Below are 288,358 nucleotides of genomic sequence, written 5' to 3' on the forward strand. Positions count from 1 at the left end.
TGATGATTGAGAAATATTACTATTATCAACGGGTGGCACGGTGGTGTATTGGTTAGCGCTGTCGCCTCACAGCAAGAAGGTCCGGGTTCGAGCCCCGTGGCCGGCAAGGGCCTTTCTGTGCGGAGTTTGCATGTTCTCCCCGTGTCCGCGTGGGTTTCCTCCGGGTGCTCCGGTTTCCCCCACAGTCCAAAGACATGCAGGTTAGGTTAACTGGTGACTCTAAATTGAGCGTAGGTGTGAATGTGAGTGTGAATGGTTGTCTGTGTCTATGTGTCAGCCCTGTGATGACCTGGCGACTTGTCCAGGGTGTACCTCGCCTTTCACCCGTAGTCAGCTGAGATAGGCTCCAGCTTGCCTGCGACCCTGTAGAACAGGATAAAGCGGCTACAGATAATGAGATGAGATTATTATCAGCATATAGGTATAAAAGAAGTGCTGCCGGGTGAGGCTTGTTTTGCCTGGCAACACTTGTTGTAGAGGGAAATTCTTGTGTTTCTCCAAATGATTAGTGAAATTAAAGGCTTCTCATACGTTTTTTTTTTGTTGACATTTTGAACAAAAACTGACAGCATCATAAGCAAAAGAAAAAAAAGAACACATCAAATGAAGGTCACATCTTTGAGAAAAAAAAAAGTGGCAGTGAGGAAATGCTAAACTTACTAAGAGAGCCATTCACAACTTCACAGGCACATTTCCAAGTGTAATCATGTGTCCATGAGAAATGACTGTATGTACTAATGTGAGTGCCATTTACAAAAAGCCCTTTGCTTCCTACACTAATTACACACAGTTGAGACATTTTTCTTGAGTTAAAACAGCATGAAAAAGAACCCATTTCTGTTCATTTTGCTTGCTACAGTTCAGAGCGAGACATTTATTAAATACAGACACGCATTCAACATTTGGTGATTAAATCATCACTTTTGGAGTTTTTGCCAAACTGATGTTGGTTTTTAAGGCATTTTGCAGGAATGAATCAACACCAATAGAACGCAATTTCCAACGGTTCTTATCATCTTCAGTTTTACGACTCCTGAGTCGCCCTGATCATCAGGAGACTGCAGGGTTTGATTCATGACAATGCCACAGTGAGAGAGCAAAATAGGCCATGCTCTTTGGGTCGGAGGGACAGTATGACTGTACCCTCTCCTATGTTACTCAGAGTGACCAGTCATGTGTGCCTATGAACTCATATAAGAGGTCAGGTAGCGCTTTCCTCTCAGTGTCTTACACTGCCCTGTGATGAAAGAGCAGCTGTTCAAAAAGACGTAGCGGCCGCTTCACATGCCTCTGAGGAAGCAGGTGTTAGCTTTCATCCGCCCTGGTTGGAAGCTATCATGTGACAGGATAGATACAGTACTGTGCAAAAGTCTTAGGCCCCCTATTTTTTCTTTTCATCCAAACTTTGTTACAGATTTCTATTTTACAACTTGTACATTATCGAGTCAGTACAAAAACATTTTAGAGTCCAAACGTTCATTTTCCAGCACAAAATTAAATGTGACAGAAAAAAAAGTTTGTATCTGAGCAGCATATTACATAAGAGACGGCTTTTCAGATTAAAAAAGAAACCATAATGAAGGCTGCTCGGTTTTGGTGCAAAATTAAGAAGCGAGTGTGACAGTCAAAGTGTCCAGAAGAACTGCGGCTGGTTCTGTAAGATGCTCAGAAAAACCTACAGCTCATTTCCTTATAAAACTGCACTCACTGTACATTTTTTTAATGTTAAAACATTTCTTTTCATTATTTTAAGCTATTTTTGGTCTACAGCATTTCTTTACATGTGCCTAAGACTTTTGCACGGTACTGTATATATATTTAACAGTTATTCCACGAAATCAAGTCATACATGAGTTGGCTATAAGCCATGTATGACAAAATTAACTGGAATATCTGTTTTATTCTATCCACATTCACTGGATTTTGAGAAACACAGCATTTTGATTTGTATTTTTTGCAAATTCGATAAATAAAAACTTTATACAAAACGTCCGACAAAATCATTTCCGCTTCGAATGTAAACAAACCGGCGAAATGACAGTAGCAATTTGTGAAAAATGCTATAATAATAATAATTTTTGAAAAATAAAGATACGTTCTTACCATCAAATACTTTTATTCCATATTTTGTTGCTTTTTTTTTTGCATTTTTTTTGGGTTTTGTTATTTCATCCTCGGTTGGTTCAGCAACACGCTCCACCATTTTGTTTTTCTCTAATCACGGTATATGAGCTGATAGCCTAGTAGTAGAGTAGCCAATCAGAGCGTGCGGTTGCTCATATCCAGTGAATGTGGATAGAATATGTTAGTTGATGGGTGAAAATGAAAAGAGTCGGGAGGAAATGGTGTAAAAAAAAAAAATTAATGCAACTGTCCAAGAATTTATGCAACTTAGTATACTCTGTACTTGTATACTCAGTGGGGTATTTATATTCCACAAACCCAGCACTATAATCATGACAAAATATCCAAGTGAAGGCAAATTGGATTCGGTTTGCATTCCCATCTTTCATTTTGTGTTCTTCAGCTGCAAATCCTCAGTCAAGTGTCTGACTGGTGTTGAAGACTGATTGCAATCAACTCCATTCAATTCATCCTCTTCCTCAGGAGAAGACAAGCAGCAAAGACTGAACAGAAAAAAGGCAACAATTCAAGCAGAAAGTCAAACAGTGAAAGGGAGATTCAGTAGCCAGAAAGAAACAGTCCACTTCAAAAGCTCCAGTTCATAAGAATAAGGCAGAAGAGAGCAGATGGTACAGTAGATGCTACTGTTGCTGTTATGGAGCATGGCCCATGGATGAGTCTTCTCCATCTCGATAGTCTCGAGGATTCTGAGGGTCTCGCTGCTGAGCAGGTAATCTATAAGACAAAGAGGCACAAAGAGAAACATTTTAGACTTTTGACTACTTCATTTGGTTTTTGCCTTTAAAAACATCCATCCATCCATTATCTGTAGCCGCTTTATCCTGTTCTACAGGGTCGCAGGCAAGCTGGAGCCTATCCCAGCTGACTACGGGCGAAAGGCGGGGTACACCCTGGACAAGTCGCCAGGTCATCACAGGGCTGACACATAGACACAGACAACCATTCACACTCACATTCACACCTACGCTCAATTTAGAGTCACCAGTTAACCTAACCTGCATGTCTTTGGACTGTGGGGGAAACCGGAGCACCCGGAGGAAACCCACGCGGACACGGGGAGAACATGCAAACTCCGCACAGAAAGGCCCTCACCGGCTGCTGGGCTCGAACCCGGACCTTCTTGCTGTGAGGCGACAGTGCTAACCACTACACCACCGTGCCCTTTAAAAACATATTTCCATCAAATGATCTGAAATCTTATATAAAGCCAACAGTCTTACATAACACATTCTTATTAACATAATCTCATACTGCAGGAGTCCATTCATTTAAAAAACTCTTATTATAAGAGCAGTTGATACAAATAGTTGAGTGCAAAAGTTTGTGTTCCCTATTGTTTTTGAATGGTGGGAGGAGTTACAAAAACCAATGGCTTTATCTTTTTGTTCATTTTTTTAAAAATAGTTTTTAGTAGAGCAAAATTTCCGAGCCTTACAAAGGATGTTTCAATTTTTTTGAAACATCCTTTCTTCCCATTTCCCGAATCCACCCTCTTCACTCTCTCTAATCCTCCGCCTCCTCTTTGCAGTGATGAAGTGATGTGATGAAAATGCCTGGCTGATTCTCAAAGCCTCTAATCAGAGAAGATAGGCAATCTTTAAATTTCTCTCATCCAATGTCCAAAAGAGTCCATTCTTTGGGAAATCATCTGGAACCCAGTGCTTTGCTTTAATTGCAGAGCTCTAGAGCAATACACAGTATCCCTCCTCTGGACAAGGCTCAGAGTCAGATCCAGGCATCTATCTCCTCCCTTCTGACTCTCTCACCATCCCTTCAACCAGACACTAATTATATCCTCCCATGACCAAACTGAAAAACACCCCAGGCTCTGTCTCTTCACACTGTTCTATTTTTCATCTGTACTCTTCCTCCCAGCATTAATGTTCTCTCTAGCCCACATTCAGTGCTCCTCTTGTCCTATTCAGCTTCAGCTTTGCTGCATTTGCATTTTATGCAGATACACTTGTGGCAGTTTGTACCCGTCCGTCACATTCTACTATCGGTATCGAAGAAAGTGTGCCGTTATGTCGTCAAGACCTCATGATTTCAGCAGCATTTCTTCTCTTAGTATGGTATGATTAGTTTTTGGACTAGTACTCTTATTACAACCCCATTTCCAGAAAAGTTGGGATATTTTCCAAAATGCAATAAAAACAAAAATCTGTGATTTTGTTAATTCCCATCAGCCTTTATTTAACTGACAAAAGTATAAAGAAAAGATTTTCAATAGTTTTACTGACCAAATTCATTGTGTATTTTGTAAATATAAATGAAGCTATAATTTGGTGTCTGCAACACACTCAAAAAAATTTGGGACAGAGGCAAAATAAGACTGAAAAGTTCATAGGATATTCAAGTAACACCATTTTGGAAGATTCTACAATAAGCAGGTTAACTGGTAACATGATCGGGTATAAAAGGAGCATGCACCAAAGGCTCAGTCTTTGCAAGCAAGGATGGTCATGGCTCACTCCTTTGTGCCAAAATTCATGAGAGAATTGTTAGTCAATTCAAAAGGAACATTTCTCAATGCAAGTTTGCAGAGAATTTACAGTAGGTCTTTCAATATATACAGTACATACTATTGTGAAAAGATTCAGGGAATTCGGAGACCTTTCAGTGTGTAAAAGGCAAGGTTGGAAACCACTGTTGAATGTGCGTAACCTTCGAGCCTTCAGGCGGCACAGCCTGAGAAACTGTCATGCTAATGTGACAAATATAGCCACATGGGCTCTGGAGTACTTCGGAAAACCGATGTCACTTTACACAGTCTGCCCCTGCATCCAGAAATGCAACCTGAAACTGTATTACGCGAAGAGGAAGCCATTCATGAATTCTATGTCGAAACGCTGCTGATTTCTCTGGGCCAGAACTCATCTCAGATGGACCGCAAGACAGTGGAAACATGTGCTGTGATCTGATGAGTCCACATTTCAGTTTGTTTTAGAGAAAACCCGACGCTGAGTTCTCAGTGCCAAAGATGAACATGACCACTCTGTCTGTTATCAGAGAAAGGTGCAAAAGCTAGCATGTGTGATGGTATGGTGGTGCATCAGTGCCCACGGCATGGTGTGTGAAGGTACCATTGATGTATTGGGGCATTTATTGGGATTTTAGAGAGACATATTCATCAAGGTGAAGTCTCTTCCCAGGAAGTCCATGCTTATTTGAGCAGGACAATGCAAAGCCTCATTCTGCACAGACTACAACAGCGTGGCTTCGTAGACACAGAGTGCGTGTGCTTGACTGGCCTGCTGCTAGTCCAGATCTGTCTCCTACTGAGAATGGATGTGGCATCACGAAGAGGAGAATCAGACAACGGAGACGACGGACTGTTGAGCAACTCAAGTCTCGTATCAAGTAAGAATGGACACACATTCCAAATGCAAAATTGCAACATCAGTCTTAGTATCCTCAGATCTCATACGATTAAAAAGGGTCATTAAAAGGAAAGTTGATGTGATACAATGGTAATAATGCCTCTGTCCCAACTTTTTTTTGAGTGTGTTGCAGGCATCAAATTCTAACTTTGTTAATATTTACAAAATACACTTAAGTTGGTCAGTAAAACTACTGAAAATCTCTTCTTTGGACTTTTGCCAGTTAAATAAAGGTTCACAGGAATTAACAAATGGCATATTTTTGTTGTTATTGCATTTTGGAAAGTATCCCAACTTTTCTGGAAATGGGATTAGTATATCATTGTATTGAATCTGTTCAGGCAGAGTGTGTTATTAATCTGCCCAGTGTACCAAAGTCTCTTGACGTGGATATGTGAAATAAGTCATTCATTCATATTAAACAGTTCATGCTGGCACAGAATCAGCTTTGGCCTTGCTCTGCATTTTACAGTCCTGTTTGGATCAACTACAGCACTTTTTTTTTCTCCCCCATTTTCCTGCTTAGACATGTGATTCACCTTACTTCAGGTTTAATAGATGCATTCGAGCAAAATCAGCAAACAGTGCAGGACTGAAATCAATGAATCCCTTTCTAGATTGTGTTCTAGTACTCTAAACATATCAGAACATGATATCAACATTATTTAGAGGCCTAAACTTTACTATAACCTCACCTCAGCATGTAATCCTAACCCACGGCCTTCCACAGTGGACACGGTTTGAACATGTAAGCATGTTTCCATATTCAGTTCACGGTACTATTGATCTGTTTGCTCAGCTGTCCAGCAGGACAGATTCTTAGCATTCGGTGTCTATTCATAACCTTTCTAGTTTTAGATCCAATATAGCAGCAGTATCTTTTCAAGAAGAAAATAATGTATAAGTTGGGGATCTTCTGTTCTTCTCCATCAAAAAGTCAAGATTTTATTTTAACGACCAATTCTCAGACCAGTTGAGAACAGGGCCAAAACCAGTACAGGGAGTGTATTGTATAAGTCACTGGTGGGTATATGGACTACAGCCAGATGAGTCGTTACTTTCCACACTGAATGGTGAAACCATGGTGAAATGAATAACTCATGTATCCTCCACTTGTGGGAAAAGGGCAGATCACAGACAGACTTTACACAGATGGATGAAGGAGAGAGAGAGAGTTACAGATGGAGAGTGATACATGGAAGGCTTGTTTCTATGTCTTGGATAACATGATATTCTGAGAGACAGCATTCTTGGGATTGACCAGAGTCAGTTTTTTTGTTTGTTTGTTTTTTTGAGCATGCATTCAAGATTTAAGAGAGCTTTATTGTCAATACGCATTAAAATGCATTGAAATACCGTTTCCCTCAGGCTCCCCATGGTGCATTTATAGAGAAATAGAATGAAGATTACAAAACAAGTAACTGTCTTTATTTGACCCACATTCACTGGATATGAGCAATTGCATGCTCTGATTGGCTACTCTACTACTAGGCTATCAGCTCATATACCGTGAGTAGAGAAAAACAAAATGGCGGAGTGTATTGCTGAACCAACTGAGGACAAAATAAAAACTCTACTCGGAAACAAAATCCCAAAAAAATTATAAAAAAAAAGCAATAAAATATAGAATAAAAGTATTTGATTTCCATCATGAATGCATCTTTGTTATTTTTCAAGAATTATTAATATCACATTTTTCACAAATTGCTACTGTCATTTCGCCGGTTTGTTTACATTCAAAGCGGAAATGATTTTGTCGGACGTTTTGTATAAAGTTATTATTTATCGAATTTGCAAAAAAAAAAAATGCTCTGTTTCGCAAAATCCAGTGAATGTGGACAGAATAAAACAGTTATTCCACTCAATCTCGTCGTATATGGCTTATAGCCAACTCAGTGCTACGTGCCTCGTCGGCTATCAGCTCATGTACGACTCGATTTCGTGGAATAACTGTTAAATAGCTATCTCAGTAAACATTTACCTATCGAAGTACAATAAACAACATAAGTGACATTGTGCCTTTGTGTGCAAATGTTCAATTTAGTGCAAAAATACAAGAGACTGCAGTTCAGTTGCATGACTTCATGCCATGTAATGTATTCATTGCATTAATGAAAGTAAATTATGCCCTTTTTCCAAGTCCAGATACCTGAGGGACCTTGACTGGATAACTTTGATGAAAACCAGGTTGGGTGCAGTTTTAGGGTAATGAGGCATAATGGACAGTTCTGATAGACATGCTCATTGAAGGAGAAGAGGGTCAGGGGAGGCTGTGGTGTCTTTCGAATTTAACTCATTTCTACTCACTAGGTCAATGGGAACTATCCTGTCAGACTGTATTACTGGCTGGCCTTGCTGAAACAGAGACTACAGAGAAATGTTCAAAAACTCTGGACTTTTAATTTCCACTTCTGTCTCTCCTCGAGATGCAGTGCAAACGATCCTGCTTTTACTCTGTTATAAAAATCTGAACACTGTAGCTACATTTTCCTCAACGTCTTACCAGAAAAAGAGAGATGACAAGCCCTTGGACAATTTTGTAGAATCAAGTGCAGAGTTGAACTCCTGGAATGATGTATAAACAAATTTGTCTTAAAGCATCAATAAAGTGGTGATTTGAAGTGCAAATGGTCAATCAGCGTCACCCGCGTGGAAATGAGCTCCTGCCTGCCAGTCCCTAATTTACATGTCATATACATATGAGACATGCCAGCTTAGCTCATATACATTTCATTTACATGAAATACACCCGAATTTATGCAGATGTTATGACAGGAAAAGTAAAGCATGCAACAGACCACAGTTATTAAATATCAGAGGAAATAAGTTAATGGAGAGGGGAATGAATACATTTCAGTGAAGTGTATTCAGAGGTGCTTGTGGCTGAGGCTGCTGAGAATTAAAAAAAAAAAAGTCTTTTCAAAACCTTCAATAAGTAAAAGCTGAGCACAAAATGAAATCATGAAATAGTACCATTTCTGTGAAGGAAATGCCCAATAGATTTGTCTTTTGCATATTCCTTTTTATATACTGAAATAAATGGCATCATTCAAACGTATACAGGTACGGTAGTTACGGGAGTTGCCTTTTATTATGCTGCCTAAGGCCAGAATTAGGCAGAAAACAAAACAATTTTCAACTTCATAACTAGCATTTTATTCATTTTGAAATGTGAATTGGTCAGATTTAAAGATTTTTTATTTAAAGCTTTTTTCTCTATAGCTTTTTCCAGCCTAACAAATAAACCAATCCTTATTTCGTTTAAACAAATCTGCAGAAAGAAACAAATAACTGAAATTCAGATTATCAAAATGAAGAAATTAACAACCTAAAAAAAAATATCCAACTTCCTTTGAACAGCTCGCCTGCCCAGGAAGACTCCAAGTCAGTGTGCCTCTTCTATAAAAATGCACCTACTACTAGAATAGAATGCCTTTACTGTCACGGCACAAACGTACAACGAAATTTAGTTCATCATAGGAGAGCAAAGCTGCTGCGTACGTGTGTGCCGCCACTCTTGGGCACTACAGCCCAAGGCCTTCCCATGATAACCTTACTGACTGTGGGGGAAACTGGAGGAAACCCATGCAGACACGGGGAGAACATGCAAACTCCGCACAGAAAGGTCCCCGTCGGCCGCTGGGCTCGAACCCAGAACCTTCTTGCTGTGAGGCAACAGTAACCACTACACCACCGTGCCGCCCTTTTTTTTGTGATGTACAGTATTGGGGCTTTTATTGGGATTACCCCCCTTTTTTAACCTTAATCAATGACTCATCAAGAACTAATGAGCTGATAAAGATGTGTATCTCCACATTCTGATTCACATACAGAAGTTACATGATAATTCAAAAATTACATTACACTAATCCTCTAAACTGGAGACAGGGTGGTGCAGTGGTTATCTCTGTTGCCTCATAGCAAGAAGGTTCTGGATTCGAACCTCATGGCTGAGTGGGGCCTTTCTGTATGGAGTATGTCGTGTGTTCTCCCAGTGCCTCGCGTGGGTTTCCTAAGGGTGCTCCGGTTTCTTCCCACAGTCCAAAGACATGTGGACTAGGTCACCTGGTTACTCTAAATTGCCCATAGATATGAAAGTGAGTATGAATCGGTGTTCGTCTCTGTGTTAGCCCTGTGATAGATTGTGACCTGCACAGGGTGGACCCCGCCTCTCACCGGAAGTCAGCTGGGATTGGCTCCAGCTTCCCCTCCGACTCTGATAGATAAGCAGTATATATAAAATACATGGCTCATCCTCTAAATTATGGCAGCCATGGCCTGAAGGTTACAGAAGCAGCCTTGGGCCCAAAGGTTGCTGGTTTGATTCCTGGGACTGGCAGGAAAAAAATGAGTGGAATTGAGTGAATGAACAGCACTTTCCCCTCCCTCTGTATCTTGGCTGAAGTGCCCTTGAGCATGGCACCTAACCCCCAACTGCTCCTTGGGCACTGTAGTATGGCTGCCCACTGCTCTGGGTGTGTGTGTTCATTGCTCACATGTGTGTGTTCACTGCTTCAGATGGGTTAAATGCAGAGGAGGAATTTCACTGTGCTTGAGTACTTGTGACAAATAAAAGCTGCTTCTTCTTCTTAAATCTGAGTGCACAGCTCATTATAAACATTAGTTGCTCATTAGGGATAAATATACATTTAAAATTTATATCTGGATTTCTGCTTTGTGTCAAAGCACATTGTTAAAAGCGCTATGCACATAAACTTGAATTTAACTGAACTACTCTACATACTATAAATATTGATCATTTTGATATTGATTAGTTAACTTCAAATCAAGCTTTTTTTTTCTGATTTAAAAAATATGCTCAATTTTATACTCTTCCCAGATGTGGGTTTAATCATGCCCCAATGATGAGATTGGCAAATAAGGAAAGTGTCACTGGAATTTGTATCCACTTGTTATGTGATCCGATTTGATTCGATGCAACTGGAATGAACAAGGACTGAATAATACACTCCAGCATGCAGAGTAAGAATAGAAGTGTGTGGATTCTACCTGATTACAGAATGTGGAAAAAAAAAGAAAGAAAAAGGCTGAATGTGAGTAAGCCTGTGTGCAGCAGAGCCTTAACAATCATGTTACAGTTCATGAAATACTTCAAATTTGCATTTCCTAACAGCAGCTATAGCGCCTTGATGAGCTCCAGTGCAGCCACTTACTGCTGATCAGAGGCAACGTGTCTCTGATGATGAATCAGGGTGGGTCACATTAGAGGAAGCTGGTTCTGTAAATGCCCGGCCACTAATCAGAGGAAGTGCCTAATGGTTACTAATATAGCCATGAGGGGACACATCTAGAGCTCTTTTAATATTCTCAGCTTCATGGCCGTTTTCGCTAACATTTGAAGTGTGTGTGTGTGTGTGTGTGTGATTACCACAGAGCAGAAATTCAACATTCACTTAGGCTACATCCACACAACAACGGCAACGAGATTTTATTAAAAAAAATATCGCGTCCACATGGGCAACGGATCAGTAAAATATCAGGTACATACGGCAACGCAATGCTTGCTGAAAACGATGCAATACACATGCCACACCTCTAGGGGCGCTGTAAGACGGTCCCATCGGAGACACCAGAACAATAGAAGAAGTAGGACGCATGTGCATAAACCCCTTCTTCTACCCGGCGTGAAGCACTCACAGGAACAAGCACACAACAACAAGAAGATGGCTGCGACTACGCGAGGAAATCATGCCTTCTGTGTGTACAAATTAGTTTTATTAGTGTGCATAGTTTTATATAACTTAATTTTCTTATTGTGTGTGAACATTTTGAAAAGCATTTTTATATAATTTATATAACTTTTTATATTGTGTGTGAACATTTTGAAAAGCAGTCTTATCCAATAAAAAAAGAAATTCAAGAAATGGTTCAGTTACTTGTTTATTTAAAAGAAAAGCTGTATACAAAAGTGAATGCAATGCAGTGGTTCATACAAAACAGTGAGAGTGCTGCTTGTTCTAGTCATGTGGTTGTGACGTCATTGTAAACAAATCCGTTCTACTCATCCAGACGACTTCGCAACGGCGCCGTTGCCAGATTTTTCCACTCTGGAACCCGTTCTCAAAAAATATCGTTGTGGGGCACCCAAAACGCTGTTGCCGTGTGGACGCCAGGCCGAAACGATAAACAATTTTATCAGATTCACCTGAATCCGTTGCCATGTGGACAGGGCCTTAGAAAAGCACAAAAAAGTGGTTTCTAAAAACCTCAATTTTATTGAGTGAGGTCTTGCGCAAATCAACATATGTTTCTGCAAAACCATGTATTTTTGCATAAAGCTTTCATATATTCTTCAGTTAAAGGCAAATATTTGTAAATTAAGATCTAAACCTGTATAATTCCTCAAATAATAATAATTATTATTATATGGTTGTGTCACCAACATCGCCAACGGAGCTCAAAGCCTCCGCTTCATAGTGCACAGATACACAAATCCTTAAGAAAAAAGGTAAGGTAATTACGCTTAAAGGTCAATCATATATCAGTTGGTCTTGGGTCGAGGTCGAGTAGAATGACAGAATGACCTTTTACTGTACTGGCTCAGGATTAGAAAGGTGAAGAGAAAAAAAAACTCCATAAGAACCTATTTGATAAGGCATGTTCTGATATTCTTGCCATGGGTTTCCACCAGCTTTTCTGGTTTCCTCCCCCATCCCAAAAACATCCTAGTAGGTGGACTGATGACTCTAAAGTGCCCTAGGTGTGCCTGAATGTGTGCAACATCCCGTTCTACTGTATTCCCGCTACGCGCCTGGTGTTCCCGGGATAGACTTTGGCTCCACTGCAATCCTGACCAAGACTACAAGAAGTGAGAGTCAAGAAGATGAAAGAACATATGAATAAATGAATTCTCTCGTATCTGATCCTAAAATCATCTCACTGTCAGAGTGCTACAATTATAATTTGAATCCAAGTTATACATTATACATAAATAATTATTTTACATACAGGACACTTTTTCCATGGAATAAAAACATTGCATTCCATTCCCTTCTAGTGGGTTTACTGATGGCATGCAATATTGTTATCATATTGCTTATCCTCCATGTATTATGCCACTCTCCCCAATGGAGAATGAGCGTGAAATACTATTATAATATTGCACGTTGTCAAGACAACACATCACATGCAAAGATCCAATGACAAAACTTGTCTGCACACAATCATTTCTTTGTCGGCCGGGAGAGAGAGAAGACGGGGTTAATTCAGTGCTCGGATTAAGCACTAAATAAATAAACTGAAACTAAAGACGCACTGAACACCCAAAAGGCTACCAAAACGTCATTGCATATTCTTTACGAATATTTACAAGAGAAAAACAGACCAACGGATATTGAAAAACTGGAAAAGACACATGTCGGAGATGTAAAACTTCCGCGCTAGTGAGTGACCGTGACAGTTTGTTCACAAAAATGGCTGTGAGGTTTGCTTCATTAAAAGCAGAAGATTTAAAGAGAAAGATGCACTGAACTCCCAAAAGGCAACAAAAACTTCACTGGATATTCTTCACGCATATTTACAAAAGAAAAACAGACCAACAGACATCGAAAAACTGGAAAAGAGAGCAATAGCGGAAATATTGGCAAAGTTCTACTTGGAGGTGAGGAAACGTGACAAGACAAGACAACGTCACTCGTGGACTTTACTCAGCAAAGCTCTTTTGTTTTGAACAACTGCAATGGAACAATTAACCACTGTACGACAAAAAGTAACTTTGAACTTGAACGGCCTACGGTACCTGTATAGCTTGTATACAAGTCGGGTTGATGTTCAGGCTTTTTGGACTTGTACCATTTTTATTGTTAGAACTTTGACTTTGTACATTGGATTGACAGAACATTGAATTACATTCGATCAGAATCAGCATTCAATATTGGTAAGTTACCGCCCTGTTCTTAACTTTTTGTATAATTGTTCCATTAAATGTGTATGTATAATAATAATAATAATAATAATATTGGCGGGCGGCACGGTGGTGTAGTGGTTAGCGCTGTTGCCTCACAGCAAGGAGGTCCGGGTTCAAGCCCCGTGGCCGGCGAGGGCCTTTCTGTGTGGAGTTTGCATGTTCTCCCCGTGTCCGTGTGGGTTTCCTCCGGGTGCTCCGGTTTCCCCCACAGTCCAAAGACATGCAGGTTAGGTTAACTGGTGACTCTAAATTGAGCGTAGGTGTGAATGTGAGTGTGAATGGTTGTCTGTGTCTATGTGTCAGCCCTGTGATGACCTGGCGACTTGTCCAGGGTGTACCCCGCCTTTCGCCCGTAGTCAGCTGGGATAGGCTCCAGCTTGCCTGCGACCCTGTAGAACAGGATAAAGCGGCTAGAGATAATGAGATGAGATGTTTCCTTTATTTCTCTCAGTACAGTGAACTGTCGAAAATCTTATCTTGTTTAAAAACGTATTTAAGCTTAAAATAAAACTCTGAGGAGTAAGAGATAAAGGAAAAAGAGATGGATCGGGACAAGTAGAAAGCTGAGATATAATCTTGAGGAATCAGTAATTAGTTCCAGGTTGTCTCAGTATTCTGAAACAGAGCAGCTCCGTGAGGCATTGTGGGTAATCTGACAAAACTGAGTGATATTTAAACTGCGCCGGAGTTAGTCGCTGTTGTCTTTCACCGCTCTCTCTCTCTCTCTCTCTCTCTCTGATGTGCACTGCTCAGTATGATTTCCTTCGTTTATGTGGCAGGCCTTCACTGGTGGTCTGTAATTTAGATTTCATCTAACATGTTATGGCAGCTGGAAGGCCCATAGCAGTCCCCAGACTCTACGCCTGATTGTGCTGGAGCAGCTCAGAGATTCAGCAAGGGAACGCTGGGAGCAGAAAAGAGAACAAGCGAAAAAGCACACAGAAATGGATAACAAATGCACAGGAAGTACTTTGCATACAGAGGAAATGGATTCAGCAAGGCGAATGTAATCTAAAGTAGAAGGCAGGGCACATGCCAATAATAAGAGGCAGTTTTATAGTGGAGGGAAAAGAACAGGCTGGAAAAGATGAGTAATTCAAAAAGTAGTGTGTTTCGTTCAAGACTCAGTCTATTGAATAATTTACAAGACAAACTGTCCTTGGAAAGCTGCCCACATTTATTCAGATCTACTACCAAATTCAGCTCCATCTCTCAGCTCTAAAAGCAGTGACCCTGCGTAACCCTGACCTAAAGTGACACGTTTCAGTGCATTGGAGTTATGGAGTAGGGTCTCGGATTCACATCGCCACATCTGTCCGGTCTGTTTCAAGCCAGACACTTTCATAAGTGTGAATTTGTGCCATTCTCTCTATGCACGCTGCAGGCTTTGAAGCAGGCAGAGCGAGAAAAAGTGACAGATTAATAAAACAGAAAAGCAGGTCTTCAGAAAAAACAAACAAAAACCCCAACAACGCCACATCGTCTATATCTGAGGAGGCTGATATCACGCGCATCGTCTCATCTCCTGCTGACTTAATTCCCGCTGCATCCCTCACTCGCAATCCAGCAAGATGAGCTCGACGCAAATGCAGGAGCACAAAAAGGAGAGACAAAGAGACAGGAGAAGAAAGAGAGAGAGAGAGAGAAAGTAGTGAGGGGAAGTTAAACTGGAAATAAGGAAAACAAACAAAGAAACAAACCAAGAGAGACATTTAAACACAAGTGGACATAAATCCAGGTTCACAGCTGTTAAATGGACTTGAAGGGGTAATTCAATGTAATTCAATCCAGTTCGAATGTAACCCATCAGCCGAGAAGTGTGCAGTGTTTGACATTTGCTGCTTTCTATTTGCACTTGATGTATGAGGCTAAGATAGCGTTCCATTACTGGGAAGCTATCTCACAGCAAATCTTTCACAGAAATATAAGGAAATGGATCATCACCACATAACTTCCTGCTTCGTGGCTCCAGAAACATTCCTGAAGCCCTATTATCAGGAGATTGTGATTTCTAATCTCGATAATGCCGCTGCCACCTGTCGCCATCGGGAGTCCGAGAGCGCAAAATTGGCCACGTTCACTGGGTGTGAGGGACGGCATGACTCACTCTCCTCTGTCATTCAGAGTGATGCTTGCCAATCAGCAGCTCATGATGATGCTTTCTTCTCTGCTTAGCTATGATTCAACAGGAGCAGCAGTTTGAAAAGACGAAGTGCCCAGCTTTGAACGTCTCAGAGAAATTAGTCCTCACTCTCACTAGCTAGTGGGCGGGAATTCACAATAACTGATAACTTCATTGCCTTCGTGAAGCACTGAAACTAAACTCTGCTGTGTCTTAAAGTACATGAGGACGTATTAAGTATGTAAGAACTGTATGTGGATTTGGACTGAGACACACTTTCCCATACGGTACTTCGTACATATTTTAACATCGTCGAACCAGTGCAGATGTTGGACACTAAACATGGACTGGCTGACTAAGCACAGATTTGTCAAGCTTACATATGGTTACCGTAAAGCCCTAGATTATATGGACATACCGGTAAGTGTTTTACTGGGAAATACGCCACTAGTATTTTTCATACAAGCTACATCTGGGACATGGAGAACCAAAACCGTGACATAAATCTCTACATGACACTCGTAAAGAAATTGATGAATTCTTTTGATAAATCTGGGTACTTTTTATTTGTGAATGTGTCTATATGATAAAAAGAAAATCACACGATGGCTTGAAGGAATGAAGTTCATCTTCTCGTGTTGAAAAACTTGCATTTTTCATTCAAAATACATAGCGAGTCTGAGTGACATATATGTGTTATTTAGGGCGGCACGGTGGTGTAGTGGTTAGCGCTGTCGCCTCACAGCAAGAAGGTCTGGGTTCGAGCCCCATGGCCGACGAGGGCCTTTCTGTGTGGAGTTTGCATGTTCTCCCCGTGTCCGCGTGGGTTTCCTCCGGATGCTCCGGTTTCCCCCACAGTCCAAAGACATGCAGGTTAGGTTAACTGGTGACTCTAAATTGACCGTAGGTGTGAATGTGAGTGTGAATGGTTGTCTGTGTCTATGTGTCAGCCTTGTGATGACCTGGCGACTTGTCCAGAGTGTACCCTGCCTTTCGCCCGTAGTCAGTTGGGATAGGCTCCAGCTTGCCTGCGACCCTGTAGAACAGGATAAAGCGGCTACAGATAATGAGATGAGATGAGATGAGATAATGAGATGAGATATGTTATTTACCAGCTGGGAGGTCCGTACAGTGAAATACCGTGACCGAGGTCTTGAAAATACTGAGCGAGGCCCTCTGGGCCGAGGTCAGTATTTAAGGCCGAGGTCATGGTATTTCACCATACGGGCCGACCTTAAGCTGGTAAATAATATATTTATTTTTTTCTTTACCAAATTCTAACAGAAAACGAGAGCGCCCGAAAGGGAAAACCGAACTGAGCTGAGGCGCCATTTTGAATCCTCATTCACGGCTGTAATGCAAATTGCTTCCTCCTCGGTATACAAGTGCACTTTCATGGCAGGAAAAAAAAACTACATTTTGCCGCCTATGTAGTCCCCTATTTATACAAAATTGAGTCATTCAGGATTCAGCCATGTTTTTGCTCGGCGTTAGCAACAGTTACAGGTTTTAGCTTGAAATGTTTTCTTTTATTTCTTCTTCCTCAGGGCAGTAAAACTCGCTTTCGCTGTGAACACTGTCGTTATCGCTATCCACACTGTAAAATTAATGCTATTCTCCTGAGAAATGCTGGCAAAAATTTATAAGATTTTTGATAAAAATCTTATAAATCTTATAAAAAAGATAAATGTTGACAAAAAAAAATGCTACTGTGTTTGTTGTTGTTGTGAACGAGCGAGTCACCAGAGGTCTGTAACCGGGGTCCGCTCGCCAGCCAATCAGAGCACAGGATTTGATGGAAACCGCACCATGAAATAAATAATTCCCGATATTTCACGCCAGTGACGTCACTCCCGAGTGTTTTCCCGCTGACTAGACGTGCGTTGTCAAAATGGCGAACCGGTTCAAAATTAAAATTATTTTGATTAACTTGTGCTTTTTTTCCCCTAATATAAAGAACATTACACGGTGGCGGGAAGATATGAAGTTTATCTTCTCACGCTGAAAAATATTCTTTACTCGTTTGCTTTGCTCACTTGTGAACATATTCACCACTCGAAGACAAATGTCATATCTTCGTGCAACCGTGTAATATCCTCTATGTACGAGGGTAAGTCAAAAAGCTCGAAGACAGAAGAAAAAAATATTTATTTGTGAAAATAAAGCTATTTCCCTATATACCCTCCATTTAAGTCGAAACACTTTTGCAAGCGATGTTTCCATCGGAGAATTCCTTCTTTGTATTCCTTTTTTGAATTCCTTTTGAAAAGACCTCTGTCTTTGAACTTTTTGACTTACCCTCGTATATATACACACCCCAGTTTCAGTGGCGGCTGGTAGTCTTTCAAACAGGGGAGGCTGGTCGGTTACGATATTTCCAGATTTTAAAAGAAAAAAGAAAAAACACATCAATTTTGCCCATACTCTTGCCTCTGATCTGGCTGATTGTTGGCAGGGTCACAAACTGTGAAATAACAGGTTCTTTTGGCCCATTAGCCTACTGTCCAATATACATGATGGTGGTGTTGGGGGGGAGGAGTATATTTTAACATTTTATATTTTAAAATTGTGGCATGTTGTTTAAAAATTGATCATTATTGAAAGCAGCTCTTTGTCAGGAACCTCAGCAGTAACAGCAGAGTGTTCTGGAATAGGCACAAGCACTGACCTTGGGGAGCCAAACATAGAGCTGGGTGCCACACATTTCATTCAAACACACTTTCCCTATATTTTACTTATTTTGACTGAGAAATGTTTTATTGACAATTTTGATAACCCTTCACTTTTAATCCAGGTCTGTAGTGTGAAATGTTCTCGGCTGTGTTTTTGTTTAAAAATGTTTTCCAAATTGTAGCTGTGTTTAATTCATATCCAGAAAAATATATATTCCAATATAATATACTCAGCATAAACATTTTAAATAGATTCTATATTTTTGGTCTATCCATGACATATTACTAAAGTAGCCTATTTACTGTTGTTGATGTGAGTCACTTGCTGTTAGTCAATTCACTTTCTCGCACCAGGAGAGCTGAAAGGAACGAGTATTATTCCCTACCTTTTTCACCAAGTCAATTTGAGGCGTTGGTCTACCCTGCTCTTTAATTTTAATTTTTTCCTCGAAAGGAAGACTGGCAAATGGCTTCGCCAAAATTAAATCAGCAATGCTTGGCATCCGTGCGCAGCTTTCTTGCTAGCTGACTAGCCCCCTCAAGTTCAAGTTCAGTCACTCAAATAAATGAAATTTCTGGAACTAAGACAGCAAACTTGACAACACTATATTTACACTTTATTTACAATGAAAATATATACAAACTAAAAAAGCTGGTAGAAACCGTATGTAATGAATGAAATCGAAATGTAAGCTGATCTCTTACAATACACCACAGCACTTGCGAATCCGCATGGGACTGAACTGAAATTCACTGCTGCCTGTCTATATTTGAAACGAGCTGTCAATCAAAGAAAATATCCGGCCGCTTTCACCAATCACCAGTCTCCTCGCGGAAAGCTTTGCCATGTCCCTCCCATGTGAGGCTGGGAGTCCGGTGGGCGGGCGTTTTCGCAGTATTTGTCCAATAACCGTCTTGCATTTTGAGATTGAAAAGCGCATAGCTCCCAAATGCCATTGAAGTGCACTGAGGCTGGGCTGCATCGCGCTGTCACGAGGGGGAAAAACTCACGCACACATTAGGCGAACTGGGGAAAGTTATAACGGAATGATTTCGCACTGTAGTTGGGTTGAGCACATATATTTCTATGATTCTGGATCTGAAATAGCAATGTTATAAGGTCGGCTATAACATAAGCCTAGCGCAATTCATCCTACACGATGTTCATCATTTTTAGAGGAGGCTGAGCCTCCCTCGTTGTCTTAGAGCAATCGCCCATGCCCAGTTTCTACCATGACAGACACGACCGCATCTGTAGAGAGCGTGGCAAGTTTTTTTTAAAATCACTCTCTAATTCTTCCTAGCATGAAAATGATTTGTAACCTTACATTTTGCACTGGCGGCACGGTGGTGTAGTGGTTAGCGCTGTCGCCTCACAGCAAGAAGGTCCTGGGTTCGAGCCCCGGGGCCGGCGAGGGCCTTTCTGTGTGGAGTTTGCATGTTCTCCCCGTGTCCGCGTGGGTTTCCTCCGGGTGCTCCGGTTTCCCCCACAGTCCAAAGACATGCAGGTTAGGTTAACTGGTGATTCTAAATTGACCGTAGGTGTGAATGTGAGTGTGAATGGTTGTCTGTGTCTATGTGTCAGCCCTGCGATGACCTGGCGACTTGTCCAGGGTGTACCCCGCCTTTCGCCCGTAGTCAGCTGGGATAGGCTCCAGCTTGCCTGCGACCCTGTAGAAGGATAAAGCGGCTACAGATAATGAGATGAGATGAGACATTTTGCACTTCATAGTGCCATTTTGGACTATTTTTAGCCAAGAGTTTTAGCGTCATCTTTAATAAAGAACAAATAGATAACTGATGTTGACTGTATACTTGTCTAATGGTAGTTAAATCAAAAAATATTTGAACCGACGGATTTAATTTCACATGAAAGAAATCAGAACATTTTCCATACAGCTTGACAGAAAGCGAGGGTGTTGTCTCAGTGCATCTATCAAGCAGGAAAAAAGGGAATATGAGCTTACTAATGTGAGATGGAGGAAAGGGGCGGGGCTTCCAGCATGTCAGTTCATATTGAAGAGTTCAAAACACCTACGTGCCTGTCAGTGATTACAGATTAACGTGTCGATTGTCTCATCCGCCGCTATCATCATCATCATCATCATTATCATTATTATAGCAGCACAGTGGTGTAGTGATTAGCACTGTCGCCTCTTAGCAAGAAGGTCCTGGGTTCAAGCCCAGCCTTTCTGTGTGGAGTTTGCATGTTCTCCCCGTGTCTGCATGGGTTTCCTCCAGGTGCTCCAGTTTCCCCCACAGTCCAAAGACATGCTTTTAGGTAAAATACCCAGCCACTGGATTGCACAAGCCAGTGCATGCTTAGTGCCAGTCCTAAGCCATGCTATGATTAGTATGACTAAAGGCAATTCATATAATTAAAGATCTCATCTCATCATCTCTAGCCGCTTTATCCTGTTCTACAGGGTTGCAGGCAAGCTGGAGCCTATCCCAGCTGACTACAGGCGAAAGGCGGGGTACACCCTGGACAAGTCGCCAGGTCATCACAGGGCTGACACTTAGACACAGACAACCATTCACACTCACATTCACACCTACGGTCAATTTAGAGTCACCAGTTAACCTAACCTGCATGTCTTTGGACTGTGGAGGAAACCGGAGCACCCGGAGGAAACCCATGCGGACACAGGGAGAACATGCAGACTCCACACAGAAAGGCCCTCACCGGCCACGGGGCTCGAACCCAGGACCTTCTTGCTGTGAGGCGACAGTGCTAACCACTACACCACTGTGCCACCCATAATTAAAGATTAAAAATATTATTGAGGGGGAGAGAAATTTTTTTGACAAGGAGTCTTATTACCGGTTAGTTGATCCATCTTTGGAAGCAAATTGTGACACAGTGCAGTACAAATGAAACTAGGTTTTTTTTCATCTATTCTTGCTACTGACAGTTGGCGGTGTCCTTGAACTCTTCAATGTAGCTGCCCATCAAACAAAGACAGAACAGACAGAACAAGCGAGCAGGAGTATACTGTGTATATGACAGATGGGAAAGTTGTACATACTCCAGTTTGGTAATGAACAGGTTAAAGAAATGTCTGCAAGCAACTCAAATGAACTGCTTTGAAATATTCAAGACAGTTTTGGGCCTCAAAATAATAAATGACACCTCCACATTCATTGAGCTGTTTTAGCTTCGATTCTGACAGCTGCTTTTAAATCTGCATGTCGCAATTTCACACTTGCACTGCACAATAATTAGCACAGCATTACATTATTTCCAGATCAGATGGACATGCGATATCTGGAGGCAATTCACCACTGATCGCAAACATTTTCTGTGTTACACGTCAGAGGAAATAATAACAATAAAACATAAGCAGTACAGATAACACCAAAGCCCAAAAGCAGTCAGTCAATCTTACACAGGCTTATTTAGCAGGTTTACAATCCCTGTTGCTGCCACTGGGGTAATCAAGGAATCAATTTCGGAGCGAGTCGGCCACTTGTGTCGAGCCCTGATAATAAATAGATCATTAATTACAGTGTGAACGGAAAATAGGACCAAATGCTCCCCAAATGGGTGCAGGATGGCTGTGGGAGACAAGAGCCCAATGAACAAGGGCCACGTGGTTCAGCCCCCTGAAGACCTTTTTCATCAAGATGTGCTGTGCAATAAACAATCACACTACAGTGATAGAATGCATTGAGCTGCCATCTGTTGCTTTCTGCTCACCTTGTAGTTTCTCTGGAGTCATTAAAGTGCAATTAAAGAGCAATTATACTACAAAGTATGAATGTAGAGAGTAAGAAGCAAGGAATCACAGAATGGGAGAGGTGGCTCAGCCAAGATGAGGAGAACTCAAATGTAGGCAGGCTCACTATTTATTTCCGTGCCTTGCATAAATTATACCCTGTCCACACTAGGGATTTTGTACTGATACGATACTACTTTCGTACCGCAACACCTGTCCACACTAGCAACTATACCGATACTGTAGCGGTATAACTGTATCGGTACGAAACCCACAAATGTATGGGTTTCGTACCGGTACTGTATTGGTACTGTAGTGCTTCTCTGTAGTGTGGACAGATGAAGCGGTTCTGTATCGATACAAATATAATGCGCATGCGCAAAGTCACACACCTCAATCGATGTCTTCGCTGAATAAAATAGTGAAGGACGGAGATTCGTTTGTTTCTTTCTTAACTGCCTCGTGCATTTTATACGATTCGAATGAATAAATGACCACCAGAAATACAGACTGTACATTGACAACAAGAAGCACACACGCGTTGTTTCATCCGCCATATTCTCGGAAGGAAGTTACTCGGTAACCACGGAAACATTTTGCGCACGCGCATTTCAACTACCGTGAAAGAAAACCGCAAACATTTCTTGCTAGTGTGGACAGATGCACTAAACTGTACCGGTATACTTTGTATCAATACAGTTATACCACTTTCGTACCGGTATAAGTGTGAACACAGCTGTGAATCGTATAAAACGCGCGAGGCAGTTGAGAAAGAAACAAAGAAAACGAATCTCCGTTCTTCACTATTTTATTCAGCGAAGACATCGATTGAGGTGTGTGACTTTGCGCATGCGCATTATATTTGTATCGATACAGAACCGCTTCATCTGTCCACACTACACGAAGCGCTACAGTACCGATACTGTACCGGTATGAAGCCCATACATTTGTGGGTTTCGTACCGATACAGTTATACCGCTACAGTACGGGTATAGTTGCTAGTGTGGACAGGTGTTGCGGTACGAAAGTAGTATCGTATCGGTACAAAATCCCTAGTGTGGACAGGGTATTTGTGTTGTAGTCAAGACCACCTAAACCAAGACCAAGTCATGATCAAGACCATAGTGTATCGAGACTGAGTCAAGTCCAAGACTTTGAGAGGCTGAGATCAAGTCAAGACCAAGACAAAGGCAGGGCGAGACCGAGTCAAGACCAGGATGAGACCAGTGTGTGTGAATGGGTGGGGAGGGGTGACAGTTGTTAACAGGAGAAAAATTTCAAATTAGAAATGAGTCACATTATTGGTTGCATTTGAAGCAGAAAATGTTCCATCCTATCACAGTAAAGATGTTAATGATGTTTCGTGAAATTCCCACAGTTGCGGTCTTGACCGGTCTTGAAATAAAATCCAGAGTCCTCTATATCCGAGACCGAGACAAGACCGAATATAAATAAGGCCGATTCCGAGACGAGACTGAAACCTTCAAAAAGTGGTCTTGAAACCAGTCTCAAGTATGACAACATGAGCATAAGTATTCACCCTGTGAACTTTTCCATATTTTGCAGTATTGCAAACTGGAACTTAAATGGACTTAATTTTTATAATATATCATGAATTTACACAAAATAGCTCACAATATTGAAGTGCGGAGAAACGGCAATAAAATGATCTACCAATAAGGAAACAGAAAAGTTATGACTGCATAAGTATTCACCCCCCGTTCCAAGGAAACAGTTACCATTAGAAGGCACATATTTATTTGGAATGGAGTCTGAAGTCCATCTGCGTGTAATTAAAGTCGCGTGACAATACACCTGCTCCTGGAAGATCCCGGAGTTTGTTAGAGAACACACTTAAACAAACAAACCAAGGAGCTACAGTATCTCTGTGCAAAAGGTCAAGGGCATGAATATTTATGCAAAGCATTGTCTGCGTCCTCTGAGGTGATGAGAAATACGATCACCGAGACACGATAACACAGCACCTCAGCAGAAAGAACACATGGATAATCTGAGTGCGATGGGAAACACCATGCTTTCTACACTACTGTTCAAAAGTTTGGGGTCACCCAGACAATTTTGTGTTTTCCATGAAAAGTCACACTTTTATTTCCCACCATAAGTTGTAAAATGAATAGAAAATATAGTCAAGACATTTTTCTGGCCATTTTGAGCATTTAATCGACCCCACAAATGTGATGCTCCAGAAACTCAGGCCCTGTCCACACGGCAACGGATTCAGGTGAATCCGATACAATTGTTTATCGTTTCGGCCTGGCGTCCACACGGCACCGGCATTTTGGGTGCCCCAAAACGCAATCTTTTGAGAACGGGTTCCAGAGTGGAAAGATCTGGCAACGTTGCCGTTGCGAAGTCGTCTGGATGAGTAGAACGGATTTGTTTACGATGACGTCACAACCACATGACTGTGAGTGCTTCACGCCGGGTAGAAGTGTAACGAACTCGATGCGAGTTCTCAACAAATCCTATAACTTGGTTCATGAAATGCGCTTACAAAATATTTTCACTGTGAATATTTATTGTGTAATGGTGCAAAGTGAGAGAGAGAGAGAGAGAGAGAGAGAGAGAGAGAGAGAGAGAATAGCCCTTAGGGCAGAGTCAATCCCGCCAGCAAAAATAGGGAAAAAAAGGAGCGATCTCACCTCTTCAGATGTTGGTTTAAGTCCTACAATACATTCCTCAAAAAGGGCATAGAAGAACAAATTAATCCATCAACGTGTAGCATTCAATTTATTCCGGACCATTAAAGACGCCGCCTTCCGCGTAGAATCATACGTCATCCTTGCCGCCATATTGGATGGGTCAAAGCAGAGAATAAAGATGCCTCATTCATGTGCTGCGTTTAACTGTACCAACAGGTTTGCCGTCCAAACGAGATCACATGGCGCCTTTCACAGGTGAGACTGGAAAAATACTTTTCATTGTATTTGGTCATTATAATGTAATTTTACAAACAGATTTTCCTGAGTTTGTGGCTAATATGAAGTCTCGCGCATAATAGTTTATGCGCATGCGTCCTTACTTCTTCTATTGTTCTGGTGTCTCCGAAGGGACCGTCTTACAGCGCCCCTAGAGGTGTGGCATGTGTATTGCATCGTTTTCAGCAAGCGTTGCGTTGCCATATGGACCTGATATTTTACTGATCGTTGCCCATTTGGACGCGATATATTTTTAAATAACATCTCGTTGCCGTTGTCGTGTGGATGTAGCCTCAATCTGCTCAAAGGAAGGTCAGTTTTATAGCTTCTCTAAAGAGCTCAACTGTTTTCAGCTGTGCTAACATGATTGTACAAGGGTTTTCTAATCATCCATTAGCCTTCTGAGGCAATGAGCAAACACATTGTACCATTAGAACACTGGAGTGAGAGTTGCTGGAAATGGGCCTCTATACACCTATGGAGATATTGCACCAAAAACCAGACATTTGCAGCTAGAATAGTCATTTACCACATTAGCAATGTATAGAGTGGATTTCTGATTAGTTTAAAGTGATCTTCATTGAAAAGAACAGTGCTTTTCTTTCAAAAATAAGGACATTTCAAAGTGACCCCAAACTTTTGAACGGTAGTGTACATTCCACTGAGAGGAATCCTGTTTACTGAATATTCTGAACTTGTGATCATCAGTTGAACTGGAAGTTATTTTCAAACTTTAGTGCTCTAAGAGTCTTATAAAACAGAATATACTTTCAAAATAATATTAAAGCAATTGGAACAACTATGGAAATGGAGTCATGAAAATACTCAGTATCTAATGGGGTATTTGGACACACAGCTATTTAAAGTCTGAATATCTGAACGCCTTTTCTTTGAGAGCCTGTCTTGAACTGGGTCCAAATGATGGCCTCTCAAAAAAAAAAAAAGAGTGCATTTTCCCCTTACAGCTACTCTAAGAATACCACAAAACTCAAATAAATAGTCAGAGAGAGAAGCGGAAAGAAGGAGTTTACATAATGCTGAGGTTTCCAATTTAGCTGTCAAAGATACCCAGTCGATGCACATTTCTGCAAATGGTTTGCTTTTTCCTAACTCCCAGCATACCTGAGTCAGGTAATGATGACTGTAAATTTGGACTCGCTGCCTGGTGGTCCTTAAGGACGGCATTGAAGACATGAGAAAATATACGACGTGTTCTGATTCAGCACAAATGAAGGTGTGGGGGTATGAATACGCATCCGGCCAGGCGGGTACAGGAGTATAAATTCCACAACAACTGGAACTAGTAGTCACTAAATTCACCACTAAATAAACTCCTCAGCTTTGTTAGATGTAGCTATATTTTTGAAAACTGCTTCAATGCAGCATCAACACTATCTATCCTACTAAAGGAAGGCTGAATGTCTCTCTGTCTGTTCACCTGTGCAAATCGACACGGCTGGATGCACATACTTCATACTTTGCACATGGATTGGTGACACCCCAGAGGGGCCCCAAGACAACATTTTTGATTTTCCAAAACATGGGATTAATGCTAATCCGACACACTATTCATTTCCCATAGGCTACATGGTCACGCTAACACACTGCACGCAACCTCGGCGGGTAATCCCCTCCCTGACTCGCCTCAGAGTTTCGATTGTACGGGACCTCGCAATCAGCGCTCCTCACCAGAGACGTCCGCTAGAGCCGAGTCTACGTCACTGAGGAGACGTGGGGAGCAAATGATGTCATTCTGACAGAACACAATGAAAACGTGATAGATCCATCATATAAACTTGCTTCAGTTACTATCAAGTAAACTGTCTCTGTGAATCTATTGTTTATACTCCAATGTGCAAACGTAACAGTAATGGCTAAAGTTACATTTGACCCCTGACGCCTTGGGTAGACTGCCCAAATCCAAGCAGCTGTATGACCAAATCCTAGGACCAATACAGCCCCTGTGAAGATCACCATTCAGAGGAAATCAGGTTCACGGGCAATAACTACATCACACATTATCTCTAGCTGCTTTATCCTGTTGTACAGGGTTGCAGGCAAGCTGGAGCCTATCCCAGCTGACTACGGGTGAAAGGCGGGGTACACCCTGGACAAGTCGCCAGGTCATCACAGGGCTGACACATAGACACAGACAACCATTCACACTCATATTCACATCTACGGTCAATTTAGAGTCACCAGTTAACCTAACCTGCATGTCTTTGGACTGTGGGGGAAACCGGAGCACCCGGAGGAAACCCACGCGGACACGGGGAGAACATGCAAACTCCGCACAGAAAGGCCCTCGCTGGCCATAGGGCTCGAACCCGGACCTTCTTGCTTTGAGGAGGCGACAGCGCTAACCACTACACCACCGTGCCGCCCGCAATAACTACTAGTTGAAAAATAAAAGAATAGTGACTATAGGCCTGTACGACATGGTGGGGGGGGGGGGGGGGACTGATTTATTTCCAAATAGCCAAGACTGTCGAAACATACAGAACCACAACTAATATTAGCGTTGAGTAGCAGCTAGGTTAGACAACTCATATACTTGTCCCAGGAAAGTAAGGATTTATTGAACAACCAAACCTGTCAAAACACATCATAAAATCATATTAGTGTTAAATTAGTGGTTACGTTTGCTAACTGCTAATAAACTAGCATGCGCTTGTCTCAGGTAGATAGAAGTGCGAGTCTTGTGCTGTCCAGAACAATCAGAACTATTTTTTTCATTACTAGCAGGTTACCCGGCGTTGCCTGGACTTTGCAAAATTCTGGGTTGCCCCCAGACTTCCATATCAAATTTGGTGAAGATTTTATTTATTTATTTGCACATGATAAAAGAGATTTACAAGAAAACATAAATGGAACAAAAACAGAAAACGTGCTGGGGGAAGAAAAAAAGCACAATGGCTTGTTCTAAGTCTTCCCCCATTTAAATTAACAAGTAATTAATACAAATTTAACAAATTAGAGAATAACTAAAAAACCAAAAAACCAAAAAACCCCTATGGAGAAAAAATCCAGGACCGTGACGTCGCCCGGTAGGACGCAGCCGGGGCCCCACCCTGGAGCCAGGCCCGGGGTTGGGGCTCGTATGCGAGCGCTTGGTGGCCGGGCCTTTGCCCATGGGGCCCGGCCGGGCTCAGCCCGAAGAGGTGACGTGGGCCCGACCTCCTGTGGGTTCACCACCCACAGAGGTAGCAGTAGGGGTTTGGTGCAGTGTGGATTGGGTGGCAGTCGAAGGCAGGGGCCTCGACGACCTGATCCCCGGACACAGCGGCTGGCTGTTGGGACATGGAATGTCACTTCGCTGGGGGGGAAGGAGCCTGAGCTTGTGCGGGAGGTTGAGAGGTACCGGCTAGAGATAGTCGGGCTCACCTCCACGCACAGCTTGGGCTCTGGAACCCAGCTCCTCGAGAGGGGCTGGACTTTCCACTTCTCTGGAGTCGCCCGTGGTGAGCGGCGGCGGGCTGGTGTGGGCTTCCTTATAGCTCCCCAGCTCAGCCGCCATGTGTTGGAGTTTACCCCAGTGAACGAGAGGGTCGCCTCTCTGCGCCTTCGGATTGGGGAGAGGGCTCTTGCTGTTGTTTGTGCCTACGGGCCAAATAGCAGTATAGAGTATCCGGCCTTCTTGGAGTCCCTGGGAGAGGTACTGAGGGGTGCTCAGACTGGGGACTCCATTGTGCTACTGGGGGACTTCAATGCTCACGTGGGCGATGACAGTGACACCTGGAGGGGCGTGGTTGGGAGGAACGGCCTCCCCGATCTGAACCCGAGTGGTGTTTTGTTATTGGACTTCTGTGCTAGTCACAGTTTGTCCATAACGAACACCATGTTCGAGCATAGGGGTGTCCATAAGTGCACGTGGCACCAGGACACCTTAGGTCGGAGGTCGATGATCGACTTTGTAGTCGTGTCATCTGATCTCCGACCCTATGTCTTGGACACTCGGGTGAAGAGAGGGGCTGAGTTGTCAACTGATCACCACCTGGTGGTGAGTTGGATCCGCTGGCGGAGGAGGAAGCTGGACAGACCTGGCAGGCCCAAACGTATGGTGAGGGTCTGCTGGGAACGTCTGGCCGAGCACTCTGTTGGGGAGGTCTTTAACTCCCACCTCCGGGAGAGCTTTTCCCAGCTTCCGAGGGAGGCGGGGGACATTGAGTCTGAGTGGACCATGTTCTCTACCTCCATTGTGGATGCAGCTGTTCGGAGCTGTGGCCGCAAGGTCTCCGGTGCCTGTCGTGGCGGCAATCCCCGAACCCGGTGGTGGACACCGGAAGTAAGGGATGCCGTCAAGCTGAAGAAGGAGTCCTATCGGGCCATGTTGACCTCCGGGACTCCTGAGGCAGCCGACGGGTATCGGCAGGCCAGGCGCGCTGCAGCTCGGGCAGTTGCGGAGGCAAAAACTCGGAACTGGGAGGAGTTCGGGGAGGCCATGGAGAAGGACTATCGGTCGGCTTCGAAGAAATTCTGGCAGACCGTCCGGCGCCTCAGGAGGGGGAAGCAGTACTCTGCCTACACTGTTTACAGTGCGGGTGGGGAGCTGTTGACCTCGACTGGGGACATTGTCGGGCGGTGGAAGGAATACTTTGAGGATCTCCTCAATCCCACCGTCATGTCTTCCACTGAGGAGACTGAGGCTGATGACTCAGAGGTGGACTCGTCCATTACCCAAGCCGAAGTCACTGAGGTAGTTTGCAAGCTCCTCGGTGGCAAGGCACCGGGGGTGGATGAGATCCGCCCTGAGTATCTCAAGTCTCTGGATGTTGTGGGGCTGTCTTGGTTGACACGCCTCTGCAACATCGCGTGGCGGTCGGGGACAGTGCCTCTGGAGTGGCAGACTGGGGTGGTGGTCCCTCTTTTTAAGAAAGGGGACCGGAGAGTGTGCTCCAATTACAGGGGAATCACACTTCTCAGCCTCCCAGGGAAAGTTTACTCCAGGGTACTGGAGAGGAGAATTCGACCAATAGTCGAACCTCGGATCCAGGAGGAACAATGCGGTTTTCGTCCTGGTCGCGGAACACTGGACCAGCTCTATACCCTTCATAGGGTGCTCGAGGGTTCATGGGAGTTTGCCCAACCAGTCCACATGTGCTTTGTGGATCTGGAGAAGGCATTCGACCGTGTCCCCCGTGGTATTCTGTGGGGGGTGCTTCGGGAGTATGGGGTTCGGGGCTCTTTGCTAAGGGCTGTCCGGTCCCTGTATGAACAGAGCAGGAGTCTGGTTCGCATTGCCGGCAGTAAGTCAGACCTGTTCCCAGTGCATGTTGGACTCCGTCAGGGCTGCCCGTTGTCACCGGTTCTGTTCATAATTTTTATGGACAGAATTTCTAGGCGCAGCCAGGGGCCGGAAGGAATCCTGTTTGGGAACCACAGGATTTCATCTCTGCTTTTTGCGGATGATGTTGTCCTGTTGGCTTCTTCAAACCAGGACCTTCAGCATGCACTGGGGCGGTTTGCAGTCGAGTGTGAAGCGGCTGGGATGAGAATCAGCACCTCCAAGTCCGAGGCCATGGTTCTCGACCGGAAAAGGGTGGCTTGCCCTCTCCAGGTTGGTGGAGAAGTCCTGCCTCAAGTGGAGGAGTTTAAGTATCTCGGGATCTTGTTCACGAGTGAGGGAAGGATGGAGCGTGAGATCGACAGGCGGATCGGTGCAGCCTCCGCAGTGATGCGGTCGCTTTACCGGTCCGTCGTGGTGAAGAAGGAGCTGAGCCAAAAGGCGAAGCTCTCAATTTACCGGTCGATCTACGTTCCGACTCTCACCTATGGTCATGAGCTTTGGGTAATGACAGAAAGAACAAGATCGCGGATACAAGCGGCTGAAATGAGTTTCCTTCGCAGGGTGGCTGGGCGCTCCCTTAGAGATAGGGTGAGAAGCACAGTCACTCGGGAGGAGCTCAGAGTAGAGCCGCTGCTCCTCCACATCGAGAGGAACCAGCTGAGGTGGCTCGGGCATCTTTTTCGGATGCCTCCTGGACGCCTCCCTGGGGAGGTGTTCCAGGCATGTCCCCCCGGGAGGAGGCCCCGGGGAAGACCCAGGACACGCTGGAGGGACTATGTCTCTCGGCTGGCCTGGGAACGCCTCGGTGTTCTTCCCGAGGAGCTGGCCGAGGTGTCTGGGGAAAGGGAAGTTTGGGCTTCCATGCTTAGACTGCTGCCTCCGCGACCCGGTCCTGGATAAGCGGAAGAAGACGAGACGAGAATAACTATATTAACAATAGTAAATAATAACAAATAATAACAAATATAATAATAATATAATAATTGGTAACAAAATTATACATTAAACTGTAACTGGTATCATAACTGAAATAAATATAAACAATGTCAATTGCAGATAACAAAATATAAGTTAACGAGTGAAAATAAGAAACGAATAAAATGTAACCTAGGATCTATACATAAAGTTAAAAAAAAAGTATATTTGATTGGATATCGAATGGTGAATAAATATTGTACTAATAACAGAAGGCTGGGGCATGGTGTAATATTTTACAATTTGATCCAAGACTGAACTATATTTAAAGATAAAGGTCAAGTGTGGCTGGGGAATGAAAATAGATGGTTTTTGAGATTACGTTTAAAACTAATCATGGATGTAAAACTTTTAAGGTGGAGGGGGAGGTTATTCCATTCAATTACACATTTGTATTGAACACTCTTTTGACCTAGGGATGTTCACACTAGGGGGATATGTAGTTGGTAGCTTTGTCGAGTTTGGTAAGCATGAAATTGAGAATTAAGATTTAAAAAACTATCAAACGTGTCTGGAAGAGAATTTCTAAGAAATTGGAAAGTGAAGATATTTAGCTGAAGTCTATTGATATCAATAACATTTAAAATCTTAAGCTTCGTAAATAGAGGTAAAGAATGGGCATAAAAACTGGATCCGGTGGCCATAGGAACAAATCTTTTTTGGAGTAGTATTAGGGGCTGTAGTGTAGTTTTGTAGGCACATCCCCATACAATATTTCCGTAGGTCAGATATGGGTATATTAAGCTATTATATATGGTGATAATGGTTTGTTGAGTGAGAAGATGTTTGATTTTTCCCATAAGTCCAATAGTTTTAGATATTTTATTACATAACATGGCTATATGTGGTTTCCAGGTCAGTTTGTCATCTATTATTACGCCTAAGAATTTAGCTTGACACTCTTGAGAAAGGGGCATACTTTTTAGTAAGATTTTTGCGTTATTTCTATTGTAGGTTTTATTTTTATTACAGAAAATAAGGAAGTATGTTTTTTTGGCATTGACAGATAATTTGTTAGCCTTGAACCAGATCACTTTTTCTAATTCTTGATTAGCTAGTTTTATTAGAGTATTAAAGTTTGAGTGTGAAAGGAAAAGATTGGAGTCATCTGCAAATAAGATAAAGATGATGACTGTGGAAGCTTGTGCAAGGTCATTGATGTAAATTAGAAATAGTAAAGGTCCTAAAATTGATCCCTGTGGTACTCCGCATTGTACTGTTTTAAGTGTAGATTTAGTGTTGTTAATTGTTACATATGGTTGTCTGTCAGACAGATAAGAAGAGAACCATTTTAATGCAGAGTCATTTATGCCATATAGTTTTAGTTTGCTTAGTAGAATAGAATGATTTACTGTGTCTAATGCTTTAGATAAATCGAGAAAAAATCCCAATGGTGTACTCTTTGTTGTTTATAGCTGAGGAAATTTTGTCCATTAACTGAATCAGTGCCATAGAGGTGGAATAGCCCTTTCTGAAGCCATATTGGTGTTTGTATAGGATGTTATTATGATCTAAATGTTTCAGAAGATGGTTATATATTAGTTTTTCGAGAACTTTAGATATACAGCGGAGGACAGATATGGGTCAATAATTGTTGATATTAAGTGGCTCACTACTTTTAAAGATGGGAGTTACCTTTGCAACTTTTAGTGAGTGAGGAACAACTCCATTTTGCAAGGAAAGAGTAAGAATGTGTGTAAGAGGGGCAATGATATAGGGCAGGGAAAGTTTTAGAACTTTAGCGCTTATTTCATCATGCCCAGCAGCTGAATCTTTTAGGTTTTTGACGACGTCTGTGATTTCGGCATTAGTTGGTGGTATAAAGGTCGATAAATTAGATTCTACTTGTAAGGTAATGTAGTTCAGAGGGTCCTGTGGTCCTTTTTGTATTTTGCTTTCTAGTGAAGGCCCAATATTGACAAAAAAAATCATTGAATTCATCACATAGTTCTTCTTTATTTTCGATAGTCTCTTCGACAGGTCCTCATATTTTGCCCTTTGTTGATCTAGCATTTCTTTCAGGGTACCAAGAGTGACTACGTCCTCATTCATCAATACATGCAAATCAAGAAAAAGCAATTCTTTCTCTATGTTTCATTTAAATGTAAGGAGCCTTCCGCGCCACTTCAAGGAGCTCAATGAATACCTATACTCTATAAAACATAGGTTCTCAGTAATTGCTCTCACAGAGTCTTGGCTAACTGAAAATACAATCCACAATTATAACGTACCCGGGTATAAAAGCATTCAGCACTGTAGACTGAACAAGGTAGGTGGGGGGGTTTCTCTATACATAAGAAATTATTAATCTTGTATAGAAAGAAACGACTTGGAATTTGTAATCGATGAATCGGGCACGCAGTGTATTTTTGTTGAACTGTTTTCAAATGGTAATGAGGGGAAAAAAATCGTCATTGGCTGCGTATACTGTCCTCCTAATACAGACATTCAACAATTTAATAACCAATTGACAGAACGCCTGAATAACATCAACAAAGAAAAGAGTACTTGCCACATCCATCGAGTAATGGTGATGTTAACCCAAGACAAACAAAAATCCAAACATCCACCACTCAGGGGCCTACCGGGGACCCCCTGGGGCCCAAATATGGAATTTCTGAGTTCTGCCAAATTGTGGCTATCTCCTGTCCCTACTTGCCAAATTTGGTGAAAATCCGTCGAGAAATGGCGATGTTAGCTCAAGACAAACAAACAAACTTTGCCGCTTACTATATAGACTAATTCAAGCCAAATTAGACAGCTAGCCTGCTTAGTTTGCTTGTTACATTACATTACATTACATTACAGGCATTTAGCAGACACTCTTATCCAGAGCAACTTACAACATACCCAGAGCAGCCTGAGGAGCAGCTGGGGGTTAGGTGCCTTGCTCAAGGGCACTTCAGTGATTCCTGCTGGTCCAGGGAATCAAACCAGCAACCTTTTGTCCCAAAACTGCTTCTCTAACTGTTATGCCACGGCTTCCCTGATTGTAAACCTTTCCATGTAGTATCCTTCCAGCTGTTATCTATTCTTGGGTTTCAGTCACATGACTTTTCTTAGCGATTTCACTTCCAGTAAAACAGCTGGTGGTCAAGCAAACCAAAATGGCTGCCGTAGTGCAAATAACTAGTGATAACTTATCAGAGTATGCTGGTAATCTAGAAGCCACTGCTGGCTTTAGATATATTCAGAAGATTGCTATGTGCAGTGGAATCGACCCCTAGAGTCTGGGAAAGAAGGATTTGTCATACGATCTCGAAAACTACCCTTCAGTCGAGTTCCCCGACATCTCGAACTATCTGGTGTTGCAGACGTCCTTCTACACCGCAAAACAGATGAAAGCGTGGAAGAGTATGGAGGCTTACAACTTTTTGTACATGGCTGAGTAAAGGACCTCGCTATCAAGTTGCTGCTGAATGAATCCTGTATTGTTTTTTCTAAGCTTTTCGTTCGCGTCTTTACAACGAAGTGCTGCAAGTTGAAGTGTAAACAAACAACAGTTGGCTTGATTCTCACTTGTGTTGGCTCTTATCTCTCGGGTAAATCATTCACAAAGATCATCAGAAACCCCTTTAAAGACCTGGATCTTAGTTAAACAAGACGGAGAAGTGATCACGGCGCATTGTAACTGTAAGAATTTTGTCGCAACCTTCATGCGCATGGACTTTGTGAGGAGTAAACAAAGAAACAGCTGGGGACTTTAGCGCTTCACGACTAAAAAAAGTACCATAAAATAACGACACACAGCAAGAAAAGTACTTGGAAAACACTAAGGACATCGCTGAGAGGGAGATACAAACCTTCCACCAAGTGATCACTGCAAACTCGAGCATGCTTCGACTTGGATCCCTTCGATTTCAGTGAGGTTCAAAAGCCACCTTTCTCGACGTTTTTTTGTGAAATCCTGTGTTCGTTCACCTTTTTTATTAGTTCACGGGGAACCCTGAAGAAAGTTTTATCAGTTTTATGGTTTGATCGATTCGAACAACCTAAAACAACACAAGCGTAAGGCATTTTTCATGCAAGCAATGCACCTTCTCCGTACAAACTGAGCTTTGGTAGACCACCAGCTAAAGTTTTGAATAGCTTATGATGCGGATGTGATGTCACGTGAAACGCAAGAATACCACTTATCTGTCAGGATCTTGGGGGAAGCTGGACCCAATCCCAGCTGACTTTGGGTGAGAGGTGGGGTCTACCCCAGGCATGTCGCCAACTGATCCTTCATATGTCATCCTTAATATTTTGCATATCAGCTGTTGCATGTTGGATATGACAGTCTTCAATCTGTTGAGTTTATTTCATGAGCTCGTACTGAATTATGCACATTTAAGGTTGTTCTCAAATTCGACTCAATTACAAATCTAAATGATCTTTATTTAAATATGACTTTTTTTTTTTTTACTGGCAAATTTAAATTATTATTCCACCCAGGCGACACCCTGCAGCATTTCGAGTGCAATAAGGGAGGCACTGTGGCCTGTACAAACCAATGGAGCTTAGCTAAAGACTGACAGTCTCCATCAGATTCTCCTCGACTAATAAACTTTTATGTGGACTGATGCATCTTTTAAAACATTTGTCAGAAAAGCCAGCCAAATCCTGGAGGTAATATTCCTCGATCCGACATCTCATCATCGCTTGAGGCAAGAGCCAAATCTGTCGTGAGGAAAAAATAAATAAATAAATAAAAAAGCCAAATATTGCTTGTCTGGTCACGCGCTATTCCCTCGACTGCTTCATTACAACTTTAAGTTGGCTTTCAGTCAAAATGAGCAATCCGGAGAAAGCACATAAATAGCTCGGGCGTGGAACTCAAAACACGCAGAGAGGTAAGAACAGGTACGCAGAGGTGAACGTGAGGAATGATAAATTAGAGATAATATACTGTAGATGCATAGATTGAGTCATAGCTTTATACGAATGAAATAACAAAGGAAATGCTCATGTCTGTGTGAGTAGGCAGAGGATACAACACAACTTGAAGCATACTCTCTCTCTCTCTCTCTCTCGGCTGTAATTACATGCTGTCTGTGTGTCCTTTGATCCCATTGAAGGTCTCGTGTGTTTGTATGTGAGCTTTCTCTATCTGAATACTGATGGGAATGTAGGTGGTGCCCAGAGGCCAGGCATCCCATAAATCATAGCTGTGATGGTGTTGTGTGGAGAGGAGTGTTGTTAAATTAAGCATGTTCATGACAGTGCTCAGATCACTCCACTATGAAATGGGCTGCAGCTCTCGACAGGGTACATGAGGATTATTTCCTATATAGCCTGGATTTGTGCTTTTTTTTTTTATTATAAAACCTCAGAGTGCTTCTATGCTGCTTACCCGAGTGTGTATATGTTTGTGTGCCCTGCACACAAAGCCATAGCCCTTCTTTTTTGGGCAAGTGTGTGAGTTAATGCAAATAAAGCACTGAGGCAGGACCATGTACAAGATGGAGTGAGCGAGCGCTGATAATTTACTTTTCATCCTCAACACACACAGCACAAAGAGAGAGCATGTCATGAAGTGATTCACACATATAAGCCCTTTTCCTAGAACGGTTGCATACTTTTGCACAGAATAAGCGTCCAAACCAGCATTTAACTTGGTCGTGAGCTTGGGTATGGCATCCTTTTGACACTAAGGAAATTGCAACAAATTGTACGGGAGCAGCAGTGCTAACTGGTGGAATGGGGGGCAGCAAGAAACTTTGCTGCTTCATAGCTACAGGGTTCCCAGTCTGATGGGTTTTGTCCAGGATCTTTGGTTTCCTCCCAATACCATGCTGATAGCTGGACTGGCTACATAAAATTACCCCTAGGTATCAATGTGTGTGTGTGTGTGTGTGTGTGTGTGTGTGTGTGTGCGTGTGTGTGTGTGTGTGTGTGTGTGTGTGCGCGCACGCATGGTGTCCTGTGATTAACTGGCATCCAGTCCAGGGTGTATTCCCAGTCTCATGTCCAGAGTTCCTAGAAAAGATTCCAGATCCACTGATCAAGATAAATTGCTTACACATGAATGCATGAATGAATAAATTAATACCTTGATGATGATGATAGTAATAATAATAATAATAATAATAATAATAATAATAGTGAGATGAGCTGCCCATGGATTGAGAACAGGACAAGGAAAGATGAAGACCCTGAAGTATGGTCCGTTGTGATGGGAGTTAAAGGTGGGGTATGAGATTTTTTTCAGGAGTATTTTTTTACCATATTGCTTGAAAAGCTCCTCACACCCATGTTGCAAGCAGTACAATAGAAGGTTTGACCCAAAAACGAAATATTTTAATCCAGTCTACAGTGTAAAATAAAGGAAAAACGCCATCTAATCATATCGAGGTACCACCTCAAAATGATTGGATACTGACACGTCGATCAGACTGAAGCCCGCGAGCAGCCCGTCCCTTCTGTGTGTGTGAGAGAGCGAGCAGAGTGTCACACAGAGCGCAGGATTTTCTCAGTGCGCTCCCTCCAAACAACGGGGATTTACACGAAAACGGAAGGAGATATTCACAAAATTCTTTCACAGTGAGCGCCACAAGGATCTCCTGAACACACTGATGTAATTTTTTTTGTCTGTAGTGTAAAAAATGAGGTCTCTAGAGCGAGTTAAAAACGAGTTACTTTTCTGCCAAGTTTATAATGGCAGTCTATGGGGCTGCGCGCCTGCCATCTCCTCACTTTCAGGCTTCTCATTCAAAAACTGCAAGTCCTATCCTGTAGGTAAACACCTTGTGTGAATCAGGACAAGTGTGGCTACTACTTTTGAGAAAATTATGTGTGTGGAGTGAAAATTGGGGCTGAAAACACAGTTTAAATGAGAAAGTTTGAGCTATTTTTCCAAGCTCTCTACACTCTGCTCCACTGGTGTGTAACGCAATAGACACCCATTATAAAGGCTGATTTTCTCAGGCTTTATAAGGGGGAGGAGGGGTGGAGACGCGGGGGGTGGCAGCATGGCGAGGGCGGGCGTGGTTCTTTTCAAAATATGGCTTGCGGGAACCGTTATTCCAAAATCTCATACCCCACCTTTAAAGGAAAGGTATCCTGGATATGATGTCTAACAGCACATCATCATAATGGACGTGTTAGGAGGATGGTCAATGGACATGGAGGATTCTGTACAAAAGTTTCCGGGAGCGAAGACGGAGGTTGTTCTAAGGAATATGCAGAAATCTATAATATCAAGCACATTAAACATTGCTAGGACTTTTAAGATAATAATAATAATAATAATAATAATAATAATAATAATAATACGTTCAACTTATATAGTGCCTTTCTCACACTTTTTTTGTAATTGCTTTACAATTACAAAAAAAAAAGAAAGAAAGAAAACCCACCAAAAAAGGGTCAGGATGTAATTCTAACGGCGTAGCTGCCCACAGTCCCACCAAAATGCGCACGAAATTAAGTCCTACACTGCCTGCACAGTCACCATGACGCCACCGGGAAACATCGCCCAGAACACCACAGCATGGGTCCACAAAGCGAACACAGAAGCACCGCCACACAGAGTGCTGGACAACCCTGATGTTAAAAAGAGCAACAAGCTCACTGCAGTCCATCGCAAGCAGCACAGGCACCACCCACGGCGGACCAAGGGCTGAAGGGAACCAACACCCAAAACTGGGTCTGGAGCTACACTACAACCGGTGGACAAAACATTCAAACAAAAAACAAACATCAAACTATACAAACATGAAAAGAAAAATCGGGGGTAGAGGGGGAACCGCCGGTGAGAAACAGCAGCCAAAACACACACAGCGTACTCTCAACCGGAAACGGGAAAAAAAAAATTGTGTCATAATCTTGACAATAAGATGGTACGGTATTGAGATAAACTGTATGAACTCGCAATCACCATACATTGTTTTTATTTTCTTTCTTTTCCTTTTTGAGGTGCAATATTTAGATTTTCTTTTTTGATGATTTAGAGTAAATAGGTTCATTTTATTTAGATTTCAAAGCATTTTTTATTGTAAAGTTGATCTTGTCCCATCAAGCACATTAAACATTGCTAGGACTTTTAAGAGCGTGCTACAGTCTAGTCAGTAAGATGACATTGAGAAGTATGAACTCGCAATCACAAGCATAGTACATAGGGCGTCAAAGACATTGTTTTTTTCCTTTCATTTCTTTATGAGATGCAACATTTAGATTTTTCCCCCCATGATTTATTGTAAATGGGTTAGCTTTTTAGATTTTGAAGTGTTTTAGACTGTAAAGTCGATACAGTCCCATGGGTTACGCTGGTCGCCCTATGGCACTGTATTTGTATGCATGCTGAAGTTGGATAAACTGCATAATAATGACATTTATTTTCAGAAGCTGCACACTGAAATAAATAGGTTGGCGAAGTAAAGGAAAGAAACAACAAATCGTCTAAACAGGAGTGATATTGCTAAATAAAACGACAAGGGAAAATAAACTGGCAGGGTTAGACCCGCCATGTCAGGAAGAACGAGGGTGTGAATAACAACTGAGAGGCGACGGAAATCTGCTCAGAGGATATGAAAGAAGCTGGATGCAGTTATAAAGGAAAAATGGGAAGGAAATGTGTTATTAGGGAATACTTGGATCACATTTGGATTCATTCATTTTTCAACCATTTTTGGTACTTGAACATCTGTGAAGCAGACACTTTAGAAGTCTTGCTGATATAAATGAAATGCAGTTTCCCCGAAACATTTGTATGCATTTGACTGCAGGTTCTCCTGGTTGTACTTACTGTACAGGGTGAATAAAGAAAGTCCCACATCTGACTGTTTAACAGTTTGGTTCAGGATCTGCAGCCGTGCGCTCTCTCTCTCTCTGTGTGTGGTGTGTGTATCATAAATCATGCTTGATGTGGAGCACAATGTGTTTTTCTCAGTTCTTTCCATGTCCTCCTGTATTCCCCATGTGCACTCCAGATAGATAGATAGATAGATAGATAGATAGATAGATAGATAGATAGATAGATAGATAGATACTTTAATGATCCAAAAGGAAATTTAGGCATCCTGTAGCTTTAAAGACACATACTTGTACTGTACATTCAACACACACAAGGACAACGTCAACAAAAACTTGAATCATAAAACATCCTTTCCCAGTAATGTTACACTGACTATTAAACACAAGCCCTTTATGTAGCGTACAAACACATTCATCATGAACTCATTAATGAATTCTTTACACATCTGTCCTTAGCCACCTGTTCGGAAGACACGCACTTCTGGAAGACGAGTCTCTCTTGGCTGACTCGCTCCCTAATTCCGTCCCAGGCTGTAAGGACAGCACTTGAACATGAGCCACACTGGGAAGGTGGTAAAAACAGATATAAATCAAATGAAAAGATATTGGAATCCAATACGGCTTTAACTTCAGCAGAACAAAATGCTGAAGTAATTCGACTCGGCCTGTTGTGGCCCATTTCACAAGCTCCGGTGTGAGACAAAGGGACACCCCTCCCCTCCCCTCCCCAAGTCCCCCTCCCCGTCTCTGTTGGAGATGCAATGTGACAGACTCGCCTTAAAAATAGTTTTACTCCTTCTGTTACACTGTAGTAAATACTCAGTATTATTCTATCCACATTCGCTGGATATGAGTAATTGCGTGCTCTGATTGGCTACTCTACTACTAGGCTATCAGCTCATATACCGTGAGTAGAGAAAAACAAAATGGCGGAGTGTGTTGCTGAACCAACCGAGGACGAAATAAAAACTCTACTCGATAACAAAACTCCAAAAAATACCAAAAAAAGCAACTAAATATGGAATAAAAGTATTTGATGGTAAGAACGTATCTTTTTTGGTTTCATTTTTCAAGAATTATTATAGCATTTTTCACAAATTGCTCCTGGTTTGTTTACGTTCTAAGCGGAAATGATTTTGTCGGCGTTTTGTCTGAAGTTTTTATTTATCGAATTTGCAAAAAAATGAAAATAAAAATGCTCAGTTTCTCAAAATCCAGTGAATGTGGATAGAATAAAACAGTTATTCCACTCAATCTTGCCGTATATGGATTACAGCTATCAGCTCATGCATGAATCGATTTCCTGGAATAACTGTTAATTATATATCCTGCATAGTGGCTATCCACTGCTCAGAAACACAGCTAGCTCTACCAACAGGAATCTTTGACCCGACATCACTGGTGCGGACGGTAAACAAAATCTGTTTGAGCTCATTTCTAGTTTCTTTAGCTTCGTACAGCGCTCAGCCAACAAAGTCTAGAGTCCCAGCTCACCCTTTTATTTTTGGCTCTGTTCCCAAACGCATAGCCTCAGCACATGGAGGATGGAGAGTTTTATAAAAAGAGAAACTTGTAAGGATTGTGGGAAATCTCAATGCTTTTTTTTTTACACATGCTTGAGGAATAGGAAGTGCAACTGAGTAATGCCTGTCATACTGTGCCATACTTTACATGAATAATGCAGCAACTACAAGCTAGCAATGCTGATACGATGACAGTAAAATGGTGATATAACTTCTAGCTATACGATCCACTTAACAGTTATTTCACGAAATCGAGTTGTACATGAGCTGACTGCCAACGAGACGTGTAGCACCGAGATTGAGTGGAATAAATGTTTTATTCTATCCACGTTCACTGGATTTTGAGAAACACAGCATTTTTATTTCTTGCAAATTCGATAAATAAAAACTTTATATAAAACGTCCGACAAAATCATTTCCACGTAGAATGTAAACAAACCGGCGAAATGACAGTAGCAGTTTGTGAAAAAGGCTATAATAATAATTCTTGAAAAAAAAAAGATATGTTCTTACCATCAAAAACTTTCATTCCATATTTTGTTGCTTGTTTTGTATTTTTTTTTGGGGGGGGGGGGGGGGTCTTCTTCTTCAGGTTTTTTTTTTGGCGGTTTGGAAACCAACTTACAGGTGCATTACCACCACCGACTGGGCTGGAGTGTGGAACAGGAGATATTGGGGGGCAAACAAACAAACAAATAAACAAACAAAAAACTATATTCTTTTTGCTATTTCTGTTTCATTTAAATACTTGATAAGAATTTTCGGGGTTTTGTTTTCGAGTAGTTTTATTTCGTCCTCGGTTGGTTCAGCAACACGCGCCGCCATTTTGTTTTTCTCTACTCACGGTATATGAGCTGATAGCCTAGTCAATAGCCTGGAATAGCCAATCAGAGCACATGACTGCTCATATCCAGTGAATGTGGATAGAATAAATTATTATTATAATTATGTTTAATACAAATTAGTGTGTGGAATAATAAAAATAATGACTCATTAATAATAATTATTATTAATAAGGAGTGCCAAAGACATTTTCCCCACAAATGCCCCCCCACTTTTTTTTTTAAACCAAGGGTGCCAATAATTCTGGAGCTGACTGTATATGTATAGTAATATATTATGTAAGGGATAAAACATAATGGGGCATGATGTTACATTACAGTAGCTATAAACAGTCGTTCTTTCACCAGGCGTTTTTTCCCTCTTATAGTTCATAAAACAAAACTAGAATCACAGGTGGCACTAGTGTCAGTTACTTTTATTTAAAAAAAAAAAAAATCAATAACATCTGACCAATCAGATTCAAGAATTCAAAGGACTGTGGTATAAATTACTGCAAATATCAGACTGCTACAGTTTTAACTAATTGTCTATTCGGCAGCAACAGGAAAGAGGAAAAAACGTGTACACGCTCAGGGGGATAATGGAGTGCACACAGCACACGACACTCCGGATAAAGAACCGTAAAGGATCCAGAGCACCTCGTGGTCAGAGATAAAGCTGTTACTGCTGTGAGAGTTAACGTGTGTGTAGTGTAGACTCAGATAAAAAGTGAGCACGTCCGGAGCTTGGCATTAAGCCTCTCTGCCTGTGCACTTTGCCGTACTGAACTCTTATTCAGGAAGCAAATCTCCTGTACGGGAACATCAATATCTGAATTGTTGTCTTTCTGAATCTTTTTTTTTTCTCTTCCAAACACGCCATCTATCTACACTTTCGATGGAAAGAAGAATGGGCCCAACTCTGCATGAGTTCATGAGGGACCCTTCTAGTAAGCTCTGGGTCACAACCTGGAGCATCATCCACCAGAGTACGCCTAAACCATCTGAGAACTGGCTGGGGAAAACGCGAGCTGTTCTGCATCTTATTGACGCCAGAGGTGATGATATATGTCCATCTGGTGCTCCGCAAACCACCTCCCATCTCCCATAGTGCAGGAGTGTCCACTCTATAAACCACCATGTGATCGCGAGGGCCTCATCAAACTTGACGAGGATACGGTAGCGTGGCTCTTAGAGGAGTGTGTACGTGTTGCCTTGTGATGGACTGGCCTCGCATTTGAGGTCACTCTGCTTCTTGGAGAGACTTCAGATGTACCATGACCCGGAGTGATTTTCCAGTGTAGTTTGCTGTTGCTTCTCTTTGATTCAACGATACAAGCTCTTTAATGATTGATTGAAACACAAACACACCTTCACACCCAGCATCCCTCAGTCAGAAATCACAAATTTTATCACTAAAACAGTAAGGGTGATGCTTATAATTTATAAAAGCAAGTTATGTTTAAAAGATAGTCAAGTTTAAGTTATTCTTTTCCACCAAAGAACATGCCAAATATCAAAGTAGAATATGACTAGTTTACTGCAACCAATTTATGAAAAATAATCTCTGAAAAATTCAAGAATGTGGTCAGAAGTCCAGCTTCTCCAAGGGATTCTCTGAGTAAAAAATAAATAAATAAATAAATAAATAAATAAATTTTACCAGCTGGGAAGTCCGTATCGTGAAATACCGTGACCAAGGTCTTGGTATTTCACAATACGGACCCACCTTAAAGTGCATATTCTGGACCAATTTCGTTTTTTTTTATATGAAAGTATGTCTCTTTACACACTCATCCAGAAGGGTAATTTTGCACAAGGCCATCTGTCTACAGCAGAAAAAAATAAAATAACAAAACGCGTCTGGAAAAATCCCAAGCGAGTCTGGAGCCAGATTCGTGACGTTACCTGCGGAAGCGCCAGCAGGCTGCGCGAGCTTGCACAGTTTCAGTGCACAGCCTGTGTAGACCAAGCGCTCCCATTTCTCTCTCATCGTCCGGTCTTTTGGGAAAACGATGAGTACTAATCCCATCAAGATTGGTGTTGCTACACCCTCCTACGATACATCTGTTAACCATTTTAATAATTACGTGATAACGTTGAAGAAATTTGCAGAAAACCACCAGGTCGTTTTCTCATAAACAAACCAGCGCTGACGTAGGATTCAGAGGGAGGCGTCCCGCACGCGATTTCATGAAAATCAATGTTTCCCGGGAAATCCAAATGCCAAGTTTTTTCAGAGGCGGACCAATTCGCCTCAAATGGCTTGATTTCAACTGAATTTTGCTGGTATTGCGCAAAATGCAAAATGTGACAGCTATTTGACCAAAGTTTAATATAAAATAGGAGAATTACATTGATCTTGCTCCTGAATTTACCCGTGATATGCACTTTAAGCTGGTAAATAATGTATTAATTTTTTTTCTTTACCAAACTCTAACAGAAAATGAGAGCGCCCGAAAGGGAAAACATATTTAGAACAAACCTGCTACAAGCTCATCAAAAACCTGTTTGTCAAGCTACATCAGCTCGGAGGGTAGTAAAACTCGCTTTCGCTGTGAACACTGTCGTTATCGCTATCCATGCTGTAAAATTAATGCTATTATACTGAGAAATGCGAAAATAAATATTGACAAAAAATTGCTGCTGTTTGTTGTTGTTGTGAACAAGCGAGTCGCCAAAGGACCGTAACCGGGGTTTGGATCGTAGGATTCCGGACCGCTTGTGAGCCAATCAGAGCGCACGATTTAATGCAAACTGGACCGTGAAAAAAAATAAATAGAGGCTATTAAACAGCTGCGCAAAGATATGAAGTTTCTCTTCGAGTGGTGAACATATTCATGAGTGAGCGAAGCGACCAAGTGAAAATACTTTCAACATGAGAAGATAAACTTCATATCTTCGTGCCACCATGTAATGTTCTTTATATTATATGGACACATCCACAAAAAATATGCAAGTTAATCAAAAGAATTTTAATTTTGAACCGGTTCACCATTTTGACAAGTGTCTAGTCAGCGGGAAAACATTGGGAGTGACGTCACTGGAGTGAAATATCGGGAATTATTATACATATGGGCCACTTTTTCACTGGAATAAAAACATGTTCTATTCCCTTCTAGTGGGTTTCATTCATTTGGTTTGATAGCATGCAATATTGTTAGCATATCGCTTATCCTACATGTATTACATCACTCTACCCAATAGAGAATGAGCATTGAATATGGTTTATGATACTGCATAGTTGTCAAGACAACATGATGTCACACATCGAAGCTGATGCGAATATTCAATGAGAAAGTTTTGTGCTGTGCATGTGCACAATCATTTCTTTGTTCACCAGGAAAGAGAACGACGCACTGAACACCCAAAAGGCTACCAAAACTTCAGTAGATATTCTTCATGCATATTTACAAGAGAAAAACATACCAACAGACATCAAAAAACTGGAAAAGAGAGTGTGTATGTCAGTGGCGAACCGTTACTATTAGAGCTAGGACTTGAGCTCAGCCAAAACTTAGCCAGACACCAAAAAAGCAACAGGGCAAAGGATTTTGCAAGGGATTAGCGGCAGGTTGCCAGGTCACTCCATTGTGTGTAGTTGTAATAGGCTGGCTGTTTTTCATGGTATATCAGATATATTCCATTCAGCTAGCATGATGCTGAACTTGTCTTCGACTCGTTCAGTATCATGCTAGCTGAATGGAATATATCTGATAGACCACTCAATGCCAGCCAACATTATTTAAATATGTCACTCAGATCCGCGATGCATTTCGTATGAAAAATATGAGTTTTTCAACACGAGAAGATAAACTTCATATCTTCAAGCCAACGTGTGATTTTCTTTTTATTATAGAGACACATTTCGGGGCGGCACGGTGGTGTAGTGGTTAGCGCTGTCGCCTCACAGCAAGAAGGTCCGGGTTCGAGCCCCATGGCTGGCGAGGGCCTTTCTGTGTGGAGTTTGCATGTTCTCCCCGTGTCCGCGTGGGTTTCCTCCGGGTGCTCCGGTTTCCCCCACAGTCCAAAGACATGCAGGTTAGGTTAACTGGTGACTCTAAATTGACCGTAGGTGTGAATGTGAGTGTGAATGGTTGTCTGTGTCTATGTGTCAGCCCTGTGATGACCTGGCGACTTGTCCAGGGTGTACCCCACCTTTCGCCCGTAGTCAGCTGGGATAGGCTCCAGCTCGCCTGCGACCCTGTAGAAGGATAAAGCGGCTACAGATAATGAGATGAGACACATTTCATAAACAAAAAAGTACCAAATTTATCAAAACAATTCATCGATTTCCTCACAAGGAGACATATAGAGATTTATGTCACGGTTTTGGTTCTCCATGTCCCGGATGGGGCTCGTATGAAAAATATGAGTGATTTATTTCCCAGTAAAACACTTGCGTGCATATAATATATATTTTTACGCACACTGGCTCTGATGGATGACAACATCTATAAATCGTGATCTTCACTATTTGGTTGAGTGACCAATAAAAAAATCCTTCACACTCCAAACCAGTCCACGCGAACCGGGGTTCATCTTGTATCTTCGACCTTTTGCTCCACTACAGCGTTCATCTCTCCACATCAGAAACGAGGACATTTCACACTACGAGAGAACAGTTAGGACTATTAATAGAAAAAGATAATGGACCATCAATCTCGCCCTAATTTGGCAGATCTTTTGTCCTCAGTTGATAATACACTAGAAGTGGACTCTGTGGATTAATCGGCAAGCATTACATTTGTACCAGAACCTCACTGATTATTTTTGGACATTTTATCCATTCACCTCTTTTCCAAGTGTTTCCTACAACTACCAAAAAAGCCTTTAAAATGTCAGGTTTTCCAGGCACCATGGGAATAGTGAAAGCGCAGCCTAATGAGGGAAACGCTACTACATGCTGCTTGATCCTATGGAAAGGTCATGAGTCTAAACTCACTACAGATAGTGGTGTGAGCGCTCAGTGGAAAATGGGCAATAAAAACTCAAAGGAAGCTTAATGATTCACATTCTCCTCCCGGATGTAGTGCTTCAGAGATGCAGAATAATCGTTTCATACCCGTTACATAATCTGTGTGTGTGTTTGTTGACGAGGAGCTATCTGAAAAGGCTTCATTTTCAAATCCATGCTATTGTTTTCACGGTACATTTTAAAATAGCAAACGTTAAGGAGGAATACACTGAGGACTCGGTTTCTATGGCGACACATCACGATACTGAGATGGATATTGACCGACACATCCAGAGCACAATCAGATTTTCATATCCCAAATTAGATTTTAGGAAGGATTAAAAAAAAACCCCACACCATTAGTTTAATACCTGAGGTTGAATAGGGAGGAAAAATCAGCTAAGCATTTGGACTTTATGCTCATAGCAATAATGCTCATGATTATTTTAATACAATAAATCGTAATAAAGGACTTCAATAAAGGCTTGTTTACTTATCAGTCAGCTCCGTCTATATATAACGTAGGAAAAAGGGGCGTGTGGTGGATGGGTGCAAGTGTGAAAGAGAAAGATGTGGGGAAAAAAAAAGAGTGGAGAAAAGAGAACACGTGGAAGAGCATAAATTATTCAGACGGCATACTGATTCTGCTAGCGCGCGCACCGAAATTACCTCTCACATGGAAGCAAACTCATTCACATACTCAACTGAAAACCTCACACATACACAATCGAAAGGGTTTTACATACACAATTGAAACACTCACATGGAGGCAGCCATGGCCTGGGCGGCACGGTGGCGTAGTGGTTAGCACGGTCGCCTCACAGCAAGAAGGTCCTGGGTTTGAACCCAGCAGCCAGCGAGGGCCTTTCTGTGCGGAGTTTGTATGTTCTTGCCGTGTCTGTGTGAGTTTCCTCCGGGTGCTCTGGTTTCCCCCACGGTCCAAAGACATGCGATTAGGTTAATATGGGACGGCCTTGGGCTGAGGTGCCCTTGAGCGAGGCACCTAACTCCCAACTGCTCCCCGGGCGCTGTTAGCATGGCTGCCCACTGCTCTGGGTATGTGTGTGTGCTCATTGCTCACGTGTGTGTGTTCACTGCTTCAGATGGGTTAAATGCAGAGAGGAAATTTCACAAGTGTGTGATGAATAAAGTTGTGCTTTCTTTCTTTTCATCAAAGGGTCGACAGTTCGATTCCTGAGGCCAGCAGGAAAAATGTGAGGGGAGTGGAGTGAATGGACAGCGCTTTCCTCTACCTCTGTATCATGACTGAACTGCCCTTGAGCATGGCACTTAAAGTCTCATCTCATCTCATTATCTGTAGCCGCTTTATCCTTCTACAGGGTCGCAGGCAAGCTGGAGCCTATCCCGGCTGACTATGGGCGAAAGGCGGGGTACACCCTGGACAAGTCGCCAGGTCATCACAGGGCTGACACATAGACACAGACAACCATTCACACTCACATTCACACCTACGGCCAATTTAGAGTCACCAGTTAACCTAACCTGCATGTCTTTGGACTGTGGGGGAAACTGGAGCACCCGGAGGAAACCCACGCGGACACGGGGAGAACATGCAAGCTCCGCACAGAAAGGCCCTCGCCGGCCCTGGGGCTCGAACCCAGGACCTTCTTGCTGTGAGGCGACAGCGCTAACCACTACACCACCGTGCCACCGGCACTTAAAGTAATTCTCCTATTTTATATTAAACTTTGGTCAAATATCTGTCACATTTTGCATTTTGTGCAATACCAGAAAAATTCAGTTGAAATCAAGCCATTTGAGGTGAATTGGTCCGCCTCTGAAAAAACTTGGCGTTTGGATTTCCCGGCAAACATTGATTTTTGTGACGTCGCGTGCGGGACGCCTCCCTCTGAATCCTACGTCAGCGCTGGTTTGTTTATGAGAAAACAACCTGGTGGTTTTCTGCAAATTTCTTCAACGTTATGGCGTAATTATTAAAATGGTTAACAGATGTATCGTAGGAGGGTGTAGCAACACCAATCTTGATGGGATTAGTACTCATCGTTTCCCAAAAGACCGGATAATGAGAGAGAAATGGGAGCGCTTGGTGTACACAGGCTGTGCACTGAAACCGTGCAAAGCTCGCGCAGCCTGCTGGCGCTTCCGCAGGTGACGTCACGAATCTGGCTCCAGACTCCCTTGGGATTTTTCCAGATCCGTTTTGTTATTTTATTTTTTTCTGCTGTAGACAGATGGCCTTGTGCAAAATTACCCTTCTGGATGAGTGTGTAAAGGGACATTCTTTCATATAAAAAAACCCGAAATTGGTCCAGAATATGCATTTTAACCCCCAACTGCTCCCCGGGTGCTGTAGCATAGTTACTCTGTGTGTGTGTGTGTGTGTGTGTGTGTGTTCACTGCTTCAGACGAGTCTCAATGCAGAGGAGGGATTTCTCTGTGCTTGATTGTACTTGTGATCAATAAAGGCTTATTCTTAAATACGTATATGACTGATGGCTCTCATAAAAACTAACGAAACCTTTTACATATACTGTTGAAAAGCTGTCGTATACTAGTGTAGTGTTCTTATATACACAACTGAAATGCTCCTGCATATTACTGTGATGGTGAGAGAGGATTTCAGTTGAATCCATTTCGCTACACCTAGCTGCAGCCTGGGGAATGGGGCGGGGCTACACTCATTCATTAACTAGACGAAACTGACATAGCCTTGGACTTGTAGCTAATATAACTAATCAAACAAACTTTATTAACAGAGTTTCTGCACGCAAAACACATGGAGTGAAGCTCCATACTTAAGAAAATATGGGAATGCATCAACCTGATTTTTAATGGCTTTTGCGGCTGTACGTACACCCATACAGACGATGTATGTGTACCACCATAGGGAACCCGACCCCGAGTGCACGGCAACGTATCTCATAAACACCTGACCACCAGACAATGAAATTTGTATCTTTATTTACATAAGATAGAAGGGTTTTTAATCCAGTGCTGATTTTTAATTTGCTTTTTAAAAAATAAATGTAGGAGTATTTACTAATACTGGAGTAACCCCTGGCATTCAGAACAACAGCAGAGAGTCTCTGATGGGTACATATGCGTTTTATTCCTCTTCAACACCGGACATCAAAAAAACCATACACCGTACATTGAGCACCGTGAAAACTAATGAAAACAAAACAAAAATAATTAACGGAACATGATTGTAAACAAATACACAATTTTGCAGAGTAATGTTTACAGACTATGCTCTGAGCGTTACACACCTTGCTCCGCTCAACCAAGTGTGCAAACCTCTACAAGTTAGCCAGATGTACACCATTAGCCTCTGTGCTCAAAGAACTGGAGTCATTTTTAAACTTGATTTATTTCTTAATTAACGTGCTATTCAATTACGTTTTCAGTTTTAGTAACCTTATATCGTGACTCGTATCGGCAACTAATTGGAATTACACTACCGTTCAAAAGTTTGGGGTCACCCAGACAATTTTGTGTTTTCCATGAAAAGTCACACTTTTATTTACCACCATAAGTTGTAAAATGAATCGAAACCATAGTCAAGACATTTTTCTGGCCATTTTGAGCATTTAATCGACCCCACAAATGTGATGCTCCAGAAACTCAGGCCAAGTTTACATTAGACCGTATCTGTCTCGTTTTCTTCGCGGATGCACTGTCCGTTTACATTAAAACGCCTGGAAACGGGAATCCGCCAGGGTCCACGTATTCAATCCAGATCGTGCCAGCTCCGGTGCTGTGTAAACATTGATATACGCGGATACGCTGTGCTGAGCTCTAGCTGGCGTCGTCATTGGACAACGTCACTGTGACATCCACCTTCCTGATTCGCTGGCGTTGGTCATGTGACGCGACTGCTGAAAAACGGCGCGGCGTGATATGCGCTGGGATCACACACACAGCGGCTCAGTCCCGAATCACAGCTTGTGCACTTCACTCGCGCGCTCTGTGAGCTGCGCAGGGCCGGAGTGCGCACCCTCCAGAGGGCACTCACTGTTCAGGGCGGAGTGATTTGGAGCGCAGGATGCCTGCGGAGCCGAGCGTATCCGTGTATTGCTGTTGCTGTGTGCAGACGAATCGTGTATTGGCGTTGCTGTGTGCACACTAATCGTTTTAAAAACGTTAATCTGATGATCTGCTGATACGGTCTAATGTAAACTTGGCCTGAATCTGCTCAAAGGAAGGTCAGTTTTATAGCTTCTCTAAAGAGCTCAACTGTTTCCAGCTGTGCTAACATGATTGTACAAGGGTTTTCTAATCATCCATTAGCCTTCTGAGGCAATGAGCAAACACATTGTACCATTAGAACACTGGAGTGAGAGTTGCTGGAAATGGGCCTCTATACACCTATGGAGATATTGCACCAAAAACCAGCAGCTAGAATAGTCATTTACCACATTAGCAATGTATAGAGTGGATTTCTGATTAGTTTAAAGTGATCTTCATTGAAAAGAACAGTGCTTTTCTTTCAAAAATAAGGACATTTCAAAGTGACCCCAAACTTTTGAACGGTAGTGTAAATATTAGACTTATCGGCCTATTCGGTTTTTAGCCGTGTTGAATTTAGTTCGTTTGGTCCACGGCAGGCGTCGCTTATCCGCGCGATCTTCACGAGACTTGTGCGAGACTTCGAAGCGTGATGTGTCAGCCAGGTGTCAGTGCCGCCATTTTGAAAACTGTTTTCCAAACAAAATGTTGCACAAAAACGAGTTTAAATGACGATTACTGCCTGCTTTTTTCAAACTTTCCTGATCGCTATCAAAGCAAACAAAACTTCCGGCTTGATTACGTCAGCATTCGAAACAGGGCGCGCACGTCTTTTGACAATGTTGGCAGACGTCAGTCACTTTGATTTCCGCTGTACGTTTTACTTCCATCCTACGATGTCTTGCACAGGTCTTGACGAATCTCGTTTACGGCCGTTGCTGTGACATATGGACTGATATATTACAGAGCATATTTCAAACACTCAGAACTTGCTATAGCAGCGACAAAATAGCGATCAAAAATGCATTCTGACATTTAATAAAATGAGAGAAATAGAATTTTGATGATTAAAAACTTGCCTTCGGTTCTCCTTTAAAGTCTCGTGCTAAACCACAGTTCACACAATGCATGGAACACAAACAATACACACTCAATAAACAGCACACGCAAACTTTACTTTGTGCATGAATGACATATCAGGATGACACACAGCAAAATTTTCTAACATACTGTAATAAATCTCTGATGGAGGCAGCAAACATCTGTAGCATAACGAATACAACTGATGGCTCTGGCCACCACTTACAAACACATTTTACATTCATCGGAGCTCTGCTTTTAGGCAGTGCCTATATGGCGGCACAGTGGTGTAGTGGTTAGCACTGTCCACTGTCGCCTCACAGCAAGAAGGTTCTGGGTTCGAGCCCCGTGGCCGGCGAGGGCGTTTCTGTGTGGAGTTTGCATGTTCTCCCCGTGTCTGCGTGGGTTTCCTCTGGGTGCTCCGGTTTCCCCCACAGTCCAAAGACATGCAGGTTAGGCTAACTGGTGACTCTGAGGTGGTGTTTACATTAGACTGTATCTGTCTCGTTTTCGTCGCGGATGCACTGTCCGTGCACATTAAAACACCGGGAAACGACTCCACAGGCGGAACAACTTGAATCCGCCAGGGCCCACGTATTCAACCCAGTTCGTATCTGATCCAGTGCTGTGTAAACATTGAGGAACGAGGAAACGCAGTGCTGAGCTCTAGCTGACGTCGTCATTGGATAACGTCACTGTGACATCCACCTTCCTGATTCGCTGGCGTTGGTCATGCCACGTTGGTCATGTGACGCGACTGCTGAAAAACGGCGCGGACTACAGGAAACGACACACAGCGGCTGAGTCCCGAATCACTGCTCGTGCGCTTCACTCGCGCGCTCTGTGAGCTGCGCAGGGCCGGAGTGCGCACCCTCCAGAGGGCACTCGCTGTTCAGGGCGGAGTGATTTGGAGCGCAGGAGGAAGCGCTGAGCCGCACTGAGGTTTATTTACACATGTCAACTTATTTACCTCCTTCAGGCACTTAAACTCAGTGAGAACATGAACATCACAGCCAGGTGTGTTTATCTGCTGGAGAAGGTGTTCGCTTGCCATCCTTCCACTTGCAAGTGGTGAGTGACTTGCGCATGCCCGATATGCACTGGGATCATGTGACGTGCCGTCTAATTAGTCATGTGATTAGCGTATCCGTGTATTGGCGTTGCTGTGTGCACGCGAATCGTTTTAAAAACGTTAATCTGATGATCCGCTGATATGGTCTAATGTAAACACCACCTAAATTGAGCGTAGGTGTGAATGTGAGTGTGAATGGTTGTCTGTGTCTATGTGTCAGCCCTGTGATGACCTGGCGACTTGTCCAGGGTGTACCCCGCCTCTCGGACTCCAGCTTGCCCGCGACCATGTAGAACAGGATAAGCGGCGACGGATAATGGATAGATGGATGGATATATTTAATTCATTCTGAGTTATAGCTAATCAAAAGAACTTGCTTAATGAAACCACTTTTCTAAGTGCATTTCTCAAGAGTAAAGTCTCGTGCATAACTGAGATGAGAAACCTAAAACACCCCCCCACCCACCTTGATGACTGCGTGTGTGTGTGTGTGTGTGTGTGTGTGTGTGTGAGTGAGTGTAGCAAGCCTCCATTGTGGAAGACATTTTGAAAATTTAAAAAACGGAAACCAAGCAGCTTTCCAGCCTCAGGCATTAGTGTGTGTTCTCGCAAACAACCGTACCCATGCTGCATGATGAATCATATTTTAATTGCATTCAGGAGTTTTGGTTCCCGATCCTAATTAATCACAAAGGACATAATTGATATTAGTGTGACTCAGAAAATTACAAAAATTGTTTTAAATTCATTTTTAATTGAAATAAATCACAATCTCTCCCTTCCCATTTCCACTCTGCTCTTGCATGATGAATCTATTTATTTATTTATTTATTTATTTTAGTCTTGATAAATCTCGGAGATTTATTCATTTGAAGGCTGGCTATAAAGTAGGACAAAATGATGCAAGAAAAGTGAAACTTTTCATTTATAATCAATAATAATGATTTCAAAACTGAGCAAAATTATTGCAAATCGTGTCGGCCTTCCCCCCCACACGCCCTATTTACAAAGAGATGCATGTGCACAATCAGCATCAGATCATTCTGCAAAGACACAAACACTGCCAATATCAACGAAAGAAGCAGCTTTCAGACCTTAATTATACAAAATGTATTAAATCTGTGTTCAGAGGCATTCGCTCCCCACGCTCCTCTCACATCTGGAGGGTAATCGTGTCATTAAGATTTAAACATTCCATTTAAAACAGGAATAAGAAGCATGACTGAGGAGTTCAACTTTAAAATGGGTAGAATTTAAGCAGATCCCTTTAGGAAAAGAGATAAAGGCAAAAGCAAAGCAAATCAGACGAGTGGCATGATGCATTTCGGCCGGTGTGTACTGAACCCGCGTGAGCTCCTTATCGCTGTAGTTCATCTGCTGGTCACCTGAGCAACACGCAACAGCTGTGTCAACAGGAGTGACAGCGAGACCCTTATGCTAGCACAGTCACACAGGGTTTTTGTACTGCACATCTAAAAACAAGTCCTCGCCCAATTTGTGTTTGGAGTTCGGCAGCTGGTTGCATCTCCAGAACATAAAGCTCCATCAAAGCCCACGCCAAGTGGGAAATGGACACTGTTTCTTACGGACTAACAAAAAATTAACAGTTGCACCAACTCATATAGTTTCAACATTGCTTTATAATATGCCATGTACGGTGGTGTAGTGGTTAGCGCTGTCGCCTCACAGCAAGAAGGTCCTGGGTTCGAGCCCCGGGGCCGGCGAGGGCCTTTCTTTGTGGAGTTTGCATGTTCTCCCCGTGTCCGCGTGAGTTTCCTCCGGGTGCTCCGGTTTCCCCCACAGTCCAAAGACATGCAGGTTAGGTTAACTGGTGACTCTAAATTGAGCGTAGGTGTGAATGTGAGTGTGAATGGTTGTCTGTGTCTATGTGTCAGCCCTGTGATGACCTGGCGACTTGTCCAGGGTGTACCCCGCCTTTCGCCCGTAGTCAGCTGGGATAGGCTCCAGCTTGCCTGCGACCCTGTAGAAGGATAAAGCGGCTAGAGATGATGAGATGAGATGAGATGAATATGCCATGTAGAAGTTTCATCTCATCTCATTATCTGTAGCCGCTTTATCCTGTTCTACAGGGTCATGGGCAAGCTGGAGCCTATCCCAGCTGACTACGGGAGAAAGGCGGGGTACACCCTGGACAAGTCGCCAGGTCATCACAGGGCTGACACATAGACACAGACAACCATTCACACTCACATTCACACCTACGGTCAATTTAGAGTCACCAGTTAACCTAACCTGCATGTCTTTGGACTGTGGGGGAAACCCGGAGGAAACCCACGCGGACATGGGGAGAACATGCAAACTCTGCACAGAAAGGTCCTCGTCGGCCACGGGGCTCGAACCTGGATCTTCTTGCTGTGAGGTGACAGCGCTAACCACTACACCACCGTGCCGCCAAAATACAAGTTTAAAGCATTAAAAAATTAACCAAAATTACAGCTAGCATGTGAAGAAATAACATCTTTGACGTTATGTCAAACATGTTGATGTACTGTGTTGCAGAGATAGCTCCTGATGTTAGCTGCTTGTAATACCACTTTGGAGCTCACGAGGCGATAGTGAGTCACTGTAGTGTCCAGTCTGCCCTCAGCTGAGTGTGAGAGGATGAAGTCGTCGTGCACGTGATGTTTCTGAGTGGCAGAGTAAGCTTTCAGCCATGAATCCTTGACTTGCAAGTGACGTCAAAGCAAAATAGAAACCCGGATGTCGGCCATGTTGGTGGAGATACAAATGCGAAGCCAAACGACATTCCGTACAAAACATAGTCATGCGTGCGCAACTCTTTGTTTTTCCACTGCTTTAAGCGTTCTTTTAGCTATACCATATCTTTGTGCTGTAGATAGTTGTGGTCACATCAGTACTCGTGATCGTGGCACGTTCCGATTTTTTAGAATTCCGTCCATGATTTGGAAAGAGGGCGAGGAAACTCTGAGGCTTAGTACGGAGAGGAGACGAGCACGACTGAACAACATCGGCAGGGCTGATCTAACAGAGGCTAAAACCAGAACAGCTTGTGTTTGCAGTAATCGTTTTTATCTCCGGTGAGATTCAAAAGCTTTCTCCGTAACATCAGGGAAAAATTTTATTTCCTGTTGCTAGAATTTTGCTATAAAATGAGGGTTCTCTTGTCATGGTTCACTCGGCCGTTGTTAATTTTATAATTATAAAATAATTTTTGAGTGGTTCACCTGAAATAAATTGAAATGTGATTTGTGAGCCCTAAAGCTAGAGACTTGTCAAAATTTCACACTTTGTCTGTTGTTTACACATCGAAGTAAACTCAATGCAAAAGAAGCCCTAACTCACCCTTGCAAGTACAACTGCTTTATCATTGACTGGTTTAATTAATACGGTATTTACCCATCCAGAGACAAAGAAGTTATTGGCTTCTATGGACTTATAAGCCTTCATTTGAGATTTGTCGATCCATCAAGTCTGCCAAACCAGATAGAGCACAATATCTGGGTACTCGATGGTTGGTAGAAGCGTCTTATCCTCAGAAAAATCCAACTTTTTAAAATAATATGGGTCAAAACCATACATCTATTTTCTTTTTGTATCGAATCTTCATTCGACCGTTCAAATCATGGTAATACTGAGAAAATTCAGCATTGTTTACAGACACGCTTTCAGCAGCTGCCATCCTAGTGGCTTTGTATATCCACCATCATGGCGGACGCTCATGACGTAGCACATTTTGATCACGTGGTTGCAAGTCATCTATGTCCAAAAAACGCAGCGAAAACACACAAAAATGGGAAAAAGCCGTTTTGTGATTAACGATAATACAACCCCGATTCCAAAAAAGTTGGGACAAAGTACAAATTGTAAATAAAAATGGAATGCAATGATGTGGAAGTTTCAAAATTCCATATTTTATTCAGAATAGAACATAGATGACATATCAAATGTTTAAACTGAGAAAATGTATCATTTAAAGAGAAAAATTAGGTGATTTTAAATTTCATGACAACAACACATCTCAAAAAAGTTGGGACAAGGCCATGTTTACCACTGTGAGACATCCCCTTTTCTCTTTACAACAGTCTGTAAACGTCTGGGGACTGAGGAGACAAGTTGCTCAAGTTTAGGGATAGGAATGTTAACCCATTCTTGTCTAATGTAGGATTCTAGTTGCTCAACTGTCTTAGGCCTTTTTTGTCGTATCTTCCGTTTTATGATGCACCAAATGTTTTCTATGGGTGAAAGATCTGGACTGCAGGCTGGCCAGTTCAGTACCCGGACCCTTCTTCTACACAGCCATGATGCTGTAATTGATGCAGTATGTGGTTTGGCATTGTCATGTTGGAAAATGCAAGGTCTTCCCTGAAAGAGATGTTGTCTGGATGGGAGCATATGTTGCTCTAGAACCTGGATATACCTTTCAGCATTGATGGTGTTTTTCCAGATGTGTAAGCTGCTCATGCCACACGCACTAATGCAACCCCATACCATCAGAGATGCAGGCTTCTGAACTGAGCGCTGATAACAACTTGGGTCATCCTTCTCCTCTTTAGTCCAAATGACACAGCGTCCCTGATTTCCATAAAGAACTTCAAATTTTGATTCGTCTGACCACAGAACAGTTTTCCACTTTGCCACAGTCCATTTTAAATGAGCCTTGGCCCAGAGAAGACGTCTGCGCTTCTGGATCATGTTTAGATACAGCTTCTTCTTTGAACTAAAGAGTTTTAGCTGGCAACGGCGGATGGCACGGTGAATTGTGTTCACAGATAATGTTCTCTGGAAATATTCCTGAGCCCATTTTGTGATTTCCAATACAGAAGCATGCCTGTATGTGATGCAGTGCCGTCTAAGGGCCCGAAGATCATGGGCACCCAGTATGGTTTTCCGGCCTTGACCCTTACGCACAGAGATTCTTCCAGATTCTCTGAATCTTTTGATGATATTATGCACTGTAGATGATGATATGTTCAAACTTTTTGCAATTTTACACTGTCGAACTCCTTTCTGATATTGCTCCGCTATTTGTCGGCGCAGAATTAGGGGGATTGGTGATCCTCTTCCCATCTTTACTTCTGAGAGCCGCTGCCACTCCAAGATGCTCTTTTTATACCCAGTCATGTTAATGACCTATTGCGAATTGACCTGATGAGTTGCAATTTGGTCCTCCAGCTGTTCCTTTTTTGTACCTTTAACTTTTCCAGCCTCTTATTGCCCCTGTCCCAACTTTTTTGAGATGTGTTGCTGTCATGAAATTTCAAATGAGCCAATATTTGGCATGAAATTTCAAAATGTCTCACTTTCGACATTTGATATGTTGTCTATGTTCTATTGTGAATACAATATCAGTTTTTGAGATTTGTAAATTATTGCATTCCGTTTTTATTTACAATTTGTACTTTGTCCCAACTTTTTTGGAATTGGGGTTGTACAAAATGATTCAACAAGAAATCAGAGCTATCAGAAATATCTGGAATCCAGGCACCGAAACGTGGATTTGCGGTTACCATTTTGTCTGCACTACTGATGCACTGTGGCTGCTTTTTTTTTTTGCTAAAAATTGAGCTAAGCAAGTTATAACATAAACTACAGGCTGACGCCACATGTGAAGATTAGAAGAAAGCAGGGTTATCTTAACTATTAGAGTTTCAGTAGTTTGGTCGGATTTTGTGTATTCTTACCCTGCTGTTAGTTAGTAACTGGCTTTTTTAAATATCTGATATCTGTAAAGTTAGATGATATGAATGAACCCAGTAGTGGATTGACTAAAAATAGCTTTATGCTATATTCAGTGTGTGAGAATTCTATGAAAGTGGTGGTGTGTTTGGGTCGAAGGGGGAGGAACAGTGTATGTCCTTGTTTCTTGCGATACGGGTGGACACCCCAGCTTTCTGGTGATACACTGAGTATCATATGAATGTGGAGTATGAATTCGCCAGGTGACAAATTCTTATATTGCACCTTTAAAACTCCACCTAGCCCCGAGTGAACACCACATTTGCCATAAACACACACTACTGTTCAAAAGTTTGTGGTCACCCGACAATTTTGTGTTTTCCATGAAAAGTCACACTTTTATTTACCACCATAAGTTGTAAAATGAATAGAAAATATAGTCAAGACATTTTTCTGGCCATTTTGAGCATTTAATCGACCCCACAAATGTGATGCTCCAGAAACTCAATCTGCTCAAAGGAAGGTCAGTTTTATAGCTTCTCTAAAGAGCTCAACTGTTTTCAGCTGTGCTAACATGATTGTACAAGGGTTTTCTAATCATCCATTAGCCTTCTGAGGCAATGAGCAAACACATTGTACCATTAGAACACTGGAGTGAGAGTTGCTGGAAATGGGCCTCTATACACCTATGGAGATATTGCACCAAAAACCAGACATTTGCAGCTAGAATAGTCATTTACCACATTAGCAATGTATAGAGTGGATTTCTGATTAGTTTAAAGTGATCTTCATTGAAAAGAACAGTGCTTTTCTTTCAAAAATAAGGACATTTCAAAGTGACCCCAAACTTTTGAACGGTAGTGTAATGGCTTGATAATTCTGTTCAACGTGCAGCTTGTTTACGGACTAGAAATGCATACATTTTTGGTTTGTTTTGTGAGGATTTCTGTATGTGGGAAGCATTTTTGTGGTCTCTGGTCACCGTCACACAGGCTTGTAGTACTCGAGTCCAACTTGTGCCCTGATTTTAAGGGCTCATGACTTGGACTTGAGCACCGATGACTCAGATTTGGACTTGGACTCGTGCATTAACTGCATTCGGACTTGTAAATTGGAGACGAGGACTCAGATTTTTTCTTTACTTTTGTAACATGCCATAATAATTTGGCATAAGATATTTATATCTACATTAATTTTTATACTAATTTTGTGCAAGAGAATACACATTCACCTGTTCATACGTCATGTTCAGGAACAAACTTATGTTAATGGTGCTAAAACGCCTGGAGAGAAGCCCCTAGGATTGTCCGCTTTGCTTATACAGACTTCTCGTGCAGTGGGAAAAAAAAATTACACTGCTGTGTGTTCCGTATGGAGAAGAACTATCGAGGAGACGACGGGGTCAACCTCGAACTTCAATCGTCATTTGGTAAGACTCCACCCAGAGAAGGAAGTGACACGCTATGTTCATTGCTCTGTTGATAGCAAGGCTTGCTGAGCGATGAACTAGCTAGTGTTAACCCTCTCTCATTTTATTTGCCCTGTTGATAGTGGGGCTTGTGTCGGACTCGACTTGGATCAGTCGCGGACTCAACTCGAAATTTTCTTTAATGACTTGGACTTGACTCGGACTCAAGGTTTAGTGACTCAACTACAACACTACCATCATGGCCACATCACCGAACAGCACATGTACATGCAATGCCGGGGTGGCTCTATATTTAGCCGGGACCATCCCCGGCCCAAACCATCAATGGTGGCCTGCTTGGAGCATGGGGAAAATAATTTTCACTAATTTTGGTCACTGATCTTATTCTTGCATTAATCATCAATTCAACTGCGCTCTGCATTTTCACATGGCAGCCCAGACGCCGACAGCATCGCAGCAGATTAAATAGGCGCTACCAAAGAAGGAAATTCTCCCCTCCCCTCTATTGCAGTTGGTTTGGTCCAAGACTCCTCCTCTGTATTGCGGGGAACTTAAACAACATTGGCGCGAAACAGCGCGCGTCAGTGATGGAGGGCAGAAAGAGGCCAGGTGGAACCGAAAGGGCGAAGCTTAAAAAAAGGAAGGAGGTGGCAGCAAAATGTGCCAAATTGACAGATATGTTCTCAAGACCAGCTGGTAGGTTACGAAAGATATGGAGTATGATAACCCTGTTTGTCGATTTTATCAGTCTATGCTAGGCCTATAATGTGTCGATAGTTTGTGATGCCAATTCAGCTTTTTGATGTCATGTGAAATCTTGCAATTTACACGGTATAGATGTGGTGTATGTCTTAATTCTAAGAAGAACCGGACATTGCTTTACATCCCAGTTATTAACAATTTTAGATGAACAGGTCCCAAATGTGCTGTTGCGCGTTATTTCCTCATCCAGCCTATTTCATCTCGCTGTCACACCGTGCATTTCCACAGGCGTGCGCACATTGTGGTTATGAACACATAGGCCTAGAAGTCATATTTGATGTTAAATAATTGTTGTTAAATATATAACTTAGAAGAGGTGTATGCGTATGCCAATATTCTAAGCAGAATTGAACACTTGCTTTAGCCTACATTTCATTTAACCATTTTTGAGTTGCCTAATGCGCCCTCACGCTTTATCTGCCGGTTGCTGAGTACCCAGCATTGTTGATTTGCCATTATTTTCGAGGCGTATGCGGCATGTAATGCACAAGCATTGGTTCAAATGCACGCGAGATGGGTGCTTTCGTTATTTTAAGACTATGTGACTAAAAATGTGTTGTGTAATTTGTCTTAAATAACGCGAAACAATCAGCCATACTCGCTGCTTTGCTATTTGGAGTGGCAGTCAGCTGGATTTCGCCCCCGACGTAAAAGTTCATTCCCACACCCGGGCCGAAGATGCCGATTTCTGAAGATGCATGTCCTTTCGATGTGTTTTCAAATATTTTCACTAAGGAACTTTGGGACATGTCCATTGATAAGGACATTGTCATCAACAAACTTGCAGAGAGAAGTGCTTTGCTGAAGAGGCTTTTGATGTTTTAACATCCTAAATATGTGTAGTGAAGCTACAGTAGAACACCAGCAGTTTGATTGGTTAAATAACTGTACAAACAACTTTTATTCTTAATTTTTATCTTTCGTTTTATGTTAATTTGAATTATAACCTATATTGTTAAAGTGAAGTGAAGTGAAGTTTACCTGAATTTAAACCAAATAAAAAGCATTGTGAAAGAACAGTTATTTGTTTTATCTTTTTTAATGTACTCAAATTCCTCCTCCATTTCAAAGTGGCTGAATGTGAATTAAACTCCCGGACTGAAAACAGGGCCCACTCCGGCCCTGTGTACATGTCATGGATCATAGGATAATTAACAGTTATTCCACAAAATCAAGTTGTACATGAGCTGATAGCCGATGAGGCGTGTAGTACCAAGTTGACTATAAGCCACGTACGGCGAGATTGAGAGGAATAACTATTTTATTCTATCCACATTCACTGGATTTTGAGAAACAGAACATTTATGTTTTGCAAATTCGATAAATAAAAACTTTATACAAAATCATTTCAGCTTAGAATGTAAACAAACTGGCGAAATGACAGGAGCAATTTGTGAAAAATGCGATAATAATTCTTGAAAAACAACAACAAAAAAAGATATGTTCTTACCGTCAATACTTTTATTCCATATTTTGTTGCTTTTTTGGTATTTTTTGGGGTTTTGTTTTCGAGTAGATTTTTTATTTCGTCCTTGGTTGGTTCAGCAACACCCGCCGCCATTTTGTTTTTCTCTACTCACGGTATATGAGCTGATAGCCTAGTAGTAGAGTAGCCAATCAGAGTGCGTGATTGCTCATGTCCAGTGAATGTGGATAGAATAAACTACAAATATACTATTTTTATATCCGGCAGCATAACATGCAATGAAGTGATAAAATGTCATACATGAGACTGATATTATTGGCAAGGTACACAACAAAATATCCGTTGTGATGTTTAGTTGTTCAGCATATTCAAATGCAGATTACATCAGCAGCTGTTTTGGTATCTTGCGTTGATGTGCTTCATTACTCAAATGCCATTGCTCTGTGAGAAGTGCATAACATACCAATACAAGAAATGAAGAATTTGAGTCACTACTTTTATTATAAGGCACAGTCCGGTTGGATTCTTTAGCTTGAGGCAAATGTTACTGTAATGGTACATTCAGAGCAAATGCAGCGAGGGAGTTAAAATTCACTCTAGCTCCCCTGCCAACGATGCTGTTGAAGTTCATGGACACTCTGTGATGTAGAAGAAATAAGCAGCTACAAGTTGGTTTGGAATGCTTCGTCTTGTAAACTTTATTTAAAGGTGCTGCAAGGCAAACAGACATGTCTATCGATATTTTTGTCCTGACTGACGAGTTAACATCATGAAATCTTTTTAATGCAAAGATCAGAAATCAATTAATGAATTATGATTCCATGTTTTGTAAGAAAATAAACGAATGATATAAACCAATTAAAAGCCATTTGTCTGGTGTGACTTTTGCATTGATACAAAGTGCCAAGTTAAATTTCAACATGCAGTTTATCAGACACGTTTACTGGCCTGGGTCTTTAATTCACATTGTTGATGATGATGTTTGTCCTTCAGGGTCGAAAATGACCATGACTTCAGTTTGGTAGGTGGTGGTTGTGGGTCTCGAGGTGACTGATGAGGCTAATCTGGGCTTTGAAGGTACACCCACATGTTGGGCACGCGTGGGTAAGTGCTGTATTGGGGGTGATGATAGTTTGAGCCTTCTGCGCAGCTTGTTTCTTCTGGGCCTCTGCGATGTGTTTCATCTCTGCTGCATGTGCGCCACTTGCTCACCACGCTGGATGATCCTTAGCAAGCGACTCCCAGGAATTGAGATCGATTTCTAGAGTTATGAGGGACACTTTGAGATTGTCCTTGAAACGTTTCTTCTGCCCCCCAGATGAGCACTTGCCTTGGCACAGCTCTCCACACACTTTTGACTGTCTGGCATCCTGACAACATGGCCGGTCCATCTGGCTTGGGTTTTCTGCAGAAGAGTGTTAACGCTGGGAAGTCCAGCCCACTTTCGGACCTCCGTGTCTGGGATTTTGTCCTTTGCAGAAGCAGGTCAAGTGGAAGTGATTGAGCTGCTTAGTGTGTCTGCTGCAGACAGTCCAGGTCTCACAGGCGTAAAGTAGGGTGGTAAGTATCACAGCACGGTAGACCTTCAGCTTAGTGGTAAGGCTGAGGCCTCTCCATTCCCAGACATTCTCATGAAGTCTCCCGAAAGTGGCGCTAGCCTTTGCAGTCCAGTTGTTCACCTCGACATTTATGTTCACTCCTCGGGAAAGGGTGCTGCCCAGGTAAACAAATTTGGTGACTGCCTTAATGTTCTGCCCATGTGGTTCTTGGTAGGGCCTTCCAGGTGCGGGCTGGTACATTACCTTAGTCTTTTGGGTGCTGATGGAGAGACCGAAGTTGTTGCAGGCTTGTGCCTACATTAAAGTAGTTGTGGTCCTGATCCTGGTTGTGGTTTAGTGGCTAATTACTGTACCTGGTCAAATTAGTGCTGTTTTGAGCCAAGGAATTGCATTTCTGCTTAAAAACAAGTGTTCTAGAGCAAAAATGTTGTCTATAAATAGTACTGCAAACAGGGACACTGAGGCAACCTACCACCGCAATTACACTGCAACCCCCTATCATGAACTCTTTTACTGCGAACTTTTGCATATAATGAACCAAATTCATGTCCCCTGCCTTTACTGCCAATGAGTGGGAGTCTTCAAAAAAAAAAAATCACCGTGAAATACATGCATGTTGGCGCACGCCGCACATAAACAACACTCACACAGTGCCATTAGGACTAATTACAGTGCAATGCACCTGTTCTGGATTAAAGTGCAATCACAGCGCGTGCTTATAAACACTCTCTAAACACACAGACTTGGCGAAGTATATGCGCTGTACCAAGTGTCCTACATTACCAAGCCTTGTATCGGTGTATTGCCTTTCTGATTTTGATTTATATATTTGGACTCTGCCTTTTGTTTCTGCCTCTGACATTCTGTTTGTGCCTCACTCGACCATTGCCGTTTCACAACCCTACGTTTTTCGTCTGTTTGCCTGCCTGTTTGTAAATAGACACTCTTCCTGCAATTACATCAGTCATTCGCCTGTTTACATGATACACTGAGCCATGCGCTCCTCTTCCCACCACAGACGAACAAAAAGTAATCAAGTCCACAGTCAAGTTAACAATACGTGTTCACGCCATAAAACAAAGGCTTAACGAGCCTCGCTTAGGTGTGGATCATGAACAAATTATCGAGAACGGTGATCAAAGGATTGATAAAAGGACAAAATGACTGCTAATACCGCTAAATTTATCATGTAGTTAAAGTGTACCGGCGGCGTTTTTATACCCCCCCCCCCCCACTGAGCCCCGTGGCGTGACATAAATTACATCATCGGTGATTTGCAACACAGGAATGAACTGAATGGTGAAGATTTAGAAAACAGAGCGAGTCAGTGGGTGGATACTGACAACGATACACCAGGAACCGCCATCATTTTCAGAACAGACGATGAAATCATCACCTCCTTTCGTGATCCGTTAACTCAGTCAGTGAACTGCGATAGTGACTCGGAAAGAGAAATTTGTGATAAGAAGAACTGCTTAAAGCTTTGTTTAGTGTGACAAGTGGGTCCATTTCAGTATGAGCAACTTTTCAGTATAACAAACTATTTGGACACCCCCAAGGAGTTCGTTAAAGTCGGGTTGCAGCGTATTAATTTCTCCTCCATTGTACTTGGGAACGATTTGAGTAGAACCAAAATTCACACGACTGTGTTCTTTGGGATTCTTTCCACCAGAACACTTCTAAATTCTGACTGGTTGCTGCTGAACCAGGTCATCACTCATTACCATAAAGCTGCCTGGACTTCAACTTTATTCTGACGCCTTCACTGCCCACGATGTGAAGCTCATGCTGCTGTTCGCTGCCAAGAGACGCTGGCTCACATAGAAAACGGACGACTTCTGGATGTTGGCGCTCTCACTGTGTTTGGTCTGAACATACCAAAGAAAAACAAATGCTAACTGCATCTCGGAGTCTCAATCTTGGATGTAATATTTCCTGTTTATGTCAGATCATGTGTTGATTGGCTGGCGATGCGGAAATATCAAAGCTTTGATCCATCTCTATTTTACAATCTACTAGTTACGATATACTGTACCTTAACGTCCCTGTGGTGCAATCAAAATTCTAAACTGCACGAGTTTTAAAACGACTGCCGAGTTGATGCCTTGACTTTCGCTCAAACTTATACTCGTAGTGTGCTGAACCAGTTAATAATCGGCTGTAGCAAATTTAGATTTTTTTTTAAATTTTAGTTTTGTTAACTGAAAAAAGAAAAGTTTATAATGTGACAAAATGATTTCATAGATTTTCTTGAAAATTTGTTGAAAAGAAAGTAACACTGTACGCACCTCTGTTAAGGTTCATTAGATATGACTAGAAATTGAACAACTTATCTGTCATTGTGTGGTTTTTCATAAAACCTTGTTCATGCTGGTATATTTTTGAGAAATTAAAATGTGTTCGCCTACATACATGCCATCATGTCAGAGAGAGAGAGAGAGAGAGAGAGAGAGAGAGAGAGAGAGAGAAGAACCACTATGATAATGAGAAGTGTCAGATTGCTGTAGCTTGTTATCACATTACAGGGATTACACTGAATGATTAATATGGTTCGTCTGCTTCCATTTGCAGCACAGCCGTGCCATACATTTACATACCTAATGCATACTGAATCTCAAACACACGTTCGCTCACTCACACTCATCTATGCACATTTCTATGCACTGAGTGCACGTGAATGCTGAAGGGATAAATCCCTCATCTTCACCATGCACCCTAGGGTGCATCAGTTGCCCTCACTTTCATAAAATCTGATGCATTTTTGTTTGGGTGTTCCTTTTCACCAATAAAGACATCCTGTAAAATTTTTTGACCATATTCAAAAGTCGACCAATAGTCGAACCTCGGATCCAGGAGGAACAATGCGGTTTTCGTCCTGGTCGCGGAACACTGGACCAGCTCTATACCCTTCATAGGGTGCTCGAGGGTTCATGGGAGTTTGCCCAACCAGTCCACATGTGCTTTGTGGATCTGGAGAAGGCATTCGACCGTGTCCCCCGTGGTATTCTGTGGGGGGTGCTTCGGGAGTATGGGGTTCGGGGCTCTTTGCTAAGGGCTGTCCGGTCCCTGTACGAACGGAGCAGGAGTCTGGTTCGCATTGCCGGCAGTAAGTCAGACCTGTTCCCAGTGCATGTTGGACTCCGGCAGGGCTGCCCTTTGTCACCGGTTCTGTTCATAATTTTTATGGACAGAATTTCTAGGCGCAGCCAGGGGCCGGAAGGAATCCTGTTTGGGAACCACAGGATTTCATCTCTGCTTTTTGCGGATGATGTTGTCCTGTTGGCTTCTTCAAACCAGGACCTCCAGCATGCACTGGGGCGGTTTGCAGTCGAGTGTGAAGCGGCTGGGATGAGAATCAGCACCTCCAAGTCCGAGGCCATGGTTCTCGACCGGAAAAGGGTGGCTTGCCCTCTCCAGGTTGGTGAAGTCCTGCCTCAAGTGGAAGAGTTTAAGTATCTCGGGATCTTGTTCACAAGTGAGGGAAGGATGGAGCGTGAGATCGACAGGCGGATCGGTGCAGCCTCCGCAGTGATGCGGTCGCTTTACCGGTCCGTCGTGGTGAAGAAGGAGCTGAGCCAAAAGGCGAAGCTCTCAATTTACCGGTCGATCTATGTTCCGACTCTCACCTATGGTCATGAGCTTTGGGTAATGACCGAAAGAACAAGATCGCGGATACAAGTGGCCGAAATGAGTTTCCTTCGCAGGGTGGCTGGGTGCTCCCTTAGAGATAGGGTGAGAAGCACAGTCACTCGGGAGGAGCTCGGAGTAGAGCCGATGCTCCTCCACATTGAGAGGAACCAGCTGAGATGGCTCGGGCATCTTTTTCGGATGCCTCCTGGACGCCTCCCTGGGGAGGTGTTCCAGGCATGTCCCCCCGGGAGGAGGCCCCGGGGAAGACCCAGGACACACTGGAGGGACTATGTCTCTCGGCTGGCCTGGGAACGCCTCGGTGTTCTTCCCGAGGAGCTGACCGGGGTGTCTGGGGAGAGGGAAGTTTGGGCTTCCATGCTTAGACTGCTGCCTCCGTGACCCGGTCCCGGATAAAGCGGAAGAAGACGAGACGAGACGAGATATTCAAAAGTCTAATGGTGGCACCATAAGGTTCATTTTTTGCCAAAAAAACGCTTATTTTATGTTTTCGCGTAAGGTTTGAATCACAATGTTGGACTCCATTTACTGATTTCTTGTGACCCAGAGATCATGTTAAGAACCTTTTCAAGGGATTGAGAAGCATTAATGTGATTCATAATACATTTGTATTGTTTAAAAGTAGTTGAACAATGATTTAGTGAACAGCTAAAACTCAAACTGTGCTTGATAATATATTTAGAATATGTACTAAAAATGTGTATCTAAGATATTTGGTATACTCTATAAGGTGCCATAATGTTTCATGAAAAGTGATCGAAATTTTGTCATAAAAGTCATAAAATAGCAGCTTTTTCCATAACTTTGAGCTCCTGGTGCCACCATTAAACTTTTGAATTTTGTCAAAATATTTCACCCAGTGTGTTTTCTTACCAAAAGGAACATAAAAACAAAAATGCATCATGATCGGAGGAACTTTTCATTTTTAGGGGGCAACTGATGCACCCTAATGCAGCCTGTGGAAAGGTACAGATGTTATTTTAAGCACAATAAAAATACAACAAATGCAAAACTTTCTCCTTGATAACGTTCCGTCAGGAGGAGACGGGGGGCTCTGGAGACGAAGCGGCTATTCGCTGACAAATTGCTCACAAAATGTTAATACCCCCAGGAAAACCTCAGTGTTGGGTGACTGAGTTTCTTGCACCTGCTCAGCTTAGCTGATGTGCAGTAGACCGAATTAATTACGCTTCCACTGTTGGATGTGCTCTGCCGTGATACACACGACCACAACGGTGTCAAGAGCTGAAGGTGAGTGCTGTTAGAGAAGAGAACGTCCTGTGTCTTTCCTTTCACTCCTTAAAATAACAGCCTTTGTTTTGGATACATGGTTTCAACGCTGCTGAAAGGCCAACACACTGAGCAGGAACAACACCGAATCCTGGATGCCATTTAGGAGTAAAAACATTACAGCAAGCCTTTTGTGTTTTAAAAGCTGTGCTTGTTCACTGTTCGATTTGCAATTACTCTGTAAAAATCAAATACTACAAACTCAATTACACTGGATTTATTATACAGCATCATGGGAAAGTCTTCAGGACTTGTGTATTTCTGTATTGTACTGTATTTTTCATTAACATGACAACCTGCATTTACTAGATCTTAATATCTGCGAGAGAGAGAGAGAGAGAGAGAGAGAGAGAGAGAGAGAGAGAGAACGAGAAATTGAGAGAGAGAGAAGGCAAGAGAAAGAGAGAAAGTGAGAGAGAGCACGAGAGTGAGTGAGCGAGCAAGAGAGAGAAAGTGTGTGTGAGAGAGAAAACGTGCAAGAGAGTGAGAGAGAAAGGGAAAGAGAGAGCATGAGAGACAGCGAGAGCAAGAGAAAGAGAGAGCGCATGAGAGTGAGCAAGTGAGAGAGAGAAAATGTGCAAGAGAGAGTGAGAGAGAAAGGGAAAGAGAGCATATGAGAGAGAGAGCGAGAAAGAGAGAGAGAAACAGAGAGATAGAGAGAAAACATGCAAGAGAGAGTGAATGTGTGAGAGAGAGAAAGTGAGAGAGTGAGAGCAAGAGAGAGAGAGAAAGTGCATGAGAGTGAGAGAGAAAGGGAAAGACAGAGCATGAGCGAGAGAGAGCGAGAGACAGCATGAGAGTGAGTGAGAGAGAGAGAGAGAGAAAATGTGCAAGAGAGAGTGACAGAGAAAGGGAGAGAGAGAGCATGAGAGAGTGAGAGCAAAAGAGAGGGAGAGAGAAAGTGAGAGAGAGAAACAGAGAGAGATAGAGAGAAAACGTGCAAGAGAGAGTGAGAGAGAGAATGTGTGAAAGAGAGAGAAAGTGAGAGAGTGAGAACAAGAGAGAAAGTGCATGAAAGGGAGCGAGAGCAAGTGAGCAAGAAAGTGAGAGAGAGAGAGAGAGAGAGAGAGAGAGAGAGAGAGGAGAGTTAAAAATATTCTTTAATTACTACAAAAATACAATAACTGGTATAAGAGGAATGAAACACACTGCGAGGTGCTTTTATTGGAAAATAATCAACTTTGGTGTCGTACCTCTGCTATGCATTCAGCACAACAACCTGTCATTGATTATTTTCCTATAACAGCACACTCCATCATACCTTACTTAAAGCCCTAAGAAACAGTAAAAATAATCTCAGCATGACTGTCTGTGTGTCCAGTTTCTTGCTAATCGTCTTTGGTCTCTCGCTCAATCTTAACTTTTAGAGGATACTCAATTTCTTCCTTGCTCTTGCTCTCTTTTCATCTAACTTGAGCCAATCCTTAGCTTTTAGGGTCTCTGATCTCCCAAGGGATGTAACACACACACACACACACACACACACACACACACACACACACACACACACACACACACCACTCTCTCTCCATTCCCATCATCCCCTTCCGTATTGATTTGCAACACGACACCACATGCATCACCTCCAACCTTTGTCTACTACAACGAGGACAAAACCTCGTCCCCAAGTGATCATCTTAATGCAGTGGATGGATGAGGATCTGAAATGGGATCAGTCTCTCTTATTATGGGCTGTGTGAGCATGCATCTAAGTAGATGTGTGTGTGTGTGTGTGTGTGTGTGTGTGTGTGTGTGTGTGTGTGTGTGTGTGCGCGCACACTGAATGGACATTTCTGGATATTTGGATAAAATCAGACAGATTTAATCACTGACTGAGGACAAAATGAGAAGATCCATTTTGCCCAGAAGTATGAATACACAGCTCTGTCCACATTTCCGTCCTATATACTATATTCTTATCATCAGTTAAAAAAAAAAAATCACAAATACGCAAATGGATACCCGCACACAGCTGCACAGTAAACACACGACTGAGTTTCTCAGAGGAACTGTAATTAAATGATTAGATCCACATGATCAGTCTGGAGACAGCTTTTTATAACTGTTTCTCTTTTGCTGCTCACAGGTTGTGTATGTGGGTTGTTGTGTGTAAACGTGCATGTACATATGTATCTGTAAATGCATTAGTGTTTATGGGCACGACGTCTTATGGGTTATAACACTTTTCTGCTACTCACACACAATGGATTAATGTCTTAACTTTACTGGAGCTGTGCTTTTTCCAATCAGTTCAGCACTAAAGGTTGCGGTTTTCTGGATTTTTTTTTGGCACCAATATATAAATAATAACCAAAAAAAAAACCCACCCTACAGACCTCAACCTGGATCAACATACAATTTCTCAAGAGCAATCACAGCACGAGTATAGTTAAAGCATATAAAAACCAATACTGCATTCATTTTCTAGGATAGGGCGCCAAAATTTAAGAATCTATCATCATCAAGCCCTTTTGACAGTTGCAGCCATTAAAAGCTGGCTGATTAAGCAGTCAACTAAACAAACAAAGGAACGAAAAACTCTTTCTACCTTAACAATAGTGTCAGCACCCACCATGACAATAATGCAGCTGCTTTTACTGTCGTCATGGTAACCATTACATCTTCACTGAAGTTGTATTTGTACCTTTTCGTCTCTTTTTAAAAATGCATTTTATTTAATCCCTTCTGCCAGTTTTCCTCCTTCTCATCATCATCATCATCTCACCTCTCCCGGGACCCCAATACCCCCGTCTGAATTTCTGTCCCCTCCCCTTCCTTCATCATCTCCTCCCCTCCCCTCTATCCATCCAGCTAGGAGTCGATAATGGTTTATATGGATTGCTATCAGATAACCTGAGTCACTCTCACTACACACTAATGAAGAAGAAGAAAAAAAAAATCGGACAGCACCGTGTGTGTGTGTGTGTGTGTGTGTGTGTGCGCGTGTGTGTACATGCTGACCTTATCCAAGGACGTGCTAAGTGATCTCATGATGATAACGGAGGAAAGTCGATACCAAATTAAACTCTAAATTTGCTCCCATGCGAGGAGCCTAACTGCATGTTTGTGCCTTTTGTTTGTTAGAGCACTGGGCTGGTGCCATCAATATTAACACTCGTTTATTTACAAACGTCAGGTTCTTCATCTATAAATCCGGACTGTAAAATGATCATTATGATCGGAATTATTATGGGACAGCATCTAATCACGGGCACGAGAACAGGCCTGTTCAACTATGTGAACCTTTTAATCAGGGCTCAAAATTAACTTTTTTTCTTTGTGTCCCCCAGTGGTCCCGAATTCTGTGTTGCATTGTCCCGATGGAAGCAATAGTGTCCCCATTTTTTTCCTCTCTGAAATAACCAGTGGTTAATATTATCATATGAAGTTACTATTATATTTGTAACTATACGATTTTGAACCCTTTATATCATTTTTACAATAAGTCACAAAACACAAGTGACACATGTCCAATACATCATCTACTTCAAAATTACAGTTATTGCATTTTCAGTTTATTAAACTTTGGCGATCCCACTGTATGAATAGATACCCGTTTATTTAAAGGGGCCAACTAGCTCATTCAGAAAATGTTTCAACTCCCTACATCTGCAGTACACTTTAGCTGAAAATAAGACCCCTTTTATGTTCGTTTCATCTACTTATACCTTGAATATCTGTTGGCATATATAAGGCCAACTTATCATTTTCACCATTACCGTTATCCATTTTTATGTAATATACCTGTTGCCCCATTCAGAGATGTTTTGAAAGCCATCAGCCATACCATCAATGGATGAAATGCACACCCATGTTGCAAGCAGTACAATAGAAGGTTTGACCCAAAAAACAAAATATTTTAATCCAGTCTACAGTGTAAAATAAAGGAAAAACGCCATCCAATCATATCGAGGTACCACCTCAAAATGATTGGATACTGACACGTCAATCAGACTGAAGCCCGCGACTAGCCCGGCCCTTCTGTGTGTGTGTGAGAGCGAGCAGTGTCACACAGAGCGCAGGATTCTCTCAGTGCGCTCCTTCCAAACAACGGGGATTTACACGAAAACGGAAGGAGATATTCACAAAATTCTTTCACAGTGAGCGCCAGAAGGCTCTCCTGAACACACTGATGCAATTTTTTTTGTCTGTAGTGTAAAAAATGAGGTCACTAGAGCAAGTTAAAAACGAGTGACTTTTCTGCCACGTTTATAATGGGAGTCTATGAGGCTGCGCGGCTGTGCTCTCGTTACTTTCAGGCTTCTCATTCAAAAACTGTAAATCCTATCGCTCAGGTAGACACATTGTGTGAATCAGGACAAGTGTGGCTACTACTTTTGAGAAAATTATGTGTGTGGAGTGAAAATTGGGGCTGAAAACACAGTTTAAATGAGAGAGTTTGAGCTATTTTTCCAAGCTCTCTACACTCTAACTTAACGAGCTCCACTGGTGTGTAACGCAATAGACACCCATTATAAAGCCGGACTTTCTCAGGCTTTATAAGGGGGAGGAGGGGTGGAGACGCGGGCGGTGGGAGTGTTTCTTGTCAAAATATGGCTTGCGTGAACCGTTATTCCAAAATCTTGTACTGCACTTTTAATGTAGAACTTTTTTTCTAGATCTATTTTTTTCCCATTGTCCCAGGATTGTCCCAGATATGATAATTTTGTGTCCCGATGACATTTTTTATGGTCCCCGGGACGTCGGGACACCGTTAGTTTCGAGCGCTGCTTTTAATGCTTCATTAGTAGTGATTAGTACATGGCTATAAATAAGACAACTGGAAGTAGTTTTATTTCATAATGGTGCTTCACAGTATCACTTTGAACAAGTGCCACAGTGTCTCTGAAGTCTCAGAAAGAATAAACATCCATCCATCCATCCATCCATCCATCCATCCATCCATCCATTATCAATCCACAACTTTCCCAAACTCTGACTTTTCCCATGATTCATTGCTGCATCATAGCGGAAGCCGGGATCTTTCTTCTGCTCCACTGTGTTGATATTTGTAGCTAATGCTAACTGCTAGGTAGGTAGAGTGGTGCTTGAAAGTTTGTGAACCCTTTAAATTGTCTATATTTCTGCATAAATGTGACCTAAAACAACATCAGATTTTCACACAAGTCCTAAAAGTAGATAAAGAGAACCCAGTTAAACAAATGAGATGAAAATATTATACTTGGTCATTTATTTATTGAGGAAAATTATCCAATATTACATATCTGTGAGCGGCAAAAGTATGTGAACCTCTAGGATTAGCAGTTAATTTGAAGGTGAAAATTAGAGTCAGGTTTTTTCAATCAATGGGATGACAATCAGGTGTGAGTGGGCACCCTGTTTTATTTAAAGAACAGGGATCTATCAAAGTCTGATCTTCACAACACATTTGTGGAAGTGTATCACGACACGAACAAAGGAGATTTCTGAGGACCTCAGAAAAAGCGTTGTTGATGCTCATCAGGCTGGAAAAGGTTACAAAACCATCTCTAAAGAGTTTGGACTCCACCAATCCACAGTCAGACAGACTGTGTACAAATGGAGGAAATTCAAGACCATTGTTACCCTCCCCATGAGTGGTCCACCAACAAAGATCACTCCAAGAGCAAGGTGTGTAATAGTCGGTGAGGTCACAAAGGACCCCAGGGTAACTTCTAAGCAACTGAAGGCCTCTCTCACATTGGCTAATGTTAATGTTCATGAGTCCACCATCAGGAGAACACTGAACAACAATGGCGTGCATGGCAGGGTTGCAAGGAGAAAGCCACTGCTCTCCAAAAAGAACATTGCTGCTCTTCTGCAGTTTGCTAAAGATCACATGGACAACCAAGAAGGCTACTGGAAAAATGTTTTGTGGACGGATGAGACCAAAATAGAACTTTTTGGTTTAAATGAGAAGCATTATGTTTGGAGAAAGGAAAACACTGCATTCCAGCATAAGAACCTTATCCCATCTGTGAAACATGGTGGTGGTAGTATCATGGCTATAGGTATATAGGCCTGTTTTGCTGCATCTGGGCCAGGACGGCTTGCCATCATTGATGGAACAATGAATTCTGAATTATACCAGCGAATTCTAAAGGAAAATATCAGGACATCTGTCCATGAACTTAATCTCAAGAGAAGGTGGGTCATGCAGCAAGACAATGACCCTAAGCACTAGGGTGCATCAGTTGCCCTCACTTTCATAAAATCTGATGCATTTTTGTTTGGGTGTTCCTTTTCACCAATAAAGACCTCCTGTAAACTTTTTTGACCATATTCAAAAGTCTAATGGTGGCACCATGAGGTTCATTTTTTGCCAAAAAACCGCTCATTTTATGTTTTCGCGTAAGGTTTGAATCACAATGTTGGACTCCATTTATTGATTTCTTGTGACCCAGAGATCATGTTAAGAACCTTTGCAAGGGATTGAGAAGCATTAATGTGATTCATAATACATTTGTATTGTTTAATAGTTGAACAATGATTCAGTGAACAGCTAAAACTCAAACTGTGCTTGATAATATATTTAGAATACGTACTAAAAACGTGTATCTAAGATATTTGGTATACTCTATAAGGTGCCATAATATTTCATGAAAAGTGATCGAAATTGTCATAAAAGTCATAAAATAACAGCTTTTTCCAAAACTTTGAGCTCCTGGTGCCACCATTAAACTTTTGAATTTTGTCAAAATATTTCACCCAGTGTGTTTTCTTACCAAAAGGAACATAAAAACAAAAATGCATCATGATCGGAGGAACTTTTCATTTTTAGGGGGCAACTGATGCACCCTATTAAGCACACAAGTTGTTCTACCAAAGAATGGTTAAAGAAGAATAAAGTTAATGTTTTGGAATGGCCAAGTCAAAGTCCTGACCTTAATCCAATCGAAATGTTGTGGAAGGACCTGAAGTGAGCAGTTTATGTGAGGAAACTCACCAACATCCCAGAGTTGAAGCTGTTCTGTACGGAGGAATGGGCTAAAATTCCTCCAAGCCGGTGTGCAGGACTGATCAACAGTTACCGGAAACGTTTAGTTGCAGTTATTGCTGCACAAGGGGGTCACACCAGATACTGAAAGCAAAGGTTCACATACTTTTGCCACTCACAGATATGTAATATTGGATTATTTTCTTCAATAAATAAATGACCAAGTATAATGTTTTTGTCTAATTTGTTTAACTGGGTTCTCTTTATCTACTTTTAGGACTTGTGTGAAAATCTGACATGGGCGTCACCACCATTGAATGTGGCGGGCACGTGTCCCCTTCACATTTCATAATTCTTCGTTTGGACCCCCCACATTTAACAAAATATTAGTTCACCCAACGCCGTTTCTATTGCTTCGTGAAAGAATCCATTCCACTTGATTGATAAGAGAATACACAGACCACTGAAAATCCACTCTGGGTTTTCCGGGCGTTCCCTACAACAGCTCACCGCACGTGAGTGAAGTGAATCTCAGTGCGAGCAGAGACATTTTGGTGCAGCTGCTCAAAAGTGGAGGAGGTGACGTCAGCCCCATTGCCACCTCACAATGTCTAGCTTTTACTAAAACCTTATTCTTTTGTTATATGCCCTCAAAATTAACCCAAGGTCATGTTAATGTTCAACTAAACAGTGAAATAAGCTTAGCCTAATGGGGTATTCTTGGTTGATGATGAATTGTTTGCAGTATTTGCTCCTCCCCAGACACAATGGACATAAGGACATTCTTTACAAAGAAGCAGAAAGTCAGTCAAACTTTCCCCACAGGACAGGGTTTTTTTGTCCCAGTGGAAACGTTAGTGCAGTTAGCTGGCTAGTCAATGTTAGATGTATCAGCTAGCTTAACGTTAGCTATCATTTAATTCAAACCCAGTAAGCCTGCCTTATTGTAATGCCAAGAATGAGGTCAAGTCTGCTCTGATGATATTTATTGATTCCCTCTTGTGATTTGAAGAACTTGTTTTGTCTGGTCTTTGCCAGTTTTCTGGAAAGTAACATGGGAAATCAGTGTATGGGGAAGGAATAGTAGAAAGGAAAGCAATGGAGAGAGATGGATGTTATTCCAGGTGGATTGTGAAGGAAAGGGGGATAAGAGTTATGAAGTGGTAGAAATTACACACAGTGTAACTTTGTGTTATGAAGACTGCATGATGCCTTGTCATTTTTGTTATGAGTATCACTAAATCAGAAAAAAGTAAAATGCACCCACTAAAGTCACTGTTGGTGGTTAACAAAATTGCACCTGTTCATTGTGTGAAGTTATTTTTTATGTGTCACCGTTGCTTGACAGTGTGATTTTGTGTTAAAGTTTGCATGATGCCATGTCATGCCTGTTCATTGTGTGAAATTATGAATATTCTTATTTTTAAACATACAGTTGAGTGTCACTATTGCTTGGCACAGTGGCATGTTGTGTTACATCTAAAACTAAATAAAAAAGGAAACACAAAATAAAAAGTAAAATGCGCCCATAAAGTCATTGTTGGTGATAAATTGTGTCACATTCATCTCATTATCTTAGGCATAGCAGTGGGTTTAAAAACAGGCTGATGAATATATGGACTAGTTGAATGAGGACGTATTGTTCAGTCTCTAAAATAGTCATTGAATTAAGTGACTTTTGTAGGTAAAATTAGGTGTTTAACAACCTGTTAAAAATACACCAGAATGTAGGAAATGGCATCTAATTAATTACAAATTTTATGGGGGAGGACCCCCAGACCCCCCGCCAGTGTGTCCCCCCCCACATTGAAAATGCTTCTGACGCCCCTGAAATCTGATGATGTTTTAGGTCATATTTATGCAGAAATATAGAAAATTCTAAAGGGTTCACTAACTTTCAAGCACCACTGTATGTATGTATAGGCTCAAGAAGCAAAAGCAAGGAGATAGAAGCATAGGCTAAACATTTTAATGCAGATTCTGTCAAACTTGGGAAAGAAACATACCAAACTTAAATAATTCCTTGTTTATGTATTTGTCCAAGCGTCTTCAACTTCTTAACTCCCCTGATCATTCCAGATATTGGATGGTATTTGTTGGCTGTTTGTTTACACTAGTACTTCAGCGCTGGTCGCTCTTGGATTCCCTCGGCTACATGCACTTATTGCTCGTCACTTTGAATAAAAACGTCAGCTAAATAACTGCAATGTAGTGTAACGTTTGAATAAATGTACCATATCTAAACAACAGTTACACAGAATTAATGTTGTTGATTCAGGTCCAAAATGCAGTGGTTAGTGGAAAGACAGGAATCGCATATACGCATGAGCAGCGTATGGTCTTGTGTCTTGCAAGTCCATTTGTGCTCAAAACAGATTCCATGCATAAAATCTTTAAGCTTTTGCGAGTTGTTTTTGCACCTGATGAACCAGAAAAAGACATAATTTAAAAAGACGTTATCCTTTGACTAAAACATGGTTGTCATAGCTAGCTCCGCTCGGCTACGTTCGGCTCCCTCAGCCTCAGCTGCTTGGATAAACCGGAAATCAAAGACCGGCATCCGGGAGAGACAAGTGTCAAGGCGACCCCCATTGTCTCTCGCAGGAAAGTCGTGGATACTACTTATCCATCAGGGTCTTGGGGAAAGCTGAAGCCAATCCCAGCTGACCTGAGCTGAGAGGTGGAGTACACCCTGGGTGGGTCACCAATCCATCGCAGGGCTCACATAGAGACAAACACACTAACATTCACACCTATAGGTCATTTTGAGAGTACATCTCTGTTCAGTCAACTTATTTTAAAAGAAAAACTCTGAAAACTTACCTTTCTGACCTAAAATTTCTAGCCATGTCACTCTGGTCTGAGGAGATGCCTTCAGCTAAATAACTGATAGAAATGCCTGTCTGGAAATCTTCTACAGAATCTGTAATGGTTCATACTATACAGTGGTGCTTGAAAGTTTGTGAACCCTTTAGAATTTTCTATATTTCTGCATAAATATGACCTAAAACAACATCAGATTTTCACACAAGTCCTAAAAGTAGATAAAGAGAACCCAGTTAAACAAATTAGACAAAAACATTATACTTGGTCATTTATTTATTGAAGAAAATAATCCAATATTACATATCTGTGAGTGGCAAAAGTATGTGAACCTTTGCTTTCAGTATCTGGTGTGACCCCCTTGTGCAGCAATAACTGCAACTAAACGTTTCTGGTAACTGTTGATCAGTCCTGCACACCGGCTTGGAAGAATTTTAGCCCATTCCTCTGTACAGAACAGCTTCAACTCTGGGATGTTGGTGGGTTTCCTCACATGAACTGCTCGCTTCAGGTCCTTCCACAACATTTCCATTGGATTAAGGTCAAGACTTTGACTTGGCCATTCCAAAACATTAACTTTATTCTTCTTTAACCATTCTTTGGTAGAACGACTTGTGTGCTTAGGGTCGTTGTCTTGCTGCATGACCCACCTTCTCTTGAGATTCAGTTCATGGACAGATGTCCTGCCATTTTCCTTTAGAATTCGCTGGTATAATTCAGAATTTATTGTTCCATCAATGATGGCAAGCCGTCCTGGCCCAGATGCAGCAAAACAGGCTCAAACCATGATACTACCACCACCATGTTTCACAGATGGGAGAAGGTTCTTATGCTGGAATGCAGTGTTTTCCTTTCTCCAAACATAACGCTTCTCATTTAAACCAAAAAGTTCTATTTTGGTCTCATCTGTCCACAAAACATTTTTCCAATAGCCTTCTGGATTGTCCACGTGATCTTTAGCAAACTGCAGATGAGCAGCAATATTCTTTTTGGAGAGCAGTGGCTTTCTCCTTGCAACCCTGCCATGCACACCATTGTTGTTCAGTGTTCTCCTGATGGTGGACTCATGAACATTAACATTAGTCAATGTGAGAGAGGCCATCAGTTGCTTAGAAGTTACTCTGGGGTCCTTTGTGACCTTGCCGACTATTACATGTCTTGCTCTTGGAGTGATCTTTGTTGGTCAACCACTCCTGGGGAGGGTAACAATGGTCTTGAACTTCCTCCATTTGTACACAATCTGTCTGACTGTGGATTGGTGGAGTCCAAAGTCTTTAGAGATGGTTTTGTAACCTTTTCCAGCCTGATGAGCATCAACAACACTTTTTCTGAGGTCCTCAGAAATCTCCATTGTTCATGCCATGATACACTTCCACAAACATGTGTTGTGAAGATCAGGCCTTGATAGATCCCTGTTCTTTAAATAAAACAGGGTGCCCACTCACACCTGACTGTCATCCCATTGATTGAAAACACTTGACTCTAATTTCACCTTCAAAGTAACTGCTAATCCTAGAGGTTCACATATTTTTGCCACTCACAGATATGTAATATTGGATCATTTTCCTCAATAAATAAATGACCAAGTATAATATTTTTGTCTCATTTGTTTAACTGGGTTCTCTTTATCTACTTTGAGGACTTGTGTGAAAATCTGATGTTGTTTTAGATCATATTTATGCAGAAATATAGAAAATTCTAAAGGGTTCACAAACTTTCAAGCACCACTGTATTTTCAAAACTAAAGTTATGGAATTTTTTTTTATGTTTTTTTTTTTTTTCCAATCAGAACTGCTACAGTGGCTTTTCCAAGTAGTCGGTTCAGGTGACTGAAATATTTTGCTTGGTCCACATCTGGAACAAAGTCTGCTAGTTGATGATCCTTGATCTAGAGAGACTTGTAAAAGATTTATATAGAGATTAAAGTAGAATTATGCATCTCCCTGAAGTGTCTCGTTCATGCTCGGGTGCAGTTTCTAACGTTACCGTGAAGTGTTATATCACCTGGTTATAATTAAATAATTTCAAAAGATAAATTAAAAAACTGTCACTTACTATCTTCTCATACAATAGATCTGGCTTGTTTCTTCACTCCAAGCTTCCGTTTATATTTTTCCACTCCAAATATATTTATATTAGCCCTGCCCCAGATGGAACAGAGCTGTTCTGGTCCAGATTATTTCCCTAAACCTAAATTCACACAGCATACACAGTTTTAACAGGGATGAGGTCTGTTTATGTTTTCATTGCAGTTGTATTTCACCTCATGTGCAGCTGAGGGATCTGAAAATGACAAACTGCTCCTTTAAAGCTGATGGGCAAGTCTTTCCTGCTTTTTGTCTTTTATGTCATTGCTCTTTTATCTCGATTATCTCGGTTGTTCTAATTTTTTTTTATTCTATCCACGTTCACTGGATATGAGTGATCGCGCACTCCGATTGGCCACTCTACTACTAGGCTATCAGCTCTTATACCATGAGTAGAGAAAAACAAAATGCCGGCGCGTGTTGCTGAACCAACCGAAGGCGAAATAAAAATTCTCCTCAAAAACAAAACCCCAAAATATACAAAAAAAGCAACAAAATATGGAATAAAAGTATTTGATGGCAAGAACTTATCTTTATTTTTCAAGAATTATTATTTTTAGTATTTTTCATAAATTGCTCCTGTCATTTCGCCGGTTTGCTTACATTCTAAGCGGAAATGATTTTGTCGGATGTTTTGTATAACATTTTTATTTCTCGAATTTGCAAAAAAATGCTTCGTTTTCAAAAATTCAGCGAATGTGGATAGAATAAAACAATTATTCAACTCAATCTCGTCGTACATGGCTTATAGCCGACTCGGTGCTACACATCTCATCGGCTATCAGCTCATGTACGACTTGATTTTGTGGAATAACTGTTAAATATCCCTTTATTTCTTGTCCTGTCTTTCATTCCTGTAGCCTGTAAAGGGGGGGGAGAGAGAAAAGGAAGAAGGAAAAAAGGGGACTAAACGTTGGCTACTTTGAAGAATCTAAAATATGAAACTTTTTGAAAAACACTTTATCATCACATGATTCCATATGTTGTTTCATAGTTTTCATGTCTTCAGTATAGAAAATGGTCAAAATACAGAAAAACCGATGAATGAGTAGGGGTGTACACATTTTTGATTGGTACATATACTACAAAAATCACCGATACTGTATAAATCACTTAAGGTTTTATTTCGCACTTAAAGGAATACGCCACCCCCAAGTGAAATTGAGTCAGTCCCTGCAGTCCCTAGAGTTGGATGAGTGAGCCAAAGCGTTTTGTAGCCGACCCAGCCATTGTCCTGATCTGGAAACGTCCCGGTTAGCTTTAGCTTAGCGTAGTCGCTGTAATCCGGCATGTCCAGCTAGCATTGTCGTTGCAAAAGTGAATCAAATAACTCAAGATTTTTTCTAATTATTTCTCATGACCTGTACATTCACATCGAGTACACATCAATGCAAATTAACACGAAGGGATCTACTAGACCAATTTATATCTGGAACTATTTTCGGCCACAGCACAGGCAAAGCACCGCTGCAGGCGCAAAGACACCACGCAGCACCACAACTTCCGTCAATACACCAGTGTTACCAGGGAAACCAGGGTTTTCAGGTGCTGCGTGGTGTCTTTGCGCCTGCAGCGGTGCTTTGCCCGAAAATAGTTCCAGATATAAATTGGTCTAGTAAATCCCTTCGTGTTAATTTGCATTGATATGTGTACTCGATGTGAATGTACAGGTCATGAGAAATAATTATAAAAAATCTTGAGTTATTTGATTCACTTTTGCAACGACAATGCTAGCTGGACACGCCGGATTACAGCGACTACGCTAAGCTAACTGGGACGTTTCCAGATCAGGACAATGGCTGGGTCGGCTACAAAACGCTTTGGCTCACTCATCCAACTCTAGGGACTGCAGGGACTGACTCAATTTCACTTGGGGGTGGCGTATTCCTTTAAAAAAAAATCTACCTCTTCCCTTTGTTCATTACATATATCTTGTATTCAGTGTCTATACACTATTGTCTTGCTATATTCTACAGCCTTTGTGTTGGTATAATAAAAAAAAAAAAAAATTAAGACACCAAGCAAAAAAAAAAAAGAAATTAAAAAAATAACGCTCATGAGTGACACTACAGTCATCTTTGTCATTGCTTAAAAAAAAAGAAGAGAAGAAGAAGAAACCTTTATTTGTCACATGCACACTTCAAGCACAGTGAAATTCATCCTCTGCATTTAACCCATCTGAAGCAGTGAACACATGCGCACACACTCAGAGCAGTGGGCAGCCATGCTAACAGCGCCCGGGGAGCAGTTAAGAGTTAGGTACCTTGCTCAAGGGCACCTCAGCCCAAGGCCACCCCACGTCAACCTAACCTACATGTCTCTGGACTGTGGGGGAAACCGGAGCACCTGGAGGAAACCCACGCAGACACGGCGAGAACATGCAAACTCCACACAGAAAGGCCCTCGCCGGCCACTGGGCTCGAACCCGGACCTTCTTGCTGTGAGACGACTGTTTTGTAAACTCCTGAAAATGTTCAGTATGGCAAACATAATGCTAAATATTGCTGTGCCAACAGGACAGAACAAACCGAGTGGAAATATATTGAGAAAATGTTTTCTTTCTCTGTGTAGTCTACAGTGAACTACACAGAGATCAAACCTTCCTGCTCCCACAGTTCAACTCCACCACACACACACACACACACACACACACACACACACACACACACATGCGGGCACACACACTCTCTCAGAGCAGAGCTGCCTGTGAGGATATGATGTACATAACGGCTGCCTTACAGCTGCGTGTAGAAAGGGACGAGGTAGAAAAACTCATCACATTGTATGTACACGATGAGTCATCAGCTTTTCGGGCAGGTAATTGCAAGTAATTATTCTGTTCGTGCGTGCGAGCGTGTAAATGTGTGTGTGCCTGGATCTTGGGGTGGGTGTAATTTATTTGCTGAGGAGACATCTGGATGCTATGCAGCTGAACAGGGACTTTGCATTCACACCACAAGCAGGGTGTGTTCTCAAGAGAGTCAAAGAAACAGACAAAGTTATAAATCACTGTAGTTGCCTTACCTTGGTCTGGCTTCAGGGTCCATCTGAAAATTAAGGAAATAAAGAAAGGATATGAGACTGAATAGAGCAGGAGCAATAAAGCAGGTGTGCCTTTATGCAACATCTCCATCATTACAACGGCTATAAATCACGGCGCTATTATCACGAGATAAGAGGATGATTTAAACAAGCCGTCTTGGTCTCTGCACAAAAGCACACTTACTTCTCGACTAACCATGGATGGATATGCTATTTTCATCTTGGCTCATTAGCCTGGGGCTACAACTGTGGCCTTTCTCTCGGATTAAACACGCTGCATTTTAAAACCCGACACAAACACTGCTAACTTGCCCAAGACCAGACGAGAATCAAAGTCATCTGAAGTCAATCGAGTGGATGTTATTTTGGTTTTATTGCCACAATTCTCCATCTGTGTACGTGTACATGTGTGTGTGTCAAGTCAAGTGACTGTGAGAAACTGAGAGGAGGAGAAAAAGAGAAGCATCAGAGATGGACAGAGAGAAAGAAAAAGAGAAAGGAAAAGATAAACAAAGGGAAAGAGAAACTTCGTCAACTTTAATTAGGAGACGGGACAGTGTAATGAAAAGCAGATAAGAGCACAGCATCTGTCCACGAATTTAGAGCCTGTGCTTCAGCTCAGCTGGCCATTTTCATTAAAGCTGAATGAAAGAACTCTCTGGGCTCAGGGAAAAAAAAAGACTATATCATTTGAAACAGGATAATTGGAAAGAGTGTGTAAAAGAAATAAAGAGTGAGGAGACGGAAGCTTTGAGAAGGGAATGTCGAGAGAGGCTCTGCCACATTGAGAGTGAGACATTGAGACAGAGCATCTCATTAGCTGCTGGGCTCGGCTTCCCACCTAGTACTACTCTAAAGCACTTTGAACTTCGACCTCATCACTGACCTGAGGAAAAGTGGAGTCATCTAATAACTGCCTAATGATATGCTAGAGACAGTACACACTTGAAAACTTTCAAATTAAGGGAGCCCTGACATGCCGAGCCAATATTAAAGCATCTGATGGCTGTGCTCCTTTGTCTCATCGTTGTATCAAATGTTCTGAAAAAAGATCTGAAGATCTGATTGAACCAGTTGTCAGTCATCATGCATCGTGCCTGCAAGAAAGGAAATAACTCACCACACCAGGAGGTGGCAGCAGTGTGTGTGTGTGTGTGTGTGTGTGTGTGTGTGTGTGTGTGTGTGTGTGTGATTCCACGCTTATGGGTACTGAAATGGGGACATGAACTTATTCACCTAAAACCATTTCTTTTTTTACCATCAGGTCACAAAACATGTAATCTTTAATGAATGATATGTTAAAAGATAACTTTAATTTTCTGAGATGTAATAAAAACATATTTATATGCCAAAGTCAAGCCTATGAGTTCCAAAATGATGTCTGTTACATTACTTCTGTTACGATTGTCCATCTCGCGTCTGTTACAAATTAATTACAATCTAGCTATATACCATGTTAATCTTATTGAAAGAATGTGTATGTTTATTCTACTACACATGTTTATTAATTATATTTGCTAAAACATCACCTTCCTATGTTTCAAAAAGTAATTCTACATTGTTAAAATTGAGAATATATATGTCCACAACACTTCTGTTACGTTCTGACTTTGGCATATAAATATGTTTTTATTACATCTCAGAAAATTAAAGTTATCTTTTAACATATCATTCATTAAAGATTACATGTTTTGTGACCTGATGGTAAAAAAAGAAATGGTTTTAGGTGAATTTTTAAAAATAAGTTCATGTCCCCATTTCAGTACCCATAAGCGTGGAATCACTCATATATATATATATATATATATATATATATATATATACACACACATACACACACACACTCTGAATATTATGGTAATTACTGCAGTGCCATTCATATGTATTTGCCCCCCTTGAACTTTTCCAATAATTTTAGTATTATGACCTGAACCTGAAATTGACTTAATTGTGATTTTTACATCATGAACCTACACATAATAGTCTTTAGTAAAAATACACAGGTGATTATAGAAAATCACACACTGATTGGTCAAGAGATTCGGACGATTTCTCGATAATCACCTCGAGCGACTCGGCTAAATGGCGGCCAATCGCTTTGTCACAGTAAGTGAGGAAGAAATGCAAATTATGAAAGAAAATGCTGTTCGTAAAAGCACTAAAGATGCTACAAAGTTTGGTCTAAAACTATTCAAAGGTAAGGTGGAATTGTGATTTATTTTATGCATTTCAAAACAAAAGTATTTTATGTGAGTCGCGTAGGTAAGTGACACAAATCTGCGCCATGCCGTTATTACATCATATTTTGAAGATTGAAATAAATTATTTTTAAATACATTTTTTTTAAAAAAATAATCACCTGGGTATTTATACTAAAACAGTTATCTGAGACGAAGTCGAGGTTATTATTCACCGATATTCACTTCAACTTTGGTGAATAACTTAAATAGTATTGAAGTTGCGGGGGGGGGGGGGGGGATCAATATACGTATTTGGTGCAAGTCTTAACAAATGAAAAACACAAAAGTTAAGAAAAGTAAAGATGGGTATTTACCCCCTTTGTTGTGAAACTCCTAAATTAGTTGTGGTGCAACCAGTTCCCATCAAATGTCACATAATTACAATAAACGCGCCACATGATCTCAATATAAATACGCCTGTTCCTGGAAGACCTCTGCCTTTATTCGAGAATGTGTGGAAGAAGGTTCTCTGGTCTGAGCAAATGAAAATTGAACAATTTGGCCATGGCAAAAAGCACTGTTTGGCGTAAGCGCAACACTTCTCATCACTCTGCGTGTACCATCACCATGGTGGAGATGGTAGCATGTTTTCATCAGCAAGACTGGGAAACTGGTCAGGGCTGGAGCCGGATACAGGACAATCTTTGAGTAAACCCAGTTCCAGTCTGTCAGACACTTAAAACTGGGGCAGAGTTTCAAGTTCCAACAGGACAAAGACCCGAAAACAGACTACACTGGGGTAGTTCAGCATCAAGAACCAATGGTTACTGGTGTTCACCAATGGATTCAATCCAATCTAGGAGCTTGAGCAAGTTTGTCAAGATGAGTGTTCACAAATATCAGGATCCAGATGTTCAAAGCTGATAGAAATGTATCCCTGAAGACTTGCAGCTGTAATTGCAAACACGGGAGGTTCTACCAAGCATTGACCCGGGGGTGAATACTTACGCAAGCAACAAATGTCTGCTTTTTTTGTTTATTGAACCTGTGTGTTGCAACAGAAATATTTTACAGCTTCAAAGGTCAGACATGGTGTGCAAATCAAATAGCAAAAGTCTTAAATAAGCCCACTTCAGTTTCAGGTTGTAACATTTCAATATGTGGAAAACTGGAAAGGGGTGAATACTTATGCAAGGCACTGTATGTCCCAATTTATATACTATTTTAACATCCTGGGGTGGCACGGTGGTGTAGTGGTTAGAGCTGTCGCCTCAAAGCAAGAAGGTCCGGGTTCGAGCCTCGTGGCCGGCGAGGGCCTTTCTGTGTGGAGTTTGCATGTTCTCCCCGCGTCCGCGTGGGTTTCCTCCGGGTGCTCCGGTTTCCCCCACAGTCCAAAGACATGCAGGTTAGGTTAACTGGTGACTCTAAATTGAGCGTAGGTGTGAATGTGAGTGTGAATGGTTGTCTGTGTCTATGTGTCAGCCCTGTGATGACCTGGCGACTTGTCCAGGGTGTAACCCGCCTTTCGCCCGTAGTCAGCTGGGATGGGCTCCAGCTTGCCTGCGACCCTGTAGAACAGGATAAAGCGGCTACAGATAATGAGATGAGATATTAACATACTATTTAAGGCTACTGCATACAGTAATCTGACAAACCAGCCTAGATCCCACTTTACTGACCTTACGTGCTCTGCTTGGACTTGAAATGCTCTACTCACCATTTACAGCATGCGAGATGTTATCGAGAAATCTTGAATAGATGAGGGAAAAAAACCCTCTGTGTCCTCTGGAGAGTGTTTGCTTGCGTTGCACAAACTCATTCCTCCTCTACTGCACTGATTCTTTGAAAAGGCAATCAAAAGTCTTTCTCCCACTGGCCACACTGATTCAACATAATCAATCACCAAGCTTGGAGCACACGATACAAAACCTAGAGTGGACGGCTGATTGCGTTGCTGTGTCAGGACGCGAGGACGGAAGAACGAATGTGTCTGAGAATGTGGGAAAGGCAGGATCTGTGTTAAGGGAATGAGAGAGGAAAGACCCGGCATTAACATCGGTCTGAGATGATCAAATCGCGTAAACCACTTGATCAGGGATACAGACTGTACTGGAATCCCATCTGAGGTCTGAATACTGATTTGGCTGAGTTTCTTATAATGTGTGCAGAACTCCACTCGGAATACGGCCCTGAAACCGGCAACGCGTCCTGACACATTTTTCACCAACCACGCTTACTTACAAAATAATGACCCAAAAATAAAATCATGCAAGTAAGTATTTGGAAAGTATTCAATGTATAAAATGTATACAGTGGGTTACTTATTAATCAGAATTTGAATTACCTTTGAGTGCAATATAATATTAAAGAGTGTATAATTTTATACTAAGACGGATAGAAGGAACATTGGCAAATGTTACTGTGTCACTTTCTTATTTAAAGAAAATCCTAAGGACACCATCATCCTTTTCTCATAAAATCTTTTTTTTTTTACATTGAGGGGCCATCTAGTCAACATTATTCATGAAATTATGTGATGATGTCAACCAAGACAGGACACAAGGTACGGTGAGATATATATATATATATATATTTTTTTTTAGGCAGCACGGTGGTGTAGTGGTTAGCGCTGTCGCCACACAGCAAGAAGGACCCGAGTTCGAACCCAGCAGCCAGCGAGGGCCTTTCTGTGCGGAGTTTGCATGTTCTCCCCGTGTCCGCGTGGGTTTCCCCCGGGTGCTCCGGTTTCCCCCACAGTCCAAAGACATGCAGGTTAGGTTAACTGGTGACTCTAAATTGACCGTAGGTGTGAATGTGAGTGTGAATGGTTGTCTGTGTCTATGTGTCAGCCCTGTGATGACCTGGCGACTTGTCCAGGGTGTACCCCGCCTTTCGCCCGTAGTCAGCTGGGATAGGCTCCAGCTTGCCTGCGACCCTGTAGAACAGGATAAAGCGGCTAGAGATAATGAGATGAGACGAGGTGTCTGGAAAAATCCCAAGGGAGTCTGGAGCCAGATTCGTGACGTCACCTGCGGAAGCGCCAGCAGGCTGCGAGAGCTTTGCACGGTTTCAGTGCACAGCCTGTGTAGACCAAGTTTAACAGCTAGCGATTTTACATTGAAATATGGAATTGTCACTTGAGCGCAATGTTACTTCGCCTTTGGATAAAGAATGTAATGTTGCTACACCCTCCTACGATACATCTGTTAACCACATGGTTTTCCCCAAAGTGTTTTAGCTTATCGGGCCCGATACGCTTGCTCTGCCTGCCGATACGCTTAGTCGCTTTAGTTAAAATCCGATATGTTTAGATTTACACTGATAAGTTAAATTTCCTACCCACAAGTAACTAGATACATAGGAGAGCAAATAACAGATCCATTTACATATTGATTGATATTGGTGTTAAACAAGCGCTCTTTTTTTCTAATGTTTGTGTTGATTCTGTCAAAGTAATATGTCCGCGTGGTATGATGTAAACAAACTAATCTGTTGGCTACGTCAAGATCACGTGCTCAAACCGTTCAATAAAAATATCGAAAGAAAACGTCAGACATCCCGGAAGTTTCTGATTCATTATAAGCGATCTCATTGGCTGCTGATGTTGTCCCCCACCAGACGGAGAAAGCCGACTGATTTTAATAAGCTAGGAGAAGACTCGCTGGACAATTTGATCCACATCAGCATGGATGACAGCGAGATGGACTATGAGAGGGTTGGCCAACATTGGGCCGAGCAAAAGCCAAGGAGAATTAATCTGCTTTAAAGGAGCAGAAAACTTAATTCATTAGTTTGGGTTTGCAGAAAGATTATGTACTTATAAACACTCTCACAAAGTGAAGTTGTCCAAATGTGTCAAATACAGCATAATTTCAAATAATAATTCATAAGCATTTTTGGTAGTGTGATGCCCCTGGGATCCATTTAACAAAAGGCGGCTCTGGATTATTCTTTTATTAAAGGGTCACAGTGACATCACACTGCCAAATACGCTTATCATTATTATTCGAAATGATGCTCCATTTGACACTTATTAACACAATCTCTTCATGAATGTGTTTATAAATACATAATCTTTCTGCAAACTTAAATGTATGAATTAAGTTTTCTTTTCCTTTAAATATGTTTTAATCTTAATCTAGTCCATTTAATAAAGTGCCAAAATTTAAACTTTATAATATGCAGTTGCCTTACTTTTCTTTTCAGTGCATCTTAGTTATACATATATTACGGTAATTGCATCAGAAACATTCTAAATCATTACAGTTATAGTAATACAGCGATTTATTTTAAGGTGGCAGGTCTTAGGTTCAGATCCCTTTGTGATCAACAGGAGGTCATGATGATCGATTCTCTTCGTTGGATTGCATAAGATGGAGCAAACCGCTGGTCATATTTTCATGCACATTTTTGTTCCAACACTACTTGATCAGAGATAATTAAGTGCAAGGGATCCCCGTAGATTTTCAAATCTATCGTATACCTCAGGAATCTATAACAAAAAAGAGTTTAACTTGCATGTTGAACTTTAAGGTGAAATTTCAAATGTGTATACATTAATACTATTTAGGTCAGAAATCATTGAAACACTGTTAAAATCTATCCTATAATCATGGATCTAAAACCTCTCAGAGACCCTGAAAATGCACCTGAGAGCATCTATTTTCAAAAAATTTTCCGAGGGGGACATGCCCCCCCCAGGACACCCCTAGTTTCGCTTCACGCCGCTGCCGCTCAATTGTCTGTGTTTTATCATGCCAGAATTTAGGGCTTTAATTTTTTTCTGGGGAAAACACTGAATCGTTTTAATAATTACGTGATAACGTTGAAGAAATTTGCAGGAAACCACCAGGTCGTTTTCTCATAAACAAACCAGCGCTGATGTAGGATTCAGAGGGAGGCGTCCCGCACGTGACATCATGAAAATCGATGTTTGCCGGGAAATCCAAACGCCAAGTTTTTTCAGAGGCGGACCAATTCGCCTCAAATGGCTTGGTTTCAACTGAATTTTTCTGGTATTGCACAAGGTAAAAAAATTGCACAAAAAGCAAAATGTGGCAGATATTTGACCAAAGTTTAATATAAAATAGGAGAATTACATTGATCTTGCTCCTGAATTTACCCGTGATATGCACTTTAACATGGGGCAGCCATGAGCGAGGCACCTAAACCCCAACTGCTCCCCGGATACTGTAGCATAGCTGCCCGCTGCTCTGGGTATGTGTGTGTGCTCATTGCTCACTTGTGTGTGTTCACTGCTTCAGATGGGTTAAATGCAGAGGAGGAATTTCACTGTGTGCTTGAGTGTAAAGGCTTCTTGTCTTGGCGAGATGGTTTCACTGTTTATACATGTAAATAATCTGAAACAATTAACAGTTACTCCACGAAATCGAGTCATTCATGAGCTGATAGCTATAAGCCATGTACGACAAGATTGAGTGGAAAAATTTTGATTCTATCCACATTCACTGGATTTTGAGAAACAGAGCATTTTTTTATTTTTTGCAAATCTGATAAATAAAAACTTTCTACAAAATGTCCGACAGAATCTCATCTCATCTCATTATCTCTAGCCGCTTTATCCTGTCCTACAGGGTCGCAGGCAAGCTGGAGCCTATCCCAGCTGACTACAGGCGAAAGGCGGGGTACACCCTGGACAAGTCGCCAGGTCATCACAGGGCTGACACATAGACACAGACAACCATTCACACTCACATTCACACCTACGGTCAATTTAGAGTCACCAGTTAACCTAACCTGCATGTCTTTGGACTGTGGGGGAAACCGGAGCACCCGGAGGAAACCCACGCGGACACGGGGAGAACATGCAAACTCCGCACAGAAAGGCCCTCGCCGCCCACGGGGCTCAAACCCGGACCTTCTTGCTGTGAGGCAACAGCGCTAACCACTATACCACCGTGCCGCCCGTCCGACAGAATCATTTCCACTTAGTATGTAAACAAACCAGTGAAATGACAGGAACAATTTGTGATTTTTTTTTAATAATAATAATAATAATAATAATAATTCTTGAAAAGAAAAAAAAAGACACGCTCTTACCATCAAATACTTTTATTCCATATTTTGTTGCTTTTTTTGTATGTTTTGGGGTTTTGTTTTCGAGTAGTTTTATTTCATCCTCGGTTAGTTCAGCAACACACTCCACCATTTTGTTTTTCTCTACTCACGGTATATGAACTGATATCCTAGTAGGAGAGTAGCCAATCAGAGCAAGCGATTGCTCATATCCAGTGAATGTGGACAGAATAATTGTTCATATTCACTTTGTTCTGAGTTTGTGTGTAATCAGTGAAGAAGTAAAGATTAGCCCTGGCACTGATTTTAAAGCAAACACTTCCGTAGAAATTAGCTCTGCTTCCCTACTGCGGTGCTGTTGACTTACTTATAGATTTGTAGATTACACTTCAAACTAAAGACCGATGAAGTGTGTGTGCGCGCGCGTGTGTGTGGCTGACTCTGCATAGTCACAATGATTCTTGGCTTTCTATACATTCATCATGGGAAAGAATGCACTAATTGTGACATCACATTTTTCAAATTTCCTATTTGTAACAAATAGGAACTCTGTGAAACAATTCTTCAGCTGTAATTCAATGCATTTTAGGCAAAATGTCAACTGGATTACATGAAACCATTGAAGCGTATTAAGAGTCGTGCAGGCTCGGATATGTGGCTTTTGCATCATTTATGGCAAGAGGAAAAACTTGTTATATTTTTTGAGTGCTTAAACAACAATTTTTAATGATCATTTTTAAAGAGGGGCGGCACGGTGGTGTAGTGGTTAGCGCTGTCGCCTCACAGCAAGAAGGTCTGGGTTCGAGCCCCGTGGCCGGCGAGGGCCTTTCTGTGTGGAGTTTGCATGTTCTCCCCGTGTCCGCGTGGGTTTCCTCCAGGTGCTCCGGTTTCCCCCACAGTCCAAAGACATGCAGGTTAGGTTAACTGGTGACTCTAAATTGACCGTAGGTGTGAATGTGAGTGTGAATGGTTGTCTGTGTCTATGTGTCAGCCCTGTGATGACCTGGCGACTTGTCCAGGGTGTACCCCGCCTTTCGCCCGTAGTCAGCTGGGATAGGCTCCAGCTTGCCTGCGACCCTGTAGAACAGGATAAAGCAGCTAGAGATAATGAGATGAGATTTTAAATTTGGTGCAGCCAATCCAGAGAAATTAGTGAAAATGTTGAAAAACTTTTCATCTTAACAGAAAATTAAGTTTGGTGAAAATCAGCTGGAAACTTTGTGATGTGTGAAGTGATATTAATGCATAGCACACATGTACTTGGCCTACAAAGTCATATTTATAGGTTGTTTTTCAGTATAAATGTTTTGGTGAAGGATGTATTCTCGATTAAGGAATGTATATACAGTGGTGCTTGAAAGTTTGTGAACCCTTTAAAATTTTCTATATTTCTGCATAAATATGACCTAAAACATCATCAGATTTTCACACAAGTCCTAAAAGTAGATAAAGAGAACCCAGTTAAACAAATGAGACAAAAATATTATACTTGGTTATTTATTTATTGAGGAAAATAATCCAATATTACATATCTGTGAGTGGCAAAAGTATGTGAACCTTTGCTTTCAGTATCTGGTGTGACCCCCCGTGCAGCAATAACTGCAACTAAACGTTTCTGGTAACTGTTGATCAGTCCTGCACACCGGCTTGGAGGAATTTTAGCCCATTCCTCCGTACAGAACAGCTTCAACTCTGGGATGTTGGTGGGTTTCCTCACATGAACTGCTCGCTTCAGGTCCTTCCACAACATTTCGATTGGATTAAGGTCAGGACTTTGACTTGGCCATTCCAAAACATTAACTTTATTCTTCTTTAATCATTCTTTGGTAGAACGACTTGTGTGCTTAGGGTTGTTGTCTTGCTGCATGACCCACCTTCTCTTGAGATTCAGTTCATGGACAGATGTCCTGACATTTTCCTTTAGAATTCGCTGGTATAATTCAGAATTCATTGTTCCATCAATGATGGCAAGCCATCCTGGCCCAGATGCAGCAAAACAGGCCCAAACCATGATACTACCACCACCATGTTTCACAGATGGGATAAGGTTCTTATGCTGGAATGCAGTGTTTTCCTTTCTCCAAACATAACGCTTCTAATTTAAACTGAAAATTCTATTTTGGTCTCATCCGTCCACAAAACATTTGTCCAATAGCCTTCTGGCTTGTCCACGTGATCTTTAGCAAACTGCAGACGAGCAGCAATGTTCTTTTTGGAGAGCAGTGGCTTTCTCCTTGCAACCCTGCCATGCACACCATTGTTGTTCAGTGTCCTCCTGATGGTGGACTCATGAACATTAACATTAGCCAATGTGAGAGAGGCCTTCAGTTGCTTAGAAGTTACCCTGGGGTCCTTTGTGACCTCGCCGACTATTACACACCTTGCTCTTTGAGTGATCTTTGTTGGTCGACCACTCCTGGGGAGGGTAACAATGGTCTTGAATTTCCTCCATTTGTACACAATCTGTCTGACTGTGGATTGGTGGAGTCCAAACTCTTTAGAGATGGTTTTGTAACCTCTTCCAGCCTGATGAGCATCAACAACGCTTTTTCTGAGGTCCTCAGAAATCTCCTTTGTTTGTGCCATGATACACTTCCACAAACGTGTTGTGAAGATCAGACTTTGATAGATCCGTTCTTTAAATAAAACAGGGTGCCCACTCACACCTGATTGTCATTCCATTGATTGAAAACAGCGGACTCTAATTTTTCACCTTCAAATTAACTGCTAATCCTAGAGGTTCACATACCGGTACTTTTGCCACTCACAGATCTGTAATATTGGATTATTTTCCTCAATAAATAAATGACAGAGTATAATATTTTTGTCTCATTTGTTTAATTGGCTTCTCTTTATCTACTTTTAGGACTTGTGTGAAAATCTGATCATGTTTTAGGTCATATTTATGCAGAAATATAGAAAATTCTAAAGGGTTCACAAACTTTCAAGCAGCACTGTACACCAAAATGGGAAAAATAATTGGTCATTTTTTTGAAGGACTCATTTTAAATCGCTATATTGCAGAATAAACATTTGTTACACTGGACTCACTTTGTGGTGACATGCCCCAAGTAATGATATAAAACAGTGCTAATTTAACAAAGCCAATGCAGTTAAAACAAAATGCAATGACTGCAAATTAGCCATATCACTGAGTTTAGTTTAAATATTCTCTAAAGAACATTTAGCTCTCTGTATTGCAAAAAGCGTGATTAGGCTTCACGCCCGCAAATGCAAATGCATTTCTCAGCGAGTGTGGTGGTGTAAATACTTCGGTCCTTCTTTGGTCATATTTTTTTTATTTAAACGAGACTCTCGATATTTTAATGAGGCATAATATATTTTTATTTACAGCATGGTATCTAGACTATAAAATATATAAAGCTGAAACTGCAGGAGATTTCTGCGTTCCCACATTTCATACTGGATCCTGGGTTTATTTCTGTCTAAACCAGATGTGTGACAGACTGTATCCTCAAACCCTGCATATTCAGTGAGCTCTAATTCACCAAACGACTTCCCTCACTGATATATACACACTGTATTTAGCGATGCGTGTGTGTCAGTGTGTGACTCAGTCATGTACAGAGAATAACCAGAGAACCAATCGACATTTAATTACAATCACAATGAAAATAGGGAGGGCCATTTCCCAACTTCCACTCATCAGTCAGAGCAGGACACACACACACACACACACACCTAATTTAGCCCTCACTGCTGCGACTGGAAAATTGTTCTCTCACTACGCGGTGACCAATGAGCTGAGGGGACCATTTTAAATTCTGTAAGCAATAAAAGCGTGTGTTTATGTGTGTACACTCACGAAGCAGAGCGACCGCGCTGATGTGTGTCAAGAATACGTTTGTTTCTATGCTAATTTGCGTAAGTGTGTGTATGACCTTGATATGTGCAGTTGTTATAGTTGTAGATTCATGTCAGACTCAGCACTGGCAAACATCCAGAGGAGCAATAACCTGCCTACACCGCTGTCCTTCGTGTATACGTCTATGAGCATGTGTGGTAAATCCTCCTTCCTTCAGAACTGTGTGTGTGTCCTGAATGCTTACACCACTGCCCTTCATAAGCCTGCCTAGATTTGCTGAGACCTTCCTTCCTCCCTCTTTCTTCCCGTGGCCCTGAGAAACCACACAAGCAGTCTTAATAGCCTCATACATCTAAAGACCTTCAAAACACCCCCTCCTTCCAGCCCTCCAACCTCATTTAGGAATTTTAGTGCACACTCAGGAGGACTGGCTCAGAACATTACCAGGGTTCAGAGAAAATATTTTAGAAACATTTTCCATTTTAGGCTCGACGCCTGGGGAGAGATTAGATGTTTAGACTCTCTTTTCAAAGTGACAATATGAGCTTACAATTATTTGTCAGAAACCTTATGTGCCTCCCTAATAAATGCGATGACCTTTGTGGTGAAGACAGAATAATAATTTATCGATTGACTCAGGCTACATTACCGGCTTCTGCCGGTCGTGATGGATATTTTTGTGGTAAATAACAGCTCAGTGAAAAGGAGCCCGATTTCTTAACACTCAGGCCGAGTACTCACATCAATAAAATTGTATAAATCAGGGTTGCTCCAGTTACCGTACCTGTAAATTTGACATTTGAAATGGTACGGTATCATCATTTCACAAATCTTGGAAGCTAATGTGACTGCATTTCTCTGCTTTTTTCACTCTACTTTGAAATACGCCTTTAAGGAGTTTGGTTTTTCGCCCGACCTTTAACCCTATGTTCATACCAAATACGGCAAAAGCGTCAAGGCTCACTGATTCGCATGGGGCACGAAGGCTAGCCCATATTTGTGATATGGTCCGATCCTACAGAAGAGCTACTGTAGCACAAACTGCTGAAAAAAAAGTTCATGCTGACACCTTTCTGTTTTAACCAGCATTAACTTTTTCAGCAGTTTGTGCTACAGTAGCTCTTCTGTGGGGTTGGACCATATGGGCTAGCCTTCATGCTCCATGCAAATCAGTGAGCCTCAGCCGCCCATGACGCCATCACCGGTTCACCGGTTGTCCTTCCTTGGACCACTTTTGGTAGCCAGTGCATACCGGGAACACCCCACAAGATGTGCCATTATGGAGATGCTCAGACCCAGTTATCCAGCCATCACAATCTGGCCCTTGTCAAAGTCACTCAGATCCTTATGCTTGCCCATTTTTCCTGCTTCCAACACATCAACTTCAAGAACTGACTGTTCTCTTGCTGCCTAAAATATCCCACCACTGTAATGAGATAATCAATCAATCAATGTAATTCATTTTATCTGTCAGTGTTTTTAATTTTATGGCTGATCGGTGTGTATATAAGATCTACTTAAATATTATGAGATTAAAGCATGTCTCGTGGTATGTATGCTGGACTTGCTTCTCATCCAACAGGCTTCATCAGTTTAGCCAGGTGTTAAAGCTTATTCACGATCCCACAAATCTAGTTATCTTGACCTATTCATACTACATTTATAAGTTTCCTCAAAGTTTCTTTTCCTGGTTGAAGAATTCTAATGGCCCTTTTCCACTACCCTTTTTCAGCTCACTTCAGCTCACTTCAGCCCGACACGGCTCGCGTTTCGACTACCAAAAACCAGCACGACTCAGCTCGCTTCAGCCCTGCTTAGCCCCTAAAACTCGCACCGTTTTGGAGTGGGGCTGAAGCGAGCCAAACCGTGCCGAGTGAGGTTGGGGGCGTGAGCAGACACTCCCCTGTGCACTGATTGGTGAGGAGGAGTGTCCTCACATGCCCACACACGCCCCGCGAGCGCGCTGGGATCTGTAAACACCGCAAACCCGGAAGAAGAATAATTACGAATTACAAGAATTTCTGAAGCCTTATGCGCCTTGCCTCATCTATACGCTCTTGCCAGTATCTGTTGGCGTTGTCGGTGACAACAAGCCACAGCACCAAGACCAGCAACACTAACGACTCCATGTCCTCCATGTTTATTGTTTACTATTCGGGTCGTGAGACTACCGCTTAAAAGATCACTGAATCAGTGACAATACAGAGCATCGTGGACGAGTTCGCGGAGCGCAAGGCTCGTCGTATGCCCTTCAAATAATGCGCGCAGTAGGCTATTGATGTTTTATTATGAGCCATGTACAGTATGTCACCTAATGTTTTTTGTTTCTGAGTTACATGTTCGTTTGAAGGACTTAATGTACAAAATAACATAGTTGCACCCCGTAGTGTTGAAATTGGTAAACACAGTGCATTCAGTGAGGTTTGCACCGCCCTCCTTTTATTTCTGACTCTTCCTGTCAGCGTTGCAACCTCTGAGCGCTCATTCGTATGCCCTTCAAATAATGTGCGCAGTATAGGCTATTGATGTTTTATTATGAGCCATGTACAGTATCCTAATGTTTTTTGTTTCTGAGTTACATGTTCGTTTGAAGGACTTGATGTACTAAATAACATAGTTGCACCCGGTAGTGTTGAAATTGGTAAACACCGCAGTTGCGGACATTTTGTAGCCTAAAATGATGTTATGATAAGCTTTAATAAAGGGCCCGGTCATTTGCCCTGCCCCCAGCCCGGCTCTGACTTGTTCCGCCACTGTCACTGATGTCACTGTTTGCGCTGCTTAACGACATCACGTGACGTCCACCCACTTTCGCTAACTCCACCCAATGTGTCCACCCACTTCCAGCCAGCACGGTTCAGCGCGGTTGTAGTCGAAATGCAACTCCAACAGCCCCGCTCAGCCCGACTCAGCTCGACTCAGCACGGCACGGCTCAGCCGCGTTTGTAGTGGAAAAGCGGCATAAGGGTGTTCTACTCAGACCATTTTAGGATGCAATGTGTAGTGCTATAACAGACATCCAAAAAGATCTGAAAAGATTGAAAGCATTTAGAAACATTAACACAAATTTCTTAAAATGTACCAAAATCCAGGAGGTTAACTTTTGTGCTTTTGTACAGAGACCGCAAACAGAAACTCCAATATACAGGGTTGGCCAAAATTATGTTAACACTTGAATGGGAGAAACCAATCGGCCCTGTAGTGGAAGTTCATCAATGGCGTACTGCTGCACCATCTGTAAGTAGACATCTGACATCACCGTTGGGGTGTCGAAAAAGTAGGGCCCAATTACGCCAGCAGCGGTCACGGCGCATCACACACTCAGGAGAAAAATAATCCATTGGTGTTAACATAATTTTGACTAACCCTGTACTTCACCATTTTTTGAACTTCAATGAATGTCCTATTAACCTTCAGCTCCCTGCTCTGAAGAAGAACGGCTGCTTACCAGAGGCCTTTGTTCCAGAACAGCAGCGCCAGGCGGCTGCGGTTGTCCTGCCAGTAGAGGTGCCAGGCCGGCTGGGGCCACACCGTTTTGCTCAGCATGGTCAAGCTCACCCAGCTGCTGTGTAATCGAGTCCATCTCCTCCTGCAGTTTCTCGGTGTGAACGCTGATTTCAGCAATCTTCTCAGCAGCCTGTGCTGTCAAAAAGGCCTCCTTCAGATCTACCAGGTGAAGCACGCGCCACTCCTCCAGGCGCACCAGCTTCTGCAACTCATCAAATTGCTGGTTCACGTAGTGCTCGAGCTCCTCTGGGCTCATCTGGCCAAGGAAAAGAACAGAGAAATTAACGAGGGATGGAGGGATAGGCAGAAAATGAGATAAGAAACTGAGAACGAGAGATATGAAATCAGAGAGAAAAAGATAATTCGAGGAGACACTGGCACAGGCTTGCCAAATGAGCTACATCAAATTTTGGCCCTCTTATAAAAATTGCTAAATGGAAATATGGAGCACAGGCACAGGTGGAAGAGCTGAGGACTAATGGTATATGAAGAAAGGGAGGAAGTAGGTAACAACAAAAGAGACGACAGTCCTGTGACAACGATTAGGCGAAGAGCTCGGGGGATCAAACTTGTCATTTTAATAGCAGATAGTAAGGTTTTTCACATCCCATTTCACAATAAAGACTTTGGCTTAGAGTGCCAACATCCTACGCCATCTGTTCAGGTTTCAGCTCTTAAGTGCATCATGTACTCCCTTCAAACCCATTTCCTACTTTCCCTTCAGGACCTGTTTACAATCATTAATTAGAAACCCTACTTTTACGGCTAATGCACCATGACAACCCCTCACAACCATACTGACTCACAATCTTCTACCTCTCTCTCTCATGTGTCACTTATTCAGGAATAGCCTTGAGGCAGTTGAAGTCCATGCAGCCAGTTTACTCTCCTTCCGAGTCTGGAACAAATACAAGCCCGAAGACCTTGTACAGTTGTACACAGGTCACGCCAACTCTACTGCAGTCTGGCAATAAAGACCAAATGATCCATCAGCAAGTGGCCAGAAGTAGAGAAAGTCTATTATCTTTCGCTCTTCCCCTGTCCCTCATACCCTTTTTATGAAAGGAGAACTGAAGGCAAATTTTTTATTATCAAAATTCTCATCTCATCTCATCTCCTCATCTCTAGCCGCTTTATCCTGTTCTACAGGGTCGCAGGCAAGCTGGAGCTTATCCCAGCTGACTACGGGCGAAAGGCGGGGTACACCCTGGACAAGTCGCCAGGTCATCACAGGGCTGACACATAGACACAGACAACCATTCACACTCACATTCACACCTACGCTCAATTTAGAGTCACCAGTTAACCTAACCTGCATGTCTTTGGACTGTGGGGGAAACCGGAGCACCTGGAGGAAACCCACGCAGACACGGGGAGAACATGCAAACTCCGCACAGAAAGGCCCTCGCCGGCCACGGGGCTCAAACCCGGACCTTCTTGCTGTGAGGCGACAGCGCTAACCACTACACCACTGTACCGCCCTATCAAAATTCTATTTATCTCATTTTATTAAATATCGGAATGCATTTCTGACAGCTATTTTGTCACTGCTATAGCAAGTTATGAGTGTTTGAAATATGCTCTGTAATATATCAGTCCATATGTCACAGCAAGGGCCATAAATGAGATTCGTTGAGACCTGTGCAAGACATCGTAGGACGGAAGTAAAACGTAAAGAGGAAATCAAAGTGACCAACCCTGTGTCCTAAATTGCTCACTCATTCACTATTCCTTACTCCCAATATAGGAAATTACTATATAGAGCAGCCTTTCTCAACCGGGGTGCCGTCTGGCTTCATTAGGGGTGCCGTCAAAAAATTATATATTCTAACAGTGTAATAAATAAAATGAATTAAAATTCCAAAAAAACAATAGTTACACTAACATAGATCATTGCTGCCTCATGCATCATCAAAATTTGTCTCATGGCCCCCTTTCCCATATCACAACGTCACTGCCGGGGTCAGCGTGACTGCGTATATTTTATATGGGGGTGCCTTGAGAATCTGCATACTTCTGAAGGGTGCTGTGACTGAAAAAAGGTTGAGAAATGCTGATATAGAGGACTATATAGTGAGCTCATTGGTAAAATTAAAAAAAAAAAAAAACCACGCTTTCGGACACTAGTCCATCGCGCTGGTATTTACATCATTACTGTCGCACGATTAAAACATGCCAGATCAGTCAGCTGGTGGGTTTTCAAAATAATAAAATACATGCATGTATTTTTATGATAAATCCATATTATACTGCACGCATTTCCCACATTAATCAATACAAAGCACCTGCATCTTTCAGTTCTTTTAAATCAAGGCTGAATACTTTCTTCTTTGCCGCGGCCTTTTATTAAATCAAATTTGAGATGTTTAATTTGATATCTTTCAGTGCGACCGCAATGCATGATGGGACATATTGCTTGGTTAGTGACCATCACTGCTTTGCGTGATGCATTGTGGGATACTTTGAGTCCATTATATAGGGTGTAAATAATCCTCACTATCGTTTTGGACAGTGCTACAAAATGGTGTCCTCACTATACAGCGCCCTAAATAGTGAGTAGGGAGCGATTTCAGACACAGGGCAACATCTGCCAACGTTGTCAAAAGACGCGCGCGCCCTCTTTCGAATGCTGACGTAATCAAGCCAGAAGTTTTGATAGCGATCAGGAAAGTTTGAAAAAAGTAGGAAGTAATCGTTATTTAAACTCATTTTTGTGCAGCATTTCGTTTGGAAAACAGTTTTCAAAATGGCAGCACTGACACCTGGCTGACACTTCACGTTTCGAAGTCTCGCACAAGTCTCGTGAAGATCGCGCGGATAAGCTACGCCTGCTGTGGACCAAACGAACTAAATTCAACATGGCTAAAAACCGAATAGGCCGATAAGTCTCATCTCATTATCTCTAGCCGCTTTATCCTTCTACAGGGTCGCAGGCAAGCTGGAGCCTATCCCAGCTGACTACGGGCGAAAGGCGGGGTACACCCTGGACAAGTCGCCAGGTCATCACAGGGCTGACACATAGACAACCATTCACACTCACATTCACACCTACGGTCAATTTAGAGCCACCAGTTAACCTAACCTGCATGTCTTTGGACTGTGGGGGAAACCGGAGCACCCGGAGGAAACCCACGCGGACACGGGGAGAACATGCAAACTCCACACAGAAAGGCCCTCGCCGGCCACGGGGCTCGAACCCGGACCTTCTTGCTGTGAGGCGACGGCGCTAACCAGTACACCACTGTGCCGCCCAGGCCGATAAGTGTAATATTTAATTGCAATTAGTTGCCACTACAAGTCACGATATAAGGTTACTAAAACTGAAAACGGAATTGAATAACATGTTAATTAAGAAATAAAGCAAGTTTAAAAATGACTTCAGTACTCCTTTAAGATAAATCTGTTACTATGTGAATAGTGTTTCCTTTGATACAAGCCCGGTTTCATTAGCCAAAACCTTGACCTTACATAAGAGAAGTAAGATCTCCAAGGTAAAAGTTTATCTCAAGCTTCATAGCAGATATAATTGTACTGATTTATGCATGACTGAACACAGAGTCATAATACAGTACACGGGGGTCCAAGCAAGTGGAGATTTCAATACTGAGAGTAAGACAATGATTGGGGAAATCAAGAATATGCTAAGGAGAAGGGATAAAATCAGTTCCATGTAAGGAAATGGAACAGGCCTCAACATTAACTTTTGACACCTTAAATGGCCTCAAAAATTTTTGCCCCCCTTGAATTTCCTTTTGCCCTAAAATTTTGTAGTATTTCGGCAAGTTAAGTACACGGTTCAAGGCAATACTGATATGTTTTCTAGGGGTATAATTGAGTTATTTATACAAAAAGTACGTCTTAAAAAATAAATGTTTTTTTAAAAAAACATTTATTTCTGCAACAGAACAAGACAACATGAACATGAACATAAACATGAAACATAAATCAATATCATATACGTAAGACTTACGTACTGTACTAGTACGCAATACAGTGGTGCTTGAAAGTTTGTGAACCCTTTAGAATTTTCTATATTTCTGCATAAATATGACCTAAAACAACATCAGATTTTCACACAAGTCCTCAAAGTAGAAAAAGAGAACCCAGTTAAACAAATGAGACAAAAATATAATGCTTGGTCATTTATTTATTGAGGAAAATGACCCAATATTACATATCTGTGAGTGGCAAAAGTATGTGAACCTTTGCTTTCAGTATCTGGTGTGACCCCCTTGTGCAGCAATAACTGCAACTAAACGTTTCCGGTAACTGTTGATCAGTCCTGCACACCGGCTTGGAGGAATTTTAGCCCATTCCTCCGTACAGAACAGCTTCAACTCTGGGATGTTGGTGGGTTTCCTCACATGAACTGCTCGCTTCACGTCCTTCCACAACATTTTGACTGGATTAAGGTCAAGACTTTGACTTGGCCATTCCAAAATATTAACTTTATTCTTCTTTAACCATTCTTTGGTAGAACAACTTGTGTGCTTTGGGTCGTTGTCTTGCTGCATCACCCACCTTCTCTTGAGATTCAGTTCATGGACAGATGTCCTGCCATTTTCCTTTAGAATTCGCTGGTATAATTCAGAATTCATTGTTCCATCAATGATGCCAAGCCGTCCTGGCCCAGATACAGCAAAACAGGCCCAAACCATGATACTACCACCACCATGTTTCACAGATGGGATAAGGTTCTTATGCTGCAATGCAGTGTTTTCCTTTCTCCAAACATAACGCTTCTCATTTAAACTGAAAATTCTATTTTGGTCTCATCCGTCCACAAAACATTTTTCCAATAGCCTTCTGGCTTGTCCATGTGATCTTTAGCAAACTGCAGACGAGCAGCAATGGTCTTTTTGGAGAGCAGTGGCTTTCTCCTTGCAACCCTGCCATGCACACCATTGTTGTTCAGTGTCCTCCTGATGGTGGACTCATGAACATTAGCCAATGTGAGAGAGGCCTTCAGTTGCTTAGAAGTTACCCTGGGGTCCTTTGTGACTTGGCCGAATATTACACGCCTTGCTCTTGGAGTGAACTTTGTTGGTCGACCACTCCTGGGGAGGGTAACAATGGTCTTGAATTTCCTCCATTTGTACACAATCTGTCTGACTGTGGATTGGTGGAGTCCAAACTCTTTAGAGATGGCTTTGTAACCTCTTCCAGCCTGATGAGCATCAACAACGCTTTTTCTGAGGTCCTCAGAAATCTCCTATGTTTGTGCCATGATACACTTCCGCAAGCATGTGTTGTGAAGATCAGACTTTGATAGATCCCTGTTCTTTAAATAAAACAGGGTGCCCACTCACACCTGATTGTCATCCCATTGATTGAAAACACCAGACTCTAATTTCACCTTCAAATTAACTGCTAATCCTAGAGGTTCACATACTTTTGCCACTCACAGATATGTAATATTGGATCATTTTCCTCAATAAATAAATGACCAAGTATAATATTTTTGTCTCATTTGTTTAACTGGGTTCTCTTTATCTACTTTTAGGCCTGGGGTGAAAATCTGATAATGTTTTTGGGTCATATTTATGCAGAAATATAGAAAATTCTAAAGGGTTCACAAACTTTCAAGCACCACTGTACGTCTTTTTATATAGAGTTTAGGACACAAAACGCACTTTGTTTTGCCTATAACAATGACTAGCAATATTGCAAAGATGAATTATAAAACTAAAAACATTCTAAAACAGGAGTCTGTCCTGCAGTACTGTCTTATCATTCAGTTTGCCACTGTGTTTAGGAGGAAATTAAACAACATGTCCTCCTCATCTTCACATGCATGATAGGCCAATGCCAAATGATAAATGGGGTAAGATAGATTTATCTATGAGATAATTCACTGTGGGGTGGCACGGTGGTGTAGTGGTTAGCGCTGTCGCCTCACAGCAAGAAGGTCCTGGGTTCGAGCCCCGGGGCCGGCGAGGGCCTTTCTGTGCGGAGTTTGCATGTTCTCCCCGTGTCTGCGTGGGTTTCCTCTGGGTGCTCCAGTTTCCCCCACAGTCCAAAGACATGCAGGTTAGGTTAACTGGTGACTCTAAATTGACCGTAGGTGTGAATGTGAGTGTGAATGGTTGTCTGTGTCTATGTGTCAGCCCTGTGAAGACCTGGCGACTTGTCCAGGGTGTACCCCGCCTTTCGCCCGTAGTCAGCTGGGATAGGCTCCAGCTTGCCTGCGACCCTGTAGAACAGGATAAAACGGCTACAGATAATGAGATGAGATTATAGCTACAACTGGAATGTGCTGATTCTGTTAGCATTTGTAATTCTTGTTCCATCCATTATTAGATAAAATTAAAATAAAATCTTACGATATTGTTTGAAAGTCTAGAGCAAGATATGTTATTATTTTACAAATAACACTTCAGATCTTGTTTTAACAATAATAAGCATCACTGTATAAATGATAGAGTGCAAATAGCTGTGGAACCAGATGTCTGTGGAGTTGTTGAGACATGGAGGGGCAGGAATATCATCCAGCCCACAGTTAGGGTCGGAGCCCTTTGAGAGTAAATGCTTTGGATTTTACAGCACTCTGTCCCCAAAAGCTGATGTTGGGAAAAAGTCTTTAGACAAAGAATGTTTTCTTGCTTTTGTAGTTTTTTTTTTTAAACTGTTCTTCCGTGTCGGGACTCTTCGGGGAAAAGAAGGTATATTCCAACATGTAGCTAATGCTAACGCTAGGCCACAAATCTGCACCGTCACTCATGTCATTTTGAGGAATTTTGTATGGATCATAACCGCTAATAAACTCTAATTTTCATGTCTATCTATCTATCATTCGCTTCTTTCTGACTAAGATTATCCACTCTAAAAAATAAATGACCTTATTTACGCAAAAAAATTGTGGCAACAATTTCCACATAATTTTCTTATGTAAATCTTACATTTGTTTTCCAAATATCCTTTACTATAATATTTTATGTAAAGCTTACGAATGTTTTTTACATACATTTTTCTAGCTTTCTGAATGTTAATGAATCCTTTAAAATTATGTTTTTTCTACTAATCTTTCCCTGTTCTCAAACCTAACATGCTTCAAATTTTTTCAACATGAATTTATAATAACAATACAGTAATGTAATAACATGACACGATGACATGACATGACATGATGATTCGGTGACAGCTCTTGCTCTTTGGCTTCAATTCTCTCGATTCAGTCAGAGAACTTGAGTGCTGGGCCTAACGTTAGTTCATGCCAAATGCGCATGTCTACTCATCTCATCTCATTATCTGTAGCCGCTTTATCCTTCTACAGGGTCGCAGGCAAGCTGGAGCCTATCCCAGCTGACTACGGGCGAAAGGCGGGGTACACCCTGGACAAGTCGCCAGGTCATCACAGGGCTGACACAGAGACACAGACAACCATTCACACTCACATTCACACCTACGGTCAATTTAGAGTCACCAGTTAACCTAACCTGCATGTCTTTGGACTGTGGGGGAAACCGGAGCACCCGGAGGAAACCCACGCGGACACGGGGAGAACATGCAAACTCCGCACAGAAAGGCCCTCACCGGCCACGGGGCTCGAACCCAGGACCTTCTTGCTGTGAGGCGACAGCGCTAATCACTACACCACCGTGCCGCCCCGCATGTCTACTGATTACATTTAATTTAGGATACATTTCACCGGATACTTAACATTCTGCATATAACTTGCAAGGACTTTAATGATAAATAACGTGTGTCATTCCAAGTATGTTTTACATAATAAAATTAGGCAACTGAGTGTAGTTTATGTAATATTATAGTGAAGCTGACAGAATGTTGTAATTTTATGTATACTATACACATTTAACTATAGCTTATTTACAACACCCCAAAGTCATTTTTTACAGTGTCCAAGTAATCTGGTTGTAGAGCTTTTTTAGCTGTAGTATTCTTCGAACAACAGCAACAGACACTGGACATCTTTGCTTGGCTTCAGTATGTGAACAAAGTTCACTTGCCCCCCAGGTACAGTGGAGCAAAAAAGTATTTAGTCAGTCACCAATTGTGCAAGTTCTCCCACTTCAAAAGATGAGAGAGGCCTGTAATTTTCATCATAGGTACACTTCAACTATGAGAGACAGAATGGGGGGAAAGAATCCAGGAAATCACATTGTAGGATTTTTAATGAATTAATTGGTAAATTCCTCAGTAAAATAAGTATTTGGTCACCTACAAACAAGCAAGATTTCTGGCTCTCACAGACCTGTAACAACTTCTTTAAGACGCTCCTCTGTCCTCCACTCGTTACCTGTATTAATGGCACCTGTTTGAACTCGTTATCATCAGTATAAAAGACACCTGTCCACAACCTCAAACAGTCACACTCCAAACTCCACTATGGCCAAGACCAAAGAGCTGTCAAAGGACACCAGAAACAAAATTGTAGACCTGCACTAGGCTGGGAAGACTGAATCTGCAATAGGTAAGCAGCTTGGTGTGAAGAAATCAACTGTGGGAGCAATTATTAGAAAATGGAAGACATACAAGACCACTGATAATCTCCCTCAATCTGGGGCTCCACGCAATATCTCACCCCGTGGGGTCAAAATGATCACAAGAACGGTGAGCAAAAATCCCAGAACCACACGGGGGGACCTAGTGAATGACCTGCAGAGAGCTGGGACCAAAGTAACAGAGGCTACCATCAGTAACACAGTACGCCGCCAGGGACTCAAATCCTGCAGTGCCAGACGTGTCCCCCTGCTTAAGCCAGTACATGTCCAGGCCCGTCTGAAGTTTGCTAGAGAGCATATGGATGATCCAGAAGAGGATTGGGAGAATGTCATATGGTCAGATGAAACCAAAATAGAACTTTTTGGTAAAAACTCAACTTGTCGTGTTTGGAGGAGAAAGAATGCTGAGTTGCATCCAAAGAACACCATACCTACTGTGAAGCATGGGGGTGGAAACATCATGCTTTGGGGCTGTTTTTCTGCAAAGGGACCAGGACGACTGATCCGTGTAAAGGAAAGAATGAATGGGGCCATGTATCGTGAGATTTTGAGTGAAAACCTCCTTCCATCAGCAAGGGCATTGAAGATGAAACGTGGCTGGGTCTTTCAGCATGACAATGATCCCAAACACACCACCCGGGCAACGAAGGAGTGGCTTCGTAAGAAGCATTTCAAGGTCCTGGAGTGGCCTAGCCAGTCTCCAGATCTCAACCCCATAGAAAATCTTTGGAGGGAGTTGAAAGTCCGTGTTGCCCAGCGACAGCCCCAAAACATCACTGCTCTAGAGGAGATCTGCATGGAGGAATGGGCCAAAATACCAGCAACAGTGTGTGAAAACCTTGTGAAGACTTACAGAAAACGTTTGACCTCTGTCATTGCCAACAAAGGGTATATTTTAAATGTTTGTATGTTAAGTGTGTCTTTGTTTTAAATGTTTTGTATGAGTGGAGATCACTTGGCTGCACACCAAATCTACCTTTAGGTACAAATAAAGTTATCTAATCAAATCTAATCTAAGTATTGAGATGAACTTTTGTTATTGACCAAATACTTATTTTCCACCATAATTTGCAAATAAATTCTTTAAAAATCAGACAATGTGATTTTCTGGATTTTTTTTTTCTCATTTTGTCTCTCATAGTTGAAGTGTACCTATGATGAAAATTACAGGCCTCTCTCATCTTTTTAAGTGGGAGAACTTGCACAATTGGTGACTGACTAAATACTTTTTTGCCCCACTGTATCAGGTAGCAACAGTTGCTAAGGTAAATGTGACGTCAGAGCAAGGACGTCCTGAAGCCAACCCGGGAAAACGTAGAGGGCACCGGCGACCACTCGTAGTGATGAAAAGCACAAATGCGCACGCGCGCCTGAAGCAAGCCAATCAGAATCGCCGTTACGAATCAGGAAGAAAAAAAAAGAAAATGGCAATCACAGGGGAGGCGAGGATGCTGGTTAATACGTTTTGTTTTTTGTAATCTACTCACTCGAAAATCATTTTTGTGCTTAAAGAAGCCGACCATAGGTGTGCCCGAACAGGCCTAACTCGCTAAAATATTTCTGCCCGAGCATCTTGGTTGGGCAAATCGGGCATTCGGTCAATGCCTGGCGTTGAGGCTTGTGGGCACAAGTCAGTTAAAAGCAGGGATAGAGAAGGCTCTTTGCATGAACAGACAGCATGAAAAACTAGTGTCCATAATCTTTCTGGTTATGGCATCTGTCTTTTATTTGAGCCTAGCCTTGACTGTCATCAGCATTTCAGCTCTCCATGCTGGCCTGATCACAATTAAGAGGTCTGGACAGAATCTAGTTGTTCACCCCAACTTCTTCTACATGGTACCCTCTCTCAGAAGGTTTGCTTGACATCATGGACTCAGTCACCTAATTTTCAGACATTCTTCAGTCTCATGGAACGGCTGAATGTAATTTAATTCCTTTTACACTGAGCCTGAACTCATAGATTTGAAAGTGTGTCTGCGAGGTGGCACAGTCATTCTTCACCAACACTGTGCTGGTGCTGGTTCAGAGCTGGTGCCTCAATACCATTCTCCACAGCAAAATCACTTCAATTCCAGCATTAAAGAGTCACTGGTCTGGAACCAGCTTCATACAGGCGTCACTGTTGCCATGACGACGGCCCAGCAATAGAACTTCTACATGAGCTCTGGATGTATACTGAAGAAGAAAAAAAAAAAGAAATTGAAAAATCAAGTGTGTGTGGAAGTAAGAAATAAGAATTTTATTGTCAATTGCACTGAACTACACAAATGATACACTGGCTAAGGCCAGCAGATCTTGAATTCTAGCAGATTCGGTATAAATGCTGTCGCTAAAAGATATAAGGACGTGTTTAATCTTGAGCGCAATTGTTGTCATGCTGAAAGATGCTGAATGACAAAATACATATTCAAAAATCCAGAAGTTCAACAGTGCAGAATCTATTCAAGAACAGGCGCGCTGATGACAAAGTGCTGTTGAGGAGAGAAACAAATTAGAAGCACATTAACACCAAATCGCTTTGAAATGGCCGTCACCTCACCCAGAGTGATGGCCCCCGTGTAACTAAGTGCTTTTGTCCGGGAAGATTTCCTTCACTTTCTCTCGCCTTGCTATTGACATTTCTCCGTGGCTGTAATCAGACTGCTGAAATTACATGGTAACTCAAAACAGAGAGAGAGAGAGAGAGAGAGAGTGAGTGCTCTTTTCACCACGGAGTGTAAATGCAAAAGAACTTTAATGACTTCAATCCCTGAGGTATTCAAGTAGCTAGTAGAGGAGAACGAGAGCAAGAGAGGGAGGGAGGGAGGGAGGGGACTGGCTAGACTGCACCATGAGTTCTACAGTTCTTGGCTTCCCTGTTGAAATTTTAATATCTGCAAAGATCGTATAATGCCGTAATAAAACAGTTTGGCCGAGCTATGAAGCACATGCACATTAAGGAATCTGTGGCCTTCACTACAGACACTAAACACACATGGATGGACAAAGGGAGAGGATGATATGTACCGATTACGCATCCTGAACACCTTTTGGTCTTGTATGATCTCTGTATGTAATTTTTCAACATTTTAAAAGAAGCACAAAATCCCTGCTCGAGAAGAACAGAGAAAGAGCCAGGAATGAAAGGATACTGAGAAGAGGGAGTGCTGCACATATTACATTAAACTATTCTCCGTGGATGAGCATGTATATCATCTAATCCTTCCTTCACTTCCTTCAAATAGCACTCCGTAGTCCCACAGGAAGACGGAGATATAAGCCGGCAGACACGGAGGTCTGGAGACATGACCCCTGAGGCAACATCCGTAATCAAACAAGCACACTAATGAGCTTACATGCCCTGGGAAATACAGACCATTATACCCTGTATTTATTTTGAAGTTTTGACATGAGGCTTGGAGAAGCTGTATATTAAAAAAAAGTGAGTTTTTTTTTTTTTAAGAAGTGCATCTAATGACCTAAGAAAATGTAATTCACAATATTTGCATGCAGAGAATTTGACTAGTTTCTTCATCTCAGACTTGGATCATTTTTGAGGCCAGAAATGAGTTTTGCCATCAGCCAAAGAAGCACGTACACACTTTCAGCAGCGTTTAATTTTGAAAGGGTAGGCGCTTTGTGTTGGTTTTATGACACGTACATTTCCTTTGGCATCAGCAGAGGAAAAGTTGCTCCTATAAAAAGTTACTCAAAACTGGGTTTTCCTCTGTATTACTGTAAATAATGAATTACTTCACATTACCTCAGTGTTTTAAAAAAAAAGAAAGACTAGTACAAATATACAAACTGGAAACATCACATGCTCCCACCCCTTTTTCCTGCTGCACTGGTATGATAATAAACCACATTTGCATATCGCACCCTGATGGGCTCTTACATTTTATGACACAATAACACTTGCATCCCTAATAGTCAATACTCCCAGCAGATTTTTGATAACATTTTCATCTATTCCTGTTTTTCCCCCCTCACTAAAAGCATCAAAGCTACTTTTTCCACTTTAACCACGAGCGCATTTATATTCACTTAAAATTATTTAATTATTAAGATTTTCTAAAGTATAGGGTGACTTTCAGCTCTTATAAGCTCCTAGTGCACACAGAGCCTCTTATGTTCTCTTCTAAGAACTGGGTTAAGATGATCAGAAAAATCCCAGATTATAGAAATAAAGAGGCTTTTGCTATTAGTGTGTGTATGCATTTGTGTAAATAAGGCTGAACGTAAAAGCAGAAAAGATGAGATCAAGAGAAATCTAGGAGGACGAAGAGGGAAAAAGGGTTTCTGATGTCTGAGAGCCAAAGCTGAATATTTCAGCATGACGATATTTAACAGCATTCTGGGAGTTAATGATGGGACATTTTCAGTGTTTAAATCAGCCTTATACATTATACAGCTCTTTTATAATCCCCACTGCTGCTGAATTTCTTGAGACTAAGGAGCACATTAGACAAAAGACACACTAATCACAGTTGCGAGTCCATTTCCAGTGTGGAGAGAGAGAGAGAATCTCTTATATTGTAAGCATTCGATGCTTAAAATATACATGTTGTGAAAATACAGGTGGTAACAAACTGTGAGATGAATATAGAACTCTAAACTGGAGGACTGTATCTCACTATTTACAACCCCGATTCCAAAAAAGTTGGGACAAAGTACAAATTGTAAATAAAAACGGAATGCAATGATGTGGAAGTTTTAAAATCCCATATTTTATTCAGAATAGAACATAGATGACATATCAAATGTTTAAACTGAGAAAATGTATCATTTAAAGAGAAAAATTAGATGATTTTAAATTTCATGACAACAACACATCTCAAAAAAGTTGGGACAAGGCCATGTTTACCACTGTGAGACATCCCCTTTTCTCTTTACAACAGTCTGTAAACGTCTGGGGACTGAGGAGACAAGTTGCTCAAGTTTAGGGATAGGAATGTTAACCCATTCTTGTCTAATGTAGGATTCTAGTTGCTCAACTGTCTTAGGTCTTTTTTGTCGTATCTTCTGTTTTATGATGCGCCAAATGTTTTCTATGGGTGAAAGATCTGGACTGCAAGCTGGCCAGTTCAGTACCCGGACCCTTCTTCTACGCAGCCATGATGCTGTAATTGATCCAGTATGTGGTTTGGTATTGTCATGTTGGAAAATGCAAGGTCTTCCCTGAAAGAGATGTCGTCTGGATGGGAGCATATGTTGCTCTAGAACCTGGATATACCTTTCAGCATTGATGGTGTCTTTCCAGATGTGTAAGCTGCCCATGCCACACGCACTAATGCAACCCCATACCGTCAGAGATGCAGGCTTCTGAACTGAGCGCTGATAACAACTTGGGTCGTCCTTCTCCTCTTTAGTCCGAATGACACGGCGTCCCTGATTTCCATAAAGAACTTCAAATTTTGATTCGTCTGACCACAGAACAGTTTTCCACTTTGCCACAGTCCATTTTAAATGAGCCTTGGCCCAGAGAAGACGTCTGCGCTTCTGGATCATGTTTAGATACGGCTTCTTCTTTGAACTATAGAGTTTTAGCTGGCAACGGCGGATGGCACGGTGAATTGTGTTCACAGATAATGTTCTCTGGAAATATTCCTGAGCCCATTTTGTGATTTCCAATACAGAAGCATGCCTGTATGTGATGCAGTGCTGTCTAAGGGCCCGAAGATCACGGGCACCCAGTATGGTTTTCCGGCCTTGACCCTTACGCACAGAGATTCTTCCAGATTCTCTGAATCTTTTGATGATATTATGCACTGTAGATGATGATATGTTCAAACTCTTTGCAATTTTACACTGTCGAACTCCTTTCTGATATTGCTCCACTATTTGTCGGCGCAGAATTAGGGGGATTGGTGATCCTCTTCCCATCTTTACTTCTGAGAGCCGCTGCCACTCCAAGATGCTCTTTTTATACCCAGTCAAGTTAATGACCTATTGCCAATTGACCTAATGAGTTGCAATTTGGTCCTCCAGCTGTTCCTTTTTTGTACCTTTAACTTTTCCAGCCTCTTATTGCCCCTGTCCCAACTTTTTTGAGATGTGTTGCTGTCATGAAATTTCAAATGAGCCAGTATTTGGCATGAACTTTCAAAATGTCTCACTTTTGACATTTGATATGTTGTCTATGTTCTATTGTGAATACAATATCAGTTTTTGAGATTTGTAAATTATTGCATTCCGTTTTTATTTACAATTTGTTCTTTGTCCCAACTTTTTTGGAATCGGGGTTGTACATTATACAGCATCGTTTCCAGATATATTTCCGTGACGTTACTGATGGATGTCTCTGCAGGAACAAAACACTAGAAAAATAATCAACGACATAATGCTGTGATGCTTGTTACCATCCTGAAAGGTTTTATTTCTCACAGTAGTTTGCCATCTATTACAATTAATGAAAGAAAGGCACATCGCACATTTTATCCTTTTATAGTTAATGCTGTGGAACTTCTGCAAAACAAGTTAGTTCCTGTTATCACTTATGTTAATAAAAAATAACAAGAAGACGGAGTCATCTATATCCCCCTCCCTATATACCAACTATATACCAAGTTTCAAGATATTATTTGTCACATTTTTCAAGTTCTGCTGCAGGAAACCAACCCTACCTCTTTACACTGACCTCAGCAGCCCATGGCATAAACCCACCAGACCTTTAGTCCAGGTGAGCTAAAAATTACATTTTCTCACATTTCTTAGTATCAAAAGGCACATATACATTACTTAATCAACACATATACCAACTTTCAAGACCATACCACTCATAGTTTTCAAGTTCTGCTCCGGAAACAAAACCTACCCCTAAGACTAACCTGAGAGACAAAGTCTGAAATTGTTTCCATGGAAACATGAAAAATGAAAATTTCTCAAATTTCTTAGTATGAAAAGACACATCTACATCACCTTGTTAACATGTCAACCAAGTTTCAAACTCGTATCATGAATAGTTTTGGATATATGCTCCATAAACAAACATTGCTCTTAGAAACTAAGTCAAAATCTATTTTCTATATAAAAATTTGAATTTTTTTTTTCAAAAATCCAAAATAGCAAAAGGCACCAGTTCACATGTTGCTTGATATGTATACAAAATTTCATGAAGATATCTTCAGTAGTTTTAAAGATATGGCCCAGAAACGAAAACATGACAAGATGGACAGCTGGATGGACGGACAGAACCCATTTCTATATCCCCCACCAAACTTCATTTGGGCGGGGGATAATAATGAGTTACATTTATAGAGCGCCTTTCTCAAACTCAAGGTTTCTTTACATAAGTCAAAGAAAAGAGAACACACACACACACAAGCTGTGAAAGAGTGGTGAGTTTATGCAGTGGTGGAGGAGAAGTGTTCATGAAACAGAAAGGTTTTGAGATGAGATTTGAAGAAAGGAAGAGAAAAGCAGTCACGGAGGGGTTGAGGGAGGGCACTTGGGGGCCGTGGCGCTGAAGGACCTGTCACCCAGGGTAGAGAGTCTGGTGTGGGGAACAGCAAGGAGATTATAGCTAGAGGATCTGAGACAGCGGGATGGAGTATAAGGGGTCAGAAGGTCACAGATGTAAGAAGGAGCAAGGTTAATGTATGGTAATGCATCTACCATACATTATAACAACTATAACAAGTCTTTCCCCTCAGCAGCTTGATGCTAATTTTCTTAAAGGGCTGATGACACGAACATGACTCTATGCAATTTCTTAAATAAACTATACAACATGGCAAACATGTTAGATTTCTGTTATAATTACGTGAAAAGAAGCTGTTGTTACGCAAATATCCAACTTTTAATTGCACAGCGCAAGAAAACTGGGTCCGTGGCTCGCGGCCATGTTGTGACGTCAGTGGAAGAACACGCTACGGTTCACTGGCTGTTCTACTCTGGTTCTACTCAATGGAAATGGCGCATGAAAACGCCGGTGAACTCTCTAGTGCTAGCTCTTCCTCTTCTGGGATTCTAGAATTGTGTTGATCTCTTCCGAATAGAATCTATGATAGCCTACCCTCTTTACCCTTTGCCTCTCGTTGCTAGGCGGCAGTTACATGAAAGCCGCAAGCTTTCACAAGCAAATACATGACTGATATCACGCCGACTTTATGATTACATTTATGATTATCATGTAGAATCTATAGCTCTACGTACCTTTATCTTATGTCGTTTCACAACACATGTTCTGACAGGAGGACTGTCTTTGGATCCGGCATAGCTACTAGTAGACCCCCTCCGGAATACTGGCAGTGTTGCCAGATTGGGAGGAATCCCGCCCAGTTGGGCGGTTTCAAGTGCATTTTGGTGGGTTTTGAACATATTTTGGGCTGGAAAACGTCAGCAGTATCTGTTGCCAGATACTGCTGACGTTTTCCAGCCCAAAATACAGGGAGTGCAGAATTATTAGGCAAGTTGTATTTTTGAGGATTAGTTTTATTATTGAAAAACAACTATGTTCTTGATGAACCCAAAAGACTCATAAATATCAAAGCTGAGTATTTTTGGAAGTTGGAGTAGGGCTTTCTTAGTTTTAGCTATCTTAGGAGGATATCTGTGTGTGCAGGTGACTATAACTGTGCATAATTATTAGGCAACTTAACAAAAAACAAACATATACCCATTTCACTCATTTATTTTCACCAGGGAAACCAACAACTCAACATTCACTAATATACATTGCTGGCATTCAAAAACAACAAAAAAAACAAATCAGTGACTAATATAGCCGCCTTTCTTTACAAGGACACTCAAAAGCCTGCCATCCATGGATTCGGTCAGTGTTTTGATCTGTTTGTGATCAACATTGCGTGCAGCAGCAACCACAGCCTCCCAGACACTGTTCAGAGATGTGTACTGTTTCCCCTCCTTGTAGATCTCACATTTGATGAGGGACCACAGGTTTTCTATGGGGTTCAGATCAGGTGAACAAGGAGGCCAAGTCATTAATCTTTTTTCCTTTAGACCCTTTCTGGCCAGCCATGCTGTGGAGTACTTGGATGCGTGTGATGGAGCATTGTCCTGCATGAAAATCATGTTTTTCTTGAAGGATGCTGACTTCTTCCTGTATCACTGCTTGAAGAAGGTGTCTTCCAAAAACTGACAATAGGACTGGGAGTTGAGCTTGATGCCATCCTCAACCCGAAAAGGTCCCACAAGCTCATCTTTGATGATACCAGCCCATACCAGTACCCCACCTCCACCTTGCTGGCGTCTGAGTCGGACTGGAGCTCTCTGCCCTTTGCTGATCCAGCCACGAGCCCATCCATCTGGGCCATCAAGACTCACTCTCATTTCATCTGTCCATAAGACCTTAGAAAAATCAGTCTTGTGATACTTCTTGGCCCAGTCTTGACGTTTCATCTTGTGTGTCTTGTTCAGTGGTGGTCGTTTTTCAGCCTTTGTTACCTTGGCCGTGTCCCTGAGTATTGCACACCTTGTGCTTTTTGACACTCCAGTGATGTTGCAGCTCTGAAATATGGCAAAACTGGTGGCGAGTGGCATCTTGGCAGCTTCACGCTTGACTTTCCTCAGTTCACGGGCAGTTAGTTTGCGCCTTTTTTTTTCAACACGCTTCTTGCGACCCTGTTGACTATTTTGAATGAAGCGCTTGATTGTTCGATGGTCACGCTTCAAAAGCTGGGCAATTTTAAGAGTGCTCCATCCCTTTGCAATATATGTCACTATTTTTGACTTTTCTGAGTCCGTCAAATCCCTCTTCTGACCCATTTTGCCAAAGGAAAGGAAGTTGCCTAATAATTTTGCACACCTGATATAGGGTGTTGATGTCATTAGACCACACCCCTTTTCATTACAGAGATGCACATCACCTGGTATGCTTAATTGGTAGGAGGCTTTCAAGCCTATGCAGCTTGGAGTAGGCCAACATGCGTAGAGAGGGTAATGTGGTCAACATACTCATTTGCCTAATAATTCTGCACTCCCTGTATGTTCAAAACCCACCAAAATGCACTTGAAACTGCCCAACTGGGCGGGAAACCTCCCAATCTGGCAACACTGTGTAGGCACTGCTGATGGTAGTAACACACGTTTGTGATGAACTGAACACCCAAGAGATTCTTTTAAGCTGGGAAGGGTGTCAAAACAATCCAAATCGAAGTGTTCAGAGCACAGGACGGATGTTGGTGAGGGCTCCCACTTGTCATGAGTGCGCCTGACTTGCTTCACCCACTTCGCATGCAGCTCGGGATCTCTGGGAAACTTGAATAAACTTACCCCATCCTTGTGGGTTTTGGAGCAAAAGCCGGCAACACAACGCGAAGGCATAATAACTAATATATATATATATATATATATATATATATATATATATATATATATAATAATGTTTTATTATATATATATATATATATATATATATATATATATATATATATATTATAAAACATCGCCAAAGATGTCAACTTTAAGGCAAAAAGATGCAACTTGTCATGTTTGTGAGAAACCGCAAAGCCCATAATCCTGAAGACCATCCCATGTTGGAAAACTTGAAGTTACAGCTTTATCTCTGACCGCTACAAAGCACCAACACTGGACACTCCTTCTAACATGCTAAATAAATGCTAAAATCCCCTCGGAGAAAACTTCATATCAACAATTACACAAATGCAACCTTTTTATGTGGCACATCTACCATACAAGTCTCTATGGAAGTTGTTACTACAGAAACAATAGCATTTTATTAACATGGGATTTGCCTTGTAGCTGGAACTACTGTCAGAGCTGCTCTTATAGCAGAGCCCCGTATTTGCATCGACCTGATGCATCGACCTGATTTTTGATAGCTTGACCGTATGATGTCCATACGTACGAATGTGTACCACCACAGGGAACCTGATCATAAGTACAAGGCAATGTATCTCATAAACACTTGACCAACGGACAACAAAATGTGTATCCTTATTTCCATAAAATTGATGCATTTTTATCCAGCACTTATTTTCAATTTTCTTTTTAAAAAAATAACGTGGGATTATTTACTAACGTTTTTTACACCAAATATTCATGACAGGCGGCACGGTGATGTAGTGGTTAGCGCTGTCGCCTCACAGCAAGAAGGTCCCGGGTTCGAGCCCCGTGGCCGGCGAGGGCCTTTCTGTGCGGAGTTTGCATGTTCTCCCCGTGTCCGCGTGGGTTTCCTCCGGGTGCTCCGGTTTCCCCCACAGTCCAAAGACATGTAGGTTAGGTTAACTGGTGACTCTAAATTGACCGTAGGTGTGAATGTGAGTGTGAATGGTTGTCTATGTGTCAGCCCTGTGATGACCTGGCGACTTGTCCAGGGTGTACCCCGCCTTTCGCCCGTAGTCAGCTGGGATAGGCTCCAGCTTGCCTGCGACCCTGTAGAACAGGATAAAGCAGCTAAAGGTAATGAGATGGGATATTCACGACAGTTTCATTTAAAACAGTTTTATTAGTCCACTAGCTTGTTGGACAATTGACTTTTTCTGTCATGTAAAGGTGGTAGACAGATGTAAGTGCAGGAAGAGTTTTACTGAAAGCATGCTAGCAAACAGATCCAAAACGTAAAGACAGAATCGAAAAACAGGTAGTGACTGACTGAGGCACAGGCAGGATATCAGAGGTAATACAATACTCACAGTCCAAAAACATAGACAGGGTCAAAAGCGATACAAAATACAAGACTTGGTAATGTCAGACGCAGGGTAGAGTGTGTATACTTCACAAAGTCTGTGTGTTACTGAGAGTCCTTATATGTATGTGCTGTGATTGCGCTCTAATCAGGAACAGGTGCATGCTAATTAGTCCTAATGGCGCTGCATGTTTCAGTGCCAACATGCTTACCGTAGATGTGACAGATGTAACCCGACAACTGTTTGACATGTTTGATATTTTATCGTAACTATATCATAATGATGTAAAGTGAGAGCGCTGGTTCACTGCTGTCCACCAGGCACCCAGCAGAGTCACATCATAACAAATGTCATGGTGTTGTTTCTGGTGCATGGAATGTGGTGTCAAAGAAAGGAATAAATATGTATTCGTACAATACAATACAGCAATTTATTGACGCAAAATACACACGACACTACACAATTTGATGGTTCATATGCTATAATATTATTATTCTATTCAGGTTGATTTCTGTGCCCTTGAAAATATTTTGCTCGTACACTCATCAGGAGCTCCACTTTTAGTCAGTGTCATATATATAAAGAGATGTTAATCAACAGCTTCTGACCAATCACATTTAAGAATTCAACACTGGTATAAATAAGTAATAATACAGATCCTTTGTCTAGGGCTTTTATGAACTATTTAATTTCGGGCTAAATACCACAATGAAATGCCATACCGTAATCTGATACAAATACATCTGATATCTTTGAGGGAAACTTTTTATACAAATATTTTATTTATTTAACCAGGTAAAATCTCATCTAAAAAAAGACCTGGCCAAGAGGGCAGTTTCAACAAGAAAACAGACAACAACAAATAGATACGATACAGTTATAACACGATTTGAAACATAGCCATTACCTAATTATAGCAGCAACTGCCAATGGAGCCAGCTTCCTTATCCTTCAAAACCGATTTAAAATCTACCAGTGAAACCAATTAAGCTAGTTGTTGTACAGGTGTGGTATGCTTAAGGGGTAGCATACTTTATATACAGTACCAGTCAAAAGGTTTTCTTTAATTTTACTCATTAACGTCACTTCATGTCTTAAAGTAATGATGGATGTCGTTTCTCTTTACTTAGTTGAGCGGTTCTTGACATAATATAGATTACTACAGTTGTGGAATAGGGCTATTTACTGTATTTTTATTATTTACTATTTGATCTCAAACATATTAAGGCAGCAAGAAATTGCAGTAATTAACTTTTGACGAGCTGGTTAAGGTAATGCCAATAGTGTTCAAAGCGTCATCAAGGTAAACGCTGGCTACTTCGAAGAATCTAAAATATCAAACATTTTGTTTTTTAACACTTTTTTCTTTACCACATTATTCTATATATGTTCCAGATATTGTTTCATAGTTTTGATGTCTTCAGTATTGTTCTACAGTGTAGAAAATAGTCCAAATACAGAGAAACCTATGAATGAGTAGGGGTGTAAAAACTTTTGACTGGTACTGTGTGTGTGTGTGTGTATACACACACACACACATAAAAGCATACACACAGTATATATAATATATGCGCAACATGTACAGCCAGAAGGCGGCACGGTGGTGTAGTGGTTAGCGCTGTCGCGTCACAGCAAGAAGGTCCGGGTTCGAGCCCCGTGGCCGGCGAGGGCCTTTCTGTGCGGAGTTTGCATGTTCTCCTCGTGTCCGCGTGGGTTTCCTCCGGGTGCTCCGGTTTCCCCCACAGTCCAAAGACATGCAGGTTAGGTTAACTGGTGACTCTAAATTGACCGTAGGTGTGAATGTGAGTGTGAATGGTTGTCTGTGTCTATGTGTCAGCCCTGTGATGACCTGGCGACTTGTCCAGGGTGTACCCCGCCTTTCACCCCTAGTCAGCTGGGATAGGCTCCAGCTTGCCTGCGACCCTGTAGAACAGGATAAAGCGGCTAGAGATAATGAGATGAGATGAGATGTACAGCCAGCTGAAACTGTCTTTCTGAGCTTTTACCTTCATTGTATCTGCTTATTGTAGGGTTTGTGTCTACACATTATTGGTTTGATAATTACTAGGCCACGTGTCTGTTACATGGCCTTTGAACGAGACCTGCATGTTTATTGCTTATAATCAGAAACTTGGCCAGTACTTGGTTTCAGCATGTTTTGGAACGGAAGCAGTTAAAAAGTGTGTCCTGGAGTGCCACCATATTTAAGAGAAGTTTCTTTTCTCAGAGAACAAGATGGAATCTTTAAATTAATCATTACCTCACCTCGCCATATAAAACTAATTGTTAGAATAGGGCTAATAATACTCAGGCTGACATGCTAAAGATTAACAAACAAAAATAATAATAATAATAATAATAATAATAATTATTATTATTATTAAACAAACCTCGCCCGGTAGCACCTATGATGAATATGAAGGAAGCTATCGCGAAAAAACGATTTTGACCTTTTTGGTGACCTTGACTTCGACCTTGTGTGTGAACATACTTGGCCAATAAACATGGTTCTGATTCTGATTCTCTGCTGCTTTCAGCCAATCAGAACACACCGTACTGCTCTCACACCGTACTGTGCAATTGTTGCACTCTTACAGCACGATGACATAGTAGCTGCCACCTCTATATGAAGCAGTAGCTACAAAAACCTTGACCTTAACCGGATGACCCCCAAAATGTTGGAGGTTCTATTTGAGACCAATGCCCATCTATCCTGAAAGTTTCATGAAGATTGATCCAGCCGTTTTCCCATAATATGGTTTACAAACGAACAAACTGGACCGAAAACAATACCTCGCCCCCTGGTGGACTCCGTCCCAGGCGAGGCAATAATGAAATGCCAGGCAGTCTGGCTCACTTACATCTGGACTGGTCCACTTGGTCTTGATCTTCTCGGACATTTCTTGAGTACACGCTAGCAGATCTATGCCCTCTTTACTCTGAAAGAGAAAGAATGAGGGAAAAGTCACCGAAGGAAACACTCTTCTGGTCATTCTACAGTATCTGCATCCAATACAGCTGCCTAAATGATACAGTGCATGAGGTCTTAATGAGGCATGGAGCAATTAGCTTCTCGCCTATATGTAGTATCCTATTTGTCACAACTAAAGCCTTTTTGAATCAATAAGCTGGTGACTAACCACATGTCTCCGTTTATATCCCAGACAGCGAAACCTTTAAATGGAAGAATGGAATTTAGCTTGATGCCATTTTTGATCAGTGTGTTTGCTTTCTATGTTGCTCTTTTCTCACACTACATCTAATTAAATGTTTAATGCCATGCCTGATCATTTGCTTAACAAGGGAAATAGAGAGAGAGAGAGAAAAAAAAAAGTGCTGCATCGATGCTCGTCTCAACAGCCTTATTACTACCACTAGTAGAGCTTTACTGTTTCTTGTGTAACAGTTAATTAAGGTCGTTATTGATTTGTGACATTGTTATAGTGTCCTTAATGCTAGTCCTTACAGTACTCTCTCACAACAGCGTATTCTAAATTCTAAGCGAGACTGGTAGGCTGTATTGACTAGTATCCTATTTCCTCTTTTACTATGTATTGCTGGACTATATGGCCAAATGTATGTGGACACCTGACCATCACACCAATCTGTGCTTTATGAACATCCCTTTTATTTACAGATTTAATTCCCTGTTTGCTATTATTATAATCCAGAATGTTCTGGAAAGGCTTTCCAATAGGCCTCGGAGCATGGCTATGGGGATTTGCCCGTTCAGCTACAAGAGCATTAGTGAAGTCAGGCGCTGATGTCAGCTGAGGAGGCCTGGGATGCTGTCTGCATACCAATTCATCACAAAGGTCTTCAACTTTGTGATAACAGGTTGGATGAGCCCGACATATGGGTGTGATGGTCAGGTGTCCAGAAACTTTTGGCCATAGCGTAGTTCAGCAGGTATGTTAGTATTCATTTGTATCTTTACAGTTCCCCTTGTATGATATTTCTCACACATCAGGATAATAAAGCCAGGTTTACGGACTAAAAAAGCATTAAAAAAGTAAGCTAATCTCAATTTGGTGTCTTTTTTATCGAGTTCTTCTTCTTCATCTTCTTCTTTCGGCTGTTCCCATTAGGGGTTGCCACAGCAGATAATGTCCCTCCATCTCCTCCTGTCCTCTGTATCTTCTTCTGTCACACCAACCATCCTCATGTCCTCCTTCACCACATCTACAGGGTTCTCTAGAAAATCTGTACTAGTTGTTAGGTGGCTCTGGAATTTGCATTGGTGCACTAATGCTAGGGGGTCTGGGGGGATGCCCACCCCAGAAAATTTTGAAATTTACATGCCTCCTGGTGGCTTCTGGTGCATTCTCAATGAATAAATTACTACCCATTTCCCTGTAAAATACTTAAAAAATATGTATGAAACTTCCCTCCAGATGTGTGTGTGCTTGGCTTTCTCAGCTACCCTCTGTAGTATGTTGCTTGGATCTGTAACATAACTACAGGGTGCAACATAACTACATACGCTACGGCATGGTCACATGGTCCAGCTCAGCCAATCAGAGCGCAAGAATCAATCAACAAATATGGCATTGCTTCCAGTCATGCTAGACCCGAATCGAAGACAATTTTGTGGTGGAATAATTGGATTTGCAGCAAATTATGGTCAGCGGAGACAACATAAATCGCTTGAACATTGAAAGGCAAGTTTTGTTTTTTTCTGGGAACAAGTAGACTGTCTGCATAGTTGGAGAAAACCACCGGTCGCCGGCACTTGTGGACATTTCTGCATCCATAAATCTCATCTTTGGTCTTCCTCTTTTCCTTCTACCTGGCAACTCCATCTGCAGCAGCCTTTTCCCATTGTATCTCTCCTCTGTACGTGTCCAAACCATCTCAATCTCGCCTCTCTCACTTTGTCTCCAAGCCATCCTACATGTGCTGTCCCTCTAATATACTCATCTCAGCATCTTCAGCTCCATTACTTCCAGTTCAACCTCCTGTCTTTTTGTCAGTGCCACGGTCTCCAAACCGTACAACATCGCTGCTCTTACTACGGTCTTGTACACTTTCCCTTTCACTCTTGCTGGCAACCTTCTGCCACAAATCACTCTTGACACTCTCCTCCAGCCATTCCAACCTGCTTGCACTCTCTTCTTCACTTCTCTTCCGCATTTGCTATTGCTTTGTACAGTTGACCCCAGATATCTTAACTCTTCTGCTTTGACCACCTCTACTCCTTATAGCTGTACCATTCCACTGTCCTCACCCTCATTCACAGACATGTCCTCCGTCTTGCTCCGACTGACTTTTATTCCCCTTCTTTCTAATGCACACCTTCATGTCTAAGTTTCCTTCCACTTGCTCCCTGTTCTCACTACAGATCACAATATCATCTGCAAACATCATTGTCCGTGGGGCCTCTTGCCTGATGTCATCTGCCAGCCTGTACATTACCATTGCAAACAAGAAAGGGCTTAGGGCTGAGCCCTGGTGCAATCCAACATCCACTTGAAACGACTCCGTAATTCCTACTGCGCATCTCACTGCCGTCACACTGTCTTTATACATATCCTGTACCAATCTCACATACTTCTCCACCACTCCTGATTTCCTCATGCAGTACCACAACTCTCTCAGCACCCTGTCATATGGCTTCTCGAAATCCACAAACACAATGCAGCTTCTTCTGGCCTTCTCTATACTTTTCCATCAACATTCTCAAAGCAAATATGGCATCTGTAGTACTCTTTCTTGGCATGAAACCATATTGCTGCTCACATATCTCCACATCTCCTCTTCCCCTCACTTCCACTACTCTTTCTTATAACTTCATGCTGTGGATGCTCAACTTTATGCCTCTAGTTACTACAGCACTGAACATCACTTTGTTTTTGAATGTTGAAACCAGTATACTTCTTCTCCACTCCTCAGGCATCCTCTCACTTTCTAAGATCTTGTTAAACAATTTAGTCAAAAAGTCAATTGCCATTTCTCCTAAGCATCTCCCTGCCTCCACTGGTATATCATCTGGCCCAGCTGCCTTACCACTTTTCATTCTCTTCACAGCTGTCCTTACTTCCTCCTTGCTAATCTGTTACACTTCCTGATTCACTATCTCCACCTCGGCCAACCGTCTCTCTCTGTCATTTTCTTCATTCATCAGCTTCTCAAAGTACTATATCCACTTTCTCAACACACTCTTCACTTGTCGGGACATTTCCATTTGCATCCTTTATCAGCCTAATCTGCTGCACATCCTTTCCGGCTTGAGCTCATCAGGGCTCTCCAGAAAATCAGAAGTAGCCGGCTAAAAAAAGTAGTAGGTGGCTCTGGAATTTGTGGTGGTAAAGCCACCGCAGCGCACCAAAGGTGCACTAATGCTAGAGGGGGCATGCCCTGCCCACCCCACCCTGCCCCCAGAAAAATTTGAAATTTACATGCCTTCTGGTGGCTTCTGGTGCATTCTCAATGAATAAATTATTAACCACTTCCCTGTAAAATACTTGCAAAATATGTATGAAATTTACCTCCAGATGTTTGTGCGCTTGGCTTTCTCAGTTACTCTCTGTAGTATACTGCCTGGCTCTGTAACAGAACTACACCAGTGTGGTCACATGGTCCGGCTCAGCCAATCAGGGCGCAAGAATTGATCAACAAATATGGTGTCACTTCAGGTCATGATCTGAATCGAAGACAATTTCATGGTGGAATAATTGGATTTGCATCAAATTATGGGCAGCAGAGATGATATAAATCACTTGAACATTGAAAGTCAAGTTTTTTTTTTTTTTCTGGGATCGACATAGCCAGCGCAGACCGTCTGTGTAAGCGGAGAAAACCGCCAGTCGCCGGTGCTTGTGGATATCTCTGTCTAATCGGTACAGGTCCTTTTCTCCATCTTTAGTGTCTAACCTTTCATATAGTTCATCATATGCCTTTTCCTTTACTTCTGCTCTCTTTGCTTTCCCTCGGATCTCCTTGTATTCTTGTCTGCTCTCTTGAGCTCTCTTTTTATCCCAGTTTTGCTTTGCAAACTTCCTCCTCCTTATACTCTCCTGGACTTCCTCATTCCACCCTCAAGTCTCCTTGTCTTCCTTTCTTTGTCCTGATGTCACTCCCAGCACCTTCCTAGCTGTCTCCCTCACCACTTCTGCAATAGTTGTCCAATCATCTAATACCTCTTCACCCAAAGTCTGTCGCACCATATCCCTAAATTCTGACTTGCAATCATCCTCCTTCAACTTCCACCATTTGATTTTTCTCTTTCTTTATTTTCTTTACCTCTACCATCATCCTCCCAACCACCATCCGATGCTGCTTAGCTACACTCTCCCCTCCTATCACTTTGCAGTCTCCAATCTCCTTCAGATTGCATCTCCGACATAAAATATAGTCCACCTGAGAACACTTTCCTCCACTCTTATATTATGTTACTCTATGCGCTTCTTTCTTCTTCAAGTATGTATTCATCACAGCCATTTCCATCCTCTTTGTGAACTCCACCACCATCTGCCCTTCTACATTTCCCTGCTTCACTCTATACCTACCCATGACCTCCTCATCACCCCAAGTGGTTTTTGGTATCTTTTCAACCACTTCATCCAATTCACCCCAGAATTCTTTGTCCTCCTCTATCTTGCACCCCACTTGAGGGGTATATGCACTGACAATGTGCATCATCATCCCTTCGATTTCCAGCTTCACACTCATCACTCAGTCACTCACTCTCTTTACCTCCAACACACTCTTCATTCAGGATTCATTCAGGATCCATAGCATTTCTCCTCTGATCCACACAATGACAGAAAAGCTTGAAACCACCTCAGATGTTCCTGGCCTTACTTCCCTTCCACTTTGTTTCTTGTACATACAGGATGTCAGTCAATCTCCTCTCCATCATGTCAGCCAGTTCTCTTCCTTTACTACTCATAGTGCCAACATTTAAAGCTCCAAGTGTCAATTCCACTCTCCTGCCTTTTCCTGCATTACCTAAAAATGACATTTCGGGTAGTTTTTTTTCGAGGGATTACAAGATACTTCTCTGTAAGTGGAGCCATTCCAATGTAGCCACTTTAGGATCGAATACAGTTAGTTCATAGTGCCTTACAGTTATACGCTCCAAATACTGTAGTTTGGATTCGGATGGTAAGGCAAATCAAATAATTTCAAACCAACTCTATGTTTCATTCATTTTTAGAGAGACAATTTTGAATGACTTATCTTTGATGATTTTTGGAAAGTCAAGACATGAACACAGCCAACTCCAAAAGTATTGGAACAGTTCTTTTGTTTTTGCTGTACACTGAAGACGTTTGAGATCAAAAGATGATGATAAATAAGAATTTCAGCTTTTATTTCCTGCTAAAAGCTGTGTTAGATCTAGATGTGTTAAACAACTTAGAACATGGCACCTGTTTCTTTGAACCCACACATTTAACAAGTGATCACAAATATTGGCACATGCGACTGAGATACAGTGGGGCAAAAAAGTATTTAGTCAGTCACCAATTGTGTAATTTCTCCCACTTAAAAAGATGAGAGAGGCCTGTAATTTTCATCATAGGTATACCTCAACTATGAGAGACAAAATGAGAAAAAAAATCCAGAAAATCACATTGTCTGATATTTAAAGAATTTATTTGCAAATTATGGTGGAAAATAAGTATTTGGTCAATAAAAAAAGTTCATCTCAATACTTTGTTATATACCCTTTGTTGGCAATGACAGAGGTGAAACGTTTTCTGTAAGTCTTCACAAGGTTTTCACACACTGTTGCTGGTATTTTGGCCCATTCCTCCATGCAGATCTCCTCTAGAGCAGTGATGTTTTGGGGCTGTCGCTGGGCAACACGGACTTTCAACTCCCTCCAAAGATTTTCCATGGGGTTGAGATCTGGAGACTGGCTAGGCCACTCCAGGACCTTGAAATGCTTCTTACGAAGACACTCCTTCGTTGCCTGAACGGTGTGTTTCATTGTCATGCTGAAAGACCCAGCCACGTTTCATCTTCAATGCCCTTGCTGATGGAAGGAGGTTTTCACTCAAAATCTCACGATACATGGCCCCATTCATTCTTTCCTTTACATGGATCAGTCGTCCTGGTCCCTTTGCAGAAAAAACAGCCCCAAAGCATGATGTTTCCACCCCCATGCTTCACAGTAGGTATGGTGTTCTTTGGATGCAACTCAGCATTCTTTCTCCTCCAAACATGACAAGTTGACTTTTTACCAAAAAGTTCTATTTTGGTTTTATCTGACCATATGACATTCTCCCAATCCTCTTCTGGATCATCCATATGCTCTCTAGCAAACTTCAGACGGACCTGGACATGTACTGGTTTAAGCAGGGGGACACGTCTGGCACTGCAGGATTTGAGTCCCTGGCGGCGTAGTGTGTTACTGATGGTAGCCTTTGTTACTTTGGTCCCAGCTCTTTGCAGGTCATTCACTAGGTCCCCCCATGTGGTTCTGGGATTTTTGCTCACCGTTCTTGTGATCATTTTGACCCCACAGGGTGAGATCTTGCGTGGAGCCCCAGATCGAGGGAGATTATCAGTGGTTTTGCATGTCTTCCATTTTCTAATAATTGCTCCCACAGTTGATTTCTTCACACCAAGCTGCTTACCTATTGCAGATTCAGTCTTCCCAGCCTGGTGCAGGTCTACAATTTTGTTTCTGGTGTCCTTTGACAGCTCTTTGGTCTTGGCCATAGTGGAGTTTGGAGTGTGACTGTTTGAGGTTGTGGACAGGTGTCTTTTATACTGATAACAAGTTCAAACAGGTGCCATTAATACAGGTAACGAGTGGAGGACAGAGGAGCCTCTTAAAGAAGAAGTTACAGGTCTGTGAGAGACAGAAATCTTGCTTGTTTGTAGGTGACCAAATACTTATTTTACCGAGGAATTTACCAATTAATTCATTAAAAATCCTACAATGTGATTTCCTGGATTCTTTCCCCCCATTCTGTCTCTCATAGTTGAAGTGTACCTATGATGAAAATTACAGGCCTCTCTCATCTTTTGAAGTGGGAGAACTTGCACAATTGGTGGCTGACTAAATACTTTTTTGCCCCACTGTATTTCTTGTTGTCCAGATGTGCTCTGTTAGATGGATTGTTTAAACGATTAACAGTTCTGAATGTCTACTCTTGGTTTCAGCCCTGGGTTTCACCTGTGAAGATCAGAGAGCTCTCTATGGGAGAAAAGCAAACCATTTAGAAGCTGAGAAAAGAGGGAAGCTCTATCAGAGCCAGTGCACAAGCACCACACACAGCCAATCCAGCAATTTGAAATGTACTGAAAAAAAGAAAGAAAAACCACTGGTATACTAACAACCAGACATCAAACAGGTCAGCCAGGAAAAACACCAGCAGGCGATGACAGAAGCATTGCAAGAGCTGCAAAGAAAAGCCCCAAAGCAACAATCAGTGTCATCACCAACAGTCTCCACAGGGGAGGAGTGAAGGCATCAGAATCCAGTATTCAAAGAAGACTTTGAAAACAGAAATATAGCTGCCATACCAGAAGATGCAATCTGTTCCTGGGCTCACTAATTTTTATTGATGATGTAACTCATGATAGTAGCAGCAGAATGAATTCAGAAGCTGACAGAAATATTCTGTCTGCCAATTTACAGAGACATGCATCCAAACTAATTTGGAAGAACTTTGTCATGCAGCAAGACAATGACGGTTTTAGACTATCAAGTCAATCAGCAGACCGTAACCCAATTGAGCATGCATTTCAAATCCTGAAGAGGAGGATGAAGGGAGAAACCGCCCCAAAACAAACAGCAACTGAAAGAAACTGCAAAAAGCATCATAAAAGAAAAATGCAACAGTCTGGTGATATCAGTGGGTCGCTAGTTTGATGCAGTTATTGCAAGTGAGGGATATGCAACAAATATTGAGTGTTACGCTATCTACATTCACTGGATATAAGCAATCACACACTCTGATAGCCTAGTAGTAGAGCAGCCAATCAGCTCATATACCATGAGTAGAGAAAAACAAAATGGTACAGTGTGTTGCTGAACCAACCGAGGACGAAATAAAAACTCTACTTGAAAACAAAACCCAAAAATTATCACGTATTTAAAAGAAACTGAAATAGCTAAAAGAATATAGTCCCCCTCCCAATATCTCTTGTTCCACACTCCAGCCTAGTCAGTAATTCACCTTTAAGTTGGTTTGCCAACTGCCAAAAAACCCTAAAGAAGAATAAAACTCCAAAAAATACCAAAAAAAGGAAGCAACAAAATATGGAATAAAAGTATTTGATGGTAAGAATGTATCTTTTTTATTTTTCAAGAATTATTATAGAATTTTTCACAAATTGCTACTGTCATTTTGCTGGTTTGTTTACATTCTAAGCAGAAATGATTTTGTCGGACGTTTTGTATGAAGTTTTTATTTATCGAATTTGCAAAAAACAAAACTAAAAATGCTCTGCTTCTCAAAATCCAGTGAACGTGGACAGAATAAAACAGTTATTCCACTCAATCTCGTCGTACATGGCTTATAGCTAAGTCGGCCCTACGTGCCTCACGGGCTATCAGGTCATGTATGACTTGAATTTTGTGGAATAACTTAATTATTTACGTTAACACTATCCATTCCAATACTTTTGCTCACCAAAAAGTTAGGTGGTCAGCCACCTAAGGTGTCATGTTCTAAATTGTTTAACATCAGGAAATGAAAGCTGAAATTCTGATCTCTCATCTCATATTCATCTTTTGATCTCAAACCCAAATGTCTTGTGTTTAGCAAAAACAAAAGAACTGGCCTTGTCGTTCCAATACTTTCGGAGGTGACTGTATTGGCCTAGATATGTAGATGTGTGTATATATAACATTGATCCTGAACATGAGAAGGGTGAAAGTATAAACTTTCTATGCTTGCAGTATGTGAACCTGTTCAGGAGTTACTGCCCAGTGGAAAAGGTCATACTCTGAGGCAGCAACCTTCAGTAAAACATTATATGTAGAATGATGTGTTTGCTTTGTGAGTGTTCACACTATGTTTTGTAAACTAGGTAATTCCACTTTAATATCCACTAAATTTGAAATAAAACTTCTTCTTTTGGCTGCTCCCAATTAGGGGTCGCCACAGCGGATGTTTCGTCTCCATCGCTCCCTGTCTTCCGCATCCTTCTCTACCACACCTGCCACTTTCATGTCCTCTCTCACCACATCCATGTATCTCCTCTTTGGCCTTCCTCGTTTCCGTATGCCTGGCAGCTCCATCCTCAACATTCTCCTTCCAACATGCTCTGCATCTCTTCTCAGGATGTGCCCATGCCATCTCAGTCTCATCTCTCTTAGCTTAATTCCCAAGCTCTCCACATGTGCCGTCCCTCTGATGTGCTCGTTCCTTATCCTGTCCAACCTTGTCACTCCCATCGCAAACCTTAACATCCTCAACTCCGCCACCTCCAACTCCGCCTCCTGTCTCTTCGTTAAGGGTACGGTCTCCAATCCATACATCACAGCTGGTCTTACTACTGTCTTATACGTCTTACCTTTCACTTTTGCTGGGACTTTCCAATCACAAATGACTCCTGAAATCCTTCTCCAACTGCTCCACCCTGCCTGCACTCTCTTTCTCACCTCACTATCACAGCCCCCATTTTCCTGCACAGTTGACCCCAAGTACTTGAATTCACCAACTTTCTTTACATCAGCACCTTACATCTTCACTACACTCTCATCCCCATTCTCATTGATGCACGTTTTGCTCCTGCTCACCTTCATTTCCTCTTCATTCCAATGCATCCCTCCATCTCTCCAAACCCAGCTCAAGCTCCTTTCTACTTTCACCACATATCACAATATCCTCTGCAAACATCATGTTCCATGGTGACTCTTGCCTCACTTCGTCCATCAAGCTATCCATCACTATGTCAAACAAGAAAGGACTCAAAGCAGATCCTTGATGGAGTCCCACCTTCACCTTGAACCATTCAGTCGTTCCAACTGCACACCTCACTGCTGTTTCACTGTTCTCATACATGTCTTGCACCGCTCTAATATACTTCTCATTCACTCCACTCTTTCTCATACAATACCATAACTCATCTCTCGGCACTCTATCGTATGCCTTCTCAATTTGAAATAAAAACACTGCAATAAAAACACATATCAGCATGGATTGTATTCTGGTTACAAAGTTTTGGTTTTCCTCGACATTGTGGGTTACAAATTTAGTGGACTTCATAAAACTGAATCCAAACAGTCGGATTGATTCTTTAATTAAAATGCCAGAATGCAATCTTGTGATGGAAACTGTGTGTCATATTGTGATCAGGTGAATTCAAATCAAGATTTTTCTCTACATTTCATTTTACATTATGCGAGCGGATGAAGTGTGGTGTTCCGTATAACACTGTGTGTAAACCTGTGAAGAAACTGCACACGACTGCAAAGTTAACACAGAGAGAGTGAGAACATCTTATCTGAAATTCCAAGACTGTTGTAGCTGATGCAAGATACAGTATTGTTGAGGATGCACTTGTTTAACCCTGGAGTGAAACTGAATGGTAGTTTGGTTTGCATTAACAGAATAATCAGTATGCATACATACATACTGCAGGTAAAAACTTCAGATTCACGTGTTTAGGATGCCATATTTTAGAATTAGTTGCTTAATGTAAATCTGCAGAAAGCTTTTCAATATTTCAAGCTTTTCAATATTTTTGGCTTATTCCTTAATGAAGTAAAATGAATAAATTACTGTCATTTATGGCAATATACTGTATTTTCAGATGTCTTTCTTATTTTTATTTATATATATATATATATATATATATATATATATATATATATATATATATATATATAAAAATACATATTCGTGAAGATGTGAAGTTTATCTTCGAGTGGTAAATATATTCACGAGTGACACATGTGCCTCTATTATTGGCACCCCTGGAAATGATAGTGAACGCAATGCAACTGAAGCATGTTTCCCATTTAAATTGTACATTTTTGAGTTGACTGGAGTGTGTAGGAACTTTCAAACTGTAATCCATAACCTCCTGATTAACTGGGGGACAAATATGAGGTGACACAGAGGACAAATTCTCTTACCGTGTGTCCGAAATCGCTCACTCGTTCATTACTCCCTATACACGGAATTAGTATATAGAGGGCTATATAGTGAGCTCATTGGTAAAATAAAAAAAAAAAAAAAAAAAACAACCAAAAACCACTTTCGGACTCTAGTCCGTCACACTGGCATTTGCGTCATTACTGTCGCACAATTAAAACGTGCCATATCAGCCAGCTGGTGGGTTTTCAAAATAATAAATACATGCATGTATTTTTTTATAAATCCATATTATATGGAGCGTATTTCCCGCATTAATCAATACAAAGTAGCTGCATCTTTCAGTTTTTTAAAATCAAGGCTGAATACTTTCTTCTTTGCCGCTGCCTTTTATTAAATCAAATCTGAGACTTTTAATTTGATTTCTTTCAGCGTGACCGCAATGCATGATGGGATATATTGCTTGGTTAGTGACCATCGGTTGTACACTACTTTTCGTGATGCATTGTGGGATACTTTGAGTGCACTATATAGGGTGTAATAATCCTCACTGTTGTTTCGGACAGTGCTACAAAATGGTGTCCTCACTATATAGTGCCCTACATAGTGAGTAGTGAGTGATTTTGGACACAAGGCATATCATCCATCAATATGGGAAAGTGTGGCAGCAGGGGCGTGGTCAAGCGCCGGTCTGTGACAGGAAGGCGGAGTCAGGGAAGGTAAGTGGCAGAATCACTACACCTGACATGAATTAACCTGTTTGTGTGTGTCTTCCCAGTGACTGTGCCCTATTTAAGGAGAGAGAGTGAGAGCAGAGGGAGCTCTCTCCCCAACCAGACGACTTGAGTGTGTGCCTGCGTGTGTGGCTGAGAGAGTAAAATTTACACTGAAAAGTGAAAATAAAAGAGTTTTGTGAACTCAGTTCTGGCCTGCCGTCCATCTGTGCTCCACCCACCCATACGAACTGCTACAGAAAGATAAGAGAACACATACCAAATGAGGGAGAAGTGTGTTGGCCTTCATCAGTCAGGGAATGGTTATTTTAAAAAAAAATTATACATTATATATATATATATATATATATATATATATATATACACACACACACACACACACACACACACACACACACAGAGTGGTGCTTGAAAGTTTGTGAACCCTTTAGAATTTACATTTCTGCATAAATATGACCTAAAACATCATCAGATTTTCACACAAGTCCTAAAAGTAGATAAAGAGAACCCAGTTAAACAAATGAGACAAAAATATTATACTTGCTCATTTATTTATTGAGGAAAATGATCCAATATTACATATCTGTGAGTGGTAAAAGTATGTGAACCTCTAGGATTAGCGGTTAATTTGAAGGTGAAATTAGAGTCAGGTGTTTTCAATCAATGGGATGACAATCAGGTGTGAGTGGGCACCCTGATTTATTTAAAGAACAGGGATCTATCAAAGTCTGATCTTCACAACACGTTTGTGGAAGTGTATCATGGCATGAACAAAGGAGATTTCTGAGGACCTCAGAAAAAGTGTTGTTGATGCTCATCAGGCTGGAAAAGGTTACAAAACCATCTCTAAAGACTTTGGACTCCACCAATCCACAGTCAGACAGATTGTGCACAAATGGAGGAAATTCAAGACCATTGTTACCCTCCCCAGGAGTGGTCGATCAACAAAGATAACTCCAAGAGCAAGGCGTGTAATAGTTGGCAAGGTCACAAAGGACCCCAGGGTAACTTCTAAGCAACTGAAGGCCTCTCTCACATTGGCTAATGTTAATGTTCATGAGTCCACCATCAGGAGAACACTGAACAACAATGGTGTGCATGGCAGGGTTGCAAGGATAACGCCACTGCTCTCCAAAAAGAACATTGCTGCTCGTCTGCAGTTTGCTAAAGATCACGTGGACAAGCCAGAAGGCTATTGGAAAAATGTTTTGTGGACGGATGAGACCAAAATAGAACTTTCTGGTTTAAATGAGAAGCATTATATTTGGAGAAAGGAAAACACTGCATTCCAGCATAAGAACCTTATACCATCTGTGAAACATGGTGGTGGTAGTATCATGGTTTGGGCCTGTTTTGCTGCATCTGGGCCAGGACGGCTTGCCATCATTGATGGAACAATGAATTCTGAATTATACCAGCAAATTCTAAAGGAAAATGTCAGGACATCCGTCCATGAACTGAATCTCAAGAGAAGGTGGGTCATGCAGCAAGACAACGAACCTAAGCACACAAGTCGTTCTACCAAAGAATGGTTAAAGAAGAATAAAGTTAATGTTTTGGAATGGCCAAGTCAAAGTCCTGACCTTAATCCAATCGAAATGTTGTGGAAGGACCTGAAGCGAGCAGTTCATGTGAGGAAACCCACCAACATCCCAGAGTTGAAGCTGTTCTCTCCGGAGGAATGGGCTAAAATTCCTCCAAGCCGGTGTGCAGGACTGATCAACAGTTACCGGAAACGTTTAGTTGCAGTTATTGCTGCACAAGGGGGTCACACCAGATACTGAAAGCAAAGGTTCACATACTTTTGCCACTCACAGATATGTAATATTGGATCATTTTCCTCAATAAATAAATGACCAAGTATAATATTTTTGTCTCATTTGTTTAACTGGGTTCTCTTTATCTACTTTTAGGACTTGTGTGAAAATCTGATGATGTTTTAGGTCATATTTATGCAGAAATATAGAAAATTGTAAAGGGTTCACAAACTTTCAAGCACCACTGTATATATATATCTGCTCACCTGAAAATGCTCATTTCTACTGTTAGGGCAATAATAATAAAGTGGACACCAACTGGAACTGTTACAGACTCGCCTGGAAGAGGACCCAAGTCCACCTTACCTTTGAATAGTTTTAGACCAAACTTCGTAGCATTTTTAGTGCTTTTAGGAACAGGATTTTCTTTCATAATTTGTAATTCTTCCTCACTTGGGCGGCACGGTGGTGTAGTGGTTAGCACGGTCGCCTCACAGAAAGAAGGTTCTGGGTTCGAGCCCAGCAGCCGGCGAGGGCCTTTCTGTGTGGAGTTTGCACGTTCTCCCCGTGTCTGCGTGGGTTTCCCCCACAGTCCAAAGACATGCGGTTAGGTTAATATGGGACGGCCTTGGGCTGAGGTGCCCTTGAGCGAGGCACCTAACTCCCAACTGCTCGCCGGGCGCTGTTGGCATGGCTGCCCACTGCTCTGGATATGTGTGTGTGTTCACTGCTCATGTGTGTGTGTGCGCATGTGTGTGTTCACTGCTTCAGATGGGTTAAATGCAGAGAGGAAATTTCACAAGTGTGTGATAAATAAAGTTGTGCTTTCTTTCTTTCTTATGGTGACAAAGCGATTGGCCGCCATTTTGCTGAGTCGCTTGAGGTGATTATCGAGAAATAGTTTGAATTTCTCGACCAATCAGTTTGTGCGATTTCCTATAATCACCCCCGTATTTATACTCAAAAATATTCCAGGAGAGACTCAGTGCTGTTTTACTGGCAAGGGGAGGTTTTATAAAGTATTAAATGCAGGGGTGCCAATAATAGTAGCACGTGTTTTTGTTGAAAATATTTCTTGATGAGGGATTTGTGAGATGAAGTGACTTCACCAAAAGGGGGATTTTTCTCTAATCCTTTTTATTAATTTTTTAACAAGGGGTGCCAATAATCATGGAGGACACTGTGTGTGTGTGTGTGTGTGTGTGTGTGTGTGTGTGTGTGTGTGTGTGTGTGTGTGTGTTGGGCACTGTTTTCTATGGCTAAATGATTAATTGCTTAAAGGCTTATGGCAACAAAAAAGAGTAAATTATTCTCATGTGACGATAAGTTTTATTCATTTTTTTTAAACACTACTCGGGGTAAATAAATAAAGATTCTCGTCTATGCTAAAATTATTATTTTGCAAACCTACCAACATTCCAAGTATTAATCATTTAAGTAATTAAAATTTTATTTCCATTTTTAGAGAATATGATGGCACTGATGTTAGATCAAGGCCATCAGCTCACACTCACCTTCTGCCACATGTAGGCTTCCCGGAGTGTGATGATCTCATGTCCTCGGTGATCTCCCTGTACAGCACACAACACACACACGATCTTTTCATCCTGTTTGCAGTACAGTGAGCCCTCCTGTCCATGTTCCTTGCACCTCAGTCTTTCCACGGTCACTGTGTCTCTCTTTCCTGATTCAGACGCACTCTGCTCCTCGCCCTGCTCCTCCATTCCTTCACCTCCACCCCCAGCAGCCTCGGCCTCCTCCAGCTGGTTCTCATTTGCCTCGGGTTGGGCATTGATGTGAGCATTGGCATTTACTCTAGGTTCGGGTGGGGTGTAGGGCTGAAGCGGATGTCTGGTGCTGCGTGTGTGTTTTTCGGCATGGACCATGCAGAAGGCAAAGCGGCAAATCACACACATTTGCGTAGCCAGCTGCGGTTCATCTGGTTCACATGCGTCACATGTGCCGTCCATCTGAGGCAGGTCATCTTCATCACTGCGTCTATCGCAGCATGCTCCTGGAGGGTTCATATTGGAGAAAGGTAGAAGGAGGGGTAGCAGTCTGGGAAGAGAGAGAGAGAGAGAGAGAGAGAGAGAGAGAGAGAGAGGTCCCAGGGAAGCCTAGAGGGAGAAAAGAGGAATTTAAAAATAGCCACAACTCCAGGGACACGGTAAACACACACAGAACAAATGTACTTTACTCAGCTTTCCACAGCTGAGCCCAAGCTTGCTGTGCTAAATCACTCTGACTGTTCTCTCCTCCACTACTAACAAAAACAGAGAAACTGTAAACAATGCCTGAAGTTCTGAGATCATCCAACCTGCACTTCCAACAGTGCTGGAGTCAAGTTCACCTGCAAGTCAGTCTCTAAGCTTCTGTACAAACCAAGTCAAAATGGGGTCTAGGCAGAGGAACGGGCTCAAGAACATGGAGTCACCACTGAATATTTTATTTTTCGAAGGAACTCTGGTTCACATAAAGAAAGTATACAGCATGTTGAAGGAGTGTAAAGTGTTACTATTGACTGGTGGAGGAATCATATTTATGTCACTTATTTACACAGAGCTTGCAAAATTCAGTAACAGTCCAAGTGAACGTCTCAGAAACTGAAGTCTTAGTGGACTTTCAGGTCGGTGTCAGTGAGATTAGAGTACTTAGTATACTGCGGACTTTCCAACAGTGGTGGAAGAGTTTGGCTCGGAGCATCTCAAGTGCATCGAGTCCTACAAAGTTCTACTATTATAATACAGGGGGCTGCAAAAGTAGATATACAGTAATGAAAACACACAAAATGTTTTTATAGATTATACAAACATATCAATAATAAACATATTAATCCCTCAAATGTTCAAACTCTTTGCCCCCAGCATTCTCACACTCCACTAGTCGAGTGTGGACACCCATGCACACTCTGGCACAAAGGTCTTTATCAGCATCAATTTCCTGGCAAGCCTCCTGTATGAACTGAATCATGGCATCAACAGAACGTGGCTTGCGTGCGAAAACCCTATCTTTTACACATCCCCAGAAAAAGAAGTCCACAGGCGTGAGATCTGGCGAACGCGGTGGCCAGTCAACGGCTCCCTGATGTCCAATCCACCTGCTGGGAAATTCTTTGTCAAGTAGCGCATGCACATTGAGTGCGAAGTGCGGTGGTGCCCCATCCTGCTGAAAGTAGAACTCATCCTGCTGTTGTTGTTTGCGTATAATCCTACTGTATACCTACTTTTGCAGACCCCTGTATAATACCAGAACGTCAAAGACGTAGTGGCTCATCTGGCCTGCCGTTAAAACCACCATGACTACCAAAACATCAAACAGAACTGAAATGTGACAATGTGAGAGAGGACCAACCTCCATGACTAATTGTTTATGACAGAAAGGACTAAATTTTGTTCCCCACGGGAAGATCTACCCAAAACATAGATCAGAACTGAATTCGCATGATAAATGAGAGAGGAGATACAATTCCAGTCAGAAGAAAACGGTGTTGTAGTCGAGTCACTAAACCTCGAGTCCGAGTCCAGTATCTAGTCCCCAGTGTTCAAGTCCGAGTCAAGTCCAAGTCATTAAGGGTCCACTGTTGATCTGAGTCGTGTCCAAGAACAAGATTCCAACCGCACCATTTGACGGTGGCTGTTTGAGCGCCATTAACATTAGTTTGTTCCTGAACATGCCGGATGAACAGGTGAATGTGTGTTCTCTTTGTCAGGGAGTGTGAAGATGTTGAAGATGTGTGAAGAGTGTGAGATGGTTGGGAGACGGATGTAAGCACAGAAGGTGTGTTTATTAATACAAGTGAAGACAGGTAAACGATCCAGAATGGCAGGGAAAATCGTAAAACAGGCAGTAGGTCGAGCGAGGCACAAACAGGCTATCATAGACTTGGCAGGATCAAAGACAAGAAACAGGAAAATCAGGGATCGGGAACCCAAATAAGGAAATAAAGCTCAGTAATGTGTCAGCAACACAACTCAATACTTCACAAAGTAAGTGTGTTTTCACAGTTTTTATATAGGCACACTGATTGCGCCTTAATCCTGTGCAGGTGCGAGTCGTTTACGCCGCATGCAAGTGAGTCCGCTTGGCACACATGCACTGTCTTGAGCGCGCCCAAAAGTCTATCTGATGCACGTGCCAAGGTGTGCAGGTGTGACACTCTTGCAGGAAATTAGTACAAAAATTTATGTAGATATAAATACCTTATGCCAAATTATTATGGCGTGTTACAAAAAATAAAGAAAAAATCCGAGTCCTCGTCTCCAATTTATGAGTCTGAATGCAGCTAATGCACGAGTCCAAGTCATCAGCGCTCAAGTCCAAGTTGAGTCACGGGTCCTTAAAATTAGGGCACGAGTCGGACTTGAGTACTGCAAGTCTGGAAGAAAATGTGTTAAGTTGACCTTATTACTAATTTGTTAGCAAAAAAATTGACAATACAATGACCAAGTTTTGTGCAGAAGGCCTAGCAGGGCTTGACATTAAGGACTGCCCGATTGCCTGGGGCAAGTGAAACATGCATTCGGGCAAGTGGGATATGTGGGCAACCGGGCAAGTTGGAATGAGCATATATTACAAACTAGCACCACAAAAATTAGGCTTTTTAATATTTTATTTCAGTTCCTAAAAGCGTCCCTCACTACGTATCTGCCATTATGTCTTGGCTGTTTTCTTAGTCTCGGTTTCATTTACTGCTTTGCAAGTTATTTTATATACCCCTGCTGTTGTAGTATGGTACGCGCTAGCCTTAACGCCAGGCATTGCCTGAATGACAAAACGTTCGGGTAGAAATATTTTAGCGAGTTAGGCCCATCCGGGCACACCTATGGTTGGCTTCTTTAAGCATGAAAATGATTTTTGACTGAGTACATTACACAAAACAAGACGTATTAACCAGCATCCTCACCTCCCCTGTGATCGCCATTTTGTTTTTTTCTTCCCAATTTGTAACGGTGATTCCGATTGGCTCGCTTCAGGCACGAGTGCGCATTTGTGCTCGTGTTCTTAAAGTGGTGCATATAGTGTTTACCATCCCCCTATCAAGTAGCATTGGTGACCAGGGATTCTCAGCAGTCAAAAGAATCAAAAGTGACTGGAGATTGCACGCATGCTGAAAGAGAAGAGCAGGGAGGACTGGGAATCAAGCAGCAGTCATTTATTTACACCCAATACTAAAACTTGTAGTGTCCTAGCAGCCATCACAAAGATGTGGACAAAAAGCCCAGAAACTCCTATTTACCCAGGCAAAAACAGTACAGGATTTATCTTGTAGCGTCCTGATCCCCAGATCTTTAACCCAGCCACATATAAAAGTTGTACTCTTCCATGTTCTTCCAGGTTTTCATCTGTGTGTCCATGTAGAACGATGACTGCAGCACCAGGTAGTCTAAGATGTCAGGAACTCAACGGATGGATAATTTTCCAACTCATAATGAATGAATAACTTTATTTAAACACAACAAGTTGATCAGCAGAGCTGGTGGAGTGACGCATGTATAGATACAGATAATTACAAATACAAAAGGCTAAAAATATACACAATCTTTTGAGAAAAAAACTTTAAATCTGTTGATTATCTTTTAGTTATATTCACATTAAATTAATTAATAGTATGCATAACTATTGTCTTTGTATTTAGTTCCAGCTACAATATGATCACATTTTATTCTACTCGTCAAATTTGGGTGGTACATTTTTCTTTCATAGGAAAAATCCTTCTTTGTTAGCGTGTAAGGATCTAATCTCACTGAGTGGTTTCTATATCCACTTTTTTTAAGTGTACTTCTTGGTTTTAATAACTTGCTTTTAGACATGTTTACTACTTCTTTGATTCAGGAGCTTGGTTGCAAATTTGAATTCCCCTCCGGGGATTAATAAAGTAATTCTGATTCTTGTTTGCTGAACACAAACATGGCAATAAGTTCTTGTGTTAATGGACCAGACTCCACTTTTGGATCATTAATCCCTTGTGACTGAGAACACCCTGCATGAATGGTTTGGCTTCTGGCACATCCATACAGTTTTAAATACAATACCTACAATCTAAAAATTTGTTTTTATTGCATTTATTTAAATTCTCATCTGTAACAGGGAGTGATGTTGCATCCCATTAATACACTTTACAACAGATTATTAGATTCTAATAGAATAGATGAGCCAAAATAATTGGGGATCTTTTTTAATGGACCCCGACTCGGTATAAGTATGAACAGGTGGGCCTTAAAGCAGAAAAGGTTGAAAACCCCTGTTCTACAGGCCCAGATCTTGATGCATATAATGCTGAGAGGGCAGTCCACCTATGATGGACGGAGGGACAGCGTAAACGGTGTCCACAAGTTGCAGAGGCTGCACAGGAAGCTGATGTAGATGTGGAGGACATGTTGTTTAATTTCCTCCTAAACGCAGTGGCAAACTGAATGATAAGACAGTACTGCAGTACAGACTCCTGTTTTATAATGTTTTTAGTTTTATAATTCATCTTTGCAATATTGCTAGTCATTGTTATAGGCAAAACAAAGCGGGTTTTGTGTCCTAAACTCTATATAAAAAGACGTATTACGTACTTGTACCATACGCAGAAGTTTTACATATATGATATTGATTTACGTTTCATGTTTTCAGGACTTGTCTTGTTCTTCTGTTGCAGAAATAAATGTTTTTAAAAAAATAAAATAAAATAAAAAATTATATATATCATCTCATCTCCTTATCTCTAGCCGCTTTATCCTTCTACAGGGTCGCAGGCAAGCTGGAGCCTATCCCAGCTGACTATGTGTGAGAGGCGGGGTTAGGGTTGCAAAGGGGTGGAAACTTTTCGGGAATTTTGAAGGGCCCGGGAACATTGGGAATTTTCAGTTTTGGCATTTATTAAGTTTTAAACATTTTAAAACATTTCATCACCCAGAAAAACAAATTAAAACCCATGTTAAGCCTTTCTTTCAATTATGTACCGTTTTGTGCTAATTAAGAACAGGACATATTGCTAAAGGCCAATTAATAAAAGGCTTTTAGTTTTTCAATATTAGTATTACATTCCGATTTTTCAGTGAAAAATGATTATTCTCAATCTCAATTATCTAGTCCGAGGGACACTTAATAGAAATCCAGTCAAAATTGTCAAAGGTCAAATGCGCATTCCCAAGTTCCCTACCACAAAAATGTAGAAGGTCTTGTACCCTTTGGTCTACTACACATATTTTGAATATTTTTTTTGTGTTGGGGACCTCTCGAATCTGCATTTCAATAGATTTCTATTAAGTGTCCCTCAGACAAGATATCTAGTAATTTTGAATTGAATAGATTATTTTTCTAGAGTAGATCCTTTGGTAAGAATTAACTGGAAATCTAACTCATTGCATAACAAGTAGTGATTTCTAAAAATCTTGCAAAAACTCAATTTTGACCATTTTTATTACAAAATTTTACAAAACTTGAAGACTTGTCTACAGATTTAATCACAAAGGTATCACATCATAAAATAACAAGGAATATTAAAACAATTTAAAATTTAAAATTTCTAATGACTAGTAGTCTTGAAATAAGTTTTGCTGCTTGTAAAATATATTAGTGCCACTTTTTTCTTTGACTCTGGAGCAAGGCTGTTTAACGTCATTGTTTTAATAGCATTGTAGACCCTAATCGTTACTTCTAATCCAATAATTTGCAAGCAAATTACTTAACAGGATATGGTTTACAAACCAGTTGCAAAATGAAAAAGGAATTCAAGCTGTTGAAGTGTAATTAGTAAACAAAAAAGTTACAGGAACCAGTCTTCAAAATCATAAGTAGAGTTGAAGTTGCTTTTGAAGAGAAGCTCTCACAAAGTCTAAGGTTATTGTTTAATTCATTATACATGTACCAGGGAAAACCCGTATTGTTTTTGTAAAACATTTGGTGGTTATTAATTTTCTCAATTGTTTAATTAGTTACATGCTTGTTTTTGCTTGTATGTTCTTCTGAACAGAACAGAGACCCAGAGAAATATCCTAATCTGAATAAAAGGACCTTATTTTTGTGGATCAATTTTTAAGTAGAGTTGGTTTTGAAAATTCCCAAAAGTTTCCCAAAATTTCCATGGAAATTTTCCACTCTGAAAATTCCCAGGAATTTTGCAACCCTAGGCGGGGTACACCCTGGACAAGTCACCAGGTCATTGCAGGGCTGACACAGAGACAAACGATCATTCATGCTCACACCTACGGTCAATTTAGAGCCACCAATGAGCCTAACCTGCATGTCTTTGGACTGTGGGGGAAACCGGAGCACCCGGAGGAAACCCACGCGGACACGGGGAGAACATGCAAACTCCGCACAGAAAGGCCCTCGCCGGCCACTGGGCTCGAACCCAGACCTTCTTGCTGTGAGGCGACAGTGCTAACCACTACACCACCGTGCCGCCCCTGTATATATAAAAAATATATATATATAATAATTCGGGGGGGGTTGAAGCCAGGGCAAAAGGTGTCAAAACTTAGTGTTGAGGCCTGACACGCACTGTTTATACAGCCTTTATGCATGACATCACGCATCACGTGATAATTACAGCTGGGGTCAGACAGACACCGTCTTTCATGCAAGCAAGGCTTAATCCATCTTCGAATATGGTTAATTTGTGTGCTGTTTTGTTCAAACACAGAAATAGATAAAAGGCATTGCCGTCTCCCCGCCATCAAGAAAAATGTTAACAAATAGAAGCAAATGCTTCAAGAACAACGAGAAAACGAGTGGTGAAAGAATACGAAGAGAGGAGCTCAGCCTGAAAACTCCAGAGAAATTCACGATTGTATTTAAAATGTATTTTACGACAACAGAAAGTCGGAAGTGAGTATGGAAGAGTTTGCTTAAGAATCTCGTTTTATTTTTTTTCTGCTCGCATTCGAGTTAGCTCCTTCATGAAAGTGTTTGATTTTCTTACAGGTGAAGCCGCTTCCTTATTCGACACGGAAAACCCAGATTGGTTTCAAATAACTCGGACATAAAGCTGGGCATACACTGTGCAATTTTTTCAATCGCGGTATTCAGCTGCTGCTCACACTGTACGAGTGAATCACAGGGGTAAACAGCACGCAGCTTACGATTCCTGTTCTCACACTATACGATCCGATGCTCGGATGCGATGTTCGGATCCGACGCTCAGGATTTCAAACAGGTTTGATTTTCATCCGATCGATCGGGAGGAGGTTGTGAGGTGTTAATCGCTTGTCGTTACCCCATGTATACTACACGATCCGAGACGCACGATTGAGCCAAAACTCGGCCCGATCTCCAAAATAGTCGCACGAGTGAAAATCGTGTCAAAATCGGGCCAAAAATCGCAGAGTGTATGCCCAGCTTTACTCAGTAAAAAACCCAACAAGGAATGACATGCGTGATATATCCTGAAAGAACAGAACAGATTAAGAGCAGAAGCTTTGTTTCTGTGATCAGAGAGAGAAACACTGTCCTGTGCAAAATGTCACCATGGAGCCAGAGTGTAGTAATGACCCTACAGTTAGAGAGAGTTCTACACAAACAGACTGAACTTTACAACAGCTGCCTGCATGTGAAACGGAAATAAATCGACTAAGGCAGGAAAAATTATTTTGGATAAAATTATTATTGTCCGTTACATGCTTATCAACCTGTGTGACTCAGTTGTGCCTTTTGAATTGAGAATAAATGAAGAGGGAACTGAACATTAACCGTTTATTGAAATTATTATTACAAGGGTGATTATAGTTACTATATGACTACAGCTACAACTGGAATGCGCGGATTCTGTTAGCATTTATAATTATTGTACCATCCACTATTAGATAACATTAAAATAAAATCTTACAACATTGTACAAATAACACTTCAGATCTTGTTTTAACAATAATAAGCATCACTGTATAAATGATAGAGTGCAAATAGCTGTGGAACCAGATGTCCGTGGAGTTGTTGAGACATGGAGGGGCAGGAATATCATCCAGCCCACAGTCGGAGCCCTTTGAGAGTAAATGCTTTGGCTTTTGCAGCACTCTGTCCCCAAAAGCTGATGTCGGGAAAAAGTCTTTACACAAAGAATGTTTTCTTGCTTTTGTAGTTTTTAACTGTTCTTCCGTAATGGGACTCTTCAGGAGTAAAAAGGTATATTCCAACATGTAGCTAATGCTAACACTAGGCCACAAATCTGCACCGTCACTCCAGTCGTTTAGAAGAATTTTGTAAGGATCATAACTACTAGTAAACTCTAATTTCCGCGTATAGCTATCCTTTGCTTCTTTCTGACTAAGATTATCCAAGTAATCCAGCAGTAGAGCTTTTTTAGCTGGAGTTTTCTTCGGACAACAGCAACAGACGCCGGACATCTTCGCTTGGCTTCAGTATGTGAACAAAGTGCGCTTGTCAGCTCAATGTGTGATCTTCATTTTATGTTGCAATTTGCAACTATTCTATGGTTTTCCTAAAAAAAAAAAAAAAGTAGTACTCGCAAAATAGGGGGTAAGTGGGTTTAAAAGTTAATGTTGAGCCCTGTCTAGTTTTTTCAAATAAAACAATCGGAACTGAAATCCACTAAGAAAATTCCATTGAGACACGATTTAACTGAAAATAAACAAAGCTGTAAACAAATGTTTACAACAGGAAAATCAACAAATGAATGGCCAAGTTTTGTACCTCAAGGGAAGATCGACCCAAAACATCGATCAGAACTGAAATCAGGTGAAAACTGAGAGGAGACACAATTCTAATCAGAAGTCCCAAAATTCATTAAATTGACCTAATTAGCAGTTTGTTAGCAAAAGATTGACAATACAGTGACCAAGTGTTGTGCAGAAGGACTAGTTCTTTCAAACGAAACAATCAGAACTGAAATCCATTGAGAATACAGGGAGGAGATACGATTTAACTGAAAATAAACAAAGTTGACAGGAAAATCAACAAACCAAGTTTTGTTCCTCAAAGGAAGATCTACCCAAAACATTGCTCAGAACTAGAATCAGATAAGAAAGGAGAGAGGAGATACAATTCTAGTGAAAGGCCTGGAAAATTCATTAATTTGGCCTAATTGCTAACTCGTTACCAAAATAATTTGGCAAAACAATGCCCATGTTTTGTGCAGAGTGATGAGTTCTTTCAAACAAAACAATCGGAATGGAAATCTGTGGAGAATTGACAGAGGAGATATGATTTCACTGAATTGTGGACGACGGACGGACGGATGACGGATGTTTTGATTTGTAGTGGAAATATGCTTTCACGAGCTGTATATAGTAAGTACACACTCAAGCATCAGTCTCCTTCACAAATCCACACAAACACACTCCTCATGACTGTGCATGACTGAACAGCGCTTTGTGAATGTTTACTCCTTAAACTTAAAAGACGCACGCACATCCCTGGCTTTTGTAACGACACATCTTTGTATTATTTTAAATGCACTTTTTTAATAATTCATAATGGTTACTAAATAATATGCTTCAAAATGATATAGGTAATAAGTTGTGACTTTAAAGGGTTAAAACCCTCAGTGTCACCTCCAAAGACTCATGCCCCATCCCAGATGTTGCACATGTGGTCTCATGGTACTCGTTATGGTTTGCCCACAAGGATGTAGGGTGTCTCATTTCTCATGTCCCCTCTACGCTCCTTTAACTCACATCAAAGATCACTCTTCAGCGACCTCTGACCAAAGACACTTGCGATTGGCTTTGAGGACCAATCACATCAGATAGATTTGATAAAAATAGAGAGCAGCAAGGTGAATGAAACAAGAAAAAAATCTGAGAAAAAGATACAGTTTCATTATTAACAAGTGTGCTCTGAGAGCGCAATATCCCCCACTGGCAACTAGGTCGTAACTCTGGTAAAATGCAACTGAATTGAATAAAATTACAATATGCATATTACCGACATACAACAAAGAATCCTGCCAAGTTTCATGAAATTCCTCCAAAAATTGTGAGAGGAGTTGATTTCAGAAGGTGAGCACCCTTCCCAGGATGGACGGACGGACGGACATCGCCACGACATAATCCCCCTTCGGGCCTTTCAGCCAGCGAGGGATAAAAATTGTGAGGGAAGTTGATTTCAGAAAGCAAGCACACCTTGATGAAATTGCCAAAGTACAAGTTTGCTAATAATCACGGGCATAACTCTGGTAAAATTTGCCCAAATTAAACAAAATTTCAATCTGCGTATAACTGTCATATAACAAAGCCTTCTGCCAAGTTTGGTGAAATTCCTCCACAAATTGTGAGAGGAGTTGATTTCAGATGAACGTACTCCCTCATGAAATTGTCAAAGTACAAGTTATTTAATCAAGGGTCAAAACTCTGGTAAAATTTTCACAAACGAAATTAAATCGCAATATGCACATTACCGTCATATAACAAAGGCCTTTTGCCAAGCTTCGAGAAATTCGTCCAAAAATTGAGAGAGGAGTTGATGTCAGAAGGCGAGCACACCTTCATGAAATTGTCAAAGTACAAGGTTGTTAATCAAGGGCCACAACTCTGGTAAAATGCAACCGAACTGAACAAAATAAGATGCATACTACCAATATATAACAAAGCGTTTCATGAAATTCCTCCAAAAATTGTGAGAGGAGTTGATTTCAGAAGGTGAGCACCCTTCCCTGGACAGATGGACATCACCACGACATAATCCCCCTTCGGGCCTTCTGGACAGCAGAATAATAAAACTTGTCATTAAGTAGCATCAGGGTCAAACAAACTCAGTAAAACAATTGATTAAACAGAGTACGGTCACTTATATCTACTTAGAGCAGCGCAAAGTGAGCAGAATGAAGCTCTATATTTAAGAGATTATAGTAATGCATCGACCCGATTTTTGGTGGCTTTTGCGACTGTATGACGTACGATCGATAAATGTGTACCACTACAGGGAAACTGACTGTAAGTACAAGGCAACATATCTCAAAACACTTGACCGTCAGATTAGGAAATTTGTATCTTTATTTACATAAAACAGATGGGTTTTTATCCAGCGCTTATTTTTAATTTGCTTTTCAAAAAATCAAAGTCCTTCCCACACCATGTGGCGCATAGCGCGGCACCGATCCCCGTTTCCGCAGCCCTCGACCTCTCGCCTATTACGTAGCTAGGGTTAGAGTGGGGGGCTAGTCCTCTGGTAACCACGAGAGTTTGACTCCCCACTTGCATCTGTATTGCAGCGTGCCTTGCCAGACGGCAGTAGGTACCATTTTTATGATGGCCTTTGGTATGACCCGAGCATGAATAGAACTCGCGATCTCCCGATCAAGAGGTGTACACGATAACCACAAGGCCAACTTGCAGGTTTTGAAAAAATAATTTAGGATTATTTACTAACACATTTTATAGAAAACATCGATGAGAAAAAAAAACTTTTTTTTTTTTTTTATAGCAGGCAATGTATCTTTGCATTGTATGTTTTTTTACCTGAACGATTTCTTACTCTGCACACTTGTGTAAACATAATCGTTGTATAGTTCAATAGCAATTATGAGCATCTTTCCTTCGGTTTAGATAACCTAAAACTACCACAGATCGATATCAATGCGTTCTTATGTCTGATAATATTCAATTGTAACTACAGTGGTGCTTGAAAAAGTTTGTGAAGCCTTGAGAATTTTCTATATTTCTGCATAAATATGACCCAAAAACATCATCAGATTTTCACCCCAGGCCTAAAAGTAGATAAAGAGAACCCAGTTAAACAAATGAGACTAAAATATTATACTCGGTCATTTATTTATTGAGGAAAATGATCCAATATTACATATCTGTGAGTGGCAAAAGTATGTGAACCTCTAGGATTAGCAGTTAATTTGAAGGTGAAATTAGAGTCAGGTGTTTTCAATCAATGGGATGACAATCAGGTATGAGTGGGCACCCTGTTTTATTTAAAGAACAGGGATCTATCAAAGTCTGATCTTCACAACATATGTTTGTGGAAGTGTATCGTGGCACGAACAAAGGAGATTTCTGAGGACCTCAGAAAAAGTGTTGTTGATGCTCATCAGGCTGGAAAAGGTTACAAAACCATCTCTAAAGAGTTTGGACTCCACCAATCCACAGTCAGACAGACTGTGTACAAATGGAGGAAATTCAACAACTGTTACCCTCCCCATGAGTGGTCGACCAACAAAGATCACGCCAAGAGCAAGGCGTGTAACAAGGCGAGGTCACAAAGGACCCCAGGGTAACTTCGAAGCAACTGAAGGCCTCTCTTACATTGGCTAATGTTAATGTCCATGAGTCCACCATCAGGAGAACACTGAACAACAATGGTGTGCATGGCAGGGTTGCAAGGAGAAAGCCACTGCTCTCCAAAAAGAACATTGCTGCTCATCTGCAGTTTGCTAAAGATCACGTGGACAAGCCAGAAGGCTATTGGAAAAATGTTTTGTGGATGGATGAGACCAAAGTAGAACTTTTTAGTTTAAATGAGAAGCGTTATGTTTGGAGAAAGGAAAACACACAATTTCAGCATAAGAACCTTATCCCATCTGTGAAACATGGTGGTGGTAGTATCATGGTTTGGGCCTGTTTTGCTGCATCTGGGCCAGGACGGCTTGCCATCATTGATGGAACAATGAATTCTGAATTATACCAGCGAATTCTAAAGGAAAATGGCAGGACATCTGTCCATGAACTGAATCTCAAGAGAAGGTGGGTCATGCAGCAAGACAACGACCCTAAGCACACAAGTCGTTCTACCAAAGAATGGTTAAAGAAGAATAAAGTTAATGTCTTGGAATGGCCAAGTCAAAGTCCTGACCTTAATCCAATCGAAATGTTGTGGAAGGACCTGAAGCGAGCAGTTCATGTGAGGAAACCCGCCAACATCCCAGAGTTGAAGCTGTTCTGTATGGAGGAATGGGCTAAAATTCCTCCAAGCCGGTGTGCAGGACTGATCAACAGTTACCGGAAACGTTTAGTTGCAGTTATTGCTGCACAAGGGGGTCACACCAGATACTGAAAACAAAGGTTCTCATACTTTTGCCACTCACAGATATGTAATATTGGATCATTTTCCTCAATAAATAAATGACCAAGTATAATATTTTTGTCTCATTTGTTTAACTGGGTTCTCTTTATCTACTTTTAGGACTTGTGTGAAAATCCTATGATGTTTTAGGTCATATTTATGCAGAAATATAGAAAATTCAAAAGGGTTCACAAACTTTCAAGCACCACTGTATATAGTCATGATGTAAAGTGAAAGCGCTGGTTCACTGCTGTCCACCAGGCACTGAGCAGAGTAACACCATAATAAATGTCGTGGTGTTGTTTCTGGTGCATAGCATGAGGAGTCAAAGAAAGGAAGCCATAGCCTAATGGTTAAAGAAGCAGCTTTGGGTCCAAAAGGTTACTGGTTTGATTCCCTGGACCAGCAGGACTGGCTGAAGTGCCCTTGAACAATGCACCTAACCCCCAACTGCTCTCCGAGCTGCTCTGGGTATGTTGTACTTCGCTCTGGAGAAGAGTGTCTGCTAAATGCCTGTAACGTAATAAATAAATATGCATCGTAACTGTGAAGTGCATCTCATTATTGGTATCACTGTCACAAGACAATGCAGCAGTTTACTGATGTGCAATACATGACACTACACAATTCAATATTTCATATGCTATATTAATATACGCAGGTACAATATAGAAAATCGCGCTAACTGATTTTCAAGAAAGAGTCAGAATTTCGAGCGACTCAGCAAAATGGCGGCCAACTGCTTTGTCACCGTAAGTGAGGAAGAATTACAAATTCTGAAAGAAAATGCTGTTCCTAAAAGCACTAAAGATTCTATGAAGTTTGGTCTAAAACTATTCAAAGGTAAGGAGGAATTGTGATTTATTTGATCCATTTCAAAACAAAGCATTTTATGTGAGTCGGCATCGATAAGTGACACAAGTCTGTGCCGCGCCATTATTACATTTGCATGCCGCTTTTGAAGATTGAAATAAATAATTTTTTAAATACGATCTTTTTTTTTAAATAAATCACCTGTGTATTTATACTAAAACAATTATCCACCTTCGGCTCAGTGAATATCGGTGATTATTATACATACGGACCACTCTTTCCATGGAATAAAAACATGTACAGTATTATATTCCCTTCTAGTGGGTTTATTGATGGCATGCAATATCGTTATCATATCGCTTATCCTCTGTGTATTATGCCACTCTACCCAATGGAGAATGAACATGCAATATTGTTACAATATTGCACATTGTCAAGACAACACGACGTCCCACATTGGACACGTAAAACTTCTGTGTTAGCAAGTGACAGTGACAATTTGTAAACAAACATGGCTGCAAGGGTTGCTACATTAAAAATGGAAGATTTTGAGAGAATTTTGGCTGCCAGGTTGGTACGTTGTGTGTAGCTGTCGATGGTGAGTTTAAAAGTAACTAAGTAAATTACACAGGGAAAATAATAATAATAATAATAATAATAATAATAGGCTTGACTGTGCTAGCGTTGGCCTTTGCTAACACTATACCGGCTGGAAGGTAATTAGACTGCAGCGCTAACAGCACCGAGTTGCAGGTAAGCTAGCGTTGGCCTTCGAGAATGCTGATACTAAGAATGTGTATGTCTCATCTCATCTCATTATCTGTAGCCGCTTTATCCTGTTCTACAGGGTCGCAGGCAAGCTGGAGCCTATCCCAGCTGACTACGGGCGAAAGGCGGGGTACACCCTGGACAAGTCGCCATGTCATCACAGGGCTGACACATAGACACAGACAACCATTCACACTCACATTCACACCTACGGTCAATTTAGAGTCACCAGTTAACCTAACCTGCATGTCTTTGGACTGTGGGGGAAACCGGAGCACCCGGAGGAAACCCACGCGGACACGGGGAGAACATGCAAACTCCACACAGAAAGGCCCTCGCCGGCCACGGGGCTCGAACCCGGACCTTCTTGTTGTGAGGCGACAGTGCTAACCACTACACCACCGTGCCGCCCGAGTGTGTATGCACGTACAATAATAAAAATTAAAGCCGCAAGCGGCCTCGACGGGCCCTCGCGCCAGCGGCCAAGGGGGGCGGGGGCATGCGTCCCCGCGAAATAACTTCCACAGCTTCTTCGGCAAGAGACATTACTCCCACAATGGCGACAAAGCACAGAATTGGACACATGGTAACAATAGGGTCTCGCACTGCACGGTGCTCGGGGGGCGCTATAGAGGCCCTGAGGCCCGCCTGGATCTGGGCTTCTGGTTCTCAGTAGCGGTGGCAGTCTAAGAAAAAGGAGCCAAATTTCGTGCGTTGTCGACCATGGCAAGCGCCCCAGTAAGGGTCTTGTAAAGAGTTTGCTTGCCAAGTTTGACAAATCAGAAGCTGCAATATCATTTTTGCCATAACCAGCACCCCCAGGGGCGAAAGTGCACAAAATTCGGCGTATATGTCAGGTGAGCTATGAAGAGTTTGTGTATGAAGTTTGATGACAATTGAGTAAATAGAAGATGAGATATAGATTTTTGAAGAATAAATTTTTTGGTTTTTCCCATGTCAGTAGGTGGCGCTATGCTGTACATGAGCGATTATGAGTTGGAAAAATAAGTGTCCACAACAGCAACGTACTATCACAAGGTAGTGGTGTGAAGGAAAAGCATTATGGAATTATTTACCAAAAACCCGTTATGGAGCAATTGCGTCGGCCAAAAACAGCGCCCCCCATGGATGAAAATTCCCAAGATGTGGTATACATGACATGGGAGGTAGTAAGAGGGTGGCCGTGAAGTTTGACCAAATTTGAGGAAAGATTGGATTTTTTGCCCAAAAATAGCGCCCCCAGTGGCAAAAGTGCACAAAATTTGGCGTAGATGTCAGGTGAGCTATGAAGAGTTTGCGTATGAAGTTTGATGACAATTGAGGAAATAGAAGATGAGATATAGATTTTTGAAGAAGAAATTTTTTGGTTTTTCCCATGTCAGTAGGTGGCGCTATGCTGTACATGAGCGATAATGAGTTGGAAAAATAAGTGTCTACAACAGCAACGTACTATCACAAGGTAGTGGTGTGAAGGAAAAGCATAATGGAATTATTAACCAAAAACCCGTTTTGGAGCAATTGCGTCGGCCAAAAACAGCGCCCCCCATGGACGAAAAGTTCCAAAACGTGGTATACATGACATGGGAGGTAGAAAGAGGGTGGCCGTGAAGTTTGACCAAATTTGAGGAAAGATTGGATTTTATGCCCAAAAATAGCGCCCCCAGTGGCGAAATATAACAGAAATTGGGTAACATGTCAGAAGCCCAATGAGTGATTTGCGTGTGAAGTATGAGCAGTTTTGAGCAATCAGAAGATTTGTTATGAATTTTTAAGCATGTAAAATTTTGCATCGAAAATTGATTGACGTATAACTTCTGAACGGTTAATCCTACATGAAACGTATTTAGTAACTTTTGTCAGCCATGTCTGTAGATGAAGTGTATCAATTTTGGTGACATTCCTATGAACGCTCTAGGAGGAGTTGCGCCGTCTTCGTGGCCATGCATTTCGCACAAAAGTGAAATTACCTCACTTCCTGTTGGGCGTGGCTAATGCATTGGCATTACATTTTTGTCCGGCTTAGTGAGATACATATGCGTACCAAATGGCATGCCACTACTACAAACAACATGGCAACCAGGCACCTTAATGCGGGAGACCAAAATCACAACGACTTAGGGGGCGCTATAGAGGCCCTGAGCCCCGGCCAAGTTTGGGCTTTTGGGTCTGAGTAGCGGTGGCAATTCTCGGAACTGGTGCCAAATTTCGTGCGTTTTCGCCCATGGCAAGTGCCCCGAAAATGGCCCAACAGCGGAGAAAAATAAAGAAGACGGAAGAATAATTAAAGCCGCAAGCGGCCTCGACGGGCCCTCGCGCCAGCGGCCAAGGGGGGCGGGGGCATGCGTCCCCGCGAAAGACCTTCCACAGCTTCTTCGGCAAGAGACATTACTCCCACAATGGCGACAAAGCACAGAAATGGACACATGGCAACAATAGGGTCTCGCACTGTACGGTGCTCGGGGGGCGCTATAGAGGCCCTGAGGCCCGCCTGGATCTGGGCTTCTGGTTCTCAGTAGCGGTGGCAGTCTAAGAGAAAGGAGCCAAATTTCGTGCGTTGTCGACCATGGCAAGCGCCCCAATAAGGGTCTTGTAAAGAGTTTGCTTGCCAAGAGTGACAAATCAGAAGCTGCAATATCATTTTAGCCATAACCAGCACCCCCAGGGGTGAAAGTGCACAAAATTTGGCGTATATGTCAGGTGAGCCATGAAGAGTCTGCGTATGAAGTTTGATGACAATTGAGAAAATAGAAGATGAGATATAGATTTTTGACGAATAAATTTTTTGGTTTTTCCCATGTCAGTAGGTGGCGCTATGCTGTACATGAGCGATTATGAGGTGGAAAAATAAGTTTCTACAACAGCAACGTACTATCACAAGGTAGTGGTGTGAAGGAAAAGCATTATGGAATTATTTACCAAAAACCCGTTTTGGAGCAACTGCTTCGGCCAAAAACAGCGCCCCCCATGGACGAAAATTCCCAAAATGTGGTATACATGACATGGGAGGTAGTAAGAGGGTGGCCGTGAAGTTTGACCAAATTTGAGGATAGATTGGATTTCTTGCCCAAAAATAGCGCCCCCAGTGGCGAAAGTGCACAGAATTTGGCGTATATGTCAGGTGAGCTATGAAGAGTTTGCGTATGAAGTTTGATGACAATTGAGTAAACAGAAGATGAGATATAGATTTTTGAAGAATAAATTTTTTGGTTTTTCCCATGTCAGTAGGTGGCGCTATGCTGTACATGAGCGATTATGAGTTGGAAAAATAAGTGTCTACAACAGCAATGCACTATCACAAGGTAGTGGTGTGAAGGAAAAGCATTATGGAATTATTCACCAAGAACCCGTTTTGGAGCAATTGCGTCGGCCAAAAACAGCGCCCCCCATGGACGAAAATTCCCAAAATGTGGTATACATGACATGGGAGGTAGTAAGAGGGTGGCCGTGAAGTTTGACCAAATTTGAGGAAAGATTGGATTTTTAGCCCAAAAATAGCGCCCCCAGTGGCGAAATATCACAGAAATTGGGTAACATGTCAGAAGCCCAGTGAGTGATTTGCGTGTGAAGTATGAGCAGTTTTGAGCAATCAGAAGATTTGTTATGAATTTTTAAGCATGTAAAATTTTGGATCAAAAATTGATTGACGTATAACTTCTGAACGGTTTATCCTACGTGAAACGTATTTAGTAACTTTTGTCAGCCATGTCTGTAGATGACGTGTATCAATTTTGGTGACATTCCTATGAACGGTCTAGGAGGAGTTGCGCCGTCTTCGTGGCCATGCATTTCGCACAAAAGTGAAATTACCTCACTTCCTGTTGGGCGTGGCTAATGCATTGGCATTACATGTTTGTCCGGCTTAGTGAGATACATATGCGTACCAAATGGCATGCCACTACAACAAACTACACGGCACCGAGGCACCTTAAAGCGGGAGACCAAAATCACAACGACTTAGGGGGCGCTATAGAGGCCCTGAGCCCCGGCCAAGTTTGGGCTTTTGGTTCTGAGTAGCGGTGGCAATTCTCGGAACTGGTGCCAAATTTGGTGCGTTTTCGCCCATGGCAAGCACCCCGAAAATGGCCCAACAGCGGAGAAAAATAAAGAAGAAGAAGAAGACGGAAGAAGAAGAAGAAGAAGACGGAAGAATAATTAAAGCCGCAAGCGGCCTCGACGGGCCCTCGCGCCAGCGGCCAAGGGGGGCGGGGGCATGCGTCCCCGCGAAATACCTTCCACAGCTTCTTCGGCAAGAGACATTACTCCCACAATGGCGACAAAGCACAGAATTGGACACATGGCAACGACAGGATCCCGCACTGTATGGTGCTCGGGCCCTAATAATAATAGTGCCCCAATAAGGGTCTTGTAAAGAGTTTGCTTGCCAAGTTTGACAAATCAGAAGCTGCAATATCATTTCTGCCATAACCAGCACCCCCAGGGGCGAAAGTGCACAAAATTTGGCGTACATGTCAGGTGAGCTATGAAGAGTTTGCGTATGAAGTTTGATGACAATTGAGTAAATAGAAGATGAGATATAGATTTTTGAAGAATAAATTTTTTGGTTTTTCCCATGTCAGTAGGTGGCGCTATGCTGTACATGAGCGATTATGAGTTGGAAAAATAAGTGTCTACAACAGCAACGCACTATCACAAGGTAGTGGTGTGAAGGAAAAGCATTATGGAATTATTTACCAAAAACCCGTTTTGGAGCAATTGCGTCGGCCAAAAACAGCGCCCCCCATGGACGAAAATTCCCAAAACGTGGTATACATGACATGGGAGGTAGTAAGAGGGTGGGCGTGAAGTTTGACCAAATTTGAGGAAAGATTGGAATTTTTGCCCAAAAATAGCGCCCCCAGTGGCGAAATATCACAGACAGTGGGTAACATGTCAGAAGCCCAATGAGTGATCTGCGTGTGAAGTATGAGCAGTTTTGAGCAAGTAGAAGATTTGTTATGAATTTTTAAGCATGTAAAATGATGCATTGAAAATTGATTGACGTATAACTTCTGAACGGTGTATGCTACGTGAAACCTATTTAGTAACTTTTGTCAGCCATGTCTGTAGATGATGTGGATCAATTTTGGTGACATTCCTATGAACGGTCTAGGAGGAGTAGCGCCGTCTTCGTGGCCATGCATTTCGCACAAAAGTGAAATTACCTCACTTCCTGTTGGGCGTGGCTAATGCATTGGCATTACATTTTTGTCCGGCATAGTGAGATACATATGCGTACCAAATGGCATGCCACTACTACAAACTGCATGGCAACCAGGCACCTTAATGCAGGAGGCCAAAATCACAACGAGTGAGGGGGCGCTAAAGAGGCCCTGAGGCCCGCCTGGATCTGGGCTTCTGGTTCTCAGTAGCGGTGGCAGTCTAAGAAAAAGGAGCCAAATTTCGTGCGTTGTCGACCATGGCAAGCACCCCAATAAGGGTCTTGTAAAGAGTTTGCTTGCCAAGTTTGACAAATCAGAAGCTGCAATATCATTTCTGCCATAACCAGCACCCCCAGGGGCGAAAGTGCACAAAATTTGGCATACATGTCAGGTGAGCTATGAAGAGTTTGCGTATGAAGTTTGATGACAATTGAGTAAATAGAAGATGAGATATAGATTTTTGAAGAATAAATTTTTTGGCTTTTCCCATGTCAGTAGGTGGCGCTATGCTGTACATGAGCGATTATGTGTTGGAAAAATAAGTGTCTACAACAGCAACGTACTATCACAAGGTAGTGGTGTGAAGGAAAAGCATTATGGAATTATTTACCAAAAACCCGTTTTGGAGCAATTGCGTCGGCCAAAAACAGCGCCCCCCATGGACGAAAATTTCCAAAACGTGGTATAGGTGACATGGGAGGTAGGAAGAGGGTGGCCGTGAAGTTTGACCAAATTTGAGGAAAGATTGGAATTTTTGCCCAAAAATAGCGCCCCCAGTGGCGAAATATCACAGAAATTGGGTAACATGTCAGAAGCCCAATGAGTGATTTGCGTGTGAAGTATGAGCAGTTTTGAGCAATCAGAAGATTTGTTATGAATTTTTAAGCATGTAAAAATTTGCATCGAAAATTGATTGACGTATAACTTCTGAACGGTTTATCCGACGTGAAACGTATTTAGTAACTTTTGTCAGCCATGTCTGTAGATGATGTCTATCAATTTTGGTGACATTCCTATGAACGGTCTAGGAGGAGTTGCGCCGTCTTCGTGGCCATGCATTTCGCACAAAAGTGAAATTACCTCACTTCCTGTTGGGCGTGGCTAATGCATTGGCATTACATTTTTGTCCGGCTTAGTGAGATACATATGCGTACCAAATGGCATGCCACTACTACAAACTACATGGCACCCAGGCACCTTAATGCGGGAGGCCAAAATCACAACGACTTAGGGGGCGCTATAGAGGCCCTGAGCCCCGGCCAAGTTTGGGCTTCTGGGTCTGAGTAGCGGTGGCAATTCTCGGAACTGGTGCCAAATTTCGTGCGTTTTCGCCCATGGCAAGCGCCCCGAAAATGGCCCAACAGCGGAGAAAAATAAAGAAGAAGAAGAAGACGGAAGAAGAAGAAGAAGAAGAAGAAGAAGACGGAAGAATAATAATAGTGAACTCTTACAAGAACAATAGGGCCTTCGCCCTATAGGGCTCGGGCCCTAATAATAGTGAACTCTTACAAGAACAATAGGGCCTTCGCCCTATAGGGCTCGGGCCCTAATAATAATAATAGCTAGCTTTTTTCGTGGTATATCAGATATATTCCATTCAATTAACATGATACTGAATTCGTCTTCGATTCATTCAGTATCATGCTCGCTGAATGGAATATATCTGATAGACCACCCAAAGCCAGCCAATAGGATTTAAATAATAACCTCAACTTCATCTCAGTTATTATTCACCAATATTCACTTCACCTACGGCAAATAATTGTTAAACATTATTATTCTACTCAGGTTGATTTTGTGCCCTTGCAAATATTTTGCTCATGCACTTATCAGGAGCGCCGCTTTTCTGCAGTGCCTAAATATCTATATTATCTATAGCCTACATAAACATGACTTTATATGGAACTACTGCATGCAAATCAGCTCTTCTCACTGCTGTACATCACTGGAATGTGTCAAAGGATTATGAAATTAAATTGTCCATTCTGGGACAAATGTTCACGAGTCTCCTTGCAATCAATTATTTCAGATTAATTTCTGTCTGAGTAATGACAATGAACCCAACAAACGACATTCAGGAATGAATAAACTCTTGAGGACTGTCTCAAATGTTTCTTTTTACTCTCACTCAAAATACGACAGTTTATCGAAGCTGAAATGTCCTATTGGAATTGCACTTGCTAACAAAAACAACTGTTTTTGCACATTACTGACAACACATATACATATACGACCATTTCTCAATACGATATTGATCCTCATCTAAAATTTAAGAGTTTGAACAAAGACAAAGGTCAAAGTTGTGCCGTAACCTTTCTTAACACACACAGCTGTGTTTTCAGACAGCTTACAGTACGTCTTGTGATTTGTTACGAATATGCAAGCATGAACCTGTACAGATATCGGTGCTCTGGGTATTAGCTGATACATGATACTGATCCGATACGGACGTCCTCTAGTAACTGAGCTTCAAAGAGTCTGCGGTTTGCTGTTAGGAGAAACGTCTGGGATATGTCCGTTATGCGTTTGGAGTTGTGTTCAACTGCAACATCTGCATCGTGCCAGTCAACACCACACATGTACCATTTATAACATGTATCAGGGGATTGATTTCTGGCCAGGATCAGCTCAGATACGAATACTTTAGACCCAAACTGCTTCCTGTTGAAGAGCCAAAAAATAATCTAGATGGAGGGCCGTGGGCCAAAAATAAATGCTAAATAAATGTTGATGTTATATGAAATTACATTTCATTGAAATTTATTATATTAGCATTCTCAATGGAAAATAAAAATTCAAAATAATAAAAAACATTATACTTTAATCTGCCATCAGATATTTCTTTGAAAATAAAAATAAATATTAAACGACCCTTTATACTTCAGATGAGCAATATTTTATGATTATCACTCCCTCCTGTTGTTGTTTAAAAATGATATTGAAATAAAATATTAAAAATGAAAAACAGAGGGGAGAGAGTAGGACAGACACAGAGAGAGAGAGAGAGAGAGAGAGAGAGAGAATACTGTAAATCATCATAGATAAAACATACATAATTTAACAGCACTGGGGTGTACACTACTGTAAAATTCTTTAGGACTTTTTAGCTGTACAAAATTTATATTTCATCGTCATTACAGTTAGGATTTTACAACCACGAATAAGAGGGGAAAATAAAAGAAGAATAAACATGAGTTTGTCAAATGCCAGTGGGTCAAAACAAAGCGAGCGCGGGCCAAACTTGGCTCAGGGGCCCCAAACTGGTCAGTGTTTTAAAATTTGTTCCTACCTATGACAGAGTCCTACCTGAGTTAACCGCACAACGAATCATTTGCTATTGCATATGCTGCCATTGAACTATTTGAAGGACTATTGGTTTGCTGCCTTTAGATGAAGAAACAAGGTTAGTCTAGTACTTTTTAATATCCGTGCAATTATTAATTCTGCTTTATTTGCCTATATACGAGATGTGTAGCCCGTACATTATAGATGTGAACTTGTCATGGACGTGTTGATTTAGGTTTGAGTGTTTAACTATCATGTATTTTCAAATTACTATGTGCATGAGATATACAGGGGGAGTATTTATAACATCTGTGTGAGAGGCGCAATGCTATATGCCAGCGAGTGTGGGGCCCTGAAGAAGGCTGACTTTTGTAGATTGCAAAGGAACGAGCGATCAGTGGTCAGGTGGATTTGCGGAGTGAGAGGAGACAACGACATCCCAACCTGCTTGAGTGGCTTGAAATTAGACCTGAAGACAGCCATTTCAGGCAGATGTCTAAGATGGTTTGGACACGTGCAACACAGCAATTCGTGGACGGCCAAGGTCACCAGCCTGAGCATGGAGGGACGGGTGCCTAGAGGCAGGCCACGGAAAACCTGGGCGGAGGTCATAAGGAGTGACCTCCGTGAATACAAGCTGGAGGCCTCGGACACACTAAATAGACGGGGATGGAAAAGAAAAACCAAATCTGCCATGCAATGTCGTCCCTACCTCTCGGTGGAGAAACCGATGTAAAACCAGATAGTAGTAGTAGTGTATTTGTCAGGTAGCAGATTGTTGGTTAGGTTGAGAGACAGTTAGAGATGAAATTGAACTCAATATTGTTACTATTTCAGTTGCCAGTAGCAAAGATTTGTTTTCTGAACACTGCTCTCAGGAAGCTCTAATACTGTAGTTGTGTTAGGGTTTTGCTGGGATTCGAACCTGGTTCGTTGGTGTGATAATCCAGCAAACCCCCACTAGGCCACCAGGGGGATGACTCAAATGCAGAGGCGTGAGGCGGAAGTAGAAAAAGAATCAAAAGGTTTATTTAAACTATATACACTATATACAGGGCAAAACAAAAGACAAAAAAAAAACCAAAGAGTAAAATCCAAAAGAAAAGCAAAGTGCAAAAATACAAAAGCTAAGAAGATCAAAAAACACAGTACAAAGGAAACTGGAGATAAACATAACAGCACAAAGACTCCGTGACAAGAGGACTGAACTCAGGGGTATAAATAGACAAACTAATTAAGGACACAGGTGAAGATAATTAGGCAATTAACACAAACACAAGACACAGGAACAGTGGCGGCCTCTAGAGGCCAAAATAAACACGACATGAAAAGGAAATAACAGCAGCCTCTAGAGGCCAAAACAGTCCTAGTCCTAACAGGACCCCCCCCTCTAGGAGCGTCTCCTGACGTTCCCAGGGCGATCCGGATGGGCCGAATGGAAGTCCCGACATAGTTCTTTATCAAGGACATCCCGAGCAGGAACCCAGCAGCGCTCCTCAGGACCATAGCCCTCCCAGTCCACCAGATATTGCAACCCGCCGCGGACCCGGCGGGAGTCAAGCAGGCGATTCACAGTGAACACAGTCTGCCCCTGGAAGATGCGGGGGGGTGGGGGGTTCCTAGGGGCAGGGGCATACGTAGACGTCAGTACGGGCCGTAACAGGGAAACATGGAAAGTGGGGTTGATCCTCAGAGTCCGGGGCAACTGGAGCCGGTAGGAGACAGGGTTCACCCTGCGCACCACCTTGAAGGGGCCAATGTAGCGAGGAGCAAGCTTGCGGTTCTCCACCCGCAGTGGAAGGTCCTTAGTGGACAGCCAAACACGCTGCCCAGGGCGGAAAGCGTGTGCAGGTCTTCTATGGCGGTTGGCCTGAGTCTGGTTGGTTCTGGAGGTCTGTATGAGGGTCTTCCTGACCTTGCTCCAGGTCTTGCGACACCGTCTCACATATTGGTTGACCGAGGGCACCCCCGCGTCCTCCTCCTGGTCCGGGAACAGAGGTGGCTGGAACCCGAATTGGCACTGGAATGGCGACAGCTTGGTGGCCGATGACTGCAGGGTGTTGTGGGCGTACTCCGCCCATGGCAGCCAGGTGCTCCACGATGTCGGGTTATCCATAGCCAGGCCTCGCAGGGTGGTTTCCAGGTCCTGGTTGAGCCTCTCCGTCTGACCATTGGACTGTGGGTGAAACCCAGAGGAGAGGCTGGCAGTGGCTCCGATGACCTTGCAGAACCCGTGCCACACTCGGGAGGAGAACTGGGGCCCTCGGTCTGAGACGATGTCCTGTGGAAGACCAAAGACTCGGAAGACATGATTAAACAAAAGTTTCGCAGTTTCAAGAGCAGAGGGGAGTTTGCACAGTGGTATGAAGCGGCAGGCCTTGGAGAATCTGTCAACTAAGACCAAAATGACCGTGTTACCTTGTGACTCAGGGAGACCCGTGATAAAGTCGACTGCCACGTGGGACCAGGGACGCCGGGGAATGGTCAGAGGATGCAGGAGACCCTGGGGACGCTGTCGTGGGTTCTTGGTTCTGGTGCAAACCTCACAGGACAGGACAAATGACCTTACTTCCTGCTCCATGTTAGGCCACCAGAAGCGTCTTTTCAGGAAGTCCAGGGTCCTCCAAGCTCCCGGGTGGGCGGTGAGAGGGGAAGAGTGACCCCACTGGAGAACCTTGGCCCGGGCTTGATGTGGGACGTACAAGAGGCCTGGTGGCCCCGTCCCAGGACCGGGGTCCTGGCGTTGGGCTCGTCGGACAGCCTCCTCAATACCCCAGCGGACAGGGGCCACAATCCGGGACACAGGGATAATAGGCCCGACTTCATTCTCCCTGTTAGTGGCAGAGAACAGTCTGGACAGTGCGTCAGGTTTGGTGTTCTTGGAGCCGGGGCGGTATGAGAGGGTGAAGTCAAATCGACTGAAAAACAGGGCCCACCTAGCCTGTCGAGGGTTCAGTCTCTTGGCTTGCTGGAGGTACTCCAGGTTCTTGTGGTCAGTCCAAACCAGGAATGGATGTTGTGCTCCCTCCAGCCAGTGCCTCCACTCCTCAAGGGCCAGTTTGACCGCTAGCAGTTCTCGATCCCCCACATCGTACCGGGACTCAGCAGGACTCAGGCGGTGGGAGAAGTAAGCGCAGGGGTGCAGCTTTCCTTCCGAACGTTGAGAGAGCACCGCGCCGACACCACTGTCCGAGGCGTCCACCTCCACGATGAATGGTTGGGAGGTGTCCGGGAGAACCAGAATGGGTGCCGTGCAGAAGCGGTCCTTGAGGTCTTTGAACGCCTTTTCTGCCTGAGGAGACCAGCCATAAGATCCACCTGTCCCTTTGGTGAGGTCTGACATGGGTGCTGCCACAGAACTGAAGTTCCTGATGAACTTGCGGTAGAAGTTAGCGAATCCTAAGAACCGCTGAACCTCCTTAACGGACTTGGGAGTAGGCCAATCCCGGACGGCCAGGGTCTTGGCAGGGTCCATTTGGAGTTGGCCTGTCCGTACAATAAATCCCAGAAAGGAGACCTCGGGAACATGAAATTCGCATTTCTGGGCCTTGGCGAACAGATTGTTCTGTAGCAGCCTCTGGAGAACCTGGCGGACATGGTGGCGGTGCTCCTGCACGGTCTTGGAAAAGATAAGGATGTCATCGAGGTAGACAAAAACGTATAGGTTAATCATGTCCCTTAAGACGTCGTTGATTAGGGCCTGAAAAACAGCTGGTGCGTTGGTGAGTCCGAAGGGCATCACCTGGTATTCGTAGTGCCCAGACGGGGTGTTAAAGGCAGTCTTCCACTCGTCTCCCTGTCGGATACGGATGAGGTGGTATGCGTTCCGTAGGTCCAACTTGGTGAAGACGGTGGCGCCTTGGAGCAGGTCGAAAGCTGTGGACATCAGCGGAAGGGGATATCGGTTGCGCACAGTGATCTTATTCAGGCCCCTGTAATCAATACATGGTCGGAGCCCCCCATCCTTCTTGCCGACAAAGAAGAAGCCGGCTCCAGCAGGTGAAGTGGAGGGTCGAATAAACCCAGAGACCAGGGCATCTTTGAGGTATTCCTCCATGGCCTTGCGTTCTGGCTGAGAGAGTGAAAACAGTCTGCCACGAGGAGGGGTAGTCCCAGGGAGCAAGTCGATGGCACAGTCGTAGGCCCGGTGCGGAGGAAGAACGGCGGCCCTGCTCTTGCTGAATACCTCCTTGAGATCCCAGTACTCTGTGGGAACTTGAGATAACTCGGTGAGATCAGGGGGCTCGGCAGGAGACACAGGAGAGCTAGAGAGCAGACAAGAGGCATGGCATGCAGGGCCCCATTCCACAACCTGGCTTGTTACCCAGTCTATGCGAGGGTTGTGGCGAGTAAGCCAAGGAAGGCCTAGAATAACTGGGAACTCAGGTGAAGGAATCAGGTGCAGGGATATTTCTTCCTTGTGACCTTGAGACTGGAGGAAAACTGGAGAAGTAACTTGGGTGACTCTTCCATCACCTAACGCTTGGCCATCGAGGGCAGACACAGACAGTGGGACTTCAAGAGGTGCAGTCGGAATATTGATGCTTTGGGCGAAGTGAATATCCATAAAGTTCCCAGCCGCCCCTGAGTCTATCAAAGCTTGACAAGAGTGGACAGACTCACCCCAGGAGATGGATGTAGATTCCTTGGCCAGGGAGTCCGGGAGAGAGGGTAGGCCCCGTCACAACCCTCCCTCGGCTGGACGGGGCGGTCCTTTTCCCAAGAGTTCGGGACATGATGCTCGGAAGTGACCAGGTTTGCCACAGTAGATGCAGCACTTGTCCCTCCTTCTGCGCTCCCTCTCAGATGCGGAGAGGCGAGTACGACCCACTTGCATGGGTTCTGGACAGTCACTGAAGGAGGTAGATGGTCTCCAGGTAGAGGTAGGGAGGCTGGGGGGGCTCAAGGCTTGGTGGCGTTCTCTCATCCTGTTGTCCAGACGAATAGCATGTGAGATGAGGGTTTCGAGGTCACTTGGGCATCCAATAGAGGCCAGACCGTCCTTGATGGGGTCAGACAGACCATGGTGGAAGGCTGACACCAGGGCAGTCTCGTTCCATCCACTTACTGCTGCGAGTGTTCGGAACGAGATGGCGTAATCTGCGACGCTTCCTCCTTGCCGGATGGACATGAGCTTTCGGGCTGCGTCGGTACTGATGTCTGCCTGATCGAAGACCCGAAGCATCTCTTCAGAAAACAGCTGGAAATCAAAGCACTCAGGTCCCTGTCTTTGCCAGATAGCAGTAGCCCAGGCTCGCGCCTTACCAGCTAATAAGGTGATCACAAAGGCAATCTTGCGGCGATCCGTAGTGTAGGTGGTAGGCTGAAGCTCAAAGGTGAGTTGACACTGGGTAAGGAACTCTCGGCACTCACTGTGCTTGCCGTCATACCTCTGTGGTGCAGGAAGGCTGGGTTCGCGAGGTGAAGAAGGCAGCATTGCAGGAGGCACTGGAGCAGGAGTGGGAGCTGGATCAGGAGCAGGAACTGGATCAGGAGCAGGAGATGCAGGCAGAGATGTCAGCTGTGCCAGGGTTTTCCCAATTTGCTGAAGCAGTTCCTCGTGGCGAGCGAGGGCCTCACGTTGGCTGGTGAGCGTACGTCCATGAGCGTCCATGGTTGCTCCGAAGCGTGTCAAAGCTGCCATAATTCCCTGAAGGTTGGCCGGGTAGACAGTTGAAGCAGCCTCTGCTGAGTCGGTCATGACGGAGTCTTTCTGTTAGGGTTTTGCTGGGATTCGAACCTGGTTCGTTGGTGTGATAATCCAGCAAACCCCCACTAGGCCACCAGGGGGATGACTCAAATGCAGAGGCGTGAGGCGGAAGTAGAAAAAGAATCAAAAGGTTTATTTAAACTATATACACTATATACAGGGCAAAACAAAAGACAAAAAAAAAACCAAAGAGTAAAATCCAAAAGAAAAGCAAAGTGCAAAAATACAAAAGCTAAGAAGATCAAAAAACACAGTACAAAGGAAACTGGAGATAAACATAACAGCACAAAGACTCCGTGACAAGAGGACTGAACTCAGGGGTATAAATAGACAAACTAATTAAGGACACAGGTGAAGATAATTAGGCAATTAACACAAACACAAGACACAGGAACAGTGGCGGCCTCTAGAGGCCAAAATAAACACGACATGAAAAGGAAATAACAGCAGCCTCTAGAGGCCAAAACAGTCCTAGTCCTAACAAGTTGAACATGAAGAAAGTCTATGTTGCTTGTTTTGGAAAAGTCATGGCCTGTTTAAGAAGACTGAGAAAAAGAAAATACAAATGTGCACATTTTATGTTGTTGGTAATTCATTTTTTCATATTTCCGTTATAATTATTATCAGCTCATCCGGCCGACAGGTGATGAGTTTATGCCATCATGTGTTGTCTGTTGTCCGTCCGGCATTGTCTGCGTTTCACGTAAATCGCTTCTTCTCTCTCAATTCTTCACTGATTTTTATTCTTTTTCGCAGGAAGGTAGGTCTGCCCAGGGTGCGTATAGCGTCTACCCAAATTTGCATAATTGCAATTAATAATGAAGATATGGAGTAATTAAGCCCTAATGAGCAGTTTCCACACAAATTGCTTCTTCTTTCTCAATTCTTCACCAATTTTGATTCTTCCTGGCATGAAGGTAGGGGTACCTAGGGTGCATATAACTTCTACCCAGATTTGCTTAATTACAATTATTAATGACGTTATGGACTAATTAAGCCTTAATGAGCAGTTCAACAAAAATCGCTTCTTCTCGGTCAATTCCTCGCCGTTTTGGATACGTTCTGGCAAATAGGTAGGTATTCATAGGGTCTATATGCACCCCAGGCAGACCTACCTTCCTGCCAAAAAGAATAAAAATCAGTGAAGAATTGAGAGAGAAAAAGCAAATTTTGTGAAATGTGGACGACGCCGGATGGACGACGGACAACACATGACGGTATAAGCTCATCACCTGTCGGCTGGATGAGCGAATAATAATTAACAGAAATATGAAAAAATGAATTACCAACAACATAAAATGTGCACATTTGCATTTTCTTAATCTTCTTAAAAACAGGCCATGACTTTTATATATAGCTTGTATATAGTGTATACAGCTTGCAACATTTATTGTGCAAGGTGGCCCACTTTAGATCGTTCCTTCTGGACTAGACAGGGCTGGAGTGAGCTACGCCATCATTGACGGTCTTCATCCATCCATTATCTGTAGCCGCTTATCCTGTTCTACAGGGTCGCAGGATCCTATCCCAGCTGACTATGAGCGAGAGGCGAGGTACACCCTGGACAAGTTGCCAGGTTATCGCAGGGCCAACACAGAGACAAACAACCATTCACACTCACATTCACACCTACGGTCAATTTAGAGCCACCAGTTAACCTAACCTGCATGTCTTTGGACTGTGATGGGAAACTGGAGCACCCGGAGGAAACCCACGCGGACACGGGGAGAACATGCAAACTCAATATAGAAAGGCCCTCGAATAAATGTAAAATACAGGAAATTTTACAGAAATACATGTATGTTATTTACCAGCTGGGAGGTCCGTATCGTGAAATACCGTGACCGATGTCTTGAAAGTACTGAGCGAGGCCCTTTGAGCCGAGGTCAGTATTTAAGTCCGAGGTCACGGTATTTCACCATACGGACCGACCTTAAGCTGGTAAATAATATATTTATTTTTTTCTTTACCAAATTCTAACAGAAAACGAGAGCACCCGAAAGGGAAAACTGAGCCGAGCCGCCATTTTGAATCCTCATTCACGGCTGTAATGCAAATTGCTTCCTCTTCAGTATACAAGTGCACTTCCATGGCAGGAAAAAAAAACTACATTTTGCCGCCTATGTAGTCCCCTATTTATACAAATAGGAGTCATTAATGTTTTTGCTCGGCGTTAGCAAATTACAGGTTTTTAGCTTTCTCCTGAAATGTTTTCTTTTATTTCTTCTTCCTCAGGGCAGTAAAACTCACTTTCGCTCTGAACACTGTCGTTATCGCTATCCATGCTGTAAAATTAATGCTATTCTCCTGAGAAATGCTGGCAAAAATTTATAAGATATTTGATAATCTTATAAATCTTATAAAAAAAAAAGATAAATGTTGACAAAAAATTCTACTATGTTTGTTGTTATTGTGAACGAGCGAGTTGCCAGAGGTCCGTAACCGGGGTCCGTAACTGGGGTCCATAATGTAGGATACGAACACGCTCACCAGCCAATCAGAGCGCAGGATTTGGACCGCGAAAAAAATAATGTAATTAAATAATAATAATAATAATAATAATAAGGGCCTGATTATGTACGCCTCTCCGTGGTGGGCCTAGATAGGGAGGATCCCCTGAAGCTGTTGTATACTGGGTTATGAAACAAATAAACAAAAATTATTTCCAACTTTCGCAGCCCAGTCAGTCTCCCTCCGGTGATGAAACCAACCAAACTGGAGATGGGACTTGCCCCAGGGGGAGACGCAATGTCCGGCCAAGAATATCTTGGACGAAAGAACTTAAGTCCACACTACCTGAGTGTGCAAAGGCAACTGGATGGCCTGACAATCCACACATCAATGGCAATATGCTGAAGCAACATTGGGACAATGCCATGCCCATGTACTAGTGCATCTCAAAAAATTAGATTATTGTGAAAAAGTTCAATATTTTCCATCAGTTATTTAAGAAAGTGAAAATGTTATATATTATAGACTCATTACACATAAACTAAAATGTTTCAAGCATTTTTCTATTTTAATTTTAATCAGTATGGCATACAGTACAAAAACATAAAAAAAACCCATCTCAAAATATTAGAATATTTCATTTCGAGTTTGAGTAAAACAGTATGAACACAGTGTATCGCTTGGTCTAGTTCAGTACACACAACCACAATCATGGGGAAGACTGCTGACTTGACTGTTGTCCAGAAGATGATCACTGATGCCCTCCACAAGGAGGGTAAGCCACAAAAGGTCATTGCTGAAAAGGGTGGCTGGAAAAGGTGCACAAGCACAGGGATGGCTGCAGTCTTGAGAGGATTGTCAAGAAAAGTTGATTCAAGAACTTGGGAGAGCTTCACAAGGAGTGGACTGAGGCTGGTGTCAGTGTATCAAGACCCATCACGAACAGACATCTTCAAGAAAGGGGATACAACTTTCGCATTCCTAATATCAAGCTACTCCTGAGCCAGAGACAATGTCAGAAGTGTCTTATCTGGGCTAAGGAGAGAAAGAAATGGACTGTTGCTCAGTGGTCCAAAGTCCTCTTTTCAGATGAAAGTACATTTTGCATTTAATTTGGAAATCACAGTTCTAGAGTCTGGAGGAAGAGTGGAGAGGCACAGAATCCAAGGTGTTTGAAGGCCAGTGTGAAGTTTCCACAGTCTGTGATGATTTGGGGTGCCATGTCATCTGCTGGTGTTGGTCCACTGTATTTTATCAAGTCCAAAGTCAACACAGCCATCTACCAGGAGATTTTAGAGCACTTCATGCTTCCATCTGCTGACGAGCTTTTTGGAGATGATGATTTCCTTTTCCAGCAGGACTTAGCACCTACCCACAGTGCCAAAACTACTACCAAATGGTTTGCTGACCATGATATTACTGTGTTTGATTGGCCAGCCAACTTGCCTGACCTGAACCCCATAGAGAATCTATGGGGTATTGTCAAGAGGAAGATGAGAAACACCCAACCCAAAAATACAGATGCGCTGAAGGCCACTATCAAAGCAACCTTGGCTTCAGTAACACCTCAGCAGTGCCACAGACTGATCACCTCCATGCCACACCGCACGGATACAGTAATTCATGGTAAAGGAGCCCCAATCAAGTATTGAGTGTATAAATGAATATACTTTTCAGAAGTTGGACATTTCTGTATTGTAAATCCTTTTTTGATTGATCTTAGGGAATATTCTAATAATTTCAGATACTGGATTTCTGATTTTCATGAGCTATAAGCCCTAATCATCAAAATTAAAACAAAAAAGGCTTTAAATATTTCATATTACATGTAATGAATATAGAATATATGAAAGTTTACCTTTTTGAATTAAATTATGAAAAAAAGGAACTTTTTCATGGTATTCTAATTTTTTGAGATGCACTAGTATGCTTACCTGACGGACCAAAATCTGCATGATCAACTCCGGCGACTAAAAATTTACATGCGCCGTGAGTCAAGTGAGCTAAAATCACCAGTCCATCAGGTACTTTTGCCAGAAGAACCCACTGCTCCAGCGGCAGCAGACCCGAAACTCCAAATGGATGTCTGCATTCTTCTTTCCCCAAGCACCAATGAAATTAGCTCACATGAGCCAAGTGGCCTCTGAAAAACTTCTGAAAAAACTTTTTCATCTGATTCTGCCCCATCTTCTGTTACTGACCTTTCTGATGATCCAATGTATATTTTGTTTCATTCCATTTATAATGACATTCTCATCTCATCTCATTATCTCTAGCCGCTTTATCCTTCTACAGGGTTGCAGGCAAGCTGGAGCCTATCCCAGCTGACTACGGGCGAAAGGCGGGGTACACCCTGGACAAGTCGCCAGGTCATCACAGGGCTTAATGACATTCTTGATTTGCCTATTGATAAACGGAGGCCACTTCAACATTCCAAGCAATCATTCCCTGAAAATGAAATTGATAAATTAAATGAAATTATTTCTGCAACTTTATCTGCGGACAGTTCACTGGAGGAAATCAACTGTTGTGTGTATGCTGCTGCTCAAACATTGGAGGAGCTACATACGGTTTCCAAAACTGAAGATATTAATGTAAATAAAAACAAAAGCTCCAAAGAAAAATCGGTTTCAAATGAAAACAAATCAAACAAGAAAAAAGATATCTCCTGGATTGAACTATGCCTCAAATAACGATCATCGGGGAATTCAATGACAAAACGTCAAAAGTCAATCTGGAGAAAACTGAAGACAAAATTTAAGACAACAAAAGAAAAAATTCTTCTCCAAATTCTTGATTCCCTCAAGGCAAAAATAAAGGTTTGGACTGAAAGGAAAAGAAAAATAATTTCATTACACAAAATAGACTTTTCCAAGAAGATGAAAAACAATTTTATCGGCAACTTAAATCAAAAGAAGGTGGTGATGAGACACGGCCCCCATGGACTCCAATGAAAGGTTCTGGAAACAGTTGTGGTCTGTACCCGGCAACTGCAACCTTGAGGAAACATGGGTCCAAGATTATGATCATGCTATGCATGAGAAAATTAAAAGGCCGTATATATTACACCAGATTGCCTTAAAACTATTATAAAAAAAGTCCAAATCTAATACGGCACCAGGGCCTGATGGCATAAGAAACCGGTACTGGAAACTGTTTCCCTGCGTCCAGCCACACTTAGTGACCAATTTTAATTTGCTTCTGGATTCAGGGAATGTTCCTCTATGGTTCTGCAAAGGACGCACAATACTTCTTCCTAAAAAAGGTGACTTGACTGATCCCAAAAATTTCCAGCCAATCACTTGCTTAAACACTCAGTATAAGTTTTTCACAGAGTGTTTGACAAGTTTAGTGTCAGCGTACTGCTCAAACAATGATATAATTTATAGAGAGCAGAAGGGAGTGAGAAAGGGATGTTGGGGATGCAAGGATCAACTCCTTGCTCAAAAAATGATACTTGAAGAGGCCAAAACTTATCACCGTAACCTCTCAATGTGCTGGATAGACTACAAGAAAGCATATGACTCAGTACCTCATGAGTGGATTCTGAAGTCTCTGCAATGTGTTGACCTGCCTGAGCGACTGCTTGTTTTACTCAAGTCTTTAATGAGTTGCTGGTCAACTCAGCTTGAGATGTACTCGCAAGGGCAGGTGCAGACTTCAGAATCTATTCCAATTAAACGAGGAATATTTCAGGGTGACTCTTTTAGCCCTTTGCTTTTTTGTCTGTCACTAAACCCTTTGAGTTTTTTGCTCAATAGGGAGGAGGGATATCACCCTGGACCTCCTCAGCACAGGTCCCCAACACCCCTTAAGGCCAATTTATGCTGACAATGCAGTCCTCGCAGATAGCGTCACAGACAGTGTCTGCGTAGCCCCCCCACCTTCGCAGACGCTCTGCGCGCACCTCCCAAAAATTGTGACCACCGCAGAAGCCTCGCAGACAGCGTCGCAGACAAGAGGGCTCTGATTGGTCCACTCTACATCCGCTGTACACGCACTTCCGCTTCCCTACTTTCCCGGTTTGGTTTGTTTTCACGACCGGCATTTTTAAAAACACGAGCGAAGATGGAGCAGCATGAAGAGCGGTTGATTGAGGAAGTACGTACATCTATACGACTCCAGTTCTAGTCATTATAAAAAAAAAAAAAGTTCTAGTCATTATAAGTAACCGGAGGATAAACACTCCACTAACCACACCCACCAACTACTCCTAGCGACTTCGCGCCCCCTTGCGTTGTGCCGGTGAATAACATCGCGCACGCCTATTACTCCCCGTTCAACGATAAATTACAACTGTCTGCGAAAAGCTATCTGCGAAAGCCTTGTCGCAAGAGCATGCAGAGGCCTTGCCTCATCTCCTTTACATGGATGACATTGAACTGCTTGCCAAAGGAGAATCAAACTTAAAAGAACAGGTTCTCCTTGTTGAGTCCTTTTCTAATGATATAGGTATGAGCTTCGGACTCGACGAATGCAATACTCTTCATTTGAAACGTGGCAAGGCAGTACAAGGTGGATCAGTTGAGTTGCAAGGGGGAGGAGTTATTGAGCATCTAGTGGAAGATCAGGCCTACACTTACTTGGGAATGCAAGTTCGAGACAAACTCCAGAATGCCCACATCAAAGACAAACTTAGGGCAGAATATAAATCTCGTCTAAAAAAGGTCTGGAGTTCAGCGCTTAATGCTCGAAACAAGGTCAAAGCCACCAACACTTTTGCTGTGCCTGTCCTTTCTTACTCCTTCGGAATAGTGCACTGGACTAAACAAGACATTAAGGGTCTTGACCGCCTCACTAGAAGGATCATGTCCGATAATAGAGCTCACCACCCTCGTTCCTCTCTCAATCGTTTATATATGCCAATTAATTCTGGAGGTCGAGGTTTGATTAATGTGGAAGCTCTCCATGATAGAATTTTAGTGTGCATTTTTGCTTACATTTATTTGTCGGATGATCCTCTGATGAAGCATGTCAAGACTCATGATGAAAGCAAGGAATTCCACAGCTATTTTAAGCGTGCTAAGGTTTTTGGACAAAATCTCAATTTTGATGTTGATTTTATTGATGGTGATATACTGCTGGATGGTACTGAGATGGGCATCAACCAGGTGAAGTCGTACATCAAATCAGCGCAGAGTCGGTATTTCAAGGAGAGGCTTTCTGAGAAACCACTGCATCGTGTCTACATGCAGTGTGTGGAACAGAACGGAATCTTACCGATTCCTTTGCCTGGATGAAGTCGGCTGGTCTGAAAAGTGAGACTGAGGGCTTTCTTTTTGCAGCCCAGGACCAGTCACTGCCCACTCGTAATCGCCAAAATGTGATTTTAAAGCAAAATGTGAATTTTAAATGTAGATTATGCAATGAATTTAATGAGACTGTCCAACACCTTGTCAGTGGATGCCCTGCTTTGGGACAAACGCAATATCTAAAATGACATGACGGCATGGCTCGTTCTTTTTACTAGCATCTTCACCATGCCTGTGGTTTTGACTCCAAGGTCCATCCATGGTATGACCCTGAACATGTACAGGGCGTCATGGAAAATGATGATTTTAAACTTCTTTGGAATAGGCCTATATACAGCCTGCGCAAAATTCCAGCCAACAAACTTGATTTTGTCCTTTTTGATAAAGCCAATGAAGTCATTTACATAATTGAATTTTTTGTCCCTTTTAACAGCAATGTGATTGACAAGATTCAGGAAAAACATGGAAAATATGCGGACCTCGTATTTGAAATGTCTCGCTTGCATCCCAAGTACACGGTTGTCCAACTCCCCATTGTTCTTGCTGGCCTTGGTTTGGTACCTCCTGATCTCTTGATGCAGATCAAGAGAGTGCCTGGGTTTTCCATCGGGAGCACAGCTCTTCTGACAATCTGGGTAATGCAGAAGACTGCTGTGTTGGGGAGTCTCCATATTCTCTGAAAGGTTCTTGGTGGGTTCGACTAGGCAGCGCTTCCTGGGAGAAGTCCCATTCGCTGTCTGGGCTGCATGTAGAGAGAGGGAGGGCCCTGAGCTGATGATGAATGAGCCTTACCAGCCTGACTGTGCCAGGATCACCCAATCTCTCTCTGCTGCATATCTATTTTATTCTGTAAATCATAATAATAATAAAAAGAAACAAGACCGTCAATGGGCAGCACGGTGGTGTAGTGGCGACAGTGCTAACCACTAGACCACCGTGCTGCCCATTGACGGTCTTGTTTCTTTTTATTATTATAATTATTATGAGGCGGCACGGTGGTGTAGTGGTTAGCGCTGTCGCATCACAGCAAGAAGGTCCGGGTTCGAGCCCCGTGGCCGGTGAGGGCCTTTCTGTGTGGAGTTTGCATGTTGTCCGCGTGGGTTTCCTCCGGGTGCTCCGGTTTCCCCCACAGTCCAAAGACATGCAGGTTAGGTTAACTGGTGACTCTAAATTGACCGTAGGTGTGAATGTGAATGGTTGTCTGTGTCTGTGTGTCAGCCCTGTGATGACCTGGCGACTTGTCCAGAGTGTACCCCGCCTCTCGCCCATAGTCAGCTGGGATAGGCTCCAGCTTGCCTGCGACCCTGTAGAACAGGATAAAGCGGCTACAGATAATGAGATGAGATGAGATTTAATTACAGTATTTCTGTAAAAATGTCCTGTATTTTACATTTATTAGCACACCCATTTTTATTTTATTTAGCTGTAATACATGTATTATTAGACTACGTTCAGACTGCACCCTGAAACGACCCATATCTGATTTTTTTGCCCATATGCGACCTGTATCCGATTTGTTATTGACAATCTGAATGACACAGATCCGATTTTTTTCACATGCGACCCAGGCCGCTTGGATATGTGGTCCTAATTCCGATGCATATCTGTTATTTTCACATGCGATTGCAGTCTGACCGGACAGGTCGCATTCATGCGACCTACACGTCATCAACAAGAGACAAACGTCACTATTCTGCGTTGGCTAATCCCGCCTCTTTGGTGGAAAACCACAACATTTGTACAGTTTTCAGAATTTAAATAGACTTTTATAGAATTGATCAAGCTAATGGTGGATTTGGTAGGGACCTGGATGTTGATCGGTTAGCCCAGACCTGGGCATTTTCCGGCCCGCGGGCCGCATCCGGCCCTTTGGTTCATTCTGACCAGCCCGCGTAAGGTTAATTAGAAATTACAAAATAAACGTATTTTCTAATTTTACCTCATGCATGGACTGAATGTGCATTGCTTTAATTTTGAAGTTGTGTTCAACAAAAACGCAATGCGCGCGACATGAACATGACATGAAATCCCACGAAACCTAATCCCGCGAAAACTACTTCCGTAATTTGTCCAGACCAACCACAAACTTGTACGTCATCCTTCAAACGGTCCAGCCAATCACATAGTGTGACGTCACCAGCAGGCGCCGGAGCCCGAGCCGATCTGTAGATCTGATTCCTACACCGAATGGACTGATGATCATCTGTCAGCTGTGCTTCGCATCTCCACCTCAGACATTCAACCTGACTCTGATGCACTCGTTAAAGACCAACAGAGACTAGATTTCTCTCACTGAACAAATAAAAAACACCAAATGAGGTGATTAGACTACAAATGTGGGCATCATTATTATAATATGATGTATCTTGTTTGATATTTGGAGAAGAAAGACAATATTGTGATGTCTTTATTGTGTTTTGGGCTGAATGTGACTGAAAAAAAAAAATGGTACAAACGTTCACATTTTGTTAACCATTGTTTTGGGAAATTTGATTGAATAAATGACATTTTTTGTAAGGCAACCTCGTTTTTTCCATACTCTTACCAGTCTTAGCAGCTTGTAAAAACAATGATATTTATTGCTTTATATAAAGAAATACAATTAATATTATGCAGAATTTAGTTCAGCCTTGTGGTCCGGCCCTCCACAAAATTTTCTGTTTCTCATGTGGCCCCATGGAAAAAATAATTGCCCACCCCTGTGTTAGCCTGATTAAATAAAACAGTTTCTATAACTGATTTATAACTTAAACCAGGGGTGTCAAACCTGATCCATAAAGGGCCATGTGGCTGCAGGTTTTCATTCCAGCCATGCAGCAGCACCCTGATTTGGCTTATTCAATCAACTGACACACCCACCCTTTAATCAAGGGTGGGTGTGGCTGCAAGTATTTGACTGTGTGAAGACAGTTCAGTTGATTGAATGAGCCAAGTCAGGTGTGCTGCTGCATGGCTGGAATGAAAACCTGCAGCCACAAGGCCCTTTATGGATCAGGTTTGACACCCCTGACTTAAACCATCCTGTATTACAAGATTATAAGATTGTTCTGGAAATTTCCAGTAATTTGACACCTTCGGTCTCATTAGTCTGCTGCCCACATTAATCAGATTATTGTGTGAGTTCCGCCGCCACCACAAAAACCACATCGCCAGGTCTCGCCTCATCTCCATGCTCTACTTGCAAACTTGAAGAGTGCGCTTTTTTCTGTTTATGTATTACGTAGATGTGCTTATTACGTGTCAATTTGCGCATGCGGGACACTTTTGGGTCATTTTCCGTTCATATTGGAGATCGCATACAAGTCTCATATAATTGGTAATGTGAACGGCCTAACAAAAAAATCGGATTTCACAACAAATCGGATATGGGTCGTTTCAGGTTGCAGTCTGAACGTAGTGTTAGTGGCCAGCATGTGATTTGAAAACCCAGTTAAGAACAATACAGTATCAGTTAGCCTGGGCCCGCACATCCTAAGCGTGACGCAACACGAGGGCCTGTTGCGAGCTTAGTCTGGCCAGGCAAGCTATCTACAGCTCTTCCAAGCTCCCGAAAAATCGGGAGCCAATCAACTTTGAGCATCTCCAACGGCCCTGGGTAGAGGCGTGTTCAAGGCAGTGACGTAGTAGAACTGTGACCGGAAGCCATAGATTGTTTACAGAATCTATGCCGGAAGCGCTTCATTCACTAGAAACATTACGAACATGGAGCAAGTTCTCATTGAAAACGGAGCAAAGAGCAGCCCTGGAGGTATTTATTGAAAGGAAGGACGTTTTCGCCTTGCTCCCGACCGGCTTCGGTAAGAGTTTAAAGGAACAGTCCACCGTACTTCCATAATGAAATACGCTCTTATCTGAATTGAGACGAGCTGCTCCGTACCTCTCCGAGCTTTGCGTGACCTCCCAGTCAGTCAGACGCAGTCAGACGCGCTGTCACTCCTGTTAGCAATGTAGCTAGGCTCAGTATGGCCAATGGTATTTTTTGGGGCTGTAGTTAGATGCGACCAAACTCTTCCGCGTTTTTCCTGTTTACATAGGTTTATATGACCAGTGACATGAAACAAGTTCAGTTACACAAGTTGAAACGTAGCGATTTTCTATGCTATGGAAAGTCCGCACTATAATGACAGGCGTACTAACACCTTTTGTGCGCTTTGACAGCGCACTGATATCTGAGTTCCGTATCAATGCGCTGCTGAAGCACACAAAAGGTGTTAGTACGCCTGTCATTATAGTGCGGACTTTCCATAGCATAGAAAATCGCTACGTTTCAACTTGTGTAACTGAACTTGTTTCATGTCACTGGTCATATAAACCAATGTACAGCCCCAAAAAATACCATTGGCCATGCTGAGCCTAGCTACATTGCTAACAGGAGTGACAGCGCGTCTGACTGCGTCTGACTGACTGGGAGGTCGCGCAAAGCTCGGACAGGTACGGAGCAGCTCGTCTCAATTCAGATAAGAGCATATTTCATTATGGAAGTACGGTGGACTGTTCCTTTAATCTACCAGTTAGCCCCGTCGCGTCACATACGTCAGAGGAAAGAGTGATGTGATTGGTTTAAGCTTCGTCACAGCCTTTTCTGGCTTCGACCAGTAGCAAACTGAGGCATTTCAGGGATGCGGGTCAACCATGCACTTTGGGAAACGGTTGGGGTTAATATCTTTGCCAGACCAAATGCTCGCAAAGTTTTGAAGTCGCGTTAGCCAGATTACAGTATCGGTATTATTAAAATTGTAACAGAAAGTATCGGTATTGTATCGAATTGAAAAAGTTTGGTATCGGCCATTCCTGGTCGCCCCACCAAGCTAAGTGTGCAGGTGAGATCTGAACCTTCAGACGTCACTCAGTCATTCCTTTCTGCCCTTCTACAGGACAACACACACAGAAAAGAGATGCGCTGCTCCATCCTACTTATTCCCATGAATATCTATCTATCTATCTATCTATCTATCTTTCACACGCGCGCGCGCACACAGAATGAGACACAATCCTGTCCTTTTAATCCCCGCGACAGAAATGTCCAGGCCCAAGCGCGCGCACGCGCACACGCACACATAAATAAACCGAGGCGCGCGCGGGCGCAGCTGTGTCCTGTGCAGCTGTGTGTAAGTTACCTGTGATCCTCTGAGCTCCTCGGGTCACTCAAACAGATACAGCCACGAGTCTTCTTCCTCTTTCTTTCTTTCTTTTTCACTCTCAGTCGGTTTATGTGTCCCAGCAGTTGAAGTGAAGCTAACACTTCCTTAGCATTACCTGTGCGTCCTCCTACTCCGGCCTGGTTTGCTTTCACTTTCCCGCTGAGCTGAATAAAGCCGCGCCACTTCCGTGTTTTGCTCGTTTTTTGTTTTTTTTTGTTTTAAACTTCCTGTTTCTGCTGCGACAGACAGGCGACAGAAAGACAGAGCGAGAGACATGCTCATACTGCAGAGGGAGTGAGAGAGCAAGACATGCCCTCTCTGTGTGTGTGTATATATATATATATATATATATATATATATATATATATATATATATATATACACACACTCACTGGCCACTTTATTAGGCACACCTGCTGTTTGATGCAGTTCTCTAATCAGCCGATCCCTTGACAGCAGCACAATACATAAAATCATGCAGGTACAAATCAAGAGCTTCAGTTAATTCACTTCATGCATCAGAATGGGAAAAATTGCGATCTCAAAGTGTGACTTTCCCTGTGGCACGGGTGTTGGTGCCAGATGGACTGGTTTGAGTATTTCAGAAACTGCTGATCTCCTGGGGTTTTCACACACAACAGTCTCTAGAGTTTACACAGAATGGTGCGAAACACAAAAACATTGAGTGAGCGACAGTTCTGTGGGTGGAAATGTCTTGTTGATAAGAGAAATCAGAGGAAAATGGCCAGATTGGTTTGAGCCACCAGGAAGGATATACTAACTCATCTTACCATCCTTTACAACCGTGGTGAGCAGAAAAGCATCTCGGCATGCAACAGCAGAAGACCACATTGGGTTCCACTCCTGCCAACCAAGAACAGGAATCTTAGAATCAAGAACAAGTTCCTATTAAAGTGGCCAGTGAGTGTATATATATATATATATATATATATATATATAGAGAGAGAGAGAGAGAGAGAGAGAGAGAGAGAGAGATGGGAGGTGTGCTGGTAGTGATAATGAAACTGGGTTTACAGGCTTGACAACAACAACAACAACATTTCCACGCCAGGAAAAGAGAAACAGATCAGTATCACGGTGTAACGTGAAAAGTTTACTGTTTTAACAAGAGAGTTTGACGTCATAACAAGATATTTTCACGTTTTTACGACATCCAAACTTTTCACGTTATAGCAAGAAAGAAAATCACTATGTTTTTAACCTAGCAAGCACAAAAAAAAATCATCAAAATCTAAAATGCTGTTATTTGAATACTATATGAGAAGGATTATTATTTTCATACATTCATCATTAGTCTATCCGCATTCACTGGATATGAGCAATCATGTGATCTAAGGGCCTCTGCATGCTCTTGCGACAAGGCTTTCGCAGATAGCTTTTCGCAGACAGTTGTAATTTATCGTTGCGCGGGGAGTAATAGGCGTGCGCGATGTTATCGGCACAACGCAAGGGGGCGCGAAGTCGCTAGGAGTAGTTGGTGGGTGTGGTTAGTGGAGTGTTTATCCTCCGGTTACTTATAATGACTAGAACTGGAGTCATATAGATGTACGTACTTCCTCACTTCCTCGATCAACCGCTCTTCATGCTGCTCCATCTTCGCTCGTGTTTTTAAAAATGCCAGTCGTGAAAACAAAACAAACCGGGAAAGTAGGGAAGCGGAAGTGCGTGTACAGCGGATGTAGAGTGGACCAATCAGAGCCCTCTTGTCTGCGGCGCTGTCTGCGAGGCTTCTGCGGTGGTCACAATTTTTGGGAGGTGCGCGCAGAGCGTCTGTGAAGGTGGGGGGGCTACGCAGACACTGTCTGCGACACCGTCTGCGAGGACTGGGTTGTCAGCATAAGTTGGCCTTAAGGGGTTAGCACGGTCGCCTTACAGCAAGAAGGTTCCGGGTTCCAGCGGCGAGGGTCTTTCTGTGTGGAGTTTGCGTGTTCTCCCCGTGTCTGTGTGGGTTTCCCTCACAGTCTAAAGACATGCGGTTAGGTTAACATGGGGCGGCCTTGGGCTGAAGTGCCCTTGAGAAAAAAAGTTAAAGTCCTTTCCGCACCTTGTGGCACATCGGGCAGCACCGATGTCCGTTTCCATAGCCCTCGGCCTCTCGCCTATTACATAGCTAGGGTTACAGTGGGGGGCGGGTCCTCTGGTAACCACGAGAGTTTAACTCCCCACTCGTATCTGTATTGCAGCGTGCCTTGCCAGATGGTAGTAGGTACCATTTTTATGATGGTCTTTGGTATGACCCGACCGTGAATAGAACTCACGATCTCCTGATCATGATTTTGGCTTAGTGGTAGCGGACACGCTACCACTAGGCCACTAGCCGGTCGAAGTGCCCTTGAGCAAGGTACCTAACCCCTGACTGCTCCCCAGGCACTGCAGTGTGGCTGCCCACTGCTCTGAGTGTGTGCGTGTGTTCACTGCTTCAGATGGGTTAAATGCAGAGGATGAATTTCACTGTGCTTGAAGTGTGCATGTGATGAATAAAGGTTTCTTCTTCAATCACGCGCTCTGATTGGCTACTCTACTACTAGGATATCAGCTCATATACCGTGAGTAGAGAAAAAACAAAATGGCGGAGCATGTTGCTGAACCAACCAAAGACAAAATAAAAACTACTCAAAAACAAAACCCAGAAAAATACAACAAAAAAAGCAACAAAATATGGAATAAAAATATTTGATGGTGGGGGCGGCACGGTGGTGTAGTGATTAGCACTATTGCCTCACAGTAAGAAGGTTCTGGGTTCGAGCCCAGCGGCCGATGACAGCCTTTCTGCGTGGAGTTTGCATGTTCTCCCCGTGTCTGTGTGGGTTTCCTCTGGGTGCTCTGGTTTCCCCCACAGTCCAAAGACATGCAGGTTAGGCTAATTGGTGGCTCTAAAATTGACCGTGAGTGTGAATGATTGTTTGTCTCTATATGTCAGCTCTGCAATGACCTGGCGACTTGTCCAGGGTGTACCCCGCCTTTCGCCCGTAGTCAGCTGGGATAGGCTCCAGCTTGCCTGCGACCCTGTAGAACAGGATAAAGCGGCTCGAGATAATGAGATGAGTATTATTATAGCATTTGTCACAAACTGCTACTGTCATTTCACCAGTTTGTTTATTCTAAATGGAAATTATTTTATTGGATGTTTTGTATAAAGTTTTCAATTTATCAAATTTGCAAAAAATAAAAATGCTCTGTTTCTCAAAATCCAGTAAATGTGGATAGAATAAAACAGTTATTCCACTCAATCTTGTCATACATGGCTTATAGTGCCTCATTGGCTATCAGCTCATATACGATTTGATTTTGTGGAATTACTATTAATTATTCTTCGGTAACCACTTTATTTTAATCGCGTCCTATCCAAGGAACACTGGGTGCGAGGTGGGGATACACCCTGAACAGGACTGCCACTCCATCACAAGGCACCACACATTCAGACACTCATTCACACCTAGAGGCAATTGAGCACAGTCAAGCCATCCTTTGGTATGCCTTTTTGACCAACAGGGAACCGGTTCCGTTCTTGTTCGTGTACCAAATTTTGAATGATTCAGATCATTTTGACCAAAAATAAATTGGTTTGGAACCTGAAAAGTTGGTTCCCTGCTGGAACCAAAATACAGCTGGTTTTTCTCCTGCAAACTGCAAACCGTGATGAGATCACTGGATGTGTCGTTAGTTTGGAGAGGAAGCGGCATGCAGCAATGGAGAATGCAACGGAAGAGGATACATGTTCAGAAATAAAATGGACCAAAAACAAATATCTGCAATAACAGAACAAAAGCATGTAGGTAATCAATATGCTCCACCATCTTGCTACTACTGTTTACTTCCATTGTGAATTGTGCAACACCTTCCATACATGACGCAACCTTGATTACAACGGTTCTGCTCAAAAGTGGTGAAAATGTGGGCTGGTTCAGTAGCTGGTACCAAGATTTAAAGAATCCTGAACGATACCGGTTCAAGAACCTGTTCCCTGTTGTTTGAAAAGGATACATGTACTCCTCACAGAGAGAAACCCAAAGCCATGAGGCAGCAAGGCTACCTGGTGCACCACATTGCTGCCCTTGTAATAATAATTATTATATTATAATAATTTTATATATATATATATATATATATATATGAGTGATTCCACGCTTATGGGTACTGAAATGGGGACATGAACTTCATCTCATCTCATCTCATTATCTCTAGCCGCTTTATCCTTCTACAGGGTCGCAGGCAAGCTGGAGCCTATCCCAGCTGACTACGGGCGAAAGGCGGGGTACACCCTGGACAAGTCGCCAGGTCATCACAGGGCTGACACATAGACACAGACAACCATTCACACTCACATTCACACCTACGGTCAATTTAGAGTCACCAGTTAACCTAACCTGCATGTCTTTGGACTGTGGGGGAAACCGGAGCACCCGGAGGAAACCCACGCGGACACGGGGAGAACATGCAAACTCCACACAGAAAGGCCCTCGCCGACCCCGGGGCTCGAACCCAGGACCTTCTTGCTGTGAGGCGACAGCGCTAACCACTACACCACCGTGCCGCCCGGACATGAACTTATTTTAAAAATTCACCTAAAACCATTTCTTTTTTACCATCAGGTCACAAAACATGTAATCTTTAATGAATGATATGTTAAAAGATAACTTTAATTTTCTGAGATGTAATAAAAACATATTTATATGCCAAAGTCAGAACGTAACAGAAGTGTTGTGGACATATATATTCTCAATTTTAACAATGTAGAATTACTTTTTGAAACATAGGAAGGTGATGTTTTAGCAAATATAATTAATAAACATGTGTAGCAGAATAAACATACACATTCTTTCAATAAGATTAACATGGTATATAGCTAGATTGTAATTAATTTGTAACAGACGCGAGATGGACAATCGTAACAGAAGTAATGTAACAGACATCATTTTGGAACTCATAGGCTTGACTTTGGCATATAAATATGTTTTTATTACATCTCAGAAAATTAAAGTTATCTTTTAACATATCATTCATTAAAGATTACATGTTTTGTGACCTGATGGTAAAAAAAGAAATGGTTTTAGGTGAATTTTTAAAAATAAGTTCATGTCCCCATTTCAGTACCCATAAGCGTGGAATCACTCATATATATATATATATATATATATATATATATATATATATATATATATATATATATATATATATATGCTTTGTCTTAACAGAACGTACTGTTTCAGTGCTATCAGACATCACTTGCCATCACTGTCTTTTTAAATAAATGTGTGCACCAAAATGTTAGCACAGCAACAATATAAGAACCCTGTATAATTGTTGAACATGTTCCCTACTCCAAAGCTCTAACAAATGAGTGGACACACACAGCTGGCATTAGAGGTGTCATAAAGCTGAATCAATATCCATCCATTATCCATAGCCACTTATCCTGTACAGGGTTGCAGGCAAGCTGGAGTCCATCCCAGCTGACTACGGGCGAAAGGCGGGGTACACCCTGGACAAGTCGCCAGGTCATCACAGGGCTGACACATAGACACAGACAACCATTCACACTCACATTCACACCTACGCTCAATTTAGAGTCACCAGTTAACCTAACCTGCATGTCTTTGGACTGTGGGGGAAACCGGAGCACCCGGAGGAAACCCACGCAGACACGGGGAGAACATGTAAACTCCACACACTCTGTTAGCCACTGGGCTTGAACCCAGAATCTTCTTGCTGTGAGATGACAGTGCTAACCACTACACCACCGTGTGGCCCCCTGAACCAATATATTTTTGTGATTGAGAGAGAGTGTCAACCCAGAGGAGCGAGAGATGAATGATGGACACTAGCTCATACCATCAGCCTGAGATCAAAGTAGCCTTTTTGCTCAGCATTCATGTCACCAATCACAGTTGTGCTTTGAAACTGCCTGGATCCCAGAAGAGTAGGAGAGGTATCATCAATTCACTTGAGGTTATCACACTTTTATAAATCATTATTTGGTAATATTCCAAAATAACCCAGTCTCTTTTCCCTCAGAAAGTCTGCCATAGTTGATCTATGTTTAGCATTTCACCAGGCATCGCAAATAATTCCCAGTGTCTCGGTTTTTGTCTTTACAAGATAAGCTAACATAAAGAGCTTTCCCTGTCTCCCTCCCCATTAAGTGTCTCCCATATGCCAGTCTTTTCAGATTACACAAAAGCGACCACACTAAATGCTTGACACCAAAGCTGCTTTTATATAACCGCTCTGAACACACACTTTGCACTTTAGTATGACTCACATATTCATATTCTGAGGTATGGCATATGGGAGAAACGTTGGAACACAACACTTCATCCTTATTGCACTTTTCGAATGGCACAGCTCAAATGGCGTGACTTCGCTTTGAGGTCAGCCTGCCACAGGACCTGTCATGGATAAATAAGTGTTTGTTTTGACCAGTCATACTGCAGCCAAGGTTGCCTAATGTCTTCCGTTCTTTAATAGAACTGCTATAAAACGTCTGCTGCCCTGGCAGATGAGTTGTCTTCTGTGAGGCTAACCATGAACAAGCCCACCTGAAGAGATTTTGTTCAAGGAGGAGAAGCAGCTTGCCGCTCTGCCTCGTCCCACCCTGATGATTGATGTAGCTGACCATCACAGAGCTGTCTGGAGATAGTCGGACTACACTTAAATCTAGATGGTTGATGTGTTCTGATTTTACCCCAGGAGCCACCCTGGTGCACTGTTACACCACAGTGCTCTTCAGACTGTATGACAGTGATTATTTTTCTTTGTTGGGGCACCGCTCCCAGGCAGACCCAGTCAGCGTCTACAACAAGAACCAGTTCCCCTCTTACTAAAACAAGGGCATGCCTCTGTTTGTGGTGTTTGGGTTCCAGCCACAGGATGATAAAAGCTCACAGTTCCAGCATTCCTCGGGGGATTACTGCTGTGGCTGCCATTTTCAATCCTAGGATCCTCAAAAGGAGCTGGTCCAGGATGTAGCGACCTGGCTGAATCTGAATGTCAAGCATAATAATGTCTGCTACACTTTGGCGAGGATTTTCAGTGCCACTAGCTTCACACCAATGAATCGTGTGGCCTGTTTTCGTGTTAAAGAGCTTTGTTCTGAGTTCAACATGATATAAAGCGCAACAATGCGTAAAAGTAAGGTGTATGTGTCCTGAACAGTTTGCTACTTGGTGGGGGCACATAGGAGCCAGTTATCTGATTTTGGCAGTATCCAGTTACCTCTGGACTTCAGGAAAGGCAAAGCTGCCTGCATAAATCTTGACCATGTGGCACGAGAGAGAGAGAGAGAGAGAGAGAGACTGAACTGTAGATCTTTAATTTGAATGCCTATCCTTTGAAGGCAAATCTCAAAAAGCATCAGTGTTCTTGAGAGAACACTGAGAGGATATGAAAACAGATTGTGTGCAGCTCCACAGACATGAATCAGTCCTATGATTTTATGACAAATTACATCTGATATTCTTAGCATACAGAAAAGAAGGATCAGTAGAAGCCTCTCAAATCTCAAATTGAATGAAAATCACTACCCTTCTTGTGAACAAGTACTTATGTTAAGTAGAACGTTTGCTCTGAACCATGGGGTCTATTTTTTGTCCTCTGTCCAATAGCGAATGAAATATTTGGACCACTGTTTTGATTTAGTCACTGCCTAATGATCACTGTTTTAATCCGTAAACTTTTGTCATGTTTTCCCACTGCCAGGCCCAGCCTTTCATTGGTGTGCTGTGCAAGACCCATTAGTAAAGAGAGGGCTTGTTGAGGGTCTGGCCTACAATATGCATGGGGTATAACTCTCCCTGCCTAATGCTTGTTTGACACTTTTGTGGGTGTTGGAACACAGACCGGGATTGCAGTGGCCTAAAAGTTTTGCATGAATGGTCCATTTCGTTATGCTCCTTTCTTGATTCTTAGACATGTAGTCTCCTTTCCTGGGCCTCTTTGGGCAGGCCCTAAAAGCACATGCCACAGAGGGCAGATTACAAGGGATTGATTTGCATATATCCAGCAGAGTGCTAACCACATGTATCGCCATGCAGAAACCAGGTTGGAAGAGAGTCATTCTATATAATGGCAGAGGAGTCACACTACTAGGTGAGAGATTCCAGTCAGCTCTCCCACACAAGGATTAACTTCTGCAGTTGTGACTAGTCATTGGACCATAAGAAAGGTTTGGTTGTTGGACATTAGCCTCTGAGCTTTATGGTTTCAGCACCTGAATCACTGATTCCAGCTGAGCCATGTGGGTGAACATGTGGGCTAATGTATGTACAAGGCAACAAGATGAATGGGGGGAAATGGCTGTATGTGAAAAGTGGCATTTATTGTAAATGCATGTACTGTAAAAGGGGGTGGCACGGTGGTGTAGTGGTTAGCACTGTCGCCTCACCGCAAGAAGGTTCTGGGTTCAAGCCCAGCAGCCGACGGGGGCCTTTCTGTGTGGAGTTTGCATGCTCTCCTCGTGTATGTGTGGGTTTCCTCTGGGTGCTCCGGTTTCCCCCACAGTCCAAAGACATGCGGTTAGATTAACATGGGGCAGCCATGGGCTGAAGTTTGGGCTGAAATGCCCTTGAGCAAGGCACCTATCCCCCAACTGCTCCCCGGGTGCTCTAGCATAGCTGCCCACTGCTCTGGGTATGTGTGTCTGTGTTCATTGCTCACTTGCGTGTGCATGTGTGTGTTGACTGCTTGAGATGGGTTAAATGCAGAGGATGAATTTCACTGTGCTTAAGTCTGTGCTTGAGTGTAAGTGTGATAAATAAAGGCTTCTTGTTCTTGTTAAAAAGTTATCCAGGCGATTCTCACTGCCCCTGGCAGACAAGTGGAGTGAAGTAGAACTATGATGGCTATAAATTAAAAAGAGAAGTAATTATAAACATTTAAAAAGGCACCAAGAAGCATTCACACAAACTCGAGAACCATGGAAAGTATCTCCAGGATCAAAATGAAAATGAACATGGTTTTACTACAGAATGTAATATTACGGTGATCAAAATGAGAGAATTTACAGAACTTTTGCATCTAAACCACCTCAAATGAGCAATAACACAAATTTCAGGCTAAAAGAAAATGTTTATAAATATGTGTATGTATATTCATAGCATAAAACTGTGATCTGTAGACACTGATCTGGGCTTGAACAGCAGAAAACACAATGATGATTTATTTTAGCTCAAGCTGGTAGGTGTAAGATTAAAATTTGTCTTATGTAGAAGCCTGATTTGCAGAATGTATTTATATTTTCTCCTAATGCCACAGACGGCTGAGAGCCAAATGGTGCAGTGTAGTTGCCAATATTGGACATGACTTGGCTCTCATCCTTAAATATAATTTAAAAGAGAAGCAAATGCTCCTTTGAGACTGATATAAGCTCTCACTTCAGATGAAGGAGTTTATGGGAAAGATTACTCAGTATGGAGCCCGCGTGATCTTTGGGTAAATAATAATCTGGAATAATTCTTGGCGTTAAAAGTTTCCCAAGATGCATTCACGTCCTTTATGTCCATGGACATTTGTTTCCACACTGAGACAAGAATCAAATAAGACCGTTAATGATGGCGTAGCTCACTCTGGCCACGTGAGAAATCAAATCTGGGTAGAAGTTATATGCACCCTAGGTAGCCCTATCTTCATGCCAGAAAGAATCAAAATCGGTGAAGAATTGAGGGAGAAGAAGTGATTTGTAAGGAAACTGCTTGTTAGGGCTTAATTACTCATATCTTCATTATTAATTGCTATTATGAAAATTTGGGTAGAAGCTATATGCACCCCAGGCAGATCTACCTTCCTGCCAAAATGAATAAAAATCAGAGAAGAATCGAGAGAGAAGAAGTGATTTTCATGAAATGTGGACGACACTGGACGGACAACAGACCACACATGATGGCATAAGCTAATCGCTTGTCATCTAGATGAGCTAATAACTATCTTTAGTTTCTATTTAAGAGAAAAAGGCAGCTAAAACCTCTCATCATTAATAACTGCTGAGATCAAAGCAAGTTGCTTGGTCAATGGGTTTAAAATGTACTTCAGGGATCCATCTAACCTCAGTTCCAAGACAAGCGCTTCAGCCACAAAAAAAACCCTTCTCCAATCAGAGAAGCTGATTTTTTTTCAGATTCCTCTCCCTCAGAGATACTTCAGACATAGTGACAGTGAAGTGCAGTGGGCTGTGTCCTCATAGCTGGGCTCAGATGTGGGAGCACAAGGACAGATAAAGCATTCAGGATTCTTGCATATAGCCGTTTAGGTCATTGCTAGTTTAAACACTCCAGGCATTATCGGCCCATAAATGAAGCTCCACTTCTGTTTTACTGTAGTTGCAACTTCCTGCTTCCGAGTTGCAAGCAGTGATGTGTATCCATACTGTACCTTGTATTTCATTAGCCAGAGAAAAACTGGTGATGTGATTATCAGTTTGCACAAGAACCTGGCCATAACTAACTAAAGCTGTTCCTCCTGAGAACTGTGGGCTATTCATTTAGTGTATGGAAGTGAGATGTTTCATTAAATATTGATTTTGAGGTCCAGTAGGGGAATTAGAAAAATTGCTGCTCGTGCTCCCTTAAAAATGTTGATATTGCAGAAAAGGCAGGCAGCAACTTTGTCCACCTTTGTTCATATTCATATCAAAATTCACACTCTTAGAAAGGATAGTGAGTTTTGGGACAAAGCTTGTTGTGTTAATTTTGGCATTGATTGTGTAAATGATTTTAACACAGTGTATGTATCAGGGAGGTTAAAGTGCATATCCTGGACCAATTTCTTTTTTTTTTATATGAAAGTATGTCCCTTTACACACTCACCCAGAAGGGTAATTTTGCACAATAAAATAAAATAACAAAACGGATCTGGAAAAATCCCAAGGGAGTCTGGAGCCAGATTCGTGACGTCACCTGTGGAAGCGCCAGCAGGCTGTGCGAGCTTTGCACGGTTTCAGTGCACAGCCTGTGTAGACCAAGCGCTCCCATTTCTCTCTCATTGTCCGGTCTTTTGGGAAACGATGAGTACTAATCCCATCAAGATTGGAGTTGCTACACCCTCCTACGATACATCTGTTAACCATTTTAATGATTACGCGATAACGTTGAAGAAATTTGCAGAAAACCACCAGGTCGTTTTCTCATAAACAAACCAGTGCTGACGTAGGATTCAGAGGGAGGCGTCCCGCACATGACGTCACGAAAATCGATGTTTGCCGGGAAATCCAAATGCCAAGTTTTTTCAGAGGCGGACCAATTCGCCTCAAATGGCTTGACTTCAACTGAATTTTTCTGGTATTGCGCAAGGTAAAAAAAATTGCAGAGAATGCAGAATGTGACAGATATTTGACCAAAGTTTAATATAAAATAGGAGAATTACATTGATCTTGCTCCTGAATTTACCCGTGATATGCACTTTAACACGAAGATGTGTAAACGTGTAATATTAACGCATTATGTGCTGTCCTTGGTTGCACACATTGTGTTAGAAAACACACCTAAAATTCGACAGAAAAAGATGTTATTTGACACAAAATTGTTTAATGACAAATAATACACTATTTATGACCCACCTCACCCACCTCTTACCCTACAGATACATGAGGTAAGGAGGATTTTCAGCTCTATGAATGTCAAGAAGGCTGGAGGACCAGATGGTTTACCAGGAAGAGTGATCAGAGACTGTGTCTACCAGCTTGCAGAGGTCTTTACTGACATTTTTAATCAGTCACTGTCCCAGGCCATGGTACTCACCTGCCTTAAGTCAGCCACAACTATACCAGTACCCAAGCAAAGTAACATCACATGCTTAAATGATTACAGACCAATAGCCCTCACCCCCATCATTACTAAATGTTTTGAGAAACTGATCAAAAAGCACATTAAATCCAGCCTCCCCTCCAACCTTGATCAGCACCAATATGCCTACAGAGCACATCGATCCACAAAAGATGCAGTTGCCACAGTCCTCCATAGATCCCGAAGCCGCCGCCATTTGCGCCATTTAGAGTTTCAGCCAAAGCCAGCCAACAATTTTTACGCCAAATTGAGCCACCATCTATTAAAATTTGGCTCAGCCAGCTAGAATAACATACATCAAACAATAGTTTTATCTATCACATAGAGACATACATGAAAAAAGAAACGTCAAACGTAATCAACTTTGCACACTGGAACAACAGACATCATTGCAAAATAGGGTATCGCGAGACCCTAGTCGCTCGGTTGCTACGATACAGGGGAGACTCGGTTGGCCCCAAGGTGATGAGAAGGTGCTAAAGCAGCTGTGGTGCACTGCTGACCACTCGACATGACCTTGAACGAATGTTGAAGAAATGAAATGGCGGAGAGAAACATGTATGTAATAAAAGGTAATTTTGTTCTTTTGTCATACTTAGCTAATTCTAAGCTACTCGCATTTTTGCATCATCTTCTAATGTTTGAAGTAAGAATGCTGGGCGTGCGTTTCTCAAACAACTTCGTAGGTTAGCAAACTTAGCATTGAAGTACTTTGTACACAGGCTAGCCTTTGCAGGCTTACTTGTTATTTTGCCTAAATAGCATTTTGGATTCGCACGGGTTAAGTAAAACCTATGATCTTTTAATTTGCAAATTACTACCTCAGCTCTGCGTTACTTGCAACGTATCCGCAATAGATGTAGATATGCACGCGACTAGTATTATCACTGGGCGTCTGTGTTTGGCGAAATGCAGTAGGTAATTTGTGACGGAGCTTTTACTTTACAAATTACAGATATGACGCATTCGCATGGGATTACGATCCCAGACATCCCCTCTTTCGAGAAACACACGCCCCTGTTTTGTCAGAACTAGAATGCCGTCGTTGTCTCATCTCATCTCATCTCATTATCTCTAGCCGCTTTATCCTGTTCTACAGGGTCGCAGGCAAGCTGGAGCCTATCCCAGCTGACTACGGGCGAAAGGCGGGGTACACCCTGGACAAGTTGCCAGGTCATCACAGGGCTGACACATAGACACAGACAACCATTCACACTCACATTCACACCTACGGTCAATTTAGAGTCACCAGTTAACCTAACCTGCATGTCTTTGGACTGTGGGGGAAACTGGAGCACCCGGAGGAAACCCACGCGGACACGGGGAGAACATGCAAACTCCGCACAGAAAGGCCCTCGCCGGCCACGGGGCTCGAACCCGGACCTTCTTGCTGTGAGGCGACAGCGCTAACCACTACACCACCGTGCCGCCCCTGCCGTCGTTGTGTCAGAATCAAATCAATGACTGTACATTAATGGGTCAGAAGTATGGTGTTATATCGATCTTTTTGTATTCTTTTTTAGAACGGGGACCGAACAAATACATCAGCACACCACGCACACATCTACTGAGGGATTCTGGAGTTACATGGAGAGCGCACTGTATTCAGTCTTCTTGCGGCATTCGTTCCCAATTTTGGACGTATATGGGCGATCTGTACATGAATGACAAATGCATTGATGACAAACTTTACTGCAAACTCTGCTTTGATGCAGAGATGGCCAAAGAACAAGGACTGCTGTCAAAAGTGTACAGCTTGGGAGAAAAAACCTCCAGTGGAAACTTCCTTGCTCACGCAAAAGCTGTACACAATGAGAGTGCAATATTCCTCAAAGAGCAGTCAAATAAACTGACTAACTGGATTCAAACTGTGCCTAAAGGAAGCCCAGCTACATCCCAGTTTGATGTGAATCGCGACATTGTGCTGTGGCTGTGCCAAGACCTGCTTCCTTTTGAATTGATAGAGAAGGAAGGTTTTCAAGCGTTCAACAACAAAAAATATCCATCTTAATTTGCCAACCAGCAGAACCCATGCAACAACAGCCCTCACTGATGTCTACGTTGGATTGAAGTCCGAAGTGAAAGAGCTACTGACCGACATTGTCAGTGGTACCATAATGTTAGATGGCTGGACTGATGCTCACCATCGATACCCATATGTTGGTGTGAGGCCCTGGACTGTGGATGCAAACTGGAATTTCCTTCTGTTAACACTTTGTGTTAAACCTGTGGAAAGTCACACATCAGAACACCTTGCAGTGTTTGTGAGGGAACTACTTGAAGAATTCCTCCCCAGAGACAAACATGTCCTGCTCTTTAACACAACAGACAGGGCAGCGAATATGATCAAGTTGTCTCGTTTACTGGGCCATGAGAGAGCAACATGTGTAGCACACAGCTTACACAACTTACTCATAAAAGACACTCTTACCAAAATCCCTGAGGCACAAGCATTGATTTCCCGATGCAAATACATTGTCGGCGCACTGCACTTCAAGGCACATCTAATAGATGAATTTGTGTTGGAGCAGAAAGAGCCAGACATTTTCACCAAGATTCAAAACCTGCAGGATGAAACTGATGCAGATTCCAATGATCCAGTTGATGACATGGATGAAACGGAGGATGTGGTGCTGGGAACTGAGAAATCAAAACAGGGCGCACAGACACACAAAACACTGAAGACCACAGTGCCAACATGTTGGAACAGTGTACTCAACATGATCAGAAGCCTAGTCAGTTTGCACAAAGAAGTCAATGAAGTACTGAAGAGGACAGGAAAACCCTTGTTATGCCTCATGCCGAATGATATCAACCTACTTGGTCACTTGGCTAGCTTTTTGGAAGACTTTGAGAAATTCACACTGATTGTAATTGAAATCAGTCCCAATCTGAGTGCAATACCACTAATCAGGGCTCGAATCAAGAAAATCTGTGCATTGACTCCCAAAGAGCCACCTCTAATGAAGAAAATCAAAGAACAAATAGTGAAGAACATTGACAAACGAATGCCCATTACAGACCTGGTTAGAGCCTCCGCAGTGTTTGATCCAGCTGTCAGAGACAGCTGGATGAAGGATGAAAGCCAAGAACTGCTGCAGGATCTCCATGAGAAACTTAGCTATTCCAGGTGACATTGACATTTCAGTATAAATGCTAACCACTTACTTTCTCTCCTTATGTTTTTGCTTTTAACAGTCATTTGCCTTATTCATATGTTTTACTCTGCAGATTCAGTTCAACAGTGTTTGGGGTTGGAGACAGGAGGACAACAACTGGTGGTGGTTCTGGTGACCCTCGGCAGTCTCAAGATGATGGAGATGTGGGAGGAGGTGCAAAACGCCTCCGATTACAATTGCTAGAAGAGGCACAAGAGGATGCAGCAGCTCATTCTTCAAACTGTATCCTTGACCAAGAGATAGGTGCCTTTCTTGCAATGAGAACAAGAGACCAAGGAGCATTAGACTTTTGGCGAACCCAAAGCAGTACTTTCCCAACGCTGTCCGCTATGGCCCGATGCTACCTCTGTATTTCATCTGGGAGTGTGCCAGTGGAATGCTTGTTTAGCTCCACTGGCCTTCTGCTCAATGGCAAACAATCATCTTTGGCTCCTTCAAGGTGTAATATGATCACCTTTATTCATGACAATGCGAAATTTTTGTAATTTTGAGCCATCCGATTTTCACGTAGGTGAATGAATAGCTTAATTGTATCGTATGTATTCTATCGTGTAATCGTATTTGTTAACAATTGGCACGTTTATTTTGAAAATGGTGCCTTTTGCCCTCTGTTCTATGGCAAACAATCCTCTTGGAAGTTCTTGCAAATTTGAATCATTAAAAAAAAAAAAAAACTATTTCTCATCTCATCTCATTATCTCTAGCTGCTTTATCCTGTTCTACAGGGTCGCAGGCAAGCTGGAGCCTATCCCAGCTGACTACGGGTGAAAGGCGGGGTACACCCTGGACAAGTCGCCAGGTCATCACAGGGCTGACACATAGACACAGACAACCATTCACACTCACACCTACGGTCAATTGAGAGTCACCAGTTAGCCTAACCTGCATGTCTTTGGACTGTGGGGGAAACCGGAGCACCCGGAGGAAACCCACACGGACACGGGGAAAACATGCAAACTCCGCACAGAAAGGCCCTCGCCGGCCACGGGGCTCGAACCCGGACCTTCTTGCTGTGAGGCGACAGCGCTAACCACTACACCACCATGCCGCCTAAACAACTATTTGTTTAAGTAAAATCTGATGGTTAGTTTTATTAACCTACATTTTATCACATTTTGTAAGTAAGTAATTTTAGTTCATAAAGCACATTTAAAATCAGTGAAAATTAACCAAAGTGATATAGTGATACAGTCTTAATAATGGACCCACTTTGATAGTGTCAAGCTAAGAATACTAAAATGAGCAATAAAACATGATACAAGTGTTGCATGGTCAAGCAGCAGGAAAGTTGGATACTAAACATACTGTACATTCCAATAGACAAAGACAGCCTGCATAATGGCAAAATGCAGACAACCCGTAGCCTATATATTTGTAAGCAATACACTGCATATTGAGATCTTGTAAATCAGTGGAACATAGAGTCTATAGTCATAGACTATAGGCATGAAATACACATACTATACGTATGTGTGTGCATGAAATGACAGCGTCAGCCATTTGTAGCCATAAACATTTTGGTGGCTGCAGCAGCCATTATGGTTTTGGCTGAGCCAGCTAGCCAGCCAATAACCTCATCAGCCAGCCATTATTCTCGAAACAAACAGCTTCGGGGTCTCGTCCTCCACACCACACTCACTCACCTTGACCAGAAGGGGACATATGTAAGAATGCTTTTTGTAGACTACAGCTCGGCATTCAATACAATTGTCCCCAGCAGACTAGTCACCAAGTTGCTTGGCCTGGGTCTCAACAACACCCTGTGCATGTGTATTAATGACTTTCTATCCAATCGATCACAGACAGTCAGACTAGGCACACATCTTTCCTCCAGTCTGACCCTCAGTACAGGGGCACCACAGGGCTGTGTTTTGAGCCCCATGCTATATTCACTCTATGCATTCAACTGCACCCCTAGTTACTCCACAAATAAAATAATCAAATTTGCTGATGATACCACAGTGGTGGGACTGATCTCTGACAACAACGAAACACCATACAGAGAGGAGATAGACAGGTTAATAGACTGGTGCATGGAAAACAATCTCACATTGAACATAAAAAAACAAAAGAACTCATTATTGACTTCAGGAAACACCAAAGGGACTATGTCCCTATAACCATCAAGGGAGAGGACGTGGAGAGAGTCACCAGCTTTAAGTTTCTAGGCACCTACATCAGTAAGGACCTCACATGGTCAATCAACTCTTCTGCTCTGGTCAAAAAAGCTCAAAGAAGACTCTACTTTTTATGGTCACTGAAGAAAAACAAACTGCCTGCAGAGCTTCTCAGTATGTTTTACCACTGTTCCATTGAGAGTGTTCTCACATACTTTCTTACGGCCTGGTATGGGAACTGCACAGAGGCGGACTGTGAGAGTCTTCAGAGAGTCATTAAAACTGCAGGAAAGATCATTGGTCTCACCCTGCTTTCTCTTGAGGACATCTTCAGGACCCACTGTCTCCGCAGAGCTCACACCATCGTGGAAGACGTGACACACTCCTGCCATTACCACTTCTCTCCGTTACCTTCTGGAAGGCGCTACAGAGCACTCAAAGCTCGCACCTCCAGACTCAGGAATAGTTTCTTTCCAAGAGCCATAACAGAACTGAACAAGATAAAACACGTCCCAAATTGAACTGGAACATTCTGTTTTATCCTCAAGTACAATAATGTCTTGTTTTATCCTCAAATGCAATACTCAAGTGCAATAATGACCTGTGTAATATTTCATCTATACTTCATGCTGCTTTTAACCTTACATATTTAATGAAGAGGACATCTGTAGAGGTGAATGTTTTCTTATATACATATCTTTTATATCTTTATATTTTTTACGATTTATTTTTAAGTTTATTTATTTTATTCATGGACATGGGAGCAGGAATTTCGTTGTACAATTGTGCAATGATAATAAAGTCTATTCTATTCTATTCTATTCTATTCTATTCTATGACTTCAACACATTTATTATTATGAAGTATTAATGCCGTGTTTTAACAAAGAGGATGTTCGGGGTATTCAGTGACCACCGAACTGTGGATTTTTTTAGCTATTCACATAGTGGCGTGATCATAATATAATATGACATTTTATGTACAACAGTAGGGGCGGCACGGTGGTGTAGTGGTTAGCGCTGTCGCCTCACAGCAAGAAGGTCCAGGTTCGAGCCCCATGGCCGGCGAGGGCCTTTCTGTGTGGAGTTTGCATGTTCTCCCTGTGTCCGCGTGGGTTTCCTCTGGGTGCTCCGGTTTCCCCCACAGTCCAAAGACATGCAGGTTAGGTTAACTGGTGACTCTAAATTGACCGTAGGTGTGAATGTGAGTGTGAATGGTTGTCTGTGTCTGTGTGTCAGCCCTGTGATGACCTGGCGACTTGTCCAGGGTGTACCCCGCCTTACGCCCGTAGTCAGCTGGGATAGGCTCCAGCTTGCCTGCGACCCTGTAGAACAGGATAAAGTGGCTACAGATAATGAGATGAGATGAGATGAGATGTACAACAGTATACAATAAAACAAAAACAAAATGGCAAGTCGATGTTATTATCAGACTATGGGCAGGTTGCTGTTCAGCTAAATCAACTAGCTCATGCAGTAAAAAACCTGACACTGAGTAAACTGAGTACATGTAGAGTAAACTGAGTATACATAGAGCAGATCAGTCTACACATATTGTTTCAAATGTTGTGAACAACTTCACAGGATGTGTTCATTTTAAAACTACACATACCTATGTATAAAAAAAGCTGAATTCTTCCAAAACCAATTTTATTTAGTATTGACACAATATGGATAAACTAGTATACTACACATAATTTGTGTAATTTTTCTACACATTCCTTCTAAGAGCGTATGTTTCAATTTAGTTTGTTCTTTAGTGCATAATTCTCCTTCGTGGAGAAAGAAAAGAACGTAGGACATCAAGGCAGAGATCGAGCTCGTGGCCATCCTGCCGGAACACTGTGGTTAACTTGACATAAAGGCGCCGGATACTTTTATATCTGTGATTCATCTTTGGCAGGCAGACCCTGCTTTGCTGCTAAGTGCTGCTGTGTTTTATTATAAAGGGCTCAGCTACCTTGGGACAGCACCCAGATGCAGAGATTTACTGCCAAAGTCTCCTGTTTAATCTCTGTGTTTGTTGGTTGGGGGAAACAGTGTGACTGTGTGTGCTTTTTTTTTTTTTGGCAAATTAATAAGGGACATACTTTTATCCTGACACATACCATAGACTACACACAGCTGTTTGCCTGTTTGTTTCATCCAGATTTTTCCCTACACCCTGTCATTCTGACGGCATGCCCCCGCACATACATACACACACACACACATGCACACAGAGAGAGAGAGAGAGAGAGAGAGAGAAGTAGTGTATACCTTACTGGGCTGTTTCACAATCAGAGTATACTTTTCAGGTCCACAATAGTCCGAAAATCAAACCTCAAATTTTGTGTTTCTCTGCTGCTAAATGACCTTTTGAAATGGAAATGAACTGTACAGAATTTCAGAGCTACATGTCATATACTGGGCATGTTACTTGTGGTGAGAATTCAGCATAGAGTGTCTTTCCAAAATTGGTTTTCCAGAGGTGACACTTTCTGACGGACTCACATTTCAACCACATGTGAAGCTCTGCTGCAAATGTGTCTCGCATCTGTTTCAAGTCCTGTTTTTTTTTTTATTATTATTATTATTTTTTTTTTTTACTGTGCAAAAACAGAGTATTCTGCTTCAAAAGAGACAAATATTTTCTTAAAAACTCATTTACAACCTCATCATATGGTGAGTGTTTTCCGGAGAGGACGTTTTTGACAGACAAAGGATACTCTTGGAGGCACTTAGTTTACAAAAAATGTAACACTTTACATTTTTTACTCAAAAAAAAAAAAAGAAGGGCAAGCATTGCCTGAAGGTTAGAGAAGAAGCAGCCTTGGGCCCAAAGAGTTGTTGGTTCAATTCTCAGGACCAGCAAGAAAAAATTTGAGGGGAGTTGAGTGAATAAACAGCACTTTCCCCTCTCTCTGCATCATGGCTGAAGTGCCCTTGAGCAAGGCATCTAACCCCTAACTGCTCCCTGGGTGCTGTAGCATAGCTACACACTGCTCTGGGTATGTGTGTGTGTGTGTGTGTGTTCATTGCTCACTTGTGTGTGCATGTGTGTGTTCACTGCTTCAGATGGGTTAAATGCAGAGGAGGAATTTCACTGTGCTTGAGTTTACGTGTGACAATAAAGATAAAACAAAAAACCCTTCCACTTAAATATATCTCACCTCATTATCTGTAGCCGCTTTATCCTGTCCTACAGGGTTGCAGGCAAGCTGGAGCCTATCCCAGCTGACTACGGGTGAAAGGCAGGGTACACCCTGGACAAGTCGCCAGGTCATCACAGGGCTGACACATAGACACAGACAACCATTCACACTCACATTCACACCTACGCTCAATTTAGAGTCACCAGTTAACCTAACCTGCATGTCTTTGGACTGTGGGGGAAACCGGAGCACCCGGAGGAAACCCACGCGGACACGGGGAGAACATGCAAACTCCGCACAGAAAGGCCCTCACTGGCCACGGGGCTCGAACCCAGGACCTTCTTGCTGTGAGGCGACAGCGCTAACCACTACACCACCGTGCCGCCCGGCAGTTAGTTGATATTATTCAAAAAGATAATCATGATTGTGAAACTTCTCACTGACAACTCCATGTTTTATGGTCAAGAGGAGAATACTTAATAATCTGTGTTGGTTGAATCTGCATCTGAGCAGTTGGAGCAGAAAAGGGCATTACAATCAGAGCACAGATTAGAACCAGTCTGCCTTTTGCTCATAACAATAACAGTTTTTGTCTAACATCTTCCAGCCAGAGCACCACTGTTTCGCACAGCTGTGATGGTCTGAAGAAAAAAGACATTACTGAAAAAAAGGGAAAATTCTGAAATTGTTGAAGCAACCAAAATGTAAGGCCATAAAAGTACTCAATTATGCATTTGAGCCCTCAGTGCATGTGTCCCAGTCCACTAAGGGTATTTCAGTTACGTTTCTGACTAAAATGGCTGATTTTTAAAAAATCTTATATTAGAACATTAATATCATTAAGAGCATTAATAACGTTAATGATATTAGTAATAATAGAAAAAATAAGGTGTTTATTTTACATCTGTGGTCTATTGTGGGGGCATTTTAAGGGTGGTCTGCCCACAACAGCTATTTTTAGGATCTTTCCAAAGTTAAATGATTTAAAACATTTACTTCAGAGTGCCCTTTAAAAGAGTTAGTTGGAAGGAAACTAATGAACACGTTGCTCCCAAGATTCTCACTGTTTTTACACAGAATGGGAAAAATAGACTAGAAAGCTAGCAAATTTCACTATAAATATAGGTTAAGTTTGTGTATAAAACATAGTATAGTAGCATTACATTTAGCAGGTAGCTAAAAATTGTAACTAAAAGGAGCAAAGCAGCATGCTGTATGCTATAGGGGAGAGCGGGGTAAGATGAGCCACTTTTTACATTTTTCATCATAACTACATGTTAAAGCCATTTTTGCTTCCAGTCTACACACCATACCAAATTTCAAAGTGTACTGTTACTATCTGAGCAAAAAATAATTGATAAGCTCTTATGGTTAGAGTGATATTACCTCTTGAAAAAAAAATGTCAAGTGGCTCAACTTACCCCATGCACGGGGTAAGATGAGCCACTGTGTGGGGTAAATTGAGCCAACACAAAACATGTTAGGTTAACAAAGTAAACAACTTTTATTATTAGAAGTGCAATCAATGAATCAAGTCAAGTCAATCAAGTGGGGGATAGGGCCGTTGCATAGAGAAGGGGAGATGAAGAGAGAGGTGATAGAACGAGATGGGATAGGGAGGGATAGATAGATGGACAGAGAGAGAGATATGCATAGATAGATAGAAAAAGGGATGGTTAGAGAGGGAATGAGAGATATACTATATTATAGAAATTACTAAAACAGTAGAGCAGTGCCAAAAAATCTTATTTCTTTCAGTAGGTTAAAACATTGCTAAAACATGCAGCAATCATTCCATCAATCATTCAATCATTTCATCATTATTCAATGTTCCAAGCATTCAAATTGCAAGGGAACACCATTTGCCTCTCCCTCCCTGCTGTCCCACCAACAGTAAAGGGGCGGGGCAATTTTTTCACAATATCCTGTCTTCACAGGACAGCCTCATCTTTCTCTTTGAAGACAAAGGTTGGCTTTCTTGCAGAGCCATGGCATGACCAGCTTCTTTTGAGAAATCTTGCCTCTATTTCGAAGACATCCAATTTGATTATCTGGCCAATGAAGTAATGCACTTACACCAACTTGGTCTCTACCTCTCCATTCTTTATCTTTTCAATGAACCTAGTCAGAGTCATCCTGTCCAAATGCATATCCCTCGCCACAGCCCGAATAGGCCTGCCTTTCCTGACTTCCTCTGCGGCTCTCTCCAAAACTGCACGGGATTGTGCGGCCCTGTCTGTTTTTCTTTTGTATGAGTGTGGCATCATGCACACCTGTAATAACAGAGGGCATTATTTTATTTATTAAAAACCTTTTAAACACATTATTTATATTAACATGTTATTTATTTGTTTATTTGTTGTTGTTGTTGTCATATATGACCAGTAAATGTGAAAACTTAAGTGTCATCCATATTGGGTAAGCTCAGCCACCAATGGGGTAAGTTGAGCCAGTGGCTCAACTTGCCCCATATCTAATGGCTCATCTTACCCCGTGGCCACCATTTTGTAGAAAAATGCTAATAAAGGGGATTAGGCTAATCAAAATTATTTTTATTAGCATTCATATCATAGCTTAGAAAGCCACTAACTTAACCCTAATGTGTCTAAATATTATTCTACTTTTGTCTTCTCTAAATCATCTTCACTGTGGACAAACATGGAATTGACTTAGAAAGCACAAAAACACATTTTTATAAATATCTCCCTCACCTAGTTTGACATGTGGTGCTCCTCTCCACAAGTGTAAGTAAATGGTCCCGCCCCCCTTTGAATGTGGTCACATGGTCACATTTGTTTACTGTTTCTTAGAAACGGGGTGGCTCATCTTACCCCCTGGCTCATCTTACCCCGCTCTACCCTTATTACTTGTTTTCTGAAATATACAGATTCAAATACAACACATTGATCATGCATTTGAATCTGTATATTCCCAAAATCAGACTAATTGAAAAACAAACAAACAAACAAACAAACAAGCAAACAAACAAACAAAAACAAACAAAAGACACAGAGTGGCCAGTGATGGAGTTTATAGGCAGCAAAATGCTCCCAGCCTGGGTGTGTGTGCTCACTGTTTAATTTTGTGTGTGTGTGTGTGTGTGTGTTCACTGCTTCAATGATTGGGCTTATTTTTACACCCAAACGCTTGACACTCGGGTATATTTCAGGTTGTTTACAACAAGTGCACAAAAAGACTTTGTCCTAAATGACCGGATACCCGTGGAAGTTGCATTTTTTTTTTTGTAAACTAAGTTCCTCTGACAGAATGCTTTGTCTGTCAAAAATGTGCTCTCCGGAAATCACTCGCCACCATATGATGAGGTTGTAATTGACTATTTTTTTTTTCAGAAAATATTTGCCTCTTTTGAAGCAGAATACTCTGTTGTTGCACAGTAAAAAACAGGACTTGAAACAGATGTGAGACACGTTTGCAGCAGAGCTTCACATGTGGTTGAAATGTGAGACCATCAACAAGTGTCCTGCCTGGAAAACCACAAGGATTGTCACCACATCAGTTGTGATTACAGTTACCACCATGTACAAACACTGCTGCACAGTACTTTAAAATATGTACATAAAATCACATACATTTCCCAACTCTTGTGAACTATAAGAAAGTGGGTTGATTTTAGAAATACACTATATGGTGTCTTCTCACCACAAGTAACATGTCCAGTATATGACATGTAGCTCTGAAATTCTGTGCAGTTATTGTCCATTTCAAAAGGTTTTTTTTTTTTTTCAGCAGAGAAACACAAAAATCTGAGGTTTGATTTTCGGACTATTGTGGACCCGAAAAGTATATCCTGATCATGAAACAGCCCATTAAACATCAGTAGCACGCTAGCAGGCTAATGTCAGCTAACTATCATGTGATACCACGTTATTTACTGCTTCATTTCTGAAAAAGGAGTTTTGCATTTCAGTGGCATGAGAATAGTTACAATTTCCCCAACGTATTAAAATGACCACTTTTACAATAAATTAAATGTCTTTTTTTTAAATGAGCAAAAACACATTTAGATTAAAAAAATACCGTGTGTGAGTGTTTGGGTTTATTGTACATCCAAAATGCTCATGAACTATCTGAAAAATTCTTAAGTAGATTTCCCAAAAAAATGGCTTTAGAGCCAGATAGCAGTACATTTTACTCTGGGCTCATTTTTGGCTCCTCCAATGACTGAGGGAGTCTTATTTTTGGAGCATGATCAGTTGGCTGGTCCTGATCCAGTGCAGTGTATGAGGTATGAGGGGATTTTGCACTGTGCTCAGATTTTGGCATTGCATGGCTTTGCGGTACTACAGTTAGAGGTCACTGATCTATGAAGCCAGTATTTAGTGGATCTTTTTTTGTGCAATGGTGGAAATCTGCCGAATTCAGCTCTGCAGGAATTATGTGTTGATGTGTTAGAGTGTGTATGGTGTGAAAAAAAAAATTGGTGTAGGGATTTGGGATGGATCAAATCTGACTTTTACTCAGGACACTGTTTCACAAGTCAATCATTTTTGAATTAATGACGTGACAGAAAGACTTCCACAGATTACTGTTTGCACAAATTCGCCTGTAATTGTTAGGCTTGCATTCATATTGATTTTTAGGAACCAGAGTGATGAGACCATAAGTCCAGATTTCCAGCTTCTCAACATAATATTTAGTGTTTGTCTGGCAGCTTGTTTGACTGTTTCTGCCCATATGTTTCTGCTTTTTAATTGATTTTTGGGTGTTTATTCTCTCCAGGTTTTTTTGTTTGTTTGTTCCTTTAACCTGCCATTGCTGATTAGATTTTATTGCAACTAATGCTAATAATGTGTTTGATGGTGTTAGTTTCTCTCTCTCTCTCTCTCTCTCTCTCTCTCTCTCTCTCTCTCTTTCCTTTTATGCTCGTCCTTTGGCGTGAGAATAGATTGGAATGTATACACTCCTACATTTCATCACATTGGCATTGTTGAAAGTCTAGACACAGTAAGTAAGAGAGTAGGTGACACTCCCTCTTTTTATCTTCCAAGACTTAGTGTCGTTTTCTATCTACAGTGTTCTTTTGGTATTTTTGGCACTAAGGTTAGCTATTTAAAATACAGTTCCATGTTCTCCATGACAGTACCTTCTCAAACAAATCCCTGACTGTAGCTGTTTTGCTTTTCAAATATTTTTTTTGTTGTTGTTTCCAGTGGAGTGTCGTGTTTTTCTCATTGTAATAAAGTCTTTGGTCAAACCTCTGCCAGGGTCTCATGTTCCACAAGCCCATACCATCCTCCCAACCTTCAATCTTGTTATTGTTCTCACTTGCACAATAGACTTTAGCAATTCCTGTGGGAATGTAACATCAAGGCATTCTGACTATGACACTTAAGTCTATATGATTAGTTTTCTCGAAAAAAAAATTGCAAAAATCCCTATCTGACACTCAATTCATTGTACTGTATTGCGACAGTGCCTTTTGTTGGGGTGAGAGGGTGTGGGTGAGCGGGAAGAGGGTTTGGGGTGCTGGGGGACCAGAGAGTCAATGATCTTCACTCATAAATGTGGCCATTGACTGGTGGAATATTTAGAAATGTGTATGTTTTCCGAAACTGGTTGCATTATTTGCTTTGAATATGTGACACTTTGCTGTCAAAACATTTATTTTAATTCTACAATATGTTATATTGCAAAATGGTTTGATCTTAAGGGTTGTCCGATTTTAATTCATCCTTTACCAAAATCGAGCTGTCAAAATGTCTACTCATAAATCTGGAGCTCAAAATCAAAAAGAAAAGAGCAAAAAAGAAGATGATGTTATACAGGCAAGGGAGTGAATGGCTAAATTTCTTAAACCAGACAGATATGCTGAGGCATCAAAAGAGCAAGGTGGGACATTGTTGTTGCTACGTTTGCCACTTTAGTTAGGCTAATAATCTCTCAACATGTGGTTCTTGTCATGTATAGTAGGTTACTACTTTACCATTTAATAGTTATTCCACAAAATTGAGTCGTACATGAGCTGATAGTCGATGAGGTGCATAGTGCCGAGTTGGCTTTAAGCCATGTACAACAAGATTGAGTGGAATAACTGTTTTATTCTACCCACATTCACTGGATTTTGAGAAAAAGAGCATTTTTATTTTTATTTTTTGCAAATTCGATAAATAAAAACTGGATACAAAACATCCGACAAAATCATTTCCGCTTAGAATGTGAACAAACTGGCAAAATGACAGTAGCAATTTGTGAAAAATTTGATCATAATAATTCTTGAAAAATAAAAAAGATATGTTCTTACCGTGAAACACTTTCATTCCATATTTTGTTGCTTTTTTGTATTTTGGGGGTTTTTGGTTTTGAATAGAGTTTTTATTTCATCCTCGGTTCGTTCAGTAACATGCTCTGCCAGTTTCTTCTTCTTCTTTAGGGTTTTTCTGGCGGTTGGCAAACAACTTAAAGGTGCATTACTGCCACCGATTGGACTGGAGTGTGGAACAGGAACTATTGGGGTGAAAAAATAAACAAACAAACATAAACTATATTCTTTTAGTTACTTGTGTTTCTTTTAAATATTTGATAACAAAATAATACATCTGACTTGATGCATACCACCATTTTGTTTTTCTCTACTCATGGTATATGAGCTGATATCCTAGTAGTACAGTAGCCAATCAGAGTGTGCGATTGCTCGTGTCCACTGAATGTGGATAGAATAAACTATAATGTACTATACTATATCCCATCCATCCATTATCCATAACCGCTTATCCTGTACAGGATCAAAGGCAAGCTGGAGCCTGTCCCAGCTGACTATGGACGAGTGGTGGGGTACACCCTGGACAAGTCACCAGATCATCGCAGGGCTGACACACAGAGACAAACAACCATTCACACTCACATTAACACCTACGGTCAATTTAAAGCCACCAATTATCCTAACCTGCATTTCTTTGGACTGTGGGGGAAACCGGAACACCCGGAGGAAACCCACGCAGACACGGGGAGAACATGCAAACTCCGCACAGAAAGGCCCTCGTCAGCCAGTGGGCTCGAACCCAGAACCTTCTTGCTGTGAGGTGACAGTGGTGTTAACCACTACACCACTGTGCCAACCTATACTACAGTGGTACTTGAAAGTTTGTGAACCCTTTAGAATTTTCTATATTTCTGCATAAATATGACCTAAAACATCATCAGATTTTCACACAAGTCCTAAAAGTAGATAAAGAGAACCCAGTTAAACAAATGAGACAAAAATATTATACTTGGTCATTTATTTATTGAGGAAAATGATCCAATATTACATATCTGTGAGTGGCAAAAGTATGTGAACCTTTGCTTTCAGTATCTGGTGTGACCCCCTTGTGCAGCAATAACTGCAGCTAAACGTTTCCAGTAACTGTTGATCAGTCCTGCACACCGGCTTGGAGGAATTTTAGCCCATTCCTCTGTACAGAACAGCTTCAACTCTGGGATGTTGGTGGGTTTCCTCACATGAACTGCTCGCTTCAGGTCCTTCCACAACATTTCCATTGGATTAAGGTCAAGACTTTGACTTGGCCATTCCAAAACATTAACTTTATTCTTCTTTAACCATTCTTTGTTAGAACGACTTGTGTGCTTATGGTCGTTGTCTTGCTGCATGACCCACCTTCTCTTGAGATTCAGTTCATGGACAGATGTCCTGCCATTTTCCTTTAGAATTCGCTGGTATAATTCAGAATTCATTGTTCCATCAATGATGGCAAGCCGTCCTGGCCCAGATGCAGCAAAACAGGCCCAAACCATGATACTACCACCACCATTTTTTCACAGATGGGAGAAGGTTCTTATGCTGGAATGCAGTGTTTTCCTTTCTCCAAACATAACGCTTCTCATTTAAACCAAAAAGTTCTATTTTGGTCTCATCTGTCCACAAAACATTTTTCCAATAGCTTTCTGGCTTGTCCATGTGATCTTTAGCAAACTGCAGATGAGCAGCAATGTTCTTTTTGGAGAGCAGTGGCTTTCTCCTTGCAACTCTGCCATGCACACCATTGTTGTTCAGTGTCCTCATGAACATTAACATTAGCCAATGTGAGAGAGGCCTTCAGTTGCTTAGAAGTTACCCTGGGGTCCTTTGTGTCCTCGCCTTGTTACACGCTTTGCTCTTGGCATGATCTTTGTTGGTCGACCACTCCTGGGGAGGGTAACAGTTGTTGAATTTCCTCCATTTGTACACAGTCCGTCTGACTGTGGATTGGTGGAGTCCAAACTCTTTAGAGATGGTTTTGTAACCTTTTCCAGCCTGATGAGCATCAACAACGCTTTTTCTGAGGTCCTCAGAAATCTCCTTTGTTCGTGCCATGATACACTTCCACAAACATGTGTTGTGAAGATCAGACCTTGATAGATCCCTGTTCTTTAAATAAAACAGGGTGCCCACTCACACCTGATTGTCATCCCATTGATTGAAAACACCTGACTCTAATTTCACCTTCAAATTAACTGTTAGTCCTAGAGGTTCACATACTTTTGCCACTCACAAATATGTAACATTGGATCATTTTCCTCAATAAATAAATGACCAAGTATAATATTTGTGTCTCGTTTGTTTAACTGGGTTCTACTTTTAGGACTTGTGTGAAAATCTGATGATGTTTTAGGTCATACAGTGGCATGCAAAGTTTGGGCACCCTTGCTGAAAATGTCTGTTACTGTGAATAGTTAAGTGAGCAGAAGATGAGCTGGTCACCAAAAGTCATAAAGGTAAAGATGACACATTTCTTTTCAGCGTTTTCTGCAAGATTTGTGTATTATTTTTGTTTTGTACAATTGGAGAGTGAAAAAAGAAAAGGAACACCATGCGAAAGTTTGGGCACCCCAATACATTTGAGTTCTCAGGTAACTTTTACCAAGGTTCCAGACCTTAATTAGCTTATTGAGCTGTGGCTTGTTCAAATTCTTCGTTAGGAAAGGTCAGATGATGCAGATTTCAAAGCTGTATAAATTCTCTGACTTCTCAAACTTGTCCCTAAAATCAACAGCCATGGGGTCCTCTAAGCAACTCCCTCGCATTCTGAATAATAAAATAATTGATACTCACAAAGCAGGAGAAAGCTACAAGAACATAGCAAAGTGTTTTCAGGTAGCTGTTTCTTCAGATTGTAATGTTATTAAGAAATGGCAGTTAACAGAAACAGTGGAGATCAAGGTGAGGTCTGGAAGATGAAGAAAACTTTCTGAAAGAACTGCTCGTTGGATTGCTAGAAAGGCAAATAAAAACCCCTGTTTGACTGCAAAAGACTTTCAGAAAGATTTAGCAGACCCTGGAGTGGCGGTGCACTGTTCTACTATGCAGCAACACCTGAACTGTTAGGACTAGGACTGTTTTGGCCTCTAGAGGCCGCTGTTATTTCCTTTTCATGTCGTGTTTATTTTGGCCTCTAGAGGCCGCCACTGTTCCTGTGTTTTGTGTTTGTGTTAATTGCCTAATTATCTTCACCTGTGTCCTTAATTAGTTTGTCTATTTATACCCCTGAGTTCAGTCCTCTTGTCACGGAGTCTTTGTGCTGTTATGTTTATCTCCAGTTTCCTTTGTACTGTGTTTTTTGATCTTCTTAGCTTTTGTATTTTTGCACTTTGCTTTTCTTTTGGATTATACTCTTTGGGTTTTTTTGTCTTTTGTTTTGCCTTGTATATAGTGTATATAGTTTAAATAAACCTTTTGATTCTTTTTCTACTTCCGCCTCACGCCTCTGCATTTGAGTCATCCCCCTGGTGGCCTAGTGGGGGTTTGCTGGATTATCACACCAACGAACCAGGTTCGAATCCCAGCAAAACCCTAACAGAAAGACTCCGTCATGACCGACTCAGCAGAGGCTGCTTCAACTGTCTACCCGGCCAACCTTCAGGGAATTATGGCAGCTTTGACACGCTTCGGAGCGACCATGGACGCTCATGGACGTACGCTCACCAGCCAACGTGAGGCCCTCGCTCGCCACGAGGAACTGCTTCAGCAAATTGGGAAAACCCTGGCACAGCTGACATCTCTGCCTGCATCTCCTGCTCCTGATCCAGTTCCTGCTCCTGATCCAGCTCCCACTCCTGCTCCAGTGCCTCCTGCAATGCTGCCTTCTTCACCTCGCGAACCCAGCCTTCCTGCACCACAGAGGTATGACGGCAAGCACAGTGAGTGCCGAGAGTTCCTTACCCAATGTCAACTCACCTTTGAGCTTCAGCCTACCACCTACACTACGGATCGCCGCAAGATTGCCTTTGTGATCACCTTATTAGCTGGTAAGGCGCGAGCCTGGGCTACTGCTATCTGGCAAAGACAGGGACCTGAGTGCTTTGATTTCCAGCTGTTTTCTGAAGAGATGCTTCGGGTCTTCGATCAGGCAGACATCAGTACCGACGCAGCCCGAAAGCTCATGTCCATCCGGCAAGGAGGAAGCGTCGCAGATTACGCCATCTCGTTCCGAACACTCGCAGCAGTAAGTGGATGGAACGAGACTGCCCTGGTGTCAGCCTTCCACCATGGTCTGTCTGACCCCATCAAGGACGGTCTGGCCTCTATTGGATGCCCAAGTGACCTCGAAACCCTCATCTCACATGCTATTCGTCTGGACAACAGGATGAGAGAACGCCACCAAGCCTTGAGCCCCCCCAGCCTCCCTACCTCTACCTGGAGACCATCTACCTCCTTCAGTGACTGTCCAGAACCCATGCAAGTGGGTCGTACTCGCCTCTCCGCATCTGAGAGGGAGCGCAGAAGGAGGGACAAGTGCTGCATCTACTGTGGCAAGCCTGGTCACTTCCGAGCATCATGTCCCGAACTCTTGGGAAAAGGACCGCCCCGTCCAGCCGAGGGAGGGTTGTGACGGGGCCTACCCTCTCTCCCGGACTCCCTGGCCAAGGAATCTACATCCCGGTCTCCATCTCCTGGGGTGAGTCTGTCCACTCTTGTCAAGCTTTGATAGACTCAGGGGCGGCTGGGAACTTTATGGATATTCACTTCGCCCAAAGCATCAATATTCCGACTGCACCTCTTGAAGTCCCACTGTCTGTGTCTGCCCTCGATGGCCAAGCGTTAGGTGATGGAAGAGTCACCCAAGTTACTTCTCCAGTTTTCCTCCAGTCTCAAGGTCACAAGGAAGAAATATCCCTGCACCTGATTCCTTCACCTGAGTTCCCAGTTATTCTAGGCCTTCCTTGGCTTACTCGCCACAACCCTCGCATAGACTGGGTAACAAGCCAGGTTGTGGAATGGGGCCCTGCATGCCATGCCTCTTGTCTGCTCTCTAGCTCTCCTGTGTCTCCTGCCGAGCCCCCTGATCTCACCGAGTTATCTCAAGTTCCCACAGAGTACTGGGATCTCAAGGAGGTATTCAGCAAGAGCAGGGCCGCCGTTCTTCCTCCGCACCGGGCCTACGACTGTGCCATCGACTTGCTCCCTGGGACTACCCCTCCTCGTGGCAGACTGTTTTCACTCTCTCAGCCAGAACGCAAGGCCATGGAGGAATACCTCAAAGATGCCCTGGTCTCTGGGTTTATTCGACCCTCCACTTCACCTGCTGGAGCCGGCTTCTTCTTTGTCGGCAAGAAGGATGGGGGGCTCCGACCATGTATTGATTACAGGGGCCTGAATAAGATCACTGTGCGCAACCGATATCCCCTTCCGCTGATGTCCACAGCTTTCGACCTGCTCCAAGGCGCCACCGTCTTCACCAAGTTGGACCTACGGAACGCATACCACCTCATCCGTATCCGACAGGGAGACGAGTGGAAGACTGCCTTTAACACCCCGTCTGGGCACTACGAATACCAGGTGATGCCCTTCGGACTCACCAACGCACCAGCTGTTTTTCAGGCCCTAATCAACGACGTCTTAAGGGACATGATTAACCTATACGTTTTTGTCTACCTCGACGACATCCTTATCTTTTCCAAGACCGTGCAGGAGCACCGCCACCATGTCCGCCAGGTTCTCCAGAGGCTGCTACAGAACAATCTGTTCGCCAAGGCCCAGAAATGCGAATTTCATGTTCCCGAGGTCTCCTTTCTGGGATTTATTGTACGGACAGGCCAACTCCAAATGGACCCTGCCAAGACCCTGGCCGTCCGGGATTGGCCTACTCCCAAGTCCGTTAAGGAGGTTCAGCGGTTCTTAGGATTCGCTAACTTCTACCGCAAGTTCATCAGGAACTTCAGTTCTGTGGCAGCACCCATGTCAGACCTCACCAAAGGGACAGGTGGATCTTATGGCTGGTCTCCTCAGGCAGAAAAGGCGTTCAAAGACCTCAAGGACCGCTTCTGCACGGCACCCATTCTGGTTCTCCCGGACACCTCCCAACCATTCATCGTGGAGGTGGACGCCTCGGACAGTGGTGTCGGCGCGGTGCTCTCTCAACGTTCGGAAGGAAAGCTGCACCCCTGCGCTTACTTCTCCCACCGTCTGAGTCCTGCTGAGTCCCGGTACGATGTGGGGGATCGAGAACTGCTAGCGGTCAAACTGGCCCTTGAGGAGTGGAGGCACTGGCTGGAGGGAGCACAACATCCATTCCTGGTTTGGACTGACCACAAGAACCTGGAGTACCTCCAGCAAGCCAAGAGACTGAACCCTCGACAGGCTAGGTGGGCCCTGTTTTTCAGTCGGTTTGACTTCACCCTCTCATACCGCCCCGGCTCCAAGAACACCAAACCTGACGCACTGTCCAGACTGTTCTCTGCCACTAACAGGGAGAATGAAGTCGGGCCTATTATCCCTGTGTCCCGGATTGTGGCCCCTGTCCGCTGGGGTATTGAGGAGGCTGTCCGACGAGCCCAACGCCAGGACCCCGGTCCTGGGACGGGGCCACCAGGCCTCTTGTACGTCCCACATCAAGCCCGGGCCAAGGTTCTCCAGTGGGGTCACTCTTCCCCTCTCACCGCCCACCCGGGAGCTCGGAGGACCCTGGACTTCCTGAAAAGACGCTTCTGGTGGCCTAACATGGAGAAGGAAGTAAGGTCATTTGTCCTGTCCTGTGAGGTTTGCACCAGAACCAAGAACCCACGACAGCGTCCCCAGGGTCTCCTGCATCCTCTGACCATTCCCCGGCGTCCCTGGTCCCACGTGGCAGTCGACTTTATCACGGGTCTCCCTGAGTCACAAGGTAACACGGTCATTTTGGTCTTAGTTGACAGATTCTCCAAGGCCTGCCGCTTCATACCACTGTGCAAACTCCCCTCTGCTCTTGAAACTGCGAAACTTTTGTTTAATCATGTCTTCCGAGTCTTTGGTCTTCCACAGGACATCGTCTCAGACCGAGGGCCCCAGTTCTCCTCCCGAGTGTGGCACGGGTTCTGCAAGGTCATCGGAGCCACTGCCAGCCTCTCCTCTGGGTTTCACCCACAGTCCAATGGTCAGACGGAGAGGCTCAACCAGGACCTGGAAACCACCCTGCGAGGCCTGGCTATGGATAACCCGACATCGTGGAGCACCTGGCTGCCATGGGCAGAGTACGCCCACAACACCCTGCAGTCATCGGCCACCAAGCTGTCGCCATTCCAGTGCCAATTCGGGTTCCAGCCACCTCTGTTCCCGGACCAGGAGGAGGACGCGGGGGTGCCCTCGGTCAACCAATATGTGAGACGGTGTCGCAAGACCTGGAGCAAGGTCAGGAAGACCCTCATACAGACCTCCAGAACCAACCAGACTCAGGCCAACCGCCATAGAAGACCTGCACACGCTTTCCGCCCTGGGCAGCGTGTTTGGCTGTCCACTAAGGACCTTCCACTGCGGGTGGAGAACCGCAAGCTTGCTCCTCGCTACATTGGCCCCTTCAAGGTGGTGCGCAGGGTGAACCCTGTCTCCTACCGGCTCCAGTTGCCCCGGACTCTGAGGATCAACCCCACTTTCCATGTTTCCCTGTTACGGCCCGTACTGACGTCTACGTATGCCCCTGCCCCTAGGAACCCCCCACCCCCCCGCATCTTCCAGGGGCAGACTGTGTTCACTGTGAATCGCCTGCTTGACTCCCGCCGGGTCCGCGGCGGGTTGCAATATCTGGTGGACTGGGAGGGCTATGGTCCTGAGGAGCGCTGCTGGGTTCCTGCTCGGGATGTCCTTGATAAAGAACTATGTCGGGACTTCCATTCGGCCCATCCGGATCGCCCTGGGAACGTCAGGAGACGCTCCTAGAGGGGGGGGTCCTGTTAGGACTAGGACTGTTTTGGCCTCTAGAGGCCGCTGTTATTTCCTTTTCATGTCGTGTTTATTTTGGCCTCTAGAGGCCGCCACTGTTCCTGTGTTTTGTGTTTGTGTTAATTGCCTAATTATCTTCACCTGTGTCCTTAATTAGTTTGTCTATTTATACCCCTGAGTTCAGTCCTCTTGTCACGGAGTCTTTGTGCTGTTATGTTTATCTCCAGTTTCCTTTGTACTGTGTTTTTTGATCTTCTTAGCTTTTGTATTTTTGCACTTTGCTTTTCTTTTGGATTATACTCTTTGGGTTTTTTTTGTCTTTTGTTTTGCCTTGTATATAGTGTATATAGTTTAAATAAACCTTTTGATTCTTTTTCTACTTCCGCCTCACGCCTCTGCATTTGAGTCATCCCCCTGGTGGCCTAGTGGGGGTTTGCTGGATTATCACACCAACGAACCAGGTTCGAATCCCAGCAAAACCCTAACATGAACAAATATGACCTTCATGGGAGAGTCATCAGAAGAAAACCTTTCCTGCATCCTAGCCACAAAATTCAGCGTCTGAAGTTTGCAAATGAACATCTAAATAAGCCTGATGCATTTTGGAAACAAGTTATGTGGACTGATGAAATTAAAATAGAACTTTTTGGCCACAATGTGCAAAGGTATGTTTGAACAAAAAAGGCTGCCAAATTCCAGGAAAAGAACACCTCTCCAACTCTGAAGCATGGGTATGGATCGATCATGCTTTGGGGTTGTGTTGCAGCCAGTGGCACAGGGCAAGCACAGTGTCGAGGGAAGCACAGATTCGAATAAATACCAGCAAATTCTGGAAGCAAACATCACACCATCTGTAAAAAAGCTGAAGTTAAAAAGAGGATGGGTCCTACAATAAGACGATGATCCAAAACACACCTCAAAATCTGCAATGGAATACCTCAAGAGGCACAAGCTGAAGGTTTTGCCCGGGCCCTCACAGTCCCCTGACCTAAACATCATTGAAAATCTGTGGATAGCTCTCAAAAGAGCAGTGCGTCCAAGACAGCCCAAGAAACTTGTAGAACTGGAAGCCTTTTGCAAGGACGAATGTGTGAAAATCCCCCAGGCAAGAACTGAAAGATTCTTTCCTGACTACAAAAAGTGTTTACAAACTGTAATACTTGTCAGAGGGGGTGTTACTACTGTAGGCACTAACCATGCAAGGTGCCCAAACTTTTGCTTCAGGCCCTTTTCCTTTTTTTTTTTGTCATTTTGAAAATCTAAAAGATGAAAAAAAAAATTTTTTTTGCTTAAAATATAAAGGGAATGAGTCATCTTTAACTTTATGCCTTTTGGAGATCATTTCATCTTCAACTTGCTTAACTGTTCACAGTAACAGCAATTTTGACCAGGGGTGCCCAAAATTTTGCATACCACTGTATTTATGCAGAAATATAGAAAATTCTAAAGAATTCACAAACTTTCAAGCACCACTGTATGTCCCTCATCAAAAAAATTCCTGTGCAAGGATTAGCCAAGGATGGCTTACGTGACATAGTTCCTCCACTGATTCAGCAATGTATCTCGTGACGTCAAAAAAAAAAAGTCAAGTCAAGTTTATTTGTATAGCGCTTTTAACAATAAACACTGTCGCAAAGCAGCTTTACAGAATTTGAACGACTTAAAACATGAGCTAATTTTATCCCTAATCTATCCCCAATGAGCAAGCCTGTGGCGACGGTGGCAAGGAAAAACTCCCTCAGACGACATGAGGAAGAAACCTCGAGAGGAACCAGACTCAAAAGGGAACCCATCCTCATTTGGGCAACAACAGACAGCCTGACTATAATATTAACAGTTTTAACATGAGGACAGTTTCGTTGATGTTATAACTCTTCATTGATGGAAACTTGAGTGCAAAACTGTTCATGATAACTGCAGTCCTAAAGTTAGCAAGACAACTGTAGTCCTCAGCCATGAAAGCATTACTGTAAGAGTCCAGAGCATCCTCCAGGTATAACCCTCAACTGTCCTCATGGGGCCGACCTTCACAGGAGCGGTGCGACAAAAGGATATGGTGTGAGTCAGTCATGGCGTATCCTGGATATACCATGAACTGATGTCACAATTTCAAACTATACAGCCGACTCGAGTCACAGCTGTGGCTCCGTGAGCATTTCTGCACGTGTAGATCTATGTAGGCGATAGCATGTTAAAATAATAATAATAAATACATAAATAATAAAAAGGTTTTTAAAAAGTGATAGCATGGTACATTGCACATGCACAGGTCAAAGGTCACTCCAAAGTAAACAGCGAACGTGGCTGCCTCCACTGAGTTTATGCCGAGATTCAATCTCATAGATAAAAGTTAAAAGTTAACACTTTTAATTTGGAATTTTTTTGAAGAGGGATAGAAATCTAATATACCATGCACTGAGAGGCTCCAGTAATTATGGGTTCTCTTCTGTGACTGGCACACTACTATTTTCTTTGGGGCTGTGTGCCTCACAAAATAGTACGATGCCAGTCACCTCAGAGAATCCATCATTTTAACCGGAGCCTTTCAGTGCATGGTATATCAGATTACTATAATATAATATTCTATACTACTACTGCATATCGACTATTTACTTTAAGTAGTTAGGTACCAGCAAGCTAAATAAAAAAGCTAGAAAAAAAAGTTAACTCTTGAGTGCTTCTTGGAAATTCAGGCTCAGTTAGCTAATGTAAACGTAACGTTATTGACCATATGAATGATCACATTAAGGATGTTAGCTTACACCCTTTCCCAACTAACTGCAGCTAGAAGTGAGAGCTACTATGACATCAGTGGTCCAAGTGAGGAAATGCAGGGAGGCAGAGGACAGAATCAGGCAGATGAAGATGAAAGAGAGGGAGGTTCAGGTGAGAGTCGCAAGATAGGCACTGAACACAACCCCAAAGATTCCAGTGGTGGTATCCCAGACAGTTTTGAGTATCCTGGACTTTAGCTCAAAAATGACTGATTCTGATAGATCAAATATCACTTCAGTGATAGCATGTAGGCCTCCATTCAGCAAAGGTATTCCCTAAAGACATAGATGGAAAGGCATTCCCAAGCATCTTGCTGTATAGTAAATCCTCAAATGGACAGGAAAAAACTGAGAGGGACCAGGTGGTGTACAGCAGGAGCAAAGAGAATCTATTTTGCCTCCCATGTTTACTTTTCTCTTCTGAATTTGACAGAAAGTCATATAGTGCTCTTAATACCAGGTGTGGAATAGAAATAGATAGAATAAAGTGGAGAAATGTATACGATAGGCAACCAGAACACGAAAGATGTAGTGCACATCAGCACTGCTATTGGAAATAGAAGAATTTACAGAGGTCTGGGGTAGACAGTCAGTAATGGAAGATGATAGAAACTATAACAGAGAGAAACAAGGCTTTACTGGAGAGGTTACAGTTTCATAGGAAACACTGATTGACTGTCCGAGCCGTAATAATGCCAATTTTTTAGGCTTAATTCAGCTGTTTGCGAAATACGACCTGATTCTTCATGATCATTGTGACAAAGAGCCAGCAACAAGGACAGAAACATGTAACACGTTACCTGTCCCCTGATGTCCAGAATTAATTCAGTGTGTTCTGTGGTCAGCATGTATGAAATATGATTAAAAAAGAATGAAAAGAGGCAACATACTACTTGATAATTTCTGATGTGACGCCAGACATCTCTCACAGAGAGCAAACTGTATTGACGGTGAGATATGTTCATAGAGGGCGGCACAGTGGTGTAGTTGTTAGCACTGTCGCCTCACAGCAAGATGGTTCTGGGTTCAAGTCCAGTGGCCAATGGGGGCCTTTCTGTGTGGAGTTTGCATGTTCTCCCCGTGTCTGTGTAGGCTTCCTCCAGGTGCTCTGGTTTCCCCCAGAGTCCAAAGACATGCAGGTTAGGTTAACTGGTGGCTCTAAATTGATTGTAGGACGTGTAAGTGTGAATGGTTGTTTGTCTCTATGTGTCAGCCCAGACTTGTCCAGGGTGTACCCCACCTCTCACCCATAGTCAGCTGGGATAGGCTCCAGCTTGCCTGCGACCTTGTACAGGATAAGCAGCTACAGATGATGGATGGATATGTTCATAGACCTGACACTACTAGTTAGTGGGAAATAAAAGAGTGTTTCATTGATTTTAACAATGAGTTTTCAAAGAACACTTCCTAGAATGTTGCTTGATTCATTCAGAGACAATTGGCTAGACATTAATGACTTAAAGTAGGGGACAAGAATACAACAATGGGGCACTACGGTAGCAAGGAAGTGTCAGGGAGTACAGTCTGAATATTAATCCCTTTGTTACATTTTTCTTTTGTGCCGTGCACACATTGAATTTGGTTGGCGTCCATGCCACGCAGGCCTGTCATCTCTTAGACACATTTTTCAGGCAATTAATCATCTCTTTGTACTCTTTAGTGTATATCCAGATATGCACTGGAGCACACAAATAGAGGCAGTACACCCTATTGTGCAACACTCACGGGGTCAAATTCAAACACTAGAAAACTAACTAAATCAGGCTTCATTTAAGTTTTAAAACAAAAACAACCTCCATCTCGGCAAGCATTTTTTCCCTGTATCAGAAATAATCTCCGTCCATACTCACATGCCTGAAAATGCAAATCACATGAAGATTCTTGTACACTGGACATGCGCATGCCAAGATAATATGTGCTAGTTTGTTTTCTTCTGGAAAAGGATATCTGTGAAGGTTCTCAGTCATCCAGGTCATTGTAAACTGTAGGTGCTAAAGAAGGCAACTGGACTTGCTTGAAATTCTTGAAGACGTTTCACCTCTCATCCAAAAGTCAGTTCTGTCTGACTAGTGGGGAGTTCCAGGTATGTAATACCAGGTTCTAGGTATTACAATGGTAGAGGGAAAAGAGAAGGAGCAAAACTACATCAAGGAAGCACTTCAGAAGTGTGGGTATCCCAACTGGGCTTTCATCAAGACCAGAAAAAGAAAGATAACGGACAGGGAAGTAAACAGCAACAAATGCAAGAATATTGTCATTCCCTACATTTCTGGACTATCTGAGAAACTCAGGAGGATCTTCTACAAACACAATGTCCCTGTACATTTCAGACCCAGTAACACCCTGAGGCAGAAATTGGTCCACCCTAAGGACAGAATACCCAGACACAAACAGGACAACGTAGTGTAGACAATTCAATGCAGTGAGGAATGCACAGACCTGTACACTGGGGAAACAAAGCAACTGCTTCACAAGTGCATGGCTCAACACAGGAGAGCCAGTTCCTCAGGCCACGACTCTGCAGTCTATCTTCATCTCAACAACAAAGCATTTCAGGACTGCAATGTACGCATTCTAACCAGAGAAGACCAGTGGTTGAAAGAGGAGTAAAAAAAGCCATCTTTGTCAACCTGGAACGACCATCACAGAACAGAGGAGGTGGTCTGAGACACCACTTATCAGCCACCTACAATACAGTCCTTGGCACACTTCCCAGAAAACTGAATAGATAGTTTTCACTGACGTCACGGCATTCCGGGGAACTGCCATCTTGGAGGGCAAACAAAATGGACCATCGCCACTACCGGCTACGTTATCTCGGACGAATTTATGAAGTTGTATGATCAATGTCGGCAAAATCAAGCAAACAGAAGTATATAGATACATTAGACGACATCTCACGACAACGGTATGCAGCCAAACTGGCCTTGATTGGGGGAACTGACCCCTACGAAGTGGACAAAGATGCATTTTCAAGTGACTATGCAGGGCTGCCAAAGCCTGAAACTGCCAAAGCCTGCTCCAAAGCCTGAAACTGACTTCATCAAACTTTAAAGGCTGTCTGATATATACAACTTTATATATTCACAGCGCGCCTTTTGGCGGATGCCGCCTGAATTGCGCAGATCCGGGGTTTTTTTTTTTTTTGGGGGGGGGGGGGGGGGCGTTGGGAGTGTCTGATTGTAATTTCAAAGTAAATTCTGTATTAAAATTACTAAATAAGCAAATCCGTTACAGTCCATGAAACAGGAAGTATAAGGATAAGAAAAAAACAGTTTAAATCGGGAAGCTGTGCACATAACAGGTAGTTAAAACACAGAAAAAAAACAACAGAAGTCCATTTCATATGCCGATTTATTGCATGAACATGGAAAATAGATTCACCAACTATGTTGTATGACATACAATCCACTCTCCATATTGAAAATTAAGATCATATTAATGTTATAAACAAAATATAGAAAGCATAATGTTTACACTGTGTATGTGTGTGCGTGTATTTATTGAAAAGTCACACACACAAAGATGAACTGAATGAGCATGTTGTAATTGTAATTAAAAAAGGTTTCCATGCAAACTACACAAAACATGACAATGAAATGAATGAACATGGAGATGCCACTACAGTACCCCCATACAACAGAAAAACTTTGAGAATATGGGTTTTGGTAACACTAAAGAATTAAATCCTTAATCTGACTCACAATGGTGACAAATAAAATTGGGGAGACCTGGAGTACACGCTTGATGGGCCCAAAAGCTGCACAAGACACACTTTACCCACACCTCTTTCGGTTTGGAATTATGAAATGCTTCCATGCAAACCACACAAAAATCTTCTTCCTCTTCTGACGTGGAGCTCTCAACTTTCACCATTTTCTTGGCTGTTTTTTTTACCTTCCTCTGCTTTCCTTTTGCACTCTCCAAGATTTTCTTTCTGACGTTTTTCCCTTTCTGACGGTCCTCCTCTTCCAATCGCAGCTTAACTGGTGTATCAGTTAGGATTTCAGAGCGCCTCTTCCTCCTACCCTTGCCGTTTTCCTTTCGTGGGCCTGCCTTTGGAAATGGCCGAATAATTGATGGACAGAACTGACCTGGGATTGACTGCGAGGTGCTTGGCATCTCTGGAAGAGGAGCAGAGCTGGGCAGAAGGTGAGCAGTTGAGGAGGTGGGCAGAAGGTGAGCAGACCCGGGTGGAACTTGAGAGTCTGAAATCAGAATCAGAATATTTTATATCTATCCAAAATTGGCAATTCAATTTGACAAATCAATCAAAAATTCACTTAAATAGAATACAAAGCAATATAGAAGATAATACAATACATAGCAGCAATCAAACCATTCATTCAATAAATCCAACCTGTCAGTGAAGTGCCTAAGGAACCCAGAGGCAGGTGAGCAGGTGAGGAGACCGGCAGCAGGTGAGCAGGTGAGGAGCCAGGTGGCATGTGAGCAGGTAAGGAGCCCGACAGCAGGTGAGCAGGTGAGGAGACCAGCGGCAGGTGAGCAGTTGAGGAGCCCGGTAGCAGGTGGGCAGGTGAGGAGACCGGCGGCAGGTGAGCAGTTGAGGAGCCCGGTAGCAGGTGGGCAGGTGAGGAGACCGGCGGCAGGTGAGCAGTTGAGGAGCCCGACAGCAGGTGAGCAGGTGAGGAGACCGGCGGCAGGTGAGCAGTTGAGGAGCCCGACAGCAGGTGAGCAGGTGAGGAGACCGGCGGCAGGTGAGCAGTTGAGGAGCCCGACAGCAGGTGGGCAGGTGAGGAGACCGGCGGCAGGTGAGCAGTTGAGAAGCCCGACAGCAGGTGAGCAGGTGAGGAGACCGGCGGCAGGTGAGCAGTTGAGGAGCCCGGTAGCAGGTGGGCAGGTGAGGAGACCGGTGGCAGGTGAGCAGTTGAGGAGCCCGGTAGCAGGTGGGCAGGTGAGGAGACCGGCGGCAGGTGAGCAGTTGAGGAGCCCGGTAGCAGGGGATTGCCAATGACTCACATAATGGCAGAGAGAGCCAACGACCCACAGATCACACAAGCGACCCTCAAGGCTGCAAACACCGTTCACACCCAGCCTCCAGTGACCTTAACACCTAAAGGATAACTGAGCCCATGTTTACATTAGACCATATCAGCGGATCATCAGATTAACGTTTTTAAAACGATTAGTGTGCACACAGCAACACCAATACACGATTCGCGTGCACACAGCAACACCAATACACGGATACGCTCGGCTCCGCAGGCATCCTGAGCTCCAAATCACTCCGCCCTGAACAGCAAGTGCCCTCTGGAGGGTGCGCACTCCGGCCCTGCGCAGCTCACAGAGCGCGCGAGTGTAGTGCACAAACAGTGATTCGGGACTGAGCCGCTGTGTGTGTGATCCCAGCGCATATCACTTACCACTTGCAAGTGGAAGGATGGCAAGCCTAAAGACAATCATAACTACACAATGGGCAGTATTTGCATCAGTATTTTCATACTTTTATACTCTTTAATGAAAGGTGATACAAGGCGGAAGTCCGCGCCGTTTTTCAGCAGTCGCGTCACATGACCAACGCCAGCGAATCAGGAAGGTGGATGTCACAGTGACGTTGTCCAATGATGACGCCAGCTAGAGCTCAGCACAGCGTATCCGCGTATCTCAATGTTTACACAGCACCGGAGCTGACACGATCTGGATTGAATACGTGGACCCTGGCGGATTCCCGTTTCCCGGCATTTCCAGGCGGTTTAATGTAAACGGACAGTGCATCCGCGAAGAAAACGAGACAGATACGGTCTAATGTAAACTTGGCCTGAGAGGGTCAACGATCCATGTGACCTCAACGACTCCCATTAGGTTTACTTTTGGTCCACTAGAAGATGAATACCTGGAACTCCCCACTAGTCAGACAGAACTGAAGAAGCCTTTCAGATGAGAGGTGAAACGTCTTCAAGAATTTCAAGCAAGTCCAGTTGCCTTCTCTAACACCTATGCTGAAAAAGGGTCATGTGATAGGAGTGTGATGAATAAGGGAAGGATATGTTGTGACTGAGAAAACCCAATAAGGAAGCGCATGTGGGTGTCTGTTTCATCATTTCCAAAAATCCATGTTTCTGCCCATCTAGACTAAGGCCAAGTTTACATTAGATCGTATCTGTCTCGTTTTCTTCGCAGATGCACTGTCCGTTTACATTAAACCGCCTGGAAACGCCGGGAAACGGGAATCCGCCAGGGTCCACGTATTCAATCCAGATCATGTCTGGTCCGGTGCTGTATAAACATTGAGATACGCGGATACGCTGTGCTGAGCTCTAGCTGGCGTCGTCATTGGACAACGTCACTGTGACATCCACCTTCCTGATTCGCTGGCGTTGGTCATGTGACGCGACTGCTGAAAAACGGCGCGGACTTCCGCCTTGTATCACCTTTCATTAAAGAGTATAAAAGTATGAAAATACTGCAAATACTGATGCAAATACTGCCCATTGTGTAGTTATGATTGTCTTTAGGCTTGCCATCCTTCCACTTGCAAGTGGTAAGTGACACGCATGCCCGATATGCACTGGGATCACACACACAGCGGCTCAGTCCCGAATCACTGCTCGTGCGCTTCACTCGCGCGCTCTGTGAGCTGCGCAGGGCCGGAGTGCGCACCCTCCAGAGGGCACTCGCTGTTCAAGGCGGAGTGATTTGGAGCGCAGGATGCCTGCGGAGCCAAGCGTATCCGTGTATTGGCGTTGCTGTGTGCACGCGAATCGTGTATTGGCATTGCTATGTGCACGCGAATCGTTTTAAAAACGTTAATCTGATGATCCGCTGATACGGTCTAATGTAAACCCCACCTAAAACACAACCCTGGAGATTTCAAACTAAAATGAGGCCAGTAGCATTTCCAAAAGTCTCTGTTTTAAGGGCTCAAAAGCTCTGGAGTCGTGTGGATACCAGGCGTAAACATAGCAAAACTGATATGTTTTAAAACTAATTAATGTGGACATAGCATTAGACAAGAGAATGGGTAGTGATGCGAGATTACATTATATTATCCAGAGCAATGTACAACAGGACCTTGACATACCCACAGTAGCGGGCAGCCCAGGGAGCAGATGGGGGTTAGGTGCCTTGCTCAAGGGTACTTCAGTCATTTCTGCTGGTCCAGGGATCTGTTGGTCCCAAAGCTGCTTCTCTAACCATTAGGCTATGACTTCACCATTGCTTAGATCAGCAGCATGGGGTTTAATGGCATATTTCCAGTCACTGATGGCTATTATCCTACTTGATACTGCAGAGATACTGCAGTGTATGGAATATAGAAATCTCTTCCTTTAATCAATAGCCATTTCCCTTGACATACAAGCATCTAACATTCAGGCATTAGTTGAGGAAATGATTTCTTTGCACGATTCATGGCAGTGTCGTCTAATAGCGGCCACAGCTGTATCCGAGGGTATTGCCATCGACCCAAAGCAGGCAGCGAAAGAGAAAGCACTTTTTTTTTCTTCTTCTATGAAGCAGATGTCGAGATATCTGAAGAACACCCTAAAGTAATTTTCAGGAACAAGATATTTTATGTTGTTCCTATTTCACAACTCAACACACATATCAGTGCAACAAAGCAAATACACGCTAAGTTTTCCATCTTGTGGAATTTCAGGAACATGTCAGAGGAGTGCATTAGCTGTCTACAAAATACGAAGATGATTTGACAGATTGTCTCAAAAGGCAGATTAATCACATGAAATCGGTAAACAGCGCTATGCTTGAGAAGACTCTAGGGCCTTTGGAGTTGCTGAATACTATTTATGACATGGAGCTTCAGAGCATTTATGGTGACTTGTGTGTCTTATTGCATATTTTTCTGTGCTTACCAGTGACTGTATTAGGTAATGAACGTGCGTTCAGTAGGATGACACTAAAAACATATATATTTTTTGCTCTATTATGTCTCGAAACAGATTAAATGGTTTAGCATGGCTCTCAACAGAGAGCAGGCACAGAATCTGGAATTTAAAGATATGATACATGACTTTGCTCCCAAAAAGCTGTGGCAGATGATACTGATTGTATTTTGAATGACATTTCTATTGTCCTAATAATAAAGCATGATGATGAATATTCCCAGTGTGCTGTCAAAGGGGCATGTTGAAATAGTTTTGTCCCAGGCTCAGGAATTATACACACCAACCCTGGAACCAGTTCTGTATTTACATGGCATGATTTATGTACATCTGAATTTAACACATACACTCACTGGCCACTTTATTAGGCACACCCATCCATCTGCTGTTTGATGCAGTTCTCTAATCAGCTGATCCCTTGACAGCAGCACAATACATAAAATCATGCAGGTACAAATCAAGAGCTTCAGTTAATTCACTTCATGCATCAGAATGGGAAAAATTGCGATCTCAAAGTGTGACTTTCCCTGTGGCATGGGTGTTGGTGCCAGATAGACTGGTTTGAGTATTTCAGAAACTGCTGATCTCCTGGGGTTTTCACACACGACAGTCTCTAGAGTTTACACAGAATGGTGCGAAACAAAAAACATTGAGTGAGCGACAGTTCTGTGGGTGGAAATGTCTTGTTGATAAGAGAAATCAGAGGAAAATGGCCAGATTGGTTTGAGCCACCAGGAAGGATATACTAACTCATCTTACCATCCTTTACAACCATGGTGAGCAGAAAAGCATCTCGGCATGCAACAGCAGAAGACCACATTGGGTTCCACTCCTGCCAACCAAGAACAGGAATCTTAGAATCAAGAACAAGTTCCTATTAAAGTGGCCAGTGAGTGTATAGTAGAAGGAGGCAGATTTTAAGAACCAGTTCTCAAATCTAGAATTGAATAGCAACTACCATCCTTCTTATGAAAGAGGAAGTATGTTGAACCATTTGTTTTGAACTGTAGAATCTGTCCAAGAGAAAATTAATTTCAGATATGAATTTCAGGATCAAATATTGATGCAACCCTGAGGCTTGAGAGCATGTGGAGCCAACAGCAGTACCGGAGCTTGTTGAGGCTCTTACACAGATATCTCCATATGGTGTACATGTGGTTAGGCATGTGTACATGAAATAGCCGAAAGAGAAAAATGGCTGTATCACAATGGCATTTATTGCAAACACTGTTCCATATGGCACTGTTGAAGGTCTGGGTATGTGTGAGCACACGGACAATAAGATATCCAAGTGACAATATTTCATATATATTATTGGTTTTTGAAGCAAAATATAAATCTGATCCAGAAACATCCTGTTCTTGGAGTGGAGATGGAGTATTACTGTTTCCCCTCCCTCCTACAGACAGCTATCGCTTTTGATATATTCACCTCTCGATTGAACTCTTGTTCCACTTAAAGAATATCCATATACCACCTCCTACCACCTTGTACTAAGTATTTAGAGTGAGAACTAAGTGTAGGTGGTAGGTAAAAGAACACTGCAAAACAGTGGTCTTTTTGGAGGAAAAGGGAGTACAATCATTTTTTAACCTCTGTGCTGTATAATGTTCAGACATCAGAGGCTACAGTAGTCTGTGGTAGCTTTTGAATTCCATTAAATCGAACTCTAAATCGAAATTGAACCCAAAATTGACAACAAGGTATTTTTCAGCTAGATTACCTTTTCCAGCAGCAGATGCCTGAGGTTCTGACACTATCCTATGAGCGATTACCTATTTGAAGGTCAAAAAATAAAGGACAAAGCACTTCTTTTATATTGCAAAGCCTCGAGCACTGACAGAAGATGTGAAAGCGATGTGTATGAATTTAGCGATGGGATTTTGTGAGTGTGAGAGAGGAGTGGGGAAGGAGGCACAGGCGTAAAGATCGAATGAGATTGAATTTCATTCCACAGAGAAAGACACAAAAGGATGAAAAGCTGACCTGTCTCTGTGTCCTTCACACTTCGAGTCCAATATCAACTTCTGGCACAATTACACTACTGTGTCTGCTGGCAGAGCACAATGCAGATTTAGCTACAGTATATAGATAGTGTGTGTGTGTGTGCAGTTCACTGGAGATGATGAGGGTATGGAAGGAAGGCATCACAATAAAAATGGAGATTTAATGAAAGTTAAGCTTCTTATTGATTCAGCTGACTGTGCGAGTGTGTGTGTGTGTGTGTGTGTGTGTGTGTGTGTGTGTGTGTGTGTGTGTGTGTTGACTATGGCACATCTTTTTACAGTGAAAACAACTTGGAGCAAAAGAAGATTATGAGATTATGTGGTATGCAGCCAGAATAAATGAATAAAACAAATAATACATTGACAGAAATGAGCTGTGATCCATTCAGTGGTCACAGTGGATCTGTGGATTTGCCCTGAGGCTGCTTAGCCGGAAACAGTACGGACAAAGACACTGAAGTATGATGATATCTTCCAGCTGTGAGATTTGTTCCAGGAAGATAAAAGGGTAAGTGAGTCTGAACATTTTCGGTGAAATTCAATGGGAACGTCACTTGTCTGATTTAAGGCCCAAATGAATATGCGTGTGTATTTCTTGCATGTAAGCTGCTTCAGCGTATGTATTTATACTGCACACAATGCTTTACCTTCTGACAGCGAGACAGGTGAATATGTATATGTGTGAGCAATTTTCTATTACACATTCAAAAACAAGAAGTGGCTTAGGAAATAGGAAACAACTTGGGGTTCTTGTGATAGAGACATGACTAGAACTGGAACATCATTCTCTCTCTCTCTCTCTCTCTCTCTCTCTCTCTCGTTATGAGTCAATCCTGAGATACCAGTGATTGATACTGGCCTCCCCTGCTTTTCGGACCTGCCTGATCCATCTTGATGCCCTACTTCTAGCGGGAGTCAATTAGATTTTGATTTATTGTGGGAGGGACCAAAACTTTATCACCCTAGAACTTTCTCGAAGGCAAATGTGAGCTGAACAGCAATTCAGTGCCGTCAGCACAGCAGTGAGGTAAGATCATTATGTCCACAGCTATGGCAGAGGAGATCAATGTGGATAGCTTCATAGCGTTGCCTTTTTCAAGGTAGACTTTTGTGGAGAAACAATTTATAATACAAAAGGGAAGACAAATTCCAGCACTGGACCTAACAGAAAAGGGGAAAACTGTTGAAAGGCATTTCAAAGTCAATAATTATCAACACTACCCATGGATGACTGGCTGTAAAAAAAGCTAATAGGCTGTATTGCTGGGGTTGCCTGCTTTTTTCAACAGACAAGTCATCTGCCTGGACTTATGCTGGATTTGTTAGCCTTACTAACCTAAAAAAGCCAGCCTACCACCATCAAAGTTCAGCTACACATCTGCAAGCTATGGTGAGCTTAAAAACTTTCGTGGACACCAGAGTAGACCTCCAGCTGAATGAGCAGCACCACACTGTAAACCCGAATAAGTTGAGTTTACTTAAAAAAATTGAGGAAAGTGGTTGCTTTAAAAAAAATAAGTAATTATTAATGATTGAATTGAGTACCTTAAACTTATAATCTTCTGGTAAGTTTAAGGTACTCAATTCAATCATTAATAATTACTTATTTTTTTTAAGGCAACCACTTTCCTCAATTTTTTTAAGTAAACTCAACTTATTCGGGTTTACAGTGCAGAACAGGGAGATATCGAAGCAGCTCATTAATACCGTTGTGTTTCTGGGGAAGCAAGAGGTTGCATTCAGAAGACGTGATGAGGGCAAGGGCGAAGTTTTAGCTGAGCTCTAATAGTAACAGCTCGCCACTGCTTTAAGTACCGAAAACAATGCAAAAAGTGTTCAGCATTCTTGTGCCAAAAGTTCAGCTATTTGAGCAGGAGATCATGTTCGAAACAAACAGTAAAATGCAGAAATCTCTCACTACAGGTGTAACTAAATAGAAATGAAATGAGACTCTGTATCTAGATGTTGTTCATGTTTGTGTTTCATTTATCATTGTATCTCTGTATGTGTGTGACAAATAGAAGGCGAGCAAGACAGAAGGAGAAAGAAAGAGTCTATATATCACCCAGCAAAGAGATTTGTCAAGCTATTTATATCGAAAATCTATCATTCAGAGAGAGAGAGAGAGAGAGAGAGTGAGGCAAATGAGAGCATGTACACACAGAGGCCACACCACTAGAGTCAGGCAGAGGACATTCAAATGTTACACAAAGCTAACTTTATCGGCAAGGCCACAGAGGTCTTTTGGAGGTGCTTTCTCCTCGTAACAACTGGGAATGAAAGGGTTAACATGCAGGGTTTGCCAGTTTATTACATTTTGGCTGCTTAAACACTTTCTAATCAATCAACTCAAATAGTACTACTACAATATAATATATATTTTATTACACACACACACACACACACACACACACACACACACACACACACACACACACACACACACACACACACACACACAATCAAAGAAACGTGCAGCGAGTTCAGAGAAATTACACCCACACTGTAGAGCTGTTGCTTTACTTTGATAACAGCCGTACACTTTCTTTTGAAATAAATATCCTGTCTTTGAGTCGACGCCGTATGAAGAGGCTTTGATGTCTGAGTAACTTTAATAATCAGTAAATGCAATTCTGCATCTAAAAGATGGATGTGTGATGCCAGGCTTTGAACTGACACTTTGCCTTTTCACTACTATATTGTCTTTAAAAATAGCAAAAGCAACAAAAAAGAGGAGTGAGTGAGTGAGGGAGGGAGTGAGGGAGGGAGGGAGGGAGGGAGGGAGTGATTGTACTCCAGCTGTCACATCCACACAGATGGGAGTGATGAGGGGGAGGAAGAAAGAGGGGCAGGAATAAAAGCAAATGTTTTCTTTGAAGTTGCCCCAGCAACTTTCTGTACATCGTCGTTACTCATCAGAATGTCATAAATTCTTCTCTCTCTCTCTCTCTCTCTCTCTCTCTCTCTCTGTGTGTGTGTGTGTGTGTGTGTGTGTGTGTGTGTGTGTGTGTGTGCATGCATCCATGCATGCTAGTGTGCTTCAGAAATACCTCTGTCAGATCAAAGCAGAGCAATTTATATGAGCACAAGGAGAGAGATGGGGAGATGACTGAGATTATTCACACACAATAAATCCTCTGTCAAAATATATTTACCACCATTCTCTCTCTCTCTCTCTCTCTCTCTCTCTCAGACACACACACACACGGTACAAACAGTCTTAAACATACTATTAATTATTATATTATGACTACTACTATGGGCGGCACGGTGGTGTAGTGGTTAGCGCTGTCGCCTCACAGCAAGAAGGTCTGGGTTCGAGCCCCGTGGCCGGCGAGGCCTTTCTGTGCGGAGTTTGCATGTTCTCCCCGTGTCCGCGTGGGTTTCCTCCGGGTGCTCCGGTTTCCCCCACAGTCCAAAGACATGCAGGTTAGGTTAACTGGTGACTCTAAATTGAGCGTAGGTGTGAATGTGAGTGTGAATGGTTGTCTGTGTCTGTGTGTCAGCCCTGTGATGACCTGGCGACTTGTCCAGGGTGTACCCCGCCTTTCGCCCGTAGTCAGCTGGGATAGGCTCCAGCTTGCCTGCAACCCTGTAGAACAGGATAAAGCGGCTACAGATAATGAGATGAGATGAATGAGACTACTTCTAATAATAATGAATTATAATCATGTAACTCCTACAGTGTATTACACTCAATATTGCTTTATGATGATTTAAAAACGAGACGGGGAAAAAAAATCCAAATGTATGCTGCTCAGACATACTAGTGTGTGTTTTTGTGCATTTTCTCAATTATTCCAATCACAAAGGACACTTAAAAAATCACACCAGTAGATCAAGTCTGATTGTCCCTGACTGAAAGGTTATGCTTCACATCCACAATCTATATGTGAAAGTTTGTTAGAAATTTTTCACACATTTTCAGTGAAATTTTTTTTCACATTTATTTTCTGAAGTATTTATTCATCCATTCATCCATCCATCCATCATATGTAGCCGCTTATCCTGTTCTACAGGGTCATAGGCAAGCTGGAACCTATCCCAGCTGACTATGGGAGAGAGGCGGGGTACACCCTGGACAAGTCGCCAGGTCATCACAGGGCTGACACATAGACACAGACAACCATTCACACTCACATTCACACCTACGGTCAATTTAGAGTCACCAGTTAACCTAACCTGCATGTCTTTGGACTGTGGGGGAAACCGGAGCACCCGGAGGAAACCCACGCAGACACGGGGAGAACATGCAAACTCCACACACAAAGGCCCTCGTCGGCCGCTGGGCTCAAACCCAGGACCTTCTTGCTGTGAGGCGACAGTGCTAACCACTACACCACCGTGCCGCCCCGGTATTTATTTATTTATTTATTTTAAACATTATTATTATTTTATTTTCATAGCTAGTACTCATAAATGTTTCACAGGTAAGGTAACTGGTTTATCATATAAGATTATTTTTATGATGAGACTTACACAGTTTATTACCCTTTTAAGTGACAGACGTGGCTTTTTTTTAATGTGATTTATACACACGACTATTTCTTTTTCAAATGATGGTTACAAGTTCGTGTTTCAGGATGTGACATGGTGAAATGTGCTTTCAACTGTTTTTCACATATGTGATCAAATATTATTCACATAATTAAATGAATGGAATTTTTCAGTGAAAGATAAAACAATTTGAGTAAAAAATATTTTTTTTTTAGTCTGACAAAAACATTTGCTCAATTCAAGCCACTTCTGCGTGTGGTATTAAATTTGATGCCTTGAAATCTGTGACCAGTGTGGGAAATAAGGCCAGACAGGTGGACATTTACCGGTATTTTTTGCATTTATCCGTTTGTATTTCAAAAGCATCGGACTGGATGGCCAATAAAAAGTAATTTGAATGTGTCCATCTGTATTTCAAAAGCATCAAACCGGATGGCCGATGAAAAAATTGTAAAGATATGGGTCTAATCTACTTCCAGTTTCCTTCCAAATGTTTCACTGGGTGAATACATTATGTCGTAACACAGCCTGTGAAATGGGGCTCCCCACGGCCCAACTTTAAAAATTCATAACTCAGCCACCGAAGGTCCTAGCCCTGCCAAAATTTACAGGCACATCCCTCTCCCCGAGTGGCACACTAAATAAGACAATAATTATACACTCAGTATTCACTATTGTTTTTATTGCACGATGCAGTTGAACTAGTGTTTTAGGGTTGACAGTATCTGATTGATCCAGTCAGTTGATTAAGAGTTCAGTTTACATGAAACTCTGCAGTACAGTATTATGCTAAGTGGCAAACTGCCAATCAATGGTTATGTTGTTATTATTATTATGTGCATTTTTTCATTCATAATAAGAATGACAGTCATAGTCACATGCTTTAGAGGATGTATATTTATATTATAATAGAGTTTTTATTTCTTCTATTTTCTAAGTTCTAGTCCAGCAGATTTTAATCTGAATGCCAAATGATATGACCATGTCTAGTTTTGAGTCATTTTAAAAGTCATTTTGTTCCAAAGTTACTTGGAATCTCGAACTCAAAATTTTAACTCTATTATGCAAGAAGAGTTGTATTGTTCATTACTAAATTTCTTATTGTGTTATTATAAACACACTATAAAATAGTCATTGTTGACATAATGATTCATGAGTGTTATTATAGTACCTACATACCAGTAACCAACTGGAACATCCTTGGCCCCCGTACTTTTTTCTAGACATGGAACTGACCTGTGTGTGCTACTGTTTTCTTGGGTATAACTTTAAGCATGGTTTTCTTGAATCTTCTGACATTTTCTTGTAAATTATATTCAATTTATAGTATAATTAGCAACTAATGTCTCATGTAATTTGGCCTTTGAAGATCACAAAAATGTGCCTGGAAATAGCTGAGAAGCCATCTCCAGGCATCTAAAGCCCTTCAGCTTCCAGGGCCCTAAGGTTGGCCCTGGACCCCCGACTGCATTGTTCTGGGCCTGTGGCCCGTCATTCAGACAGGCAGATATTTGGACGGACAGACAACATTTCAGACTTGTCTGTCCTGTGACAGTCTGCTTAAAATTCCTTCTTTCCCACACTGGTGACAATAATATGGATGGAAATCAGCAAGAAGGCGAGTCAGGAGAGGAGACTACAGGGGCCTGGAGCAACATTGAGGTGGCTTGTTTTATTTTTTAAAATCAGATTTTGTCATTTGTACTTTGCAATGCAGAGACTTGGTGTGAAAATTGGATTTGTGAAATAAATCAGGTTTGGCCTGCTGTGTGACCAAAATTAGAGTGAGGTATGTTTTGATGAGATGCTCAACAGATCTGAATCCCAAAGGAATCAAACTCTGTGTGTGATGATGGCAGCATGAAATCCTGATTGACCATGGAGATCTCGTGACTCTCAATTAAAAGGAGATGACAGAGATGGAGAGGAAGAAAGAGAGGGGGATGGAAGGTTAGGTAAACACTACACGGAAAGGGTCATGCCCTGAGAGAAGACTAGCGCTGAAGCCCAACCAGGCAGCATTCCGGAAAACATACAGCCCAAATCCTCCCATCTGCTTTTCCATCACACAAACACAGACACACACACAAAAATGGCATGGTGGTGTAGTGGTTAGCACTGTTGCCTCACAGCAAGAAAGTTCTGGATTCGAGCTCAGCAACCCATGGGGGCCTTTCTGTGTGGAGTTTGCATGTTCTCCCCATGTCTGCATGGGTTTCCTTTGGGTGCTCTGGTTTCCCCCACATGTGGTTAGATTAACTTCTTCTTCTTCACATTGAACACGGGGACCCCCAAGGATGTGTGCTGAGCCCCCTCCTCTTCGCTCTGCTGGCCCACGACTGCACACCAACATCCAGCTCTAATCTCTTCATTAAGTTTGCGGATGACACAACTGTGGTGGGTCTCATCAACAATGGCGATGAGACAATCTACAGGAGTGAGGTGATCCGCTTGGCCATGTGGTGCAAGGACAACAATCTCCGCCTGAACGTGGAGAAGACGAAGGAGATTGTTGTGGACTTCAGGAGAGCGCACACCCAGCATGCTCCACTATCTATCGACGGTGCTGCAGTGGAGAGGGTGAGCAGCACCAAGTTTCTGGGTGTGCACATCTCTGAAGACCTGTCCTGGAGCAACAACACCGCATCACTGGCCAAAAAAGCCCAACAGTGTCTGTACTTCCTCCGCAAACTGAGGAGAGCAAGAGTCCCGGCCCCCATCATGCACATATTCTACAGAGGCACCATCGAGAACATCCTGACCAGCTGCATCACCGTGTGGTACGGCGCCTGCACCGTGTCCTGCTGCAAGACACTGCAGCGCATCGTAAGAGCAGCTGAGAGGATCATTGTTGTCTCTCTCCCTTCTCTAATGGATATTTATAACTTCCACCTCACCCGCAAAGCCATCAGGATTGCAGGTGACCCCACCCACCCATCTCACAACCTCTTCAGTCTGCTGCCGTCGGGGAGGAGACTGCGGAGTCTCCGGGCCAAAACCGGCAGGCTCAAGGACAGTTTCTTTCACCAGGCAGTCAGGAGGTTCAACTCCCTCCCTGTTCTGCTCCTCCTCCCCCCTCTGCCACAGATTCTGCTCGCACACCCCCCTGCCCCCCCTTCAGCATCTGACATGTCACCCTCACAGTTCCCACCCCCCCAACACACACACATACATACTCTCAATGTTCATTAACACACTGAACTCAGAGACTGCACATTTCACTTTACCTTGCTCATTTGCACTATTCCGCACTACCTCACCTTAACAGCTATTAGTTTATTGTTTATACTGCTTATTTCATGTTTACCTGCTATACCTCAAGTGCCCTTGACTGTTTATTTGCTCCAATTTATGTGTATGTGTATATACATATATACACACACACACACACACACACACATACATATATATATATATATATATATATATATATATATATATATATATATATATATATATATATATATATATGAGTGTTTAGTCGATGTCTAGTTCTTATCTAGAGTGTTTATACTGTTTGTATTATTTATTTCAATTATTCTATTTTTATTTATTGCATTGCCTGTTTGCACCATGGGTCAGAGAGGACTGTAATTTCATCTGTGCTGTATGTCGAGCATGAAGAGCATATTTGACAATAAAGTTGACTTGACTTGACTTAAGCACACACATGTATGAGTCAAGAAGTCAAGAATTGCAATACTCAGCATGAGAATTAAATATGAATTCCAATGACATTGGTCACTGATGCCAGGCTGGCTGGTTTGAAAACATTTTCATTCAAAGAACTGATATTCGATGAATATTTTTTGTTTTTTGCACCATTCTATTGCTCGTAAGAGTCTGAGGAATCAGCAGTGTCTGAAATACTCAAACCATCCTTTCTGTCACTAACAACTACACCACAGTCCAAGCCACTGAGATCACATTTCCCCATTTTGATATTTGATTGATTGAAGCTCTTGACCTGTATGTGTATGATTTTATGCATTGCACTGCAGCCACATATCTGGCATGAATGAATCGGTGTTCAGCTGTACAGCTGTTAATTAAGTGGTGGGTGAATATACAGTGGTGATTGAAAGTTTGTGAACCCTTTAGAATTTTCTATATTTCTGCATAAATATGACCTAAAACATCATCAGATTTTCACACAAGTCCTCAAAGTAGATAAAGAGAACCCAGTTAAAAAATGAGACAAAAATATTATACTTGGTCACTTATTTATTGAGGAAAATGATCCAATATTACATATCTGTGAGTGGCAAAAGTATTTGAACCTCTAGGATTAGCAGTTACTTTGAAGGTGAAATTAGAGTCAGGTGTTTTCAATCAATGGGATGACAGTAAGGTGTGAGTGGGCACCCTGTTTTATTTAAAGAACAGGGATCTATCAAGGCCTGATCTTCATAACACATGTTTGTGGAAGTGTATCATGGCACGAACAATGGAGATTTCTGAGGACCTCAGAAAAAGCATTGTTGATGCTAATCAGGCTGGAAAAGGTTACAAAACCATCTCTAAAGGGTTTGGACTCCACCAATCCACAATCAGACAGATTGTGTACAAATGGAGGAAGTTCAAGACCATTGTTACCCTCCGCAGGAGTGGTTGACCAACAAAGATCACTCCAAGAGCAAGGCATGTAATAGTCGGCAAGGTCACAAAGGACCCCAGAGTAACTTCTAAGCAACTGATGGCCTCTCTCACATTGACTAATGTTAATGTTCATGAGTCCACCATCAGGAGAACACTGAACCACAATGGTGTGCATGGCAGGGTTGCAAGGAGAAAGCCACTGCTCTCCAAAAAGAACATTGCTGCTCATCTGCAGTTTGCTAAAGATCATGTGGACAAGCCAGAAGGCTATTGGAAAAATGTTTTGTGGACAGATGAGACCAAAATAGAACTTTTTGGTTTAAATGAGAAGCGTTCTGTTTGGAGAAAGGAAAACACTGCATTCCAGCATAAGAACCTTCTCCCATCTGTGAAACATGGTGGTGGTAGTATCATGGTTTGAGTCTGTTTTGCTGCATCTGGGCCAGGACGGCTTGCCATCATTGATGGAACAATGAATTCTGAATTATACCAGCAAATTCTAAAGGAAAATGGCAGGACATCTGTCCATGAACTGAATCTCAAGAGAAGGTGGGTCATGCAGCAAGACAACGACCCTAAGCACACAAGTCGTTCTACCAAAGAATGGTTAAAGAAGAATAAAGTTAATGTTTTGGAATGGGCAAGTCAAAGTCTTGACCTTAATCCAATCGAAATGTTGTGGAAGGACCTGAAGCGAGCAGTTCATGTGAGGAAACTCACCAACATCCCAGAGTTGAAGCTGTTCTGTACAGAGGAATGGGCTAAAATTTCTCCAAGCCGGTGTGCAGGACTGATCAACAGTTACCAGAAACGTTTAGTTGCAGTTATTGCTGCACAAGGGGGTCACACCAGATACTGAAAGCAAAGGTTCACATACTTTTGCCACTCACAGATATGTAATATTGGATCATTTCCCTCAATAAATAAATGACCAAGTATAATATTTTTGTCTCATTTGTTTAACTGGGTTCTCTTTATCTACTTTGAGGACTTGTGTGAAAATCTGATGTTGTTTTAGGTCATATTTATGCAGAAATATAGAAAATTCTAAAGGGTTCACAAACTTTCAAGCACCACTGTATATCCACACACTGAGACTAGCAGGGTCCCATTCTAATATCTCACTCCTCCTATATAGAGCTTGATTTGAACTGCAGGGTTTCTGGATAAGTGTGAGTATGAAATATGAATTCTCATACCTTTATTCCAGAAATATTTCTCTCTGCAGTGGTGTCATAGGATTTGTCTTTTGAAGTAGAAAATGTAGGAGTGAAAAAGCAATAAAACAAAATGCAATAAAGAAATAGAAAGGGCAAGAAAGTAAAATGGGAACATAAAATGGGATAAAATTCCCCAGGTGACTGTGGGTAAGCCATGTTCAACATGCAGAGGCTGGAGTTTACATGCAGCTCACGTGGCAAGGAGAGAAGTCTATACAGCCACCTTCCCTGATTATGTCGTACAATCAGCTGATCCACGTAGGTGCTCTCAAAAGCAGGGTTTAAATACAGAGGCAAATGAAAGGCAGAGAGACAGAGAGAGAGAGAGAGAGAGAGAGAGAAGGCATATTTCTGGACTGTGCCTTTTCCATTGGTCACTGGTTCAGTACTAAAGGTGTCATTTTGGAACCTGCTCAATATTAAAACCAAAAGGAACAAAACTTTTCTGATTTATCATGCACACACACACACACACACACACACACACACACACACACACACACACACACACACACACACACACACAACTGCACATGAGAGAGGAAAATTGGCTGTGCCCTCTAGGTGGGAAGGATGGTATGCTCTCTTTCTTGTCAATCACAATGTACTTCTCTGAGGTCATGTATGCAGAAGAGGGTAGATAACGCTTTCCTTGAAGCATGTGATGTGTGATTCAGCATGAGCAACAGTTCAAAAAAGCCTTTACATGTTGCGACAGAAGCATGAGTTCACCTTCACCCCCCTTGGCTGGTAGAGTTGTTCTATGATAGAGGAGAACTGGCTGATGGGAGGGAATTGGCAAGTAAACAAAACTGGGGATAAAATGGGTGGGCGGCAGCGGTGTGTGTGTGTGTGTGTGTGTGTGTGTGTGTGTGTGTGTGTGTGTGTGTGTGTGTGTGTGTGTTAGATTTCTCGGCTTTATATTTATGTCATTAGACTCATCATCTAATTTCTAACAAACAACAACAACAAAATGCAAACCATTTTTATTGCATTTATAACAGCAATAGTATCCTATATTCATTCCTTCATATCATATCAACAATGGATTACAATTGGAGATTGAATACTAGATAGCGTAAACAGTACTGTGTAATAGTCTTAAGCAACCTATTATTTAGTACCAGATTTGTTATCGATTTTTATTTTATAACTTCTACATTATCAAGTCAGTACAAAAATATTAGATTTCCAAACATTAGTTTTCCAGCAAAAAATGAAATGTTAAGAAAAATGTTTGTATGTCAATAAAGAAAGCAGCATATTACATGAAAGACACTTTTCAGACAAAGAAAACATAACGAAGGCTGGGTTTTGCTGCAAAATTAAAGGAGCAAGTGCGACAGTCAAAGTGTCCAGAAGAACTGTGACTGGTTTTACAAGATGCTCAGTAAAACCTACAGCTCATTTCCTTATAAAACTGCACTCATTGAACCTGAGACTACTATTTTTCAAAGCAAAGAGTCACAATTCATAATTATTCACTGAAGGTGAAGTGAATATTGGTGAATAATAACTGAGACGAAGTCGAGGTTATTATTCGCCGATATTCACTGAGCCTGAGGCAGAGAATTGTTTTAGTATAAATACACAGGTGATTGTTAAAAAAAACTGTATTTAAAAAATTGTTTATTTCAAATGTCAAAAGCAGCATTCAAATGTAATAACGGTGTGGTGCAGACTTGTTTCACTTATCTATGCCGACTCACATAAAATACTTTGTTTTGAAATAGATAAAATAAATCACAATTCCACCTTACCTTTGAATACTTTTAGCCCAAACTTCATATCATCTTTAGTGCTTTTAGGAACAGCATTTTCTTTCATAATGTGTAATTCTTCCTCACTTACAGTGACGAAGCGATTGGCCGCCATTTTGCCGAGTCGCTCGAGGTGATTATCGAGAAATAGTCTGAATTTCTCGACCAATCAGTGCATGCGATTTCCTATAATCACCTCCGTATTTATACTAACGCTAAATATTAACTTTGTTTTATTTATTAATGTTTACTGCTCTTTATAGTATGGCATTTTTAATGTAGAGACCTTTAATTTCATTAGTTTTGAAGGTGTCTTTGCTCAACAGCATTTCTTTGCATGTGCCGAAGACTTTTGCACAGCACAATATAACTACCTTTTGGTCTTGCTTTTATATGCTGTATAGCAATTCTGCTGCATTTAATAGAACAATGCTAATCAGAGACATGCGGTTAGGTTAACATGGGACGGCCTTGGGCTGAGGTGTCCTTGAGCGAGGCACCTAACTCCCAACTGCTCCCCGGGCGCTGTTAGCTTGGCTGCCCACTGCTCTGGGTATGTGTGTGTGTGCTCATTGCTCATGTGTGTGTGCATGTGTGTGTTCACTGCTTCAGATGGGTTAAATGCAGAGAGGAATTTCACAAGCGTGTGATGAATAAAGTTGTTGTTGTTCTTCTTCTTCTTGATCCAAGCACTTCTGCTGTGTTGAATGTAATAATGATGTTGAGTGATGAAATGCAGTAACTTTTACAGTCATCACTGTGATTGTTTTAGTCATCCCTCAAGTTGGTGGAACTGGAGCCCCAGTTTCTGTAATACTGTTTGGGATTGTTTTTAGTTTGGAATATGTAGTGGGGAAAAGCACAGAAAGATGTGCGTTAAAATGCCTGAGAAGAAAAAGGCTAGCTGCATTATCACCCGGACTGGCCTGCTGGTCTGCATTTGCTTTCTGAAATCTGTGGTCACTAAAGCCACCCATTTCCTCAGTCTCTGTATCTCTGTGTGACTTATGGAGTGTCTAGGTATTTGTAGCTTTGGCAAAATTCAAAGCACAAAATCCTTCCTCACACTTCAGCAGCGATTATGTGTTATGCAGATCAGTGTCTTGTTCACAAACTAAACCACCACACCCACTATTGTACCATAATAGTTGTGTCTCAGAACATGAGAAGACCTGAAAGAGACCTGTGATTCTAAATGACTCATATCTCCAGCCTCTTGGTTGTCGACTCATTGAAAGCATCCCAACAGGGGAGATTTAAAGGCACGCCAACCTGTCTGCATGTTGTCTTTAATAGACACACACATTAGCAAGCCCATGCAGGCCTAATCTTCACTGTCTGATTCCTTCTCCCATGTTGTTATCATTCTCCCAAAGAACCGTCTTTGAGCCAAACAAGAGGGATTAGTGCCTGCAGGCTGGTAACATGAACTACTAGGTGCGTTTGAGTAGTTAAAGAGCTGTAACACTAAGCTTGTAATCACCTTGCATGTGGCAGCAGTGTCCTTGCCATCACAATGACTTATCAAGTGTGCCATTTCCTTAGCCAGCGAATTCGGGTTTACAGTATGAGTGGCCTGCAAAGTAGGACAAATCGCAATTTACATACAAATAGCTGCATTACTTTGGCTCTCTCTGTCCAAACAAAATTATGTGCTTACTCAAACTAGATACACACATGCTTCTGGAGCATTAAATACCTTTAACCAAGAGCATAAAGACAGAAAACGGGCAGTTGTTATATGTGGATTTAGCATTAGACACACTTTATTTGAATAAATGTGAACTTTACTGTTGTCCCTTGGATAATATATATTTTTTGAGCCTGACAGTTAGGAAATGCTTAACAGAAACATAGCTCCTTTATTTTAATGCTGAGATCTACTTTTTATTCTTGTAATTATTATGTGTGCAGCTCCAGGGTGCTGCATTTGGTTGACTGCCTATACTGCATTTTGAAGATCCACTGTGACCCTTGTCAGGTATGCAGGCAACAGATGGCTGTAAAAGCAGAACAGATTGTTTATTCAGAGCATACTGCTAAACAGATTCAAATTGTGGGGCAAAGAAAGAGTCTGCAAACAGGCAATGGTCAGGCGAGATACAAACATTAGACAGAGATTATAGGCAATAATCAAAATGCAAACTGTCAATAGCCAAATAATCAGCATGAACAATAAAGGCTTGGTAAAGTCAGGCACAGGAACACCTTTATTTTTAAATAAATTTCTGAGTGGATAGTATCTCCATCCTTGGCTCTTGTATGCTTCATAAATGGGAATAAAAAAAATATTTTTTTGAGAGTTAAAATCGACCGCAAAGTTGGCATTCAAGCTGCTCCGCTGAGCCAGCCAGCCCTGAGTGCGCAACATCACAGCGGTAACCGGTTTTAAGGCCGAGGCCTTTTACAGCTATAGACCAAAGTCATATAAATAAAAATTTAAAGTGAAAGTAAGAAATACCGTTACCGACTTGCTCAACTAAGACTGATTTGACTTCATTGATTGTGGGTTGACTCTCATTAAAACAGGATAGGTGTTATAACTTATGCAACATACATGTACATGCATGCATTTTCACTGATAAAATGTAAAAGGCTAATTAAATAATCAGATGAACTGAGACAATCACATTCTGAAGCAAATTAAATAATCTCATACCGGTAACTTAAACACACAATACAAGTTACATGTATTAATCTAAATGCAGGTAAACAACGTGTTTTTTTTTTTTAAATCCAAATGGAGGGACTATGTCTCTCGGCTGGCCTGGGAACGCCTCGGTGTTCTTCCCGAGGAGCTGGCCAAGGTGTCTGAGGAAAGGGAAGTTTGGGCTTCCATGCTTAGACTGCTGCCTCCGCGACCCGGCCCCAGATAAAGCGGAAGAAGGCGAGACGAGACAAATGAGAGTCGGAGCTTACCCGTCTGTGTTCTCGCTTCTTGAAGGCCGATTGTTTTTGAAACAATCTGATTTTCAGTTGTTTGTTCAGTTCTCTGTTCATTCACGTCTTCCATGTAAGGGCGAGATGGCAGCAATATCCAGTTTAGAAATCAGACGGCTGCTCCACTCATTCACTTTTCTTCATACTGTGTAGTCCGCTATTACTTCTGGGCTCAGGCAATTACTAAAACCCGGGACAGAGCGGGATGTCACCGGTTTTAGCAACAACTGCAGGGAGGTCACTGCCTGAGCGATATGTCCCGTCCCGTTCTGTCCCGGGTTTTAGCAACAACCCTCACCTCACTCCGGGAGGACTGGTGCAACTGAACTCACTTTCCTTTAAAAAAATAAAAAATAAATACTTTCCTTTTCTTTTAATTGTTGGTACTGCATCCTCTTTCAATATGGGCTTATAGCCAACGCTCCTCAACAGATCAGAGGTCTCGTAAGAGTCTTCAGTAAAATGTGCAGAGCAGATGAGAGACCACTTCATAGCCGCCTAACGTGCCCATGAACTTCTCACAAAATGTGTCCAAATCTTTGCAGTTTGAACATTCTTGGACTATGAATGCCATGTAAATCCACCTTCTGTTGTGTTGCTGCACCGGCCAAAAACACATCTATGTGGCATGGCGATAAATTAGCTCAAAATGGAGGCTTGGAGTTGCAGTCAGTTCTGTGTTTTAGTATAGCGGAAATGGCGATGAGACCGATAGACTTCCTGTTATGATGTTACGGACGTCAACATCATTCACTCAGACCGCTACCTATATAAATCACTTTAATTGTAAAAATTACTATATTAGATTTATTGTTAACACTTAAAACTATTCCTGTGCCATTCTTGAGGTCTCAAGGCATTTATAAATGAAAGTGAAGCCATGGCTCTGCGTATCTCCTTTAAATACTGTGGCTGTGATCAGGAACAGGTGTGAATGTTTAGAACTCTGGAGACTGAGAGCAGTGCAGTGCAATGTGGTTGTTGTAGTCCATGGCAGCCATGTTTGAAGGCCACTGTGAACTCTGAGTAGGTGCAAATGTGACAACCTTGACCACTGAAGATGAAGGAAGCCATGGCAATGGTTAGAGAAGCAGCCTTGGGACCAAAAGGTCACTGGTTTGATTCCCTGGACCATCAGGAATGACTAAAGTGCCCTTGAGCAAGGCATCTAACCCCCAACTGTTCCCAAGGCTGTTCTGGGTAAGTTGTACGTCGCTCTGGATAAGAGTGTCTCAAGTCAAGTCAAAGTTCCTCACGCCAGAATCTGGTCTTCCCAGGCAGTCTCCTGTCCCAGTACTAACCAACTCTTGAAGGCATACGAGTGTGGCGCCAATCTCCATTTCGATCACCCTCGGCCTCTCACCTATACAGCTCGGGTTACAGCGGGGGGCTAGTCCTGGATAAAAGCGTATGCTAAATGCCTGTAATGTAATGAATGAGTATTATGTGTGCAGTGCTTACCCAGATGGAATACATGACATATGAAGGAAGACAGAAATATCCTGTTCCATTTTAATAGATGCTGACACTTATCTTCATGCTTGATTGCTGTTTCTATTCTGCTGCACGCCAGACTTAAAAGTTCATCGAAAGGTAAGAAGCTGGGATGGGTTGCAAATAATAATGACCACAATGACATCATGTTCGTTTAATTTGGTCATACTCAGCTCAGTTCCAAATAATAAATCCACTGCAGGACATTTGTATTGAAATATTAATCTGCAGCCTTATTCAAGTTTGGAAACTTAGTTATAATACTGTCTGTATTGGGTTTTATATCTCAAAACTGCCACCCCCCCCAACCAATTCTTAATAAGAAATTGTCCATTCCCATAGTAATGAGGCCCATGCAAATACGCAAACTCTTTGTGCTGGAGATTATTCTTTGAAGATTACACAGATGGATCGGCAAACTTTACCCCTCCAGGATTGACGCAAATTCACTGATTTTCTCAATCTACACAATTTGTTTTCCAAGTCAATCATGCAAATGGGGAAAAAATCGGAAAATTTGGTCACCATTTCTAAACAACAGCATTCTCATGCATGGCTTAGAGAAAGGGATAAATGAGGAAATATGTAAGCAGCAGATTTCTTTCTTTCTTTCATGTTTGAAAACCTTCCAAAAAAATTAATGAAGGATCGTGTATATGAGTTTGACATTGATAAAGAGAGAGTCTGAAAGACAAACAGGGAAACAAATATCACAGTTAAAGTCAAGCTGGATTTCTCTGCCTGTTGAAACAAGAAAGTACCTGGTGTTTAACAGCAAGTATGTGGATCCCTCCTTATCTAACCTTATCTGATGTAAGTGCTGTTTTTCTTTCTGATTACCAACTAAATCTCTACCATTGAGCTTAAACCTTATGGGGCTGTTTCCATGTGACATTCCAAATGACTGTTTCAGCAGCCAGCAGAAGAGTCATTAGAGGAAGACAGTCTTCGCCTCAGAGTTTGTTTATAAGAACACCGTGGGCAGAGGACTAGGGTTTTTTTTCCTCTTTTTTTTTCCAGTGAAATAACACTCAAACCCACATGCGGTTTGGGTAAGGCTGCTATAAGATTTGGCTGTCTACATTATATTAGTCTGGCATCTTGCCCCCCTACCAAGTCCCAGCCATCCAAGTGTAACTAAGTGTCTTTCTCTTCTCTGTTTGTAATGTGATCAAATCACTCATGCATGAGCAGTCCAGCATGCTCAAAGAATGCCAAACATGCACTTAAACTGGCAATCCCAATCTCAAATATGCATCAGCATTCTCAAAGAACTAATCACCCTTTTCTCTCACACTGCCCTTTTATATACAGTACCATGTGCCCTGCTACAATCCTCACCAAAACTGAGCCGGTAGTAAAAGGATGTAAAACTTTGTTAACACAGATTTTATTTGGTCTCTAATCAAATTAGCTATTATTATTATTATTATTATTATGCATAACACCAAATTAACTTGATTGAATTCCTTAACACAATATTGCGCAATAAATTTTACTGCTATAGAACCTTAAAGAAGTATTGTATGCATATATTCATTAATAAGAAATCAGAAGTATATAAGACAAGAAGCAGTTGTTGTTTTTTTCAACATGTCTTTAGAATAAATGAAAAGATCAGATGCATAATTTACAGCTGACAAAAGCCTGGGTAAACAGCTGGGTCTCCAGCCTTCTGGGAATTTTTTGTCCTGAGTATAATACATGCACACATCTTCCTCCTCTGGAATGTCTGCTATGTGTTTGTGTCCTATGTACCATGAGGAAAACAGAAAAGTCCCTGTGAATACCTTCAGACTGGCCACCATCCAGAATAACGATCTGGCAAACTTGGAGTATACTTGTGGTGTGGATATTTTTATTTTCCCTGCTCTAATACTCCTGATTAAACTGATCTGCTCATTCAAAGCACTTCCTCAGTCTATGTGGCGGGATCTGGTTATTTAGCACAAAAGTCTTTTAGCACAAATCCAAAGTCTTTTAGTACAAGTTCTAAAGTCTCTTAGCACACCTCTATGTTCTTTAGCACAACTCTGGATTATGGTCACGATACAACAACAACAAAAAACAAACAAAAAAACCCCACCTCATCCTGATATAGGAAGGGGTTTATTATGGTTGCTTAGGGACTGGAAGCTGGAATTTCTGCTGCTGTGCGTGTTAAGGCAATTATCTAAAATGTAAATAGCTTAATAAAATAATTGAAATAGCTGTACATAGTTTTCCTTTCTTTCGACCTTTTTTCTTTCATAAAAAAATTAAAATGAAGAACAAAAAGCTTTCTTTAAACTCTTATCATCTTGTAAATTTCGCTTCACTTTTCATTCTTTATCAAATTAGCAAATTGTAAATGATAAATATGATATAATTTAAGCTTAGCACTTTAATAAAGACACAACAAACCTTACATGCTGTGTTAAATAATTTGGAGGGAGGACTGGTGACTAGCATACAGGCTACATCAAACATGGTAGTTAGGAGTGGGGAAATACAATCGCTCATTTTCAATCGGAATCTTGGCAACTTTCATAAAAAAATCCATCAAACATCTTTAAAGGAGATATGCAGAACCTTTATTTTTAAATACATTTCAGAGCAGGGCGGCACGGTGGTGTAGTGGTTAGCGCTGTCGCCTCACAGCAAGAAGGTCCTGGGTTCGAGCCCCGGGGCCGGCGAGGGCCTTTCTGTGCGGAGTTTGCATGTTCTCCCCGTGTCCGCGTGGGTTTCCTCCGGGTGCTCCGGTTTCCCCCACAGTCCAAAGACATGCAGGTTAGGTTAACTGGTGACTCTAAATTGACCGTAGGTGTGAATGGTTGTCTGTGTCTATGTGTCAGCCCTGTGATGACCTGGCGACTTGTCCAGGGTGTACCCCGCCTTTCGCCCGTAGTCAGCTGGGATAGGCTCCAGCTTGCCTGCGACCCTGTAGAAGGATAAAGCGGCTTGAGATAATGAGATGAGATGAGATTTCAGAGCGGATAGTATCTCCATCCTTGACTCTTGTATGCTGCATAATTGGGAATAAAAAAAAAAATATTTTTGAGAGTTAAAATCGACCGCAAAGTTTGCATTCGAGCTGCTCCGCTGAGCCAGCCAGCTCTGAGTGCGTGACGTCACAGCGATAACCGGTTTTAAGGCCGAGGCCTTTGACAGCTACAGACCAAAGTCATATAAATAAAAATTTATGGTGAAAGTAAGAAATACCATTACTGACTTTGCTATAGACCAAAGCCAGACTCGGCAGGCAAGAGTGATTGCATTGGCCTCTTTGTTCAGATTTATTGGAAATTCTTCGGATTCCTCAGATAGTAGTACATGTGACTGTGATAGTCCTGAAATTGGAGTCTGTGTACATGCGACTGCTATACACGTAGAACCATATCAGTTCGAACCACCAGAAAGTGAATCCGATAGTAACACGTCGGCCACGGAAGCCCCCACCTTACGAAATAAAGCCAGAGAACAAAGCCGTCTAGAGAATTGGATGGAATTGAACTGACAGTCTCGTGTGACTCTCATTAAAACAGGATAGGTGTTATAACTTATGCAACATACATGCACATGCATGCATTTTCACTGATAAAACGTAAAAGGCTAATTAAATAATCAGATGAACTGAGACAATCACATTTTGAAGCAAATTAAATAATCTTATACCAGTAACTTAAATACACAATACAAGTTGCATGTATTAATCTAAATGCAGGTAAACAATGAGTGCTGTTGTTGTTGTTGTTGTTATGTAACCAAACGAGAGTTGCATCTTACCCGTCTGTGTTCTCGCTTCTTAAAGGCCAAGCTTGTGGCCGAATGTTTTGAAACAATCCGACTCTCAGTTCTTCATTCATTCGCTTCTTCCATGTAAGGGATCTCCTTTAAACATGATCAGTAAGTATTCATAATAAATATTAAGTGTTCTTGGATCTTGTGCTAAATAACTTAGAGTTGTGCTAAGAGACTTTAGAACTTGTGCTAAAAGACTTTAGATCTGTGCTAAAAGACTTTTGTACTAAATAACTGTAAACCGTGGCCAGTGCCGTATTAAGCCAATGCGGTGTCCCTGGGCACTATACCTTAAGTGCCCCCCGCGCGTATGCGTTCAGTAACCTCCTGCACACACTCACAAACCTTGCCCTTTGCTGTCAAAAATAGTAGCATATACATAAACAATAGTACATATAAACAAGGTCATTCTTCCTCATTGAAAATTTATTAAGTAGGCTACATCAGCCCATCAAATTCACTGAAAACAACCAACGATATGCATGTAGGCATATTCAAGGCATGTAGGCGTAGTCTTATTCAAAAATGAGCAGCATATATTTGTATGTCTCAAGGGGATCCTCGTCGTCGCCGACCCCTCGGCTAACACTGGCTGTGGTTGTAGCATCTCCTCGGCTAGTGTTAGCAGGGCCATCTCCCTCACTAGCATCGCTGATTTCACTAGCTTCGGCTTCAGTGCTGGTAGTGACAGCAGTTGTCGATGTCTCATCTCATCTCATCTCATCTCATCTCATCTCATCTCATCTCATTATCTCTAGCCGCTTTATCCTGTTCTACAGGGTCGCAGGCAAGCTGGAGCCTATCCCAGCTGACTACGGGCGAAAGGCGGGGTACACCCTGGACAAGTCGCCAGGTCATCACAGGGCTGACACATAGACACAGACAACCATTCACACTCACATTCACACCTACGCTCAATTTAGAGTCACCAGTTAACCTAACCTGCATGTCTTTGGACTGTGGGGGAAACCGGAGCACCCGGAGGAAACCCACGTGGACACAGGGAGAACATGCAAACTCCACACAGAAAGGCCCTCGCTAGCCACGGGGCTCGAACCCGGACCTTCTTGCTGTGAGGCGACAGCGCTAACCACTACACCACCGTGCCGCCCCAGTTGTCGATGTTTTTATAAAAAAACGATCTAACACTGGAACATTTTTAATTGCAGCTACATGCCTGGAGTCTTTCTCTTTTTTTAAATTTTCTCTTCGCACAACCACTCAATTGATGTCTGTCCATTTTTCATTTCTACCGCGGTTTTTAAAAAATTGATACATTTCACCGTAGGTGGACTGGCTCAACTGACAGGTTGAGGAAAGGGGGGTTAATGGTCACATAGGCCACTCTTGCTCAGAATTATGATTATTGTTGTTATTCTTATGAAATTAGTGTTCATAATGAATTACATATGACTATTTAACAATGTATAACCATTTTAAGTGTACAAACATTCACGAAAAATATTTTTCAAGTTTCTGTCAAGTGGTGCCCCCCCCACCACTGGCTGTGAGTGGTTAGTGCCCCTGGGCACTGTGCCGCAGGCCCATATAGTTAATCTGGCCTTGACCATGGCTGTGCTAGAGGAGTGTACAGCAGTCCATGTGTACTGTAGAACAAGCATTGGGAACCAGTTGCATGGGGTTTCAGTTGATCCACCAATACAGCTGGTTCTACATTAATTCAATATGCTAAACTTTCTATATCCAGACTTTCCACTTTGTTGCAGATCTGAGACCATTTCTTAACAGTTTAAGATTTTACGGTTGGAAGTGAAGCCCAATAAAGCAGGTCCTAGCTAACGCCTAGAGGCCAGGTTTGCCCTGAAGCTGTCTTTAAGCAGACCCATTTCTGACAGGAAGAATGAACAGAGAGGCCAAAAGGACATGCCATTAAACAAAGTCCAGATGGGCTGCCCTGGCCTCTGTAGTGACCGGTGGGGGAGTGGGGTAAACAGGCTATATCGCACAGCAAGGGGGTTAACGAAGTAGCTGTCTGAGGGACACTGGTTTTGTCTGTGGGACCTTTGTGTGGTTTCATGGTGGGAGCCAAAATGTAACAAAGCCCAGACCTGGATCATGGGCACATGTGCGAACAAACCAGTGGTGGCTTTGATTTTAGCCCCCAGTGCTATTAAGGCCTACTTGAGGGTTTATTTTAAAAGGCTGACTAAAGAAAGAGGGAGGCAACTTTCCTTTCCAACTTAGAACAACATGGTCCAGATGCTGGGTAAAGTGCGTGTGTGCGTGTGTGTGTAAAACCCAGCTTTACATGGGTTCTGTAATCCCTGGTGTCTACAGACTCTAATAAAATCTAACTACAACACTGCATTACAGGAAAAACCCCCAGTTACAAAAAAAGAAACAAGAAAAAAAACAGCACAATCTTAACCCTGATGCTCCATATCCTTGCAGTCTACAGACACATTAATTTCTCTGTCCATATTGTCTTGAAATAAAATATGATACTCCATATCTATAGTACAATCATGACTTTAGTATATATGATTTTTTTAAAGGTTCTCTCTGGGTGAAGAGCCATCTGACATACGAGGCATCAAAGTTATGACTTTTCAGCGAGCAAAATTCAGAAATGTATATTTCTAGCTCAACAAAGCCTACACTTTAAAGCTACTCCAAATTTACATGACTGAAATCCTGAGACATTTCTAATTACAAGCTGAATACATACTGTATAGAAAATCAGATACTATGACAAAGACTAGCATATTATGCTCATATACGCTTTTCAGTACGGTTTATTTTTCTGAACGTATTTTCTAATATCTGATGTTATTCCTCAACATTTTTATCTTGAAATTTCATTTTAAAACATGAGTAAATTATATTAAAATGCATTAAAATACACAGTACTATCCTTCTGTGCAAACACAAACACTTCTTACAAATCTGCTCGCTGGCCTTCAGTTCCCAGTGACATGGGAAAGTTTATTAAGCGCATTCATGTAGTTAATGTCAGTAATATTTAATGCTAATGTTCTTTGATGTTAACCACAATATTAGCTTCCTGCTACACTGGAGACTTACAGTGGTGCTTGAAAGTTTGTGAACCCTTTAGAATTTTCTATATTTCTGCATAAATATGACCTAAAACATCATCAGATTTTCACACAAGTCCTCAAAGTAGATAAAGAGAACCCAGTTAAACAAATGAGACAAAAATATTATACTTGGTCATTTATTTATTGAGGAAAATGATCCAATATTACATATCTGTGAGTGGCAAAAGTATGTGAACCTCTAGGATTAGCAGTTAGTTTGAAGGTGAAATTAGAGTCAGGTGTTTTCAATCAATGGGATGAAATTCAGGTGTGAGTGGGCACCCTGTTTTATTTAAAGAACAGGGATCTATCAAAATCTGATCTTCACAACCCATGTTTGTGGAAGTGTATCATGGCATGAACAAAGGAGATTTCTGAGGACCTCAGAAAAAGCGTTGTTGATGCTCATCAGGCTGGAAAAGGTTACAAAACCATCTCTAAAGAGTTTGGACTCCACCAATCCACAGTCAGACAGATTGTGTACAAATGGAGGAAATTCAAGACCATTGTTAGCCTCCCCAGGAGTGGTCGACCAACAAAGATCACTCCAAGAGCAAGGCGTGTAATAGTCGGCGAGGTCACAAAGGACCCCAGGGTAACTTCTAAGCAACTGAAGGCCTCTCTCACATTGACTAATGTTAATGTTCATGAGTCCACCATCAGGAGAACACTGAACAACAATGGTGTGCATGGCAAGGTTGCAAGGAGAAAGCCACTGCTCTCCAAAAAGAACATTGCTGCTCGTCTACAGTTTGCTAAAGATCACGCAGACAAGCCAGAAGGCTATTGGAAAAATGTTTTGTGGATGGATGAGACCAAAATAGAACTTTTTGGTTTAAATGAGAAGCGTTATGTTTGGAGAAAGGAAAACACTGCATTCCAGCATAAGAACCTTATCCCATCTGTGAAAGATGGTGGTGGTAGTATCATAGTTTGGGCCTGTTTTGCTGCATCTGGGCCAGGACGGCTTGCCATCATTGATGGAACAATGAATTCTGAATTATACCAGCGAATTCTAAAGGAAAATGTCAGGACATCTGTCCATGAACTGAATCTCAAGAGAAGGTGGGTCATGCAGCAAGACAACGACCCTAAGCACACAAGTCGTTTTACCAAAGAATGGTTAAAGAAGAATAAAGTTAATGTTTTGGAATGGCCAAGTCAAAGTCCTGACCTTAATCCAATCGAAATGTTGTGGAAGGACCTGAAGCGAGCAGTTCATGTGAGGAAACCCACCAACATCCCAGAGCTGAAGCTGTTCTGTACGGAGGAATGGGCTAAAATTCCTCCAAGCCAGTGTGCAGGACTGATCAACAGTTACCGGAAACATTTAGTTGCAGTTATTGCTGCACAAGGGGGTCACACCAGATACTGAAAGCAAAGATTCGCATACTTTTGCCACTCACAGATATGTAATATTGGATCGTTTTCCTCAATAAATAAATGACCAAGTATAATATTTTTGTCTCATTTGTTTAACTGGGTTCTCTTTATCTACTTTTAGGACTTGTGTGAAAATCTTATGTTGTTTTAGGTCATATTTATGCAGAAATATAGAAAATTCTAAAGGGTTCACAAACTTTCAAGCACCACTGTATACACTGTAAAACCAGAGCTTACTGGAGACCTGTACTGAGCTTGTTTTGACTTGCTCTTTTATTATTCTCATGAAACAATTAAAAAGTTACATTCTCCACTAGGGCACCATCCTGGAGCTTCAAGTCTGTAGTTTTTTCTTTCTGTCAGACTGGAAACTTTACATGGATACTGATTGGCCAAGGCTGCCTGTGTTGTGTTTATCCTATGTTCATCCTGTGTGATGACTGGATGATTAGCAGATAGAACCTTACACAGCCAGGTTTTCCTGTGAGTTTGGAAATGGAACTTTAAATTTGATTAATATTATCTCATCTCATCTCATCTCATCTCATTATCTCTAGCTGCTTTATCCAAAATAAAAAGGAAAAAACAACACATGACAATAAAATATCCACCGTGATCTCGGGGGTTACGAAATGCCAAATGCTGGTGCAAAATCAGACATTTTATTCTTTATAAAAAAAAAACATCTCACAGGATGGACTGAGTAAAAACAGTCCCAGGGAAATCAACAAAGATGCAAGAGTGCTCATTGTAAACTGAAACAGATGTGAGCATGGACTGGAAAGCATTAGCATAGCTTTGATCATTTATCCCTCCTCTGGTTTTGAGGCGCATCTCCCTACTTTCCCCTACTCACAACCCAGGATTGGTAGGGGATCATGAGCTCCAGCTAATGTACAAACAATCTGGAGTCTATATGGTGTATATTTGAAAAAAAAAAAAATCCGTCTATTGATGAGAGAACATCAGAAATGTGAAATGTCCTGGAGTGAAGGAACTCCTTCACTTTCCATATGATGTGTTCCTTTTTTTAATATCAGATGGCTTGAACCAGCTGTTAGCAACACCAACTAGAAGGGCACTCGGTAGAACGTATACCTCCGCCAATCCACGCGTTATCAACATCAACTCGAACCTAGGATAATACTAAAGCTGTCCACCAAAGTTAATCAAAATCCGTCCACGACTTTTTGAGTTATGTTGGGAACAGCAAAGAAATCCCGGATCCATATACATATTCGAATTTGGATCAAAGTCTAACACTACACACACTGTAATGCCAGCCAAGTTAACTGATATTTGTACATTTACAATGCTGATCTCAACCTCCACACCTACTCAGGCTTCATAACACAGTTAATACAAGCAGCCTTGAAATAAAGGAGTATTGTATATGGAGCACTGAAATAACACCGCACTGTGCATGTCCTGCCTCTAATGTGTGCTATAAAGAAAGGAGCCTTACATGAAATATGAAAAGAAGTGAGAATATGAGTATGGCATTACACTGTCACAATAGGTCCAGTGTACAAGACTGAGACAAATGTCTTCCAAAACATCTCCTCTGTGTCGGGGAAAAAAAGATTCCAGACAAGTGCTGTAGTGTTCAACACAGTGAAACACTTTAGTTCCACTATATTTAATGGCATGTAAAAATGACACAATTTTTAATATAAAAAAAGAACTGGAATGTTATCACTGATTGTGATTTAAATTAGTTAAATAGAATTCAGAGTTCACAAAGCAAAATCCCACGACACACTTTCAATTCTATGCACATCCCACCACTTCATTAAGGCCATGAATGAATCGTGAAGCCATGAAGGATAATCAGAGATGTCCTTTTATATGAATCACTGACCTTTCAGCAGTGTGACCACACCCTGCAACATCATAGACAAAGAACTACGCACTGTCACTAAATTACAGACTTTTCTTAAACCTTCTCAAGATATTCAAAGAAATAGAGATTCATCCAACCAGTACTGCCTGATATTGGGCCCGAAATCCTGGATCAGGATTAGATCTTCTTCGACGTATTTTCTGATCTGAGCCAGCTTATTTTATTCGCCCAGGACAGACCTTGCATGAAATACACCACCACCATCATCGCATATCTGATGTTTTGCCAACCCTCGGCAACGAAAGCTTGCACAAAGTAGTCTGGGGGATTGGATCAGTAGGCTACAGTACTGTACTGGGGAGGTTTAAACCTGTCCTAAATGGAAATACTGGGATTAGTGCATCCCTATTAATAAAAGGGTTGTTTTACAATCAGGGTACAAAGTTTGTGTCACAGGGGTCCAAAATTCAAATTGATTCAAACTGGTTCTTGTACCAGTTTTTAAGTGAAGGACAAGTTAAAGAACAGATAGGCATGTGTAATAGTTTGTATTATAACAAGATTAAGTGTAGCTTTAAGCAGGGCTGGGAGAAACAAATGAAGTGATTCTCGGAGAGGACATTTTTTTTGACAATTCAGAATCCACTACTTCCATAGTGCTTTTAAATATAAGGCTGTAAGCTTTGTGTTAGTTGTCTCTAATATTTATGCCCCAATATCTTGACCACATTTTAGGATGAAAATAATCATTTTAGATATGTTATTTTATATTGAAAAATTAGCTGTCTCGGAGAGGACATTTTTTTGACACAATTACATACTAATTTGATCAAAATAGTCTGAAAACTTACTGCCATTCAACATTAAAACTTAACTATGTTTCCAATGATATGGAACCAAATATTTGTTCTATGGTATAAAGAATGGTTTAAGTGCATCCCTTTTGGAGCTACCTGTGGTCAAAAAAGCACTTTTTCTAAATGACACGAGTAATTTTGCTAAATATGACATATATTGCCATACATTCACCAAAAATAACGTTATCATCAATTTTTTTTTTTTTGCATGGTAAATAGAGCTATCACAGGGCTACAATAAACAACCAAGTTTATTTAGTCAAGCCTTTTGATATTGAAGATAAAAAGTGTTGAATGTGGCGGCATGGTGGTGCAGTGTTTAGCGCTGTCGCCTCACAGCAAGAAGGTCCGGGTTCGTGGCCGGCGAGGGCCTTTCTGTGTGGAGTTTTTATGTTGTCCGCGTGGGTTTCCTCCGGGTGCTCCGGTTTCCCCCACAGTCCAAAGACATGCAGGTTAGGTTAACTGGTGACTCTAAATTGACCGTAGGTGTGAATGTGAATGGTTGTCTGTGTCTATGTGTCAGCCCTGTGATGACCTGGCGACTTGTCCAGGGTGTACCCCGCCTTTCGCCCGTAGTAGAACAGGATAAAGCGGCTAGAGATGATGAGATGAGAAGTGTTAAATGTGATTTTTAGCTTGCGTACCCTGATTGTAAAACAACCCAAAAGACAGAAGCAGCATACTCAGGCCTGTCTCCAGTGTGTTTACAATGAACTTTTATCAAGACTCATTCTTTGACAAGTAATATGCATTGTGTTTCCGGTGAAGTTAAGACTTTTAAGAACTCAAAGTGATCGCATATGAGTGATTCCACGCTTATGGGTACTGAAATGGGGACATGAACTTATTTTTAAAAATTCACCTAAAACCATTTCTTTTTTTTTTACCATCAGGTCACAAAACATGTAATCTTTAATGAATGATATGTTAAAAGATAACTTTAATTTTCTGAGATGTAATAAAAACATATTTATATGCCAAAGTCAGAACGTAACAGAAGTGTTGTGGACATATATATTCTCAATTTTAACAATGTAGAATTACTTTTTGAAACATAGGAAGGTGATGTTTTAGCAAATATAATTAATAAACATGTGTAGTAGAATAAACATACACGTTCTTTCAATAAGATTAACATGGTATATAGCTAGATTGTAATTAATTTGTAACAGACGCGAGATGGACAATCGTAACAGAAGTAATGTAACAGACATCATTTTGGAACTCATAGGCTTCACTGTAAAAAATGTCCGTAGAATTAACAGTGAATTTATGTAAAATCATGACATAAAAAAACTGTAAATACAAAAACAATGAAGCAGTGTGTAATTTACATCAATATACTGTAAAACTCCTAACCAAATGCCACTGTTGATTTAACAGTAAGAATATGTTGGATTGATCATATTTTTTTGTATAATTTACAAATTGTTGTAGTTTAAACACAGACAAACTGTAAGACTAAAACAGAATGTGATGGTTAAAATTACATCATTGCCCTGTTAAAAAAACAAAAACATGCCCACCATTGTGGCTCAGTCAACTAAGGTGTCATACAATGAATCTGGGGACCTGGGTTCAATTCCGACCTGAGGTCATTTCCCCGTCTCTCTTTCCAGCTCATTTCCTGTCTCTGCACTGTCCTATCCAATAAAGGTGAAAAAAGCCCCAAAAAATTCTAAAAATATATATATATCTGTCTAGTAGATCACTGCTTGTAACCATCATTGTTTATTGTACAATGAATATCCGTAAAATTAACAGTTATGTACTGATTATTGTACATTGAATACCTGTAAAATTGAACATTTTCAAACTGTTGTTTTTACAAGTGTTGATATACCTTACCGTAAAGCTATATACAGTGTCACTGTATTTTTTACGGTGAAAAAATGGCAACCACAGCTGCCAGTTTTTCACTGTAAATTTGACAAGATTTTTTTTTACAGTGTTGACTTTGGCATATAAATATGTTTTTATTACATCTCAGAAAATTAAAGTTATCTTTTAACATATCATTCATTAAAGATTACATGTTTTGTGACCTGATGATGGTAAAAAAAGAAATGGTTTTAGGTGAATAAGTTCATGTCCCCATTTCAGTACCCATAAGCGTGGAATCACTCATATACAAAGAAGAAGAAGAACAAAAGCTAGGCTGTTTAGCCACGTTTAAAGGTTTGTCCCTACAGGAGGTAGCGAGTCCAGATCTTCAGAAGTCACACTGAACACAGTTCACGGGTCGCGTGCTGGAATGGTCACCTTGGTAACTAGCAGTCCTTATCCATACTAATGTGATAGCAGGATGCGCGCGACAGAAGAGGAGGAGGAGAAAACAAAAAACAGCAGAAAGACAAGCTCGTTACACTTTGTCGTGCTCTTCTTTACAGTGCAAAATGTGCTCGTGAACGCTGTCTATTCTGTCCTGCAGTATCTTGGCGTGCTCGTCGGACAGGAAGCCGAGATCAGACGCGAAAGGCTCGGAGTTCCGGTAGAGCTGCAGCAGGCGCGCGCGCGCGTCCCGTCGCTCGTGCAGCTCGGCCACGCGCCGCGCGGTTCTCCTCCTGAACACGCACACGGAGGCGCGCGCCGCGCTGTGATACTTCTCCCACATGTCCAGCACGCGGTACCCGTGCACTAACCCGGCCTCGTTATCGAGGAACACCAAGCCGCCGCGGGGAGTCCTGAGCAGGTTGCTCGCGTCTCTTTGCATGGCTTTGGCGTCCCATTGCAGGCTGAACAGGTTGCTCACGAGCCGGTCGAAGTTGGCCGTGATGTAATCGAACACAACCAGGTCGCTCCACTGCACGAGCTCGAGCAGCTGCGCTCTGCTTTTGTTCTGGAGCTCGGGTTCGAGCGGTCGCAGCCCGAATCCGGAGCGGTGAAAAGGAGCAGGCACGACTGCCGGGCTTAGATCCGACACCCACTCGCTGAGGGACACCACGGCGCTCGGTGTCCACTGGAGCGCCTCCATGCGCCGCCTCACGCGCGTCCACTGCTCGCCATCGAGGCGCAAAAGCGCGAGCGGCGGCACGTTGGTGATCCCGAGCAGAGCGGAGAGGTAATAAGACAGCGTTTCTCCTTGCACCTGCTCGGGATTGATGCCATAACGTACACACGCACGCGATCCGTCCGAGAAGGTGGCCAGCTGGTTGGACGTCCTGCCGCAGCCCGGTTCCAGAGACACCACTCGGCCTCGGATGACTCTGTGTCTCCATGCCCGGGCGTCTTCTTGGACAAAGCCCACCGACACGCCATCCTCAAGACGCTGACTCCAGAAGATCCCGTCCTCTAGAATAACCTGCTCGGTTCGGTTTTGTGCTGCACGACTCTCGCGCTCAGAGCCAGGTCCGTTCTCCTGACTCGCTAACGAGCCCGCTTCACCATCGCTCGTGTTGCGAACTGATTGCAATCTGGAGCGAGTCGGAACGGCGAGTAAAGCCCGAAAAGTTCCAGAAAGGTCCGGAGAGGAGTCTGGATAAGCAGGATGGAGTAGAGTGTGGTCTCGGACGCTTCGCTTGTTCCTCTCCAAACGCTTTTCCAAGCCGTTCCAGAAGCGCAGCACGCCTGCACAAGTGCACAACAGCAGCAGCGCCGCCAAGTTTGCCCACGCCGCCCTCATCTCATCCGACAGCTAATTACAACTCACCGGTCCAGCCGTCTCACAAGCTTCAGCTCCTCCATTGACCACGCTGCAAGACAGAAGTGTGCTGAGAAACTGCATGGGGCCGTCGAATTCAGCTCATCTCCTCAGGTTTCACAAGAACACAGCTCGGACAACTAAAACAGAACCGTTCCTTCATCCGGTCTGGATCTCTCTCTCTCTCTCTCACACACACACACTGATGTGTATGGATCTGGGTCGCAGATGTTCAGCGCGTTCTCCTCTTCCTCTCCTCCTCCTCCCTGCTAGTGAGCTTGACTCCAGGCTGCTCCGCTTGCAGAAAGAGTCTTGGTCACGTGGCCAAAGGAACGCACCAATCAGAGTGCGGTGCCGGATCGCACCGGCAGCAGAGCTCAGGGTCCGACTCACAGCAGAGCTGTGTGCATGCACTCTAATTACCCCACAGCAGTGTGTACACCGGCTAAGGAAGCGCACTCATCTGACACACCAGTACTACAATACCAAGAATCCGACCCAAAGACTGGGAAGTTTATTCTACTGTTTATATCGAAATGAACAAAGGAGGATTAATATCCCGATTATAAACACTCTCACTTTAATAAAATCTGTAACATGATCCTAAGAACGTATACACTTCATGCCCATGTCCCAGATTGCATTTTATCCATTTGGCCCAATGCAGTATATTACAATCATGAGAAAAGTGCACAGCTCTGTCCCAAATGTCGCAGTTGAGTTTGCACGAGCCGCCCAGGTCCTCGAGGCGGCAGTGTCCTATTTCTAATTTTAAGCTTCAAAAGTGTGCTCATGAGCGCCCCCTGTGCGTCCTCACTCCGCCGTCTGACTCGGTTTGCGGTCTGAGACCCAAAAGCCTTCAGGGTTATGAATGAGTGGGCACTAATCACAGCAGATAGATTTCTGCACACTACACATAAATCCATAAAGACAGAAAGGGTATGCAGTTTGCTTTCATCAAGCATATAACTAATTCCTGTAGAAAGTATTTTTGGTCAAACTAATTATTTATACACTATACCGTTCAAAAGTTTGGGGTCACCCAGACAATTTTGTGTTTTCCATGAAAAGTCACACTTTTATTTCCCACCATAAGTTGTAAAACGAATAGAAAATATAGTCAAGACATTTTTCTGGCCATTTTGAGCATTTAATCGACCCCACAAATGTGATGCTCCAGAAACTCAGGCTACATCCACACGACAACGGCAATGAGATGTTATTTAAAAATATATCGCGTCCAAATGGGCAACGATCAGTAAAATATCAGGTCCATATGGCAACGCAACGCTTGCTGAAAACGATGCAATACACATGCCACACCTCTAGGGGCGCTGTAAGACGGTCCCTTCGGAGACACCAGAACAATAGAAGTAAGGACGCATGCGCATAAACTATTATGCGCGAGACTTCATATTAGCCACAAAGTCAGGAAAATCTGTTCGTAAAATTACGTTATAATGACCAAATACAATGAAAAGTATTTTTCCAGTCTCACCTGTGAAAGGTAATCCCATGTGATCTCGTTTGGATGGCAAACCTGTTAGTACAGTTAAACGCAGCTAATCTTTATTCTCCGCTTTGACCTATCCAATATGGCGGTGAGGATGACGTATGATTCTACGCGGAAGGCGGCGTCTTTAATGGTCCGGAATAAATTGAATGCTACACGTTGATGGATTAATTTGTTGTTTCTCACCTGTGAAAGGTAATCCCATGTGATCTCGTTTGGACGGTAAACCTGTTGGTACAGTTAAACGCAGCACATGAATCTTTATTCTCCGCTTTGACCTATCCAGTATGGTGGCGAGGATGACGTATGATTCTACGCGGAAGGCGGTGTCTTTAATGGTCCGGAATAAATTGAATGCTACACGTTGATGGATTAATTTGCTCTTCTACGCCCTTTTTGAGGAATGTATTGTAGGACTTAAACCAACATCTGAAGAGGTGAGATCGCTCCTTTTTTTTCCCTATTTTTGCTGGCGGGATTGACTCTGCCCTAAGGGCAGAGTCTCTCTCTCTCTCTCTCTCTCTCTCTCTCTCTCACTTTGCACCATTACACAATAAATATTCACAGTGAAAATATTTTGTAAGCGTGTTTCATGAACCAAGTAATAGGATTTGTTGACAACTCGCATCGAGTTCGTTACACTTCTACCCGGCGTGAAGCACTCACAGTCATGTGGTTGTAACGTCATTGTAAACAAATCCGTTCTACTCATCCAGACGACTTCACAACGGCAACGTTGCCAGATCTTTCCACTCTGGAACCCGTTCTCAAAAAGATTGCGTTTTGGGCACCCAAAACGCCGGTGCCGTGTGGACGCCAGGCCTAAACGATAAGCAGTTGTATCGGAGTCACCTGAATCTGTTGCCGTGTGGACAGGGCCTCAATCTGCTCAAAGGAAGGTCAGTTTTATAGCTTCTCTAAAGAGCTAAACTGTTTTCAGCTGTGCTAACATGATTGTACAAGGGTTTTCTAATCATCCATTAGCCTTCTGAGGCAATGAGCAAACACATTGTACCATTAGAACACTGGAGTGAGAGTTGCTGGAAATGGGCCTCTATACACCTATGGAGATATTGCACCAAAAACCAGACATTTGCAGCTAGAATAGTCATTTACCACATTAGCAATGTATAGAGTGTATTTCTGATTAGTTTAAAGTGATCTTCATTGAAAAATAAGGAAATTTCAAAGTGACCCCAAACTTTTGAATGGTAGTGTACATTTACAAAGAGACAAACTGAAGCAGTAGTTGTAAGCAGTTCTGAAATATAAACAAATGAAATACTGACAGATTGAATATTTACGGCTTTAAATGCCAACGAATTTCACTGTGCTTGAGTGTGCATGTGACAAATAAAGGCTTCTTCTTCTTTGTAAATATAGCCAAGAAGAGAGTTAACAAGAGTCATCAGGAGATGACATATCCCCCCGGCCCCACACGAAACCCCACTCCAAATTTTCTTAAGTTGAATGGGTTGCCATGGAAATACGCAAAAAATAAAAATGACACAAATCCCAAAATGTCAAAAGGCACAACTCTCCTAGTCACTTAACATAACTGTGAAGTTTCGTGAAAAAAACAAAAAACAAACCCTAATAGTTTTTGAGTTATGCTCTGGAAACTAAAATGTTTACAGAAGGACAGACAGACGGACAGAGTGATAGCTATATGAACGAAGTGCTCACTGGTGTTCAGTGATTTGTCCATGGGAACACTGGAGATCAGTGATTAGTTAGAAACTAATTATTTGTGCTAACAAAGGCAAAAATTAGTCAGGTTTTGCACACTGGTGGTACAGTGGTGCTTGAAAGTTTGTGAACCCTTTAGAATTTTCTATATTTCTGCATAAATATGACCTAAAACAGATTTTCACACAAGTCCTAAAAGTAGATAAAGAGAACCCAGTTAAACAAATGAGACCAAAATATTATACTTGGTCATTTATTTATTGAGGAAAATAATCCAATATTACATATCTGTGAGTGGCAAAAGTATGTGAACCTTTGCCTTCAGTATCTGGTGTGACCCCCTTGTGCAACAATAACTGCAACTAAACATTTCCGGTAACTGTTGATCAGTCCTACACACCGGCTTGGAGGAATTTTAGCCCATACAGAACAGCTTCAACTCTGGGATGTTGGTGGGTTTCCTCACATGAACTGCTCGCTTCAGGTCCTTCCACAACATTTCGATTGGATTAAGGTCAGGACTTTGTCTTGGCCATTCCAAAACATTAACTTTATTCTTCTTTAACCATTCTTTGGTAGAACGACTTGTGTGCTTAGGGTCGTTGTCTTGCTGCATGACCCACCTTCTCTTGAGATTCAGTTCATGGACAGATGTCCTGACATTTTCCTTTAGAATTCACTGGTATAATTCAGAATTCATTGTTCTATCAATGATGGCAAGCCGTCCTGGCCCAGATACAGCAAAACAGGCTCAAACCATGATACTACCACCACCATGTTTCACAGATGGGATAAGGTTCTTATGCTGGAATGCAGTGTTTTCCTTTCTCCAGACATAACACTTCTCAGATGTCGGCAAAAGTTCTATTTTGGTCTCATCCATCCACAAAACATTTTTCCAATAGCCTTCTGGCTTGTCCATGTGATCTTTAGCAAACTGCAGACGAGCAGCAATGTTCTTTTTGGAGAGCAGTGGCTTTCTCCTTGCAACCCTGCCATGCACACCATTGTTGTTCAGTGTTCTCCTGATGGTGAACTCATGAACATTAACATTAGTCAATGTGAGAGAGGCCTTCAGTTGCTTAGAAGTTACCCTGGGGTCCTTTGTGACCTCGCCGACTATTACACGCCTTGCTCTTGGAGTGATCTTTGTTGGTCGACCACTCCTGGGGAGGGTAACAATGGTCTTGAATTTCCTCCATTTGTACGCAATCTGTCTGACTGTGGATTGGTGGAGTCCAAACTCTTTAGAGATGGTTTTGTAACATTTTCCAGCCTGATGAGCATCAACAACGCTTTTTCTGAGGTCCTCAGAAATCTTCTTTCTTCGTGCCATGATACACTTCCGCAAACATGTGAAGATCAGATTTTGATAGATCCCTGTTCTTTAAATAAAACAGGGTGCCCACTCACACCTGATTGTTATCCCATTGATTGAAAACACCTGACTCTAATTTCACCTTCAAATTAACTGCTAATCCTAGAGGTTCACATACTTTTGCCACTCACAGATATGTAATATTGGATCATTTTCCTCAATAAATAAATGACCAAGTATAATATTTTTGTCTCATTTGTTTAACTGGCTTCTCTTTATCTACTTTTAGGACTTGTGTGAAAATCTGATGGTGTTTTAGGTCATATTTATGCAGAAATATAGAAAATTCTAAAGGGTTCAGAAACTTTCAAGTACCACTGTAAGTACCAGAGAAAGCTTGCTTTCTCAACTCATATAATTAGCAGCTCTGATCTGTGCTGGAGAGCTGTATAAGACTAACATCTGCTCAAAATGTGGCTAGGCTCTTTTTTTGAAATGAAGTCAGGGTCAAAAATTTCAGCAGATCTATCAGCAAAGTCACTTAGCTGGCACTCTGCTGAACACAATCAGAGTGTAATGACTTGAGATCTTTCCCAAATGACTGTGTTAGTGTGTGACTTGTGGCCTACACCATCAGGCCTACGCCTCACTAACATCACCAAAGTTCAGACTTGGGTGGGGTTTACATTAGATCGTATCAGCGGATCATCAGATTAACGTTTTTAAAACGATTAGTGTGCACACAGCAACATCAATACACGATTTGCGTGCACACAGCAACGCCAATACACGGATACGCTCGGCTCCGCAGGCATCCTGAGCTCCAAATCACTCCGCCCTGAACAGCGAGTGCCCTCTGGAGGGTGCGCACTCTGGCCCTGCGCAGCTCACAGAGCGCGCGAGTGTAGTGCACAAACAGTGATTCGGGACTGAGCCGCTGTGTGTGTGATCCCAGCGCATATCACTTACCACTTGCAAGTGGAAGGATGGCAAGCCTAAAGACAATCATAACTACACAATGGGCAGTATTTGCATCAGTATTTGCAGTATTTTCATACTTTTATACTCTTTAATGAAAGGTGATACAAGGCGGAAGTCTGCGCCGTTTTTCAGCAGTCGCGTCACATGACCAACGCCAGCGAATCAGGAAGGTGGATGTCACAGTGACGTTGTCCAATGACGACGCCAGCTAGAGCTCAGCACAGCGTATCCGCGTATCTCAATGTTTACACAGCACCGGAGCTGACACGATCTGGATTGAATACGTGGACCCTGGCGGATTCCCGTTTCCCGGCGTTTCCAGGCGGTTTAATGTAAACGGACAGTGCATCCGCGAAGAAAACGAGACAGATACGGTCTAATGTAAACTTGGCCTTGGAGGAGAAGACATTACCATTTAGAATAAGGCCTTTCCCTTTTCTCTTAATTGCTCTTCCTGAATCTCTTAGGCTTCAAGAAGACCAACGATTAGTGCAATCCTTGACTTGCAAGTGATGTCAAAGCAAAATAGAAACCCGGATGTCGGCCATGTTGGTGGAAATACAAATGCGGGGTCAAGCGACATTCCATACAAAACATAGTCACGTGTGCACAACTCTCTTTGTTTTTCTCCTGCTTTAAGCATTCTTTTAGCTGTGCCATATCTTTGTGCTGTATATGGTTGTGGTCACAACAGTACTCATGACCGTGGCACGTTCTGATTTTTTAGAATTCTGTCCGTGATTCGGAAAGAGGGTGAGGAAACTCTGAGGCTTAGTAGGGAGAGGAGATGAGGGGATCAGGACCCTTCGTCCAATGACCATTTCATCCAATAGTTAAGATATTTCATCCAAAGCCTTTTTCAGATGCACTATCAATTATTTTATATTTCAGGTATTCCGGTGTTCGCGAATGAAAGCCCCGCAAGAGGGCTGCTCTGCACCTAAAGATTTAATACGATCCAGCCGGCTTTAAAAATTAATAACTCGGCCAACGGAGCTCACAGCAAAGCCAAATTTTACAGGCACTTCCCTCTAAGCCTCCCCTTCAAAATAGCATGGTTTCAGGTTGGTAGGACCGCTCCTCGGTCCGGGATTCACGAACGAAGCCCCCGCAAGAGCGCTGCTCTGCGCCTAAAGATTTAACATGATTCAGCCGGAAACACAGACATGCAAGCAAGCAGCCTGCAATGACAAGGGTGTTAACTCATCCCATGGTCAGCAAGTGGCACAGGCCTACGTGGTTACCCCCCTTAGTACACTCTTTAGTGTCGAAGCTGCTTCAGTCAAATTCCACTGAGAATTCCTCATTTTTTCGAACAAACAAATACCTGAAATATAAAATAATTGATAGTCCATATGAAAAAGGCTTTGGACGAAATGTCTTAACTATTGGACGAAATGGTCATTGAATGAAATGACCTGTATTCATACTCGATGGTCGGTAGAAATGTCTTATCTTCAGAAAAGTCTGACTTTTTTAAATAATATGGGTCAAAACCACACATATCTATCTTCTCTTTGTATCGAATCTTCGCTTCATCGTGCAAATCGTGGTAATACTGAGAAAATTCAGTATTGTTTACAGACACGCTTTCAGCGGCTGCCATCCTAGTTGCTTTGTATATCCACCATCATGGCGGACGCTCATGACGTAGCACATTTTGATCACGTGGTTGCAAGTCATCTATTGCATCATCCAAATCTCCTGTGAATTATAGTATTACTTTTTTAATGCATTAGTCTATTAGTTTATTACAGTGACTGCATAATGGCACTTTGTATTGCTCATCTCAGATGTTACAAACGCATTCTTTCTTTCTGTGGGCAGACATGCCTACAATTATAAACACAAGATAATGTCTGGGTTTCCTAAGGTTTTACTGAATACACTCTCTGGTGTGCCATTGGGTACAACTGAGACACAGCAGCATTAAAAAGCATCAGTCTGAACCTTTCATGCTTTGCTCTGCGATGTTCGTAATCATTAAGGTTAAGTTATAACAGCTCACGCGACAGGACAATCACACTATCAATTACACTGTCCCATTACAGCTTTCATGATGTATGTCCTGCTCTTGTTACAGTTTTAGTAAGGATTAAATGAGTCATCAATATTCAGGTTATAAGTGCATTTACTATGATGCACATGCTGGATCTCCCAGAATCTGATGGTTCAGGGGCGTGTCTGTCTTGCTTTCAATGTGTTATTAATAACATTATGTTATTAATGCCTTGTATTTTTGGAACAAAACAGAGGTGGAGTGGTCAGTCTGTAGAAAACAAAAAAACATCAAAGATGCTTTCATAGCATCCACTCAAATTACATCCATACTACATACACCTCGTTTTCAAGTTCAAGTTCAAGTCAACTTCTCATCTCATCTCATTATCTCTAGCCGCTTTATCCTTCTACAGGGTCGCAGGCAAGCTGGAGCCTATCCCAGCTGACTACGGGCGAAAGGCGGGGTACACCCTGGACAAGTCGCCAGGTCATCACAGGGCTGACACATAGACACCGACAACCATTCACACTCACATTCACACCTACGGTCAATTTAGAGTCACCAGTTAACCTAACCTGCATGTCTTTGGACTGTGGGGGAAACCGGAGCACCCGGAGGAAACCCACGCGGACACGGGGAGAACATGCAAACTCCACACAGAAAGGCCCTCGCCGGCCACGGGACTCGAACCCGGACCTTCTTGCTGTGAGGCGACAGCGCTAACCACTACACCACCGTGCAGCCCCTCAGTAATAAACATATTTAAAATATAGGTACAAGATATAAACTTTAAAAAAAAACACACAAGCTAAAGCTATCTAAGAAAAGACAGTGGCAATCCAGAAAGTATAAATATGGCAAATGTGGCAGTGTGAACAGAATTAACGGTATAAATTTCAATGTGACTAATGACAATATAAACAGAATGAACAATGTAAACGGGAACAGCAGTCTGACGGTAGTTTTAATGCAAACAGTTTGTTTTGACCTTTCTGATAGCCATTTGTTGTAGGGTGTGTTGTTCTGCATGTTTGATCAGTAGGTCACATGACCATAATACAAACTATATGTAGACTATAACCAGAGCCAGCCCAGTTTGCTGCCGTAGGCAAGATTTTAGCGGGTGCCCCTTGTATTCCATCAACAATCATTGTGTTTAGACACTCGCACAGAAACTGCATAGCGTTATGTTGCTGAGATTTTCTTTATTTTAGAAACAACAACCCAGAAAATAAAAATCCAGGTTTTACTTGGGTGGGATTAAAATATTTCAAAAGTGCATCTGAAGAGAGAAGAGGAGTATATGCAAGCACTGAGTGTTGCATTATATTAATGAAAAAGCTGCTGATGGTGAAATCCAGCCAATAATAGCACCTGAGCCACATTTAGCTAATAACATTCTAAACACAAGCAACAAGAGTAATTACACCCAGCATTCATGCACAAAATATGTATTCAATGATGAGTACTTCTCTCACATGATGCATGCTGTTTTGCTATACACACTGTTTAAGACCAATCAATAATGAAAATGTGAAGGCTTACAGCTATTAATTACAGTACAATAGGGGATGGGGGGAAAAACATTTTAATTGACTATTACAAGGAGGGCTAACAAGACTAAGGTGTTAATAAAATGCATGCCTTTTTTCTTGAGCCTGACAGTAGATAGTTCATGCAGCACACTTAAAAGAAAAAAAAAAGAGTATTCAGGGAAACACCTGAATAGTCTTTCCAACTTTCCCCCATGACTTTATGGTAACTGTAACTGACATTAACTTGAGCTATTTATGAAATTAGTAAAGGGTACTATTGTCCAAAGTAAGCTAACACTCTGCTCCAGTGTGTGTGTATATATACACAGTAGTGTGCAAAAGTCTTAGGCACATGTAAGGAAATGCTGCAGACCAAAAATGGCTTAAAAATAATGAAATGAAATGTTTCAACATTAAAAATACTATATACAGCAGTAAGCCATAATAAATGAAACAAAGTGAATATTTGGTGTGAGATGGCCCTTTGCTTTAAAAAAAAAAGATAAATAGTACTCTCAGGTACAGTGAGTGCAGTTTTATAAGGAAAAGAGCTGTAGGTTTTACTGAGCATCTTACAGAACCAGCCACAGTTCTTCTGGACACTTTGTCAGACTTGCTTCATAATTTTGCAGAAAACCCAGTAGCCTTCATTGTTTTCTTTTTTTAATCTGAAAAGTGGTCTCTTATGTAATATGCTGCTCAGATACAAACTTTTTTTCTGTAACATTTAATTTTGTGCTGGAAAACGAATGTTTGGAACTCTAAAATGGTTTTGTACTGATTTGATAATGTAGAAGTCATAAAATAAAAGTCTATAACAAAGTTTGGGTGGAAATTCATCGTATCACATTTCATTATCACTGTCAAGCACATTGTCACTCATGTGTGGGGTGTTGCACGAGGGGGGGTGGGTTTAATACATGACTTGCAACCACGTGATCAAAATGTGCTACATCATGAGCATCCGCCATGATGGCGGATTATACAGACAACTAGGATGGCAGCCACTGAAAGCGTGTCTGTAAACAAAGCTGAATTTTCTCAGTATTACCACGGTTTGAACGGTCGAGCGAAGATTCGATACAAAGAGAAGATAGATATGTGTGGTTTTGACCCATATTATTTAAAAAAAGTCAGACTTTTCTGAAGATAAGATGCTTCTACCGACCATCAAGTACCCAGATATTGCGCTCTATCTGGTTTGGCTGCCGAAGAATCAAGTCCGACCTTGGATGAAACACAGCCCATTTCCTGAGTGGGTGCCCAGTCTGGATTGTTTCTATCGTATAATTTTGCTGGCACTCCTAGAAGCGAAATGGTAATACACGTGTTAAAATTGTAACAATGACTGAGTGAACCATGATAAGAGAACGCTCATTTTATAACAAAATTCTAGCAACAGGAAATACAATTCTTCCATGATATTATTGAGAAAGCTTTTGAATCTCACCTGAGATAAAATGATTACTGCAAACACGAGCTGTTCTGGTTTTAGCCTCTGTTAGATCAGCCCTGCCGATATTGTTCAGCCGTGCTCGTCTCCTCTCCGTACTAAGTCTCAGAGTTTCCTCGCCCTCTTTCCGAATCACGGACGGAATTCTAAAAAATCGGAATGTGCCACGGTCACGAGTACTGATGTGACCACAACCATATACAGCACAAAGATATGGCACAGCTAAAAGAATGCTTAAAGCAGTGAAAAAACAAAGAGAGATGTGCACACATGACTATGTTTTGTATGGAATGTCACTTGACCCTACATTTGTATCTCCACCAACATGGCCGCCATCCTGGTTTCTATTTTGTTTTGACATCACTTGCAAGTCAAGGATAGGCTATTGTGTTGTTGTGGGCTTTTTTGTAATATTTCAAAACAATAATATTAATATAGTATTAGTAAAAATAGTAAAAGTGTTTTTAAAAAATAGATTTTTTTCTTCCCTCATTTGGGGAGCCCCTATGGATGGATGGTGCCCCTAGCATTCACCCGTACCGTCTATGCGACAGGCGGCTCTGACTATACCTGTTCTAGAAACTTAATAACTTACTTAAACCTCCTGGAATTCTTGTGTCTTTCACAAATCCTTTCAAACTTCAACTATATTTTATTATTCTGTGCTTTTAACTTCACCAATACTTAGTTTCAGTGGGCGCCAATAGAAAATAGTGAGTGCTTCCTGAATTGTCTTTATACTGAAGAAATAGCAGAAAATCTCTTTTCCTACAGGACATAATGGAATCTTTGCCAATGTGTCACTTTGTAGGGGATACAGAGTAGTCTTTCCAGACGTGTGGATGTGCAGTCCATAAAAATGACTAAAATGTCAAATTCAGAAAGGACTAAAATGCCAGAGATACTCCTGTAATAATTATATTACCCCATCTCGTGAAGACATGTTACCCAGGTTGCAAACCAATGTTGGCTCAGTGTCTGCCATTCTGTTCAGCAACATTGGACTAACCATATAATTACAGCGCCAACACATTTTCTGCCACCTTTAAATCAACTCTACCAACGGCCAAAATCAATAAAAAAAAAGACATCAGGCCAGTACTGTACTGATGTAATGCTGTCCATGGGGCCAACAATTTTGCAATGATTTACCGGGGCCAACATACTTTCAGCTCCCTTTCCAACATGGACCTCCAGTAAAAAAAAAAAAAGGCAGATTATGCATGAAATATCTCCGAAGATTGTGGTAAAGACCCTTTTATGTGAATATTTATAACATGGAAAACTTACCATTGATAAAAAAAACAGCCTTTTGCTGTGGTATTGCATGTCTTTTTCTCCACCAATACTTGGCTATAATGAATGAATGAAAGCTGAATGTGTAGTTGAATCTCCTGTATATTTTGAGGTGAGTGCAAAGAGAGACGTTCCAACTGTGCAAACCTTTGGTGAGTTGCACTTACCTTTGATTTGCAGTGTATAATCAGTAATTATTTTTAATGATATGTTTGAAATACTCAGTACAGTGAGTGAGAAGAGTTTTATCGTCATCTTTGTCATCAGAGCCTAGAATTTCATTCCGCTCATTTAAACACTGTTACAATATGTTTGAGCTCGTCCCGTCTGATTTCCAGCGAGAAATATGAATCATTTCTACGTAGGACAAGGAAACCACAAATAATGACTTATTTATTAATATATTTGAGATACAGTCTGGGGAATGCCAGGAAAATCCAAGTCTCATTCTCAGTGGAGCTTCATTTCAGTTGCATTAGAATTCAATCATGTATTTAAATTTTATATAAATGTAGGAACTGCAGAAGCCATAACCATAAGAAACCATGTGGTTCCATATGAGACATTAACGAGATGTAGCAACGCTTTCGACTCATTTTTGTGAAGCTCATGCCAGATCAAAAAAAGTTTTGAAGTAGAAGATAAATTTGCAAAACTTAGAAGCTACAGATTGTGTTAATACAATTACAATCATCAGTCACTGTCATTAAATATATATGGCAGTGTGTTTCATTTCTTCAATGTGGCCCTATAGACAAGTAGCAGATATAGACCTGCAGTTTCTCTACAGCCCAGTTAAAAATACAAATCACAGTGACTTCTAAGGAATGAACAAAAGTGGGCATGCATGATTTTGATATATAAGATACATCCATGCAAATACAATTAATCCATTATTGCATGGACCGGTTATAAATCATGATTCTATTCTTAAACACAAAACCGACACATAGACTAATTCCATTTTACTTTTCTTCGGAGGAGTGAGCATACAGTGGCATGTAGACTCCAGGATAAAATGCTTAATTACTAGACTAAATATGAAAGGCATGTGACGGACACAAACCCAGAAGCGTCTGCAGTCAGGCAGTCAGACTGCAGATGGCCATGAGGTATTAATATTCCAGACCTCATTCACTTGACTCTCATGCCACATGAAGGGGAAATTTTTAAAAATGGATGGTAGAACAGTTTGACTCTAGAGCGCTCACATAAATTATAAATCAAAGATAATTCTTCTTTAAATGAATATAGTTGAACGCAAACAATTTTTTTATTGCATCCAGCAGGTCCAAAAGTAAAGATCAAAGAAGAGTAACTATGATTTCACGTTAAAAGTTACACATTATCTGGCCATTAAATCAGAGTTGAAGTGAACAAGTTAGTGGCCAGAGAGCCATTAGACCACAGTCTAGGGTATGCTCAAATACAAATGCACCCGTCCTCACATATCAAGCATATCCATTTCCTGCCATGTGTCATCTGGACGGGAGTCCCCGCCACATTCCTCACTCGTTTTCACCATAAACATGTCCCACTGTTTCCCCCAAGAGGCCTGTAAGAATGGCTGCCTGCTCCGCTCCCCCCCTTTATGTCTCGCCCTGATCTAAATTAGTTTTAGACAAACTTTTCCCTGTGTACTTAATCATAACCTGTTCACTGGTGTTGTTGAACATGCAGTTTTAAAGAGCAACTTTTTAAAAGTTTAAGGAATTTCATGAAAGCATAATATAAGCACATGCATTACTGATTATTTTTTACAATTTCTGTTTGAACAAAAATAACGTTCCATTGTTAGTATATTTTTATTTAAAGTTGTGGTTTGGTTAGATGTGAGTAAAAGACTGAGTCTACATGAGCAAAACTCAAAGTAAGTTGCATGTTGCTCTGGATAAGAGCATCTCCAGTCAAGTCAAAGTCCATCTCACACCAGAATCTGGTCTTCCCAGGCAGTCTCCTGTCCCAGTACTAGCCAACTCTTTAAGGTGTATGGGTGTGGTGCCAATCTCTGTTTCGAAAGCACTCAGCCTCTCGCCTATACAGCTAAGGTTACAGAGGGGGGCTAGTAACCGCGAGAGTTTGACTTCCACACTCACTTCTGTATCGTAGCGTGCCGTGCCAGATGGCAGTAGGTACCATTTTTATGATGGTCTTTGGTATGACCCAACCGCGATAAAACTCGCAATCTCCTGGTCGAGATGCAGACATAACCACTAGGCCAACTCGCGGTCAGGCTACATAGTACTTGGTTCATATGCTGTTCACATGCAGAACTGCTGTATATGTGGCTCTGGATTCTGAAATGGAATAAATTAATTACCATTTTATAGTTCTCTATGGGTTTACTTTGTTTTGATTAATATTGCCATTACATGGCACACAAAACTTCTTCAAGCACATTTGAAATGAACTGAAGTCCATCCAGAAATTGAGTCCTTATATATTGTGCAGGACAGGCTTTCAAATTATTTGTGACTGTCTTTCATTCGCAGAACACTGAGCTTTATTTATGTGCTTTCTTTCTTGGACAGAGTTACAAACATGGGTTCTACTCAACATACAGGACTTCAAAAGAAGGACAGCAGTTTCTGTCCTATTCTAAACATGACAGAGCTAAGCTGGATGCTAAAGAGCATTTCTTTCCATATGCTCTGGTTTCCAGGACAGATTCACATTGGTTTCCATTGCCTCAGAATGCAGTTGCTTTTTAACATTTGTTTCCCAAGGACATTCCAATTCAATCCAGGTTCTACCCTTCAACTTCTCCCAAGCACCACAGGTGTTTTCAAGATATATGCAAGTAGCCTTGTCAGCTGTGATGGCCAGAGGCATCAGGATACTGCTGTGTTGAACAACTCCTATGTGCCCCATCAACAAGAAGGCCATTACCACTGTCCATCCTCCTTGCACACATGATGCTTGATCTTAGAGTGGACTCAGAAAAGAGCTCTTTAATTCTCGGAAGGCCCACAAAATTCAGTAGCATAAAAGTAGTGTCTCTGAGAATGTGTACCCCTGTCTCAGTGTGTGACAAATGTTATTATGCTAGCCAATCAGATTCAGCCAGGTTACTGTGTGAAGTACAGGCACCTGTTGGGGATGATAGGATTGATCATGGCAGCCACAGTAGTAATCCCCCTATTCAGAAGTGGGTTATCAGCCTACAGCTGAACCCCTAATGCCATAAACAGAACAGTTGTGATGAGAAGGGCACAGGCTCTTGCTTGTTGGAGATGCAGGCTTTTCTACCCAAAGGGTAGCTTGGGAATGGTGATCCATTGAAGAAATGCTTCCCTTACAGGCTGGGGTGCAATGCGCAACCATGGGGCACTTGGCCTACTGAAATAAAGTTAGAACTCATCAATGAGTACATCATTTGGCAGACATCCTTATCCAGAGCAACTTACATTTATCTAATTCCAAACAACTGAACACTGGAAGGTTAAGGGTCCAGCAGTGGCAGCGATGGGATCTGAACTCATGACCTTCTAATTGGTGATCCAACATTTTAACCACTGAGCTATAGCCGTTAAAATCAAGCCACCTAACACCTTGAATTCTTTTACCACTTCTGAGACATCACCATGTCTTGCACACAAAACATTGTGGTGGTCAGCTACATTAACCATAAGGGTTGCATGAGGCTGAGCAGCTCTCACAGAATATCCTCAGGTGGGCCGAACCATTTTTAGTCTCATTAAAGATAACACATTTGCTGGATCTATAAAAGAGTGACTCCCTGGGACAGGCTGCACTGGCCCATGACTGGCCCCACCATCTACTATAAGCTTTATCACCTCTACTGCTGCTTCTTCCCACATTGCACAGAATTTAGCAATAAGGTCATAACAAGTCCTGCTCATGGCCTCTAGATGGCCTGCAGGAACTCAGATTTTATTACCGCTTTTCCTGATGGTTGGAATGCTCTGGAGGTTTCATCCCTAATAAGATTTGCTGTCCCAATGGGATGGAGAGGTTTGGCACCTCGACATAAAACACCAACTCAGGACTGCAACTCAACAGTCCAGGGATGTGCCTGTTATCTCAGCACACCACAGTAACCTGGAGGGCATCTCTGTTGAGCTCCTTCATCCATCACTTGTCCTTTTGAGCCTGGCATAGGATCTTCTACATGAGCTGGAGTCCCCTCCTCTGACTAGGATACAAACTGAATTGGGTGCCTCTGAAAATTGCCTTTCTGCTAGCAATTGGCATGCTAATATCACATAATAAATATCATATAATCAATATCACAATCATTTGCAGTGTTCCATGAAGACATTCTTACTCTGGATATCATCACCATGGCCTCTAGAAGGGCTGAACAGCCACCTTGATATGCAACTCTTGATACTTTAACTTGTTCTAACCTAACCAACCTGATCTTGCACAAAATTTTCAAGAATCCCAACAAGTGAGAGTGATTTTGTTGGAATGAAGCCATAAGGAAGTGCAATCTGTTAACCTTAAGCATGCAAATTATTATGAATTTGCAAACAGATGACTGTTTTGACCTTACCATAACAACAGAGCAATGGATGCAGTTAAGATATTCTGTCTGGGATTGTGTGTTATGATCCTTCTATGTGCAGAACGTGGTGGCTTGACCTCTGCCTTTTGTCTGTCACTACACACCGGTGCTGATATCTCCTGTGGCTGTTAAATCCACAGCTGGTCTGCTCATGTTCTCCCTGGTGTCTGGCCATATCAAGAAACCAATCAACAGAAACCCAAGCCTAATACTTCACTGGCTGCAAATTATGTGCTCGCATACAGGCTCTCTCTCTCTCTCTCTCTCTCTCTCTCTCTCTCTCACGCACACACACACACGCACGCGCGCGCGCACACACACACACACACACACAGAGCACTTTATGCTAATGCTAGCCTTCACATCCCCCTTGTGTGCAGCTTGAAAAATGGATGGCCAGGTCTAACATTAGTGCTGAAAGCTACAATCATTTAATTTCTGCTGAACATAACTCAAACTCAAACTGAGAGGCATTTATTCTCTCCTTGTCCTGCACACATACTTTTGTGTGTGTGTGTGTGTGTGTGTGTGTGTGTGTGTTACATGACCTAAGAGATTATAGAGAGCTAAAGAAGTTAGCACCATACAAACTAGAATAAAAAATTTAGTGATATTCTGAACTGCAAGTGAGTGACTGAATGAACGAAACTCATAAATTCAAAAGACTTGTTGTACAACTCTGATTCCAAAAAAGTTGGGACAAAGTACAAATTGTAAATAAAAACGGAATGCAATGATGTGGAAGTTTCAAAATTCCATATTTTATTCAGAATAGAAGATAGATGACATATCAAATATTTAGACTGAGAAAATGTATCATTTAAAGAGAAAAATTAGGTGATTTTAAATTTCATGACAACAACACATCTCAAAAAAGTTGGGACAAGGCCATGTTTACCACTGTGAGACATCCCCTTTTCTCTTTACAACAGTCTGTAAACGTCTGGGGACTGAGGAGACAAGTTGCTCAAGTTTAGGGATAGGAATGTTAACCCATTCTTGTCTAATGTAGGATTCTAGTTGCTCAACTGTCTTAGGTCTTTTTTGTCGTATCTTCCGTTTTATGATGCGCCAAATGTTTTCTATGGGTGAAAGATCTGGACTGCAGGCTGGCCAGTTCAGTACCCGGACCCTTCTTCTACGCAGCCATGATGCTGTAATTGATGCAGTATGTGGTTTGGCATTGTAATGTTGGAAAATGCAAGGTCTTCCCTGAAAGAGACGTCGTCTGGATGGGAGCATATGTTGCTCTAGAACCTGGATATACCTTTCAGCATTGATGGTGTCTTTCCAGATGTGTAAGCTGCCCATGCCACACGCACTAATGCAACCCCATACCATCAGAGATGCAGGCTTCTGAACTGAGCGCTGATAATAACTTGGGTTGTCCTTCTCCTCTTTAGTCCGAATGACACGGCGTCCCTGATTTCCATAAAGAACTTCACATTTTGATTCGTCTGACCACAGAACAGTTTTCCACTTTGCCACAGTCCATTTTAAATGAGCCTTGGCCCAGAGAAGACGTCTGTGCTTCTGGATTGTGTTTAGATACGGCTTCTTCTTTGAACTATAGAGTTTTAGCTGACAACGGCGGATGGCACGGTGAATTGTATTCACAGATAATGTTCTCTGGAAATATTCCTGAGCCCATTTTGTGATTTCCAATACAGAAGCATGCCTGTATGTGATGCAGTGCTGTCTAAGGGCCCGAAGATCACGGGCACCCAGTCTGGTTTTCCGGCCTTGACCCTTATGCACAGAGATTCTTCCAGATTTTCTGAATCTTTTGATGATATTATGCACTGTAGATGATGATATGTTCAAACTCTTTGCAATTTTACACTGTCGAACTCCTTTCTGATATTGCTCCACTATTTGTCGACGCAGAATTAGGGGGATTGATGATCCTCTTCCCATCTTTACTTCTGAGAGCCGCTGCCACTCCAAGATGCTCTTTTTATACCCAGTCATGTTAATGACCTATTGCCAATTGACCTAATGAGTTGCAATTTGGTCCTCCAGCTGTTCCTTTTTTGTACCTTTAACTTTTCCAGCCTCTTATTGTCCCTGTCCCAACTTTTTTGAGATGTGTTGTTGTCATGAAATTTCAAATGAGCCAATATTTGGCATGAAATTTCAAAATGTCTCACTTTCGACATTTGATATGTTGTCTATGTTCTATTGTGAATACAATATCAGTTTTTGAGATTTGTAAATTATTGCATTCCGTTTTTATTTACAATTTGTACTTTGTCCCAACTTTTTTGGAATCGGGGTTGTAATTCAAAGTTTCTTTCTTACCTGCTCATAATCTGATGCACATTTTCCTTTTCTTACATCCAGACTGATTACACCAGGCCAGACAGCTATACAAAATAGAAACACGAAAAGTATTTTGGCTTCATATGAGAAATATTATGTCTTTATCAACTTAAGCCAAGACTAGCATTCACTTTATCATAAATGCTTTACAGAGCAGCCTGAATTATGATGGGAGAAGTATGTCCCCTTTGGACTTAATGTGTACAGTTGTACACATTAAGTTCCATAGCATGAAATTCCATAGCATTTTTCCTTGTGTCCGAAGGGGATATCAGAAAGTGCAATCTTTGAATCTGGAGCCCTTCCTTGGAACAATGGGCATGAAGCAGTATGAGGCAGTATGGATGGATGGATGAATGGATCACACATTCAGACCTAGGGGCAATTTAGACTTCCCAAAACATCTACCAGCATGTTTTTGGGAGGAAACCCATCGAGGACAAGACTGAAGTGGGGACACTGGAGTTGTGAGGCAGCAACACTACTGCACCCCAGCTTCAAAATCATGCAATCAATCAATCAATCAATCAATCAATAAATCAATAAATCAATAAATAAATAAAGTTTAAAGATTTTCAGAGAAATCTCCATATCCTAGCTAAATATGGTGAAAGATGGATATGCATTAATTTCTGATTCAGTGAACATTTCAGGTCAAGAATCAAAGGCCAAGTCTCTTTAATTCTGAGATACCCTGATGCTTTATTTAATGAAAGCAGATCCATTCTTTGTGTGAACTGTTGAATACAGCAGCACACAGACACACTTCATAAGCCTCAGGAGTCCAAAGGCTAAAGCTGCAGCCTCTGCAGGCTGTTCATTCACTACAGGGATCCTCTGTACAAAGGTTTGCATGGGGTCCTCTGCTCTGAAAACCTGCCATTTTCAATAATTAATGCACCTTTATTAGCTTGCCTCTGCCAGTTTTTCAGAGGCATTTGGTATTCTCTGATAAGGCAGCCCTGGTTGTCTGCAATTATTAATACAACCCAGCTTTGGTCTATAGGATCTTCTCATGCACTTTCCATCTGCACAAGAGTAGTGTAGACTGAAAAACATTTGAGGTGAAAGGTTCTTTGTACTTATCTTCATCTGCAGTACTCAATGTCACTTTCAGGAGTGCTGAATATCAGCATTATGTAAATTTACTTACTAATCAATTCTGATTGTGAGACAAGACCATAAATAAACTGCCATATAACCTTATTAGGACAACAAGCCTTGAAGCTTTCACATCACTAGCCGTACAGCAGTAGCATATCATCCTCCATTAAACAATTTAGGAGACCAATTTTCCATTTCTAACTAGCTTACTGACTTCAGTTGGCTCAAGTATTTTATAATGGGACATCTTCAAATAGGCTCACAAGGAGCTTAAATGTGCTAGCCAGTTTTGCACAAAAGTCAGGGCTCATTTCCATTTATTTTTTGTGATGAAATGCAGAGACACAGCTGACCCAAGAAAAGGAAGTATTTGGGTCACACAGCCCATTAGGATTAGTGATTGTGCCCTCTATGTTTCCTCTGAAGATTTAAGTCGTGAATGGGGAGATGAAAGTGCAGCTCTGAGGTTACTAAGCTGCCCATGCTTAGACAGATCACATCACATAGGCAGGATTGTCATACACCAGGACCTTTTAAAGCCAGTTAACTGATTTGACTGCGACTGAGGCAAAAAAGATGAGTCCAGCTGCACCAGTTCAGTGACTAGCTCCTTCTTCTAATATCTCTCACATAAAACCTGTACTCAATTCAGTGCTGAGGGAATGAAAATGAAATTTTTTCTATCAGTGTTCTGGTCCACTGCATCAGTAATCTGATTCCCATACCATGAAAACTCAAACGCTGTGCAAGGCAATGCTCAGAGCTATTATATAGAACAATAAAATCCCAAATGTGGAAGAGTCTCTGGCTCTCAATGCAGCATAGAATGGCTAAGGCTCTTCAGGGAGATCTGAAGTAGTCACTGTGCTGGTCTTTTCCAGTCAGAACTGCACTTTATCAACATTGATGATTTGAACTTATGCTGCTATTTGCTATGCTGTTTTTTTTGTTGTTGTTGTACTGATGTAATACTGGGTCAAATGCTTACACTGGGTTACTAAGGGGGGTATGTATTTATGTATGTTTTTATTTATGGGTTTGCACTTTATCAACTCTGCTGTATGGATGCTCCAAATGAAATTTCGTTGTTCTTTTTTGTGACAATGACAAATAAATATTCTGAATCTGAATCTGAACAAGCTAGAATTTAGCTGAAAAATAACTGAACTTGATAATACTGTCCCAATGAAAGGTGAGTACATGGTATTTCCTGGTAATTTTGAACCATGGTGTTCACTCAATGTTAAATATAGCTCAGAACATGCATAATATATCAATAGGCTCAGTTTTAATGTCTGAGTGTGCTTTCTATAAAAATCTGCTTTGATTTTCGAATTCGAATTTGATTTTGAAGTTCTATCAGCTATGAGACCTTATTATCCCTTTGACGGCGTATGTCCACAAAAATAACTTGCGTGAGGATTTTCAGTCTGCCTATAGAAAGAACCATAGCACAGAAACAGCTCTTGTTTGAGTGCATAATGATATTGTAATGGCCATTGATTCTCGGATGACTGTTATTCTTCTTTTACTGGACTTGTCGATGGCTTTTGATACTGTTGACCACGCCTTCCTAATTTGTCATCTCCATAAGAGGTATGGCATTGTTAGTTCAGCTCTTAAGTGGTTTTGCTCATATCTTTCTGACCGGACACAGTTTGTTAGTATTGAAAGAATATCATTATCTCACAACAAACTGGAATGTGGCGTTCCACAAGGATCCGTGTTGAGACCTATGCTTTACTCTTTGTAGACCTCTCCTACGTGACCACCAGATGAACTATCACATATGTTGATGACACACAGCTATATGTCACCTTTAGAACATCATCTGTTCATGACATCGAGTCTTCTAAAGAACGAATTGAAAGCTGCATGTGTGATATTGATCGCTGGATGTCCTATAACAAGCTGAAGTTGAACAGAGACAAAATGGAGGTACTTGTAATATCATCTTCACACCGTGCAAGGCCACCTCTGTAATCTGTATCTGTTTGTGATGAAACAGTATTCTCCTCTGAGCAGGCACATAACATTGGTGTTACATTTTAATGACTCTCTTTCCATGAAGTTCCATGTAACAGCTACTTGTAAAGTTGCATTTTATCATCTTTGAAACACTGCAAAGATCAGAAAGTATCTTACATCTGATGCTACTAAGATTGTCATCCATGTGCCAGTTACCTAAAAACTTGATTACTGCAGTGCTCTGTTGTATGGCTTTCCTTCACGTCTAATTAAGAAGTTGAATCACATCCAGAATGCTGTTGCATGTCTTGTCTCATTGTCTTCCAAGTTTGATCATGTAACGCCAATCCTTAAGGAGCTTCACTGACTCCCTGTGGACTATCATGTAAAGTTTAAAATTTTGACCCTGACCTACAAGACACTTCATGACATGGCTCCTGACTACCTCAAGAACCTAATTATTCCTTACAAGCCATCACATCCCCTCTGTTCCTCCAGTAGGGCTCTATTAAAGAAACCTTTCTTCAAGCTCAAGACCTATGGAAGTCGTGATTTTTATAATGCTGCTCCTGAACTGTGGAACAACTTACCAGAAGACATCAAGGACTGTACTAACATCGACTGCTTTAAATGAAAACTCAAGATGCATTTGTTTAATCAGGCCTTTGAATTGTAATTTGTCTCAAGCGATATTGAACTCATGGAACTGGTTCTTTATAAGTCCATCATCATCATCATCATCATCATCATCATCATCATCATCAAAATCAAAGATATTCAGTGCACATTTGGATATTATCACTTACCGGGTGTCAAACAAAGTACACAAGTATGACCCATGTCATATGTTCACACATTTTGGTTTTAAAACATCTACACCATTCTTCCAATGTATTTTTTTCCAACATGGCTGGTTCTTCCATGTGTTCTGGATATATGAGCACTATGGCATATGTGATCACATGCTCACATGCACATTATATGTTTTAAGCAAGAGAATTTGCCTCCAACAGGGACAAAAGGCACCACAAAGCCACCTTCACTACTGAATTATTTAGCAAGCCTGGGATGTGGAGATACGCTCAAGCTATCTAATGAGTTATAAAGGGTTGCTAGGACACACATGCACACACATTCAGATCAACTGCATTATCAAGTTTCAGTGTTTAAGACTATAAGAAATGATTACGTGATATAAGCCACCCTATGTAAAGGATGAATAAAGACAAGGAACAGATTTATTCTCCTTTCACATTCATTCAGTTGCATCTAAATAGGACAGAAATACTCTAATTGATTTGCAGACATGGGTTTGGTTCACCAGACTGTCACACCTGCTGCAGAGGAGCAATGGAGTGGCTTTAAAATGTATCCATGAGATTATTGCTCCCTCTAGTGGTTAATAAGTAAAAACGCTTAATCTTCCCTTGAGCCTTTGTTTAAATAAGATATTAAGGCTGAAGATTGATTAGACCCATTTATTGAATAATCAGGACCTAAATAATGAAGAATCCAGAAGGGAAAGCAATTATTCTCCACCCTTAGATCCTTTCCCAGATACAACAGGATTCTTGTGTATGTCATTTGCATACAAATGTACTTATTAAGTTTTGGATTAATGTGTTGGCCATTTTAAGATAACCATATATTATCAGTGATAGGACAGGATTTAACTTCTCTCATCGACATTAGATTGTAACTCGCTTGCTCACATTTAGCAATCTAAAGATCCTCCACAAGGGGGAGCTATTAACAATCAAGTGACCTTTTCATGTTTCAAAGGAACACATCTGGAGTAAGTCCTCATCAAGTAGCTTATGAATACCTGAATTCTCAGTTCAACCAAGCTGATATTCACCCCAAATCTTATCATGTAACCATGTAACATGCTGTCATGTGACATGTTTCACATACTGAAAATGACACAAAGGGTCCATGTTTGCGCTGTGTAATCAGAGAAATTTACTGGAACTCTTAAAATATGTTGAAATTTGTTAAAATACACACTAAATATTACATTTACCTGTTAAATTTTGCACCCACTGATTTTCCAAGATGATATCAGTAATAGGTTACTTTTTGGCATGCATCAAAGTATTTGCAGTTAGCATGTTTTAAGGCGGCGGCACGGTGGTGTAGTGGTTAGCACTGTCACCTCACAGCAAGAAGGTCCTGGGTTTGAGCCCCGGGGCCGGCGAGGGCCTTTCTGTGTGGAGTTTGCATGTTCTCCCCGTGTCCACGTGGGTTTTCTCCGGGTGCTCCGGTTTCCCCCACAGTCCAAAGACATGCAGGTTAGGTTAACTGGTGACACTAAATTGACCGTAGGTGTGAGTGTGAATGGTTGTCTGTGTCTATGTGTCAGCCCTGTGATGACCTGGCGACTTGTCCAGGGTGTACCCCGCCTTTCGCCCGTAGTCAGCTGGGATAGGCTCCAGCTTGCCTGCGACCCTGTAGAAGGATAAAGCGGCTAGAGATAATGAGATGAGATGAGATGTTTTAAGGCAGGTAGGTAATTTGGGAGTTTTATAGGCAACAGCACCAACAATGGTTGGGGGAAAGAATGACAAAGAAGGGTATGGAGATGTAACTGATTTCTTTGCAACCCAGAGAGTAGATTCATGCAGGCTATGGTTTGCTTTCATGTTAAGTGAATACACAGAGTGATTTGATTTTCATTTGGGATAATGTTTTTTTCTGGCTCACTTCACTGACACATTTGTAATGTCATCACCTGTGATTGAGAAGGTGGCCAGTGTAATGAACATGAATGAGGTGCATTGTTTACTCTATCATCCTTTATTTTCCACAAAATCCATTTGTAGGAGAAACTAAGAATAGACAAAGCACACACTGCACAAAGTTAGTGCAAAGTGTTACAACTTGTCTGTTTACCATGTTTGGTGTTCGGAGAAAATATGGAATTAGACATTACATAATCGAAACACTTAAATCAGCGACCATGAATGGACACGCCTATTGTGCAAATAATGTACTGTTCAACCCTAATAGTTTCACTGATGAGCTGTTGATAGACAATAGAGTTTAGCCCTCTAATCTAACATCATGAGTCATTATGGATCATCACTGTTCACAGCAATATGCTCTTGTTTGGATTATGCCTTTGCAGTAATTAGATTGACTGGAACATATTGACAGGCTTTGTTCCATAAGTAGTGTGATTTTATTTTGGTGCAGGAATGAGACTACAGCTGCCTGGGCATGAAGCCAGTTACACCAAGACAAAGAAGCATGAAACCAGTACAAAAGATTCAGTGTAAAAAATTAGAAACACCATATAATAGATTTACCACCTGTAGGGTCAGGACAAACTTTAGATTAAAAAAAGAAAGACGTGCACAGTATTTTGATCAGCAATGTGCACCTCAGAATGTGAGTCTGAATGGTTGTTTGTCTATGTGTCAGCCCTGTGATGACCTGGCGACTTGTCCAGGGTGTACCCCGCCTCTCACCCATAGTCAGCTGGGATAGGCTCCAGCTTGCCTGCGACCCTGTAGAACAGAATAAGCAGCTACAGATAATGGATAGATGGATTGATGGATGGATGCCCACCTCAGTTTCAGATGCTTATTGCCTTTTTTTTCTGCACTGACCTTCTGGAAGTACACATGCAATTTGACCCTTACTCAGCAATGTCCTAAAGACCATTTAGTTGATGACCTTTTATAAATTAATTAAACACATTGTATATTGGTATAACAGAGTGGCATGGTGGTGTAGTGGTTAACACTGTCACCTCACAGCAAGAAGGTTCTGGGCTTGAGCCCAGTGGCTGACGGGGGCCTTTCTGTGTGGAGTTTGCATGTTCTCCCCGCATCTGTGTGGGTTTCCTCCGGGTGCTCCGGTTTCCCCCACAGTCCAAAGACGTGCAGGTTAGGTTAACTTTCTACTCTAAATTGTCCATAGGTGTGAATGGTTGTTTCCCAAGCCCAGAAATGGGAGGGTTGTGGCAGCAAGGGTATCCGGTGTAAAACTGTGTTCCAGTTAATATGACATGTGGATCAATAGTGTCCACATGGACCCCAACTTGGCAAAAGTGCTGGGAAAGAAAGATGATGATGATTGTATATTGGTATAACAATACTGGTCAATAATGTCCATGGTTTTTAGGGGTGTATTAGTGAAGACAAACAACATGTATCCATGCTCAAACATGTTTGACTTCAAAGGAAAATCACATCACTACATAAGGAAGCTATAAAAAATGTGTCTGCATCTTTTAAATCAGCCTTTTATTTGCACCACCAACACAAATATTCATAAATTTGTAAAAAGAGACAGATGAGCATGCATGCACCCACGAGTGGATGTACACACACACACACACACACACACACACACACACACACACACACACACACACACACACACAATTTCTGAATTCCCACATAAAAGGGCCTTGTTTATGTGGGAATTCAACAAGGGTTACAGTGGTGCTTGAAAGTTTGTGAACCCTTTAGAATTTTCTATTTTTCTGCATAAATATGACCTAAAACATCACTAGGTTCTCACACAAGTCCTAAAAGTAGATAAAGAGAACCCATTTAAACAAATGAGACAAAAATATTATGCTTGGTCATTTATTTATTGAGAAAAATGATCCAATATTACATATCTGTGAGTGGCAAAAGTATGTGAACCTTCGCATTCAGTATCTGGTCTGACCCCGTTGTGCAGCAATAACTGCAACTGAACATTTCCGGTAACTGTTGATCAGTCCTGTACACTGGGTTGGAGGAATTTTAGCCCATTCCGCCATACAGAACAGCTTCAACTCTGGGATGTTGGTGGGTTTCCTCACATGAACTGCTCGCTTCAGGTCCTTCCACAACAGTTCGATTGGATTAAAGTCAGAACTTTGACTTGGCCATTCCAAAACATTAACTTTATTCTTCTTTAACCATTCTTTGGTAGAACGACTTGTGTGTTTAGGGTCGTTGTCTTGCTGCATGACCCACCTTCTCTTGAGATTCAGTTCATGGACAGATGTCCTGGCATTTTCCTTTAGAATTCACTGGTATAATTCAGAATTCATTGTTCCATCAATGATAGCAAGCTGTCCTGGCCCAGATACAGCAAAACAGGCCCAAACCAGGACACTACCACCAACACGTTTCACAGATGGGATAAGGTTCTTATGCTGGAATGCAGTGTTTTCCTTTCTCCAAACATAACGCTTCTCATTTAAAGCAAAAAGTTCTATTTTGGTCTCATCCATCCACAAAACATTTTTCCAATAGCCTTCTGGCTTGTCCATGTGATCTTTAGCAAACTGCAGACGAGCAGCAATGTTCTTTTTGGAGAGCAGTGGCTTTCTCCTTGCAACCCTGCCATGCACACCATTGTTGTTCAGTGTTCTCCTGATGATGGGCTCATGAACACTAACATTAGCCAATGTGAGAGAGGCCTTCAGTTGCTTAGAAGTTACCCTGGGGTCCTTTGTGACCTCGCCGACTATTACATGACTTGCTCTTGGAGTGATCTTTGTTGGTCGACCACTCCTGGGGAGGGTAACAATGGTCTTAATTTTCCTCCATTTGTACACAGTCTGTCTGACTGTGGATTGGTGGAGTCCAAACTCTTTAGAGATGGTTTTGTAACCTTTTTCAGCCTGATGAGCATCAACAATGCTTTTTCTGAGGTCCTCAGAAATCTCCTTTGTTCATGCCATGATACACTTCCACAAACATGTGTTGTAAAGATCAGACTTTGATAGATCCCTGTTCTTTAAAGAAAACAGGGTGCCCACTCACACCTGATTGTCATCCCACTGATTGAGAACACCTGACTCTAATTTCACCTTCAAATTAACTGCTAATCCTAGAGGTTCACATACTTTTGCCACTCACAGATATGTAATATTGGATCATTTTCCTCAATAAATAAATGACCAAGTATCATATTTTGTCTCATTTGTTTAACTGGGTTCTCTTTATCTACTTTTAGGACTTGTGTAAAAATCTGATGATGTTTTAGGTCATATTTATGCAGAAATATAGAAAATTCTAAAGGGTTCACAAACTTTCAAGCACCACTGTATGTGTGACTGATGCAGCAATTGACTGGGACAAGTCCTCATACAATTCCAGGAAAATGATTAGAAATGTTCATGTGTGAGTAGATTGTTGTCTTGCCGATTATTTATCCTATAATGCACTAGCAATTTTTAGGCAGCTGATTTAAAACACCATTTAAGTTTCCCACAGTTGAACAAAACTTACAGGATGTGTAAGATCAATTCTCCAGCAGGCATTAAAAACATGGCAGAAATCATCAAATAAGCCCAAGTTTAAACTTCTTTCATTGACATGTTGGCCTGTTTTTACTTTGGTTGATGGTTTACTGTCTCATCTCATCTCATTATCTGTAGCTGCTTTATCCTGTTCTACAGGGTCACAGGCAAGCTGGAGCCTATCCCAGCTGACTACGGGCGAAAGGCGGGGTACACTCTGGACAAGTCGCCAGGTCATCACAGGGCTGACACATAGACACAGACAACCATTCACACTCACATTCACACCTACGGTCAATTTAGAGTCACCAGTTAACCTAACCTGCATGTCTTTGGACCGTGGGGGAAACCAGAGCACCCGGAGGAAACCCACACGGACACGGGGAGAACATGCAAACTCCACACAGAAAGGCCCTCGCCGGCCATGGGGCTTGAACCCGGACCTTCTTGCTGTGAGGCGACAGCGCTAACCACTACACCACCTTGCCGCCCCACAGAGAACCATATAGTCAATATTTTAGATTTAACAAGTGAAAATATTGTATGTTGATTGATCTAAAGCAAATACTTGTGTGTATATATATATATATATATATATATATATATATATATATATATATATATATATATATATATATATATATATATATATATATACACACACACAACCTCGATTCCAAAAAAGTTGGGACAAAGTACAAATTGTAAATAAAAACGGAATGCAATGATGCGGAAGTTTCAAAATTCCGTATTTTATTCAGAATAGAACATAGATGACATATCAAATGTTTAAACTGAGAAAATGTATCATTTAAAGAGAAAAATTAGGTGATTTTAAATTTCATGACAACAACACATCTCAAAAAAGTTGGGACAAGGCCATGTGTACCACTGTGAGACATCCCCTTTTCTCTTTACAACAGTCTGTCAACGTCTGGGGACTGAGGAGACAAGTTGCTCAAGTTTAGGGATAGGAATGTTAACCCATTCTTGTCTAATGTAGGATTCTAGTTGCTCAACTGTCTTAGGTCTTTTTTGTCGTATCTTCCGTTTTATGATGCGCCAAATGTTTTCTATGGGTGAAAGATCTGGACTACAGGCTGGCCAGTTCAGTACCCGGACCCTTCTTCTACGCAGCCATGATGCTGTAATTGATCCAGTATGTGGTTTGGCATTGTCATGTTGGAAAATGCAAGGTCTTCCCTGAAAGAGACGTCGTCTGGATGGGAGCATATGTTGCTGTAGAACCTGGATATACCTTTCAGCATTGATAGTGTCTTTCCAGATGTGTAAGCTGCCCATGCCACATGCACTAATGCAACTCCATACCATCAGAGATGCAGGCTTCTGAACTGAGTGCTGATACCTTGGGTCGTCCTTCTCTTCTTTAGTCCGAATGACACGGCGTCCCTGATTTCCATAAAGAACTTCAAATTTTGATTCGTCTGACCACAGAACAGTTTTCCACTTTGCCACAGTCCATTTTAAATGAGCCTTGGCCCAGAGAAGACGTCTGCGCTTCTGGATCATGTTTAGATACGGTTTCTTCTTTGAAATATAGAGTTTTAGCTGGCAACGGTGGATGGCATGGTGAATTGTGTTCACAGATAATGTTCTCTGGAAATATTCCTGAGCCCATTTTGTGATTTCCAATAAAGAAGCATGCCTGTATGTAATGCAGTGCTGTCTAAGGGCCCGAAGATCACGGGCACCCAGTGTGGTTTTTCGGCCTTGACCCTTACGCACAGAGACTCTTCCAGATTCTCTGAATCTTTTGATGATATTATGCACTGAAGATGATGATATGTTCAAACTCTTTGCAATTTTACACTGTCGAACTCCTTTCTGATATTGCTCCACTATTTGTCAGCGCAGAATTAGGGGGATTGGTGATCCTCTTCCCATCTTTACTTCTGAGAGCCGCTGCCACTCCAAGATGCTCTTTTTATACCCAGTCATGTTAATGACCTATTGCCAATTGACCTAATGAGTTGCAATTTGGTCCTCCAGCTGTTCCTTTTTTGTACCTTTACCTTTTCCAGCCTCTTATTGCCCCTGTCCTAAGTTTTTTGAGATGTGTTGCTGTCATGAAATTTCAAATGAGCCAATATTTGGCATGAAATTTCAAAATGTCTCACTTTCGACATTTGATATGTTGTCTAGGTTCTATTGTGAATACAATATCAGTTTTTGAGATTTGTAAATTATTGCATTCTGTTTTTATTTACAATTTGTACTTTGTCCCAACTTTTTTGGAATCGGGGTTTTATATATATATATATATATATATATATGACAAGTGTTTTAGTGGGAAATACACTCCAAGCCACATCTGGGACTTGCAGAACCAAAACTGTGACATAAATCTCTATATGTCACTCGTGAGGAAATCGATGAATTGTTTTGATAAATTTGGGTCCTTTTTATTTGTGAATGTGTCCCTACAACAAAAAGAAAATCATATGAAGTTTATCTTCTTGTATTGAAAAACTCACATTTTTCATACAAAATACATCATGGATCTGAGTGACATATTTTCCGATATTTCACTCCGATGACATCACTCCCAGTGATTTCCAACTGACTAGACGTGCGTTGTCAAAATGGTGAACCAGTTCAAAATTAAATTTCTTTTGATTAACTTGCATTTTTTGTGGATGTGTCTGAATAATATAAAGCACATTACGTGGTGGCATGAAGTTATGAAGGTTATCTTTT

At 42.1% G+C, this 288,358-nt stretch overlaps 2 protein-coding genes across 2 annotated transcripts; both read right to left on the minus strand.

Annotated features, from left to right (window-relative positions):
- Positions 1 to 219: 219 nt before the first annotated feature.
- On the minus strand, positions 220 to 179,797 carry trim44 (tripartite motif containing 44). Its single transcript, XM_060914990.1, has 6 exons — positions 179,589 to 179,797; positions 137,596 to 138,198; positions 122,449 to 122,526; positions 99,476 to 99,790; positions 83,968 to 83,990; positions 220 to 2,859 (listed from the first exon to the last, which is right to left on the minus strand). Exons 2-6 carry the CDS (start codon positions 138,106 to 138,108, stop codon positions 2,778 to 2,780), a joined length of 1,011 nt encoding a protein of 336 aa, XP_060770973.1. The 5' UTR covers positions 138,109 to 138,198; positions 179,589 to 179,797; the 3' UTR covers positions 220 to 2,777.
- Positions 179,798 to 255,019: 75,222 nt separating this feature from the next.
- Positions 255,020 to 257,996, minus strand: fjx1 (four-jointed box kinase 1). The gene has a single exon (XM_060914991.1). It carries the CDS (start codon positions 257,658 to 257,660, stop codon positions 256,401 to 256,403), a length of 1,260 nt encoding a protein of 419 aa, XP_060770974.1. The 5' UTR covers positions 257,661 to 257,996; the 3' UTR covers positions 255,020 to 256,400.
- Between the last annotated feature and the right edge of the window lie 30,362 nt (positions 257,997 to 288,358).

This window comes from Neoarius graeffei, chromosome 2 (genome assembly GCF_027579695.1).
Source record: "Neoarius graeffei isolate fNeoGra1 chromosome 2, fNeoGra1.pri, whole genome shotgun sequence".
NCBI classification, from domain to species: Eukaryota; Metazoa; Chordata; class Actinopteri; order Siluriformes; family Ariidae; genus Neoarius; species Neoarius graeffei.

What these genes read in the sequence shown, in the direction of transcription:
- trim44 (XM_060914990.1), bottom strand. Translation starts at nt 138,108, where the DNA reads ATGAACCCTCCAGGAGCATGCTGCGATAGACGCAGTGATGAAGATGAC. An exon ending in AAGCCTACATGTGGCAGAAG is followed by an intron (nt 122,527 to 137,595) that starts GTGAGTGTGAGC and finishes TTTCTCTTTCAG; the next exon opens with AGTAAAGAGGGCATAGATCT. An exon ending in GACCCTGAAGCCAGACCAAG is followed by an intron (nt 2,860 to 83,967) that starts GTAAGGCAACTA and finishes TTTGTCTTATAG; the next exon opens with ATTACCTGCTCAGCAGCGAG.
- fjx1 (XM_060914991.1), bottom strand. Translation starts at nt 257,660, where the DNA reads ATGAGGGCGGCGTGGGCAAACTTGGCGGCGCTGCTGCTGTTGTGCACT.